General features: G+C 36.8%; 6 protein-coding genes and 1 long non-coding RNA gene across 14 annotated transcripts in view; 5 read left to right on the plus strand and 2 right to left on the minus strand.

The window, feature by feature from the left end:
- si:dkey-208k4.2 (C2H2-type zinc finger protein) overlaps positions 1 to 2,641 on the plus strand; it is a 10,170-nt gene extending 7,529 nt beyond the window's left edge. The window contains exon 9 of one of the 2 annotated variants that reach the window (XM_007230782.4): positions 2,057 to 2,641. In XM_007230782.4, the coding sequence (XP_007230844.3) occupies positions 2,057 to 2,302 (246 nt within the window). In that variant the 3' untranslated portion in view covers positions 2,303 to 2,641. The remainder of the gene's footprint in view (positions 1 to 2,056) is intronic. The other variant, XM_015607951.3, reaches the window with a different exon arrangement.
- Positions 2,642 to 28,601: 25,960 nt separating this feature from the next.
- On the minus strand, positions 28,602 to 59,858 carry LOC103040244 (SH3 and cysteine-rich domain-containing protein 2). The gene is made up of 11 exons (XM_007230783.3): positions 59,617 to 59,858; positions 48,284 to 48,602; positions 44,709 to 44,803; positions 43,001 to 43,085; positions 42,589 to 42,701; positions 39,222 to 39,294; positions 34,759 to 34,808; positions 34,578 to 34,657; positions 32,870 to 32,921; positions 31,519 to 31,656; positions 28,602 to 31,257 (listed from the first exon to the last, which is right to left on the minus strand). The coding sequence occupies exons 1-11, from the start codon at positions 59,692 to 59,694 to the stop codon at positions 31,159 to 31,161; spliced, it is 1,182 nt and encodes a 393-aa protein (XP_007230845.2). The 5' UTR covers positions 59,695 to 59,858; the 3' UTR covers positions 28,602 to 31,158.
- A 2,686-nt stretch (positions 59,859 to 62,544) lies between these two features.
- Positions 62,545 to 86,842, minus strand: fbxl20 (F-box and leucine-rich repeat protein 20). Its single transcript, XM_022683044.2, has 15 exons — positions 86,409 to 86,842; positions 77,281 to 77,342; positions 74,224 to 74,278; positions 73,966 to 74,040; positions 72,847 to 72,941; positions 72,552 to 72,620; positions 72,372 to 72,467; positions 72,061 to 72,187; positions 71,413 to 71,487; positions 69,920 to 70,050; positions 69,598 to 69,658; positions 67,996 to 68,040; positions 67,751 to 67,807; positions 67,216 to 67,428; positions 62,545 to 66,717 (listed from the first exon to the last, which is right to left on the minus strand). The coding sequence occupies exons 1-15, from the start codon at positions 86,448 to 86,450 to the stop codon at positions 66,610 to 66,612; spliced, it is 1,311 nt and encodes a 436-aa protein (XP_022538765.1). The 5' UTR covers positions 86,451 to 86,842; the 3' UTR covers positions 62,545 to 66,609.
- Positions 86,843 to 90,301: 3,459 nt separating this feature from the next.
- On the plus strand, positions 90,302 to 132,343 carry cdk12 (cyclin-dependent kinase 12). Of its 4 annotated transcripts, none has more exons than XM_015608019.3 (16): positions 90,302 to 91,479; positions 91,582 to 92,730; positions 101,546 to 102,202; positions 104,697 to 104,729; positions 105,611 to 105,817; positions 107,068 to 107,207; positions 107,517 to 107,687; positions 109,228 to 109,417; positions 110,098 to 110,154; positions 110,384 to 110,485; positions 110,707 to 110,784; positions 111,594 to 111,710; positions 112,669 to 112,800; positions 113,124 to 113,335; positions 113,988 to 114,407; positions 129,279 to 132,343. In XM_015608019.3, exons 2-16 carry the CDS (start codon positions 91,646 to 91,648, stop codon positions 129,611 to 129,613), a joined length of 3,936 nt encoding a protein of 1,311 aa, XP_015463505.3. In that variant the 5' UTR covers positions 90,302 to 91,479; positions 91,582 to 91,645; the 3' UTR covers positions 129,614 to 132,343. The 4 variants fall into 4 exon arrangements, with proteins under 4 accessions (XP_015463505.3, XP_007230848.3, XP_007230849.2 ...); XM_007230786.4 differs by having other exon boundaries at positions 101,549 to 102,202; XM_007230787.4 differs by lacking the exon at positions 104,697 to 104,729 and having other exon boundaries at positions 90,305 to 91,479.
- A 2,732-nt stretch (positions 132,344 to 135,075) lies between these two features.
- On the plus strand, positions 135,076 to 180,544 carry ppp1r1b (protein phosphatase 1, regulatory (inhibitor) subunit 1B). Its single transcript, XM_007230789.4, has 5 exons — positions 135,076 to 135,640; positions 166,964 to 167,047; positions 168,441 to 168,516; positions 173,731 to 173,844; positions 175,964 to 180,544. Exons 1-5 carry the CDS (start codon positions 135,527 to 135,529, stop codon positions 176,098 to 176,100), a joined length of 525 nt encoding a protein of 174 aa, XP_007230851.1. The 5' UTR covers positions 135,076 to 135,526; the 3' UTR covers positions 176,101 to 180,544.
- A 3,833-nt stretch (positions 180,545 to 184,377) lies between these two features.
- On the plus strand, positions 184,378 to 187,802 carry LOC111194176 (uncharacterized). 3 transcript variants are annotated; one of them, XR_007438479.1, is made up of 6 exons: positions 184,378 to 184,587; positions 185,669 to 185,825; positions 186,297 to 186,371; positions 186,861 to 186,981; positions 187,092 to 187,202; positions 187,333 to 187,802. It is a non-coding gene; the product is annotated as an uncharacterized LOC111194176 (long non-coding RNA). The 3 variants fall into 3 exon arrangements; XR_007438478.1 differs by having other exon boundaries at positions 186,297 to 186,363; positions 186,842 to 186,981; XR_007438477.1 differs by having other exon boundaries at positions 186,297 to 186,363.
- Positions 187,803 to 189,498: 1,696 nt separating this feature from the next.
- stard3 (StAR-related lipid transfer (START) domain containing 3) lies at positions 189,499 to 210,630 on the plus strand. Of its 2 annotated transcripts, none has more exons than XM_049476370.1 (15): positions 189,499 to 189,759; positions 197,153 to 197,422; positions 198,873 to 198,950; positions 199,164 to 199,241; positions 199,397 to 199,450; positions 200,024 to 200,141; positions 203,676 to 203,777; positions 204,420 to 204,475; positions 204,759 to 204,851; positions 205,699 to 205,761; positions 206,803 to 206,898; positions 207,233 to 207,312; positions 208,369 to 208,473; positions 208,563 to 208,656; positions 209,812 to 210,630. In XM_049476370.1, exons 2-15 carry the CDS (start codon positions 197,201 to 197,203, stop codon positions 209,917 to 209,919), a joined length of 1,347 nt encoding a protein of 448 aa, XP_049332327.1. In that variant the 5' UTR covers positions 189,499 to 189,759; positions 197,153 to 197,200; the 3' UTR covers positions 209,920 to 210,630. The 2 variants fall into 2 exon arrangements, with proteins under 2 accessions (XP_049332327.1, XP_049332328.1); XM_049476371.1 differs by lacking the exon at positions 189,499 to 189,759 and adding an exon at positions 193,237 to 193,455.
- The last annotated feature ends 6,114 nt before the right edge of the window (positions 210,631 to 216,744 follow it).

A 216,744-nucleotide genomic window follows, 5' to 3' on the forward strand; every position in this document is an offset into this window, starting at 1 on the left:
AAGAGTTTAATTTCTTTAGTATAAATGCAAGGGATGTATGCAGGGCTGACAGCGGCATGGTTAGTATTTCAGATTAGTACTACAATTATGCTTTGGCAATAATGGACCCATCCATTTTACGTGTTGATGTTTTATGCTGTTGAGAACTGTAGAAAATGTTATATAAATGGCCAACAATTTTGCTGATACCTAAAATCTATACCTGGTTTAACAAAATATAGAAATGGATTTCTGCAAATTTGTCCCTTTCCTGCTCAAGCACACTTGACACAACTCCTTGTTAATTGCCAGTTTCAGTTAGAACGCTGGCTCCAGCTTTAACATCTTGGGAACCTTTTTGTTTTTTTGTCAACCTACTTTAATTGGCCCTGCAGTTATGGCAGGTTTGCATCTCTAGTTAACACAGGGTTTTTAAGCTGTCCTGATTCATGTATTTAATTAGAGTTGTATTGTGAAGTGGCAGCGGGTGTCAGGTGTGGTAAAGCAGGGATAACAGTCTGTGCTATTCTGGCCATCTGGAGTTTGGCACTGGTGCTAAAGGCTTCCCTTAGGGATCCTTTGGCTAATGGCAAGATAAGAATATTTTTAGCATGTGAAGGTCATACTACCCAAACTAAGCCTCAGGACTGAATGGCTAATACAAATTACTGACCGGGGCATGTAGCGCACTGCCTCTGAGTAGTGGGTAGTCATTTAGAATCTGATTCTATCAATTATGACAACCTCTCAGGACAAGATCTTGGATCATCTCTTCTCTGATGCTTTGACTCTGACCTTCTTTATAATATAAAAGTAATTAAAACTAAGTTCCCCTTTCAGTCATAAATGGTCTTGATCTATTAATTATAGCTCTAAATGTAATGGTAGATAACAGGACATGCTAAAATCATTAGCAGACATCTGAAAGCCTGGATTGTATCAGTACTTTGGTTCATGTTTATAGATGGTGTTGTAGATATAGATGCTGTCATAGTGAGCATCTAGATGCACTCAATCTGGTTATCAAATTTATGCAATTATCTGATTATTCAGCTGGTAAGTTAAATACATACTGATCTATTTAAGGCTGGTATCTTGGCTTTCTCAGTCTGCACATGCAGACAAATGTAATGAGTCAGGACATTATAAAAACAGGATAAACTAAGCTTGTTTGTCTTTAAAGCAATGTAATATAAATAGCTAAATTGTACATATTGTAAACTGGGGCTATTTTAATGCAGCAAAAGTTTGAAAGTACATCCCACATTTCCCTGTGCCCAGTTGCAAAGAATCTCATCCCTTTATTAAGTAAACCTGAGTTTTCACACTGATTAGTTATTAGGTTATTAAAGGCCATATTGCAAAGAATTGCCCCATACCTCAGCCCTTGTTAGTTTTACGGTTTGGGGTATAATGGCTATAAGGTTTGGATGTGCTACTTTCTCTTGAGAAACTCAAGCAATAATACACAAGAGGGAGTGCTAGAACATACGTAATATTGGCACTGCTGTAGCACAAACCTTGAGTGTATAATTGTGATTTTATACCCCAGTTTCATTATTGCAGTTTATTGAACATATCAAGAACATATCAAGAACATATGATCTGTTTGGTTATAGCTGCACTGTTTGGCTTGTAAGTGCTGCATTGTTGCTAGGTTACTTGTATGTGGTGGAGTAATACATGGAGAGCTTCGGTTGCAGTGCATTCCCAGCTGATAATGACATCTCAGCCAATTACATTGAAGGGTTTGAACTAACTGTGGTATAGTAAATATTATATAACATTTAAGGTGTACTATTGGACTATAGACATTAATTTCAAATATTAGGACCCATATGACCTGTAGTATACAAGTATATATTAATTTTCTGGCAGTTCCAGTACTTTTGCTGCATTTTTAAAAGGTAATTTACTGATTTAATTATGCCAGTAAAGAAGCACTAATGGTTTGTTAGAGCTGTGTTTGTAATAAAGACAAAGAAAACGTTAAGTGCATTAAGTGATGGTTCTACAACCCTTTGAAAGGCTCTTGCTCATTAAATGTGATCTGCTAATTAAAGCTGTTTGTGTTCAGCAGCAGCGTAAGAGGTGCAACAGTAAGACGTGGCAGAAGCGTTTGGAGGGTCGCAGCCAGCGCCCCCTGGTGGAGGACAACTTGCAGAGGCTGTTTGCTCTGCGCATGCGCGTCTCCCGCAAGGCTAAAGTGGAGGCCAACCTGTCCAGGTTGTTCAACGAGCGTAAAATACCACACCATGTTGACCCAGAGGTCAACCTGAAGGACCTCTTCAACATTAAACCCCCTCAGAAGGTCAAGGGATAGGAGGTCCATTATCCACTAGACCTTGATTTATAATTTTTTTTTTTTATGAACAAAGCCCCTTGCTAATGTCCTGCAGTTTGGCGTAGCAGAAGTTTGTGTTTTGGAAAAATTGTAAGTACAACAGCCAGTTGTAAATATTTATTTTATTTCTGAATGTATTTTTGAACAGTGAATTTTGTGTACAGTGTCTGCAGTTAATTTAGTGGAATTAATTATAACATAGCACAGTAAATAATGACTGGGGGCAAAAATGGTACTGCTTTTGTTTGTGAAAAAAAAAATCAATCTTGCTGTGACTATTGTGTTGGTTGTAAATAAATGAACATCAGTGCTTCAGAATTTGGCTCTTTCAAATGTTTGCCCTTTTTTCTCTTTGCCACTTTTGAGTGCTTAAACCCCAAACTTGGTCTATTTAGAGAAGTTATTCTTGGCTACAGGCCATGAGGACCACGGTCAATAAAGGGGTATCCAAATGTTCCAAGATGTTTGAGCAGAAATCTTTCATTAATTTTCACCTTTAAAAAAGTAATTGTAATGCTGCAAGAGTACATTGGAAAAAGTTTAGGCACTGGTCCATATATGCACTACAAGTGTAGTACAATATCCTTTTTTTTGTCTGCTGTAAAATGCTGAAAACTTATCTACAGGGCACTTGAAACTGCCTGTCTGGTCTCTTCTCCACCTAATTATTTCACATGAGAATCAACCCCAAATTCTGCGTGTTTAAAAGTGAACATAACCATAACAAAACAAAGGGTTTGAGGACATGGACATTTTCGTTTGTATCCACTACAATTAATAAACATGGAAAGGTTCTATGTAATGCTTTAATAGAAATCCTTAAGATCTAGTTGTGAAATATCAAGCAGAAAATTAACAAATTCTGGCTGACCTGTAAAGGGGTTTAAGAGAATTTATTTTGAGTGTAAAGTTCTAACATTAGTTTATAAACTATGCAATAGCAGAGGGATTTATTTTTAGGACTGGATGAAATCTAATGATAGTTTGATTCAGAATTGTTTCGAAACTATGGTTAAGACCAACCATAACAACGAGCAAGACAGCATTAAGAGAGCCTTTTGTGGCAACATGTTTTTAATCACTTTAGTATAAATGACACGGTTCATAAAGTTAAACTTTTCTAAATGGCACAATTGATTTGGTTACATGTTACAGATGAGTGATGTAACAAGGCTATACTATATAGGCTACTCTATACCATAAATGAGGCAAATGCCTGAAATCATTATAGCATTATATTGCATATAAATAAATAAAAAATTGACCTGTTGCATTAGCTTTGGTTCTCATGCAATATTGATTTTAAGACATATGGCTCTGAAAAAAAATTATAGACCACTTAAAAATTTTCTTTTATTTACCAAATTGAAAACCTATCAAATATAATCAAGTGAAGATGGATGACCACAAGCCAACAAACCAAGCTGAACTGCTTGAATCTTTGCACCAGAAGTGGTACAAAGTTATTCAAAAGCAGTGTGTAAGACTGGAGGGGGAGAACATGCCAAGATGCATGAAAACTGTGATTAAAAACCAGGGTTATTCCACCAAATATTTATTTCTGAACTCTTAAAACTTTATGAATATAATTTATTAAATATAATATAATTTTGCAAAGTTTTATTTCAGCCATTTCTCATTTTCTGCAAATAAATGCTTTAAATGAAAATATTTTTATTTGGAATTTGGGAGAAATGTCTGTAGTTTATAGAATAAAACAACAAGGTTCATTTTACTCAAACATATACCTACCTATAAATGGCAAAATCAGATTAACTGATTCAAAAACTGAAGTGGTCTCTTAATGTCACCGAACTATCTAATTCAATAGAGTAGTTGAGCTTTACAGTAAATTTTGATTTTTTTTTTGTACTTCTGTTACTAGAAATTCAGAGATCTATTATGTTTTTCTCCTGCCACAGGTAATTACATTTAGAAGACCTTGAAATATGATCAGTTGAATTGAGCTTATTCTCAGCACACACAAAACCACAAATCTGTTTCCTGGTGAAGCTTTAAGTTTTGTGTGGTGTGCTGATGGTATATGGTAGAGTTTTTATGTGCTACTTTGCTGTTTGATGTGTTACTGTTGCTTGTGCCGTCATGAACACTTTGTTCTTAATGAGCATGAATCTGACAACCCGTGGGCTTAGGCCTATTTTTTTCTTTGTGCTTTAGGTTTGTACACCTACTTCATTAATCTTTACTGATCCAAAACAGTCAAAAGCCACTCAAACCCCCAAACCAGCTAAGAAACTGAAACAAGCTCTGCGAGTTTGCTAATATGGACCAGAATCACATTTTTTGCATTGCTTTTTGCTTTACTGTTGTGACTTCACTGTTCCCACCTGCCTGTTTTCTGACCCCTTGAGAAAGTACCTCAGCACATACAGCCCGTCAGCAGCTTTGTTCCACTACACTATTGTTAGCAGCGATAACTGCAAGCATGCACTTTCTGTAGTTGTGTGTTCGTGTCTCTCTCAAAGTGATACAGTGTAACATAACATAAATCAGATGTTGAAAGTGAGACATTTAACTATTTTATGAAAAACATCAACTAATTTAGAACTTGATGGAAGCAATACATTTTAAAAAGTTACCACAGGAGTGAAAAAGGCAGAGGTTTACAAATTTGTGATAAAAACAAGAAAATAAATAGTGTCATTTACCTTTAAACTGTAAATTGGATAACCCACCATTCATCATATAATATCAAAGGGACGAGCCCAGTTGTCGATACTGGACACTGATGATCTTCGGCCCTCAGGTAGCACCTCATTAGACACGGGCAGGATTCTGTACTAAAAATCACTGCATGTGATCAGGAACTTTTCCACAAGTCACTGTCTGTGAATACAGGGCAGTTCACAAAAGCAAGTAAAACTGTATCATGTCTATACAATCTAGAATTGCTGCCATCTACTCTCGGCAAAAGTTTCCCTGGTGAAAAAAATGCACTTAATTGTACTTAAAACATATTGAGAAAGTATGCTGTAAATATACTAACAGATAAAGTAAAATTTAACAGTAAAATCTCATCATACATTTAAAAAAAGTTCAATATAGTGCATTTAAAAAAAGACTATTATGAAGTACACTTTAGTTTAATGTAATTCAACATACTTCTAAAATAATTATGTCCAAATATACTTTTGTACATTTAGCAAAGTATGTTAAAAAACACTGTCACAGCAGTTCACTTGAAATGCAATGTATCATGTAACTTTTTAGAAAATAAATTAAATTACTACATTGGTAAAATGTTTTAAAATATATATTTAGGTATTACATTAATTTAACAGTTAAAATGTATTTCAATGCTTTGTATTTATAATTAGGAAAAAATAAGTATAAGTAAATTATAGGATACCGTGCTAAATGACACATTTAAATGTGTAAAAAAAAAAAAAAAGTAAATTTGTAACACAAAAAATTGTAGTAAAGTATATTAAAATATATTTTTATGCCCAACGAAGTATACTAGAGGCGTGCTACTTACAAAAGACAGGAACAAGAAGCATATTTGTACTCTAATATAAATATATTTATATTAGATACATTTATACTTGTACTGTCATCCCATCCATCATCACCCCCCATCACTTGCACTAATGTCTTCTGTCTTACATATGTCTATTTGTGTATTGTGTGTATAATGTCTCTCATTCTTTATTATATATCTTATTTTCACCCCCCATCATTATAATACTATTGTCTTCTGTCTCACGTATGTCTACTGTGTCCTTGTTGTATTGTAAATAAAGTGTCTCCTATTCTTTTATATTATATATCTATTTCTGTACTTGCTGTAATTTTGGAAGGAGAGTAACGTAATTTCAATTCTCTGTATGTCCTGTACATATGCAGTATTGATAATAAAACTACTTGACTTGACTTGATTTAACATAAATTTATAGTACATTCCTAATATATCCAATGTATAATAGTGACACAGTTGTAATACTCATTAAATATATTATAATTTCACTGTAAACATATTTAAAATATGGAGTTACTGTCACAGCTTAGCCCATGTCTGCCTTGTGTTTCTCCCTCATTTGGTCTCTTGTGCTCCTGCCCCTCTGTTTACCTGTCATGTTTCCCAGCCATGTGCTTCTGTTGTGTTTTGGTCCTGTCTCCGCCCTAGCCCCACCCTGTCATCAGTGATTTTTAACCCCGCCCCCTCTTGATTGATCCTCAGGTGTTTCCAGTTTCCTGTTCCCTCCTCATGTATATAAGCCCCTTTGTTTCAAGCCTTCTTTGTCTAGTCTTTTGTTAGTTTGTTTGCTGTCCGTGATCAGGTTTGTTTCATGTCTCTTGATGTTTGTTAGCTTCCTGTTTTCAAGTTTAGTGTTTTGTATTCAGTGTAACTTTGGTTTATTTTGTTTGTTTGTTTGTTAATTTGTTTTAGTTTGTTAATTTAAATAAATATAATTATTCTGCACTTACGTCCATCCCCTCACTTCTGTAACAGTGACATACATGAAGTAGTATGTTTAAGTGTACTTTAGTACATTTAAAATAATTCCATTTTAGTACAGTTAAGTACACTTACAGACTTTTGTACAATTTTTATAAATTTATATAAGTATTATAAGAACAAAAAAGCATTCCTTTTTTGATTTTAGCACTCTTTAAATATACTGATTAATAATGTGGCTACTAGTACACTTTGGTGCGCTATACCACAATAATGCTTAGTATACTTTAATCTACTTTGTTTTCACTAGGTTTACTATATATGCTTTATGTTCTGTTGTAAATTAAAATGTGTCTGAGTCATACAAATCATTGCATTGTGTTGTGTTTGTACTTACATTTATTTACATTTCACACAGCGTCCCAACTGGAAAAAAAAATGGGGTTGTATCATTGCCAGTTATAGTAATTTATTGTTGCTTACTTTTTCCAGGAATGCATGTTTAAACTAACTGGTTTTGACTCATTTTATTTATGAAATAAGCAAAGATTTATTTTATTTTCATTATAAAATGCTATTAAATTACAAAAGGTAAACCAAAAACTGATATCTTTAAAGAAAATAGTTTTTAAATTCTGTCTCTAGAGTGAAGTATAAGAGCTGGAGGAGAGGGAGCTGCTTCAGACTAAACTCTGAACCAGACTACAGTGAAATGTAAAAATTCCTCTCAAGAACACGCTGAGGATGCAATCCAGCCGGAGGCGGCTAACGTGTTATTTCCAGGAGTTTTTATTATACATTAACCTTTGAAATGCTCGCACTCATATTGTGAAAATTATTTTGCATTTGATGCTGCATGTTGGTGTGTGTGTGTTTGTGTATATAAGTGTTGTTGGTAATGGGGCGTCTGGGAAGATGCGCAGTGAATTTTGATTGGGAGGTTGGACCCTGTTTCCATGGTAATAAGCTTTGAAGAAGGAAGGGGTGCAGGAATGAAGGAGGTGAGTGATTGTGCTGTTGTCTAATTTGCACTGTTACATCTGCGCCCTCTGCGCAGAACCGCGCCAGAGACACCTGATCTCACTGCTCTCCATTCATTCCTAAACTCCTAGACCCAGTCCGATCTCATTCCTTCCCCCAGCCACTACCAGACTTAGGTGTTCTGGTTCTTGTTGGGATGGAGGGATAGGGTGAAGAAGTGTTAGAGATACATCATCCTCCAAATGGAGATTTGTCAGAGGTTCATTCACAACCAGACGGTTATAAAGAATCACCAGCAAGATGGCTGTACAAGCAGCCAGAGATCCCATAAATCCAAGATGAATTAAGGCTCTGGGGTCCACAGGCATTTTCTTAGATGTTTTGCATATCTTAAATTACATCACTTAAGCCCGACCCCATTTGGCCCTACCACTTAGCCCTACGCATCTGTTTTGCACAGATGCCTAGATGTAGGGTGTTCCAATTTTTGTTAAACTGACTGAGTGTAGGGGGAAGTGCTGGGGCTACATGACCCTTCAAACAGAGTTTTTTTAGATGCACACTTCAAACAGAGGGACTTTTCAAACACCTCTCAAACATTTCACCACCTCTCCTTAGTTACACTCAAAATAGATTTGGGCCTAAGGCTGGTGTTTGTAATGTTTGGCTCATCAGTAAATGTCATTTTCTAACAGATTTTAAACATTGTTTAGTTTTTTTTTTGTATTTCAGTAGTTTCTGTTCAATGTTTGAAGTATTTTAATATCATTGTCAACATTTATCTTTTTTTTAAACCCACAGTTTAATTATTTCTGGAGCCTACATGTTCATCCAAAATCACCGGATTAAAAAAAAGTTTTAAACTATAAACTGTTTTATTACATTTTTGTCACTGTTGTTTACAAAAACAAAAAAAACAAAGCACCAGGTAACATGCCTCGGCTGATGTGCTGGACCAAAAAAGCTTTAGAACAATCATCTGCACACAGAAATCCATCCAAAATAACTTTAAATGGATTTGAGTGTGCAGATGCCTCTTCTTAATTTCTCCTTTGGGACTTTTAACATACAAAATATGTTCAGTAGTTATCTCTTTTCCTGTATGTTATCACCTATTCCTATTATATCAACGCAGTGATGGTTAAGAGATATTAATCCAGAAGGTCATGTGTTCTAGCAGAGGCTGTGTAGTGCTGGCTGTGTATAAAGAACAAATTCCACGCTGCCCCAAGGGGATCTGCTGTGCTGAGGATGATCTCAAAGAGCATAGAGAAGCGGCAAAACATGACAAGTCACTTTTGCTTTAAACTGAATATTTTTCTATGAAATCTTGTGCATTTCCAGCATAAACTCTTCATTTTTACTGCAAGCATCAAAGAGCCAGTGATTAAATATTAAATCAATATCAAAGCTGGTATTAAAAATTTAAGAGTAAATATTTTGGGGTGATACAAAACTTTAAAGAAAGTAGCACTGAATCCAGTTGAATGTGCTCACTTAGATCTATTCAGTATTTTTTGAGAGGTACACTTGGGTCCTGTTTCATCAACATGAACACCAACATCTTTATCTTAGCAGTTTCAAAGATATTTTCATGCTGAGACAAATATTTTTAATAAGAGTTTAAGAGAACTTTATGATTAAAGGGCTCATTTCACAGAAAACCAAATTATCTTCATCGTAAAATGAAAATAGTGTTGTATATTAGGACTTCATAATGTATTTCATATTGTCACTCTCTAAATAAAACACACAAGCAATCTCCCTAATAGCTGTGTTACATTAACGCAGCTATTCAGTTGAAGTTAATGTAAAAACTTGTAATTCCAGGTCATTTTGATCCATTCAACATAATATTTTGACAATGTGAGAAACGGCTGCTGTGTTCAAATGATGCAGTAATACAACTAAAAACTGATCAAAATGGAGATACATGTTTTTCTCTGCACAGGAACAATTAATTAAACTGTGAAAAACACTAATGTATCACAACCTCTGCAAACCTTTACATATAGTCACACACAGCAGTTTAGCTCCGCCTATTTATTAGGTGTTAGGAGATTTTTCACAACATATAACAGTCTAAACAGAGCTTATTTAAGTTTTAAATGCACAGTAACTTTTTAATTCTGAGGGATGAAGAGAAGCTGCAAATAATTGTAGAGAAAATTAACTATAAAACACAATTATAAGCTCAAACAAATTCAATATTTGGAACATTAGAGAGAACAACAACACATGTAGGATGGACCCTTAAATATTTCTTTGTTATATTTTTAAACCCCTGCAAACATTTATATGTGGATATATAGTATATAGATTTTTTGGATAATTCTAAACTTGGGTGTTATGTGAAGCATTTTGCAAAGTTTAAACAAAACAAAGCATAAATAAGATAAAACATTCCTCCTTTTTAGACCTCCCAGAGAACTGTGTGGTCATAATATTGTGATGAACATTTGTGACTGACAACTGTCTATCACTGGCAAACAAATGTTTGTTTAATTGCAGTTCTTGTCATTTCACACCAGTTACACAACAAAATAATCTGGTAAATATTTGCATAACTTGCTACTTAGCTAATTAAAATGGTTGCTCACCAGCTTGTTGGTTTCGGTTGCTCAGACTTGAAGAGAGGGGGCGCAGCTGTGTTATCCTTGTGATTGGTCTGGATTCCGCTGATGTCACATCCTGACACAACTATGTTCCACATGTATGTTCTACAACTGTTGGAGAGTTACACTAGTAAAAAACAGCAGATATTTATTAAAGTTTGGGAAGATATTCAGAAGAAATACTTTTTACGTAATTTTAATTAATACCAGAGAACAAATATGAAATTTCAAAAGTTTCACAGAATAATTGTGTTCGCTTTTCCATAAGGGATGAGAAGAAATAAGGTACTGGACCATACCATCCTGTACTGTAAGAAAACTTCTCTCTTTCTCTCTCTCTCTTTCCCGATGTCTCTTTTTCTCTCTCTTCTTTTCCCCACATAGTAAGTGCTGAAGGAGGCAGAAATAGGCCACCATCCCAACCCCCAAACACTTATAGCTCCTCATATTCCAGAATAGATGACCCAAAAAGACTGGAGCTATTCTCTCGCTTGCCTCCTGTACCCCTCCCTAAATATATACTATAATAAATCTTTATTATATATTGCTAAATACATATGTATATATAATTCATATGGGGCACATTATTATAACACATAAGTGCTCAATTAGTGTATATTTAATATTGGACACTGGTGATGTATTTACAACACAAATTATTCTTGACCCACCATCCTGATATTATTATTATAAGTGTGTGCGAGTTTGCATGTGTATGTGTGTGTGTGTGTGAGAGTGTGTGCAGGGGGAAAAACAGTGAAATGTCACTTATGGCCTGTGGAGAAAAGCTACTGTTGCCTAGTTTACTGCAGTGTCTCATTGTGCTAAACACTGACCTTGTAGACAAGGGCTCTGACCTAAAGCTCATATTAATCAGCACAGGCCTGCTGGGCCTCAGCCTGAACTGAATAATAATAATGTGTGAATGTGAATCAAACTCCTGCATGTAGTTAAATGTAGTTTCGGAAGCTTAATGAGGAAACAAGTGGCCTAGTTGTATATAGCATTTTTTCTAGTGTCAATAAAAAATTAATCACTTTAATCACAACAATATTATGTGATTAATCAACTGCCTTGTATTTTGGGTTTTTGTATAAAAAAAACAAATCATCACAATCGAATGGAAAAGTGTCTCCAATTTTGTCGGTTTTAAATATTCTACATAATTTGCACACATGAACTGTCTTTTACACTGTATAATTTTTTGTGATGAATAGACCAATAGAACATCTCCAGAATGACTTAAAATTAACTCTTTTTACATTGACTTCCACTTAAAGTTAATAAGGTTCATCTCTCTACTGTAAAGTTGCTGTTTTGGAGATATTTTTTTTTAGACAGCGACAAAATATTTGTGTGTAATATGGCACGCTTAATGTAGTGAGATTAATGTTATTATAATATCTAATATAACATATATAAGTTGAGTTTTGATGATTGGTTGAAACCTTTAAATCTGCTGAACAAAGGTTTCAGGGAGAGCATTAACACTGAATACGACGAAGCTGAGAAAATAAAGGTATTACTGGAGTAAATAAACACTACCACAGTGCAGGAAGGTGAGAGGAGGTGAGAGTTAGTTATGAGATTTAATTACCGTATTTTACAGACTATAAGGCACACTATCAATGAACGTCTATTTTCTGGTCTGTTGTCATACATAAGGTGCATCGACTATAAGGAGCATTTTAAGCGACAGTAGTCATGTTGTTAATCTACACAGATTTCTCTCCTGGAAAGTGTTTATTTGGGTGAGTAAAGTGCTTCCGTTTACTTACAGTAAGCTTAGATGTCCAATATTTTCAACAGCGCTGTTAGCAGCAGCGCTAGCTGTGGTTAGCAGCAGTGGTAGCCACAGTTAGCAGCAGCGCTAGTTAAATGTGCATGCTACAGTCCGATATGCTCAACTCTAAACGGAGAAATAGCTAGCGCTGCAGTTAACCACTAATGCTTATACTGCTCTAGCCTCAGCACTGGAGAAAACCTTCACTCTCCTGTATAGCAGTGCTGCACTTCAGTGGAGTGGCTTTACTGCTCCTTACAACTGGTAGAATTCATACATAAAGCTCACTCACGATTTTTGGGAAAATTATTTTTTTTAATTGCGCCTTATAGTGTAAAATAATCTACTCAACATTAGCATTGCCACATTTATGTCACTAATACAACTTCTAATACTTCGCCAGACTCTGTTAAAGAGTGAGACAGTCCCTTTTGTAGCAGCATTTTTCATTACAGAATTTACAAATAGATAAAAAAAAAGCAAATATGGAGATATGAGGCAAATATATTTATAGTTTTTCAGTGATATATTGAAATTATTGTACTTCAACTTTATAATCTCTGACCAAAAAAAATAAATAGATCAGGATCTTAAAAAGTTATAATATATTAATGTTATTCTGCTTCATGTATTCCTTAGTCACTTAGTACTCTGACAACTAAAATATTTGATGTTCAAAAGCAGGAAAAAGCTATATGAAGACAGCAAACACATTTTATGTAGCTGTTTCCTCAGGTTGTGATGTAATGATGTAAAATTATTTGTCAACGGCAGATGTCAAATCAAATCTGTGATTCTGTAAGAACAGCTCATTACATAGTTAGAAAGGCAAATCAAAGCCTCCTGATTGAATATTTAGCACCACTTTAGAATAGTGTAGTGCTGCAATCATCAGTAGTGGTGCACCTGCACATTTATGACCTTTAATGAAAAGTCATCAGAGGAACCTCTCCTGCATTCTCACCATAAAAATTCAGCTTTAAACCTTCGAAAAAATATCTAAACAGAAGTGTAAAAAGTATTTAGTAGTATACTAATACAATGGTTTAAAATACTTCTGTAGAAGTTGAAGTATCAACTCAATCTTTTTACTCAAAGTAATAGTACTGTAAAGAAAAACAAGAACAAAAGCATAGGCTGAGAATTATGTAATATTAAAATGATAATGCATGCCCATTCAAAAAGAAATTTATTAAAATGCAATTATATTGATAGAAGCTTAGTTGGGACATTTCTCTCATGTTCTCTTGAGTCTCTGACGTGCATCATCTTCATACTAGACTACATATGTCTGCTATGTTCTTGCTGGAGTGTGACGTGATGTGATGTGCCGGTATGATGGATCGAGTATAAACCAATAGGGTGTCAGAATTATATATATTTATACTTCTCATCCAACCACAATCAAATTCAACTCTTTCAGGGTGGAGAGATTCATCAAAGTAGTTTTTTTTTAACGATGACAAATGAAGATGTAAAATAAGAGTTACATTTTATTTTTTTAATTTAAGGAGTAGAAAATACAGATAGTTGGGTACAAATGTGAGGAGTAGTAGTAAAAAGCCTGAAAAATAATTACTTAAATAAAGTATAGGTAACCAAAATTCCACTTAAGTAAGGTAACAAAGTATTTCTATTTAATTACTTTACACCTCTGTATCTAAACAAGCCTCATTCATCTTGGAAACAAATCCTGTGACATAAAATTTCGCTGTGGACTGACTAGTTATTGTTTTATCTACAATGAGCAAAGGTAAATTTGGAGAAATACAGGTACAAAATGTTGCAGCCAGTGGCTGGTGGGACATTTTACTATTTATTTAAAAACGGAAAAGGAATATTTTTTTCTACAGCAAGAAGATGATCCTATTAGCCTTTTTAGCCTTGCTTTTATATTCTTCCAAAGTAGCTGTTGCATTCAGTGTTAAAAGTTGAATGAGTTGGTTGTATGTAGATTTTAGCAGATTAAATAAAATAACTCATGAATAATAGGTTAGGCTTTTATAGCTCTGTTTTACTAATGTGCATTTTGCTTTTGAAAGAGATTACAATACTGTTTGAGGCTAAGAGTTTGTCAATTCCATGTACAGCTCTGAAAAAATAAGAGACCACTTTAGTTTCTGAAATCAGTTTCTCTGATTTTGCTATTTATATGTATATGTTTGAATAAAATTAACATTGTGGCTTTATTCTATTAATTACATACATTTCTCCCAAATTCCAAATAAAAATATTGTTATTTAGGTCATTTATTTGCAGAAAATGTGAAATGGCTGAAATAATGCAAAGAAAACAAGTTCATTTTATGAATAAAGATTTTAGAAGCTCAGAAATCAATATTTGGTAGGAATAATCCTGGATTTAAATCACAGTTTTCATGCATCTTGACATGTTCTCCTCCACCAGTCTTATACACTGCTTTTGGAAAACTTTATGCCACTCCTGGTGCAAAAAATCAAGCAGTACAGCTTGGTTTGATGGCTTGTGATCATCCATATTCCATTTAATTATATTCCAGGTTGTCAATTTGGTAAAATCAAAGAAACTCATCATTTTTTTCCAGAGCTGTATATATTGAAATCACATTTCAGTCTGAATTAATTAAGAAATTGTATATACATTAAAGCAATGAATTGTATGATTTTTTTTTCAGAGTGAAATAATTTCATATCAGTGCAACTGGATTTCAAGTGCACACAATAGTAACCTCAAATAATCTATTGGAGTAATCTGTAATAATCTGAGTGCTGTTATAAAGGTGTTAGTTGTAATATTAATGGTCTACCAGAATCTAGCATGCTGATTTATGAATATTGCCACTCAATAAAAAAAAGCACTTCAGTGAATCAGACGTTTAGACTTCTTTGTGAGCTAACCCCTTCATCCTCCCGCTGTGAATTCTGGGATATCTGATGAACTGTGGTGTTTCCCGCTGAGGGCACTTTGCATACACAGCAAAACTGCAATCATCAGCCAATCACAATAACCTTGTTGTTTTTTTTCTTTGTACTTTGCAGTTATCTTTTCCCCTATAATCACACAGCCAGAATTAGTGTGTGGATGCAAACAGGAGAAATAAAAACAGGAGTCGTGGGGGACACACAAAGGGGCGGTTTTCGGCAAAGCAGCAGGGTGGATGCACCCCGCCTAGTAATGCTAGCTTTTAAAGATCCTCAATGTTCTGGTCTCTGCAGTGTGTTTACTGGTTTCCCAGCAACACAGGCATCCCAGATGGAGATCCAATCATGTCATTATATCACAAATTGAGTTGCATAATGATGCTGTTGTAAAAAAAAAAGCATTTAAAGCAGAAGAAAAGCACATTCTCAAAGGTGTGTTATGCAGGTTTGGGGATCTGGTGCCCTCCTTGTTGTAAAAGTGTAATTGCAGGAAACTTCATTTTGGTCATATCAGTTTTACTGTGTCCCCCTGAGTGCCATTTTCTTGTCACATTTTAACTGAAACTAATTCTGTTTGAAAATACCCCACTGCTAACTCACTGCTAACATAATAAGCTGAATCTCATGAGGCCGCTAGGAGAAATTAGCATCACCACAGTGGGGGCAATCAGCTAAACAATGCCTAACATTATCAGTCATGCTTATCATTAAAAAACAATGTTTAATGCAGAAGCCCTTTAATCCCCTTTGTAAAATAGTCTTTGTTTGTCCAATTTTCACAAGTGGCTCAAAGCTATGAAAAATGTTATATTAGCATCGACCCAGCGGAGCAGTAGATTCACAAATTTGTAAGAGCTTAAGCCTTATCACCAACACTGATGATAAACATGTGCTTACAGTAATTGTGACAATATACAGCTAGAAGAAAATGTATGTGAAGCCTTTGATTTCATGGTTTTCAGCATAAATTTGACCTAAAACATAAAAAATCTGATCTTAAGGGCATTATGTGCCCAAATGAATAACAAAAATATATGATCATTTGTGTCTTTGTTGAGAACAACCACAAAACCCCGATAGTACTAGTGAATAAAGTATGTAAGTCCTTGCGAAAATTTTGTGTCGAGTGTTAGCATGCCTGGAGCCTTCCTAGGTTGGATTTGTAGACTCAAGATAATTTGACTGATAAAAAACTTTTGAATTTGCTTTATTCCAGAAAGGATACATGTATGAGAGGCATGCTTCCTGAAAAGAGCTTTCAGAGGATCTATGATTACAAATTTACAAAGTTACTGCTACATCTTCAGGCCATAGTGTGAGCATCTTAGTCTGCTGAGTTGCCCAGCCTTCTCTATTCTATACATATTCTATACATAAGACCTGGCAACCACAGCTTTTTTTTCTTCAGTGTTCTCTTAAGTGGAAAATGGACCTTTCTGCCTCGCTTTTTTTTCTTCAGTGTTCTCTTAAGTGGAAAATGGACCTTTCTGCCTCATATTTTTACCCAGTTTTTTATTTTTTAGGTATATTTTTATAAGAAGAAGATTGTTGAAAGATGGCTGAAAGGATTTATTATTATACAAAATGGTTTTACACACAGTAAGCTTCTATACATTGCTTGCATCATTAATGCACAACGCAATTTATCTGCCAATCAAGTATTGACAATAGCGGAAAACCACTATGATGATGAGCAGAGTGGTGTTTACACAAGTGCTCTCATCCTCCTGATTTTCTGTCTCTAATGCCAAAGCAAAGATAAGCAGCCACTTCATCACAGTTGTTTGGCTAATTGTTGAGAAGTTAATCTTTATTTCCCTGCTGGAAAAAATGCCCCAGTATAGACAGCTCAAACTGTTTGAGTTTAATGGTTTAGCAGTACTACAAGCATGGCCACATGATCAGGCTAGAAAACCATTATAAAGTTTAGAGTCTCTCCCCAAGCCCGAAGTAATGGCCAATCTGACATTTCATACCACTTTTCTTGTGTCCTGTACGTAGGCCTATGTTTTTAATGCTATTTTTAAATCTTATATAAAACTATGGTGTGATAATCACAATATAGCAAAGTAACCAATATAACACACTGTGATTGTAAAAAAAAGTCATACAAGTTAGAATGTTATTCTAGCTCCTCCACTTGTACTCATTACACTTTGGAGTGTGAACTCTTGTGGACTTAAAAAAAAAGTATTTGTGTGAACTAAAGACTTGCTAATTTGGACTAGAGCTAATTTGACTGATTAAAAAAAAAACTATTTTTGCTCTGCACAAGATGTATGCACGTATATGAGCAATGCCTCACTAAAATCTGCTTTGTTTCCAATAAAAAATAGTTGGTTTAGATAAAGCTGGAAAGGGTCTATAGGAGGGTAAAAAGTTTAAGAGTTCAAGAAAATGGTCTGTGATGTAGGCCTACATTTTTGAATGCTATTTTTAATTTTATATGAAGCTATGTGATAATCACAAAAAGTAATTAAACTAACTGTGATTGTAAAAAAAACTGTGATCGGTTATAAACTCGCAAGTTAAAATAGTTCCATTGCTGCTCTGTTTGTATCTGCATGGAGATACCCCTCGCTGCAGAACCACAAGTCCAGGGGGTGGGGCTGGATCTGATCCAAGGGGTGGAGCCTGACCTCCTTTCATTGGTTTTAAGTCATCGCATTTCAATTCGTCCTTAAACTTAACACGTGTCGCTTACGTTTCCCGACCAGGACTTATTTTATCTTATCAAATAAATCCTGGAACCCAACCTTAAGACTTGTACCGTTTATAGATCAAAATGTTATTTGCTACGTAGCACATTTAAATCACACAATACAGATTTAAAAGAAGGAACATGTCTGTGATTACAAACATAATAAAATGCTGTACATTTCCTATATAAATATTAACTATTTCATTTTTTATCTTTAATAAAAAGGGCCTAAAGACAAAATAAAAAATAAATAATTAAAATAAAGGATGCCAATGAGTGTCTTATCTACCAGCTACCATGTTCATTTATTATTACAGATATTAATACACAATCAAAACGGCGAACAAAAAACAGAGTTCTATAAAAAGAGTGTAACGATGTATAATTTTCACGTTCGTGATTGTTTACTTGACTCCGAAAGGCGAGTGAGTAAAACCGGATGGGGAAGAGTCCGATCTGCTTCAGACCAATGAAAACACGACGTAGGAAGAGTTGGATCAGATCCAGCCCCACCCCCTGGACTTGTGGTTCTGCAGCGAGGGGTACTTGTCTGCATGTGGCGGAGTAATACATGGAGAGCTTCGGTTACAGTGCATTAACAGGTGATAACGGCACTCATTAAATGCCTCTCAGCTAATCACATTGCAGGGTCAAAACTAAATGTGGTATAATAAATAATACATGCTATAATAAATAATAGGCATATGTTTCTTCGGTGTTGCATTTTTAATTAACATAATACTGAAAAGATTTCACTAATTCAAACAACTTATAGAAGTTAAAAAGGTTAGTTTTAATGCTCTATTTACTAAAATAATATGGGGTTTAAATTTGGCTTGGGCTCATAATAACAGTTTACGGGGAGGGTCGGATCTGGCTCTGACAGAACGTGCACAGCCATCGGGTAGAGTCAGGCTGGATTTTTTTGGGTCAGATCTATGTTCTAAACCAGTATGACCAAGCTTGACCATGATGGTACACTAGCCAGACCAAGATAGTTGACCCGTAAGACTAGCATCAACAGTTTAGTTCACCAGGGTGACCAAGCATGTACAAAATCTAAAATCTACACTATCTAGCTTTTCAAGCACCTTGGAACAATCAGTATTACATGAGTTTGAGTGTGCAAAATAGCTACAGGAATCCAATTTCCAAACAGTGAGTAGAGTTTTCTGCCCTGTCTGCTCCTCTCTAAACACACAGGTTGCCAGATTTAAATACAGTTGAACACATCAGGCGTTTGTGACTCTGTAGCTGATTAGAAAATGTATACATGTCAAAGTCCAAAATGTCCATCTCTACTATGCCAATGGTGGTGGTAAATTACCCAGCAATGGTTAGCAACCTTACTGAAGCTCAGTGATTACTTGTACAGCAGAAAAATAGCCAGCTCACTCGTTTCCATGGCTGTGGCACATTGTTTCTGTGCTGTTGTCTATACCTGCCAAAGCTGAGTGTGGAAATGGGCCTGGGGAAATGGCAGTGGGCAGATTTAGAGGCTACATCCCTTAGAGATTTATGTAACGTACTGCACAGTTCAGATAAAAAAAAAATACTGTGTGAAGCTACTGAAAAGAGCTGAAAGTGCTTAAACTTGGCATGTTTCCTTATTATGTAATCAAACATCCTAATTATTTTATTAGTTACTACAGAAAATACCATGTTTAAAAGTCTTTAAAGATACTGTAAAACATCTTAAAAAATATAGAAAAAAACACTTTTGACTCCCAGATTTTGGATTCCTCATTAATGTTGCTGATTTTACTTGATATGTAATGTTGGAGTAGATCTAACAAAGCCGAACATGCATAGAATTTTATTCTGTTATATTCTGCACCCCTCCCCGAACATGTAAACATGATTAGGAGTCACACGTCTCTAATGTTTTATTGTTTCTCTGATTAAATTAAAAACAGTAATCAGTGCACATTATTCTGTCAACCGTGAGGAGTTTGATTGCACATTCCATCAATCTTTCATTAATCTGTTTGTGAGTGGCTTCAATACCCTTCAATAAAATGTTCTCCTAAACAAAACATTTTTACCAATCATAGCTTCACATTCTGTAAATACAAATGTTTTTTTACTGAAAGTAGTGAGAAATGTAACTTCAATACTGTAAAAAACAGCATTCTTAGTACAGTGGGATTGCTGGTTGGTAGAAGCCTTTGTAAATTTACTGCCATAACTAAAACAAATAAATAATAATAACAATAATGAGAATTAATATATAAGCCTTAAAACACAGCAGTGTTTTCTGAAAAGGCAGCCCACTCATGAATATATCCAGTCTTTGCTTTAAGTGTCCCTGTCAGGAGGAGTAAAGTGGTTAAATTCAATCCATGATGTGAGCAAACAAAACAGATGAGCTTCAGAATTTATTAGTTTATTGACAGCCTGATCACAGGGTTTATCAGCAGCTGTAATGTGAATTAATCTGAAGTGATATAAGCAATCTTGCAGACACTTGAAGGACTTGAAGGACTGAAGGCACTGTATGTTGCTCAGATTTATACAAACTATCCTGTGTGACAAGTTATTTTACTATTTATATGTTTATATTTATATGTATGTATATATATGTTTTATTTTATAAACTACTGACAAAATTTCCACCAAATTCCAAATAAAAATATTGTCTATTTAGAGCAGAAAAAAATATTTGCAGAATAATAGTCTGAATAACGAATAACAAAAAGATGCTGTGCTTTCAGGCCTCAAATAATGCAAAGAAAACAAGTTCATATTTTTTAGAAACTACAATACTAATGTTTTAACTCAGGAAAAGTTAAGAAATTAATAGTTGGTGGACTAGCCCTGATGTTTACTCACAGCTTTCATGTGTCTTGGCATTCTCTCCACCAATCTTTCACACTGCTTTTGGGTGACGTTATGCCATTCCTTCAGAACAATTCAAGCAGTTCAGCATTGTTTTTGTTTTTTTTTGTTTGTTTTTTTATTGTGCTGACCATGACCTGTCTTGATCTGGTGGTTCCTCATCCACACCTTTCTTGATCTAGCTGTGTGGAATTGAGCATTGTCCTGCTGGAAAAACAAGTCCTCAGAGTTGGGGAACATTGCAGAAGGAAGCAAGTGTTCTTTCAGGATCACCTTGTATATAGCTTTATTCGTGTGTCCTTTACAAAGAAAAACCTGCCTAATTCCAGCCTTGCTGAAGCATGTGTATAAACCGAACATTGGGTTTTGGATGATTTTTTGAGTGTAGTGACTCATCTCATCACAGCAGAGATTCTGTATGCATTTAATCAGGGTGTATTTTATATAAATCTCCTGATAAAAGTCTGAAACATCTGAAATGAGAAACATCTTTTAATAAGACATAGAAAACCATTAAAACCTTTCTAAGTGTCTCTATTTCTTTATCATCAGTGTACCACTAGATGGAGCTCAGACAGAATGGACACATACTGTACTTATAATGACACTCTGTTAAGTGTGTGTGGGCTAATATAGAAGCAAAAAAATAACTGTATCCCACTGGTGACCCCCTCTTGATATTACCACTAATAAAGACACGGGCTTCTTGCCATTGTCACTGTCTATGATTGGTCATCTGCTGTGTTTCAGGAAGCAAGTGGCAAAACAGTCCAGGTGTGGTCATTAATATAAACTGATAGAGGAGGCTTGCAGTGAACACAGAGCAGTGCTAAAAATCACGTAAATACAAGAGCCAGACTAAAATAATATTTTTATAACAGTTACTTATAAATAGTTATAATCCAACAATAAAGATTTTTAAAATTACAAACACGCTTGCAAAAAGGGGGGCTCTTGTTTGTAAACGTACTATACTATTAAAGGAGATATTTGGTGTGAGATGGACTGTGTACTGTGGAGTATTAAAACATTATATAGAGTACAAACTTTTGTCGAACAGCCCACCTCCTTTCACCCCGAGCATTCCAAAATACAGCACTTTTAGCCAATGTTGCCAACAGCCTTACATTGCTAGCGATGGGGGCATAGCATTGCATATGTAAAGAAATCTCTATTTTTACATCATCAACCAAACAAATGAATAGATACGGTAGAGGAATATATTTAAAAATAATTCACGAATATTATAGAGATATTTTCAGCAACTGCTGAAATTTCTGCGTTTCCACTGAATTAAACGGTTCTGTGTATATAAACAGCTTTGTTTAATAAATTGTCTGTGCACTTTCAAAGTTCTCAGTGCCTCATTTTAAATATCAGGGCCCTCAGAATTTTAACAATGCAGTCTGGAGCTACTTTGAGCTTGTTAATGGTGTAAAAAGTGATTCCTTTCCTTAGACAATGCTATGTCCCACTTTCTGGGTTGTCATAATGCATTTTTTGGTTTGAATATTTTCCACATATCTATTATTGGGGGCAAGTCAGATCTGCAGACAGGCCTTTCTCATGTGTGCAGCCATCCCTGGGAGAGGCCTTTCTTATGCGGTTTTGCATTGTCTTATTGAAAGACACATGGACATCCCTGGAAAATATGTGCTCTTAAAGGCTCTACCCTCTCAAATCAATTGTTGCTAATAAAAGCCTGCATTTACCTTTTCTTCTGTGGTCTGAAGCACAACATGATCATTTCTTTCTGCCATGTCTAACTTTTTAGTTATTAATTTCTATTCACACAGTTAAGGGGTAATCAGGCTGACAGAGCAAAAAGAGGATTCAGAATTATGACAATGAGAATAAAATGAATGGAGTGCAGATTAACAGAGAGATTAAGCAGGAAATGGGTTGAGGCAGAGAGATGGGGTGAGGTACGGCCGGGCTAAAGCTTCATCAAACCAGATATTTGAGAGGAGAGCAGAAGAAGCCACACACTGCTGAGTAAAACTGGAGTACAACAATAATTAATCAGACTAAAAATAACCAGAGAGGAGACCTACTGTTGGAAAACACACACACAGTCACACACACACACATACACACATATACATACTGCTGTGCATCTTTGCTTTGCTTTTTCTCAGTTGGGAACAGTATGGTAGAGCAGCTGGGCAGACGTCAGAGGGATGGGAGGGAAGACTGGGTGTGACGCACACACACCCCGAGCCGCCTCGGGACCCAGTTTACTGTGACAGTCCAGAACACAGCGCCTTTCAGGAGCACTAGACCAGAACTGAACTAAAAAAAAACCTAAATGAACTGTGCAGGAAACCTTAAAAAAAAAAAACACACATATTCAACCCTCAGAACAAAAATCATTTTGCTTAATGATTCTCACTCAGATTTCATTTAGAGATCAACGTTATCACAGATGTTTCTTCTAAAATTGCTTAGAACAAATAACATTAGACAAAAATGAGACATGAGATACTTCTGAGGTTAAAGGTAAAAAAAGGATTTCTTTTTTTGGAATACTTAAATTTTTCAGATTATCAAACAAACATTAATATAAGACAAACATGATTTAATTTATTAAGGGAAAAAAGCAATAAACCATTCTGGCACTATGTGAAATAGTAATAGTTGCTTAGTTCAGTTTCTCTAACCACGACCAGGCCTGATTACTGCCAGACCTGTAGAATCAAGAAATCACTTTAAACAACATATTATGCCCTGATCTAAAGAAATTCAAGGACAGATAAAAAGAGTCACTGGCATATTTCAATCTGCAAAAAGTTACAGAGTCATTTCTAAGTCTTAGAGACTGCATCAGACCACAGTGAGAGTTATTATTCATCAATGGAGAAAACAAGAGAAGTGGTGAACCTTCGCAGGAGTGACCGGCCTATCAAAATTACTCCAAAAGTGCATGGACATCTCATCCAGGAGGTCCCAAAAGAACCTTACACAACTGACCAAAAAAACACTTGGGCACTTGATGATCCCTAGGACTTGGTCAAATATTCTGTGCACTGAGGAGACAAAAGTGGAACTTTTGGAAGGTGTGTTTCCTGTTACATCTGGCGTAAAACTAGCACATCATTTCAGAAAAAGAACATCATACTGAATGTAAAACATTGCGGTGGTAGTGTGATGGTCTGGGGCTGCTTTGCTGCTTCAGGACCTGGACAACTTGTTGTAGTCGATGGAATCAAGAATCTCTAACAGAAAATCCTGAAGGAGAATGTCTGACCTTAGGTCGTACTTGGGTTCTGCAGAAGGACAATGATCTGAAGCACAAGAAGAATGGGCCAAAATTTCTCAACAGAGATGTGAAAGACTCATTACCAGTTATCTCAAACGCTAGATTATAGTTGTTGATGCCAAGGGTGGCAGCACCAATTTATTAGGTTCAGGGGCAAACAGTGTATAACGGTTGTGGGTTTATAAACCAAAAATAAACTACAATTATTCTTAAATTCCTTATTTCTTAAATTTAAGACGGCCATGTCAGTAAGACTGATATCAGGAAATGAGCTCTGTCTTTATTGAGCATCCTGTACTGAGCCTCATTCTAAAAGCAGTCCAGGCTGGAATGTAGAACACAGTGTTAGGTTGGGACTGAAATCCTCAGAGAACAAAAACATTTAAGCTGCTGCTTTTGGATGTGTAAATCCTCCAGAACCTGTAGAAGGCTAATCTGATCATCTTCCAACAGCTAGAAACACTTTTTTCTTAGAGGCTAAAAGGGCAGAGCTAAACTGCAGAATTAACATGAATTGTTTTCAATTATTGTATTCAACAAAAACATGGCAATGATGGATCATTTACTAAAGTCTGATTGACCCAACTAACAACTATTGGTTAGTAGAACGTTTTACAGTTAACATTCTTAGAACATTTAGTCTGTCAAGTTTTCTGGTTGTTCTTATATCTTTTTTAAGTATTTTTTTTAAACATTCAAGTAGTGTAACTGCAACATAACTTGTGTTAATATTTTTGGGGGGAATTTGGGGAATTTTAGTTGGTAGAACTTTTCTATGAAGAATCATTCTCAGTAGCCTAATGGTCATACATATTGGACAGTCTAATGATGTTTGGGGATGACAACGTGCAAAAGTCCCATGATGACACTAAGTGTCAGCACTAGGTGTGATACCTTCACCAATTTTCATGGTGCCATTTTTCGTTTTTTTCTTACATTGGACATGAGCAGTGAAGGCTACAAAGGATACATCAGCTGCGCCCTTCAAATCATTCTGAATGTAGGATGGATTTCTCAGTTGTATATGAAGGATGCAATGCAGCTCACAGACTATACTTTGGAAAGCAGCTCTTATAGTTAAATCTATTCACTGGTGACCCTCTTTCTAATACCATCTGGCAGTTATCTAAAGTCATATGAGATAACGCAAAAAATATGCATGGTATGACTACAGTGTTTACGCAGATCTCCACATAGAGGGAGGCGTACTAGAATGCTGACCCTCCTCTGCTCGAAGCTTGAAGCAAGCTGACTGGCTCTTTTTGTTGAAAGGCATCTGTAAAGAGATGCCATGTTAAGCTTTATGAAAACTATTCCAACTAGTTCAGTCAGTACCTGGCCTCATTATTAACATTATTTTTGAATGGTGCTAAAAACAAAAAAAGGGCAAAGGTATAAATGGGTGTAATTGGTGTAAAAAAATTGTGCCAGTAGGTTTCTTTTCTGTTCTTCTTTTTATTTCTTCTTTCTCATATGGCACTGGTTATGCAGCATATGAACTACTGGCTACACTGCCCCTATGTTTTTAGTGGTACTGCACCATACCGTTTGAATCTCTCTCTATATATTTTTTAGTGGAAACGATGGATTGGAGAGTAAATGATACAGAACCTTGAAGACAGAACCAGCTGGTTCTGAGATAGCTTCTTCCCCCAGGCGAGAAGGCTGTGGAACTGCCAGGAGAACAGTGTTCTGCCCAACCCACCCCACTGCCATCCATACAAACTCTACGCTTTACACTTTACTTTACACTGCACCTATCAGACTTTCCCATATTATCCTACATACAGCATTCTGCACCCTGTACTTCCCACACAACTGCACTTTATAGTTACTCTGTAACATACTGGACTATCTCTGTACTTCCACACAGACTCAGATATCAGCACATCTACATAGTATTGTGTAGAGTTAGGGTTAGGGTTCGTTTTATATTCAGTCATATTAACGCATACATACAGTGCAATGCCATATGTATTTAGTGTAATTATTGTGTGTATTGTGTATTCTTTGTATACTGTTTAAGTTAACTGTATATTTCTATTTTATTGTATTCTTTGCATACTAGTGGGAACCTGAGCAAGTATTTAACTCACCTGTACACCTGTACTCTGTGATGTGGCAATAAATATCTTGAATCTTGTTTGTAAAACGTGTTTAGATGTGTTAACCATTGTTTTTTTTTTCATGATACAGGCCTTCAGAAAAAGGACAGTCATTAATGCATGCGCTGTTCAGAAAGTTCATACCAGTAGATCTGTGCTCTGTTTATGTAGACAATAATAAGGGCTCAGATAATTCCTTGTTGTTTCATTTCTCTCTGTGTTTGCTGTCGTTATCAGAGCCATGGTAGCTGATTATGCAGTCCAGGTGCATTTCTGGCAAATTAAAAAACTGGAGCACAAACCCAGTGACGCGTTTATATAATGAGAAAGACTGAAACAATGCAGCACACTCTAATTTACCCTTTCAAAAGTTTTGCATCCATTAAGCCGCCACTTTACTTTTTTCAGTTTTATTCCACATTGCATTAGCCAGCCTTTTTTTTTTGTACAGAAGCTGCAGCGGAACGGGAGCTGAGTTTCCGTACAAACATTTCCAAATTAAAGTCTTCAGAGCAGTTCTGATTAGAGCTCTCTGACAGCTCTGCATGGCTGTGGTTTAGAGATGCCAGGAGGAGCAGCCAGTGGCCTGTTTAATAAGGGCTGAACTCGTTCTTCCACTTTGCTGCCTGCCGTCCAACCCCTGGGTGGGTCTGGCTGTAAGGACAAACATGCCCGGCTCCACTACACTACAGTGTTAGAGAATAAACACTTTTTCCATATAGAACAACGGTGCTGTAAAAATGTATTTGCCCCATAATTTTTTTTTTTGTTTTTGATTTTACATCATACTTTTATATTTATATATTTATTGATTATCTATACAAATATATAAAAAGCATTTTTTAAATGATAATTAATTTATTAAATAAAAACAGAACCTATTCAAACGGGCCCTCTGTGTAAAAGTATCTGCCTCTAAACCTTATAACTTGGTTCAGCCTCCCATAGCGGCAACAACTGCAATCAAGCTTTACCGATAACTGGCAATTTTTTGTCTTTTACATCTCTGTGAAGAATTTTTTTACTCTTCTTGTGCTTTAGATCACTGTCCTGCTGCAAAACCCAAACATTTTGGCCCACTCATTTTTGCAGAATTGTTTTAATTCAGCCACATTGGAGGGTTTTTTAAGTATGAATGGGCTAGGCTAGGCCATTCCAAAACCTTCATTTTTTAGACTTTCAGAGGTGGACTTGCTGGTATGCTTTAGATCATTTTCCTGCTGCCCAATAACCCAAGTATACCTTAGCTTAAGGTCACAACTAATGTCTAGACATTCTCCTTCAGGAGTTTCTAGTAAAAAGCAGAATTCATGGATCCATCAATTACAGCACATTGTAAAGCTACTGAAGCAGCAAATCAGCAAATCAAGACCATCACACTACCACCAACAGATCCTAAAGCAAAATCAGCCCCAGGACATCACACTTCCCCCACAATGTTTAATGTTCAGCAGGTCCTGAAGCAGCAAATCAGCCCCAGATCATCACACTACCACCACCACGTTTAACGTAGGTAAAGTATGACGTTCTTTATTGATGTACATTATTGTATCTCTGTCCTTTTTGAGACTGTGTGTGTAAGTGTATGTGTTTTGAGCTGCACTGTAACAAACTCCTCTCAGTTAGTACTGATATGGCAATAAAGTAATGAAATAATGTGCTACTGAAATGCTGATACGTTAATGAGCTCTGTTCTGTACTGAGCCTCATTCTAAAAGCAGTCCAGGATGAAATGTGGAGCAGACTACTGGGACTAAAATCCTTAGAGAACTAAAACTTCAGCCACTTCTTTTTGATGTGAATCCTTTGGGAGCTGCAGTGATCTGTTCACTTCCCAACAGCCATAAATCATTAATCTCCCTTAACTCTGATTCAGACTGCAGAACTGCATACGTTATTATCCTCCTTTCACCTTGTCCTTCAGTGGTCAAGACTTTACAGGACCATCACAGAGCAGGTAGTATGTGGGTGGTGGGTAATGCTCAGCACTGCAGTGACACTGGCATGGTGGTGGCAGTGGTGTGTTGTTAGTAGTGTGTGTTGTGCTGGTACAAGTGGATTACAGTGTTACCCCCCCCCCCCCCCCCCTCTTGGGGATGGAACCATACAATTGGCCACCGTAATCAATTTTCATACTTGGACTCACCTGTGTATGAAGGTCAAAGGTCAATGAGCTTAGCCAAAAAAAAGTATGTGCTCTAATAATTAGTGCTAATAGTATTCAAATCAATAAAACGACAAAGGTGCCCAAATGTATGCACCTGCCTAATTTTGTTTAAAAAATTATTGCACACTTTCTGTAAATTCTATAAACTTCTTTTCACTTCCCAAATATATCTGTGTTCGTCTGCTATAAGATATATTTAACTGAAATTGCTAAACTTAACAACCAATGATTTATAAAGGAAAGTCATGCTCTTGATCAGGGTGCAGAAACAGAAACAGGGTTCAGAGTGATGCTGTAGAAATATGTCTAACCCTGGTGAAAATTGTTGGGTGGTGTTGCTCTGGGAACACGAGAAGGTGACCCAAGGTATGTTCTGCTGAAACCCGATTACCTACATACACGTGATCCATTTACACCGACGTCACGTACCCTCCGTGTGCCACATTCACTACATCTGCAGGAGAAGAGGAGGTAGAAGGTGGAAGTACTGAGAGAGAAGTTGTGTTAAGTAAATATTGAGTATTTATTGATAATAAATAACCATGTTTTATTTGTCAGGGCTTCTGAAAGTGGATTAGTTGCAGGAACTGCAGCTCTCTAACTGCAAAAAAAAAAAAAAAAAACGTCTGCAAATTACATTACCGTCCACTCTTACTCAGCCACACATTTATCATCTACCAAATCTGACCTGCTTCTGTGCCCCGATTACTACACAAACACACTATTAAACACACACACACATACACACACTGCCCTTGAACGTAAGGAACGTTAAAAGGAGGACGGTTAGAAATAGATATACGTAAATCGGACTCAGACTAAATTAAGCCTTAGCTTTACTCCAGAGGATCATTATAACAGTGAAGGACAAAGCAGAAACACATCAAAGTCACATGTATGTTGAAGAGACGTGGAAAATGTCCAATAACCCATCTGCCAGAAACAGGTGTGTAGTGGCACGAGTGTGTGTGTGTGTGTGGGTGAGTGTTTGGCCCAGTTTACATTGGGCATTAACGTTCATCATCTTTGATCCAATCACAGTAATGGATTCACAATCCAGTCAAGGCTCTGTGTGATTTCACCAGCATCTGAAACCAACCTCCACTGAGAGAAATGCTCATTTGACACTCAGGACTTTCAGGATTTTGGCTGAAAATGTTTAATTGATAAGTTTAGAATAAAAGTTTTTAAACATTTTCAAAAATATTTTTTAAATGATTATTCAGAATGATGTTCTAACACAACGATATCTAGAATGAAGTTTTGAAAAAAATATATATTCAGAATGAGGTTATAAAATTGATATCCGGAATAAAATTCTGAAAAAAAACACAGAATGAATTTCTAATAAAATTGATTTCCGTAATAAAATTCTGACAAAATTAATACTCAGAATGAATTTTTTTAATAAAATTGATATCTGGAATAAAATTTTGACCAAACGAATACTCAAAATTAATTTCTGATAACAATGAATACCTAAAATGAATTTCTAATGAAATCAATATTCAAAATGAAGTTCTGAAAAACTGATATCCACAATACATTTATGATAACAAATGATCTCTATAATTAATTTATGATACATTTATTTTGAAAAAAAGTATAAGTAAAAAATAAATATTTTTAAATGTATTCATTTATTAATTCAATGTTTTTTCATATCACCAACAATATTGTTATCACAAAAATAACCAGAAACTTTATGATATTATTTTAGGGCCATATCACCCACCCCTAGTGATGAGTTGCTCAATAACACAATATCTACTCTAATAATGTTTGAGACTACAACTTACAAATGTAAAAAAAAATATTACTATCATTAATAAAACACTAAAAAAAACACTATATATTGGTTGATATTGCTAAAGAACACATTTATGAGCAGAATGTGGATATGACTGAAGCCCAGCCCAAAAAACCCAATGGCAAAGAACTGTGAAAGAAATTTCACTGTCATTTGTAAATCTTTTTATTTCCCCACATGTGGCAGGCGGATGTTAATTTCAGACGCTGGCTCACACACCTACATTCCAGTTCAGCACACATATCAGGATCTGTGTGGAAGTGCTCAGCCAAATGTTTCATCTTGAAGATTGTGGGATGGCAATAAGCAGTGAGACAGAACATATCCACAACTATAAACATGACACCAACTAATCACTTCATACTGTCTGATCTAATCCTGTATTAATCCCACATGTGTACACATCCTGTCTCCTGAATGATACCCAGATGCAGGACGCTCTGTAATGCCAGGTGGAGCTGGGGTCTTCAATTCAGGCTTAAATCAGTTCTAGCTTTGAGAACTGAGTGGGTAAGCTGGGCCAGATATGGTAGAAATTTGGATTGAATATGAGAACACAGATGAAACTTCAAGGGTTCTGAGTATTCCACAGATAAATCAAATCATACATAGAAACATAGGATGACTGATGGATGGTTGAGTTCTTTCAATCTCCATTGTTGCATCACTTTTGGTGATTCGTTATTCATTATTATCTATCATCATGTTTCATTGTTGGGTCGCTGTTGTGATACCCTTGGATCATTGTTGGGTTCACTGTTGGGCAGCCACTGGGTCTGTTGGGCTACATTCAGGCCTATATTGAGTCACTGTTAATAATCATTAAGCTACCATTGGGACACTAGTGCTTTATCTTTGGGTCACAACTGCTTCTCTGTTGGTTTCTCACAGGTTTAAAACTGGTTATCCATCTGGCCACCATTGCACCATCATTGGATCCCTGTTGGGCTACAATTCGGCCCCCATTGGGTCACTATTGAGCTACAATTTAGCCACTGCTGGGTCCCTGTTGAGCTACAATTTAGCCACCACTGCCTCAAAGTAAAATAACCATTGGATTACTGTTGGGTTACCACTGGGTCACCATAGGATCACTGATGGGTCACTGTTGGCTCACCACTGGACCACTATTGGGTTACCAATGGATCGCCATTGGATCACTGCTGGGTCACTGTTGGTCCACCATTGGTTCACTGTTGGGTAAAGTGTTTTTCTGAGGATGCAGAGACAGGAAGTCTATAATTCAGGCATGAAGGTCAGATTTCCTCCAGAGAGCGAGTGGGCACTAGTCCTCGCTTTTTTCCGCTGCACAGCTTCATAAATCCATCACTGTCCTCATTCTTCCCCACACAGATCTACAGAACCAGAGAAAACAACAGACAGCATATACTTACTCTCTCAACTATGACACATGATTTTAGTGTTTTTTTTGTGTTTTTAAGTGTAAACACTAAAATCTGCATGATTTAAGAGCTGCACAGCTCTGTAAATTATGGGTGTAGTAGTCAGCAAAGTCATAATGATGCATCAGTGCATATTTAATTTAATAACCAAAGCGATCTATAATATTTGTAGGCAGAAAAGAAAAACTAGGTGGTGATGTAGTTTTTTATTACCTGATCTTCCTTTACAGGCATGTGACCCAGTTGTCGGTCGCCTTCGGAACACTCAGTGACTCTCCACACCCGCTCACCCGGACGCACTCGCTGAACAAAATTAGCAGGAAAGAATCCCACCTTGTCTCCACTTTTACCCTAAACAAACACACACACACAGTTTCAGAGGTGTCAAGTGAGGATGTACAAATACTTCTTTATCTTACTTAAGTTGAAATTTTAGTTACTTCTACTGTTTACATTTTACTTCACATAATTATTTGAACTACTTTTTACATTTTAAAAATAGCTTTTATTACTCCTGTTTTATTTCAGTTTGTTTTTATTCCTGCTTCTCATTTTTTAAAAGAAACCTATTCAGATAAATCTCTCTTTCTAGATAGAATAAATCTGATTGTGGTTGGATGAGAAATATAAATATACACCAATCCGGCACCTTATTGGTTAATACCCGTCCATCACACTTGCACATGTCACGGCCACACTCCAGCAAGAACAAAATAGACATGTATCCTAGTATGAGGATGTACTGTGGAAGTCCTTAATGGTCTTTTTTCCCTTACAGTACTTTATACATTAAGTAATATTTATACATTTTATACATTAAGTAGTACTTTTACACTTTTACTTTTTTAGTAAAAAGCTTGAGTTTATACTTCAACTTCTACAGAAGTATTGTTAAAGCCTAGTATCTATACTATACATGTACCTGATTAATGAATGTCAATTCTTTTGACATGCTTGCACAGGTTAAAGAGTATATAAAGAGTTAGTGAATAGTAAGTTACACATTTTTACATTTACCCTGTATGTAATCATCAATCAGTCAAGAAGAATCCAAATATTGCTATGAGACTTGAGACTATGAGTGAGCAAATGGTAAAATAAAGAACCGCCACTCAAATATTTTCCAGAAATACATGCTCACTATGTGGGCATTCTCATAGGCCTCAATCACACCTGGAATTCACAAGTGTCCTGGTTGTATCTTTCACGTTATAGCCAATGTCTTCCAGTTTTTTCCAAGATTATCAGTAAAAGTGTTAATGTGAGCACCCCATTCACACCTGTACTTTGTGCTGAACACTTATGATCAGATCATCCAGGATGCATGGTAATGCCAGGTGTAAACAGTGTCATAGTTTTAGTGGTAAAAAGGTAAGAGGGTAAATTTGACTACAAACAGGTCTTGCTTGCTGAACTATGTACAGTTAAGTAAAATCAGCAGTAATCCATGTGGAAGAGTGTGAAGTAGAACAAGAACAATATATTTTCTGCTGCTCTTCCTAACGCACACACACACACCAAACACTAACACAATTACAAGAATAATGAGTTGTTGAATTCTCACCTTCCACCACTCTTCATTAGAGTCATCAGTGACCTGCACCCTGTCACCAGGACTAAAAGAGAGGAGGAAAGAATAAGAAAGAGAGATAGGGAGAGAGAGAGGGAGAGAGAAAGAGAGAGAGAGAGGGGGAAAAAAGCTTTAAAGATGAAATGTGTGTGCTTATAGTAGTATCAGGTTAGAGACCTGTAGTCAGCAACACAGAAATGTGGTGAGACCATCTGCTTACTCACCAGGGTATATAGCGTGTGTGCAATGTGTTTGTGTGTATATGTGTGTGTGTGTGTGTCTGCCTGTGCGTGAGAGAGAGAGAGAGAGTATTTTGAGCTCAATATTCCCACATACTGCTCTTTGCAGATGGTCATAGGATTTACAGCTTTCAAATGCAAATAAACACACACACAGCACTGAGTGCCTCTCAGTTATTAATTGACGTAACAATCTACAGCCAATGTTTTGGTTTAAAGAGAAGCAATCAAACTTTAGTATTCAGCCTTAACTCCTTAACCTCCAAACATTAGTATTCAGCCTTAAATACTTAATCTCCAAACATAAGTCTTCAGCCCTAAATCCTTAACATCCAAACATTAGACTTCAGCCTTAAATTCTTAATCTCCAAACTTTAGTCTTCAGCCTTAAATTCTTAATCTCCAAACATACATTAGTCTTCAGCCTTAAATCCTTAACCTCCAAACATTAGTCTTCATCCTTAAATCCTTAACCTCCAAACATTAGTCTTCATCCTTAAATCCTTAACATCCAAACATTAGCCTTCCGCCTTAAATTCTTAATCTCCAAACATTAGCCTTCAGCCTTAAATTCTTAATCTCCAAACTTTAGTCTTTAGCCTTAAATCCTTAATCTCCAAACATACATTAGTCTTCAGCCTTAAATCCTTACCTCCAAACATTAGTCTTCATCCTTAAATCCTTAACCTCCAAACATTAGTCTTCAGCCTTAAATCCTTAACCTCCAAACATTAGTCTTCATTCTTGAATCCTTAATATCCAAACATTACTCTTCAGCCTTAAATCCTTAATCTCCAAACATTACTCTTCAGCCTTAAATCCTTAACCTCCGAACATTAGTCTTCAGCCTTAAATCCTTAACCTCCAAACATTAGTCATCTGCCTTAAATCCTTAACCTCCAAACATTAGTCTTCAGCCTTAAATCCTTAACCTCCAAACATTAGTCTTCAGCCTTAAATCCTTGACCTCCAAACATTAGTCATCTGCCTTAAATCCTTAACCTCCAAACATTAGTAATCAGCCTTAAATCCTTAACCTCCAAACATTAGTCTTCATTCTTAAATCCTTAATATCCAAACATTACTCTTCAGCCTTAAATCCTTAATCTCCAAACATTACTCTTCAGCCTTAAATCCTTAACCTCCGAACATTACTCTTCAGCTTTGAATCCTTAACCTCCAAACATTAGGCTTCAGCATTCAATTCTTCAATTGCCAGCCTCTGAATCCCAACCTATAAACCTTAGCATCCAATTTTAAACCATCCATCCTCAAATTTTTTACCCCAACATCTAAACTCGCTCTGAACTCGAATCACCAAACAATACTTTTCAAACTCAAACCTTTGAGGAGGAACAAACCAGCAGTACTATTTTTATTTAAGCAGTTTAATATATATGTTTGTATTTTAATCACACACAAACACACACACACCCACACACTGTAATTCTTAGTTAACTTACTGTAATTCTAGGTCATTCTGCTCTTGGGGTAGAAACCTATAGAGCGCAACGTATGTGTGGATGGCATGAACTTTTGGAACCTAAAAGAACATGGAGAAATAAAGAGGGTTAAACAAAGGAATCCTTTTTAAAAAACTATAGATAATCCGACCAAACTGACAAGCTAAATGTTTACTTTTACCTTTACTGTATCCTCCACTTCAGTCTTAGAATTCTCTGATGGAGGAATTTCTGTTTGAAAAAGGATACAACATAGGAGTTAAACTTTATAGTACATATTGATATTGTTTTTTTTTAGTTTAATATCATGAGCATTTTATTATTCTAGGTATCAAGAATCAAATATCTGTCTCAAATTCTAATTTTATGAGAATCCAATTATGTAAATAATTATTATAAGCTTACTTTATTAGAACATTCTGAACATTAAAAAAATAATGTATTTACAGCTTCTTGCTGGCTGTCTGAAAGCAGTGAAGCTAAAAAATGCTTTTATAAGATGCTATAAAAATTCATGTTTTGGTTTATTTATTATCTTTAATCAGTTTTTTTATGATTGCAAACACAGTGCTCTCAGTATTTGGAATAGCACTGCTAGCTCAGTTAGAGAGACAGCGTGAACCGGGCTGAGCAGGCTGGTGACTGAGAGCATCTTTATTAGGTTTTTAGGACAGCGTGTACTGGATCCTGCAGACAGCACAAGCTTAGTTATTATCACAGGCAGCACTGAACTCAGTCACCCTTAATATATAAAACAACACTAATAACAACAACAACAACAACAACAACAGAAAACAATAAAAGTTTTTGAGCACATGTTTCTCCAGAGGTTTTTCTTCTGAGGATATTAATAGGAAATATGTGCCCTTTACTGCAGCAACAGCCCCAACGTTTCAGAAAAGTTACATACAGGTGAGACCATAGGTTTATACTATGTAAAAAGACACATGTGCATGTTTTTCACACTGTCTGACATGAAATCAGAATAAAACTTTCTTGTTTTAGTTCAATTAGGATTAACACAGTTATTTATATTTGCCAACTGCCACAATAATGAGGCTTTTTTAATTACTTTCTGCAAAGTCTATTAAGTATATATATACTTAATTAGTATGTAGTACCATTGCCATTAAACTGTATGACCTGGGTCAAATGTTTTGGATATCCTTCCACAAGCTTCTGACAATAGTTGGCAGGAATTTGGGCCCATTCCTCCAGACAGAACTATAAGCTCAGCGCTAGTTCTAGCAGGAAACTCCCGTGCTCGTCACTCGCATCTCAACCAATCACCAGCTTCCACCTATCTTTATAAGACCACGGCCTTTCTTTGCTTGCAGGCACTTTTTTATTTCTCCTCCTTCCTCTCCACTGCCTCCAGTTTGGTCCCCCTGCTGCCCGGGGGTTAGCTCCACCCCTGCCTCCTACATACGGCAGGATCTGCGAGGGTCCAGATGCTGAATACCTGGGCCAATGACGGGGCCTACGCCAAAGACTTACTTTACATAAATTGTTATCTAATACATTGTTAATATTATCAAAATTAAAGCTGTTATTATTGCATGCTTATTATTGCTTGTAGTCTTTCTGACAGAACTGGTGTAACTGAGCCATGCCTTGCTCGCACCTGCCTTTTTAGCTTTGCCCATACATTTTCAATAGGATTAAGACAACTTCAAAACATAGGCTTTGTTATCCTTAAGCCATTTTGTAACCAGTGTAACAGTATGCTTCGGGTCATTTTCCGTTTGGAAGACCCATTTGCACCCAAGCTTCCTGGCTGATGTCTTGAGATTTCATTATTCATTACCACATAATGTTCTTTCCTCATGAAGTGCACTAGTCCCTTCTGCAGCAAGCAACCCCACAACATGATGCTGCCATCCCCGTGTTTCACAGTTGGGATGGTACGTGTTCTCAGGCTTGCAAGCTTTCCACTCTTTCTCCAAACATAACATTGGTCACTATGGCCAAACAGTTATATTTTTATTTTGTCAAATAGTTTTTACAGATAAACGTGGCACCTACAGTGATCTTGAAATTGCACCCAAGGATGAACCAGACTTGTGTGCAAGTCCACAATTCTCTTCCTGACATATTGGATGATTTCTTTAGACTTTCCTATGATGTTATACAAATAAGCTGTATATTTAGGGTGTGCCTTTAAATGCGTCCACAGGTGTATCTCTAATTAGCTCAGAATCCAACAGAAAAAAAAAATCACAGTAATATACGGTTTATCACTTCTATCTATTTGTGTATCAAGTCACATTTGTCCAACAAGTTGTGGAAAACTCTTTAGTTATTAAGAAGTCTTTAGCTCAATATTCTATGGAAATATTTCTAAATAGTGTATTGAGATGTTTAACTGGAATTGTCCACTTGGCTGTGATATCATTCTCAGCTCTGATACAGACCTTTTGAGGTAAATGAAACAGCATTTATACAAGCTGTGCAATAACAGTGTGTGTGTCAGAAATAGAATGCACCCTAAAGCAGTTGAACCAATCATTTTTAGATTCTACAAAGAACCATTTAAAAATAGTTTTTATCCTAAATAGAACCATATGACCCTTACTAACAGACCCTTGATGAATTTTAAGGGTTTAGTAAATTTAGAACATTAGCAAGTCAGTGTTGACTGATGAAGTAATATACTCCTGCAGGGTCCACAGTCTGCTGCATTCTGGACTAGTTGGAGGCCATTTAAAGAGAGAGACACACTAGTGAGCCAAAACCTCTTGAACACCTACCTAAGACACTGTGGTTCCTCTGTGCGCTGCCAAAACACTCGACAAGACCTCTGAAGGTGGTATCTGTGGTTTCTGGCATCAAGACATTCCAGCATAATAATGTGAGTCCTCTAAGTTAGGAGATGTTATTCCAGAGCCTCCTCCGGGTAAACAACACACACGTACCCGGTCGTTCATTTCATAAAAAAAGAAAAAAAAAAAACGAGACAAGGCTACATTCTTCCAGATCTGGCACCCACGTAGGCCTGTCACGATAACATTTTTTAAAGCATAACTTGTCCCAAGTATTATTGTGATAAACTATTTTTTATAGTTTATTAGATTTATTTCATTAATACAATGATATCATGCCATGCCATGCACATGGCACGTCCAGGAAGTAAATCACCAGAATTCTAAACACTTTTAAGGAGTCCAAATCATGCTGAATGTTGATGAATTATCCTCATACAACCTGTTTCTCCTTGTCTGTATTTTCTCTCCCATTACTGACAATATTTTTGAATTTACCAACCTTGATTTTGATTGCTTTCTGATATTGCCTGGCCAGTGTATGACCCCTGGCCTGTTACTTGCTGCTGTTTACTATATATACAGCTCTGGAAAAAAAGATAACTTCAAAATTATGAGTTTCGAGATATGAGAATTGAAAACCTATGAAATATTGATTTCTGAATTCCTAAAACTTTATGAATATGAAATTGTTTTCTTTGCATTATTTGAGGTCTGAAAGCTCTGCACTTTTTTGTTTTTTTTTAGCCAATTCTCATTTTCTTCAAATAAATGATTCAAATGACAATATTTTTATTTATGAATTTATGAGAAATGTTGTCCATAGTTTATAGAATAAAAAAACAATGTTCATTTTACTCAAATATATGCCTAAAAATGTAATATTAAAAAGGTGTGAACTAAAGAAATACAACTGTTTTTGAATAAAGTTGACAAACAGCTTAATCACATTAAGGGGGTCTCCTCTGAAACTCTATTTGGATCATTTTTACTTAATAAAGATTTTTTTGCTGATAGAGCTGTTTCTTAGTGTGAATCAGGATGGGGGCACTGAATGGCTAAAAGTAACACCACTGCTAAAATCCATGCAATTGAGCACAGCTTGCAATATTAAGGTTGACTATTTCATCTGATAAAACGATATTGCAAGGGGTCACCATGTGCACAAAAGACAGAACCACTTCAGCTGGCTCATCTCAAAACAAAAGTTTGATGTCTCCTATTCAAATTACTTTTGGATATCAGAGCTCTCCATCCAGTTGTAAAGAATGATACCAGATAGTGTAGAAACTTTTTTAGCCACTTTTCTTTGTGATCTCGTTCTGTCTGTCATTACCCAGTGATTCTGTCCATTGGTGTGGGCGGAGAAGTATATTGACTGATAACGCAATTGAGCTTTGCCTCTGTTGATTTGGTCCATACAGGATAGTCACTGTCACTCATTTATTAACTTCATATGCCCAATGCCATGCTGTTGGTTGGAAGTCTATTCCTTTTTGCACTACTATCTGTAGAGCATCACCACTGTTGTAAGGGAACACCCTAAACATCTTGGTGTTTGGAAGACCCTCCAACATAGTACCATACCTAAATGAGTCAAGCTGCTTATTTCTCTCCCATCTATAAGACGGGAATAAACAGCATAAATTTGTTTAATGCTGATTAGCATGGTCATACTGGAGAGCAACATGACATGATGAGAACTGCCACAGCTCCATGGTACCAACATAAAGTACCACAATAATAAAATCAGCCCAAGAAAATGGTTAGTCAATCTGTTTGTAAAAAACTGAAACTTCTATACGATTCATAACAGCAGTATGTTGAGGCACAAGAGAGATATTATGAAATAACTGATGAAATACTGCTGTGTATTTCTCACCGTTCTCTGTGTCTTCAATCGGCCCTTCTTCTGTCTCCATCTCTCCCTCCAGCTTCTCTTCACCTCCATCCCCCTGGAGATGCAATCAACAGCAACAACAGCACAACAAGGTGAGCTTACTCCAACACAAACAGCACAGTCCTCAGTGGCTACTGAACACACCTGAGATGATTCATCACTGCATTATCACACATTTAAGATGTGCCAGAGCAGGGAAAGCAAAACAGTACACAAACAGTACAAAACAGCTTTTTGGCACATAAAGAGCACAAATTTCTCATGCACACATCTGATATTGCTGTCTGGCATACACAGTCATTTAGCAGCCCTTTCAAAGTGCAGTTCAGTGCAGCTTCTATTTGTCTGTAGTTTGTCCAGCAGCTTTTACTTAGAGACCGGTTCGTTTTTCTATAATTTACATGTTTATAGCTCTAACTGCAATTCACAGCATGATACACACACACTAGTGCTGGGCAGTATGGCCAAAGATTCAAGATTCTGACGGTTTCATAGTATATCACAATATTTTTTGTATTATTATTAAAATTAAAAAAGTGCTTTTATAAAGGTTTGTGACATACTGTACTGTTAGGAGTATTTATAATATAAAACACAAAATTAAACACAAATTAAGGCTTTTTGATTAGTATTGGGTTTAATTTGCCCCATAAAATTACAAAATATATGAATAAAATAGACTTTATTTGCAGAAAAGAAGCTGAAGAATGTAAACAATAGACATTAAAAAGAGATACGGCAACAATTATAACACAGCTTCCCTTAACAAAACTAAATATTTTAAATAGCTCCACTATAAATTAATCTAAACTCTTCTCTGTGCTGGCACCAAGGTGGTGGAATGAACTTCCACTGGTTGTCAGAACAGCAGAGTCACTTGTGGTCTTCAAACGTCAACTGAAGACACATTTTTTCAAAGAGTTCCTAGACTAATAAAAAAAAAAAGGTTCCTAGGGTTCTAAACACGATCAAGCTCTGTGTATCTCTTGATCCTAGTCTACAAACTAGCTTTGGATATTTGAAGAAACATCGAAGCACTGTTGTAAGTCGCTCTGGATAAGGGCGTCTGCTAAATACCATAAATGTAATGTAAATGTAAAAATACTCAATGTTCAAGTATTCAAAAGATATATTACTCAAAAGCTCTATTGCACAAGTAAGACACAAGACACAAATTTAATATCAATTTATGTTACGTTATTTATGTTATTATTGAAGCTATTAGAGGCATTACAGTATTAAAATCAGCCACAATTCCTTTCTCCAGTTAACAAATGAATTCAGTTCAGTGTGCATTTAAATTATTGTCACACAAGACCACGGAGGAGGATCCAAATGCAGATTTATTAACAAACAAACACTTAAAGTCCAGGCAAACAAAGCAGGCAAGGGATATCCAAAATCAGAGTCGTAAATACGAGGCAAAAGTCAAAAGATCAGGTAATCAGAGGTAAATACAGAAGGCTTCGAATTGCAAGTGAAAAACAGACAAGACGTCACACCTGGTTCCAGGTGTGGCGTCTATTTACCGTATTTTTCGGGCTATAAGGCGCACTTAAAATACTTATTTTTTCCCAAAAATCGTCATTGCGCCTTATAATGCAGTGCGCCTTGTGTATGGATTTTGCTTGTGTTTACTGACCTCGATTTTTATGTGGTACACGGCGCTCTGTTGTGCAGAATTCCTCACCCACGCCAGAAAAAGATCCCCCTCTTGGGCTAGCGCGCGGTTACCTTTGACTGCCGTACTGCCTCTCGGCTGTGGCTCAGGGTAGCTAGTTTCCACTGTAGCTCCGTGGCCAGAACAAGGTGCCGGTAAACTTTCCTTTCCACCCGTTCTGGGGTAATAGCACAAACTGTTTCTTTTTAGCGCCCACTTCTAAGTAAAGTTAACCTCTTAACACGCGCTGGCCCACCGGCGGGCCAGAAATATTTAATATTTCATAACTGGCTGTGTTTCTGAATAGTTATGAACAGTTACAGGTTCAATATAGACATCCAATATACCATTTTAAAGCTTAGAATCTCTGCTTTTGAGCTATTTAGCCTATTTAGCGGAATATCCTTTCAGAAAATAAACATTTAGGGCGAAATATGCCTTGGTTATGATTTTAATAATTCATAACTCTCATATTTGCGTTTTATCATTCGTCCATATTTCATCGAATGCGGTCATGTCATACACCATTCGAACCGTCTGGCTCTCCGGATTCCAGAACTGTGCTTTTACTGTAGGATGTATGTTTCATGAATTAGAGCTGCGTCAGAGCGCATGTTTCCAGTAATAAAAGGCTCTCCTTTTGTCCTGGGGTAACCTCCGGTCACTGCCGCCACCCCCCGAACACACACCCGCGCTCAGCCACAGGTCCTACCTTCAAAACGCGTCCAGACTAAAGAGAATCCATCAATCCAGTCTCCTGTAATCCACAGTTATATCCAAACAGCGCTGGAAATCACTTCATCCAGAAATGAAACTTATCCAATCTTTATCTCTGTTTTAAAACCGTTTTATTCACCGAATTCGGCACAACACGCTATTATAGTCAGAAGCCTCGCGGAGTAATACGTACTTGCTGTGCTTCAACATAATATTATGGTCTGTCGGAGCGTTGCGGCTACCGTTGTCAGGAGCCTCGCGGAGTAATACGTACTTGCTGTGCTTCAACATAATATTATGGTCTGTCGGAGCGTTGCGGCTACCGTTGTCAGGAGCGTCGCGGAGTAATACGTACTTGCTGTGCTTGTTGATTTATTGCTCAGAGATGTTGTTATTTTTCACAGATATTGTGAAGGATTTATTGCTCAGAGTTATTGTTACTGATATAAATAAAGTTTCATTTAGTGCGCCTTATAATCCAGTGCGCCTTGTGTATGGACTAACACTAAAAATAGACAGTTCACTCATCGTGCGCCTTATAATACGGTGCACCTTATAGTCCGAAAAATACGGTATACACACTAGGCATAATTACACACAAAGACAAACTGGACTAAAACTGGGGTGAGTGCGACCTCCTGAGGCGTGGAGGTGCAATGCCTGGGTCAATGGTAACAATTATCCTTTAAGCTACATTATTACTATATTTAAAAGAGCTATAATGACTTTTTATTGTACTCGTCCAGGTAGGACGGCGCTAGAAGAGCGTTTAGCTGCACAAGGCTGAGCTTAGTGCGTCAGCTTGTTATGCTAACAGGCTAGTGTATCTGCTTCTGTTGGTGCTGTTCTACACGAAGCTCCACAGCGCCATTAGTGGTATGGTGGTATGAGAGAAATGCATACTGGTTCTAGTTTACCCCTCCAGTATACTGTATGAACCGGTATACCCGTAACACATACACTCACACTTACCAGGCTGCGGGTTGGGGACTCGGACACACTTCCAAAACTAGACCGGGTCATCTGGGCCAGAGATGTTCCATAGCGTAAAGTAGCGTATATAGGGTCTACTCGTGCCCTTGCCTCTAAAAGACACACACACACGCACATTGAGTAACAGAGAAAGAAATGTCCACTTTTTCCACTGTGTTTATATTATTATCCAAGATATGATGATGTAAGGCAGAGAGAGGTGATGTTTTCTTAAAAACAAAGTGCAATTAACAATTCACATTTTATTACAGAGCCATTTTTTTACGAAAGCCTTGCTAAAGTAATGTTCTTGTTCCTGACTTATGTCATGTTTGTGTATCTCATTTAATTTTTAGTTTAGTTTTATTTTATTTTTAGCTTATTCCCCACCTGTCCACTGCCGTCCACTCACCCTGTGTGTTCTGAGTCTCCTTCACCATGCCCAGCTGATCACTGGGCATCACAGGAGTGCTGAAGTTCCTTTTGAACATTCCAGCCTGGACCAATCAGAGAAAGAAAGACAACACTTTATCAGTCTGTTCTTTCATTCAAGATTTCACATAACCTTTTTAACAGTTACATTATCTGACAAAAGTGAGTACATTCCTCATATTTCTGTAAATACGTTATTATATCATTTCATGAGGCAATGCTGAGGATATAAAAATTTGATACAATGTAAAATACTCAGCCATTAATCTCTAAACCGCTGGCAAAATTGTGCACAAAGTGTAAATATTTTGTGTGGCCACCATTGTTTTTCAGCACTGCCTCAACTCTCTTGGACATGGCATTCACTAGAGCTTCACACTTTCACACTTCACACTTTAACACAGGAATCCGCTTCCACTCCTCCATCACATAGCTAGTGCATGATAGAGACCTTGTGCTCCTTCACCTTCCATTTGAGGATGCCCCACAGATGCTCAATAGGGTTTAGTTCTGGGGACATGCTTGGCCAGTCCTTTACCTTTACCTTTCTCTGTAGGGCAGTTGTCATCTTGGAGGTGTGTTTGGAATTGTTACTATTTTGTAAAACGGCTTGGCAGGCCCAGGTTCTGAAGGTAGGGGATCATGCTCTGCTATAGAATGTCACAATACGTGTATAGCACTCATTCAGTTTCAGACCATAATATACCACCACCATGCTTGACTGTAAGCACAGGACAATTGCCTTGGTACTCCTCACCAGAATGTCACCACATGCTGGACACCAGCTGAGCCATTAAAAATTATCTATGGAAAATGGCTAATTGGGCACCATTTGGCCAATTTCACTTTTTTCAAATTTACACTGTTGCGATGCTCATTGCTGTCTTACACCCCCCAAAACAGTCTACTTTCAGGTCTTGTGCCCACGCCATCAAAATAGTGACAAAGTTTAGGAATATCTATGCTGAAGTGCGTGGTGGTCTCAAAATGAAGTGTGTTCATGTAAATTTCTGCTATCCTGGCAGCGGAACACACAGGTGCACCACTGATTGATTTAAACCCTGACAATAGTCCAGCGTCAGATGTCCATTCCTATCATAGCTACACTGGTTTATTGCAAATGTTCTGTGCTTGTACACTTTCACTCATTACTCGCACACAAGGACATGCAGCAGCACACAAACTAAACTTTTACTTCAACAATTAACAGAATATAAAATAAAATAACATTGCTCTTCCCGTAAATCACTTGCTCGTGCACCTTCACGGTGTAAATGAGCAGGTCAGTTTCCTCTGCTGAGAAGAGCAGAAGTGCTGCACCTTTAAAATACCATCCGCCAAAGTCAAAATGCATCTGGCTCTTAAAGGTAATGGCAAGTGACTTTCGATTGGTTTATTCCATGTTATTCCATGTTAAGCCTAATCTTGAACTGCACAACACTGTGAATGAAGAATATAGTCTAGCACTATGCTATATTCTTGCCCGTCAAACTAATTCTATTATTTATAGACACAGACATAAACTTCACATTTCATTTAATAAGAATCTCTATTCAAAGTGCTGCAGTATATAGTCCTGGACTAGGCTTAATGCCTGTCTGTAAGAGAACTTGCGAGAAAGAGAATGAGAATGATAGAAATAGAGTGAGAGAATGAGAGAAATAAAGAAAGGGTAGAGAGTATCTTACCTTGCCTTGGCATGGCTGCTGTGAAAGTTCAGACGTGCACCACAGATGAGCTGATATTTTGCAGGTTTTGCAGCGCAGGCCTTGTTTTGAGTTCCCTACAAGCAGAAAGAGAGAAAGGGGAGAACAGGGTGATCAACTCAGTTAACACACATTTACTCTCAACACCAATCAGCATCAAATTCACATTCTCTGAACCAACTTTAGCGCGCAATCAGTTGGTGTGGACCCCTGGCACTGAACTAAACAACGCTGCCAGAATCATCCCAGGAGAATCAGGGTTAGGCCCAGTCTTCATTAAATATTGACTCTGTCCTTCATTCCTAAAACACAAGATAAAAGTCCTTTCATTCAAAACCACTTAGATTGAGACAGATACTGTAAATTAAACTAAAGGAATAAAACTACTGGCCTTAAGACAAAAGAGAATTTGCATTTAAATGACAAAATACTGTGTATAAAGACCTTAACAAACAGAAAAGCATTTTAAATGGCTAAATGCACGACACAAAATAAAATACAACATTTGTTACACATTAATTGATTAATTAACTGATTTAATTATAAGGTATGTTTCTTCAACAGCAATCTAATCAGGCAACAGGAACATGCTGTACATGGCTGTACTGGCTGCCCAAATTAAAATAGGCAATATTTAGAGAATAATAAATTACACTGACATTTTTATTTTAAGTTTTTCACAATTATTTCTGTCCCCAGTTTACCGGTAGTCATTTCTAGTCCCCCTTTAACAGTGTCCAAATCACTCATTTTGTCCTCATGGGATCTATCACTGGTATTTGGAAGTGATTTCATGCCTCATGCCCTCATTTTGAGCATCTACATAACGTGGACTAAAAATACAGTCCACAAATACTGTCCTTACATGGCCACAAATGCTGAAAATGCCACTATCCCTAGTGCTAGCATCAGAGAAGCAGGTTAGTGATATTCGCAGCTTTGCTACATCCAACGCATACACAGTTTGCACCGGAGGATTGAGAGAGGTTATTTTAAAACTTATTGAAACTCTGCCTTCATTCCCAAGGTTTTAGAATTGTCAACAATGTGCCATCTTCTTTCTAACCCTCACTGTTTACCTCTGAGGAGCAGCAGCATATGCTGCTTGCGTACATACCCAGAACAGAAGAGTTTAGGAGGGCTGATCAAATCAGAAAAGTCACTTTACAGAGTCTATCCCACTGGATGATAATTTAACCTATACCCCTGACCTGCATGAGCAAGGTCAATCAGCCTCCTGCAGGCACATTCTGCTGATAGAGGAATGACAAGAGTCTCTATTCAGGAGATTTGTGTAGTGGCTAGTTGGATCTTAACTCATTTATAGGCCCAATCCTATTTCTCACTTGTACCCCTAGCCCTTGTTTTTGAGTGTTACCCCTCCCACTGGAAGGGAGTTACATGGGGAAGTTGTAAAATTCTTGGAAAAACACTTCATTGGTTCAGTACCCGATACATTATCAAAATAAATAAATGAAAAGAACACTGCTTTATTACCTCCTTGATGGACTAGTGCAGATTAGGGAATACTACTAGAGATTATTTTTGTGCTTGTTATGAAGAAAATGCCTTAAAAACATCAAAACAACATTAAAATAAGATAATGCACTGCTTATTCTAATTTTTAAAAAAGAAAATTGTGGGTCAAGACCCTGTAAAACAAAGGGGTAAGGATAAGTGATGGGGTGAAATGGGATTGGGTCTAAAATGGGCCAAAGAACCCCACAAATTGTTTTTTTTTTCATTTATTATATACCACCGTTTAACGTTCCTGACTTGGGTTTAGTAGTTTCAATGTTTTATGGCTATTATCTTCATAACAAGCAATAAACAGCAAAGGCGGCAGCATTTAAGGTGGAATGGAAAAATAAAAGCAAATAAAGTTAATAAAAGCTCATTTCAGCTCCCCATCACAGTGGGATTAAGGAAAGGAAAATGATAATTAATTGATCTGTAGAATCAGTAGATGAAGGTAAATTATTAATAACTTTAACTGTGGGTTTTTCTGTTCTGTGGAAAACTTGAAATCTCTGCTGGAAAGACCCAAGTAGGTTACTGAATTAAAGACTGAATTGAAGAAGGAAATGTTTCAAAGCTTTAAAGATAAAAGAAAGGTTTTAAAAGGAACGGCATTTGTTTACGATTGAACAGTCAAAGCCCAGGTTTTGTAAGGATAGTAGCAATCAATAACGGCTGCAGTCTGATATTCAGAGGGGACTTGACCGTGAGAGAGTGCCTGATTAAAGAGAACAGGCCACGGGTAAGGAAGTTGGTGGGGGGCCAAGAGAACAAGTGGCTATCTGAGTGGCAGTATTAATATCAGAGATTTGAAACAACAGGGAGGAAAGCAGAAAAACAACCCAAAGAAAAACAGATGAGGAAAAGAAAAAATAGGAGCCGAAGAATGTTCAATTTAAGAAGCAGACAGGAAGAAAGAACACAAGAGAAAAGGCTTTACATTTTAAGAAGTTCAAATTTCAAACGTGAGCATGAAAAATGACTGTAGCAAATCCCACATAACCAAAAAGCCAAATTTAGCGACAATGCAAATGTGATCCCATTAGGAGAGTGGTAGAGGATCCTGTGGTGCCTGTGAACATCGCTGTGTCTCTGTTCTTTGACCTATTTCCATCCTATGCTCTCAGTAGAAAAGTCTACTGAGATGAAATGACTAAACTGAAATCTGTATACCAGAACAATGCATCCTGTCACTGTCAGAATCAAACTTCCAAATTCCAACTTTATAATGTAGACACGTTCAAACTTTTCCCCCTTGAGGGGAGTTTTTTTTAAATCCTTATAAATATGCTAATTAATGCAGCCTATGCTTAAAAAAAGCATTAATTGCAATCTGATCATGTCTTCCTCTTATTAGTGTGTAGTCATTCCTTGGCTACCTTTCCCTATGTGTTAATTTGTAATTTATAAGGTACTTAACTTGCCTGGACTTGTAGGCTACAAGAGCAAGTCACCACTTTGTCTGCTGAATGGTCGTGGCTAAACTAACTTCAAAGTAGGGCTGTCAACGTTAATGCGTTCACAAAATGAATTATGCCACCAAATTTTGACCCCAACTTCCATCGTAATCTGCCCTGCTCCTGTCCAATGTGCAGATTTTAGCTTAAAGTGAGAATATGATCTGGTCTTGATCCGACCCAACTATCAAATATACTTCTATTAAATTAAGCTAAACTGCTGATAAGGCGCAGTGTAATCTGATATATCAGCCAGATACTATAGTGCTATGAACAAACGCTGTATGCTGCTTCATGCTAGTGCATCGTTCACTGCTGGCAGCCATGGTTAATACATCTACACTTCACGTCCCATTGAAAACATTGTTTGAGAATGCAGCGGCACATTTTTAGCATTCTGTGTTAACGCAGCTCCACACTGCACAGAGATAAACACTACACAGCTGTGTTCTAAATAGGTGGGGCTAAACTAACTTAAAAAGTGTGCCTACTCTGCTGTGGGCTGAATGGGTGGGAAAAAGACAATATTTGCATGGAACTCCTTTCCATAAAATAGGGCCTTTAAGATGTGTACCTGCTTACCCACAATTACGTGTTTGCAGAGCTGGCAGCTGGTTGGCCGACGGAAGACATACTCCTGGAAGCAATGTGTTTGGGTTGGACGAGGCTGCAGGACTGTAGTGCAAGAAGAAAAGGTACTTAAAGAAGGTTTCGGGCTGACTGAAGGGGACGGGTTGGCAGAACCATCGCTAGGCAGTGGTGACCCTGGCAGAGGCGGAGAGGGAGGTGGTGGGTCTGAGACAAAGTCGGAGGGAACTCGGGCATCGCTGTAGGAACGCTGGAAAAAATTCTCCACACTCTTACTGCGCATGAAGGAGAGAGAGCGCTTCAAACGAAGCAACTGTGGAGAGAGAGAGAAAGAGAGAGACATAGGAAGATGGCAGTTATTTGTTCAGTTATTCAGTACAATGGTATTAGCATTGATCCACCAAATTGCTTCCCTTAAAATACACTGCATGCTTTCGGCAGGTAATTGCGTTTGCAGAGCTGTAGACTTATTCCAAGCCTCAGAGGGGTAGTGTTGTTTTGTAATCTCTTCTCACAGCCCCCCTTGTCTTTATTTTGCTCCCAGGATCGAAATGTACTGGTTGGATACATATAGATCTGAAGATGTAAATCTGGACTCAGAGAAGATTACGACTTATTAGTGCTTACCTTGCACAAAGTTAAATAGACCAGGGTGTAGAGCTGCAATATTTTAATGGCTGTGTTAAAAACAATGTCATTGTTTTTTTGGATGCGCTGTGTTTTTCCCCACAAGTGACAGGAATTAATATTGCGGCAGCTAAATAAAGCCACAGTGATCTGTGGGATATGTCAATAAGGTGTTCTGCATTGAATGTGGATGAGATTTCTGTATCTGTTGGCTGTTTGCCATGACATGTTTTGCCAGATTCAGCTGATCACAATCGTTACCACCCAATGCACAGTTCTAATGTCTCCTATGACGTATTCCAGGTACACTTGTGTTACTGTGGATTAAGGAATGTAAAATGTCCCATTAATCTAAAACCCACTCGAATCTCTGTTGGTAGCATGGAAGCACCATCATTTAATTAATTTTTTTAATAAAATTTAATTTCAAATTTTTTTCACATTTTCTCCCTAATTTACGCAGCAAAATACCCAAGCCACTCATTAGTACTCCACCTATCACTAGTGATGCCCCAACACCAGGAGGTTAAGACTAGCACATACCTCCTCTGATACATGTGAAGTCAGCCACCGTCACTTTTTTTGAACTGCTTCCGATACCTCAGCTCACAGACACCTTGTGCTGATTGACATCACCCTATGGAGTGATGAGGGGAAAGAGCGCCATCTACCCACCCAGAGAGAGCAAGGCCAATTGTGCTTAGGGCTCCGGTAGCAATTTTTTTATATAGTCAAGGCAGGGGGCATACGCTCTCAAGGCAGCTGCCCTAACTATAAAGTGTTGGAAGAAACTCTGAAAGTCCTGAAGCAGATCACAGTGAGAGCTAGCCAGGCTAGTACAAGTACAGCCTCCACACTATGGGGTTAGATTAACACATTGTTTTGACAAAGACCTCTAAATAAACTATAAGAGATGATACCTGGTGTTCTAGTTTGTGGTGTGAAGTAAGTGTGTCGATGTTCGACACAGCAGCCTCTTTTTACTATTTTTGTGAGTTTAGTTTATGGGAGAAGCCATGTTTTGCCCTATTCACTGTATACATAGTGTGTTATTTTGGGGTTCCTATTGGAATTTGGAATATGTGAAATATTACACCATGCACTGCAACAGTATATTTTATTTCTGTATATTAATATTAAATTAATTAAAGCAATATGATTTTGTTTAGGAAGCCTTTTCTTAAAGCATGTTTCAATGCTGCTGCTGTACAGCAAAGTGCTGATATGTTTACTGTGCAAAAACCTGCTTTCACACAGTAATGAGAAAAGCCATATAAGGTATTGTCCCAAATCTTCTCTTCCCACTCCAGTCCAGTTACCTATAATAGCGCTCTATATAGTGATCTAGATTTCTTAATGTAGGGGACAGTGATTAAGGCACAGTCTCTGTGTTCCTCAGCAGCACATTTCACAGAGAGACACTTCCAAATAAAGCAAAGACAAGGAAAGTGACACTGACAAACTCCTAAACACTTTCAGCTGATAAAAGAGGTTCCACAGGGTCTCAGCACTTACTGTATGTAGGCTGAGGCATATAAGCCATTTCAGATAATTTCATGTTGGAATAAGCATGTATTCAAACAGAAAATAAGAAAACTTATTTGACTTGCAACTCAACTATACTAGAAATTAATTGATTAGCAATACAACTCTGACTCAATTATACAGAAGAGTACTTTGTTTAGACTAGTAATTAAATCAGAAAAAAACAGATTCAGATTTTGGGTCTGTATTTATGGAAATGAAAGTCAAGTGTTTAAATAAAGGAAAACCAACAAACATTAAACATATATGGCTGTTTAACAGCAACTAGGATTTTTTTTGCAAAATTATTCCTATGGTCTCTTTGCAACATGACTCAGAGCAGTACTCAATAAAAGTTCCTGAACTCTACTCAGACTAGAAATTAAATGACTCATAACTTGATAATCCAACCCTTAACTGACCTGAAATCAACTCAGACTTGTCCCTAATTTGACTGACAATTTTTAATCTCGGCTCAGACATATACGTACCATATATTTTCACTATTCTAGTCTATTTCCATAAATAAAGCACATGTAACGTAGAGGAAGAGGCAGGATGCAAATGCAAGTCTTTTTTATTATCCATATTTAAACTAACAAAGAAAAGAACACTAGGGAGTATAAAAAGAAAAGGTAACTAAAACAAAACACTATGAAACAGAGGATAAACTAAAATACTGAACCAAACAAGCAAACTAAGCAAACAAAGAAACAAACTAAATAAAGCAAACCTGAGACATTGAGGACAAACACCACAGCAGGTCTGTGGCTAAACAAAACAGACAAACACAATCTGGACAGAGTAACTTGACAAGTTGAGACAAAAGATGCGACAAACTACAACGGAGCACATGGGGTATTTATACACAGGCACACACTAGGGACACCTGTGGAGGTAATGAGGGGGGCGGAGTTACAAATGAGACAGGAGGGGTTACAGATGACAAGGCGGGGCTAAGGCGGAGACATGACCAAAACACAGTAGCACATGGCTGGGAAACATGACAGGTAAACAAAACACGAGAACAGAGGACAGGAGCAGGAAGGAACCAAAAAAGGAAAGACACTGGACAGACACAGGCTAAGGTGTAACAGCACACTGGATTATGAGGCACATTTTAAGAGACACTATAAGAAGCTTCTAATTCAGCAGGTCTCGCCGTTGGGTGGTGGTGGGGGGTTAGCTAACTAATTTAATAAAGCTAAACTAAGTAATAAACAAAACTGTAATAAAAAATTACTTTCTTTTAAAGTCAAACGAGTGTTGGATGTTAATCTACACACATTTCTCTCTTGAAAACTGTTTATTTTGGTGAGTAAAACGCTTCTGTTTATTTACAGTAAGCTTAGATTCCCAAATTTCTTTAGCAAGGCTGGAGCATTAGCGGCTAACAACTAGCGCCTGACAGTAGTACACTGAGGAATCCTGAGTGTTCTGGTAAGCAAAGGTGATATTAGCTAGTGGTTTGTCCCACGTAGCTTAATTTAACAAGGTAAATGTGCAGGCTACAGGCTGATATACTCCTCTCTGAATGGTGAAAGTGTTAGCGCAGTTAGCTGGTAATGCTAATGCTGCTACAGCAGTGCTAGCTGGGGTTAGCAGCAGGCTACAGGCCGATAATACTCACCTCTGAATGGGGAAATAGTGAGCACGGTTAGCTGCTAATGCTAATGCTATTCCAGCCCCCAGTGCTGGAGAACTAAAGTAAAACTCCTGTATAACGCTGTACTTCAGTGGAGTGGCTTTACTGCTTATTACAACCTTACTGGTAAAATTCATACATAGGTGCACTCAATTCTAAGGCGCACTGACAATTTTTGGGAAAATTCAAGGATTTTAAGTGCGCCTTATAGTGCAAAAAATACAGTACCAGACATAAAACTCAACATAGACTCTAGACGATAAGTAAAACTATAATCTCAGACTCACACAACTGGACAAAATCTGCAGATATACAATTTAGGGTAACACTTTATAATACTGTTCCATAGTTAATAGGTAACTAAGCAGGAACTAAGCAGTAACTAATTAATAGTGCTGCATTAACACCTAAATATTTTCTATTAACTACCAGGGAGTACTGAATAATTACTCAGTAGATAGTACTGAACTAATGATTATAGTAGTTCACTATTAACTCCACAATAATTACTGAGACTTACATATCTCTCAGAGAACTACTTACTAATGATGTCTTCTTTATAATAACTACTTATTAATTACTGCTCAAATCAACATTAACTACTGAAAACCCTTACATGCCACCTGGGGAACTATAGATCTAAATCAGTCTACACAAACAATTATTTGATCAGTGGTGATATTAAAGGCATATTTGAAGCCAGTGACACCATTTGTAGTAGTAGTGACATGAATTACCTTATTATCATCATTATCTTCCAAATATTAGCAACATATAGTAAAATACTACAGTGTGTTGTAATCTGCTTAAACTTTATAACTTAATATTATTACATAGTAGACATTATTTATGTTCTCCAGAAGGCATCTAAGACTGACTGTACTCAATTTTGTTTTAATGGTCACTGCTTTAATTTTAAGCACCAACCTTATAAACGTTCATCTTTAGCCTTGCAGTCTCACAGTTTTTTAGTGCGCATTATTAGGGTAATTACGGTAATTCCACAGCGCCGGACCGCTAGCCTCTATCAGTGTGTTTATCTGCTGCTGCAGGTTCTTCTATCAGTGGTGATATTAAAGTCAGTGATACCACTTATCATATATTAACCTTGCTTACCTTAGTATGCTCAATATCTTCCAAATGTTAGACACACTGAAATGTGCAGTAGTCTGCTTAACCCCCATTTTTGTAATATTCTGTCAGTGTGTTACAGGTGTTTATTCTAAACCTGTGCTCTTCTTCAGTCCTCCTGGAGATGTGCTCAGTAGAAGTGATGGCTCACATACAGCTTTACTCTAGGCTGTGTCCTACATCCTTATTCTGCAGGAAATCATGTTTAAATGAATAAATATTTGTGTTAGATAACGGACTAGGTGTCCCTGTGTTCTTCATAGATAATTAATAAGGGGTCCCTGTCTTCTTTTTTCGGGAGTTAACAGCAGCACATGGTAACCCATTACTAATGACTGAGGAGTTACTGTGTTCTTCTTTAGGAGTTACTGCAAATCATACCACAGTATTATAAAGTGAGAAACATGGTAACTAATTACTAATTACTGAGGAGTTACTGTGTTCTTCTTTAGGAGTTACTGTAAATCATACCACAGTATTATAAAGTGAGAAACATGGTAACTAATTACTAATTACTGAGGAGTTACTGTGATCTTCTTTAGGAGTTACGGCAGATCATGTCACAGTATTATAAAGGGAAATATACATTAATAATAATAATAATAATAATAATAACACACATTTAACCTAGCTTACTAACACACACACATTTAACCTAGTTAACTAACACACACACATTTCCCCTAGCTAACTTAGCTTGCTAACTAACACACATATAACCTAGCTAACTAACCCACACATAAAAGTTAACTTAGCTAGCAAACGAACACACATAACCTAGCTAACTAACACACATTTAAACTAGCTAACTAACACACACATAACCTAGTTAACTTAGCCAGTTAACTAACACACACATAACCTAGCTAACTTAGCCAGTTAACTAACACACACATAACCTAGCTAACTTAGCCAGTTAACTAACACACACATAACCTAGCTAACTAACACACATTTAAACTAGCTAACTAACACACGCATAACCTAGTTAACTTAGCCAGTTAACTAACACACACATAACCTAGCTAACTTAGCCAGTTAACTAACACACACATAACCTAGCTAACTTAGCCAGTTAACTAACACACACATAACCTAGCTAACTTAGCCAGTTAACTAACACACACATAACCTAGCTAACTTAGCTGGCTAACGCTAACTACACACACAACTTAGCTAACTTAGCTAGCTAACACACATCCTAAAGCTGGTTAACAACCCACAAAGAGTCCTCCTCTGATCCGGGGGTAAAATCAGCTGGAAAAGATCTCAATATCTTGATTACTAGTTTATTTTCAATCAAATACAGAAATATGAAAGCAGCAGAGTCTCTCTTAATCCTCCTCCTCCAGCAGCAGCACAGCAGAGAATTTACACGAAAGACCAGGAGAGCTGCGTCCACTGTGAAATTACCGTAATTACCCTAATAGTGCGCAGTGAAATAAATCTCTGTGAGACTGCAAACGCTGAAGATGCACTTTTATAAGGCTGATACCTAGTATTAAAGCAATGATTGTTACATTATTACAGTCTCACAGTCATTCTTAGAGTCTTAGATGCCTTCTGGAGAACTTTCATCAATGTCTTCTATGCAATAATCATGGGCGTGGTAGTGGGGGGAAAAGTGGACCTGACTACCCAGGGCCCGAGTAGGGAGAGGGGCCCATGACTTTTTTTTCGCTCACTTTCCTTTGTTTACTGGCATGGATAGGGGCCCATTAACATAGAGGGTGTACAGGGCCCAGAATTTGCTGCTACGCCCCTGGCAATAATATTACGTTATAATGTTGTTTTTTTCTTCCAAAATTGATGGTTAAGCAGAGTAATACACACTGAAGTATTTTACTATATGTTGCTAATATTTGGAAGGAACTGAGGATAATAAGGTAATTAAGGTTACCACTACTACAAATGGTGTCACTTGCTTAATACAAAAATGCTTTCAATTATTATGCATTTAACTCAAATATGCCTGATTTAGATCTATAGTTCCCCAGGTGGCATGTAAGGGTTTTCAGTAGTTAATGTTGATTTGAGCAGTAATTAATAAGTAGTTATTATAAAGAAGACATCATTAGTAAGTAGTTCTCCGAGAGATATGTAAGTCTCAGTAATTATTGTGAAGTTAATAGTGAACTACTATAATCATTAGTTCAGTACTATCTACTGAGTAATTATTCAGTACTCCCTGGTAGTTAATAGAAAATATTTAGGTGTTAATGCAGCACTATTAATTAGTTACTGCTTAGTTCCTGCTTAGTTACCTATTAACTATGGAACAGTATTATAAAGTGTTACCCAATTTAGGATGCAAACTGAGAGACTCAGAACAGCATAAAGTACCTTGAGAGTCAAAAGTTTACTCAAATGCAGCTTGACTCACTACTCTGAGAATGAGGTAATTTAGACTAAAACTATAGAGATTTCAGAGTCAACTTAGACTTTCCCCTCAGAGACTCAAAACATGACTAGCCTAAACCTAAAAAAATCATATGTGACTCGAACTCATACTTTAGAGACTTAAGAGTTAACTTAAACACTCATCTCAAAGACTTAAAAGTTGACTAGACTCACACTTCATCATGCGTCATCTTAAACTTTCACTGTATAGAACAGAGAGTCAACTCACTCTTACCTCAGAAACGTGAAACATGACTACGCTTCCACCTCAAAGAATTATGATACGAATCGGACTCATATTTTAGTAACCTAAAAGTCACCTCAAACACTCAACTCAGAGACTTGAATGGACTGAGAATCCTGCAGCATCTAAGACTCACACTCTAGAGCTGTAATAAAAAGCCACAAAGCAAGTATCTGAAACGCAGTTCCCTTCAGGAATCTATATTGTTACTTTGTTGTTACTTAAGATGGTAGTGATGGTGTTTTGCAAGACCATTACCTACAATTCAGGGAGAGCTTAAGTCGTGAAAAAACAGACATCAGGAACCAAAAACAAGTAGAATTTAGTGCTATACTTCAACAATTCGCACTGATGTATCATCTGCAAAACCTGTCAGTAGGGCTGACAGAAATCATCCTGATATAATATTTATAACAAAGACCTTTCCCCATGACTGTCTCCCCTTGGGAAGAAAAAAAACACATCTCAATAATAAAAGAAGTATTGAAGCAGCAGGAAATATGACTTCAGGCAATAAACATGTAGAAAGTCTAAAAAACATGTCAACATGTCAACAGCACTCGAAAGCGGCCAGCATTGGTAAAGTATGTGAATTAAGGTTCAGTCCCATTTTGTTCTGGGAGGGTTTTTATGAGCCCTCTCTTAATGAGCTGTGCAAACAGCATTAGCTTTAAATAACACAAGTCAAACAACATAAAAGCAGTTTAATCAAAGCTACAGCACGACTGCTGCTTCAAACCGAACAAGTTCAAGAGAAGGACGCAGCAAAGCAGCTGATCTCATTCTGATGTATTTTATGCTGGCAGCTTAATTATTGTTTTCCGGTCCTGTAAAGCCTGAAAGCATGGCATTGTGCACTTTTATTATTTGTCCTGTAAAAGCCTTGATCTGGGGCATGTTTTCACAATCAAATGAATGTTTTAAACATTATCCCAAGGTTAGACTTTTTGGGGGTTTTAATATGCAAATGAATGAATGCTTAATTAAATTATGTCTCATTTGCATACACGCTTGTATTAACTTCAAATACAAAAAAACCCAAGTTAAAATATCAGTAATTAACTGGCAAAGATTTGTTGTGATATTTATTGTTCAATAAATGAAACCCTGTTCACCTACAATGTTTTAGACTGATCTAATGAGCTATTTTTTATGGAAATAAAACTATGCACCAGACTTTTATCAAAGATACACAATAACTCATCCACATTAATAGAAGAGCACAGATTGTGCAGCTGTTGATATTGATGAAGATAAGGATTAAACTACTAATGAAAAAAGAACTACAGCATTTTATTTGTAGCTAAATTAGTAGGACTCTCAGTCTCAGTAGGGACCCTCAAGACCTTGTTATTATTACTGGGAACTAAACAATTAGCTACACATCTGCAATTGTACTTAATTTTTATTCAACAAACTGATGATTATATACTTTTACAAGGCCACTAATACACAGTCAGGTCAGAACATAATGACTTCTTCTTTGTTTTTACATTCACTTTTAATTTTTTCACTTTCACTTCCACTTTCACATAGTTTTCTATCCTCTTTTTACACCTGTTATTAAAGTCAGGACCCCACAAATATTTTAATTTATTTTTTCAAAGACACTGACATGGTGCTGTTATGTGTGGATCAGACACAGCAGTGCTGCTGGAGTTTTTAAACATCTCTTTGTCACTGCTGGACTAAGAATAGAACACCATCTAGTGGGCAGCGTCCTGCGACCACTGATGAAGTACTAGAGGATGGCCAACAAGACAGTACTGTCGGGCAACAGATGAGCTTCTGTCTAACAGAGGGTACAGAGAGTGGACTTATGAGTGAGTGTTTAAAGTCCTCTATGACTAGTTTTCATAACACCTCCACCCCCTGAGGTAACATTTCATGATTAATTTACATATTGATATCCCATGACTTCTGCCGTTTTAGCGTATATACATATTTTTGGTTTAATAATGAACAGAAAATTGGAATGATTTCATTGACTGATGATAAATAATTGATTTTTTTAAAGTTACACTTATACAAACAATTAGAAGGATGTCTATAGTCCTGAGAAAGGGCTCTTTTACATAGTAGGTGTTCTTCATGGGTTATATAGAAACAGAAATTATTTTATATAGAGCCATGACACCTTAAAAATATTCCACCAAATGATTTTCACTACTGTTACAGGTTAGAGAAACTTTTTTCAGCAAAACATAGACTCATTTTTAAAGTAAATTTAAAAGTATTATATAGAACCATCACAATATGTTTAAATTGTTCTCCGACAGGTTAGATACGAGTTCTTCATATTTGGTGGAAGTGTATCACTACTGTTACAAGTTTAAAAAAAGCTATATTTATATATACTATATTGTAGGCCTGGGCAATATTGTAAAAACAAAAATTATCTCGATATTCTTTAAACATATGAGCGATTCTCATTACAATTTAGATTTTTAGTTCTTACATAACAGAATAAACAAACAGCACTATTTAAATTGATGTGCAAGTTATTGTTTCCTTTACATGTAAAAAAAAAACTTTTTTTTTTTAACAAATCGTAAGTAGACTTCAAACTTACATGCAGCTGTTATATTAAACACAGTGCAAACACAACTTCCTTGTATTTCAAAAAATGTGTAAAATATGAAAATTCCTGCCACATAAAATAATTCTTTACAGGTTTCTGTAAGAAGCAAATCTACTGAGATTATCTCTGGTAGCTTCTATATGTACAATCTCCATTATCCCATTTTACATTGCATTAAAACAGTATTTTTTATTAAATGAATTCAATTAATTTTTTTGTTTTTTGTTTTTTTTGTTTAGTAAAGATAGTGACCCTACTTACAACAATGTCAACTCAGTGTACGTATGTGTATGAATGAATATATATATGAATACTACTCTAACCTCATTTCCTTCTTCCCCTCCTTCACTTCTCTATCCCCTTATTTCCCTTCAACCTCCTTTAAGCCCTATCTAAAACATGTTTTACCTTTAACTTCTATTACTTTGTACTTGACTATTATAAGTCGCTTGGGACAAAAGCATCTTCCAAATGTAATGTAATGTAATGTAATGTAATGTAATGAATGCTAAAATGTTGTAATGTCCTGTAAAACATTTTTTTTAAAAGTATATTATTTAGTGTAAATTGTATTCTAATTGGTTCTATATAACACTAAAAAGGGTTTCACGTGGTCAAATATGTCTTGATTTAAGCCAATTTTACACTACAGATAGTCAACATATGTAGTAAGTATTGTATCGTAATATAAGTATTTATATAGGTTTTATAGTATTATGAAAAATAAAACATTTTGTTAGGAACCTGCAGTAGCTCAGCTGTAGAGGAGTGTGTAAGGTGAGATATGTATAGAGCTTATCCCTCATTAACCCTGCTAACTTGTCTTTGAGAAGCCTAAGGTGTGTGTTAACACTGGAATAAACACTGAAATAAAGTGTCGGGTTTATGTTTAGAGTACAGTTTAAGAACAGAGTCGCACCAGAGTCAATTTAGAGTCAGTTTAGTCAGAGCAGCTTTACCACAGACCAGCACAGAGTCAGCCGTCAGTAAACGCTGTGTGTAAGAGTTAGTAAGAGTGTGTAAGCGTGTGTGAGAGTGTCTAAGTGTGTGAGGGTGTGTGAAGGTGTGTGAGGTTTGTGAAGGTGTGTGAGAGTGTGTGAAGGTGTGTGAGAGTGTGTGAGGGTTTGTGAGAGTGTGTAAGTGTGTGTGAGGGTGTGTGAAGGTGTATAACTCACCTTAGAGGACTGTGTAATGGAGAGAGTGCTGGGTGAGCGCTGCAGCGTCTCTCCCTCCATCTCTCTGCTCTCCATCATCCCTCGCTCCGCTTCAGTCCCGCTCAGTGTGTGTGATATTAAACACCCTCAACCTCTCACACACTCTCTCTCTTTCTCTCTCTCCCACACACACACCCTTACACACACAAGCTGCTCCAGTGATGTGATCACACACCACACACCCCCTCTCTCCTCTTCGCTCACATACACTCACTCCCTCTCTTCTACCACTTTCTTTTCCTACCTTTTCTCTTGTTACTCCTTCTTATCTCTCTCTCTCTCTCTCTCTCTCTCTCTCTTTAATTCTCACACTTTTCTTTCTGTCCCCCCATTTTTTCTCTTTTCTATTCTTTTCAGTTTTGAACTTTACTGTAATTCTGATATGCTATACTAAAGGTCTCACACAGTAAGTAGCACAGAATAACTAACTCTTAGTTCATCATATTAAACACAGGTAAACTCGTCTCTCAGCTGTACTGTAATTTCCATGTAGAAACTCAGCGCCCTCTTGTGTTCAGAGCTGCTCATTACAGTCTGACTCACAGCAGCAGCTTAGTTTAGTAAACCTCACTACTCCAGAGCCTTGACATTTAGAGCAGGTGTTCTGTCGAATCTTTCTACCCATCGATACATGCTTCCCAAAGGTACTGCGCATGCGCTGACCTACACACTTTAATTATTTTTCGTGTTACTGGTTTCCCAGACAGGAAACAACATAAGCCACAAAAACACAGAGACTGCATAGAAATAAAAGAAAACGTTCCGAACTTAAGGAGGACCTTTATATACTCCATAGACATGCCTTTTCCATTGAGAGCAACTTGGAGTACACAGTTTGTGTGTCCTTTTGTTTGCTCAGCTAGCCAAAAACTAAAACTAAGCAAAAATGCAGGAAAGCCTCCAGAGTAGATCGTTTTAAAATTGAAATAGAACATAAATGTTGCACCATGTGACATTATTGTTATATTGCAGTGACACCATGTGACATTAGGGTGTGGCATCACTACAAAGACTAATTAGACAGTTTCATATGTGTCTATGAATCAAATATGAGTTTTGAAAGAATTCAGAAGTAGTGTCTCTCAATATAGGTTCAGGCTACCATGTTTTCTAATGTAACACACCAGACATCTCGACATTGAGTTTCAGAGGCTCTCAAAGGTATTTTGTGTTAATCAATCCCATGCAGCTTGAATATTTTTTTTTTTTTGGCGATATGTCCAATAGCATAATTTAAACAAAGTTTAACTTCACACATAGATCTGTTGGTTGTCCCCACCAAGACAAAATTGGGACACATCACTGAAGATGCCCCATTGTCATTCTAAATCACTCCATGACAGTCTGGCATGACATGTAGGCCCTTAATAACACTGGTGTGTGCTTTCTTCTATTCACAGACACCAACAGCAGCATGCTAGGGTTAGGGTTAGCTGCAGTGGGCGTGAACAGACATTTTGGGGGGCAAGTGCTCAGGGGGGAAAAAGGGTACTTTTTAGCACAAGTGGAACACTTCATTATAAAAAAAACGTTATCCATCATTGATTTGGGCTAGAGCGGCTAGTTTATCTGGTGACCAGTCGGCTAAAGCTGCTTAGTAGTTTGGTGCTGTATGAGAGATTTTACTGCACAACAAAATGATTTCACGTTGGGCTTAGAGAGCAAACGGTAGGATTTTACTTGATGTGTATGTTAGCTGGCTGGTGGGACACGGGGGAGAAGAAGCCTATCTGTTGCCGTGCGTGCTGTGCTGAAGACTCGCTGAACTGAACTGCTGCTGCAGCATCTACTGTGCCTTGCGCGTGACCGCGGGGGTCACGTGACAGAGGAAGAGAGAGGTCAGGTGTGTGCCAGCTGATTTCAGGGCATTCTGTTTTCACTCATTTTTAATCGCTAGGGTTTTCAAAAGATCATTTCAAACCGGCCACAGTAAAATCTTAATTAAAAAGTTTCAAAAGGGCACTGGTTGATAAAGGGCAGAGTTTGTGGTGCTTTAGCACCACCTGATGTCTATGTCTGCACGCCTCTGGTTAGCTGCTCAAATTGCTTTTGAAATCTTCTACAAGAGAAACTTCCCATTCAAATGATGCTACCAACTCAAAAGCACAAGTCAGAATAGAATAGAAAGCATAGGTTGGGTACAGTAGTAAGCCCAACCCTTGCTTTTGTCACATCTCTCAATGTCCAAAACTACCCACCAGGTTTCATTCCTGCTGCTGGATCCTGCTGGCTGCAACAAAATTGATTGACAGAGAGACTATCTATCTATCTTTTTTTTTTTTTTTTTTACATTTTGACTCAAGATTAGTTTGTAGGGAATACAAGAGCACTGCTAAGTGAGCCTGTGGAATGGAATGCAGCTTCAGTTTGGCTGTGGTGTAATAGTCTTGTGTGGCAGAAGTTTGGCATTCCAAAATCAAGTCAAAATGACCACGGAGAGTGACCATGAAAAATATTCCAACAGTCCAAAAGGCTTACAAGGGCTACTGCCCAAACTGTGCAGCTCTGAACATTGTTTTACTTTTGCACACTCTGTATTGATTATCCATTCCACCTTAAAGGCAAACCATTCTCTGTCTGATTGGCTGATCTAATTTTGTGTATCAAAACACACAACGTTCCCTACCTACTACTACATACTTGAAGTTGGACTTTGGTCAGTGCCGACATCACGCAATATTGGCACCTGTAGCACGTCTCTCAGTCCCTTGCATTTTGAATCTGAGCTTATTGTGTATAATGAATAATAATAGCAAGGTACAGTTTAAGATGTTCATGAAGTTATTCTGCCAATTATAATAATAATGAAAATAAATATCAGCAATATTCAGATCAATTAACCAATGCCAATGTTATCAAAGACAAAACAAAACAACTGAAAAGCATCTGTTAATAATATATAGTTATATATTTATTCATACATACATATTCATTTATATGGGTTAATTGTAAAAATAAAAAAGTAAAAGAAAAGAAGGGAAAAGATTTACAGTAATTGTTTGTAATTGCAACAACTACAGTCATCGTCAAAACTGAAGTATAATCCCAAGGATCAGATCTACCAACGTACACGAGACACCCTCTGTCCCCAAAACACACTCTCTCCAACACACACACACGCACACGTACACGCACACACACACAGGTCATGATGGTAAGTGTGCTTTAGAAAGTAAAAAATGTAAAAAGAAATAAATAGATGGAGAAGTGTTGAGCTCTGTAATCATGTTGTATTGTGAAAATTAATCTTATTCATGCAACAGCCATTTAGTGCCTCCTCTGTCACATTCAGTATGAAAAAAAAACAGCTGCTACGATAACTGAGCCACAGTGCAAAATATGTCCGAAAAATAATACGTAAAAAACACCAGACAGTACCTGACTGGACAACATCCAAAACAACCTCCAAAAATAGAAGTCTAAGCTGCAGCTAGCTGGCCAGGCTAATGATCGTCAAGCCTACATGTAAGCTAACAATTAGCTCAGGTATTGGCCCTTATCTCAATTATGTTATTTACTGTAAGGGTTAACAGTTACTAAAGCAACTGACTACCAGGTCTTTCCAGGATCAACCCACAAATGGCTTCTTTCTCACTTTGTTTTTAAAGCTTTTCATTAAGTCCAACAAAAAACCTTAGCACACAAGTTTCATTTTTTCCCCATTGCAACAGCTGCTTTGCAACTGGACTATTTAAAAAATAAATCTGTTCCTGTGTGAAAGGTAGCAACACATGATTAGGATATATTAATTGCACATTAAAATGCAGTGTAACCCCTTAACAAAGAACCAGCATTATTTTGCTAAGCTACACCATTAGCATTGAATACACTTAAACAGAAAACGTAACCAAATGTAAACATGCAGCTCTAAATACTGCAGGGTGAATATTATAATTAAGAAACACTTTAAATTTATTGTTATACAAACTGTGTGCTGAAGTTTCTCATTAGAGTAAAAAAGGACATTTTAAGTGTTCTGTAAAGCTTGTCCAAGAAGTAGCTACAGGTGAGATTTGGGGGAAAAGCCTGGATAGACAAAGTAAGCCAAAAGCTGAGGTGAAAAATTAGTTTTCAAGCTTGTTTTAAAGCCAGGCTACAATATTCTAGCTTAGCAAGCTTGCAATGGAAATTCCACTGATTTGCTACACAATAAAATGGTTACAATGTGAGCACAGTCACCACTGTTCAACAAAATGTTGGACATTTTTTAACATAATTTTGATGTCTTCCTGTATGTGTGTAGGAGAGTTTGTAAACAAAATGGCTGCTGAGTGAAAAAGGAGAATTAGCCTGTTAGCTCTGCAAACAGCAAGTAGCAAAACACTGAAAATCATCTTTAACAAACTGAATCAGAACTCAGTAATGTAGTGAGTGCCCATAATGCTAAAATCCAGTTACTGCAAACCATACTGAAACAGGAAAGGAGAAAGGTGTGTCTGGTGTGTGTGTTATAGATTAGCAGTAGGTGAGCTATCCCGATGTTACAGAAGAACATAGAACACACTTTTTTTCTTGATGTGGCCAAATTACAGCTGCATTCACAATACATTTTAATACATCTGCTTTAAAAAAGTGTGTGCTGCTGGTTTGTTTTAGCCGTGTGAGAGAGGAAACCAATTTAAACATGCTTGTTACTGGACACTTATATTTTGTTTTTCTTTTTTCCATAAAATGTAAATTGAAACGTGAATTTATATCCAAAACCATCCAATATCATGCTAGATTAGAGCTGGACTGTATGGCTCTGTGTGTTGTTTCTGGTAAATTTGAATGAAAATCCCTGTCCCACATCTCTTCCTGCTGGATACACACTTGCTAGGAATCCCATTATCACACGATGATACAAACAGTGTGAAAATTAATGCTAGTGCACACTTCCTCCGAAACACTATCAAACTAACTGATGCAATGCCATTGGAGCTAAACACGCTTGGAGGAGAATGATAATGAGGATCAAAATAACATAACTTTCTGATGACCAAAATGTCCTTGTGAATGCAGCTTTCCACATGACCACAAGTCTTTCTAAACTTTTCTTAAGTTTAGATAGATTTATTAACTGACAGACAAGCACTCACACTGACATACACGCACACTCCCACAAAACCTGACAAGCTACTGGTCTAAAAACTCAAGTGATGTAAATCTGCAACTCAGATGAACAGTAAAAGAAACAAACCAGACGGAAGAAAAAGGAAAAACAAAAAAACAAAACAAAAAAAAAAAATCGACACTGACAAGGACGACAACAACAAAATACACTTTTGATTGGTTTTGTTTCATTTTTTTTAAACTGTCAGTCTATTTTCGACTCAATAGATTTCAGTCGATTAGCAGTCCTGGAGAACACATGTAGTACTGTTTTTTTGTTTTTTCGTTTATCCATCCATCTGCTCACGTTAAATCCATCCACAGGCCATGCAAAGGTGTGTTTCCGTCCGATAGAATCCATTTACACACTCCACAGGCCTAAGTTTCCTTCTATACGCACCCTCATCCACACACACTTACTACCCCATCCTGCGCTGTGGATTCCCAGTAATGCCCGAGGCTTTCCTTAGGTGCAGTTTGTGATGTTGTCATCTACCTCCATCCTACGAACATGTTGCCTTGCTGCTCAGTGGCTAGCTGTGGCCAGGCTCCTTTCATGAAAAGTTCCATGAATAGACTTAAGATTGTTTTTAAAAAACTAGATTTGTAACATGCATCATTTGGCATCAACTCTGATCACCAGCAGTACATATCTTTTTTTTTTAATGCTTTAGAAAAATAGTCCTCTTTTAGTACAACCAGACAACCCAGCTTCAGCGAGAGAGACTGACAGGCATGTGTGTGCATCTTGATTACTCTTCATGAGTTAAATACTTGCAGAACCAAACAGGTTTAGCCAAGACAGCTGTGCAAAGACGTTCCTTCTTTAAAAACCTTGAAACGTACTGTGGAAACGTCAGAAAGCTCCCTTCATTTATTTAATTTCCAGTCAGAACAGCCATTCAGTGTACGTTCTTAACTTTTTCAAAACGAGAGTGCTTCATAAATAAAACAGCTCCTATAGCTTTGAACTTTGAACAGAGAGTAGAGTTATCCCTCCACAGGGGGCTTTGAAAGGATGTTGAGTTCATTAAGAAGCTGTTACTGACTTACAGCAAACTAACAATGGGCTGACCAACCCAGGTTTAAATAATCACTGAACCATGGAATTTGTGTGTGCAAAATACAGGTGATCTGATCTTATTTTCTGTTGAATGTCTGTTCCTGCTTTTTTCTGAATGTCTATAAACGAGCAAGCTGTTTTTAGTGTCTGTTCTGACTGAAAATTATATAAAATGTGTGCAAAAATAAAATTGCTTTTACACATGGCTGCATATGACTGTGTGCATCGTTAGAGGCCAGCATGTCAGGCAGTGTCACTGCAGTGGCTTTTACAATCTCTGTATAGAAATAGGCTTAATTTCATCAATGGCTTTCATATTTTTGAAAATGTAATTATTTATAACTTATTTTTCCTAGACATCTCTAGTAGTGCTTTGTTCAAGTTAAACAGTGGTTTAAAGGAAAACTATACAAAAATGTCTCAAATGCAGCAGATAACGGGTATTTGCGAATAATGGTTTTTGATATAATCCTATTCAAGATTTAAAATAATAATATCTTTAATTAATATATTTATCTTCAATTATAAATACTTTTATATTTTCAAGGCAGCTATTGATTATCTTTGTATTTAAAAAAATAATAACACATTTTCTTAAAAACTGGCCAGCATTTACATTTAAACAACGTCATGTGTGAATGGGTGAAGAGTAAGTCCCTGTGTCTCTCTCGCGCCCTCTCTTACTCCTTCTCTGTCTCTCTCTTCATCTTCTTCCTCTTTATCAGGTGATCCGCCAGCATGTGCTACTGGGTAAGGGGGGTTCAAGGTCAGGGGTTTGGGGTAAAGGAGGCAGAGCTTCATCATAGCAGAATGCAGCAGCGGCAAAACCTCTGACGACTCCCACCTACGGAGGGGGGTGGAGTCACTGGTGCAAAGTAGGCATGGACTTTAATGTTGGGCAAGTGAGTCTGATAAGACAAAGAAGAAAAAAAAGTGTAAATTGTATGCTTAAAAAATTTAATCAAGGTATTTAATTAGTATTTACATTACATTTCATTACATTTGGCAGACGCTTTTGTCTAATGTGTATTTGTGTATTTATGTATATTTGTATTATGTATGTGTATTTGTGTATTTATACTTTTAAAAAGTGCCTATCTATCTAATCATTAAAAAAAAAAAACACTAACAAACAGCCTGCTTAATTCTAAAACATGAGGAGGGGTTAAAAAAATAAACCCACAAAAAATATGCATATAAAAGTATGCATATAGGGTTGGCAACAACAAGATGCCAAAAAACTATAAATGTACTACATTTAATTTATATTTGCATTACATGCTTTGCAAAACAAACAATACCACCTGCATAATTATTCCAAAATGTGTTATAAAAGACAGTACAATCATGAAATACAAAACTTAACATCTTCTGAGGAGCATTTAAAAAACGAGTGTTTGACTCACCCTCAGTCGTTTGATGCCAGCGCGGGTGATCTGTTGGCAGTCGTAGAGTTCGATGCGGTCGAGGCTGTGGCAGGTTTTGAGGTGCTCCAGCGAAGCATCTGTGATTAGTGGGCAGTTGTCCAGCTCGATCACCTCCAGACGATCGTGAGCACATGGGCCGCTGCCAAGGTGACGGATCCCGTCATCTGTGATCAGCTCGCAGTGAGACAGACTCTGGAGATCAAGCAATGAAAGAAACTCTAGTTACAGAAATGCTGCAAACATTGGGCCTCATTCACCAACTAACAAATCCATTCCTAAATCCCACTTATGCACTTTTTACCAAGAATCTGATATTCACTAATGGTTCTGGAACATGTTCCAGAGTTATATAGTGCAGTTAGCCCGGCATAGACCAGAATGGCTTGGCCGGTGAAGCAATTCTCATCTTTACAGTAGAGAATTACATGATTCTGGAGCTATGAAATGAAATAAACCTTTATAAAAGTTGTTTTGAAATAAAATAACATTCCGAAAGATCACTTTCATTTCTTACCAGAACCTGGAGTCGAGGGCAGTGTATAGACAACTGGATAAGGGTGGCATCTGTAATCTGGAGAAAGAAAATGCATCACAGTACTGTACAGAAAATTCAGACAAACAAACACACGTTTGTTCGAAATAATGTACGCTATTGCACTCATGCTTACATACTCTACAAATTCAAAAGAAAAAGGAAGCAAAATAAAATAAATAAAATAAGCATTTACATCTATACCTGTTAGAGAAAATGAACCTTACCTGTACACATTCCTCCAGATCCATCTTTTCCAGCTCATGACAGTTCTACAAATCAATTTAGGGGGGGGGGAAGTGATGATTATAATACCAAACTAAACAAATATATATCAATTGCATATCTGTAAAATCCTTATATTTATTTGGTATTTGGTCCAGATCAATAAATTATGTTATACACACACACACACACACACACATCCCACCCCTGAACCATTGGGATGCTTGGATGGCACAGTATAAAAATAATGCTGAACTATACATTGCTTCTACATAGTAACCACCAGTGCGATGTGTGACAAACAAATAAAGTCACCTGAAGTGCATTTTTTTGTGCTTCAGATAATAGTTTTTGTTAACACTGTACCTAAAGAGCAGTGTTTTAAGAGGTGATGTCTTTCTGCTCAACTGGAAAATTGCAGATACAAATTCAGGGTGGAACTGGAGGGACAAATTAACTTGATGTACTCTTGAGATGGGGATCCGGATGGAGGAATTTAAAGCCTTTTCTTTTCTACCCACCCAAGGCTCAGTATTATTTTTTTAATCACCAGTTTGACAGCATTATCTGCAGTTTATATTTCTATAGGCCTTTTCGGACTGGATTATGAATAAGAAATCAACTGTGACAACTGCTTTCTCGGTCACATGACATTGTGTTGTCACGTGATGTCAGTTTTTTTCACACAGAGCAAGATGGCGGCATCTAATCGCTCTAAAAGACACTGGAGCAGAGAATAGACACTGACTCTTATTTCAGCAGAATTGCAGCAACTATTTGAAAATACATTTTACAACCACAAAGTGTGGAAGTCTATATGGAAATGCATCTTTGAGCTGTGTCTCAGACGTCCTCTGAGAAAATTACAGGCTAAATTACCTACTGTTTTTAGCTGAACTCTGTGATCCTCCAGTAATTTTAGTGCCATCTGGTCGCACATCTCTGAGTTGTCACCTCATGTTTAAATAAGTTAATGAATTGTAATTTGTCCACTGCCATGCACGCGTTTTCTACGAGATACACATAAACACAACAGTAAGTGGAAATGGGGGAGGCTAATAACGTTATGTCACGTGACCAAGAAAGCCTAAAAACTCTCTGGTCCTTCTGTTGTTTTCAATTGCAGTCCAGATGCAAGAGTTTTACCACTGGGTAGAAGTGTGAAATATTTTTCACAGACCTTCCCCTTTATTAAATAATCCCGTCCGGATAGATCTTAAAATTACCGGACGACCACAGAGTTCAGTAGAAAACTGTAGGTAATTCAGCCTGTCATTTTCTCAGAGGACGTCTGAGAAAAAAAAAAAAAAACATACATGGTCCCCAGATGGGAATAAAATCACAGAGGACCCCCGATAAAAGAGAAAACTACCCCAGGACCCCCTAAGAAACGAATCCTATCCGGATAGGACTTATGCTGGCTTTAATGTGCTTCTGCAGTCACGAGTAAGAGACCATCTATATGATCTGTTCAGCCTAGAAAATGAGCCAAATTATGCCCACTGATTTTTAAGTCATCTGACACAGATATAAAATCAACTGATCTTTCCATCTTTAAATGGTTCAGCATGACAAAGCAAAATGTGTGCACACATCTCACTCACCCGTGCCAGTGTGGTAAAGCCCACGTCTGTGAGTTGTGAACAGCGAGCCACTTCTAGTATTCTGTGTACAAGAGGAGATGTGAGAAGCTTTTGTTCCATGTCTAGACAAGTTTTTGCTTCTTACTGCTGCCATAAACAGCTGATTAGAGAAATGCATGTGACTGTGCTTTTAGTGAGTGTATATCTGTTCTATTGCTAAGTGATTTATACAAATGTTCGGCCCAAAATTAAACAGTAGCGAACTACTTAGTAGACTTCTAATGAATGCATTACAACGCAACATTTAATATCAATGTGTTTGCGTGTGTGCACGTGTGTGTACCTGAGACGAGGGCAGTTTTGGCCCAGAGCGTTGAGGATTGCATCTGTTATGTTTGCACACCCAGACACACATAGCGACTGCAGTCGATGGCACCCACGACAAATCGTTATTAAACCTTCATCTGTGATTTGCTGCAACACACAGACACACACAGACAAGTATGAACAGTGATACTGAGTGCTTTTATAAGCCCACCATTAATAACATTGCTACCAAAATTATCTGATTATTTAGGTGCTTATGTAGAAAGCATACTCTAAATTTGGAAAAAGGACTTAAGTGTGCAAGTAACGAACATAAATTTGGATTTGTAATCATTTGATTGCTGAAGTGCTTGTAAATAGATTAATGCCAAACTTTTCTGTAGTTGTCAGATTATTATGTGCAAGTAAATTTACTCCATGGTCTGACAACTGAAAACTATTTAAGCACTAATAGCACCACCTTGTGGAGGATTTTCACCTTGCTAAAACTTAAGGGAATGAAATTCCAGGTCTATTGTCAGATAATACATATATATATAAATGTTATATGCTATAGTAATGCAGCACTACATGTTTTGCACCCTCTCTGGTTTAAGGTTTTTGTAATTAAACATGTCCGTTATGAAGTTAAACATGTTTCAGTAGAGCATATTCTGCTTATGCTCTGGGATCATTACTGTCATCATTTATTTTCTCAAACTCCTAATTTAGAAGACCAATTACTACACTAACTCCTTAGTGATGGGCACTAGCAATGCACTCAAAACTAGGAGGGTAAAATCTAGCATAGCCAATTGTGAGAATAAGGACAATTGTTCTCTTAGAGGTTCAGGCTGCTGATGACAAGCAGCATGACCCAGGATTCGAACTGGAGATCCTCAGATCATAGTGGCAACAGCTTAGTCCACTGGAGCACAACATGTAACATTTGTACAACTCTGATTTCAGCTAGACTGTTCAAAAACTATTAGAAAAAAAAATATTGTTATCACTGCTCTTGAATTAAAAATAATTTATCTCCTACAAAAAAATAAAAATAAATTCAGATGTTTTTTGTTTGTCGATGTGATAAAATAGCCAATATGTTGCTGATATGGCACAAAATACAAACAATGTTCATGACTTGAGCATCACAGACTTAAATGTGTTTCTTTATATTAAGGACTTCCAGAAAATTAAGTCTTTTAGCTGGTGGAATCTTTTCAAACAGTTCTTTGATATTTGTAACCCTATAAAAGTTATTTCTGGTGGTTAAAAGTGCAGGGCAGTCTACTAATATGTGTTTAAATATTTGAGGAGTATCACAGAATTGGCAAGCCTGTTCGCCAACCAGGAGGTGGCGGTGGGTAAGAGCAGTATGTCTAATTCGGCACCTAGTCATGATTGTCTAATCTTGTCTATTAAAGAAGTCCATATTGCATTTAATATTATATTAAGATGCATTTAAATTCTTGAAATAAAGAGGGTGAGTAATTTCAAATTGTAGATGTGTAGGTATTATACACTTACTGAACATGTCTGCAGGTTCAATGTGACCAGTTCTGGACAGTGAGCTCCAATGTGCTTCAAGGCTTCATCTTCTAGCTAAAAGTAACACATAAATAAATAAATAAATAGATAAACAAATAAAGTGTACAATGTACATATTGTCTCAGAAACACGCACACAGCAGTAACTTCTCAACCTTGAGGTCAGAGGTCTCAAACTTGCGGCCTGTTACTTTGCGGCTCGTGCAAAAAAAAGTATCTGCACCTCCGTCACTTTTTGTCACTTGAAAAGTGATTTAAGAATATCACTGCATGGAGGGAAACCATAACTTGCCACTTAAGATTTTTTTTTTTTTTTTGTCACCCAGTCATGTCTTTCTCAAACCCTACCATGAAGAGGAAGGTTAGTGATGAGCACAGCCAAATGTTAGGGGAAGTAGGAGACTGAGTATTTTTTGCAGAGCACAGGGGCATCCAGACATGTCTTCTACGCACAGATAAAGTGGACTGGATTAGTTGTATTTTTTTTTTTAAATATTTGAAATCCTTTTATTGTGGAATACTTGATGCATCCCAGCCTCACCCAGACTCTACTTCCAGCAGCCCCCAGCTAAGATGAGTTTGAGACCCCTGCTTTCGGTGCATCATTGGACAGGTAAGGCGTGTTTACCTGTGTGCAACCCTTAAGAAAGAGGCCCTTCAGTCCTGGGCAGCAGCGCACCAACGCCTGAATACCATCTTTGGTCACCTGATCACACCAGGAGATATTCAACTGCTCCAACAACGGACAGCCCTCACTGAGAGAGAGAGAGAGAGAGAGAGAGAGGGGGGGGGGGGGGGGGGGGCGTGAAAGAGGGAAAGTGGGAGAGAAAGAGAAAGAGAATAAAAAAGCCTAAATTAAGAACAAAAAAAAAGAAAGAACAAAAAAGAGAGAATATACTAGTCATTAGTATTGCTAATCATGTGTGTGTGTTCTCTCACCTGAGTGCTTTGAGGGACAGGTTGGTGATTGAGGTGCAAGAGGCGAGGTCCAAGTGCTTCAATTTGGGACAGAATTTACTCAGACTGTTACACGTACTACAGAGAAAGAGACAGCTAGTTAGTTGGAAGAAGGTTCATTTAACTGATCTAGAGTCAACGCAGCCACTGATGATGACTGACCTGTCTGTGATCTTAGTGCAGCCGTTCAGACTCAGCAGCTCAATGTTCCTGCAGTTTTGGGCAAATGTTCTGCAACAGAGCAGAACACACAAACGGTAAAACATCACTGCCCTCTAGTGATCTTAAGGAAACAGTTACCAGCAGTGTTTTTTTTCCTTAGATTTAGTAATAGTATGTATATTTATGTGCATTAATAAAAAACTTGACATGCATGCACATTTACCCTTTTCTGGCTTTACCCAGAATTCCTCACCTGTCTTAATATAAACTAAATTTTGTTTTTTTTGCTCCTTACCTGAGTGCACTGTCCCCCACACCTAAACACCCCCTCAAACTGAGCTTCCTCAGGAAACCTCCACACCGCTTTGAAATGTTCTCCACCACACGACCCTGCAGTGAGAACACACACAAACATGGTTATTTGCTTCAGTTAGTAGAATCATATTTCATGTTTCTAAAAAGCGTGTCTATTTATATTAACGTATTCTTCGCACTATAAGGCGCACAATCAATATACGTCTATTTTCATACATAGGGCGCATTTTAAGAGACTATAAGGAACTACTAATTTACTCTTAACTAAACTACTAAATTACTCTCAACACTGGGTGGTGGTGGGGGGTAGATGACTAAGTTAAGTAAAGCTAAGCTAAGTAACAAAACTAAAGAAGTCAAACTAAAGAAGTCAAACAAGCACTGGATGTAAATCTACACAGATTTATCTCCTGAAAACTGTTTATTTGGGTGAGTTAAGAGCTTTCGTTTATGTACAGTAAGCACTTAGGCTGGAGCATTAGCATTAGTGGCTAACCGCTTGACAGTACTACACCAAAGAACCCTAAACGCATAAACACGCATACTACAGTCCAATATACTTGCCTCTGAGCAGTGAAAGAGCTAGCACTTAGCACGGTTAGCAGGTAATGCTAATGCTGCTCCAGCAGTGCTAGGCAGGGTTAGCAGCAGGCTACAGGTAGATAATACTCACCTCTGAATGGGGAAATAGCAGTTAGCAGCTAATGCAAATACTGCTCCAGCCTCTGTGCTGGAGAACTAAACTGAAACTCCTGTTTAACACTGCACATTATACCTGACTGGTATAATTCATACATAATACGCACTGGATTAAAAGGAGCACTGTCGATTTTGGGGAAAAATTTAAGGATGCACCATTTAGTGCAAAAAATACAGTAAAGATAAATAGATGGAATTTTGAAATGCGAAAAATAGGTTATTATTATATTACTAAAATACAAGCACAAGAAACTAAAACTGGGTTACACAACTAGGTACACAGTAGGGGTGATGAGACACACTGATATTTCAACTACTAGCTCACTATGTATGTGCTTCACATAGTTTTGTGTGTCACACACAGTATGTGTGTGTGCGCACGCATGTATGACAGACTGACCTCAATGTCCCTCTGGAAGTCAAAGAGGTCAATTCGCTGCCAGTTACTGCCGTCCAGCGCCAACACGTTCCACGACTAAAGAAAAAAAATATGTAAAAAGAAGATACCAAACAAATCTGCTCACAAGCTGCTGGCTGTATTAAACCCAACATTCTCAATATTACAAATCATACCCAAACACATCTCATGCAACACACACTGAACGGTGAACAGAAGCAGACATTTCAACACTGAGCACACAGACACACTCTGACTTACTCGAGACACTTGTGCACAGCGGCAAAGTGTGACCACATCCAAGAAGGAGAAAATTCTAGAAAAGAAAAAAAAAAAGAATAAATAAATAAATAAACTAACAAAAAACAAAACAGGACACAAAATATTAATACTAATTTGTTGACAAAAACTACTCGTATATTGTTAACTCAGGTGCGTGGGGAATGATGAAGAGGGAGAAGAATAGAAATGGTGAAAGTGTGAGTGTGTGAACGTGCACAAAAAAAACAAGTACCACTGCTAACAGCCAATCAGAAGACACTCCAATTAACATTCACACACCAAAAAAAGTGTTCACGAATTTTAGATACTTTTTCAGATTAGCAATTGTAAGGCAATTACCACAAAAAAGCACACCCTGATATGCTTTTTAGTAGTGGATGCATTTAAAGTGTTGACAAACTGAACTTGCGGAAACCTTTAGTTTTAAGGTTATAGTAGTTAGAAACTACTTAAATGCTGTATTTGTATCTACTGAAGTATAATTATTTTTTTCCTACTACCACTTTTATTTCACTAAATATTTTCATTGAGTTTAATACTTTTACTACTATACATTTTTAAATGTACTGCATTATTAAAACAGTTACTAATCATTCTAATCACTTAGTGAATCAAACGATCAAGCTGATCTTATAAGAAGACCTCACTGCTCCCGTTCTGCCTTTTGCTCTGCAAACTTTCCACTGATTTCTGTACTAACTACATAACACAATTATGTAGTTAGTACAGTATTCTTCTGCAACTAATAACTATTTTAGTAGTCGACTAATCTGTCGATTATTTGTTGGATTAAACAATTGGACATGATTATTTTTTTCATGCCCTCTATTTGTACTTTTTACTGGTAAGGACAGCTAAATATTTAGGCCCCAAGACCAATGTTGCAGTAAATTTTAATAGTTTGACATAGCTATATTAAACAAAAAATTACAAAGTATATTAATGGAAATATTCACACAGGCTGGATGTTACTTTCAGGAGATTCTAGGTTACCTCCTACAGACATACCTCCATGAAATGATTGTCTAAGATTTTTTTTTTTTTTTTTATTAAACTCTTTATTTACTATTACTCCCTAACACCTAGCCAGCTAACATTAGTTTAACTAATGCTCTCCCTCTCTTTCACTCACTGCAAGTCCCGCCCACACTGAAACCTCATTGGCCTACTAAGCATGAAGAGATGCATCCAATCAGGATGCTGAGGATTTGTAACTATCTCACTATGTGTGCTTGTTTGTGTCTTCCCCATAGACTGCATATAAGCAAGGACGGATTAAGGATAGTCTGGGCCCCTGGGCAAAGAGAAAAAAATCCATCATCTCCCATTCAAATGAATAGAAATAGCCAGGGTTAAAAGTTGTCCTGGAGCCAGCTGCGTAGCCAGAGGGAGTAAGAGACATAGTAGCTTTACTTTTCAACCACTGCTGTCCTTTTCATTCTTATATACGGTCTATGGTCTTCCCCTCTGGCCCTTTATTGTAATCTAATCATTGCAACCCTAAACACAGTCCTGTATTTTGAATTTCAGTACTTGTGCAGTAAATTTTAGAATGATCTTTCTGCAATACTTAAGTACAAAAATGTTGTGGTGCTTAAAGAACACTTCAACTTACTTTTTTGATAGAGCACTTTCTAGTACTTTATACAGGTCTGTTTTTTTTTAGAAATGCTGGGATACATAATGAGGGGAAAACGCTAGATGCTAAAAGCTAACAGCTAGTAGTCAGCCAAAGGTATCCAACTAATTTCATGAAATTCACTTTAAAAGCACTGAAAGTTGCTACACTGTCTGGAATCGACAGAGTGTAGCGAAGCATCTCCACCTCAATATTACACTCTGTAACACAATACTCCCTGTCCTCATGTTGACTGTATACACTGATCACAGTCACCTTTACTTGACTGTCTCGTTCTGACTGTCTTATCCCCCCCAGATATAGAGAGAGACATGTGCCGCTCGCTCGTTTAGGAGATCATTTTCTGTGGAAGATAATCATAAATTACTTAAAAAAAAAAAAAAAAAAGTTCACTAGCTTTGTCACATATTGTCTTTAAAAAAAAAACTATTCTGATGGGACTAAATGGCTGCTAAATCCAGTCACAAAATCACTAGGTAAGTTGGCAACACTAGGGCTATGTATGTGACGCGACAGCAAACGTGATGCTAAATGCTTTATTATATGTAAGTATATCATTCTATAGAACACGAGGCACAACACAGCAGCAGTAGAGACTTAAAATATATGAGTAACTGTTCTGTATGAATTGTTCTCTCTTTTCAGTTATTTAGTCAAATACAAAGTGATTTTTGGAATTTTCGTCCCAATGTATATGCATATAACGAAAAGTTTACTCAGACTATTGGGGAAAGTGTACATATAAACACCTTAGTCAGATTACAGAAACGGAGTAAATTAATTCGGATTGGAGGAAAGCTTTGCATGTAAACATGGCCACTGTTCTCTACTAATCAGCAAAATGGCACTATGTATAATCCTCATACAAAAAAAATAGTGTAGCCGTGGTATGTCTAATAGACCTGCCGGTGTTGTTTCTGACACTGTATGATTTACTGTTATGGGTTCTGCTTCTGCGTGCTTTAGAGGGGATCTTTCATTCTATTCAAAACAGCAGCCAACTTCTGACACCAAACTAGTCTTGGCTTACTGACTGCATTTGGCATGGGGCTTGTGGTGTGTATTGTGTAAATCTGATTATGGAAAATGATCAGATATGAACTTAACACTATGTAGGAGGGTAGATAAGATAACCTACAGGTGAAACATATGTTCCTAAACTCCATTTGCTTGAGAACAAATGTATATGCAGTAAAGGGTTAATTTGGTCAAAATGCTAACAGTCTGATACTGATGCTACTAATAGTAGCATTTTTGGGAAAATTATCCAGTTTAGAAAAGAGAGATGGAGAACGGTGCAAGGGCAAATCAAGTGGAGCATAGAAAAAGCAGAGGGCGGAGAAATAAAAGGATGAAGACAAGAAACAACAGAGATTTTGTGCTTTACTCAGACTAACCGTAACAGCAGCTCTTTCGGCAGCTTCTTATTGATGATGGCCTCATCATTGTTTGAGAACATCTGAGGAGAGGAAAATAAAGTTTACAAATTAGTGTTTACAATAACATGAAAAAGACATTATTACATGTGAATTATGTAATTTTTTATTATAGTGATAGAATTCAAACTGACGTTTATCATTTCTGTGTTTTAGCATTCTCAGTTCTACAGAGCTCAATTGTAGTATCATGCATCTTTTGACTAGTTATTGACCTTAATAATCATTAATTGATAGAGCAACACCCAGATGGTAATTTCTTCTGGGGAGACAGTGCTTTGTAACTGTAGATTAAATACAGTAGAAAGAGATCAGAGTTGATCGGTAGATTCATCGTTTCTTATGTTCTTAAACTCTTACCTTAGAGAACTGCTCAGAACACAAACACCTGAATAATAACACTGTGAGACTGAACACTGGCCAGAGTGCTCATGGCAAGGCAACGTGAATTATCAGAGTTCTAGCGATGCCTTATAATGGGTGCCAGATGAAAGCGACATTTCATTTCTGAAGTTTTGAGAGCAATTAGCACTCCACAATCCAATATTTCGGATTGACTGACCTTCATTTTTTTAAAATATTTTTTTCACTTTATTGAGTACTTCTTACCATAATATGGATTAGAACATTACTCAAATAGGGCTAAACCAACGCTACCTCTTTAAAACACACTGATGCCCTCAAACCCATTAAGAGGACAAGAAATTCAAGTAATTAACTCTTGATAAGTTTAGCACAGCTGTTAACTGAAAGCCATTCCAGGTGACTCTTCCTCATAAAGCTGACTGACAACAGCCAAGATTTGCAAAGCTGTCATCTGAACTAAAAGGTGATACTCTGAGAAATCTAAAATAGAAAACATTCTGGTTTAACACTTTTTTGTTTACTAAATAATAATGTTTCATTTTTTAGCATGATTTTAGTATTACTTTATAATGCAGAACATTTTAATATAAGGAAAAAACACTTAAATTAAAGTTATTTTTAATAGTTTACTGTTATAAATTGAACAAGATCCACAACCACTTGCAGCTTAACTCATGCCCACTAGAGATAAATGTAACGGACATTAGACTAGGTAGTTTTAGTGCAAACCCTTATTAAGATATCCACATTAAATAGAGTCAGAATAATAATACCCGTCAACATGGTAACCTGATATAATCTGGTCTTTTCTGGAATGTCCAGATGAAATGAGATCATCTCGGTTTAAAAAAAAAAACTTTTGTCTCCACCCACTCGCTTCTAAATGCTCCATAATGTCAGTGTCTTTTTTTTCCTCTAGAATTTTCCAAATACTTCCCTGTGCCAGTTTTTATTTAACATATTTTCCTCCTGCCTCAGAATATCTCAAGTCTTCCAGTCATGATTTATTTATGTAAACATTATGTAAAATCATAGTTTAACAGGTAGAAAATTATTATATATGAGAAGTACACTGTGTATTACTTTTTTATAATAACATTATTTATGTGTCTCTACACATTGTTGATACACTATGTGGACAAAAGTATTAAGACACATGATCTTTCATTGTTCTTCTAAAACCAATGAGTTTATCCTGCTTTTATTGGAGTTACTGTTTCTACTGTCTAGTGAAGGCTTTCTACTGTTGGAGCATTGCTGAAAGGATCTGATTGCATTTAGACACAGAAATGTTAGTGAGGTCAGGGTGTTGTACGATGACCACCTCACCCTATCCCCAGCTCCCCTCAAACATATTGGATGGAGCTCCATCACTCCAGAGAACACAGTGTCACTGCTCCACAGCTATAAGCTGAAGTCCTATTGATTTACACTATATTTTCTTTTGATAATCAAGATGCCCTGGATGGATTTTCTGCACTCTAGACAGCATTATTTAAAAGACAATCTTCTTGTTGTTCTGTCTCTATCATATCTGCTCCAGACTGCACCACGTAACTGATGAAGCAGTAAGAAAAATGTGTGTCAAATCCTGTAATATCCTTTTACTTTCAGTGACAGTTTTGTATATTTTAGCTTACATAGATTACATAATGGTCCTTCAGAGCCTGCCTTCTCACTGCAACAGCTGGTACCTAAATGGTACCACAGCATGTACCTGAATTTAGATATTTCTAGAGCTATAGAGATACAAAGAGAGAGAAAGCAGACACTTGTACAGAATTAGCAACATATGGCAACTAACCAAAACTCACAAACTTAAATATAATAATCTTATTATATAATAAATATTAAAAAATTATCATTAATAAATAATTAGTGGAACCAAGTGGTGCAAATATTCTAAAAGATCCAAAAGAAGAGTTTCAAACCAAAAATCAGTAAATTATATCCTGTCAGATACACCAGGAGCAATGACAAGTGTTTAGTGAAATAGTGGCAACGAAAAAAGGGTATGTAATAAGTAGCCAAACTCCTTATAGTTTCTTTAAAACAACACAAGTTAAAGTAAAAGGTGATTGTTTGACCATAATTATTAGTACTGGTAAACGAGTAAACGTTCATGTATTAACCTCTATATTGCCCTTACAAAACAAATCGCATATTTGGTTTTACACCTTTCCATACCTTCTTTGCACTTATGTTGTTATATATATATATATTGTTATATATATTGTTTTATATATATATATATACCATGTAACATCATATATATATATATATATATATATATATATATATATATATATATATATATATATATACCATGTAACATCATATATATATATATATATATATATATATATATATATATGATGTTACATGGTATATCTGCATCCAGTACAATGAGGCATAGAACTTGGTCACAAATAAAAATATGTAAAAAAAAGAGTGCAAGAATTGTATTTGTATTTTTTACTCCCATTTTCTCCCCAATTTGGCCAATTACACAACCTACTCAATGGGACTCCCCCTATCACTAGTGATGCCCCAACACCAAGAGGGTGAATACTAGCTTAGATTAATAAGAATTAAGCAGTAGTTCTTATCTCTGGTGCTGGGGACCTCCTATCCTGCATGTTTTAGGTGCTTCCTTGCTCAAATTGATTCAAATTAGGGACTCACAAGCTTCCAAAAAATATATTTTCCCTGCCCAAAAATATGATTCATGCCATAAAAGGTTATTGTAGGTTAATGTACCTTGAAGCTCTTTTAACTACAGCAACTCAATTATGGCAGTATACATCCCTGTACCTCCTCTTTTTAGAAAACCAAAATTTGGTCACCTACTGGAAGTGCTAGCGAGGCTAGTCTTGCTAACTAGTGGCAGTAGACCTGCTGCTTCAGGACAGAGTACACCGCTGCTGCACACCTGTGTATCTGTGTATAATAAAGCTTCAACTGAACAGAATGCTAAAGGCGGTTTATTACACAGGAGACATATGAGGTAACTGATCAACACGTGTTATTTTCACGCCACTGCTCGCAGTCTGTGTGATGTTTTCTTTAGCTGGCGGAATAAAAAGAAAGTATTTGACGCCGTTTCAAAGCCAGCAGGTGACAAATGGATCATCTGCTCAGCTGGCTTTAAAACAACAAAATGCTGTGTCGATTATCTAAGATTATAAATGGTGGCAACAGCAAAACAAAGGCAGTTCAGCCTGCTACTGATGCATCCATTCTGTATTTTTGATCTACTTTGGAACTAGATATTAAGTGACATGGCAAAATGTTACATTGTTGAATGTTTTCTAAAAACATGGTGACTTGTGGAGTAATGGTTCCTAGATAGGAATCCTATCTAAACTGTGATTCATACAGAAAACCCTCTAGGGTTCTGTGTGCAGGTAAACTGTGGATTATTAGTCTAATTATAACAGTGTCTCGTCAGTCTGGTATGTTGTTTTAATCATAACTGACTCAATATCCAAATCCTGCCTGCAGCGTGCTGCTAACCCCGGTTAGCACTATAACCTGCTAATCCCGCTTATCGCTAGCTTTTTCGCTATTCAGAGGCGAGTATATTAGACTGTAGTCTGCGTGTTTACCATATTAAACAAACTACGTGGGACAAACCACTAGCTGAGAGCGCCCTGGCTTACTGGAACATCAAATTACATTAGGATTCCTCCGTGTAGTGCTGTTAGGTGGCAAGAGCCGCTAACCACGGCTAACGCTAGCAGCTAATGCTGCTGCACTCAGCCTCAGAAGAAATCTGGAAATCTATGCTTACTGTAAATAAAAGGAAAGAGCTCCTTTGAGAAATTACAGTTTTGTTTACTTAACTTACCTTAGCTTTACAGGTCTGGCTGCCCACATAGAGATGACCCCTGTTCCTTACTAGTGTCACATAACGCGCCTTATAATTAGTTAAAAGTTAATCAATTAATCCAGTGCGCCTTATGTATAACAATAGACGTTTATTGATCATGCACCTCATAGTGCGAAAAATACTGTAATATCTTTTAAGTCAAGTTAAATTCTAACACTTTTCTGACCACTAATTCAATAAAATATCCAAAACGGACTTTGTTCTATTTGTACAGAAATTGCAATTACAACTAACTTACCATAAAATACCAAAATATAAAAATATATTAATATATAAAAATATAAAAATATAATATATACCAAAAAATATTTACTAAACACACAACAGACAAACCAACAAAGCAAAACGCATTTAATACATCATAAAGTTACTTGAGCAGTGCTATTCCAATTATAAATATATCTTTGTAGTGCTACTCAGGTCAGTGACATCTGGGATATGTACATCAAGAAAAGCAGACATTCTTTTGGTAAATAAACAAATGCTAAAGATAAGTTAGCTTGGCTTATGTTACTTTCCTTCCCTTGATCCATTTACCAGCTTTCAGATGGAAATCAGACCGTTCATGAAAGAATAGTAAACTGATTTACATGGTTACTGAATAATAAATAGCCTTATCAAAAGACAACTTAAGTGCAATTGATTTTAGAATGGACAGATGACATCCTCCACACGCTGCATTTACTAGTATTACTTATTAAGCTGAGAGGAACTCACTTGACCAGTTGCAGACATCCCTAGCATAGGAATCAACCAGATCAACTGCGTGCCGGCAACTTGTAATTCTTGACTAGCAGCAAAAGACTTAAATTCTTCATCTTCTTCAAAGCAACATTGATTGAGTGGTTGACAGGTATCTGGGCTTGAGCTTGGGCCTAAGCCAATACACACAGTGTATTCATCTAAAATACATTTTCATCATAATTTATAGAAAGCTGTTCCATCATCCTGTAATGTAGAAATAAATGTTACGAGCAACATAATTAATGCTATAGTGTCACTTGTGTGGTTTTACACTTTTGCTTATTTATTTTGCTTCTTTCCACATATTGAAAACCTGCACAGCAACTAGTGAAATGCAAATTAGCAGTAGATATGTGAAATATTCCCTCTTCTTGAAGGAACATTACATAAATTTTTTACCTTCAAACAACAATCTTGTACAATTCTGTAATAATAACTTTCTACCCAGCACCTTCCCACTTTACACCAATGTATGAACGCAGTTATGCATCCACTAGCAGATCTTGATTATGGGCTGCCAAACTTAGTGTATTTTGTTTAATTATACATAACTATTTAACTATATACTATTCAGCATTATTTGTACATTGATTTTTTGTGTCACACATACAATAACTTCTACAATATCTACGATATCTACAATATCTAGAACAGGGGTTGGCAATAGGGGGCCCACATTTTTTCTTGGGTTTACCTGCACTGAGATCAACTGTTCTGCAATTGGGTTCAACAACCCTCTGGGCTGGAGAGCTACTAGTCTATAGCACTTCATCCCATTACACTTCATTTTCCAAAACAGAATTAAGAATATGCTCAAAACAAACCATAACAATTTATCAGAATAATGATAAAATACAGTCTCCGCTAGTATATTATATTTGATTTCAATTCTTTTAAGTGAGAAGAAGGAAATAGTTAGTCAGTTAGTATCCTACAACATTTAAGTATGTATGCAGGCATCAATACAACTCATTCTTTCAGTCCATATTTCATTTATCTTTGTATGAATACTGTTAAAGCAGAATTGTGCAAAAACAGTCATTTCTTGTTGTTTGGTTCCCCTTCCTATCAAACGTGGACTCCCACTTTGAGCCACCACTAATAGACGTGCTTCTCACATGCATTTCTGGACAGGTTGAGAGGGCTATTTTAAAATTACAGGATTTTAAACAAAATGACTCACAAATGTTATGCAGTTCTCTCAAGCTGTATTTTGCCACTTTAAAAGAGCTGAGATTTTATTCTACCCATTACAGACTGCTGAAGCATCTCAGCGCCTTGAAGCAGTTAGTATCAGGGAAAAATATACTACATGATAATGCTTTAAATTAGTTCTTCAAGGGTTTTTTAGTCTCAAGTCTTCTGGGAAACGATAACTTTCAGAACCATTTGTATAACTAAGCTTCTCTAGTGTTAGTCAATTAACCGTTTGTCAGTACTATGTCAGTACTTATATATTTAAGTATGCAACTTATACTAAAAACTATACAATAATTCTACATGTTTAAGGGTTAAGAAAGAGAACGAGTATTAACTGGCAGGAAGAACTAGATATTACAGAAGAAAGCTACATTACTTCATCTCTCTGATCTTAAAAAAAGGACATTACTCAGCGGTAGTTACGCATGTTAGTCTTAAGCAGAGTCATTGTGAATAGAGAAGAACAAAACTAACCGTATAGACGCGTTTGAAGTGCAATTGACCACTAAAGAGGAATAAAAATCAGAACCTGAATCTTCCAATAATAAACCCTTTAAACTGCAATGCTCTACACTTCACAACAACAGAACTTACATACTAGTTTTATAATAGATACTAAATATTTGGAATAGCACATGGTAAAGAAGAATAAATATCTAAATATCCACAAAGCTAAAAAATCCAGCTGGACATTTAATGAAAACGCCCTGTATTGCATTAATTATATTTTTGGGAGGATTTCTTTGTTTTGTTTTGTTTTTGGGACCTTGGGAGTTCCTGCTCTTGAAAATCTCTGGAATATAATCAAGAGGAAGAGGGATTATCACAAGCCACCACACCAAGCTAAACTGCTTGAATTTTTGAACCAGGGGCGGCATAAAGTTATCCAAAAGCAGTGTGTAAGACTGTTGAAGGAGAACATGCCAAGATGAATGAAAACGATGATTAAAAAACAGGGCTATTCCACCAAATATTGATTTCTGAACTTTTAAAATTTTATTAATATGAACTTGTTTACTTTACATTATTTGATGTCTAAAAGCTCTGCATTTTTTTTTCATTTTCTGTAAACAAATGCTCTAAATGACAATGTTTTTATTTAGAATTTGGGAGAAATGTTGTCTGTAGTTTATAGAATAAAATCACAATGTTCATTTTATTCAAACATATACCTTTAAATAGCAAAATGAGAGAAACTGATTTTTTCCAGAGCTGCAGTACAGACTAACATTCTTTTTTACATGTTATTGCACATATACATATTTTTATTTATGGTGCACTCATTGTATTTGACATTGATATGTCAATATACAATGTAATTCTATATTAAAAGATACATAACCTAGATAAATAAATAAGCATATCCATGAACAAGAAAGTAAGTAAATAAGTCTTTAAAAGGTATGTTTAAATGGAAAACTGTGCCATAAAAGGTTAATATTTCACTCACACATTTATATATAAGATGTACAGAGTTACTCTCTTTCTTGACTGAAAGCTTCTTATTTAACCCCTTTTGTTAACAGAACAACAAATGAGTCCTTATCTGACCGTCATTTGTTACGTGCGTTTAGCGCCGCCCCGTGGGCGTGGCTCTACGAGGAGGCGTGGTTATATAGGGAATGACGAATGAAGATTGACGTTTGGAAGCAGCTGATGGAGCTTTATGCGGCAGAGACTGGGGAGGAAAATCCTCAAAACAAACACGGGCCAAGCACTGAGCACAGCAAAACCAAGGGTTTACTGGGTTCAGAGACACAAAACACGATATTTTGCCAACACTTTGAAAAGACAGAGAGGGAGCCCTTCTGTAAATAAAGAAGCAGAAGTAACTTAAGCTAAATCCTCTCTTAGCTAGTGTTAGGTTGCATAGCTACAGACACAGAAAGAACTACAATGTGAATTTGAGAGGTGCGGGTGGTGGTGACTTTGTTTTATGACACATCTGCTCCGACCTTAGCGATTGTAGCTACCTTCCGAAACAAAAGAGGGGAAAAAAAACACCTGAATCACAAGCTGGGGATTATAGTCACCAACAAGCAGATCTCTATAGAGCTCAAGTGGGGCCATAAGGCTTTCTAGCCTCATGTCCCATCAAACTTTACACTGCATTAAATTATTAACAATATGATAACTGGGATGAAAATCATTAAAAATGATACTTTCACGATCTTACCACTGAATTTTCTGATTCACACAGTGATACGTTTGGTGTTATGTGTCTTTTCTAAAGTCCATCAGACACTTTGAGTGTATTTTGAGTCGACAGGCCTCTGCGCGTGTTCCTGTGTTTTTTTTTTTGGGCCGAGCTCTTAACAGCCCCATGATCCCAAATATGCGATTCATTTCGCTGAATATCCGTCTAAAATGTAAACGGATGTGCTCAAAACACGCCGTAAAGTTACCTTAAATAAACAGAAGCACTGTCTAAACGCTTTGACGGCTCGAATGTTTAGCAGTGCCCCCCTTTAGTAGCACGCGCTGGGGTTGTTGTCATAAGCTACACAAAGAAGCAGGAGCTAAATGCACCCCCACCTTCATCAGCGATCGACTAACCGACACTAAAAGCAGTTTAAAATCATACTCTCAAGTCGCTAACACAGAAGTCAGTCCAGCGCTATCAACGAGTCGGATAGCTAGAGCTAGTTCGCTGTGTCGCGGGTGTCAAAACAAACAAACAAAACAACAACAAAATCAACAACTCATATGTATGGCCTATGCTGGTAGGGAACTGTAAAAGCACGGATATGAGCTAATAAATCAGCAGACAAGTTGAGAACACACAGAGACCAGCCGGTCTCTATCGGATCCATATTCCTAGATAAATAAACAACGATGTCAATGTTGACAATGTTGAAAAAAATGAACAAAACGAACATCTTCTCACCTCAAAGCGGCTCCGCGACACCCCGTTCACCTCCTTCCCCATAGCGAGCTGCTAAAGCCGCCTGGCTCCGTCTGGCAGGTCCGCGAATCCGGCGTTAAAACAGCAGAAACCCGTCAGCCTCGGTTTTCTTACCTCTCATTCTACCTCACGTTTATAACTCGTCTTCGGTGAACTTCATTTTGCCGTCTGTATCTGAGCCTGGCGGAGGCCGGAGACTGTAAGCAGCACTGCAGCTGGAGCCCGAAATTAAGCGGAGCTTATCTACTCCTCAAACTGCAGATCAAATCTGCCCTCCTTACGTGCCTCCCCCTTTAAATAAGCACAACGAGACAAGAAGATCGTTTACTTTATTAATTCACTACGAAACGATAACAACACTCAAACACACAGCTCTTACAGCTCCATTTAGCCTTTAAACTTTTAATTATTAACACGCAGCTCAGTTTAGCAGCGGCTCTGCTCAGAAGGACACTAACACTAGCTAAGCTAACTCTAAGTTAATAGCTAGCCTGTAGGCTAATGTCAGGTGAGTTCTGTTCACTACAGCTGTAAATTATGATTAAGATCATACATGCAGATAGCTCAAAAATACTGGTACTAAACTATTTTTCCCATGTATTTCACTAGCTGGTTCTGCCTGGCGATTTCACGTTTGTAAACAAAACGTGGAATTGTGGGCAATTTACACCGACTTCTACAGAAAGTCTTTTGTGAGTAGAAACTAAAAAATGAATGAGTTCCCGTGAGTGTTCAATATAATAATATAATGTGCCCATGTTATCTAAACATTTACAGTGGCATTTCTTTAATGGCTGGCAGCGTGATGAAAGTTGGCACAGTTAAACCGATCTCAGATCTATAGCTTTAGCTAACCCTACCACAGCTGAGCTAAATATAAAGCTAGTTAGATCAGTGTTCACTGTGTTATGGGAGCTCTGGGCACTTCTCTAATCGTGCAGTAAAGTAAGTAGTTCACCTATGCGCTGCTCTATGGTGACCATAAGGTGTTTTTTTTATTTTTTTTTAACCAATTTAATCTCCTTTATCTGGAGCCAGGCGGAGGTGACGCAGGGGGTGGGTGTGTTTACAAACGTGTATTTAAACCGTGAATGCGAACAAAAAAAAGTAACAAGCACCGTCCTCAGATATATTTTATGATTTTAGCCAACATATTCTGTCAGGACTATTAATTCTTAGTGCGTGACACTTTCTTGTAAATGTAAATTTGTTTTATTATACCTTTTGTGAGCAACGTAGCTTTGCCTATGTAAACCGGTAGCGGAACTGTTGCGCTAGTCCGTGTTGCAGCACGGAAGTCATTTTTTCACGTTCCCGCTGTGTCCCTGATCTGGGAGCATGTTTACAAAACACTGAAATATGAAATATTGTGTGACTTTAGAACAGAGGTTTTATATCAGCCTATCTTCTTCATTTTCTGTTTTCACTTGTTTGTTCGTGTATATGTATGTATGTTTTATACATTAATATTTATAAAATAGACCCTAAAACTAAATTTCTTTATTCAGTTATGTAATATTTCAAGTAGGTCACAAAAATATGTCCACCAGATATAGGAAAGGAGATAGATGGTTTTATACTTTCCTGTAAATCTATCTCAAAACATTTTATGTTTATTTGAAGAAATATGATTAAGTCAATATTACAAACAAACAGATCACACAGTTCAGACTATTATTATTTTAACAAGACATGTAAAATGTTAAGACAACAAAGCACTACTTTCACATTTATAATTTTTTAAGAAAATACTGTACCTGTCAAAAAGTTTGGACACACCTTTTGATTCATTGATTTTCTTTATCTTTATCTTTATTATTTTTTTTTTTTACAATCTAGATTAATATTAAAGAAATGAAAAGAAGAAAAGATAGACATATGGAATTACATAGTAAACAAAATGCATGGCACAGCATGAAGGAAAGGCAAGAACTCCTTCAAAACGCTAAGAAAACTATTCCAAGTGACTCTCCCTCAAAAAGACATTGACAAAATACCAAGTGTGTAAATCTGTCATCAATGCAAAATGTGGCTTCTTAGAAGAATCAAACATTTTGTTTACAAAATAATACCACATATTCCTGTATACCTTTAATGTCTAGAGTATTAAATTTACAATGGTAAGAAAAAAAAACATGTTGAATGAGAAGAGGCAAACTTTGACTAGTACTGTAGGTCCATTTTTTGTTTGTTTGTGTTTTTTATGTAAAATTCAAATTTTATATAATTACATAAAACTTAATTTTACATAATACAACGTAATTTTACATAACATTAAAAATAGGAAATAAGTCACTACTCCACATATTTCTATTTTCTCCTGGGAGGATGAGTTGTTTATACAAAAAAATAATCCCAGAAACTTCAACACCTGAATCATACCTGATAGTTAACTCCAACCTAAATTCAAGTTGAACCAGTTGTGCAGTTTTGGCTTCCCAGCCCTGTTAACAGCAACACTCCTCACATAATGTACATATCATCAGGTACATGGTGTACTGTAGGCTGATCCCAATATATGCAAGAATCTTCCGTAAAGCATAGCTGTATCATGTTTTACTGGACCATCAGCCTCGGAACAGCCTAGGTGTAATCAGCTGAGGAAACATGATCCAGCTGAACAACAGGCTCAGAACAATCAGCAAATATTTACCCCATTCATAACTGTCAATGGCAGCAGTGCAGTAAGGGAGCTGTTAAAGCTGTTAAAGAGTCTGCTTTTGTAAGATCACCAGTGACAGGAGAAAACACTAAATGTCTAAAGAAAAACACAGAATAGGAAGAGAAAATTAAACCTGTGTTTTGATAAAACTCATATAATCAGTGGTTACTTTTCTCTGCTGTAAACATATGTACAGTATACACATACACGTTTCTCATGCACAGCAGTGAGCCAAAACATTATTACCAAATGACACAAATATTGTTGTTTACCTCTCATAAAGTTGACGATGTATCCAAGGTATACTATGAGCTGTCATAGTTGTATATAGAACAATTGCCTTTACTCTTGAGGAACCCCTTATTTGTGGGCTATATATACACCAAACGTTTTGACTAAGGACAACAAATTGTTCAGAATGGCATGCAGTGTGTCAGGCTGTATAAATGGTAATAACATGAGATTAAACATAAGTATTTAGATCAATAGACAAGATGAAACTTGGTTAACACAAACATATTGCGTGGGATGCTTGTTAAATTGCTTCATCTTTACCAGAGCGAAATGGAATAATTGGAGCAATCTGGAGCAAACAGATCGTAATCTTTGCATATTACGGTCACGGTAATTCTGACGTGACGCTCTGCAACCTGTTTTAACCACTGAAGCCCTTACATTACATACTCTATGCAAACACCCACTTTAAGAATCTCTCACTGCTGGATATGAATCAAGAATGTCTGTTTGTACATTTGGTTGTTCATGGACGTCCTACCTCACATATTTGTTGGTTTTCTCCAACAAGCCAACACTAGCTCTGCTCCTTCGTGGTCAGAAACTGGCATGCCTTCGAACTATTTTAGTAAACTGAATCATCACAGTGATTAGGGTGGCTTGCTTGCTTACATTGTTATTTAACAGGGACATATATAAGTTAAATAATAAAAACAATAATATCAATAGTAGTAATAATACTTGCAATAATCTAACATGTGTTCTAAGTACAATGTGTGTCAAAGAAGGAGCTATAATATTAAACTGACCTAAATTAAAAATATATAAATGTGCGTAAAAAAAGAAAAAAAAAGAAGAAAGAAAAACAGACGAAAAAACAACGAACACAACCAACCGCTGCTTCCAGGGGGCGGGACCATGTCTGTTTTGATTGGATATCGTCAAGTAACGATGAAGACTGATAGGCTTGCAGGTTACCGAAGAAACGGAACTGATAGACAAGTACGATGCGTCCCAGATCGCTCCTTGTTGCCTACATAGTGCGCAATGATAGTACTGAAACCTAGTCTTATACACAGAGACAGTTTAATATTAGTTCTGAAATAGAGAAATATCTATCCACCTGTGGGTTTATCTTAAATGGCTGTTATTATTATACTCAGTTTGTGCTCAGGAGCCATTATATTATTACTAATGCATAATAATCATTTGTGCACTAAGTAGGGAGCAAGGAGCCGAATGGGATTGAGCCGAGCACGAAACGACACAGAAATATTTAGACACAAGTAATAGCACATTTTCATAATAATAGGATAGATCATAAATCTGTGCAGACTTAAAAAACGTCTTATTCCACCTAAAACTGTGTTACTGTGAAGTTTAGATATTTGTTTTAATGTAAATCGGGTCCACGCTGACGTGTTACGTCAGTCTCTATGGTGACGGTCTCTCTGACAAAACCCAGCATGCGCAGGCGAGGGCGCGCAGTGCTAGCCTCAGCTACAATGGCCGACTCGGACCGCTAAATCAAAGGGCGGTGGACGGTGCTGAAATCCACCAACATCGCCCTAAACATTGGCCTTGTTTTCCTTTAAGAGCTGCTAAAATAAACTGGAATAAATTCTGTTCACGAATATATGATTATTTCCGACAAATATCCAAAACTTGATAGAGATTACAGAGTCTATTAAAAGAGAGAGACAAGCGAACATGTAAACAGAAACTAACCGGCTTTTAAGTTTTGGCTTTTCAGTTTGCAACAAAATACAGTCCCATTCATCATGGACTTTATTTGTTTCTGATTTTAAAAGATCGTTTGTTGAAGGAGACGAGCACCTGTCTAAAAAAAGACCTGGTGCTCACTCAAAAAGGAGACTTTTCGTCTTTTTTTTATTTTTTGAGAAAGAAGCTAGCTTGCTTGCTAGCTTAGCTTAGCTGGCTAGCTAGCTAAACAGACGAGGAGAAAAGTACGCAGTGTTCTGATCTTTTTCTTTCTTTTTTTCGCTAGCTGCGAGAAACACGATATATTAGAGCTCTAATAAATATATCTTTCTCAATTTCATCGATTTAAGTTTTTTATTTTTTGGTTTCAAAAGAGAAACGCATGCTGCTCCACTTGGCCGGGGATGAATTCTGGATACACCGTGAGCATAAACTGTGAGCAGTGTTGTTGTTGTGACACTAATAGATCTACTTTTACTTTTCTCGTTAGTTTTTGGTCGTTTTTAATGACGTTACATGTGTTTGTTTCGGCTGCAGAGGTCCGTGTGGGAGAGAGAGAGAGAGAGAAGGAGAGGGGGCCGTGGCTGGGCTAAGGTAAGTTATGCCTGGATCAGACCGCCACCATGGGACCAAGAGGAAATCGGACGCGGAGTTCCAGCCCTCAGCCGCCGGCTTAACGAGCAAGGACGGCCGGCAGCAGGCTAAATCCCCCGCCTCGTCGTCTTCAGCTTCGTCCTCGAAGCACAAGCGCCCAAAGCCGTCCAGACACGGGCGAGATTCGGCTCCGGAGGCCTCGCTCGCTTCGCTACCCAGCGCCCCGGCTGTGAAGCCTCTGGTGGAGTACGACGACATAAGCTCGGACTCGGATACTTTCTTCGACACGCCGACCGCGGCCTCCAGGTCGGCGGAAAGGAGAGATGGCGAGCGCTTGGAGGTGGACGGTGGTGGTGGAGGAGGGGCTGGGGGATCCAGAGACACCCGGACTCACAAACACAGGCGCTCCAGGAAGAAATCCAAAGACCCACACAGGGTGAGGGAGTCGGGGGAGGGGGGGGAAGCTATGAACAAGAAGAAAAGCAGTAAGGACCGAGATAGAGGAGGCAGAGAGGCCAAGAGGACGAGCAAAGAGAAGGACAGGGATAAGCACTCGTCAGCGCTGGGCCTTTCTTCAACATCTGCGGCCCTGAGGGCTGAAACGGGTGAGGCGGGCTCCGGTAAGCGGGCAGGCGCTGACCCCCTGACCTCTGCAGCGGCCCAGACTGGGAATGTAGTTGGCAGTGCTTCCTCTTCGGCCTCATCCGCCCGCAGCAAAGAAAGTGGGCGCTCCTCCTCCAAGTCCCATAAAGACAAGCAGAGGCGAGAAGGTGGTCGGTCCGAGCACTCGGACAGGGGTCACCACAAAGCCTCCAGAAGCCGCAGGTCCAGTCCCAAAGGGAAGCGCCACAGGACACTCAGCCAAAGCCCCAGTCCCCGGCGCGGGACGGGCAGTGCCCTGTCCCCTGTGGACCTGGAGGACGGCTACTCATCCAGGTGTAGGGCGGCCAGCCCCAGCCCGTACAGGGAGACGTCCAGGCGGAGCAGACAGAGGTCAGACAGCCCCTACGGCCGTCGGAGGTCCTCCAGCTATGAGAGGGACGGGAGCCCCTACGGTAACCGTCGCTCGTCCAGCACCAGCCCGGTGTCCAGGTGAGTCTGACCGCGTCCACTTACTTTCTCAGGTGGTCGACTCCTTCAGATGGAGTCAGAGCTGGAGGGCCTGAATTATTTAAAATGATATTATAGGGCCCTTACATTATGCTTGCTTTGTGATTGCTTAGGTGTTATTATATTGGACACACCACCATCACGATCAGATTTTCCCATGAAAGCAATATTTTTGTCAGACTTTGATATCCCCATGCCCATTAGTCTTTAGTCACTTTTAGGAGTTAGTTTCTTCTGCATTTGTGTTGAAATGTATGGGCATTTCGTATTAAATGGGTTATGCTTATATTACATTAGAGATTAGTGCAGGCTAAAGTAGCTGCTGGACATTTATCATAAAGTTAATCATGTCATTTACAGCAATTAAGGCCATAGCTAAATACATTGTGAAATCTAGACAAAAATACCAAATGTGCAGTTTGGTAACATATCTTTCGAATTGCAAATTCATCTTCCCAAGTAGAAGATCAGATTCTATAGTTAAAGGCACCAAGTTTACAACATGCACCAAAACATCGATACTTCTGCTCTTACCAATCTGTGGAAGGGGCAGTGGGTTATGAAGCTCCATTGTAGAGGATGCATCAGGTGTTTGTGAGACTGTTAGGAAAGTTGCTAGGCCAGAAGCATCACAAGCACCATCCTGTGGATGTTGCACATTTGGTGTCTTTAATAAAGTGGACACATCATCTTGTTTCAAATGTAGGGGTGGAGCATAATGGAACTGAGGACTGGTGAAGTTTGTTTTCAAAATGTTTGAACGATTTTTCAAATACTTTATTGAATTGCAAATGATCTCACAAAGGCTCATTAGACTGTTCTAAATGTGTGGCCAGCAGACTACTGAGAAAGATGGGTCCATAGGATAGTTCTACAGAAACCTGTCCTACCTTGACTGCAGCCCACACTTTGAAATGCAGCTTATGTTTCATCCTCTCCTCCCAACACCCCACCAATTGTGAAAGTAAAATTCTGGGTTTGCACAGAGACACTTTCTAGACAGTTTCAGTTTCTCCCAGTTCATTTTTTGGGTAAAAACATTCTTCCATAGGGCAGTTGTATATGATCTGATAGATGATTTATGCCCCCTTCCTTCTAAATTGAGTCTTTGTCTAAGACATATCTGAGTTTTTTTTATCTGGTTAAAAAAATATTTCCAATATCCTGAATCATTCAGACATAATTTAACATGTGATGCATGTAAATGTTGTGCAAGAATATAGCATCATATTTAGGTTCAGCTTATTGGTTGGACTGGCATAGTACTGTCACATGACGGACACAAAGTGGATTAGCCACCCAGTCATGTTAATGTTTGTGCAAGTTTGGGTGAAATGTTCATTGTGCTAAAATGCCACTGATTTAATGAGAATACATTTCTAATATAATGCAGTTACACCTTTTTTAAAGAGCAATGGACCTTTTAATGTTGAGAATACTCAGACATTGGACTTGGAATTTAAATGTAAAAATGTCAGTCTAAAATGGGCATCTTACATTTAAAGTGCTTTAATTAGGTTAAAAATTATGCAGGTCAAGTCTGTAGCACAGCTGTGTTAAGGCGTTAAGGAAAAGGAGTCATTTTGTATATAACTATTGCTAAGCAAGATAGTTTAAATGAGGATGCAAACATTTTTTATAATTTTATAAATATAAAAATATGGAAGTTGAAAAAATTACTTTCCTCCCTACAATGCACATGTTGCATATATTCTTATATATAGCACATTGCCCCACCCACTCAAACTGCAGTGCTCAGGAGTGGTTCAGCTCCACTTCACAATAAAGGGTAGTAAATCTGACTGTGGGTTATTTGCATATATTAATCTTTTCAGTACACTAACAGGGAAATTTCCTAATTTGTTAATGAACTTTTATAGCAGTCAAATAGATTAAACAGGATTTTAGTGGATCTTAAAATTTGTTGATGCCAATAGTGTAGGCCAGGCTTTCTCAGCCCTGGTCCTGAAGGCAGCCTGCTCTGCACATTTTAACGGTTACTCTGCATTAGCACACACCATGCAACTCAGAAAAGGGCTTGCTAATTAACTGATTGGTTGAATTTACTTTGTTGGGAGAAAGGAATGCTATACATGTGCAGGTCAGGGATATTTCAATACTAAGAAAAAGACACTTGTGTAAGCAGAGCTTTGCTGAGGATTCAGTCTTTAAAAGTCTTTTTTAATAAAAAAGCTATGTAGTTTTGTGCTGTCTGTCTTATAGGAGTGACCTGGGTTTGCTGATTTATAATTAGCACTGTGAAAATGAATTGAAATTGCATTGGAAAAGGTACTTTGGCTATTGTGTTTTTTATATATAAAAATCTTATGTCATTTGGAGAGATTAGAGCAGAGGTTCTTTACAGTTCCCTGTTTAAGGTCACTTAACGCATTTCTGCCAATTATGTTTAGCATGCAGCTTTCATTTTCAAGCAAACCTTTTTGTGCGGGTCCACATCATGTGAATCATGTCGGAGTCGAGTATAACGGCAAATGAGTCGGTCTGATTCTGTGAAAAGACACTGGATAAAGTCTGGATCTAATTCCTTGTACGTTTTGCAAAGAAAACTGTTAATTACTCTTGTGACCCGCAGGGACTAGGTCAGGGCCCCCTTTGGAGTCATGTCCACCAGGTTAATAACTAATATGTTAGAACACTGAAGGCAATTGTTCTGTAAGTTTGAAGTAATTTACACCGGTCCAGTATGTGGCAAATGTTCCTGAAAAAGTCACCACTGTTTAAAACATGAATACATACGTGGGTGCAGAAGGAGCACACAGTGCAGGTGTTTGTAGAATCATAAAATCCCATGTTTATTGAGGCTTGCTGAAGTGTTTCTCTGGGAAGAAATTCCCTGATTTCAAAACTTTGCCTGAAGTGGATCTTGTGGTCGCAGAGCGCAGGTTCAGCCTTCTGATCACAGTTAAAACAGCTATGAGAAATCGCCAATTTCTGGCTAAGACGTGCAAGCTAATGGCAGTCGGGTCTACAGTGTTTTCCCTTGATGCATTTGATTTCACACAAGTGTGCACTTGAGCACCCAAGAGGGAGGTTGGAGTTTAGGCTAGGTTTCAGCTGGAGTGTTTTTATAGCCTCTGCTTCAGCTGCTAAAATCATTGATCTAGTTTGTCTTGTGCTGACATTAAGTGATTGTATGATCAGTGTCTGTGCTTATCTTAAACTTAAGCTCGTTTTGTTAAACATTGAAAAAGATGACAACTTTTATTATTAACAAGGGAAGTCTATTAAATTTAAATCATGGGTTATAGTAGATTGTGATTGAAGTTTTGTGTTCCTGCCTATCAAACCAGAAAATTGAGAAAGCATGAAACATCCTCTGGTTAGGAGTTAGAACAGTGGGGAGAACACCTGACCTCAAGCTAGTGCTGGGCTGTATGACCAAAAATGTATACCACAGTTTTTTCAAGATTCTGGCAGTTTCACAGTATATTGCTGTATTTTTTATTATTTTATTGTATTAATTTTTTTTGTATGAATGGGCTTTTATAGGTATGTGACTGCCACGAACACAGTTAATATAAATCACTATGGCTTTAAATTAAGGCGTTAATTACTATTGGGTTTATTTTGTCCCACAAAATATATAAAGAAATCAGACTTCATTAGCAGAAAAACAGCTGAAGAATGTACACAATAGACCTTAAAAAGAGATAAGCCAACAATTTGAACACATGTTTATTTTAAAATTAAATATTTTAAATAGTTCAAGCCAATAGAGGCATTACAATTCCCTTCTTTCTCCAGTTAACAAATACATTTAGTTCAGTGTGCATTCAAATCATCCTTCAAGCTACAGTATTAATATATTTAAACAGGGTTATAATTACTGCTCACCTTGTATCCTCGAGTTTTAGGGAGTTTTATCACTTGCTGAATACATGATTCTGTACTCAGGACCATTTCTGGGCTCATTTGTGACATAAAGTGCTGTTCTCAGGCAGGATGGAGCGAGGAATGAGTGTTTAGGCTCCATAGAGCTAAGCTACTGTCAACTCCAGTGTGTTTGCTTGCAATGCTAACTGGCTAGCATGAGCTAGTGAGCTGTCCCAGCATGCTTGTTTGGCAGCGCTGTTCTACACAGCGCCCCACAGCACCGCTAACGGGATGGCAGTATGAGAGAAAAAAATCCCCTCCGGTATACCGTATAAACGGTTTGTTTATAGTTATAGTTATTAACAACACAAATGGTGGAAAGGTCAATTTTATTTGAAATTCATTTACTTACAAACAAAAGTGATCTGTAATTATGTGATCCACTTTTTGAGATTTTGACAGACTGTAAAGCACTACAGGAAGCATATGGGGGTTTTATTTCTCATGTATTATTTGTTCTCTTGTTTACTCTAAATGATAAAATGATGGTGGTTTAAAAAAGAAAACAATAAAAGATGCATAATAGTTTAGCAGGTTAATTAATTAAATAATTGATAGGCTTTTCAGTTAAACACATGCTTGTTCAGTGTCATAGTGCTTCCCTGTCCTGTCCCAAAACACAAAGTTGGAGTTAGCACCAGCACTCCCCTGCAGTCAAACAAGTAAACTAGTGAAACTGAGAGTGATTATTCTTCCAAAAACATGATTGGTGTTTAAAGATTGCTTCTTTAGTAATGCTTTGAAGCATTGAGGCTAATGTAATGTAGCCAGGATGTTATGGAAGCCTATGTCAAGGACAATGCAGCTTGAAAATATTGATCATTGTGATTAAACTACATTGGCTTTCTGGTGGCATTGGGAATCTCCAGTACTGACCATCTGTATGTTAAATTACGAAATTAAAACGGAACAAATGTCACCATTATTCTCCAGTTAACAAATAAATTCAGTTCTTTGTGCATTAATATTATCCTTCAAGCTACAGTATTATTGTATTTAAACAGGACTATAGGTACTGGTCTTGAAGCTATTTTGTGCCTCATATCCAGTGTTTTATGGAGTTTGTCACTTGTGCTGAATAAATAATTCTAGCCTCGTCTAGGGCATGAGAGGAACTTTTTTCTAATATGTGGATCGATTGCTGAATTCCATTAGTCTCTTTTTGAGTGATTAATTGCTGTTTGTTTTTGGATAAAAACACTCTTACAGTGATGAGCAGCAACAGGAGCTCCTCAGATAAAGCTCTTTTTATATTTTTCTTCAGAAAGAACAGAGCTGAGGAACCATCACTTCAGTATGTTTGCTTGTTATGCTAACTGCCTAGCATTAGCTAGCAAGCTGTGTTAGTGTGCTTCTTTGGTGGTTGTGGGCGGTATGTGCAAAATGCATAACGATTTAAAATTCCCCTCCGGTATAATGGATGAACCGATATACCACTCAGCACTAAGTAGGTATCAGCAAGTACAAAATTTATGTACTTGTACTCATTTGAGGAGAAAAAATGAAAATTGATTGATGCATCTCTAATTAAAATGTTAAGTGCTCAGTGTATTTTTATAAATAGATTTGTGGCAGCTTTTTTTTCTTTAATTTTTTTCAGTGGTAAAAAGAAGTGACAAATTCAAGAAAACCTGTAAAAAAATAATAGTTTCTGAATTGTCACAGCTGCTTTGGATGTAGTCATGCTCACCACATTCACAAAAGCTAACAGTAGCCTATAAAAGCTTATGCTGTGATTGATTATAACCAGTAATGTAGTACATGTAAAAAAAAAAAAAAAAAAAGAAAATATGTAAAGTATGTAAATGGACTTAACTTTTTACTGTGTTTCTGATTATATTCATAGTGGGATATTTAGAGCTCTGTGTGGCAACTCTGTTTTCTGCTGTTGGTATCTGGGGTTAAACTGTAAGTATTTGCAGAAACCCATATTGAACTGAAAACTGAAATTGGCACAGAAGGATGTTGAGCAGGAGAGACAGGTGCAAAGTAGACATACTTTGTCAAGCCACAGACAATGTAACTTCTTATATGAATCAAAGAGCCTGAACACACCTTTTTTCATTTAATGTGTTTTCTTTCTTTTCATGATTTTCTAAATTTTAACTTTAATATGGAAGACATTAAAGCTATACAAGAATTATATACATGGAGTTATTTTGTAAATAAAGTGTTAAACCCAACAGAATATGATTACTATGATACTTTAGGTTCTTCTAAGTACCCACATTTAGCTTTGAGTACAGATCTGCTCACTCTTGGTATTTTAATCTTAGTGTCTTCACAAGGTAGATTACCTGGAATAGTTTTCTCAGTGTCTTGAAGGACTTCCTGGAGGTGCTAAACAATAGTTGATGAGGATTGTAGAGGCAAAACACTTTACTACATAAATCCATGTGTTTACCCTAATTGTTTTCATGTCTTTAATATTAATGTGCAATGTAGAAAATGAATTGGATAAAGAAAAGTTTGTCCAAGTAAGTGTTCATTTCGTTTTTTATTAGATTTTTAAAAAAATCTTATCTTGGTTATGAAGAATTTCAAAGGTATTGGAAAAAATTAAATTTCTTTGGCAAAATCAATAATTAAAATTATCTTTAAATGTGTAGCTTCCTTAAATTGTGATTTTAGCAATGCAAAAATGTTGATGCACTTTGGTGCGTGGGTGTTTTTAATAATTCAGGAATCATTTCAATTTCATCAGCTGTCATTTTATTAGTGGAAATGAAACTGCTTGATTTGTAGTCATAATTTAGCTTCTTTTGTAATATAAAGAAACTAATTGAATCATGGATAAATTAAATGTACAATTTAACTTACAATTTACATATCACTCAGTTACTCATGCTTTACCAGCTAGCATGGCTAAATGACGCGCAAGTGTGGAGGCGATAATCCCGAAAAGGCTTGTTTATGTAGTTTGTAACACTGTATGATTTAGTGTTCTGTATAAACATGGATAAAATAGCAGTGTAGTAAAATATGGTTGCAGTGGTATGAAGTCTGAATGTTGTCTGTATTCTGATCTGTAGCTCTACTGCGGGTCTAACGCAGTGAACTTTGGACACAAACATGTCTTGCGTGATTGACTACATTTGGGATAAGAGCAACTGTGTAAATGGGAGTTTTTGCCTCTGCTTTTATAATCCAGTCTCAGATCACTCTGCTGGAACTGTGGGTTTAGCCAGTGGTTTAAAGTGCTTTATAAGGCTTGGGTACAGTCTGTTTGGTGGTGAGATGGGACAAATTAGGACACTCCACGATAACCTTTGACATGTTCAGCATATTATTTAATTAGAAAATAAGAAAAAATGTTTTAATAGCCAACATGATGACCAGATAGTGTTTTCTATTAGTCTTTTTTTTTTGTTTTAGTTTGAGAGTCATTTCATGAATTGTTTTAATAAATTATGTATTGGTTTTACATTTGTTTTCATCATTTTTGTTGCAGTTAATGTGAACATAAGACATTTTAAGTCTTTTATAAGCAAATATGAATTAAAAAAAATATTTTTTTGCATCTATGTGTTTGTGCTGTAAGACATACTATGCTTTTTGCTTTGGAATCTAGAGGGAAAATGGTGTACATTAGGTAAATGTCTGGTTTAGGCAAAAGATGCATGCATATGATACTAGTATTGGAATATTTGCCCTGATATCAAGATAATTTATTCGTAATCAAAAAGCAGGCTCTGATACCAACAGCTTACACAGTGTACCTAGTACACATTGCTGTGCTAAGAACTCTGAAGCAGAATACATTGTTACAGTGAAATAAAGTTACCTCCTTTTAAAGTTACCTTTGGAGTTGTAATCTCGTTAAAAAGAGTTTATCACTTTTTAAAACTGCGTTTCCATTGATTTGAGGCTGAATTTCAAAGAAAAGGCTATGTTTAAAAATGTACAGTTTTGTATAGAATAGGGCAGCACAGTATATCATATAAGGCATTTCTATAGAAATGTGTGCACAATAGTGATTCCCATTCCTGCCATTTAAAAGGAGACAAATCAGCGATGTATTAGAATGTATTAATACACAATATCAAATAAGATGGTATATTAAAGTAATGGGACAGCATTTCAAGATGTTTCAAAATGTGAGCTGTGTTTTGTACAAAAGGCTTTCATTGTAAAATTGGGGACCTGTGAATTCTAGGGTGAAATAAAATGAGCTTTGCAATTAGTCTTCTCTTCTGCCCTGTTTTGGTGGTGCAGGACATATGAACCTTTTTAATTTTAATTATTTTATGTAGCAGGGTTGTATTATTTAGTTAAATATCTTTTTAATACTTAAATAGAAAACGTTTTACTTACTGAAAGGTAGTTTATTATTTAGTGACTGGTAATTCAGTTGCAAGTACATTGTTACAAAATTGATAAAGCTACAGAGATGTCTTAAAAAAAGCATTAAAAAACAATGCAAGCAAAGGTCTGCAAAAAAACACAAAAAACAGTCTTACTATAGAGCTCTGGTTAACATATTCAATTCAGACAGCTTTGTTTAGTTTCTTTTCTGCCACAGAGAATGTCTTTTGGTGGTTCTGATGATCGTAGACTTTTACAAAAACAGAAAATAGTCTTAAAATGCACCTATATCTAATATTCACAAATAAAATATGTTCTATGTTTCAAAGACCTTAGTCCACTGTTAAGCATTGGTAGCTAAGTAAAAAAAAATGTTGGGATTTTTCTGTTTCTGTAATGTCAACGAGTCTTTGCAATTTTACCCTGTATGAAAAATCTATCTATAAACAGAGTAGGACTAAAGAATAAGAGCAATGTCATAAGATCTGTTGCTAGTTTTGGTGAAAGGGAATGTTGGGTAACTTTTGGTTAAAGCAGAAGCACTTTTGAAATTGTGCAATCCATATCTACTTCATTCATTTTTCTTTTCTTTATCCAGCAGGCGTTCCATTCGATCACGCAGCCGCTCTCCTCTCTACTTGTCCTCTCGCCGATCCAACTCTCACTCGCGAAATAAAAAACATGGGACGGGCGGAAGCTCTTCACACAGCAGCCGACCAACCAGCCGCTCCCCATCCTCATCTCGCCTACCCATCACGTCAAGCCTGGGGGCGGAGCTTACGCGCAGGAAGAAGGAGCGCCAGGCAGCTGCAGCCCGCAGCTCTTCAGCATCTCAGCAGACGAATACAGTGCCGCCTTCACAACCCCCAGAGCCACAGGCAGAGCCAGAGAAAACCCTGCCCCCTGAGCCCCAAAGACTGCCTATTAATGCCCAGAATACAGCTCCAGTGGAGGAAGCCCATGTAGCTCCACCCCCTCTCCCCATTCCATCGCCTCCTCCCCCTCTGCCTCTTTATTCTCCTCCTCCTCTGCCTCTAAATTCCCCTCCGCCTCTCCCTCTGAATTCTCCTCCACCTCTCCCTCTCTCCTCTCCTCCTCCTTCCTTACCTTTGGCGCCTCAGGTATCTTTTGCTTCTGATAAGTCTAAGAGCCCCGCCCACAAAAACATGCAGAGCTCAGCAGCCCAGCCAATCAAAACCTCTACACTGCCCCCTCTTCCCTTGCCACCTGTACTACTGGGAGACTGCAGGGACAGGTGAGTCATATTGGTAAACACACACACACACACACACAGACAATGGTTATTTTGAAAAGCATACTCATGACAGTGTCGTAAAAAAGTATTTGCCGCTTTACAGATTTCCTTTCCTTTTTCCTTTCACTTCCATTTTTTTGCATGGAACATAAAGAACAGTTGAAAAAATATGCGTAAAAGCAAGAAAACCCAAGGAAAATTATATTGTGGTGCAAAAAAAATATTTTTAGATAATTCCTAGCAGTCTAATCTAGGGCTGCAGCTATCGATTATTTTAGTAATCGAGTACATTACTGAAAAATCGATTCAATTAATTGAGTAATCGGATAAAACATACTTGTTTGCTTAAAAAGTAATTAAAAATACACAAGAAAGAAAAAAAAAACTACATTTCACTTAATAATGAATGACCAATTGATTTCCTTTTTTAGATAAGTTATATTTTTAAATTCACAACATACATTTCCAAACTGCAAACACAAATAGAAATAAATAAAGGAATAATAATAATTGAATAATTCGTACTTTAATAAATTAAGGTAAATTACTCTATCAATTTTTTAATTGAGTAACTCTAATTACTTGAGTAATAGTTTCACCCCTAGTCTAATCCTGATTGTCCTTTTAAATGGTACCATTTAAGCTTGCGTTTTGAAGAAAATCCTCTGTACTGGCATGCAATAAGGTGTCTCTTCCCCATGGCATGTTTTTTGTTTTACCAAGACAAGAAACTGCAATTGAGTTGTGTTTTGCAGTCATTCAGGCCTTTTGGTGTTGCTGAGCTCTCCAGTGCATTCCTTCTGTCTTAAAATATACCAGATTTGGCCACCTCAAGAGTTTCTCATTGACAGGTCGCCTCTTAATTGTTCTGATTAGTGTTAGAATATATAAAAAAAATTTTCTCCATTTTTTTAAATAATATTTTTCAAACATTAGAAACAATTATAAACTAGTGAATGATTTTGGTCAGGGCATACGTACGTACATTTTTACAGTACTGTGATTTTTCCTTGTGTGGTGGGTTTATGAATAATGAAATGGGCTCTGCTTTGATCTGCAAGTGGCTGCTCACAGTCAGCATTGCATAGCAGTGCTTTTATTATTGGACTGCTATCAAGCAGACTCTGTCAATGAGAAAGATTACCGGTCAAATATTTTAGAACACCTCTATCATCTTAGCAGTGACTTCACCTGTTAGACCTCTTCTACTTCTACTCTTTATTGCTACAATTGAGACTTACTCTTTTAAGGTTGTCAGGTGTTATACTGCTTTACTACAAATTTATACTATTGCATTTTTTCTTAAATCAGTTTCCAAAGCTCAGTTTATTTCCATCGCTTTATAATAGCTCTAAGCTGTTAAATAGTTATTTATTGTTAATTGCCAAAAATCACGCTCTCTTCTTTTTTTGAAAAAAAATCGTTTTCTTTACTTTTACAATATATAAATGTTTTTATGTTCAATACTAAAATTTGTTTTCTCATAAGGCCCTGGCAGGTTACTGCAAAAATAAAGGGAAAAATGGTGGTGTTCTAGTGTATGTGGTCACCGTTTGTTCTAATGATTTATCATGGGCAAGATTGTTACTGAAGTCAAGCAAAAATTCTGTATTCTTCTTGGAGTGGACGTTATGTGTTTAGGGTACTATGAAGGCTTTTACTGGTATGCTGGGTTTATATATATGTATTTTTGGGGCCTATATTAACTTGGGTAGAGCTGTTAATAACAGAACTGGGTTGTGGTATTGGACTGTTTAACAGCTGTTTTGGTTATACCGGATATTATTTGTTACTTTCCTGTACCAAAATTATTCAGCTATGCAAAGGAATATACAGGAATTAATAAGTGATTTTCTATGGGCAGCTACCAAACGCAAATTCAGCCCTAGGAATCAAGACCCTTTATGTCCTGAGTCTTGTATATGCTTATTGGTCAGTTGCTTAATTACTTTTAAATTTGTAAAAAATAATGCACTACGTCACTGATTTCTGTGTGGTTAATGCATTTTATTTATAATTATTTTAGATTTAATTGTTGTGATGGTGTACTGGGGCTAAATTAGAAAATAAATGCCACTGTCCAAGTACTTGTTGGACAGACTATTACTGTTTGTATTGTCTGCTCTGGCAGGACCCTTGATCTCTCTAAAAAGAAACAGCACCATCTTGTGGGTGCAGACAGAAATGCATTTAAGGAATATAGTAGTTTTAATTATTGGCTGAAAACTTGTTACAATGAATAATTAAATAACTAACAAATGTTCACAGTTCGAATATATGTACGTACAAACCATTTTATTTCTACCACATCATTTAATGATCCAAACTAGAATCCTGGGTGCAACTTGTCAGTAAAATAGGTTTTCTGAAGGGTTATGCTAGTGAAAGTGTATATGCTCTCAAAAGATACAATTTAAGGCAATGGAATGCATTTTGCATTTGCATCCATCTATTTTTATGAATTCTTTATACTCCTTTCCCCCTGTGTTTTCAGTGGTCATCCTCCCACAGGACCACCACAGAGCAGGTATTATTTGGGTGGTGGGTCATTCTCAGCACTGCAGTGACACTGGTGGGGTGATGGTGTTAGTGTGTGTTGTGATAGTAGGAGTAGATCACACAAAGTACACCTTGTGTACACCTAGAGGATTCACTATAGGATTATAGGTAAAAAAAAACATTAACTAACTGCAAAATATTTTTACAGCCTGTTGGTTTAATAGCAATAATAAAAATATGTACAGTTTTTCCAGTGTAAAGTATGCTTACTATTAGTAAATTCTAGGGATAAATTGATGGTGTGTTTAGTACATGGACAATAGTGATTACTGGTGTAGAAGAATGGAGTTTAATAAAGCAATAGTTTAACAATCATGTCCTAAACCAGCTAGTTCTCACACAATTGCTCCTGTATCTCTCTTTGGATGGGTTGAGGTTATATCCTCACTGTCCAATGAAAAACAAGAATCTCCAAAACAGCAACTTTACAGGAGAGAGAAAAAAAACTTCTAAACTTGGAAGCAATGGAAGTTAATGTAAAATTAGTTTAATTTGAGGTCATTTTGAAGTATTTTTATTGGTCCATTCATAAAGACATTTTGGCACAGTGTAAGGAAAGTTTGTCTGTTTAAATTATGTAGTAAACCCGATAAAAATAGAGATACTTGTTTTTCATTAGACAGCGACGATATAATGTAGTTATAAACTGTAGGAAATGTGGTGAAAAGTTTATAAATCCTATTGATTGGGGTCTATTTATTTTTCTGTACTTGACAGAATTCTGATTCGAATTAGATTCTAATTATAGATTCTGTAAAATCGAGAACATTTACACACAAAAGAAAACTGATTGACATGACCTGAAAACTAACGTTCTGTTTCTCCTCTTGTCTTGTTTGTATTTTCCAGTCCGAAGAAGACCATTTCAAGTCACAGGTCCTCGAGGAAAGAGCGAGAGAGGGAGAGAGAAAGGGATAAGGAGAAGGAAGTTAGGCCACGCCTTCTCAGTGACCTGCCTCTTCCCCCTTTACTTGCTGGGGGAGACCCCTCTCCTCCTCCATCTCCTGTGCAGGAAGCCCCACCTCCTGTACAGTCTACCTATAAGAAGAGACCAAAGTAAGTTCTTCTTCATGGTTAAAACCTGACTCTCAAGGCCAGTTTATGCTTCTGTGTTGTTTCTATGCCATATCAACTGTGATTCGTCTGCTGAGCACAGTATTCTGCATTCACTGCTGAATGATGCAGACACACCAGTGCACAAATATAAATGCTCACTTTTACTAACTTTCCCACCTACAAAGAATGGAGAGGTGTATAACTCTAAGCCAGATCTGCACCAAGAGCCCATGCATGATGCTCGGCTTAACCAATCATCCCTTAAGACCAATAGAAAACAACACCCTGACTCTTCTAAATATTATAAATGTAAATGTAATTTGTATCATGGGTACACTCAAAGAAAAAAACATTGTATATATACAAAAAAAAAACTTATTGTATGTTTTGTATACAGCTGTGGAAAAAACTGAGACCACTTAAAAATGAGTTTCTTTGATTTTACTAAATTGAAAATCTGTAATATAATCAAGAGGAAGATGGATGATCACAAGACCTCAAACCAAGCTGAACTGCTTGCACCAGTTTTATCCAAAAGCAGTGTGTAAGACTGGTGAATGAGAGCACTGTCATTATAAAACTGATTTATTCCTCCAAATATTGATTTCTGAACTTTTAAAACTTTATAATATGAACTTGTTTTCTTTGAATTGTTTGAGATCTGAAATCTCTGCATCTTTTTTTGGTTATTTGAAATTTGAGAGAAATGTTCAGAGAAATGGATTCAGAAACTTAAGTTTAACTTAACTTTTTTCAGAGCTGTAAATATTTATATTTGCATTCTATTGGCATTTTACAAGTATTTGAAACAATAGAAAAAACAGAACTTTATATTTGGTCCAGAAACCTTAGTTTGCACTTACAGGGGGCCTGTAGTTCTTGACTAAATTTGCACACACTGCAGCAGGGATTTTGGCCCACTTCTCCATACAGATCTTTTCCAGATCTTTCAGGTTTCAAGGCTGTCGCTGGGAAAGATTTAGATGAAATAAAATGCAAGTTATTTATTTAAAAATTCATACCAATTTTTTTTTAAGATCCCTCCTCACAGTTAAAGTTTACCTTTTAATAGAAATTGCAGACCTCTCTATTATTTGTGGGTAAAACCTCCAAAATTGGCAATGTAGTAAATACTTATACTTATTTCCCCCATTGTGTTTGTTCCTCAGTGTAATCTTGGCTATGTTTATATGTTACGTTCCTTTGTTACTATTATTGAAGTTCCTTGTCGTCTCTGTCTGTGTGTGTAGGTTCTGCTCCCCACGCTTTGGGGAAAGGAGGCAGACTCAGATTGACTGGGGAAAACGCTGTGTGGACAAGTTTGACATCATTGGCATCATAGGCGAGGGCACCTACGGCCAGGTGTATAAAGCAAAGGACAAGGACACAGGTGGGTTTACATTACATAAAACCATTTATTATTATCAAAGATACATTTGAGTAAAGTGGGGGTAGTTTGTCTGTGGCTGCTTATGAATGAGACACATTTTGCAAAATGTCTTAGTGAAAATGGATGTTTAGTGTGACAGTAGCTTGGTAATAGTGACTAAAACACCCACAAATAAAAATTGTTTAAATGTGTCCTGTATTGGACTGGCACCATGTCTAGTTAGGCTCTAGACCCACTGCAGAAGTAAGGATGGATGGGTGAATGGATGGTTTACTGTGTGCTAGAAGTTTTTTTTCCTCCGTTTTAAAGGAGAGCTGGTGGCCTTGAAGAAGGTACGGCTGGATAACGAGAAGGAAGGTTTCCCTATCACAGCTATCAGAGAAATAAAGATCCTTAGGCAGCTGAACCATCGCAGCGTTGTCAATATGAAGGAGATTGTCACGGACAAGCAGGATGCGCTGGACTTCAAAAAGGACAAAGGTGAGTTTCTAATTATAATTTAATGCATATTTAAAGGAATATACTACTAAGTGCTTTTGCTTTTCAATAATACAACTCAATACCTAGGATGGCAAATGAATTTGTTGTATTGACGATATTCTGGTGCAGTTCCACTATGGAATTTACCTTGCAGTCTGTTTTCTTGATTTTACACACCAATGGCAGTGGACCTGAATCATGTTGCAGTACTTTTGTCCATACATACAATACCCTACTTGGGTCTGTCTCAATACCTTTTTTATGTGGAGGATATACCTTTCTAGAAATTATCATGTTAAACTAGTGCTGGGAGGTATACTGGTTCATTCAGTATACCTGAGGAAAAATTAGAACCAAATGTTTTTTTCACATATTGCTGGAAGAGCTACTAAGCACTGATTAAGCACACTAGCCGAGCTTGGTAGCTAATGCTAGCCAGTCAGCATAACAAGCTAACACACTGGAGTAATAGCAGCCCAGCTCTGTGGAGTCAAATGCTCCGTCCTGCTTGGAGGAACATGAGAACAAAAGCTTCTGCTTCTGCTCCTTGCAATATGAGTAACTATAGCCCTTTTGAATATATTAATATTGTAGCTTGAAGGATCATTTTAGTGCACACTAAACTGAATGTATTTGTTAACTGGAAAACCAAGGGAATTGTGGTAGACTGAAACAGGTTTTTAAATACTTTAATGCCTCTAATGGCTTCAAGAATAACACTAAATTGATATTAAACTTGTTTTGCTTGTGCAATAGAGCTTTTAAGAAATATCTCTTTCAATGCTTACATTTTGAGAATTTAAGGTACATTTATAGTGTTTATGGAAATATTTAAAATGTTTAGTTTTGTTGTGTTAGTTATCGGCATATCTCTTTTTATGGTCTTTATATTTTTTAAATAAAGTCTGATTCCTGATATATTGTGTAACTTTGTGGGACAAAGTAAACCCAATACTAACCAAAGTTGTAATTTAAAGCTTAATATTTAATAGTATCTATTCCTAACAGTAATGAGTCACAAACGTATACTAAAGCCCAGTCATGCAAAAAAATATATAAATAAGTAAATAATTAAAAAAATCTGTGATATACCATGAAACTCTCAGAATCTTGAAAAATACAGTGATGTACATTTTTGGTCATACCGCCCAGCACTACGATAAACTATATTATTGTAATTTTGATACCATTTTAATTGCCACTGAAATAATAATAGAATACCAAGACAAAGCGTACCTTTTTAAAGACAACACATTTGTAGTCATAGTTTGATTGATATAAAAATGATAAAATATATATTTTTCTCCGCTTACTGCAGTTCACACTGTGTATTACAGTTATTGAATCATTGGTCAGTGCGTGAATGGCTAATATACTGTTCACTGTTTATGTACTGTTGCTGTAACTGTAAATGGAGATTAAGAAAATCAGTAAAGAAAGCACTTGGCTAATGACATCAGTCATGTGTCATGTAAAAATGTCAGAAGTAAATATAATTGTTCTAAGCTGTGGTGTTTATCTTTGTCTTGTATGCGTGTAGGTGCGTTTTACTTGGTGTTTGAGTACATGGACCACGACCTGATGGGCCTGTTGGAGTCTGGGCTGGTGTCATTCTCACAGGAGCATATCCGGAGCTTCATGCGGCAGCTGATGGAAGGCCTGGACTATTGCCATAAGAAAAACTTTCTGCATAGAGATATCAAATGTTCCAACATCCTGCTGAACAACAGGTGGACATACTTTAATTGTACTGCTATATAAAAATAAACTTGTGTGTGTATTTAGCATGCTTAAGAGTAGTTCTGATGCTTGGGAATCTGAACAGTAAATGCATCTTTGCAGAACACAACAAATGCTTGAGCAATTAAAGGTTCATTTATACTCAATATTAAATGTAGATATGTGTTAAATGTAGTGGAAATAAATGTAATAGAGCGGTACCACTGAATCATCAGGGTGGTGTAGATAATAGTTTAAGCAAAACTTGACCATTGACCAAGACAAAGAGGAAATGTGGGGAAAAGAAAAAATAACTGAGCTTGAACAACCTTTTATACAGCTGTTTTTTTTTTTTGTGTGAAAAAGGAAGTGTTTACTATAATTGACTATGTTTAAGAATATAAGATGAGATTAGGACCTTGGTTCTTAATAATGATATATGTTCATGTCTGTGTTCATTCTAATCCAAAGTGATTTACATTTGAATTATGTTTCACTGGTAGGCCAATGCAATGGAGTGGTTTTATATGATTTAATGATTTTATAATGCTTTTTTTTATTTGTTTATTTATTTATATATTTATTTTTTAGATTAATAAATTTATAAAGTACTTGCTACGTTGTTGAACTCCTGTAGAGTGTTTCTTGTATAATGTCCTGTTTTTAAAACTTTCTGTCTCTTTTTGACCAGTGGCCAGATAAAGCTAGCAGATTTTGGCTTGGCGCGTCTTTATAATTCAGAAGAAAGGTAAGCTGGATTGATGACTTATGTTCAGTTCACATGTTTAAAACTGAATTTTTAATTATAATGCATACATTATACCTCACTTGTGATTTTAATTGAACTACATTATTTATGCCAGTGCCGCAGCACAATTCTGAAAGTGAAAATTGAATCTAGTTCAGTTGTTGCTGTATTTACACAAGTGCATATGCACATTACAATGCTGTTTCAATTTTTCTTCCTTTGATTCTAGCCGGCCGTACACCAATAAGGTGATCACACTGTGGTACCGCCCACCAGAGCTTCTGCTGGGGGAAGAAAGATACTCACCGGCCATTGATGTTTGGAGCTGCGGGTAATTTCTTTAAACTGTGTTATATTACTGAATAATGAATGAAACAGTTCAGTGAAAAAAAAAAAACCAAAAGTAGAGGATAGAGGTTAGGGAGTAAGCATGTATGTGATTCAGTTCATTAAATTATATAAAATAAATGTTTAAAACAAGCAGATAATTTTTAAAATAATTTTTTTTTTTTTTTTTTTTTTACAACTTAACTCTTTGATTTATTTTTGCAGATGTATTCTGGGTGAGCTGTTCACTAAGAAACCCATCTTTCAGGCCAATCAAGAGCTTCTTCAGCTAGAACTAATCAGGTAAGTAACTTCCAGGATCATCAAAGCAAGTGTCTTAATTTTTTTTTATTAATGAGGTGAAGAGCACAAACATTTTTAAATGAGCAGTGTCTTTATGTGCTATTGTATCGTATGTAAACAGCATTTCAAAGCAGTTTAAATATTTGTTTAATTCTGCTTTTACTTAAATCAAACTTTACCTGTTAATTGTTGAAGTTTTAATTTGTATAGGTTTTATTTAGAATACTTGAATGACATTCATGCAAGTATTGTAGATTTGACAATCTTTAGATTTAATTAGCATTTTAAGTGGCTCTCATTGTGGTCCAAGCACTGCACATTTTATTGAGACAGTGCTGCTAATACATTTTTATGCTGACCTTATTAAGGAAAATTGCTGGGCCTTAAAATGAATTTTAGGACTTGGATAGCATATGAACTCAATCTGTTGCATAGTACTTTACTGTATTTAGTTCTGAATGCATCAAAACAAAAGCATTAAAGATTTTTTTCTCAAAACAATGCTCCCACAACTATAGGGGTTTGGTTGCTTAACATGTTCCTTTTTTTTTACTACACTGAAAATCCAAAAGTTGAACCTTGTAAAAGGTTCAATGTTTATTCCTCGTTATATTGTGTATTTTCTACTAGATAACATAGCAACATTGTCTGTAGTTTCAGTCTGACCTAGGATCAGGCAGAAATAGGCTTGGAACTGTGTGTTAAGCACTGCTCTGTATGCAGAGCTACCTATGAATACCTGAGGGGAACGAGGTTGCATTGCTTTGTATGCTATATGGTAAACTCCTGTCTGTTCTGTTTGTTTTTAGCCGTTTGTGTGGCAGCCCCTGTCCTGCAGTCTGGCCCGATGTGATTAAACTTCCCTACTTCAACACCATGAAACCCAAGAAACAGTACAGACGCAGATTAAGAGAAGAGTTCTCATTGTAAGTTCACATTTATTTTAGATACTTGAAGGTAATTGAAGGTAATTTCAATAAGAAGAGAAACATTTTTTACTGCATGCACTGTGAAAGGTTACTGCAGTGCAGGGTGGGGGCCTAGAAAGACAAATGTGTCTACACTTGATGCCATCTTATAAGGGTCTGTGATGTGACATAAAATGTTTATACACTGCATGTTCACAAAATTACTTTAATTCAGTTAAATGATCAGGGTTCATACGGTCATGAAATACCTGGAAAAGTCATGGAATTTGAACATAGCAATTTTCAGGTCTGGATAAGTTTAGAAAAAATGTAAATGGCCAAAAAAATTGGGAAAAGACATGGAAATTTGAAAACTTTGTTTCCCTTTATCAATTGCGAAAAGCTGTTTTGGTTTGGGTAAATCAATCACATGTATTCGCATTAGCTAGCTGGCTGTGACTGGAGTTTCAGCTGCAATATAACTGTAAATTTTGTCAATGAGAGAAAAATGCTGATTTAATGCTGTCTGGCATCATTCAGACAAATATAAGGCATTGACATACTAAATATGCAGAAATGTTATTCAGCTAGTGAAATGTCATATTTCAAAGTTATTATTATTCATTTTAGGAAAGATATGGGCCTACTATAGCCAGTTTTTACATGGATTTTTAGTTTTATTGTCCGTGTCTATACTTATGTTTTAAAGATTGTATGGTCATGAAAATTTGCTGTGAAAGCATGGAAAAGTCATGAAAGTTATGGAAATGTATAGGTTAAAAAGTGTATGAACCTTAAATAAGGAGAGTGTAAATAAACAAGAGCAGAGCCAATACAATATAATTTTATACATGGCACTAAATTAAGGTATACAGCATTAATTCTGTATTGATGCAAGCAAATGTAGTGACATCTATCTAAACTGTTCGGGCGTATCATTGTTAAATATTTGACAATTCGGTCTTCTCTCTTCCAGCCTGCCCACCCCAGCGCTTGACTTGCTAGACCGGATGCTGACCTTGGACCCCTCTCGGAGGTGTACGGCAGAGCAGGCTCTTGAGAGCCAGTTCCTGTGTGACGTAGATCCCAGCAAAATGTCACCTCCAGAGTAAGTGCCTTTTAATGAGTCAATTCCACTGCAGGCAAAATAAATTGCTGTGTACCCTTCACTGCCTTTCAAACACACCAGTGGACCTGGTTGGTGTCTGTAATGTTTTAAATAAATAGCACACATGGCATCCATTTCTATTATTTTTCTAAACAAAAAGTGAATACTGAAAATATGTGTATGTATATTATAATACTCTACATTTAGAGAGTTAATATTCAATCTTAATGAAAGCTTGAACTTTCTCACTGTAGCTTGGTTTAAAATTCTGATGAGCCTCTGTTCTCACTTATCTTTCCTCCTCACTCACTCTGTTTGTTTAGTTTGCCTCACTGGCAGGACTGTCACGAGTTGTGGAGTAAGAAGCGTCGACGGCAGAGGCAGAGCGGCGTGTCTGAGGATGTGCCTATTACCAAAGTGCCCCAGAAGGAACCCGGAGGAGCTCCCAGCAAAGAGAACTGCCATCCTCCCCCTAGCCCAACCCCACCACCTGCTTCTGCCCATCCACCCTCCATCTCCACTACAGATCTTGCAGGTGTGTTATAGGACATGGCAGACCTTAGAAACAAAATAAAGTGAAGTTTACTGCTGTTGTCTTGCTTGCTTTAAGCTGATGGTTAATAGCAATCTCTCTGGATAACCCTGAGTTCATACTCGCAGACGACAGATGACCATTAATTTCCTATGGGAGGCCAAACTGAGTTGAGATTTTCTTAACTTTATGCAAAATAATTATGACTCAGAGAAGTGACATTTAACACCAATTGGTCAAGCAGTTCTTTCAGACCAATCACAGACATTTGGGTCTGAGCTCCCTTGCTTCTGCTCTGTGAACTTGGAGCTTCAATAATACCCCAACATTGTGTTCTAAACACGACGGACATTATCATGTCTGATTATTTCTTTTCTGTTTTAACTAATGCATATTTGCACAAATACATGGGGCAGTTTGAAGAAAAGTAAAGTATGAAATTGACTTTGCTTTCTAGATTACCCTCTATGCTATAACCGGCTGTGCCGATACACACCCACATGCAACAGTGCAAGCAGCCACAAACACACCTATGCAATCGAGTTGTCGCCTGCCAGTGTGATTGTTGGGTAAGACAGGGGTGTCCCATCTGAAAGGATTTTGATCTACAGCGGTCTCTCCTGTAGTCTTATGTACGGTTTTGTGTGTTCTGCAGGTCTCGGAGCCGAACAGTTAAATCAGACAGAGCTGGCGGTTCTGCTGAACCTCCTGCAGGGTCAGACGGACCGACTTTCTCTTCCTCAGATGGCCGAGCAGATCCTGAGCTCTTGCTCCGAAGGCTCCTCCTCTACTCTCCCTTCCACGGCCCCGGCTGCCTCCACGCCCGATCCAGAGTCGACGCAGCAGCTGGAGTTACTCAGCCAGACGCTGTCCTCTCTTGTGCAGAGCTCGTCTAACCCCCAGCCTGTGGAGGCCACCTCAGACGACCACACTGCTCTACTGTCACTTTTACTGAGCCAGATCATTAAAGCCCAGCCTCCAGATGCGGGACAGGCAGACGAAAGCAACGGCGTCCAATCAGACGAGGCGGTCACACAAAGCAACTCCGCCTCAATTTCCAGCAGCGATGTCAAGGGCAAGTCTGAATTTACTCTCTAAGGATCGTGATTGGATTAATTAAATTTAGTTCAAGGTCTGTGACAGGCTAAAGCAGTAGAGGGATACTGTGACATGGCTTCTTGTTGATCGCATGTAGTGTTATCCCCCGCCTTTATCAAAGTGATTGTATATTTTTCAAGCTGAGGTGTTTCCTTTTTTGTTTGTTTTTCCTACAGTTTAGAAATGAGATTAGTGAAAAACTGAAGAAATAAATAAATTACTGTCCTTTTTTTGTTTGTCTAAAATGCTTTTATGAAATCGGTAGGATGTCTTGTGTTCCTTTTTTTTTTTTTTTTTTTATTGGGAGCAAAATATTCAAACACTCTTCATTCTGTGTCATTCATCAACACATTCTTTCTGGACTCATCTGTCTGTCTGTACATGCACACAGTGAGAAATGAGAGTGTTCTGACCGTGTTATATGGACCTTCCCAGGTCTGTTCATAATGCCATCATACATCTTAGTCACTGTAAAGAAACTGACTGTGAAGGGTAAGTGTGTGTCATAAGCTCAAAAACCATAACACTGCATGTTTCTCATTTACAGTTCTGGACATCCTACATTGTACGTTCATGATTTCCTGCTCTAATAAACAAAATCCAAATCGTAAAGGGCTTGATAACTCCCTATTGAGTTCAGTCAGTTGTTAAAGGGTCCGTATCTTGTACTTTTCTTGTAACATTTTTGTTTTTGTTTGTGTTTGTTTTTTTTCTTTAGCACTGTCTAGAACATTTGGAAGCAGTCAATCAATTTGCAGCTTCTCTTTATCCTTTTAAATTATATAGACTGGTTTTATTTCTCTGTTTTTAAGAAAGATGAGCAAATGAGCTTTGTTCAAATTGGCTAGCCTACGTTGTCACACTGATAGCCTGTAGACTTTAAAACTCCTAAGAGTTTCAAGTGGACAGTGATGCAAATGATTTTGTTCTTATGACAGAGTTTCCATATACTGTGAACAGAGAAGAACTGTGAAGAGAGTAAATGGTATGTTTTGAATCTTTTTTTGCATACCATTCCTTTATTTTAGAAATGTTAGGGGGAATTTTAGCAGGATATGGGCCTGTTAACTTGGTACAAATCTAGCTGTCAAAACAGGTCTCTTGTACGCTTTTGTAATAGAATAGGGGCAAAAAGGGCATTAAATGAACTGAAGCTGGAATTGAGGACCAGAGTTCTTGTGTTCCACTCATAAATGTCATCTGTTTAGTGTACCCTCATTTATCAAGCATATCAGTGTAAGAATATAAATGTTCTTGGTCACCTCATATCAGCAGCCTAATTGAATTCAGTTAATCCTGACTGATTCCAAATAAGTATCCTTTCTCTGAGAAGTTTGATAAATATGGGCATCACTTTTTAAATTCAGTTAAACAGATTTGTGTACTGATAATTCACTACATGGTGAAATTGACCATTCCTATTCTTATCAGAAGCTACAAAAGAACACATTTATGGATGTAGCATCAACCAAGGTTGAGGGTTGCATGTGACCGACTGGGTTATAAACTTATTTTTCACAGGTTGGGCATGAATGGGCTAGTTGCCTAAAGTGGAGCAGTGCGTGCATAAAAACATCCACCAGCGTTGTTTACTGACTTTCTATACATTTCAGCAGAATCAATCTAAAGCCCTGTTTGGACAGGATTAGTTGTACATAGGGAAGGTGGGCTAGTTTCTACCAGAGTTCCTCAGTGATTTTAATCCTGTTTGAAAGCACATTGTCAGTCATTTTTCCTGGACTGCATACTCCAATGTCAGTGAAGATTACAGAGCCTTTTACCTTCTGTAAAACGAGCCGTGATAATAGGCACAGGCTAATTAAATTCAATGTCCATTCACATGAGTAAATATCCTATGGAAAAGGATTTTTTGCTGCTTTTCAGAAGTACAGAAGAGCTTATGGGTTGATTAGTTTCTTTGTAAATGTCACAGATACCTCAGGTTGCAGAAGTTTGTGATGAACCACAGGTGCTGTATGAAGTACACACTCGATTCCAGAAAATGAGCCAAAGGATAAGTCATTGTGTGTTGTAGCCTATTCTAGGGTTTTACATCACATTATCATTTATTTAGCTGCCATTTTGAGGTCTAAATCAGAGACTGGCAAGCTGTCTAGCTAGCTAGTTACCACCAACACAATCTGTGCACAGTTCTGAATTAGCTAGCTTGATTAGCTGGATCCCCCTTTTTGGTAATTAGCTGATAAGTGTAGCTAACAAGCTATCATTATCATCTATTATTGTCAGTGATTTGTGTTTCGCAGTGCGCTATGCTAAATCCCTAAAGAATCCCCCATTAGTAAACACTGTAGCCATGGCAAATAAATCAGCATGTGGCTAGTTCTTAATAAAAACATATATGCTGTTTGAGTTCTCTATTGGTGAAATGTGCGCTAACTTGTTAGCTACATAGCTAAGCAAAGGTAATACCCATGTTTCAAGCCGTTTTAATTAAAACTGATTGGTTTTATAGTATTTCTCTTATTTTGGAACGGGTGCTAATCTGTTAGCTAGGTGACTAGCTAGCTCGTGTTAGCGAGTTCTGTTGATTTTGTGTTGCCTTTTCAGTAATCTAATGCTCAATCCTATTTCTAATTTCTACCCCTTCCCCTTGTTTTAGGGTGTAACCCTTGCTTTTTGAACATAGTTACAAGAGGCAAGGGTGAAATCCTCCCCCTAATAACATAATTAAGACAATGTTTTAAGCACCCAATACAGAGATATATATATATATATATAGCTGTGGAGTGCTAAAATTCAGTAACCTCTGCTGGTTAACTTTAGAGCGTAGTATGTCTTCAGAAAGGGAGCAGGTGGTACAGCAATTAATTAATTCTTCTGTGATGGGGAGCTAAAATTAGCTTTTATTTAAAGATTTTTATTTAAATGCTTCAGCCTCTGCCGGTTGTTGCATTATTTAAGGTGGAACGGGAAAGTTATCTGGCTTGTTAGCTACTGAGAAGAACTACTAATTTTTTTTGTCATGCTTGTTATGAAGAAATGGCCATAAAACATTGAAACTACACATTAAACTATGGACATAAATTTAATAATGATTATCCTCATTTTAATACAAGTAAAATATTTACATTTGTGTGTGTGTTTTTTTTTTTGGTTTCCTGTGCCACCATTTTGCCAGTGATTTTTGTAGCCCTGTATCTGTATTGAGTTTACCTTAAAAAAAAATCTCAAAAAATCAATTATAATAGTTTATAGAAGGTCATTAAGTGATACTGAGACTTTAGGGAATGTAATTCACACACTGCTTTCAGTAGAAGTGAAGTGTTGCACTAAGACCAGGTGCAGGAGCTTGAGAAGGCATATATTTAGGTATTTGATTTTGCAACGTGATGAGGTTTACAACCGTAGACATAAACACACGATCAGCGCACTCAATTAATTAAAAAAAAATTTGAAATGGTTCTTAATTTGAATTAGAATTATCTTTACAAAAAAACTGACATTAAATTTTTAGAATTTTTACGAAATTCAATGCATTTCTGTAGTTGGGATGAGCACACATTGTGGATTTGGTGTGAAATGGTTCTACAAAGGGGGACTGCTGCACAAATATAATAATCATATTTTTTTTTTTTGTACACAGTACTAGTCAGTCTGCATCCCTTGAGTTTTATGTAATGATCCAATGTTTGGTTTAATAGTGGACAATCAGGTTTTTTGTTTTTGTTTGTTTTTTACGAGATTGAAGTGACTCAAATCTTACTTGAATGTGAATTTTTCTCTAGATGTGAGACAGATTTGAACCACTGTAAATAATTGCAGTTTTCTATAATGCAACATTTCACACCAAACCACTGAATCATTCTGTTCAACTTCTGGTTGTATGGTATTATTAAAAAAAAAAATCAAATTTATTTAAGAATATAAAAAAATTCCCTCTTTTTGCACATAATTATAACCCAGTGGTTACCCAGTTTTCTTGTTCTGGTTGTGATTCATACTCTCACTGACTTTCACAAAGATTCTCCAGCTGTTCATTCATGCATTGATTCCATTCTAGAGTTCAGTTTGTGTCACATGACCACAGTGAGGAAAGATGAACGGATTAAACTGTGACACTAAGAAATATTCCCTTGTTGCTTTGGGCAGATTAACACTGAATAAGGCCAGCATTTTCTTACTGTTGACATCACGGTGCCATCCTCAATTTTTTATTTTTTTTTGGCTCCTCCCCCACATCCATTTTCTTTCCTGTTTTTCTTAAACCAAAAAAGACTACTCATGTTCCCTCCCCTCTCTTACCTTCCCATCTAAAAAACGTTTTTATTTTTTTATTTTGGTATGATCACAATCATATCAAAAGCAGTCTGTAGGAGCATGAAATAAAAAAATACACCACCTGCATGTCTTTTTTTTTGTGTGTGTATTTGCCATGTTTTATCTTTGTTTTTCAGGTTTCCTAAACGGAATCCGTTGTTTTTTTGTGTTTTGTTTTTTTTCCTCTTTATCTCATTGCTATCGTGTCAAGATAGTCATGTACACCAGACTGAAATCATCAATGCTGAAATCAACATTTTTGAGGGTAAATACTTAAAATTAATAACAAAACAGTCAAATAGCACAAGTAATGCTAAATCTATTACATTTAGAAATCAGTTATTAATCAGTACACTTATTAAAAAATAGTAGGTACTGTCTGTTTGCAGTGCAATTTAGAAGAAAGATAAAGACTGATATTGACAATTTTTGAACACATACAGAGGCATGGTATTGAGTTGTAGAGGCTCTTAATGGTGTCCTGTGATCTTGCATGCCATGCAGTTTGAATATTCTTGCGGATTTTTCAATAGACATTGACAGTTGTTAGCGTATCCAGTATTATCCCTCATGTTTTTGATTGGTCATCGGTCTGATCATGTGACTGGCAAGGGCAGAAAATGTGTGTGTGTTCAGATGGCAGTCGTATTTGGACGAGCACTGTCATGTTGCAGAAGTGCACTTGAAAGTGTGTTCATAAAAGATGGAATTGCTCGTTGCAGGACCTCGTCTGCATAATGGTGAACTTGAAAGGTGCTTGTGAAGAAGACTGAGGGTGATCTGGCATTTTACAAAATTGCAGCCCACACATTAAAACCAGGCCTTCTGGACATATGACACCAAATCAGGCTAGATCATACCTGTCAAGTCTCCCGTTTTGGCCGGGAAACTACCGTATTTTACTCCTCTTTCCCGCCGTCCTCCCGTATTAGTATTTTCCCGTAAATTTCCCGTATTATATTAAAAAAAAAAAAACTTTACTATTGAGGCGACAGGGCACTGGTCACTGTGTGTCTCTTAACCAATGGTAGTGCCGGTTCAAGGAGAAAGTCCCGCCTTTCAGGTGAAACAGCCAATCAGGTTCCTGGTTTAGCGGAGCGCAATGTAGGAAAGCCCCGCCCCCTCGCTGTGAGAGCTAGTCGGAGCAGCTGACGTTAAAGCATATCTGGATATACAGCGAGGTAACGGAGCTAAACATGTAAACTATGATGACGTTGTTTCTGAAACAGTCGGATCAAACCGACTGTGTGTTTAAGAAAATACAGCTTGTGACTCAGTTAGCTTAACTTTACAATTAGATGTTCAACCTGCCCTGATCAGCCAATAACTATTTCATTTTCAAACTGTGTTTATTAATTTAGGTTTGCAGGCCTACTGTAAGCTATAATGAACGAAACTGTATTTATTTTATTAGTTCAGGGCTAGTTTAAGAGTATTGTGGTGTAATTTAATATTTAGAAGGGGCAGAAGAGATGGTTGATCTGGAGAGAGAGAAAATGTGAAGAGGGCTGAAATTAACTGACTGACAGGACTGGACTGATCAATAGAAAGAAGTATTAATTAAATTATTAATTGTTTAGGCCCCTTTGGACTAATATTTACTTATGCAATATATCTGGTCCATGTCATTTTTGTAAAAGCTGATGATTTCATGTAAATGTCTAGAAAAGGGTTTAACTTAGGCTGTATTATAAGAATTACATATGTAGGAATGTCCACAACATTTCAGTGTCAACAAAGATAGACCTGTCAGATTCTGATAATCTAATTGTAGTTTGTAAAATGTTCCCAGGTGGTTATTTTAGATTTATTGTAAACCTGTCTTAAAATATAAGGGATTCTGAACCTCGGTTGGGTTGGTGGGCGACTCGAAGCAGGTGACGGAAAATTTCCCTTATTTTTAAGTCCAAAACTTGACAGGTATGGGCTAGATTTATCTGCTAAACTATTAAATGTGCTATCAACACTCTATTCCTACTGCAAATTCTGCATGAGAATATTCAAGCTGCATGGGATGGCTTATCACAGGACACCTGGGTGCAACAATTTGATGATAAATGTAGTGTACAGATATAGCGTATTACCTACTTTGTGAATGAGCTGGTACCATGTGGATTGGTTCATAAATTCACATCTGAATTTGTAAGTACTCTTCCTCTAAAAAGCCTGTCTGTCTCAGTTGCAGCTTTTTGCTAAATATTTAATATAATTAATTTGTAGTAATATTTCAACAAAGCACCTCTTTGCTACAAATAACAGTGTGATAAGGTTTATTACGCTAAGATTACCCTAATCCAGGGGTCGGCAAGCATGGAACTTTTGGTCCGTGAGGTTGTTTGAATTATATTGAACGATAATATGAAAAATAAAACGCTTCTCTGGCCAAATTTAGTTTACACACCCCTCTGCCTCCCTGTTGCGCTCGGCGTGACTTTAGTTTCCACCCGTTCTCGTTTTTCCGCCCGTCTTTTTTTCCGGCTGTATCCCAATTCATTAGCTGAGGCAGCGGTAGTGTATTGGACTGCATCTTGGCGGCTGGGGTTCGATCCCTGCATGAGGAGCGGTGTGTTAATTTATTTTTTTCCTTTCTTCTTGGGTTTACCTGCTTCATTTTCCATAACATATTTTTTTTGTGGCCTGCCACGTAATGGCTTGGAAAATATCTGGCCCCAGGGGCGTCGCCTGACCTAGACTTCACGAATATTTTTTTAGCAGCCCCAAATCCTTTCGCTTAGCTGTATTAATGAGGAGACGGGCCACTGGTGTGTGAATGGGAAATCTCTTAAAGCTAATCACAGAGCCAGTTCAAGGATAAAGTTCTGCCTTTCAGGAAAAACAGCCAATCAGCTTGCTGGTTTTGTGGAGCGTGGTGAGCTAGTAGGGAAACTGATATATATATATATTAAGATTAAGCCAAAATTAGTATATACGTAGCTCTGTGTAAAACACCACTCAATTAACTATTTACATTACCGCTTTTTTACAACACTGAAAATCTGAGTGTTGTCCTTTATCTTCTTGTAACCTGCTTTCCTCTACAGGCTAGTTTACAATACCCAGCAAAACCCTATTATATATTAGAGTATATTTATGTTAGAGCCCAATAGTAAGCATCTCCCTTCAATCTTACATGCAGCTTTTATATTAAACATGGTGTAAAACACAACCCCCTTTTATTTCGGATAAGGAAAAGTGTAAAATATAAACTCACAGCCACATAAGTTCTTTACAGGTTTCTAACAGAATCTACTGAGATTCCCTCTGGCAGCTTCTATATGTAAAGATGTACAATCCCAATTATCCCATTTTTAAAATCCTATTAAAACATTAATTTGATTAACCTCCCAGCCCTATATCATATGCAAATCAATATTTTAATTGTACCCCAAGACACAGTTGCCCTTTCTTTCATAACATAAAAGCACTTTTAATTAGCAAGTAAAGGCTTTTTAAACTATTTTCCCATTTTCTCCCCAATTTACACGGCCAATTACCCAACCCACTCACTAGGACTCCCCCTATCACTAGTAATGCCTCAACTCACCAGGAGGGTGAAGACTTAACACGTTTCCTCCGATACATGTGAAGTCAGCCACCGCTTCTTTTTGAGCTGCTGCTAATGCAGCATTGCCGAGCAGCCAGCGCGCTCGGAGGAAAGCACAGCGACTCGGTTCTGATACATCAGCTCACAGATGCCCTGTGCTGCGGACATTAGGACCTTAGGAGTGATGTGGGGAGAGAGCGCCATCTACCCACCTGGAGGGAGCAGAGCCAATTGGGCTCCCTCTGAGCGCCAGCAGCTTGACGGCAAAGCTGCATGAGCGGGATTTGAACCTGCTACCTCCCGCTCATAGTGGCAGCGATTTAGACCTCTATAGGACATAAAATAATAATCGTATGCATAAATTCTTCAGAATTTTTACACAGTTAGAACAAATCTAACAGCCGAGGTTAAAGTACAAAACAAAAATGAATTATGATCTGCCACCAACCTTAACTTGTAAATGCTTAACTTATAATCAATACTGTTTTTCTGAAAATCAATACATAATTTAATAAGATTATTATCTACATCTAACACTTTTTTTTAATGTGCTGAGAGGGTAGTAGATAAGGAAGTTGGATAATGTTTTAAACCTTAATAACCCTTGGAAATGGGTACAATAGTCCTCCAATAATGTTTGATCAGAGAAATATGCTTTATAGAACACACTTTTATATATTTAAATGAGGTTCATGGTGCTTTACATTACAAAGTATAAACCATAATAAAATGAATATAATCACATCATAAAAATGCACGACGTAAAAGCAATAGCATGAAAAGGATATTAATATTTTTTTTCAAGCAACAATGTTCAAGAAAGTTTAAAGGTGCCCCCTGCTTTAACACCCCTTCAGACTGTGAAAGGGCATGTTAATGAGCTGATTGGTTGAATGGTTGAATCAGGTGTGTCGGACAGGGGGGTTCCAGAGCCAGTGTAGGGAAACACTGCTGAAACATATCTGGATTAGTTTATAGTCTGTAGCTCGCTACAAATTAAGTGCTTTTCAAAAAATTGATTAAAGAACATAAGCTGCTGTTTTCTCTAAATCCTGAAGAGGGTGTGATGCTCTCGCAGAGCACAGTGCAGGACTAGAGTTCTCCTCACTATGTACAGTGCAGTAATGTAAACGTGAATCCTCTGTGTGTACAGCAGCTTTGACTGATGTCAGAGTCTCTATACACTGCTGTAGTTTGGTGGTGCCATATTTGTAATAAGGGCTGAACTCACTCTCTCTTTTGCTCAGTGAAGAATTTGCTAGATAGGAATTACCTGAAGCGAACCGTTTTGATTTGACTTTGAGTGGAATATAATATTAGAAAAGCATTTAATTTAATGTTAAAATGTTGAATTTAGCTGTTCTTTTAAAAATAACAATCAGCTCCCTACAACCATACAAACAGCTATTTTTCAGTTAGGTAAAAGTAAAACCTTTTTTTTTCAGCACAAGTCTGTCCACTGAGATGTCATGCAGCTTGTCATCAGCTGCTGGAGCCCTGAGAGAGCACAATTGGTGGACAGATGGCGCTCTTTCCCCACATCACTCCAAACGGTGATGTCAATCAGCACAAAGTGTCTGTGAGCTGATGTATCAGAACCGAGTCGCTACACTGTTCTCGGAGTGTGCTCTGATGCTACTCCGCAATGCTGCATCAGCAGCAGTCCAAAAAGAGTTGGTGGCTGACTTCACATGTATCGAAGGAGGCATGTGCTAGTCTTCACCCTCCTGTTGTAAGAGAAATACAGCTGAGTAGCAGCTAAATTGGGAGAAAATGAGGAACATTTTGAAATACATTTACAAAAAAGAGCCTCTCTGCACTTCTAAGTCACAAAACAAGCACGTTAAACCCACTATTATATAAAGTGCGCCCAAAAGGTAGGCATTTCTGATCATATTCACACTGATTGTAACTGCATGTGGTCATAATAAACAAGCTAGGAGTAAATGTGTAAAATCTGTCTCTTTTACATCTAGCCTACATGTGTAAAAAGGGCAAATATTCTTTACCCTGCTCGTTGTTTATCCTTAAGGACTCCGCTTGCACTGCCAAGTATGTTTATGTCTGTACAGTAAATCACTGTTCAAATATTTTAGTCTGTAGGCAGTCCAGTGATTTACCTCTATACAAAAAAAACAGGAGGTCCCAAACTTAAATTCATTCATTACTCTTTGTCTGTTTATTAAACAACATTAAGTTACCATATTAATATTAATAATGTAGCAAAAAAAATTATAAAAACAAAACATCTTTAATAGTGAAAGTATGTAGCACATGCATGCAAAAGGATAATGTAACAAGCTTTTAAAGCAAATAGCAAACCAACCATGTTGCTTTCAAGACAGATGACCAAAATTAAATTAAACAATGTACAAGAAAGTTGAAAAATTCCCCCCTGCTTTAACATCCCCTCAGACTGTGAAAGGGCATGTTAATGAGCTGATTGGTTGAAGGGTTGAATCAGGTGTGTAGGACAGGGGGGTTCCAGAGCCAGAGTTCCAAATGTTGCTTTCAAGACAGATGACCAAAATGAAACTCATGTACAGTCTAATATGGCACACCACTACACTACACCCAAGAGGTTAATATTGCCTTCAGCTGTAAGTACACTGTAGTTTTATATATCTGTTTGCATTATTGTAATATTTGTATTTTGCAGAATTATTATTTGCAGCAATATTTAAGTTAAGATCCAAGTGATACAGAACTATTTGATAGTTATGCCATTACTGAAATTAAGCATCCATAATATTCCCAACCAAACAGTGTGAGAATCATTGACCAATCTGAGTCTCGCATTATTACTTGTGTTAAGGAATTTTGTGAAGCAAAACAGCAGCTCAGCATTATTAATGTGAGCGATACTTAAGCACAACAAATACACTGCAGGTTTGTGCTATAACATAAAATATTGGCACTGATTTGCTGCTGTCATAGATCAGCACAGCAGTGCCAGTATTACATGTTATAGCATAAACCCTGTGTGTATTATCTCGATTATACCACAGTTCCATTATCGCTGTTTATTGAAATATTTTGAGTTAAAGAGGAGGAGAAAATACAACCTTTTTGGATATAAAAACTTAGCAAGTTAAAATAGTTCCATTGCTGCTCTGTTTGTATCTGCGCTGTTTGGTTTGTAAGCATTGCATTGTTGCTAGGTTACCTGTATGTGGTTGAGTAGGACATGCAGAGCTTCGGGTACAGTGCATTACCGGCTGATGACGGCACACATAGAACACCTCTCAGCCAATCTCATTGCAGGGTCAGGACTAACTGGTATAATATATAGGATTTTTTTTTATGTATCAAATGCAGCTTAGATTCACAAAAAAGTTCAACATTGCAAGCAAATGATGTGTATTTTTGTTTTGTACAGGCAAAATGGAAAATACGTAAAGAGCACTTTGCAACAGTTTGGGCATCCTACGATTTCTTTTTCAAAGATCCTCTGACCAGAATTAGCTTTTTAGGGATATGGTTTGCTCAGTCATTGTTTGAAAAGGATAGATAATGCAAATTGTAAAGCTTAATTAATACTCAGATTGTTGTGTGGACAAGGTTTTAGGAATCAATGTTGGGTTAATGTGTTCTGCCCCAGAAAACACAAGGAGTGTATGTAAATGTGTGACCACAACTGTGTATGTAATATATTTTTCATATGTTAAAATATTAGTACAGATTTGTTGGAGCTAGGTGAGGGTCTATGGCCATAGTTATCAAAGTGGGGTCTGGGCACTCTGGGGTTCAGTATTTTTGTTTCTGAACAGATATGAACATTGGAATAAGCCAAAAATGCTTGCTAATTTCAGTATCATAAATATATACATGTACAGCTCTGGGAAAAAAAAATAAGAGAACACTTCAGTTTCTGAATCAGTTTTTCTGATTTTGCTATTTATAGGTATATGTATACATCTTGGCATGTTCTCCTCCACCAGTCTTTCTTACTGCTTTTGGATAACTTTATGCCACTCCTGGTGCAAAAATCTTGGTTCCTCTTGATTATATTCCAGAGGTTTTCAACTTGGTAAAATCAAAGAAAATCCTAATTTTAAGTGGTCTCTTATTTTTTTTCCAGAGCTGTATATTTACAGTGAGAAGGAGGGTAAAATGAATTTGCTCATCTGGTGGCTGTGGGGTAGTAAGCCATTGCTTTTACTGCTAATGGCAAAAAATATACCCTGTTACTGTGTATCACACTACAACACTGGTTAAAGTGCAGATCAATAGTACGAAGAGGGGGTGTAGGCCATTGATTGGCCGCTGTTAAGGGTTAAACAGAGCTTCTTAAGTTGCTTAAACTTTTATTAGACAAAGATTTAGTCACACATGTTTTAATGTCACACTTAGGGAACTGCAGTGATATTACCAGTAATAGAAGTATTAATATTAGCTGCATATTTGGCAACATCTTGAGATACCATAGCACTGCCCCAGTATAATATTAGAACAGCTTAGCAGCACCAAGGCATGCACTTCTTAGTTTGGCTTGTGTCTGTGTATGTCTATTCAGAAACAAACATTTTGTTCTTGTTTTATGGATCCCTGAGCTTTTACTAACTTTTTAGGTACAATACTAATACTAACTGTTCACTAAAATATTGATTAATTACTGTATAATAAGCTTTTACAGATTGACTTAGTGGCTGCATAATTAGCAATGAAGAATAAACACTTTATATAAACTTTACATAAATATGCTCAACAGTACTATAATGAGTGCAGTAAATAATTTAAGATTTTCGTTTCCATGGAAGACACATCAGTTGTGTTGGTTTTTGGAAATACTGGAGTCTTGTTTGTTCGTTCTTCAAAATAACTCATAACCACATAAGCAATGAGCATTTCAAGATGAATTAAAAAAATATATAAATAATTACATCCCTTACTGTATTTTTTTTATACAAAACGAAGCCCCATCACTTTTATTTCTTTAAATCTGTTTTTTAAGCTTTAGTATATACAGTATGTTATTTTCTATATCTGGTCAACATCCCATAGCTTTTGGATCCATGTGTTGTATGCAGATTAATCGTAAAACACTTCAAGGCTGCTGTAAGTAATATTCTAACATATTTGCAATAGGTGTTGATATTCCTAACACCTATTGCACCTTTTGACCACACCATCAGGTATTTTGCTTCCAGTAGTGCCACAGTAGGATCTTGTAGAATATTTAGTAGCATTGTTTCCATGGTCTTTAAGAGCAATGCAATGATGATAAGCAATAAGTGGATTCTTCATCAAACTAGCTTTTGTTTTAAATGTCTCATTTAATCATTTTTTAAATTCATTTTAAAATGTCTAGTTGTGGTCTCTAGTATGAATGAATGCTATGTGAGACGTTTTTTGTAAAAAAAAAAAAAAAAAAAAGTGCTCTGGTGTTTCTATTTAGCCCTGCTTTATATAATTAGAGGTCTCTGAAGACAGATAGGATTTCGGCTCTTGCTCATGAATATTTATACATGTAAATATATCAACTCTGATTGGCTAACAGCACTGCAGCAGAGAACGCCTACCAGCACCCCCCACCCCCCCCCCCAACAGTCAATTTTACAGCTCTAAAACTCAAAGGACAAAATGTTTTCAGAGATTCAGCTTTAGTTATAAAGATATAGCACTGAGTGCTAGGTAAAGTTAAACCTAAAACTTTGCTTAATGTCAGACTCTCCGCGTTGCGCACAACCCAGTGGCCAAAAGAAATGTTATCAATGCCGAGGTGCGAGCGGAGACTGCCTGCCCTGGCGCCTCCCTCCCCACGCCCGCACGGATTTCATGAAGTCACTGGTTGACATAGACACCTAATGTCTTTCTGATCGACTTGTTTTTCTGAGGCTTTTTTTTTACTATCTACTGCAGACAAGGGAGGCTGAAGAACAGTTTAATATGCAATATGCATATACAACTTAGAGAGACCTATAGTATTTCACAAACAACAACAAAAAGTGGATTTTAGCGGAATGAGACCTTTAAAAACTTTATATTACATTAGACTATTTGTAATGTATGGCCAAAAAAATTGTCCACCATGGTATTTTCTAATGCCTCCATTATCATCTGATCAACATGATCTGTTCATGTGATTTGATATTTGTCCTTCCAGTAGAACCTGTAGTGGGAGATCTTTTCTCTCTGAGCTGTTTGGAATGAAGAACAAATATGTGGGAAAACAATAAAACTTAACATTAAACATTTATTCATTTATGTGCCACATTTAAAGGTTGTTAAATTCAGTAAATAAACTGAAGATTTTGGGATTTATTTGGTACATAAACATCATTAGTGTGTGGATTCTCAGCTGATATGCCCAAATCTTTGCATATTATCACTATCCAATAAAAAAAAGTATAATTTTTGTTGATTTTTAGTTTACTACATAATTTGAACTCTCAAAATTTCTTAATAAATGGACCAATAGCATGGTCTTTTCTGATGCCTCCATTATCTTCTGATCAACATGATCTGTTCATGTGATTTAATTTGTCCTTCCAGTAGAACCTGTAGTGGGAGATCTTGTCTCTCTGAGCTGTTTAAGAACTTTTCTTGGCCTCTCTCTCTAGGAGCTGAGTTTGGAATGCATCTTTTGTGTTTGTTGTTAGAGGCACTCGTGGGAGGTCCGTCACTTAACACCAAACGTATGTGGAAAAGTTCCTTCACTGCAGGATGCACTGCAATATTCCTGTTTATTACATTTATGGGGAAGTTTTTTTACAGAGGGATTAAGCCTAGTCTTGAGCTACAGATTTGAATTTTAAATGGAGATTTAGGAATTCCTGTTTTATTCATTAAATATTACTGATGGGATACTGATACAAATGTTTTCAGTTATCATACAGAAATGTATTGAATGGAATTGTCGCTACAGAGGCGATTTACATAGTAACATAGTGTTAACGATCACTAGGAACAGGCTTAAATGTGCACTGTTATTTCTGTACTGTGATTTAAACTGTGTGTGTGTGTGTGTGTGAGTGTGAGAGAGAATATGAGTTTGTAAACCCGTGTTTTATCTCCTCTCTTCAGGTACAGCTTTATCAAATGAAAAGTCGATCGCCCAGAACTCCGCGCTGACCCTCGACCTCCCGGCCCTGGCCGCCACCCCGTCACACTCCGAAGACATCGGCACGGATGTGGCAGCCGCACTTCTCCAGCTGATTTCCCAGCATGCCTCTGACAGTAAGGCCTCCTTGGCTGACCTGCCGCCTTCTTCCTCCACCTCTTCCTCCCCTCCGCCTCCTTCACTCGGCCAGCCGGAGCCTCAGGCTAACGCTCAGTACCCGCGGGACCAGGACCACCGCTTTAGCCGGGACTCCTGCAGGGAGAGCTCACATGACAGCCACTCAGCAGCCGAGTCATAAACAAGGACTGACCTCTAGCATCTGTGTCACTGCTGGAGCAATCTGACGGACAATGGCGTGATTTTATCTGTCATAGCAAGACCTCACAACTCCATTTATTATTTTTGTTTGATTTTATTTTTGTTTGTCGCTCTTGCGTGAACATTTCATAAAGAACGGACTGATAAAAATAATCCAAAATTACTTGGAACAAAATCTTGCGACATTAAAGGAATGTGCTTTGGTGAAAAGTCAGATTTGCACAATCTTCCACTTAACCCAAATGTGGTCAGTCAGAAAAGACCTGCTTGATGTCCAAATTTTGCTTCTGTTTTTTATCTCTGATGCTACGAGGCTAATGTGGCTAACAGTGAAATCAGTAGACACCCAAAGCTTTTCTGTAAATATGCGCACACTAATTCAGATTTACTAAAAGTCATAGGATAGCAGTATGTCATTTGATCAGGAAGTGTTATCTCAAAGGATTGCTTAGGAGCAGTTGTGAGGCTAAATACTGGTCAAGCTCTTGTCTAAAGCCCTATCTGGACGGGATTAGTTTCTCAGGGAGACGTCTGTGAAAAATATTTCACACTTCTACTCAGATAAAACTCTTGCAGTTGAGGACCAGTGAGTTTTAGGCTATCTCGGTCACATGACACCTGTTCAGTAGCTCCTCCATTTCCACTTACGCCCAAAGTGTAATTACGGTGTGTAGCAGTGGACAAATAGCTATTTTATTAAACGCAAGGTGACGAAACTCAGAGATGAGCGTCTGACGAGGACCACGGAGTTCGGTGAAAAACATTAGATAATTCAGTCTGTCATTTTCTTATAGGATGTCTGAGAAAAACACATACATGGTTGTTCTGGACAGGAATAAATTCACAGAGTACTCCCCATAAAAGAGAAAATTACCCCAGGACCCCCTGAGAAACTAATCCCATCCAGATAGGGCTATAGTGACGTGACTTATCAGAGTTAGAGTAAGGACTAATAGTACAGTGCCAATTTCTGAAGTTGTGTGGACATTTAACATTCCTCGATCCACAGCATCACGTTTGTATACATCAGGAATACGTCATACAAGGCATTAAAACAGCAGACAGTGCATTGGGTGATAATGATTGTGTCTGGCAATGTCTGGCTGGAACTGTCCATGCGAACAGAGAAGCAACTCTGGCAGAAATCACATCACAATCAATGCAGGAGGCCCCACATGCATGTTTCGCAGGTCAGTGCAGTGACCTTTAGCTTCCACAGGAAATGGCAAAAGTCATGGGACATAACGTGGCATGTTAGTGCAGTCACTTGATGGTTCTATTTACAATGGCAGGCAGGTTCAAAGTGCTCAAAGTTTGGTTGTTTTAAGTGTGAATGAGTCAAGTCTATTTACTGAAGAACAAATATGTGGGCAAACAATAAAACTTAAAATTAAACATTTATTCAATTATGTGCCACATTTAATGGTTGTTAAATTCAGTAAATAAACTGAAGATTTTGGGATTTATTTGGTACATAAAGATCATTAGTGTGTGGATTCTCAGCTGATATGCCCAAATCTTCGCATATTATCGCTATCCAATAAAAAAACACTATCAATAAAAAAAGTATAATTTTTGTTGATTTTTAGTTTACTACATAATTTGAACTCTCAAAATTTCTTAATAAATGGAGCAACAGCAATTTTCAGAAAGTACCTGAAATTAACACTCTTACAGTCTTTTACATTTAAAGTTAATTAGGTTTTATCCTTCTCCTGTAAAGTTGTTGTTTTGGAGATAGTCGTTTTTCATTGGACAGTGATAATATGATTGTATATTGTAACATATATCTTTAGTTAGAAGTTAGAATTAAAAATGATCATGTAACTATAATTAGCAACAACAGAAATCGAGAACATGACCAATGAAATCCATCTTCTGCAGACTGAACCACACCCAGCGGTCTCCAGCACCTTACTGTACTGTGGTTTGTGTGAGAGAGATGTTTGTATGGTAATATTTACAGAAAATGTTTGAGTGACTATTAAACAAGCCACATCTTTGCTGAACAGATTGTTCTGGGGAAGAGGGAAAAGTTTGTAAAATGATTTGATGAACTGTTACTGTAATTGGCATTTAGTGGATTTTTTTGTTTGTTTTTTGTTTTCCTCCTGTAAATTTAGCATTTCTGAACTGTGAGGTTTTGCTATGACTGCTCTTCAGTGTGTTTGAACTGTTTGTTTACGCTTTGCATCCATTTTTTTTCTTTATGTACATGCAGAGGAAAAAAAAACGTGATCCTGTTTTATTTCTAGATCTCTTAAAGGAATAGCTCATTCAGAAATAAAAAAATCTGTTCCTATAATTTCTCAGATAATTCATTAACACAGCGTCATTTACAGTGTCCTCTGCGTCTCCCTCTCTCTCTGTCTTTCTCTCTGATTCATGGTTATTGATGAGATGTTAGCGATGCTGCGGATGCACACGTGTGTGTAAATTTCATTAGTTCTGCATACAGTATGAAATTTACTCGTGTTATTCTCCTCAGTGACCTTCATTCAACCCCCCCAGATCTAATCTGTGAGCTCTTTAACCTGCAGAACCGGCAGCAGTTTGACCGAGTTCAGTCGGGACTGTGATCACGCTAAAGGAAACGTGGGAATATAGGGAGAGTTAAAAGTCAGTTTTGAATTGTTGTGTCCATATGAAGTGATCTTTTGTAAATAATTTCTTTTTTTCAGATTATTAAAGGAAGCTGAGTTCAACCTGATTACTGTGATGCTGTTCTTGTACTCCTACTGTTTACTGTTACACCCAATTTTATATGACCCTGGGTCCTATTTTACTAATTTATAAGCGAGCAATCAACCACGCACTCCACTGTTTAATATAAGGTGTGTCAGTGTTTCTTTGCTATTGTAACAACAGGAAATGTACACCCTGAATGGCTCACAACGAACAAAAGGAATGTACAAATTGGGTGTGTTTTGGCTGTAAACCAATCAGTGTGTCACTTGCTAATCCTTTAAGAGGAAGGTGCACTCTGAATTGGCAGATTGGTATTTTAATGGCGCAGAGCTTCTGCGCTTCTCAGCAGCAGAAACAGCAGAGGGGCTGTGCTTGCGGTGCATCTGTGTTGCCATGATGGCAATGAATGTCTGACAGTTGACTGTTGTCTAGCTTTTAATCAGTCAGTGATGTACCTGTGTTTTTTGTTGCCAAGATAGCAATACCCTGGGTGTAGCAGGGTGTAAGATAGCAATGGCATTGCGACACACTTCGCCGCAGGGCCTAAGATAGGGCCCCAAATGTTACTTATGCATTTAAATGAGTTTATTCTGATTGGCTACATTGTGGTCAGTAGCTAAAAACACCATTGAAAACTGCTGTGGGAATGGCCGGGGCTTGCTTGTAGGAGACATCTTAAGTTGTGTCCTCATTTTGTAGATGATGACATGTTGTCTTATGCCCATATTTGGCACTCTGAGTCTAACCTTGATTTGTTTTAATGGCAGTACTGGGCAGGGTTTTTAAAAACACATTTCTGTGTACATATTTCTTCTCTACAAGACCACAGGGATCCTCTTCCAGTTCAGAGGACTGTTTAGGAGTAATCGCACTAATAATGCTACATTTAAGCTAGACAAATGTAAAACATTTGATAGTTCTCTCATGACTTTTTGATTTATCCTTTAAGGATGGATTCCAAAACTGTTAAAAGAGGTGAAAAACACTTTCCGTCTGGTCATGTTAAGCAGTGTAGCCTGAGTAAGGATGTAAGTAAGGACTTGTAAGGCTTGTCAGAGTAAGCTAAGAGAGGAAAATCCCATTGTGTTTTATTGAGTATCAGATGAAGAGATGTTTACTACGCTGTAACCTGTAATTACATGCTATTTCTGTTGGAAACTGGTTTCATATAATCTGGCTTTTGGTAGTTAAGCTTAAAAAGCAGCTCATTCAGGTGAAAACAGACCCTATTCTGGTAAGAAAGCAGGTTGAGCAGCATAGCTCTTCAGTGGACAGTGTAGGGCAGATAATTTGGTTCTCCATTGTTATTAGAAAGCTGGTGAGTGTATGGACTGGAGTGTGAATGTTACATTATTAAACATTAATATTACATTATGAAACCTTAACATATTTATATTTTACTTCGAACTATGTGTTAATAAAATGAAGAAATTAATATCAACATTCTGGCATATAAAAATAAGGTTTATGTTCACATCTTACAAGCTGCATTTGTGTCCAATATGGTTTATTATAAAAAACATAAATGAAGCTGTAGAATTTGGCCACATTTGTCATTGCATTCATTTTATATTCAATTTTATACAGGCATTCACAATTCAAATAAAACCAAAAAAAAAAATGTCCAGTTTATAGTTTAAAGGGCAGAGACGTTTTTTTCTCCATATAATTAAACAGTTAAAGATAAGTAAAAAGTAAAATTGAATAAGATAAAAAAAATAATAATAAAACTTGGTTTAATGAAGAAATTAAGATCAAAATTTGATAAGATTAATAAAAAAAGTTGAAATATGGCTAAAAGTAACTTTTGCATAGTACAATAAAAATACAAATAAAAAATGAATAAAAAAAAGTAATAATAATAAAAAATAATAATGGGATATATAGTAATAACACTGTTAAAAAAGAAGAAGAAATAAAAAGGAAATAAAGAACTAAGAGAAGAACTAAAACAAGAAATAAAAGCTAAGAATAAATAACATTAAGTAAAACAGGTACAGGCTGTCTGAAGGCCATAACTGTCATAACGAGTGAACCTATAGTTCATAAATATTATAGATAGTAAGTTTTAAAAACTTGGATAGTGTATAAAAATTTAGAAATTTATTTAATATAAGATAAGATAAATATTGCCACAGTGAAGCATTCCACACCAACCCCAGTCTGAATGACCTTTCACTGAATTATGCAGAGAATTCTGAAAAACCTGTGGTGTTTCCCTTTAAGCTGCTGCAGTCCATTTTGACCCCTTTAGAAAAGATTAAGCGAAATCCCTACACACACACACACACACACACTCTGCATGTCCAACTGTAACAGAAACACATTTGTGTGTGTTTGTGTGTTCCAGCTGTTTATGATGTGTTGTGCTGGAAGGTGAGTTGCTGCAGTTTTGAGCCACTTTCTTTCATCCCACTGCAGCAGTGTGTGTGTGTTGTGTGTGTGTTTGTGTGTGCGTGAGTGTGTGTACAAATGTTTACGTTGAGCATCCTGCATCTGACCATTTGCTGAAATGAGTTATTTCCTCTGTTTTCCCTTCTCTCCATCCGTCTATCCGTCTTTCCTTCTGTCTGTTTCCCTGTAAATCTCTCATTCACAAATAGAGGCCAAAAGAGGCTCAGCAAGCTGGATGAGATTAACTTTTTTTTTCTGATTACAAATCAACCTCAAAACACACACACACACACACACACTGCCCTCCTCTCTTTCTATGCTCCGCCTCCTCTGCCTGCCTCTTGCTGAGCTAAGTCCTGTACGCCCCTCATTCTCTGTGTGTGTGGTTTGTGTGTATATGTGTGTGTAAGGGTGCACCGTTGGGGGGAGAAAGAAGGAGTGAAACACAGAGAGAGAGAGAGAGAGAGAGAGAGAGAGAGAGAGAAAGACAGAGAGAAAGGGAGAGACGGACTGACTTTTGGGAAAAGAAAGGAGAGAGAAGGAAAGAGGACGTTTGCACTTTTCTAGAGCAGCTAGGAGGAGAAAAAAGCAGACAGAGGGGAAAAACAGCTGGACAGTCAGAGTGTGAGAGAGAGACATAGAGCTGTAGAGAGAGAGAGGGAGAGAGAGTGTAAGGGCATTAGTGAGTGCACTCTGGACCCCAGTGTGTGTGTTTTGGCCAGCAGTGAAGGATTTGTGGGACGTTTTTGAGTGTTTAGAGAGTGTGTGTGGTGTATTTGTGTGTGTGTGTGTGTGTGTTGGGGGGTTTACAATGGAGACCTCAGGACCTGAGGATGTTCCAGTGGAGGCGAAGGAGAGGAAGAAGATCCAGTTTGCTGTCCCCTCCACAGCTCCAACACAACTGGACCCCAGGCAGGTGGAGATGGTGAGTCACAAACACACTTTTTCAAGTTACTTTACTTGTACTGTACTGGATAGTGGTGAGGGGTGCAGTATTGTGATATCAAATGTATTGTCATAACTTTGTTTTTACATGATGTGCACTACAGTAGTTTTTTTTATGTATATATACAACTGCATTCATTAACAATAAAATGAAATGATCAATATATTTTTTTCTGAGCTACACATACAGTATTGTGTATTGTATTGTATACACAAGTATTGTGTAATCTTGGCATGGAGTTGTAGAGGTTCCTAATGGTGTTTTACAATAACCCATCCCAGTGTAGTTAGCCAGTCAAATAGCACCCCACACATTTTCAATCAGGAGCTGTGACATAGTATCTGTGTCTTTAAGGCAAGAGATGGCAGCAGTCTGTGGATAAACATTGTCCTGTTAAAATATCTCACTGCTATTATTGTGTGAGTTCAGAAAAGTCAGGGACACTGATTGTAGGATCTTATTGACGTAACTTTGGGTTGTAAAAATGCCTGTAATGGAGACCAAATGTGATCTGGCATCGTACAAAATTGCACAACACACCATGACACTAGGTTCTCCATCTTGTCCGCTAACACTTATTAAGACAAACTTGGGACTCATCACTTAAGCTTTGCTATTTGAAGTCACTCCATGTCAGTCTGGCACGACTACCCACCAAGTTTCATTCCTATTGTTTGATTCCTTCTGGGTGTGGCTATTGTTTATGAGTTTTGTTCGACATTTTACATATAGTTCTAAATCTAGCTAAATCCAGTTGAGCAAATATTGTTCATTTTTTTCTATTATGTCATTATTGTACCAGCTGGCACTGTGGTTGGTGTGGCGCAGTGGATAACACCACTACCTGCTAGGGAGACTGGGGTTCAATTCCAGCTCTGGGTGACTGAATGCTGTGCTACACCAATAAGAGTCCTTGGGCAAGACTCCTAACACTACATTGGTCCACCTTTGTAATATGAATAACCTTGTAAGTCACTTTGGATAAAAGTGTCAGCTAAATGCCACACATATATAATAAATATATAATATGTTCAACTGTATGGCTGTCTACAATCTAAGTGAAAATGTAGAATTTTACAGTACAAAAGAAACCTTTTGTTTTGTTTGTTTCTTAAATTAAGAGTTGTCAGCGTTCTATAAAGATTTTATTTATTATTTATATGAATGAATATAAATGATTGCAGCCCCATTCCCTTAACATTTCATAGAATTTTTTTATTCAAATTCAGGTCACTTTTTAATGTCTAATTTTAATACAGAGTCTGTTTAAACAAAACTTTAACAAGTCATGTGTGCATAGTTTTATTGTAGATTTTTGATCAGTCAAGGTTGCTGATCAACTAAATCCAGCTGAGCAGATATTGTTATATTTTCTATCATTATATCATTATTGTAGTTCTCCTTTCAACAGTATGGCAGTGTACAATCTAAGCAAAAATGTAGTACTGAAAATAGTAGTACTTTATTGTACAAAAAAAAGCTACTAGGTCCCCCTTTGTTTTTGTTTGTTTCTTATAAATGAAGCGCTGTTTCAGTAGGAAAATAATTGTTTAAAGCTTTAGGTGGTTCTTTGAGTTTTCAGGTTTTTATAATGAACTGTTCCCTGTACTTTTTAATTTATTATATAGATACTAACTGATTGCAGCCCCATTTAATTCAAATTCAGGTCACTTTTTAATGTCTCATTTTAATTTAAAGTCAGTTTCTGAAGACGTGGAAGGATTTGAGAGTTGAAAGAGGTTTATGAAAGGAAAATATAGAAGGGTGACGTAGAAGACACAGAACTTTATAATGACAAGTCACAATGTGTGCACAGTTTATTATGGATTTTTGATCAATCAAGGTTGCTGATCAGCATATTTTGCTGTAGCTCTGTGATCTTCTTCAGCTCTGTGCTCCTCAAATGTACTCTGTGCTAACATAATTGTCTGAAAGAACTTCAGAAAGGACCAATGATACTGATGATACTTCATTTAGACACTGAATAATGCTTAAAATCATTAAGGACCTAGTATCATGTCCCATGACTTTTGTCATGTCCAATGGAAGATAAGGAATGCTGCACTGACCTGTTTTGGGGCCTTCTTTATTAAATATTTACCTTTTTTTTCGCACTATAAAAGGCACCATCAATAAACATCTATTTTCTGGTCTATTTTCTTACTTAAGGCGCTAATGCTAACGGCTAATGCTGCTCCAGCAGTGCTAGCTGTTGTTAGCAGCAGGCTACAGTCCAATATACTCAACTCTGTATGGCAAAAGGGCTGGTGCTTAGTACAGTTAGCAGCTAATGCTAATGCTGCTCCAGTCTCTGTGCAGGAGAACTAGACTGAAACTCCTGTATAAAGCTGTACTTCAGCAGTGGCTTTTTTTCTCCTTACAACCTGCCTGGTTGTAAGGATTATGAGGCACACTGATGATTTTTGGGAAAATTAACAGATTTTAGATGCGCCTTATAGTGCGAAAAATACTGTACGTGATTTCTTGCCAGATGCTGCCAGTCACAACAATTCCCATCCACTGCACTGTTCACTGTGGGTTGTATTGTCAGAATGGACTGTAGGTTTATAACAGTGTTTTAAAAAAAAAGTGTTTCTACATAGTTTGTGGGATTTTTATTGACGATGCTCACATTTCTTTATTGTAATCCGATAAGTGAACTTAAAGAAGATAAATCCTTAAACAAAGTTAAGTTCTTGGTGCCATTCTGACCAGTTTTAAGTCCAACAATAACAGTTTAAAGTGATGGTGAAGTAAACCTTTTTTTCTTGTAAAGCCACTTCCTCTCTGCTTCTCATCTTTCTGCTTTCCTCTTCTGTCTGTTCTTCCTTTTGTGAAACTTTTTGGCTCTGGCTCAGCTGCACACAGTCACCCCACAAGCCTATTGGGACAGAATCGCCACAGAAAGTGGCAGAGTAATCATTTAGCTGCCGAATTGCGGGCAGATGAATGGAAACACCTTGTAAAAGTGGTAAGCCTTTGAAAACAGCTTAGTTTGAGGTGAATGTGAGGACAAAAACATTTTCAATGTGATGCATATGAAGAGTTTGTTTGCAAAAACAGATGCAGATATGTTTAAAGGGTAGAATTTATCTTAACTCTTCATGTGTTATGGAGCTTCTCTGAAGTTGTTCTGATTTTTAAGATGTTCTTATGAAACACCAGCAAAACTCAAATCCAATTTGGCATATGTAGATTGTAACCAGATAAATTTTTTTAATAGTCTGTTCAGCAAAGAACTACACTATTTGAAATCTGGTGGTTTGGGCTATGATTAGTCAGATTTGGACAAACGTTTTTCAGTCTGGATGCTCGGATGCTTAAATCAGGTTTAAAATGGCGGCGTGAACAGTAAAAACACTTTTATATGGGGTGTTGAAATCCACTTGGTGGACACTTGGTGAGGAGAAGGGAAAATGGACGACAGCAGTGAGGGACGTTTTCAGTGGCAGGATAGTGAGCTCACAGTCCTCATGAATATTTGGGGTGAGATATCCGCTCAAACTACACTAATGGTCATAGGTTTTATAACATCTCTATTATTTAGTAGTCCAGTAGACATGCTGTATGGCCTAGACAAGCTGCTTTTTCATTTTATTATTATTATTATTATTATTATTGCACATCACCAGCAGGCCTATAATTCTACTCTTCACTACTGAAACTGAGACTTAGTCCAGTGTTAAGCTGAGCTAAAGGCACTGTTGCCATGTGGGTCAGCCAGTCTGAGACATCTTGCTGGGCCAGTTTTCTCCAGTTTCCAAGCGTCTTTTGGAGGTGTAGAAAACAGTACTCACTGCTCTCTGTCTTCATCTGTAAATTCTGTAATGGAAAGACTGTTGCAGAGTTCTGTGTGTTTCTGTGTCTGTTTTTAGGTATTATGATGAAAGTCTGCCCACACTGCTGAAAGTACCAGTTGTTCTTATATCATATTTTACATCTGAGACAATGATGTAATACTGTGTAATACATCTATATAATATATAACTTTCACATTTTGAACTTGAACTGAACTTTTTGAGATGCACCTGTATAAGGCACATATTTCAACCAGTCCATGATGAAAAAAACGCTAAAGGATCGTCTAAGACTCTGGAACTCCTTCATTGCTCTTTTGCACATGCACAGTTCAGATTAATATCACAAATAACTCACATTATAGAGAATGTGTGCACAGCCTAAAGTAGACATAGATTTATAAAAAAAATGGAATTATGCTACTTTACCTGCTGTGTGAATGTAGCATAGAGTCCTAATGTTTACTGTAAATTTTAATTATTTTATTTTTTTTTATTTAATTGATGGATGCTTGTGTTTAAAGCTTGCAGCATTACAGCACTTGTCTTATTATTTTATTAATGTTTAATAGGGACAAAAGTGTTGAATTTGTGAAAGCTGTCCAACCAGGATGTTTTTTAAATTTCACAGCATTTTGATCATTTTAGTTGAATCACAGGCTGGGAGTGGCAGTGTGAGCAGGATTCAGTTAGTTGTTAGAAATGGGGAACAGCAACTCTGTGCAAGAGACACTCTTTTACTGTAACGAACAGAATCAAATACATGTTAATTACTACTGGCTGCTTTCCAGTCAGCTACTTGTTTGCAGTTTGTACACACTGAAGCCCTTCACATGAATGATGTGATTTATTTGTGCAATTTATAGACGTCAATAAACAAATATGAACAGGTGTATAACTGATGTTATCTATCAGAACAAAGAGAGACAGTGGGAGTAAAAGCAGAACATTATTAACTGGCTTAATAAAAGATATGTGTTGGTTTGCAGAACCTTTTTAAAAGGTGCTCGACTAAATTAAAGTTTGTTCACACTCACACATCTCTGCTACAAACATGGTTCTTGGTCACACTCTGTTTAGAGCGTAAATGAATATATGTTGGTTAAAATGACTTGAGTTAGTCTCCTGTGGAATGTGATGTTAAAGACATGACTTAAATGACCACAGCCGTTACTCACCTACTCATCACACCCAGCTACTCAGACATTACTGTATATCACCAAACCACCTGAGCACAGCGTCTTTATCTAGTCATTATGATCCTCCATAGTAATAGAAGTTTCATCTCTTCAGTTACAGTACATGCTCAGTATGTAGATTAATATTAAAGTCATTCAAACTATGAATAAAAACCAATGAAATTATTTAAAATAAAATAAATTAAAAATTATTTAACAAAAAAGTATTAAATAAACCAGGAAATGTTTTATATTTTACATTCCTTAAATTAGGCACCTCTTCCTTAGACAAAAGCTTTGCACATCTTGGCTGTTTTTTTTTCTTCAGTCAGCTTTATAAGGAAGAGTCACCTCGAATTGGCTTTCAGTTAACAGCTGTGCTGAACTAGTCAAGAAATAATTACTTGAATTTCTTAAAACACATTTCTTAATGCAGGGGTGTCCAAACTTTTTTTGTTGGGGGCCAGAAGGAGAAATATATTTGAAGTCATGGGCCACAGACTCTGTAATAAAACAAATAATGAAATATACCACTTTAATTAATACATTTTCCTGATTACTTTCATCTACACACCATTTTACTTGACTTACTATCTTTATCTTTGACAGTGTTGTGTAAACTAAGATTTTTCAAATTGATGTTTCATTTGGTGTTGTCTATTTAACTCCATAATTACAGCAACTTTTAGACTCTTTGGCCCGTTTTTTCTGCTCTACAACTGCGCACCCTCACCGCTTTTAGACTCTTTGGCCCGATTTTCTGCTCTAAAACTGTGCACTCTCTCCGCTTTTAGACTCTTTGGCCCGATTTTCTGCTCTAAAACTGCGCACTCTCTCTGCTTTTAGACTCTTTGGCCCGTTTTTTCTGCGCTAGAAATGCGCACTCTCTCCGCTTTTAGACTCTTTGGCCCGTTTTTCTGCTCTAAAACTGCGCACCCTCCCCGCTTTTAGACTCTTTGACCCGTTTTTCTGCGTCAGAAATGCGCACCCTTTCCGCTTTTAGACTCTTTGGCCTGATTTTCTGCTCTAAAATTGCACACCCTCTCCGCTTTTAGTACCATTTCTGACATCTAGCGTTCAAACTTTGAATCTCACATCATAAAATCCTGCTTAACTGCGGGCCAACTTTCATTCTATTTCTAAAATACCTGGTGTAGTTTGGACACCACTTTCTTAATGTGTTTGAGAGCATCAGTTGTAAAGTAGTGAAGTAGTGAATAGCACTATTTGAGTAATGTTCTAATCCATATTATGGCAAAAACTACTCAACTAAGTAAAGAACAAAAAATACTTTAATAAATAAAGGTCAATTAATCTGAAATTTTTCAAGAACTTTGAAAGTATCCTCAAGTGCAGACCAATGGCAAAGATTTCTTGGGTAATCGTGCATGAACACTTTAATAGCTGTTCAAAACTAACATTTAAAAATGCAGCCAGTTTTCTTTCCTGAGATGATATTAACTGTACTCCAGCCACAAGTATCACATTAGCTCAGAATTGCAGCATGATTAGCTAACCACTGCAGACGGTGGATGGCGAGTCTCGCTGTTATAATGTATATTTAGTCAGTGATAGTTAATAAGGGTAGTGTTTTTCTGTCTGGGACACATCAAAATGCGTGGTGGTCATGTTCTTCTCTGATCACCTCTGAGAGAGCAATTCTGTGCCACTACATCTAAATATGAAGATCATGATTTAAAAGAGACATTTTAGATACACAGACACAGATGTTTAAATAATCTGTAATTATTAATTGCTAAACTGTGGCTGTTTTGTGGTTTTGGGTTTAACCACTAACAGGAGGAGAGTAAAATCTGCAGGAAAAGAAAACTGTACTTAGAAATCTTAGAAATAATATAGTACTTAATGTTTAATATTTGGTATTGTTATTGGTCACAACTTTGTTTAGGTGTGCTTTAGCAAACTATTATTTATTTATTTTTTACTTTCCCCATTTACTTACAATTTAGCTAGGCCGATTGTCCCATCTATTCGGCTGCTACTCTGGGCTGTATATCCTCAATCACTAGTGATGCCACAACACAAGGAAGGTGAAGACTAGCACATGCCTCCTCTGATACATGTGAAGTCAGGCACCGCCTCTTTTCAAACTGCTGCTGATGCATCATTACCAAATAGAATCACAGCGAACTCGGAGGAAAACGCAGTGACTCAGTTCTGATACATCAGGGGAGAAAGCGCCATCTACCCACCCAGAGAGAGCAAGGCCAATTGTGCTCTCTCAGGGCTCTGGCAGCTGATGGCAAGCTGCAAGACTGGGATCGAACCAGCGATCTCCCAATCATAGTGGCAGAGCCTTAATTCGCTGGATCACTCAGTGCCCACCTAGCAAACTATATTAAACTGATTATTAAAAAAAAACTTAGTAAGTAAAAGTAAGTAGAGCGCTAAAACTGAGCTTTTTAAAATCATTTCATAATGTTTGAATGAACGAAATCTGTTCAGAATGATTTTAATTAATATTGCAAATCTGAAGATGACCTATTATTCACGAAAAAATGTTTATTAAGAACAGATCTCCGAAAGATTAAAACAATAAACAATGCGAACAATGATCCACAGGGCTAATCATTGGCAAATTAGGCTACAAGAATGATGTCTGAATGACTTTTCTCTAATCAAATATAATTTAACATGGTTTAAGAATAGAATATAATTTCTAAACAAACATTTTTTTATATTGCTCTTATAGTATAAGTGCAAAAACACAAAATAAAATGTGGACAAGTGAAATGTGCACTGGACATTTTTTTTGAAAACAGTTTGATTTGTTACTTTGCTATATTGTGATTATCACGTCATTATCACGCTTTACATACAATAAAAATATTATTAAAAACAGAAAATAATAATTTTTTTCTGTTTTTAATAATATTTTTATTAAGTCCCCCCGGCCCAGCCCAAAGAAAAGTCGTGGTAAAAGAGGTGAGTTCAGGCAGAGAATCTAAGCTCTATTCAGTGGGAAAACTATTGTGTTTGTTTTGGAGTTTTTTATTGACTGGTTTCTTTTCAAAATGGCAGGAGGTGACATCACAACACTTCCAGTTTGGCGCTATTTTAGGCTGTGCAAGGCATTTGGCTAGATTTTGTTTGATTAGTAATGGGTGGTTTGTTTTGTTAAGCAGCTTAGAAACAGTAAATAGCTGTAAATATGTTTAATAGCTTACACATTTAATATTTGTTTGCACTTTGAACTGGACTTTAATAAAGATCACCCTCTTGCATCTAACCAAAAGCGCTTTTTTTTTTTTTTTATATAAATACACCTGTACTTAGTACTGGACACTTATGTATGTTCAGGTCATCCAGGATGCATGTTAAAATGAAGTCTAAAACTGGATCAGGCAAGTTTATATTTGTGTTTCATTACTGGATGGTAGATAAACTGTGCAGCAATTGTGCAGCAGCAGCATAAGCAGAGCTTGTGAAGGAAGTGATATTTGGGCAGGAGGCCGAGCTGACTGTGAATAAGATGCCTTTTCACTCTGGAGGCTTTGTGTTGAAGAGCACAGCTCATGATATTTTTTTCTTTTTTTTTTTTTTTCTGGCTGCATCCCAGTTGCGTACTACACACTATCTGGACAAATATAATGGCACATCTGCTCTTTCATTGTTTCTTATGAATTATTAAGTTTTAAATAAAAGTTAATAATTCTTTTGTTGGAGTAAATGTCACCCACTGCCATTGCTGCCACTACAATTATATCATTATCTGCCATTTTTCCTAATTATTCCAAATGTAAGTGGCTCCTCCTATTCTGTTTTGCATTGCAATGTGGGATTATAGTGTATATTATAACCATACTAAAAAATGATCGGTTATAGATGTGCTTTTTGGATATTTGATTATACTTATACTTATACTTATATGATAACATTTTTTTGTGGACGATATATCATCTCAGAAGTGATTGTAACAAACGATATTATTGTCATTTTAAGATCATTAAATGGCACTAACATAATGATATAAAGATAATAGAATATCACAACAAAGCAAGTATTCATAATATATAAAGACAACAAATATGTAATTAATTCTAGTTTGGGAAATATATACTTTGTTCTTCACCTACTGCAGCCCACAGTGTGTGTATGGAGTCACAGTTTTTGAAGCATTGGTCTGGTATTGCATTCGGGTTGGGCATCGGGTCGGGTTCGGGCAGAGAATCTAAACCAGGGGTGTCCAAACTACGGCCCGCGGGCCATTTGCGGCCCGTTTCCTTTTTTGGAATGGCCCGCGAGGTATTTTAGAAATAAAATGAAAGTTGGCCCGCTGTTAGCAGGTTTTTATAATGAGATTCAAAGTTTGAACGCTAGGTGTCAGAAACGGGCCAAAGAGTCTAAAAGCGGAGAGAGTGCGCATTTCTAGTGCAGAAAAACGGGGCAAAAGAGTCTAAAAGCGGAGAGGGTGCGCATTTCTAGTGCAGAAAAACGGGGCAAAAGAGTCTAAAAGCGGAGAGGGTGCGCATTTCTAGTGCAGAAAAACGGGGCAAAAGAGTCTAAAAGCGGAGAGGGTGCGCATTTCTAGTGCAGAATATGGGGCAAAGAGTCAAACAGCACAGAGAGTTCGTATTTCTAGCGCAAAAAAATGGGGCAAAGAGTCTAAAAGTTGCCGTAATTAAGGAGGTTAATATTAAGAGACATCATGAAATGAAACATCAATTTGAAAAATCTTAGTTTACACAACACTGTCAAAGATAAAGATAGTAAGTCAAGTAAAATGGTGTGTAAATGAAATAATCAGGAAAAATGTATTGTTTAAAGTAGTATATTTCATTATTTGTTTTATTACAGAGTCTGTGGCCCGTGACTTATACTGTATATTTCTCCTTCTGGCCCCCAACAAAAAAGTTTGGACACCCCTGGTCTAAACTCTACTTTGTGGGGTTTCTGCTGCATTTTAGTTCGGGTTTCGCGACCAAGGAACATAAAGTAAATTCCTGTCATGAAAAAAGGGAATAAACCTTTTACTGATGAAAGATGATTGAACTGTGTGTAACTACAGTACGCATTTAAAGTGGAACGGTAATCCGAATTAGACGCTGGTGAAAAATTCTAAATCAAGATCTGCTTCTGATCTGTTTTTTTGATTTCCCATTTTTTTGGATCATCAAATAAAAAACTGAAAATTCAAGTCGATATTTGTTTTTTTAGTATTATATTTAAAAAACTAAAAACAATAGAATTAATTTTTTTTCTGATTTTGATTCTCAATTGAATATCAAATGAACGAAGAATACACAGATTCATAGCATTGCCCACGCAAAGAGACATCTTTATTTTTACACCAATAACAAGCTCAGAGTAGCTCAACACTTCTTTTGTCTAATTCTGAGAGCCCTGACATTTAAATTGAGGCACTGAGAACTTTGAAAGTGCACAGTTAGTTTAATAAAAACTGTGTTTTATACACACAGCAACTTGAGGTAGTTCTCCAGGCGCCACCATCTTGAAATTAAGTCATGATAAGTAAATGAATAGGCAGGATAGGGGAACAGATTGCTCGTTTAACTAGAAATGATCCCACACCTGCTGCTGGCTTCAGTCTGGTGCTGCCTAGAGGTGGAGAACTTTACTGTGGGGATGTGTTTAATCAGGCAGTGTGGGTTGTGGGTTTGCGTCACTTACAACTTATCATGTTGTTGTCTTTTGTGTTTATTTGAATGTTTGTTCACGTAAAAAACTGTATTTTAGCCAGTCATGCAATACCAGATCAGTGCTTCAATAACTGTGACTACATATACCCATTGTGCACTGCAGTAGGTGAAGAAAAAACATATACATTTCCCAAACTATGATTATATAAATTATGTCATATTTAAAAGAATATAATTGTTTTTTTGCTATTCTGTTATCATTATATCATTGGCATTTTAATGGTCTTAAAATGACAATTGACAATATCATTTATTGCAATAATATCTGGGACAATATATTGTCTACAACAAACTCTTATCATGACAGGCCTACTTAAAACATTTAGAATTTTAAAATTTTTAAATACTAATGTAGAAAGCTTTAAACTACAATATGGGCTAAAGGAGACTGTCTGTATAGGTAAGTGGGACAACTGCTGTCATGATGAGCACAGAATTGCAGACACGTGCAGATACTGATAAAAATATATGTTTATTATAAAAATAAACAGATGTAAGACGTGGTTGATACAGAAAACAGTTAATCACCAGAAACCAGAGCAATGTAGACAAAACCATACCATAAACGAGAGACAGTCAAGAGTTCATACACGAGAGATCCAATGTCAGAGGTAATCCAAGAGGCAGTAGTGAAAACACAGTCCAGGTAATACACAAGCAATCCAATATCAGAGGCAAAGGCAATAATCGGCGTTGAGAAAACAAAAGCAAGGTCATACACAAGATAAACTGAGACAATAGATATAGAACGCTTTGTAATGAGGAGAACCTAGAATACGCGGCGTGGGTGTTTGTGTGGAGTGCTCTTTTATAGTGCCAGTAATCAGTATTCGGGACTTCCTGGAGGAAGCAGGTGATGTGTCACGTGATCAGGTGAGTGCGTGATGTCAGCGGGTGGTGCATTCTGGGTAATGTAGTTGTTGACCTTAGAACCTCCGTTAGAGCTGGGTGTGGAAGGGACAGAGGAGCTAACAGCACCAGACGTGACAACTGCGGAATTTAGTTTTTTTTGTTTTTTTTTGTCAACCTATTTATGGCAGTAAGAATTCTAGATTATACAGCGCCCTGAGGTTAACGTATCCCTGTCCTTCTCTTTTACCTCTCGTATCATCTTATACTGCCGTATTAAGTCAACAGGCCCTATTATAGGGATGGGTGACATATTGTGAATATCGATACATTTGAAACTATTCCATACAAGCTAATAAAATGACTATATTGTAATACTGCACCTGCTAAACATTTGTGTATGATTTAATTTCCCCAAAAATGTGCATGAATCATTATGTTGAAATGGTTGGTTTCTGAAGGGATGCGCTTTAAAGGAGAGCTCTGATGTAAATTTACTTTTGGTGTAGTAAAACATGATAAAGAGTACTAACCTTTGTTAAATAGCCCAAATCCGCTCTCCTGCTGATTTCTGAGATCCGGTAATTTTGTGCTTTTTACCCAGCACTCTTTACCCACTTGCCCCTGCAGATAAATCGCTTTTTACACCGTTATTCAGGCTAAAAGTAGCTCCACACCACATTGGTAGAATCTGGAGAGTCCTGACTAGGGGTGGGCAATATTATATCATATACAATATACATATCATGATAATAGGGATGGTTTGTCTTAAAAGTAGTCCATTATTTAAGTGTGTTTATTGTATAATTGTTTTAGTTTATAGTTTTTGTTTGCAGTTTATATGCATGAAAATATTCTGCAATATTTTTTGCTGCATTATATTATTTTATGCTATATTATTTATTTTGCCACATTATGATTATACTGTTATACTCTTATACTATATTCCTGAAATTAATGAATTATTTTTCTGTTTTCCTATTTTGCCAAGTATATCGTTATCGCAAACCACCCCTAGTCCTGCCATCCACAAGAAGCTTATTAAAAAACACTGTTTACAACCCGTAGCATAGCCTAATCTCCAGGCAGGTAGAGTAGGCTACGCTACGGGATGTAAATAGTGGTTTTTTAATAAGCTTCTTGTGCACTTTTAAAGTTATTAATGCCTTGTTTTTAAATGTTAGTGCTCTCCAGATTCTATCAATGAGGTATGGAGCTACTGGATAACTGTGTAAAAAACGATTTATCTGAAGGGGTAAGTGGGTAAAGAGTGCTGGGTAAAAAGCACAAAGTTGCTGGATTTCGGAAAGCTGCAGGAGAGCGGAGGTGGGCTATTCAACAAAGGTTAGTACTCCTTATTATATTTTACTACACCAAAAGTCAATATTGCTCCGGAGCTCTCCTTTAAGGCACCCCAACTCCAAATATTCATTACTAGCATTAAAGGTAGTTCACATAAATATTAGCTATATGGGACATTCCAGGATTTTGGTACATTTCAGGGGTGGTCACTTCTGAAAATTTGATCTTCAATTTGATCATTTTTAGTCATTTATTTATTAAATACAGGTAATAGACTATCAAAAAGTTTGATTCGTCAAGCTCAGGTATCAAATCCGTTTTTGTAATTAGATTATGCAATATATTTGGTAACTTACAGAAACAGGGTTGCGAGTAACAGGGTTGCAAATCTAGGCTGTTGTGGTTTAACCCAGGAACAGATGATAACTGTAAAATTTAGCTTTGTATACAAGATCAAGGACAAACATGGTTATATAAGTATATAAAGTAAAATTTGACTCTACTCAATATTAGTCTTACAATATGAGTAACAGGGTTGCGTTCACTGAGTGATTCACACAACTTGGACAAACATATTTGGAAAAAAAACTTGAAAATTGTTAGAGCACTTACTCTTGGTCTTGCCATAGGGGCAGAAAATGTCCTTGTGATGTAACTTCCTTTGTGCCAGTAGACTAATTTTTTTAACTCTTTCTCTGCCAGGTAAAATTCCTTATGGTAACAGGGTTGCGCGCATGTTGTGGGACACAACTTAATAGCATATAAACTGTAACATGCAATACAATGTAGACCAAAGAAGTTGTTTTCATAAGTAAAGGAGATGCATATCAACAATATACAAGAGGAAGTCATTTATTTAGAACTTATTTTAATTGTTAAATTTGCCAAAGGATTTGGTCACCCAATGTGTGGGACAAGAGAAAACGGCCATTTTTTGAGGTGGTCCAAAGGTATTTTGAATAATATCTAAGGAGCTTATTTTTCCACCATATTTTACAGTTTGTCTTATAACAAGTACATTGTTCATAAAAAATAGTCATTTAGATATTTTGGATACGTACATTTGAAATTTAAGTGGTGGGACAGGAAATGTACCAAAATCCTGGAATGTCCCATATATATGGTTGCTATCCTACCTGCTGCTAAATTAAACTATTTGTACAAAACACGTAGACATAATTTATCCAATATAATCTAATGAGATCACTTAACGCTGTATTAATCTTTTTTCTTCTGGCTTCCTAATTTCTGAAGGTTCATATTTTGCCGGTTGCAGGAATCACAAACCTGGCTGGCTGGCTGCTGTCAGCACTAGTGGGAGGGGAGCCCCTTGAGGGGGATTCTGATAACAGTATTGTAGTATTTTCCTGCATTGACGCCACAGAATTTAAAGGGGCACTCACACAGTTTGTCGTTGTATTCAATTCACAACCAGTTATTGTCTAGGGGACCCAGGCAATTGATTTGGTTGGCTTGCCTTGTTGCAACGAGCCTGGCCATGAGTGGGTTGCTCATATCGCCAGTTTTAAAAAGTATTTTTAAATGTTACAAAATAACATGCACTATCATTGGAGTCTTTGAACAGATCAGACAGAATCTTTTCAGTGATAAATTCTTGCACAATGTCTGGATCATCTATCTCCACTGCTTTTACTGTGTCAAGGTCACTTGAAAAGCTTGAGCTGAACAGCAGCAAAGTCACCAAACGAGCACACGCTCTGCTCCACATTAATAAAATCAGCAGCTGCTTTATACACTGTTATATAAACATAGTAAATGCAAAGGGAGCAGACGTTTCCTGAGGGAGGAGAGCACTTGTGGACTGGTGATTAAATAAAGGTAAACACACACAGAGCTGCTCTCATTGGGTTTACAAAAAAACTATTTACAGCAGGGAATTAAAGCCTGTTTATTCAACCTCACAAAAGATTGACCCCCTCTAACTGGCCACTCTATTAGAAACCTTTAATTCCTGCTTCACTTACTGGCCACTTATAATGGGTGGTGGTCAAATGTCAACACAGCACTTCCACTGACAATGAGTCACTACTGGAGTGAAGTTGTTACACATCATTGTGTAACTGCTAACCTTCTCTATGGCATGAATTGTATATTCTTGGTAAGAAAAGGTAAAATCACTGGTATTTCTGGGAGCTTGGGGGTTGAATGTTCATATCAGTCATAATAAACCGTTCCCCCACATTATTTGATGCCCCCTGGATCACAAATTGGTTTGCCCTAAAGCAACAACATTCTACAAATGTGTTAAAATATAATTATTTTCTGTATATACAGTACCAGTCAAATGTTTGGACACATCTTAAATTCAGTGTTTCTTTTTCCAAAATGTAAAATGTGCTGCATGGTAGATTAATACTAAAGACATCCAAACAAAATAAATGTTAAATAAATCAGAATATGTTTTATATTTTAGATTCTTCACAGTAGGAATGTCTTGCTTAGATGACAGCTTTGTACATCTTGGCTGCATTTTTATGAGGTAGAGTCACCTGGAATGGCTTTCAGGTAGAGCTTAAATTCTCTGCCCAAACCCCGACTGGAACTCGGGCCGGGTCGAGACGAGATTTCCCACCACTTACCTTGGGTCGGGTCAGGCTCTGTTTTTAACGCTATTTTTATTTTATATAAACTATGGCCAGATAAACACAATATAGTAAAGTAACAAATCAAACTGTTTAAAAAAAAATGTTGCACAAGTTATAATCATGCAGCTCTAAAACTGTGCAGTGAGAACTTCTCCTCTTGTCTGCACATAGTTTGTTCAGAAAGTATTTTATTATTTTATTATTATAAACATTGTTAATTATTTTACAGTAGATGAAAATAGCTGTTGTTAAGAATTAACAAAAATTTGGGCTCCTCAATTTCCTGAGCTCCTCCCCCTAGTCCTATGTATACCTCCCAGGTGCTCCTCACCTTCGTGATTTTCAACCTCGCACCCGCCCCCACCCCATTACCACCCTCATCTTCATCACTTACCTAGCTGTGTGGGGGACCTGGCTTGAGAACCTTCTTAAGCTGTTCTGAACTGTACCCCAAGCATACATAAACATAATCACAGTTCCACCCTCCCCCGCATCGCATAGACGTGGTTAATTATATGTGATGATAGTGATACGTTTTCACTTTTGTAATTAAGTTTTTGAGTTGAAGGTTAGCCTGACAGTTGGTGAGTACTTTGTGAGCTTACCTCCTTCCAATGAGGTAAAAAATCTGTAACTTTTAGCTCCTAATTCACTAAACCCTAAACCATATTTTTTCCATTAGTAGCTGAAATGTGTTCCTTTAAAGTAATAAAACATACCAGTCTAGTGCTGGGTGATTATGGCCTAAAAATAATCTTTTTTTCACAAAAAATTGGATTCCTCCTCCCCCCCCCCCCCTTACTAAAAATCAAGCTACAGATGACAAATAAATGATTTAAAACTAGGTATATATGTATATGTGTTTGGTGTTCAGAGGCTTTGGGTCAAAGATTGAGTGAATCAATGATCCAAAACAATGTTTTTACCATTCCATGCGTTCATATCACATGTTGGCCTTATGTACACACACCGCGGACAAATTCACACACTGACGGACAATGGATTGTACTTTAGAACGAGTCACAGAAGAGACTTTGAAGTCTGTTTTCCACAGTTAATCACAGATCCTCACCGGAGAGCGATGGCGCTGCAGTTTTTAGAAATGGTATGATGTATTTCTAGATAAATATGTGCTTTGTCCCACCGGGTGTTGTGTCGGAAGTGCTGGAGCAGTGCTGGAACTTGGACAGAGCGGAATGAAAATATGCGCACGTGAGTCTGTGGGAGATGCCGGTAACCATTGCTATTTTATAAGACGAGAAACAATGCAGAAATGAGTAGCGTTTTTGGATATTTAAGATTCAAAAAAGATCAAATGTCTGCATGTAAAATCGTGATTACTCCATTTTAAAAATCACAGTAAAACTGTAATTTGAAATAATCAAATTAATCGTGAAAATCGCCCAGCACTATACCAATCTTGCTTAAATTTTTTTATAAACCTTTCCTAACCTAACGCTTTTATTGTGTTAATTTCCACCTCTGCAGTGGAACTTACCACTTAAAGTTTGTGTACATCACAATATGCAGATCAATCAGTCAATAATACCGCCCCTACGTGACATCCACATTGCTGTTGCTGCAGCTCAGCCAATCAGCCCTCCCTCCTGCCCTGCCTCTAAACCCATACATCACCCAGTGCCCCTCCCAATCAACCCCTCCCATTTTTGGATCAATTTTTTTATTTTTTGCTGAGGGTGGAGTCAGCAAAAATCAGGGGGTTTAGTGCCCCTTTAATTATTTTACTATGTGTGGTTTCATTCTGTTGTGCTGATTAACTAAGCAGCTGCAGTTCTTGATGTTAGACTCTACTAAAGTGCTCAGGTTTTTAAGATGCTGCATGTGCTCATCGGCTCTTTTTTATTTTTTGGTGAGATCTTTTTTACTGCTGATACAGCACTTTCACTGTAGGAAGGGTTAGGACTCTGTGTTCCTCTGATGCTGACTATAACACTTGGCATTTCTGTAACTCAGAGCTCATCGTAAACTAGTGGTGGAGCTGCTTTGATAAACTTTTATCGTGGCATTAAAACAGTATTTCAGAGTTTTTCTTTTTCATTTATCTGCATTTCCAGCATACAGTCAGTTACCACAGACACATGTTCTTTTACAGAAGCCAGCTTACTTAAAGAAGCATTACAATGGGGGGCAATGAGTAGGTCCTAAATTTATTGATTTTTGAAGTTTCAGATTTTTGTTTGTGGTAATGGATTGTACACTGCAGATGCTACAGAGATTAGATTGAAAAGTTCATCTTATTTTAATATTCTAAACATTTAAATCCTTCAAGCTAGAATTCTCTCACACAAAACAAATGAATTCACCTTTGAAAGCACTCCAAACAACCTTAAAATAAAATAAAAAAACTTATCTGTGTAAATAATGCAATAACATACAGTTTTTCCATTAATGGCATTTTTAAGGGGCTCATATTAATCCTTTCTGACACAGATTTTGGCAGTTAAACATGGTGTTTTAGGGCTGTTTCACTGTTAAAACTGGACCATTATTTCATGTATATGCAATAAGACAAGGGTCAGGTAACTGAAAACTCAGTGAGGCCAAATGAGGCCCAAATAACCAAACAGAAGATCAGTTACTGCATAAAATTCATCATACTGTTTAGCATCCATCTTTCCTTCTGATAGACACTGTATTTAGATTTAATTAGATTCTAGAAAAAAAACAATACCATTTCAGTTTCTGAATCAGTTTGTCTGATTTTGCTATTTATAGGTAGATGTTTGAGTAAAATGAACATTGCTGTTTTATTCTATAAACTACAGTTTATTCCAAATTCCAAATTAACAAAAAAGATACAGAGCTTTTAGACCTTTTAAATAATACCACTCACAGCTGATGGTGGAATATCTAGGAGGAGAGAAGTTTCCTAGGATCACTGGTTGCAATAGTGTCATCCTCATGCTGGAGTTCAGTGAGCTTTTTAAACCCCACATTCTTTTATTAATGTTTGTAAAGGTCGACTGCATGGCTAGGTGCTTGATTTACGTGGCAATGGGACTGAATTAAACACCTGAACAAAATGATTAAGAGATGTGTCTCTATACTTTTGTCCATATGGTGTATTTCTTTTGCTTATTTGCTACATTAGTCTCAGTTTAAAACGAATAAATGTCGTGTAAAATAAAATACGCAAACTTCAGACAGCAAACGTCTTGGCTGATTGAGCACTTTTAGGTTGGGTGGTTGTTTCAGTGAGATTTTTGGCTTTATGAATATACATGTGTTGATCAAAGATAAAGATTAATATTTTTCCAGAGGGCCACTCAACAAAGTAGATTCTTAATTGTGAGTGTGAGTGTGATTGTGTGTGTGTGTGTGTGTGTGTGTGTGTGTGTGTGTTGTGTGTGTGGGCTGGGCCGGGCCGGGGTGTGCCAGCTCCGTGTCCTGTGTTGTATTAATTTTAGTCCAGGATAAAGTGGGTCAGGTAGAGAACGGGTCTGCTGGGCTGTAGGAATCAGGCCAGTATACACACACACACACTGTGCAGGAAGAACGGAGAGATCTGAGGGGAAAAGAAGCCATCCTAAAGCTCTAATGAACAGCCAATAAACCCGCGCACACACACTGCTACTGACAGAGCAACATGCTGACTGAAAGTGCTAAAACTGGCCAAGCTTTCCTTAAGGGAACAGCACTATGAATTGTAACTGGTTTCTATACCTGGGTACTATTGTAGACGATGATATCTACCTTTAAAAACATTCCTTACAGGTCTCAAACATCAACACTTACTTTAGCACTCTAGATTGTTAGATCACAGTACAGTATCATATATTAAATATAGTACAGTTTCTGCTCTTTTGAGTTAGATTCTAGAAAAAATCGATACCATTTCAGTTTTTTGAATCAGTTTCTCTGATTTTGCTATTTATAGGTATATGTTCATATTCATAAAGTTAAAAAGTTCAGAAATCAATATTTGGTGGAATAACCCTGGTTTTTATTACAGTTTTCATGCATCTTGCATCTTTCTCCTCCACTAGTCTTACACACTGCTTTTGCATAACTTCATGCTACTCCTGGTGCAAGAAGTCAAGCAGTTCAGCTTTTTTTGATGGCTTGTGATCATCCTTCCTCCTCTTGATTATATTCAAGGGGTTGTCAATTTGGTAAAATTAAAGAAACTCTTAATTTTTAAGTGGTCTCTTATTTTTTTGTTCCAGAGCTGTACTTTTACTATAGTACAGTTTCTGCTCTTTTGAGTTTAATTTTGTTACAGGACTCATACTTTCTCTATAGTACACTTTCTGTCCTATGAGTGAGACCATGATATTCTGTCCACATTTTATTATAGTACAGTTTCTATGCTTTTGATTGCAAACTCATAATACAGTACACATACGTCCAGTATATATCTGTCATACAGTTTCTTCTCTTTAACTGAGCCAGATTGTGGTACAGAACAGTTTGATTTAAATGAAGTTGTACATAGTCTGACTAGCATAGTAACATCTTTTGAGATGTTGTGATTTGGGTTAGATTCTAATACAGTATTCATCATTTCACAATAGTAGAGTTTCTGTTATTTAATTTAAGTTACATTGTGATACGGTTCCCATACTTTTACAATAGTGCAATTCCTGTTTTTTAATTGAGTTACATTCTGGTGCAGTTTCCCTACTTTTATTGTTGTATAGTTTTGCTCTTTTAATTGAGTTATATTGTGTGTTACAGTTTCTATACTTTACTGTTTTGAAGTATCTGCATGTTTAATTGAGTTAAATTGTGTTACGGTTCCGATGCGTTTTTACTCTTATACAGTTTCTGCCCTTGTAATTGAGTTACATTGTGTTTCAGTTCCCATAATTTTACTATTGTACAGTTTTGCCCTATTAATTGAGTTACATTGTGATGCAGTTCCCCCATTTTTGTTGTTTTACAGTTTTTGCTCTTTTGAGTTACATTGTGATACATTTCCTATACTTTACTATTTTAAAGTTTCTGCACTTTTAATTGAGTTAAATTATATTATGGTTCCCAACCTTTTACTACTAAACACTTTATGCTCATTAATTTGAGTTACATTGTGTTACCGTTCCCATACTTTTACTGTTGTACCGTTTCTGCTCTTTTAATTGAATTGTGACATGTTACCTATAAAGTCAGGTGCAGACGTTACTAAAAGCACAGGAAATGAGAGATACACTGATTTGGTTACTTGACAGACTCATAGCTCTTCCAGCGCAGACAACAATCTTTTTGCTACAGGTAATTAGCATTAATTTAATTTGATTAACCAACATGTTTTCTATGGGAATAATAATAAGCTGTGTACAGTGGTGTGAGAATCTTTTAGTAACTGAGGAATTTCTGGAAGTTGTGGTGATTTTAGCTTATAATAAATATCAGTGTAACTTTGTGAATTGAGTAGCTGAGACTGAGAGTTCTGCACACTGTGTAACTGTGAAGCTACACTTTAGCCAAAAATACATCAACAACATCTTCCTCATAGACCAAACAAATACCAGTAAACACAGACTCTCTCCACAAGACTAAAATGACTGTGTGTGCTTTTTTCCATTTATGCAGATACACATTTTACTGGCATGTCTTGGGGCAAAACAAAATAGCTGCCAGTTTCTCCACAACAAATAGCTCAACCTACTGCAGGATCTACACTGTGTACTGTTCTTTCATTTCATGCCTCTGTTATGGGACTTTTTTGTTGTTGTTGTTTTGTCTAAGTCTCAACATTATTTTACATTCAGTCTAATCTCAGTGTTTTAAACATTATTGTAACATATTTAACTTTTCTTGGTTAGTGTTACTTTAACTTTTACTCTCTGGGTAATTCAGTTGTCTGGTTTCTGTCTCAATATTATGTAACATTTTGATGTTTTTTTTAGTCCTCTTAGTTGTATTCTCTAGTCTTGATGTTCAATTGTCTTGTCTCAGTCTAAACATTAATTTAACTTTCCTGTCTCAGTCACAATGATAATTTTACTGTCTTTTTTCACCTTTAATGTAAATTTGACAGTCTTGTCTGAGTCTCAACAATAATTGGATTCTCTTGTCTCAGTCTCAACGTTAATTTTATTGTTTAGTCTGAGTCTCAATGTTAATTTGATAGTTTTGTCTCAATCCCAACATTGATTTGGTTTTCTTGTCTAAGTCTCAACGTTAATTTAATTGTCTTGTCTCAGTCTCAACATTAATTTGACGGTCTTGTCTCAGTTTAGTGTGATTTCCTCTTTTTATTCTGGTTCATTTGGTTCATTCGTTCTTGTTTGGTACATTCCAAAGCTAGCTGCCAACATTCAGATGTTATAAAAGGTGTTTGTTTGGCAATAGTTTGAGTGGTGAGGATTTAAAAATCTCTGGATCTAAGTGATGTTTCCTTTTTTAAATCCTCCCTGTAATGTGGGTCCCAGATTTATAGGTTACAGTTTATTTTTGGCATTATAGTTCAGCTATCAGTTCTGTAACTGGCATTCAGTCTCAGCTTTGAATGAGTGAAGCTGACGAATTTGATTGGCTCTGTTACTGTAGAACCCATTTTAGCACTGAATAATTTAATTTAACGTCAACTTCATATCAACCACATTTCTTTTGCCTGAGCATTTTTATATGTTATTGCCATTTACATCCTGAGGTTTAGATTCACTTCATATAATACCAAAAATGTATTATGTATGAGAAACACCTCCTCTCTTATGAAATATATAGATAAAAAAAAATACAAATATTTATATATATGTGTATATATATATAAATATTTGTATTTATATTTTTTTATCTATATATATTTTTTATATCTATATATTTGATTCATTCAAGAAACAACATGATATGATTTAATATTTGTAAAGAAATAATGTTTAAAAAAAGCAAACATATCTGCCAGATAATACTTTTGGTAGATACAATTAACTATATAAAACAAGTAAACGTCTGTTAATTAGTTAAATAATCTTAGATTTAAAAGAATGGTACTTGTTAAGAGATTATGGTTTGACTGTAGTTAGTTAGAGGTCAATTTTTATTTTTATTTTATTTGCATTATTTTTTGGGGTATGGAGCATTTGTGACCATGACTACTATTTTACAGATTTCATATGCACGCGAGAGAGAGAGGGAAAATAAAGATGGAAAATCACTCCTTAGAAAACACACACACTTACTCAATTCATTATGTAGTTTTTTGGGCAGTGACATTTGTGTAATTAGCCCGTGTGCATTCAGGATACAGACATCTCTGTATTGCTCCCTCAGCGGCCCACCCACGTAACGCTCCTGAGGGAATTGTCCCGGTTCTCTTTAATGGCCGGTTCATTCCTGCTTAAACTGAGGCCTCTATCAGATCGTCTTAATGATTCTGCTTCATTACCATAAGACCTAACAAATACCATCAACCCTGAGGGGTTTCGGCCCAGTTTCAGTCAGACAAGTAATGTTTGTTGTTGGAAGTTTTGATTCTTGAGTTTTACACTGGAGCCACTGGAGGCTAATGTAACTAAAAGGATGAATTTATTATTATTAGCCAGTTAGTGCACACTCCTAAATCTACATAGTTCATTCATTACTAGCAGACTTGATCGTGTGGTTTCTGACAGTGTAGAAAACACAGTTTGGCATAAACTTGGACTGAAATATTTTGCAGAGCTCAAACAGCTCTGGAAAAAATAAGAGACCACTTAAACATGATGAGTTTCCTTGATTGTACCAAATTGAAAACCTCAGGAATATAATCAAAAGGAAGATAGATGATCACAAAGATTTTGCACCAGGAGTGGCATAAAGTTATCCAAAAGCAGTGTGTAAGACTGATGGAGAATAACATGCCAAGATGCAAGAAAAGAATATTGATTACTTAATTTCTTTGCATTACTTGATTACTTTGCATTATTTGAGGTCTGAAAGCCCTGCATTTTTTTTGTTATTTCAGCCATTTCTCATTTTCTGCAAATAAATGCTCTAAATGACAATATTTTTATTTGTAATTTGGAGAAAATGTTGTCTGCAGTTTATAAAAAAAATCAATAATGTTCATTTTATTCAAACAATAAACCTATAAATAGCAAAATCAGATGAACTGATTCAGAAACTGGAGTGGTCTTCTCATTTTCCAGAGCTGTAGGAATATCTAGAAGTCTTTATTATGTCCGTAAGTCTTGACTGTTCAGTACACCAGCAACAATGGCTTCTGTGTCCTAAATTCGTTAAGCTCTGTGAGTTGTTTTGGACATTTTCTTATCAGTGATTTGTGATCTCAGATGAGTTCTGCTGCAATCTTCCAAAACAAGAGAAGAGTACATCACTATAGAGACTCAAGGCCTCACTTTTCTGAAATGTCTTATGCCTACTTTACACTACATGATTTTAGCCTGGTTTTCTTGTCGTAAACGAAAACCTTTGCTTGAAGGCTAATCAGCAATCACTCAGCACTTGTGGTCACTAACAAGTCTCAGAGACCCGACAAACATCTAGCAGATTTAATATCTAGACCAGTCAGTGAATGTTAGTCAAGAGCAGCAACTACCTGCAGCCAGTGAGATGAGAAACACCAGACAGACAGACAGATAGACAGACAGATAATTTAGGTATCCAGCAGCAACAACACAATACAATAAGAAACATATTTAAACATAAATTATACAACAGTTAGTTCCAACCTCACAATCTGATTGGTTGAGAAGTGTTCTAGCCGTGCTGATATATGTGATAACATCACGGCCTTCTCACACTAAACTTGTATCACTCCACCGACGTGTTGCCGAGTAACAGCGTATACACACAGGACACCCGCAGCAGCGTTAGCTTCGCACAGGCTAGGGCTCAGTCACGGCACGCTCGTCCGCAGCGCTGGCTGTCTTTTGTGGAAAAAAGAGAAAGAAAATCGCTCGGTTACTGCCGTCTGACAGCCAGAATGCTAACCAGCCAGGCTAGGCTAAGCTAATTTAATGCTGAGCAAAAGCAAACTATGCTAAGCTAACCACAGTCCAGCCAGCTAGCTAAAACCAACACCACACAGCAGAACAACAAGCAGAAATGCAAAAAAAATGCGCAGCTTTCACCTGAAGACGACTCCACAGAGCAGGAGAGGAGAGTATTAGCGTTATTTCACGCTCTTTTTACAAGATTTTTACAAGATAGACAATTGTATAATTCGTGACCCTGTTTCACCGATCAGTTCTGTAGTGTGAACAGCACAACAACTGAAGACTCACAATTACAGCACAACCTTTTGTGTCGTGTGAACAGTCAACACATTTCATTTCCCATAATGTATTTCAGTCCACCGGAACAAATGTGTAGTTCAAATGAACATTATAGAGCATCTTTAATTAAAGCAATAGAAACCATATTGTCACCTACACTTCCTGTAGCGTAATACAGTCTGTCAGAATGACTGTGTGGTTCATATAAACATAACAAAGCACTTTTTAAATGGAAAAATCCCAGAAACCATATTGCCTGATGCACTTTCACATGTTTACAGCAGCATTAATATCTTTACATACACTGAGACACACACACACACTGCTTTTCTCTTAGTCCTGTTATCTGTCAGAGTTGCACTGCAACCTTTGGCCTCAGGAAAGTTTTTTGGGTAAACAAGATCACCCTTAAACACCAACAACACACACACACACACACCTATCAGAGGTTCATCACAATGTGCGTACACACACATTTCAAGCTATTAATGCAACACAATCTATATTTCAGTTTTTTGCATGTTTAGTTATGTGATTATTTAACAAAACACACTTTTTTTTATTTGCCAATCACACACATTCTGTATTTTAAGCAATAAAAGACAAAAACATTCCCTCAGTTTCCACAAATGTAATTGATCAGCCATGACATGTTTAGTATATGAAGACTGCTTCTTAGCACTGATTTACACTGGAGCTATTCGACTAATGTAGCCATAAAGCTCAATTTTTAGCATTAGCAAAACCTTTTAATATACTAAAACTGTTTGGAGGTGTTGAGTAATGTGTAATAGATTTTCTTATGTGGTTTCAGACTCACTGTTATCTATAAACATGGCATATTGAGCTTGAGGGTTAAAAGCAGCAGCAGCATCTTGATAGACTGATTGACTAACAGGATATTTTATTTGGGTAAATTAGTTTTCACCAACCTATCACTTGTGTGTAATTTTGTTGACTCTCTGCAGCTGGACAAACTGAGACATGATCCCAAATTTAATTGGTGATGACTGCAGCGGTGCGTTCATTTGCATAGTGGTGTTTATAAATCTGCACTAATTTGAGGAAATCCAGGGGCTTGCATTTATTCCTGATGCATGCCTGTTTTAATAAATCTGCTCTTTAAGCCTCTTACAATTACACTTATCCATGTTTGGATGCTTTCCGCAATTGCAAACAGAATTATCAGGCCTGAACTGGAACAATCAATAGATTAAAAAAACACAAATCCACAAGTCTCTAATAACACTAGCTCACTGTCCACAGTGCAGCAGGAGACACAGACACAGCACATGGTCATTCAGAAGAAAGGAAGTAACACCCAAGATATAAGAAAGCTGAATAATTCTGCAACCACCAACTTCAGGCCACTCCCAGAAACAGTTACTAATGCTGAGTAAAGATAACAGTCATCAGTTTATTATAAAGCCATTTCTGTAAAGGGGCTTCTATACGTTCATCTCCCAACTATGCTCTGTGTTCATTTTTGCCCTACACAATAGATGAGAGAGATGACTGAGCAGTTTTTCAGATTTATTTTCCTGGTTTTAACATCACACTTTACACAACCCCACAACAAAAGAGGTGTAAACATGGTTATGCTTATTACCTAGAAAGTGTTTGAATTAAATGTAAAAAGGGCATGTTATCCAACCATGGCCACTTCTTTGGTACTTAGATTTGTGACCTTGTTTTTTTTTTTTACTTTATTTGTAAGTGTTTATGTTGCAAAGCTGCAACTTAAAAACGTGCAAAAGGCATGTTTTTGCGCTGTTTGAAACGTTTAAAAGGCATTTGCTAATTCTCTTAATTATTCAGGGGTGTGTTTTTAGCATATTGTGAAACAAACCAATCAGCGAGTCTCTTGCCATCCCCTTTAAGAGCCAGATGCGCTCTTATTGGTATTTTAATTGCATAGCACTTCTTAGCTTCTCAGCAGTGGAAACTGGTCTGTATGTTCACACTGTGAAGGGGTGTGAGCAGGTAATTAATGGGAACAGCAATGTTATTTTATTAAGTATTCTATTTATTGTTCATGTAAAAGTTGGGTTTGTGCGCTGCTGCGCATCCATGTGCGTGTGTTATGAGTGGGGGTGTGCGTCCGTTGAGTGCACATGGTGCACCTGTGTTGCCAAGATAGCAATTAACTTCTGACCGTTGACTGTCGTCAGGGTTCTAATCCCTCCGATGCTTTCCATTACCAAGATACCAATATGCTAGAAATTTACCTGAACATACTTCAACCAGACCACTGCTCATTGGTGTAGATATAGATTCGTAAACTTTGTTTCTTTTTAAACCATGCAGGTGCAAGGCATAAAAATTGTAGGTGAGGTCAGGTGTAACGTAGCAATGAACATCGCAACATGCCTTAGGAAGGGTGTAAGATGTGGCCCAATGTGTTTTTTGCCGTTCACATTGCCACACAGATAGCACATTTGCTTACTCACCTGTGAACGTAGCCTTTTTAAGGTAGTAAAAAAAAATTGGAACTTGACTGATAGGTGTTTATGACTCATTCTGAGAGTCCAGTCTGAAGTACAGTATGTGGTCTGGGGATTGTTTTAAGTAGATTCAGCAGATGCAGTTTGTGGATTTTGTGTAGATTTTGCTTTGAGTTATCATTATTATGCATCAGTAAAATGCCCTTATAAAGTGACTCTTTTACAGACCTGTAAAAAGCTAACCCTTTTGGAAACCTTAAGGGTTCATACTGGAACATGGCAAAAAAACTCATCCTGTCTCATCCTGACCTGCATGTTCAAAACCTCCTAGAGAATGGCTTGCAGGTGTTCTTGTGCAGTGAAATGCCATGACCCCAGAATGTGCTGTTTTTTGCCACTTCTTTGCCACCAAGGGTCTGTATAATAAAAAAGACAAGAAGTGGATGAACCTAGGTCCCACTTTTTTGTCCAAATGTGTACAGAAAAGCAATGTTCAAAATTGTGCAATCAGTCCATGGTTCTAATGAAATTCTTCTGTGGTAAAGTTTAAAAATGTAAAATCGCTGTGAACTCTAATAATCTACTCAAGGTTTGAGCTGTGGTTAAACCCTATAAAGACTACATTTGTTGTTAAACAGGCTAAACCATTAAGATAACCAACGGGTTCAAAATCTGAAAAGAAAAAAAAATCAATTAGAGCCAGAGGAATGTCCTGAAAACAACAAGAAACCACTGATTATGTAACAACCAAAGATCGAACAGGTCAGCCAAGTAAAACAGCAGCAGTTGATGGCAAACATTGTGACAGCTGTAGAGGAAAAACCCAAAAGCAACAGTCAGAAACCTCATCAACAGCCTCCACAGGGCAGAGGTGAATGTACAGTATCTTAATCTACTGTTCAAAGTAGACTTTGATCAGCGGTAGAATTTGAAACAAAATAACAAAAAGGGCTTTAAGGCCTTAAATAATGCAAAGAAAAAAAAAGTTTATATTCATAAAGTTTTAAGAGTTCAGAAATCAATATTTTTTTATCACAGTTTTTATGCATCTTGGCATGTTCTCCTCCACCAGTCTTACACACTGCTTTTGGATTATGCCACACCTGGTACAAAAATTCAAGCATTTCAGCTTGGTTTGATGGCTTGTGATCATCCATCTTCCTGTGGATCATATTCCAGAGGTTTTTAATCTGGTTAAATCAAAGAAAGTGATCTCTTATTTTTTTTCCAGAGCTGTATGTTGTACACACTATTCAAACAGACTTACCATTAAACACAGGGATACTTTTTCATAATACACAATCAGGAACCAGAGGGAAATCTGAAAAGAATATCTGCCTGATAAAATTCACATGAACGTGATGTTGCTACTGTAACACAAGGCCATGGTGAGAGCACATTATACTGAAACCTGTTTAACTAAAGGAAAGTTTACATGTTGTTGACCTATGCTAGTTTATACACCCACACATAACAGTATACATGCACAAATATAAAAATCAGGAATCAAAATGTGCTGTAGTGCAAGTTACTGTGTAAGTCATTGTTATGTTGGGTATAAGAATCTACTTTCTAAATATCAGTATCTGAAAATATCTGAAAAAAAAAAATCTGAAAACACCTGAAAATACTGGCCTTCCTCCAGGAGAGCACTGGAAACTGTTATGCTAACACAATTACTCTGATGTACATATAGTGCCAAATAAATTTTTCAAATTGCATAATATTTGTACACTGCAGAGTAAAACATTAATGCTTTACTACCACTTTATTTTTGTATTGAATTGGATTGATTTATACCTCTAACTAAAACAATCACACATTTTTCTATTGACTAAATCCAGACATTTGAACAGTAGCGTGTGAGTTAATGATCCTGAGTAGTAAATATTAAAACTTTTTAAACCAGACATAACAAGAAATAATTATTACAACATAAGAGAGCTTTAAAATGACGGATTTGTCACAGCAGACTTGTGTTTCAGGAATTAGTCTGAGCTGAATTCAGTCACCCTGACCTTTACTGGCAACCTGCTAAAGCTCTTTAAAAGAACTTTGACCAGCACAGTTAGTTTGCCCTAGTTTTCCACACTGAATATCAAGAATGTAGAGGTCTTTGTTTTTGTTTTGCTCTGTTTTGCAACAGCATCTCTCAGCCAAGAAGTAAGATTAGTAACTCAATAAAGATATTTAAAGTCAGTTTACATGTTTTAGATTTTACACTAAACCTTTTGACCAGCTTTAGATTCTTTAATTACAGATGTTTTTACATGATTTTCTCGGGCCCAACCTGATAATTTAGAAACATCAGTGGTTTGGATTAATTAATTGCCTTTAAATCTGGCTCAAGAATCCTCTAAAGACTTCTTGATCTCTCATTTTGTGAGAGGGAGTGTGGGAGGGAGACAGGAAGTTAAATGTGTTTTGATGCCACACATTTTTTATAGGCTAGCTCACTTATAGCTTTAGTGTGTAGATGGTCTCTGAGGTGCAGACCCAATTAAACACGAACTATGCCCATTTCAGTCTCGTAATGCCAGTGCCCCTTTTCTATTTTCATCCATCTAAAAATGAGTGCAGAAAGGACTGGAAATCTTTCTGTTTTTCTGAATGAAAATCAGTAAGAACAGATGTGTCTATTACACAGAATTGGTGCTTTTTTTTTTATTTGAGACAGAGTCAAAAGAATTTAATCAAACTTCTGGAATTATTTATCCTTCCAGACTGGCTACTCTGTTAATGTTTTGCGTCAATTTCGACCTTGTGCAGCAAAATCACCTCAAAACAACCCTAGAACACTTGTTACTGTTCTGTTTAATCTGTCCCTGCTTGCCAGCTCCTTACCCATCAACAACACTTTCTGTTTTCTTAATTGTAGAAGTAGAATGTATATTGTATTACTTTTTCATTTTTTACACTTTTTACACATATTTTTGCAAATGTAGCCTAGTTAATGTAATTAATGCCGATCAAACACAGGCGTGCAGATAGCCAATCAGGAAACTGACAGAATCCTGATCACAGGAAACCGAATGAACATTATTGATCACAGACCCCAGATGCAGACAATTAGCAAAGACATGTTTGCTATCTGACATGTGCTTAGTAGGGCTGAGCATTTGCAAAAAAGTGGTGGTTTGATACAGCGTTAAAAAAAATCATAGTATACTTTACTTTTAATTATAGATACATAAATACTAACAAACTCTTGCCAGACAACTCTTGTTTACGGTAAATTCATTGCTCCAAATTTTATATATTTTAGTCCCAGATCCACAGCACAGGAGATGGTACAAGTGAGAAAATGAAAAGTAAAAGTAATCTCAATTTTTTCATCTAAGCCTGATTTCATAATTTCTTAAAAATATGCTTGTTTGAAAAATATATTGATGTAATGTGACTCAAAACTCATATAAGTAAACAAATAAACTGCTGCATTGCACACTTTATGCACAACTACACTATTACATAACACTCCTGATTGCTTAATTCTAACTAGGCATCAGTACCAAAATACATGTACTTGTACTCGGTTGGAAAAAAAAAAAGATCTATGCATTACTACTTTTATGCAATCAAAACAAAAAAATTTAAAGACACAATGCAACACTCTAATGTCAGAGTTTAAAAAGAACACTAAATTAACCACTGTCTGACACCAATCTTTAAACATCAATAATGAGATTTATAAAATGTACAGTATTGCAAAACCAAAAATCTGATACTTTAAAATATGTAGATATATTCATACACTCATAGTGCTTTGTTTACAATGCGAGATGCTAGACACTATTACCAATCTCATCTCTGTAAAAAAAACACACATCTTTAAACACACCCAGATCTTCATTTGCTTGGCGTACACAAATAGGTGTGTTTTGTAACACAATATAAAAAACTTAACTTTGTAAACACAAAAAAATATATATTCACAGAGCTGAACATTGGAGCAACCGGAACTACTTTTCCGGTGGACATTGTTGTGATTTTCTGCTGTCTGGTTTTTCCCCTTTTCCTGCTTTTGTCTTTCTTCCTAGATCTACTAAGATCCACGTGCTCTTGTGTTACATATTTTTTTTGTACAATACTGATCAGCCAATAAGTGTTTGGTATCTGATGTGCTTTGTTTCTCTGGGTTTAGTACAAACAGATACTCCACAATGCACAGTGATTAAAACTGCTCGGTTAATAAAATAAATAATATAGTCAGGTTGATAAACATTATAGTAGTTTGTAACACTATATTATTTTTGTGCTGTACAGATACGCAGACGGAGACCCACACCAGCAACACTGTTCAGAGTAGCTGACCAAACATCACCTGAAGACGATAACTCCACCCATCAGGTAACACAGCGCCCCTGCTGGTCTGAACGCTGAACTGTGTCCACATTAAAATCAAACCACACAAACTTACCTGGTGTAAACACTTAATTCACACTGCAGAGAAGCAGCTTAATAACATCTGTAGCACGTTTTGACCGACTGTAATAATAAGGGTATGGCTTTGAGGTCATTATAATCATAATAATAGAGTCTTTAAAGTAATATTTAGCAGAGCTGTACCCTGCTGTTTGAATACGGTGGATATGAGCTACCGGGAAATGAGCACCTACACAAAAAAAGCAATATTAAATGAAATTTAATCTTATGACCTCTGTTCTGTTCTTAAAGAATAATAATTAACAAATACACAACTACCAATCTTTTCTCCATTATATAATATAAATATTCAGCACGTACTGTTAAATACAACACAGATAATAATGTTGTATTTACCACCACGCCATTCAGTGTTCAGTATCACTATGAATAGTTCAATATTCAATTAAATATTTTAATTATGTCATATCTGCTATAAACTATTTAGAAAATAAAACATTATCCCATTCCTGCCATTAATTATCCAGGATCGATAGTGAATTATTTGGTATTTTCTAGAAATTATTCCAAAGTGTCTATATGCTTTTCATTATCTACTATAAATTATTCAGAATCTACCAGAATTTCTTCAGTATCTAGCATGAATGACTCTGTATCTATTATGGACTATTTTACACCTACCAGAACTTATTCAGTATCCTATATGAACTATCCAATGTCTTTCAGAAATTAATCGGTATCTACGAACATGTATTCAATATTTAATATGAAGTTTTTTTTCATATTTCCTACTATGAGCTATTCACTGTTAATCTGAAATTATTCAGTATCTACAATTAATTATTCAGAATCTATCAGAATGTTTTCAGTATCTATTACAAACTTTTTAGTGTCTATCAGAAATTGATTAGTATCTGCAATTATTACTCAATCTACTATAAAATAGTTGATATCGACTATTATGAGCTATTTAATGTTTATCAGAAATGATTTAGTAACTATTATAAATTATTTTATATCTACAATTTACTATTTAGAATCTACCAGAATGTTTTCAGTATCTATTATGAAGTATTCAGTGTCTATCAGAAATTAACCAGTGTCTACAATTAATTATTCAATATCTACTATGAAATATTCAGAATCTACACATTTTTTTTCAATATGTATCTACTATGAACAATTCTACAAGAAATAATTTAGCACTCAGAATTATTTAGTACTACAGTATTTTTTCAGCACCTGTATGGAAAGATATGATGATGTGATAGCTGATTATTGATTCTTCTGTAAAGATTTAGGCACATTGTTGGTGCAGCTGCTGATGTGTGTGTTAAAAGCAGTTACTGTGTTTCAGTGGGTTGTTGGAGAGAACGGCGTCCTCAAACCCAAACGAGTCAACTCCAGTGTTTACCAGCCTCCCTCACTAAAAGGTTAGTGTGTGTGTTTGCGTATGTATGCATGTGTGCGTGAGGTGGAAGGTCTTTTGCAGCAGTGTGTGCCTTTGCTATGCACTGGGCTTTGCTGTGCTGTACTGATTGTGTGTTTACAGGCCAGACTTACACTAACACACACACACAGCTTTCTGTCTCTGCTGGGTTTTTTGTTGCTGCTGTTTTGTTTTTTCATGTGTGTGTGTGTACGTCTGCGTGTGCGTGCAAGATTAGGGACAGTGACAGCTGCAACGGGTGTGAGTCTGCGCTGGTATGGATCATATGGGATTATGATGAACAACACGCACACACGCGCATATGCTGTCTGACTTCAGATCTGCTCAGAGTTTTAGTAACCTTGAATTTGATCAGGATGTACAGAACTTTCAATTAGATATAAGTTCCATTCACTGTAACTTTCATTAACCCTAGATATGGCCCTAGCCCTAACTCTTAATCTTTAACCTGGCAATAAACCTATCCCTGGTTACTAAACTTAGCTCTGGCAAAGCAAAACAAAAACAAGGCAACTTCTATCTCTCTTTTTTATCTATCTTAATTTCACTCTCTCTTTTTTAATTCTTTAACTCCACCATTTTTTTCTTACACTAATACCTATACCTTCATTGTCTTACACACAAACTCTGTCAAGTTTCTTAATTTTCCCCTTTCTTTTTCTTTCCTTTTGCCCTCCCTGGCTCCCTCTCAAGGAGCAATTACTTATGGTTGAGTTAGGATTGCCTCCACTGACTACGCCAACTGAGAGGCCAAGCTGGGCTCCCAAGTGGTGCAGCCTTTTAAATGAACCTTAGGCTCTGTCATCAGGGAGCTGGAAGTTCCTGAGAGAACAACTAGCCTTGTTCTCTCTTTGTAGGTTAGTTTGATGCTGCTAGCAGTTAATATTCTTCTCCAAGCGTGTTGCGCTCCAGTGATGTTGTGTTATGGTTTTGATTCTACTTTTTCATCAACAAAGTGATGGTGCCGAATCCCTCAAACTAACAAACCTTTTTAAAGAAGAGACCCACATTTCTTTTTTTTTTTTTACAGAATTACCTTGAGCAAAACATCAATATTTAATTTAAAAAAGGAGGGTCTGTGCTAGTTTAGAGCCACTAAGTAGCACATATCATCAATTTGACAGAACACCCTGTAATCTCTAAGCTTTTTCAGTTTATTTATAATTTACTTTTTTAAATTTTACCTTAAGTAAATTTAAGTGTCCTTCCGCTAAAACCTTCTTTTTCTTGTTCTTTGTGAAGCACAGTAGGTCTCTCTGAGTTATATGAGTATATGCATGCTGCACATGAAACTCAATCTGCATTGTCTGCAGAAGCAAGTAAAACAAAATATTCAGAAAAATGAGTCGATCAGGAAAAGCACCGCATCTACATCAACTCGTAAATCAGTATTTATGGCCTCATCCACCTGCGAGGTTTGCATGGCTGTCTGCAGAAGCCAGGCAGCCATGTAGGTAGGTGTGTTTTTAAAACAGTTCTGTTTACACTAGTTAAAAGTTAAAAAAAAAATGTTCCACTGCCTGGGCGAATCTCCTGCTGCTGCTCAGCCACCAAAACTGATTTTTATTTTCTGGACCTGGACTACCCACCTCTGTTGGTAAATAAGTAGGTTTACATAGGATCTCCGGTGGATTTCATGTTTTACAGGGACTCTAAAGCTAGGTTAGTTTGTCTGACTGCATCATAGGTTAATTGATTCCAGACAACAATATTAAGAAGTTGTAATGGCACCATTTGTCTGGCAGAGATCCTGTGATTTTGCAATAAAAAGGAAGGAACTGTTCAGGACTTTGGCACCAGCAGCACACCAGTGGAAAAGTGGTATTAGAACCACATGTGAGCCGAGAGAGAACCGAAAATGACTAAACCTGAGGAAAAATCTATAAAATAAATTATTTTGTCGTATTTAAGCAATTTTACAAATCAAAGTGTATTTTTTGAGGAATAAAAATCTTCTTATTGTTATTAATAACAATCTGGGAACAAGTTTGCGCACACGCAAAATTGTACACTCCTGGCCTTGACTTGCCTTTTGGACAGAGTTACTGTGACTGAATCTATTTTATCTGAGGCTGATGTTTGTTATTCAAGATAAAGCAGAATAAACAGACTGGATTCGCACAACAGACAGAATTTTTCCATAGCAGGGAAAAGGTATGTTAATACTATTTTGAGCATACAGGGTTTTGTTAACAATGAGTATTTTTTTCCCACAAAAAATAAATTAATTAATGAAGAGCAGTGTAATAATAATAATAATAATAATAATAATAATAATAATAATAATACGATTTTATCAAAAGTTACAAAAGAGGGCTTTTAATTTGAAACAAGGGACACAAAATGACAGGAAAGAGGAAAGAGAAGAGAAAGGTGGATATAATTAGCTAACCAGAACTACATAGATTTCTACAACAGAATTATGCCCTTTCTACATTAAAGTAAAACCATATTAAAACCACAGAAAGGCAAAATAGATTGCATCTTGAAATTTACACAGAGAAAGACAAGCAGTCTTTTGAAAAATCCTAAGGCTAAGTTACCTCAGCTAATGTTACTATCCTAGCTGAGCACAGCTCTTATTTTATCAAGTCTGTGGTGAACAGATGAATGAATACTAAACTGATTAAACTCCTACTAAACATTTGTAAACAGGCTAAGTGTAAAATGAAATTGAACATTAGCATGCTACTAAAAAGGCTGTCTATTTTCAAAATGTCTGCCTTCAAAACGCCTTTCTCTAAAGGTATTGTACTGTAAAGACAATGCTTGGTGCTTCATTAATTTTACACCTGAGCTATGAGGTGAAAGTAGCTAACAAATAATGGAATTCATACTAGCATTAGCCAGTTAGCATGTAGTCCTCACCACAAACCGTGTGGCTCACAAATCCAGCAGATTTGCTCCTGTGTTTTCTGACACGGTTTGACTCACTGTTGTGTGTAAACATGGTAATTCTTTGTTTAGGTGTTTGTGAGTGTTCAGCACAGTGTGTGTCCCTGTGTGTGTCTTTTTAAAGCCAGGCGGACACTGTGCGATTTTAGCCCGATTTTAAGCCCGATCTGGTCGGATGCGACTGAATTTCATGATCGGGCCGAATTTTAGCTTGATCGTGCGTCGTTTGTCGTGCAGTGTGAGAGGGGAAGCGATGTCCGATTAATTGCCCATAGGAGCTGCGAATGAGCAGTCGGACGCGACCAGGGATTTCTGACATGCCAGAAATTTTGGTCGCTTGTCTCACAGTGTGAGCTGTTTTGCGGGCCGATTTCTTAACGTCACGACCTGTTTTCCCAAAAATCTGCACAGTAACTATAAATAATTATTAGTCATATTTATTTCTGTCAGTTATAAGGATTTATATTTATGTTCGGTACACAGACTTATAGCTTAATATAGCAGACACAGGCATTCTGCTGTTTAAGAATTTCAACAGATGCTTATTCTCAGTCAATAGCTGGAGTTTTTGAAAAGAAAAATTAAAAGAGAAAATATCTTTGACAAACATAAATTTATTTTATTTCACTTTGCTATTATATCTGAAAAATAAAGCACATTGTCAGCCTCTGGTGCTGCCCGTCAATTATATAAAACTTAAAACATGCACAGAAATATAAAGCTATATTTTATAATTCGTTTCTTTTCGCCAGGGCAAATTTATTAAAATTATAAATATGTTAATTTATTAATTAAAATCTCGTCCAGTGCTCCAGAATATTAGCCACGCAAAGCCAGCTTAGCGCAGCGCGTGGCATTGCGCGCGGCATTGCCCGCATAATAACCTCTGTCTTCTAAAATAAACGTTTTAATAAATAAGGTCGGAGAAGTGTAGTATAATTAGTGCTATTAAACTTACTAAAGCTAATAAATGTACTGATAATTAATCAAGATAAATCAGACAAAATGCGCTGCGCCTCTCTCTCGCTCTCTTTCGCAGCGCGGAGCTGAATTCAGCGCGAGGCTACAGGAACTCAGTTCAGTTGAATAAAAATAAGTAAGGGCCTGTAAGTACAAGCAAAGGACCTGTAAGTAAATATAGTCAAATATAAAGAATAGTTTGAGGTTTTGGTGAGCTGTTTTCATGATTTGAAACTGAAACTAACTGAAACTTTGATTATTCTGCAGAAAGCCTGGGTTATTTTAAACGAATTTTTAATGAGTTTATATTTTATATTTATTCATTTAAATTATTTTTCTTCTTTTATTAATCAAATCATTAAATATATATCTTCATAAGATATAATTTTTTTCCCTTTTATGTCAATTTTTATGATCTTTTTTTAAGGTCCTATTTATCCTTTTTTACGTATATATTTTATTCGTCTATAATAAATGTCAGTTTTTATTCCTATTTTTTATATATTAATCCCTTTTAAACTGTTAATGCTCAGCGGCACTGTAAATGAGGGTCCCTATCCAGTGTGAATAACCGATTGCTTGTTTAATATTCAGTGTTGCAAAACCAGTTTTTACATAAACAATAAACAGAATAAAAAATAAAATTATTTTATTTTATTTAAGCTGCTGGTGTTTCTTTCGCAGCCTGACGGGCAGTCATTTTTCTATGCGCTCTCCTTCTGTAAAACGGACAACCCGTAGAGTCCACGTCGCCTCAGCCACCTGCGAGTCCATGTACGTCTCTTCCGTGGACTTTCAGCGCACAACAGGGCACAAATAAGCAAAGCTAAGCGCTTTCTTTTGCAAGGCGTTGTGTTGAAGCGAGAGTTTGTACGCAAAGAAAGCTCCGCCTACGGGCTGCGTTTAGACGTGCAGTGTAAGCTCCCCCGTCGCAGCAGGTCAGTCGGACCGTACAGTGTGTGCAGATGAATCGCAGGCGTTGTTCATACACGACAAACGATTCAAACGTGCTGTTTGAGCTCTCCAGAACGCATCCGATTAAAAAAATCGCACAGTGTCCGCCTGGCTTAACACTGTATGTGTTCATTTTTCCTGCTGCTTGGCTTCCTGCCTGTTAACCTGCTTACCTGCCTGCTATTATAGTACAACATCCCAGTGGTGCCGGGGGTGTGTGTGGGTATGAGTGTGTGTGTGTGTGTGTTTTTGTCCCTATGCCATATACAGTAGTGTTTTTCCCTTGTGTGTTTTGAGCATCCCTGAATCCCCTGTTTGTTTCTGTGTGTTTGTTCCGTCCCTCTGTCTTTCTGTTTGTGTCTGTGTGTCTGTGTATATGTGTGTGTAGCTGTCCAGCAGATGGCTGAGACTCAGATGCAGAAGTTGGGTGTGTATCCTCACATGGAGGAGGGGGAGGAGCCTTTAGAGACAGAGGAGGCGGAGTTATTAAGCCGCACTGCTGGTAAACACCACCACACACACAAACACATGGATGCAGATTCCTGTCACTTTACATATGAAGATGAATATGATGAATAAGAAATGTGATGAGTCACTCACTACAATCATCCAGATTACCTTTACAGCTCCCAGACTAAAAATACAACTGTGGAAAAGATAGAAGAGTCCAAGACGAATATCAGAGCATCAGATTATTCTAACCTGAAACTTAAACAACATGCAGAGTTTAATCTAATAAAAGCATAAAACTCTCATTACATTCATATCTAGAATTAAGTTCTAAAACATTAATATCTAGAGTAAAATTTTAAATACATTCATATATAGAGTGTAGTTTTAAAAACATTAATATTCAAAAATATTGTTCTAGGTTAAAGATCTAATAACATTCCCATGTAGAATTAAGTTCTAATTAAACAAATGTTACTTCAGATGTTTTCTGTGCGCCCTTTGTTTCAGAAATGGGACAGAACAAACATCCATGTATTAAATTTGTATCATTTTTAAGATTTTTAGAACACAAAGCTTCCACAGAATCACTTAGCCTAAATGTAGTAAGAATGTGCATTTACTTCTGCTTTAACAGCTAATTCCACATTCCAAATTGTAAAATAAATAAACATGTTAACTGTTTTGTTGCTTTACCATCTGGTCTTTACACTGTTACACTGTGGCCAAATAACATGCTGACATTTGTTCCTGTTTACCACATATCTGCCTACATGCCATCCATACTAGCTTGTGGTAATGCAAGAGAGACCCGACCAGCGTATAGTCACACTCTGCAACACGAAACATGGCAACTTGCTCTTATAGCCTTTAACACTGAGGCGGGGCAGTTAACTATTATATAACAGATATATAAATCCTAAGAGAAGGCAGCCTGTGGAGAATGTTTAGACGCTGATGGTGAGTGAGAGGTGGGAGGACACGCCCAATATGAAAATAGACGTTACCAGGAGCTAATGGAAAATGTTTTCCAGCCGACTCAGTTACAGGTTTTGTTAAGAAGCATCAATAAGAAAAAAATTATGAAATCAAACATCAGGTGAAAACCCCTGCAGAACTGCTCTGTAGACCCCATTTAACTAAAGAGTCAAAGTAAGCAGGTAGTGCCTCAACTAGAGTTAGTAATTTTGCCAACTTTTAACAAGAAACTTAATCAAGTTAGTTGCGATAATTGGTTTGTTATAGTTTGCAGTGCAATATTGTTTGTACAGCTAACTCTTAAAATCACATTAAGGAAAAGAATTTCAACTTGTACGATATGTTGACTCTGTATATAGCATTGGATTGCTTTCTGGCAATCTTTAGACAACATATATTTGCACGTAAATGCTCATGCTTTTTTTTCTGCTTTCTTTTTCTTCTGATTTACAGTCTGAACAATGGTGCTTCCATTGGGTTGCAGTTATAGCTTTGTTTCTGGTCATTACTCATCTGTACTGTGTTCTTTTTACTGAATCTGAGCAAAAAGTGTAGTTCTATGCACATCCGAGTCTTCTACGTCTATCAGCAGTCATGTAATCAATAAAGACCTGTCATTCAGTTCCACTGGCATCCATCCTATGACCATGCAATAACAGTGTTTCCCTCGTGTTTGCTTCAGATTAAGAACCCCTGCTTGAAGTGTGTGATCATTTTGGCGTGTAGGCTGAATGGAAAGGTCTGAACTGCTTTAGGTTGAATGGGTGGGGCTAAACGGTTGTAGAATGATTGGGCTGTAGGATGTGTGGGTGGAGCTCAACTGCTGTAGGCTAAATAGGGAGGGATAAACTGTTGTGTGGGTTGTTGAATTGGTAAGGTTAGAATTTTAAAGTTATATAGACATGTGACATCATATATATTCTATATTTTAATATATACAACAGCTCACTCATTTATTCGGTATGTTATTAACACCATTGGTTAAACAAAATTATTTTTTAGCTACTGTATATTCACCTCATTGCTAATTTAAAGAAAATAATTTAGACACTTATTAGACTGCATTCTGGGAAAGTACCTTACTAATGTATACATACTTTCACTTTAACAGATGGAGGATCTGTGAAATTATGTAAATGATTTAGTGTAAATTGTTTACACTAAATGCTGTTTTTAACTTCTCCTTTTTTCAGATTCACAGGGGGAGAGAGATGACCGGCCAGAATTTAGTAAACCGGTGACTGCAGAACGAACTGAGGAGGAGGATGAGGAGGAAGAGGACGAGGAAGATGAGGAAACAGCAGAAGATGAGAGCAGAAACGTGGAGTAAAATGGAGGGATGAAGAAGGGAGAGAGAAAGATTATGTAGAAAACTTTCAAACTTTTACGTTTTAGGAACCTTAAGCAATATATTTAAACAGAAGAACAGTGTGTGTGTGAGTGTGAGTGTGAGCGTGTGTGTGAGCGTGTGTGTATTTTTGGTAAAATTCCCAGTTTTCATTTGGGTTGGACAATACACTGTCATCAACAGTCAGTCATCAACATGATATTGGCTTTTGCAGTATTCATATCAGTAAGGCTGCAATATGCAAATGAGCTCTCTGACCACAGCATATTTTAGAGTGTGCTGATCATCTTGATCAATCAGTGTTCTCAGCGTTTATGCTTGCAGGTATATAATGCAGACCATTCACATTTAACAATCACATTACTGATTTATTATTTCATTAATAAAGGTGAATTCCAACTGTTTCTCAAGTTCACAGCATAATTAAATGGTTTATTAAATACTGAACACCATGGTGTAAAACTCTCTGTTATGGAGGAACGTACAGTCAGAATTCTTCACAGTGCCAGTCCCACATATACAAAAAAGGTGTCAGATTCTGGCAGGATGTCAGAATTTGGCACAGCACTGGTGCTGACTGATGATGCTAGCACTGAGCACATGAGTAGAGGGAACAAGACATCAGAGGCATGAAATCCGGTCTACGATCACATATTAAAAGTGACTCAAATGTGATTTGAAAAGATCTGATTGGACATATCCATACTGCCCTGACAAAATCTGATCTGTGACACAGATCAGCAGATTTAAGAAAAGAATTACTATAATGTTGAGAAGACTTTGTTTGAATGGGGACTGGGAAGGTATAGGGTGTGGTGCAAAAAACATATTAGTTCAGATTATTTTACTATTCTTAATATTACAATTAAAACGGATTGTTTTTGATAGTAAAGAAATTATATATATTTTATATGTGTTTTATCTATATCTGTATTGTATTTATAGCACAAATTCTTTAAATTTATACAGTATTAAGCCCTATCCGGACGGGTTTAGTTTCTCAGGGGGACGTCTGTGAAAAATATTTCACACACTCCTCATAAAACTCTTGCATCCAGACTGCAGTTGAAAAAACAGGAGGACCAGTGAGTTTTTAGGCTTTCTCGGTCACTCAGACATGTGGATCTGGACAAGACTAAAATTACTATAGGACCACAGAGTTTAGCGAAAAACAGTAGGTAATTCTGCCTGTAAGTTTCTCAGAGGACATCCGAGAAAAAATGTACATGGTCATTCCAGACGGACATAAAATCACAGAGGACCCCCCCATAAAAGAGAAAAATACCCCAGCACCCCCTGAGAAACTAATCCCATCCGCATAGGGCGTTAGTGTATGGCTATATTTGCAGCCCCAGTTTCCCCATGAGTCTTCCTCATATGTGTCACTTTATAAAAAGTTTCTATGTTTTCTAAATCTCTGCTCTCAAACATCATCTGACGTGTCATACCTCTTAGATGGGTGTCGGTCCTCCTGAGTAGATCAGATCAGATTATATCATGGTTTAAATTCAGTGCTAAAGTTTTAAATCCAGATCCAGAAGCTGAGATATTTGCAATGTATCAGATCAGGATCATCTATTCTCTAAGGGCATTTTTCCCAGAGTATTCCAATTGGATTGCCAAACAAATTGGATTAAATCTGGAAATTGGATTTTTTTTTTTAGAAGCAACAGAGATACTATGATGGGATTGGAAAATTCATACTTATGTGGTGAAACCTCAAGGTCATTGAACTCTGATGTAGCCTGTATATGGATATTATTTTCTATGAAGTATACATTTTTAAGATCACTTGCTGCATGCCTTATTAATGTGACTGAGTCATGTAATTCTGCTCATGGCCACAAGGTGGTGGCAAGTACAATACACTAGAGAAAGGACTAGAGAAACACTTTACTGAAAAAATGCTTTATAATTGCATATGAAAGAAACTGCAATGGGACAACTGACATAACAGATCTTTTGATCTGAAGATAAGTGTGTGAACATTTTGTATAAAATGCAGTCTTGGGCAAAAGTTTTGTCATGTGCTTTGGTTTATTCATCATTACATTTTGACACAATTGTCAAATTCAAAGGATGTAAATTGAACAACAATAATTCAAGCAAAAAACACTGAGATACAAAGTTTTTGCTTGATGGTGACATATTGGCATTTTACCTTCTAAAAACTGCAACTACACAATATGGCATCTAGACTCTTACTTTTACTCACTTACAACTAAATTTTATATTTGTTTAAACACAATCACCATTTTCAAATCTAATAACTCATTTACCCATGTTCAGCTACCACACTGGAAAAAATTAAGAGACCACTTCAGTACCTAACACAGTTTTTCTGATTTTGCTATTTATAGGTATATGTTTGAGTAAAATGAACATTGTTGTTTTATTCTATAAACTACGGACAACATTTCTCTTCAAAATAAAAATATTGTTATTTAGAGCATTTATTTGCAGAAAATGAGAAAAAGCTGGACTAAGAGTTCAGAAATCAATATTTGATGGAGTTTTCTCCTCCACCAGTCTTACACACTGCTTTTGTATAATTTTATGCCACTCCTGGCAGTTCACCTTGATTATATTCTAGAGGTGTTTAATTTGGTAAAATCAAAGAAACTCATCATTTTTAAGTGGTCTCTTATTTGTTTCAGAGCTGTATATTGGCAGTTAGTAATATAGTAATTGCAAATATGTATTCCCAACAATAAATATCAAACCCATGAGTGCAGATTAGTTTTGCATTAGTTTTGAAATCTGTTTACTGATAATTCAGTCATTTCATTGCAAGAAAAGGAAGATGTGGGTCTGACTGGGAAGTTAGTGATGATGACCGTCATCTCAAATAAGGCTGCGAATAAGCCTGACTTCTCTGTGTGTATAATGAAATATAATGTTATCTGTCTTGTTTATGAAAAACAGAAGCAGATTAGATTTAGACATATTTTCAATACATTGCTGGCTTGTGTGGGCGAGTGGTCAGGGTAGCATTGACCAATCACTAACACGCACGCACACACGCACACATATCTGAACCAAAGTGCTAAGCCCACTAACAATCCTCTATCGGATTTATAGAAGTGCGTCAGTATTCACGTCACGCCATGTACAGTATTCTACACTACGAGTGTGTGTGTGTGCGTACATGTATGTATATTATATATGATTTTCTGTTTTAAATCCCCTGTCATTATGTATATGTGTCCTTTCAGCACTACATACCTACAGGCAAGAGCACATATGTTCTATAGCTCTACTTGCCTTATCAATGAACACAAAAAAGTTTAATTCACTGATACTGTATACCCTCAGCACAACATGAATGACACATTAGACTATTATGTCCATGATCTTAATATTTTGAGTATTCATTTTGTGGCTTACCCAATTCCACATTAGAGAAACAGAAGAAAAAAGCAATGATTTAGATCGTAGACAATGTACCTGTTTTTCTCCCTTTTCGCCAAAATGTCAGAATCATGTTTGGAGCATCGCATTACATGTATGCATCACATGTGATGAATAAGTTATAATTATTTTTATTTTGTCCATTCAGGGGGTGTCGTATGATATAAGAATAGGGGGACATTTATTGAGAGGTCTTGGGACTTTTACAGAATAAATAAAAATACTGAAAATGTTTGATTGTCATGATTTTTTAGAGTAGCAACAGGAATAAAATTGAACACAGATGTTGCTATTTGGTGAAGATGTAGCATGACAGAAATCTGTCATAAATGAAAAACACATGTAATCCTTTAATGCCCCTCAATAGTAACACACTATATATTTTTTTATATTATTTTGAAATATGCTTAGAGCTTAATTACAAGTCTTGACAATGATTCTATTCAATAATTTTGTCAGAGAAAGCTGAAATAGGTGAAAATTCCTGCATTTTTTTTTGCAATGTCTGGCTTAATACTCTTTACTAAACTGCTTTAACTCTGATGGTAGGTCACTGTTATGCAGCCCACCTTCAGTTGAGTGTAAGTTTTATTTTTAAAAATGTGTTCCTTACGTTCAAACACCAAACATACTTCATTTGATCAATTACATTTGTGGTAATCTATGGGAAACTATTTTTACCCTGAATAATCATTATAAGAATGATTTGCTCTGAAACCCAAGAAAAGCAATCCTTACTGTAATGATCCTTTCTGAACTTTTCTCACGCACTTACTCACACACACACACACAGTAAGAGTAAATGTATGAATGGGTCTTTTATGTCTTACAGAATCATGTAAATAAGTCATTGTTTTTCCTTTGGTTTGTAACAAATAATAAGGTTACACACGCACAGTTAGCAGGAATGGCAGTAAATTCCACCATAAGTCTGTGTACCAAAAGACTTACATAATCAGAATTTCCTCAGCTGTATATATGACGTCACTTAAACAATAAAAGTATATTAATCATTTCTGTTCTCGTTTTCTGCGTTTTATGTTTCCCTGCACCCCCACAACTTAAAAATTAACATAGAAAACACATTAAGTTTCAGTTAAAATTTATAAAATGACTACCGTATTTTTCAGACTATAAGGCGCACTTAAAAACTTTTAATTTTCACAAAAATTGACAGTGCGTCTTATAATACGGTGCGCCTTTTGTATGGATTTTACTCGTCAGGTTGTAAGGAGCAGTAAACACACACTCCGTGCAGCGTTATAGAGAGTTTCAGTGCTATACAGAGTCCAGAGCCGTGCAGCTCCGAGGCTGAGCAGCAATAGCATTAGCTAGATGCTAACCGCTAAGCTAGCTAGCTTATTCACTGAGATCAGTATTATCTAAATTTTACTCGTCAGGTTGTAAGGAGCAGTAAACACACACTCCGTGCAGCGTTATACAGAGTTTCAGTGCTATACAGAGTCCAGAGCCGTGCAGCTCCGAGGCTGGAGCAGCAAATAGCATTAGCTAGCTTATTCACTGTTCAGAGATCAGTATTATCTAAATTTTACCCGTCAGGTGTAAGGAGCAGTAAACACACACTCCGTGCAGAGCAGCAATAGCATTAGCTAGATGCTAACCGCTTAGCTAGCTAGCTTTTTCACTGTTCAGAGATCAGTATTTTCTAAATTTAGCACTTTTAATACTGCTGGAGCAGTATTATTAGAGTTAGATGCTAATCGCTAAGCGTTCACCGTTCAGAGGTGAGTTATCGGCCTGTAAGTCTGTGCTGCTTTGCCTGGCTAGCATTAGCTAGATGCTAAGCGCTAACTCTCTCAGAGGTGAGTTTTATCAGCCTGTAATCTGCTTGTTTACCGTGTTAAAACAAGCTACGGGGGACGAATCGCTAGCTAATATCTCACTGTCTTACCAGAACACGCAGGATTACTCAGTGTAACGCTGTCGTTTAAGTTTGGGTTAACTTTACTAGTTTAGGTGACTAGCTAGCGTGCTAGCGGATAGCTATGCTAACGCTGGTGCAGCAAGCCTTAGTGGACATCTGGAAATCTAAGCTTACTGTAAATAAACTGAAGCACGTTACTCACCCAAATAAACAGTTTTCAGGAGAGGAATCTGTGTAGATTAATATCCAGCACTCGTTTGACTTTGAAAGAGCTAGATTTGTATACCCTCCACCGGCAAGCGACCACCCCCGGTGGGGGAAGGGAAACATGGCGCCACCCCTGTTCACTTTGATATAGGCACCCTTTCTAGTGTCACTTAACGCGCCTTATAATGCGATGCGCCCTATGTATGGAAACATAGCAGAAAATAGGCGTTCTTTGATAGTGCGTCTTATAATACGGTGCGCCTTATAGTCCGAAAAATACGGTAATTTGGTCATCCTGTTCGCTTTCAGGTCATTAGCAGAGCGTGTTAAATTAATCTAGAATAAAGATGAGAGCTGATGATGATTCTAACCTGAGAAACAGTAGAATTTCCAGAAAGTTCTAAGAATTAACATTAATATCCTGGATGAAGTTCCAGTAACATTAATATTCAAAATAACCTTCTAAAGCAAAGATCTATTAAAATAAAAAATAGAACAAAGTTCTTAAAACAACATAGAATAAAGGGTTAATAGCATTAATATCCAGAATTACATTCTAGTAGCATTAATACCCAGAATCTTCTCTAGCTATTTTAAGTTCTCTAGCTATTTTAAAATCAAAGCCATGTCATGCTTTCGATTACTTTGCCTTTAAAGTGACAGCTGGGCAAAATTTACACAGTATTTAAAGCTTATCTCTCATCAATTAGCATGGTGGTAAATGCAGGCCTAAACTACACACACAGTAGTATGAAAAAGTGGTATGAAAAAGAGTACAGCTAAAAATAGTTACAGGCTGAATTTTGGTTCACACATTCACCTATTTCTGGATAACCTGTTTAAACTTGATTGTTCACCACCATTTAGTCTTTAATCAGTTTAGACAGACAGATGCTCTGATGAAATCCACTGGATTCAGAGCATTATTGATAAACAACGGCTTTAATCCAGCTGCTTTAAAGGATGTTCTGATCTAGGATTATAACCAGAGGGATTGGCAAGTGGCTTGAGTTGAGTCAGAAAAACTCTCAGTGATCTAAAAACCTCATTCATATATTCAGTAATGCATGAAACATTCAGATTAAAACGTATAAATCATCTTAATATTAGTACAGAAAAAGGCATCAAAAATTGCATTGATTTTTCTTCAGTACTAAGATGCATTATTGGGAAAGTGGGTACATGAGCTGTAACTACTTTCAAGTGGGTACGTACCTGTAGATTTATGTTGACTGTGGGTTTCTGTTGACTGTTAAAACAGCTGGTTTTACCTGGTACATTAGGAAAAGCTCTGTAGAGAGAAGTGCAGCATCGCTCATCAGTTTATCAGTTTTATGAGAGCAGTGTGCTTCTGCCCTCCATGCAGTCACTGCAATAAACAAGCAAGACTGTAATCAATTTTTCAACATTTTCGTAATATATTCAGTCAGGTTTGACAAGTAGCTTAACAACATTAACAATTCAAAATAATACACTATGGGCATTTAGAAACTGCATAGACCTTCTGATCTTAGAGTCACCATAGCATAGTTTTAGACCTTAGCATAGACACCATACTGAGTTAAAAGACATGTATGTGAATGTGTAGCTCTGTTATATACAGTCAAAAACAATGCCAAAACTAGATGTTTGCCAACACACTGAAAATTGAGGTAATGTCACACATAAAAAAAAATGATATAATTTTATTATTAGCATTTTATTAGCAACACTTACAAACTGTTTCAGCTGTTTGCAATACCACTCAAACATAAACTATTAAACAGCTCAACAGAACTAATATAATAAGTGTTTTCTTACATTAGCACAAAATTACACTTTTAAGAGACATGAATAGACAAGAAAAACACATAAAACTATCTAAAGTAAATCTGCATACAAAAGTCTAGGCTACATTTGGAACAGTTTAACAAGACAACATTATGTGCAAATGTCACAAATGTCATTTATTCACAGAAATATTATTTATTAATAAATCATTTTAAAACATTTTAAAACCAACTCAGGTCCAGCTTTTTCATTTCCCGCCCTGTTGAACAATTTTCACTGCGCTGTATTTCTTTTTCCCACCTGTGTTGGATGTGCATAGTGAACTGTACACAACCAAAGGCATCAAAGGACACATCAGTTGCTTCTTTCAAATTACTCTGAATACTCTGAGGTGTGAGGTCGAATGTCACAAATATTGTCTGTGTCTGAATGTAACCAATACTGCCTATTCAGTCAGGATTCTGAGGCAGAAAGGCCCCTAGTCTTGTGTGAATTGGATTTTAGTTATCTAGGCTTCAGGTTATGCTAATATGCTAACAGCTACTTCTTGCCACAGGAGCATATAGTGCACCTGTCTCGCTGGATTGTGGTGTGATGTACATGTGTGATAAACCAATAGGGTGTGGGAATGGTTTATGTTTATACTTTTCATCCAACCACAATCAAATTCACTCTGTCCGGATGGAGCAATTTAACTGGACAGGGTCTTTTTAAATGATGAGAAATCTGAAAAATACTTACTTCAGTAAAATATAGATAATCTAAAATTTTACCTATGTAAAGTAACCAAGTATTTGTACTCCATTACTTGACACCTCTGGTGAAGAAATAGATCCATAGATACAAACTACACTACAGTACACTACAGTACACTACATTACACTGCACTATATTACATTAAACTACACTACACTACATTACCCTACTCTACACTCCCCCTGGTGGCCTCGCGTGTTTGCGCAGCTCCACATGGTGCTGTTCCTGGGAGGAGCCGCTCGCTGCAGCCTGTAGGAAGGCGGAGTTGGACATCCAACCCCGCCCACATCCAACTCCGCCCATGTCCAACTCCGCCTTACGTCTAAAGCAACACCCACCTTACGTCCGTCACGAACGCCTACATTTACTCCAGGTAAACAGGAATTGTAGCCGAGAAAGCAGCTAAAGCATCTATCTGATTTATATCTCCGGTTATGGCGGTAAGTACAAATATTGAGTTATTTTTTAAGTTTACAGAGCTATTTTTATAATGTCCTCTTGTTTTTCTATATTATATTTTATGAGTAAACGGTGAGTCGTTGATACGCACATGAAGGTTCTACATCGGCGCGTGTACCATGTGGTTTGTTTGCTTCTAGCTAGTCATATTGCCGTTTTTTTGATGGATTCTAATGCAGAATTGCACCCAGTCTTGTCTAATTCAAACTTTAGTTATCTTACCTTCTGTTTTATGGGCTAAAATGCTACCAATTAATGGTATCACAGATAAACTCTCATAGCTAGTAGTGAGCTAGGCATCAGTTTTGTTTTTAAGGCATAGCTAGGGGTTATAGTCAGCTAACCTAAAAAACTGTTTAAACTGTCTATACAAGAAGTTAATTGGCTAACAAGATAGCAAGATAATCTAGCTAACTAAAATTGGTTCAAAGTCTTAGTCATACAAATAAATATTTGAAGATATCAATGCTTAATCCTCCTATTTAATTTGTCAGGAATAGCAATGGTATTCCCGGGTTAATTTGACCTGGTTCATTTTTAATTATCCAACATATTTCTGAAACCAAAATAATCCTAACCAGAAGAGTAAATATTTAATAACTAACTCCATTGCTGATTGTTCTATCAACATTTAGTACAATAGTGTACAATAGAGGTAATAGTTCAATTAGGATAATTCACTTGTTTTTCCATTTTAAAAAATCTTACTTTTTTTTTGTTTTACTACTTTGTTACTTTTAAACGACCAACACAATATTTTTACATATAAATGAAACAACATTACAATTTCGTTTTAGTTTCAGTTTTTGCAGGGGGTTGTTGCAAATATGAAATTAACCATTTTCATGTTATATGTTAATTATACAAATAAAGGCAAGCTGAAGACGTTTCATACAGAAAAATACTTTTACTATCTTACTAAATGGATCAATTTGACCCGTAACGTAACAGGAGGGTTAAGTCGATGCACATTTATTACCTTTGTACTGAATGTAGTTACAATTAATGTGCACCGATATAGTAATTGTAAGCTCATGTGTTTTGTTGCTTTCTGTTTTACAGCATACAGCACCAACACATGTCCAGGCCACTCCTGACCCTTCACGGTTTGGCCAGTGTGGTGTTTTCAAATGCCCCTGCTTCAGTTTTGACACTGACCAGCGATTTAATAACAGCCTACATCTACAAAACCATATCAAACAAGCAGTCGAGAATAACGGTATGGGGAAGTATTTCTTTAAACAGAGAGAGAGATATTGATTTCATTGGCTATAACAAATAAACATGTAAATGTAATATCTTGAATCAACAAATGCACTTACATCTTACACTCAATTGATGGGCATAATGAGTTGAAGAATATTTATATTTATAGGCTTATTTGCATGTTGTGTGCATTTTGGTCTTACAGTTTCCTTCATCTCTAAACTGCACACCTACAGCACACTTTTATTGTGTCTATTGCAGCCATACAATACTATGCAAAGACCAGTTCAGACATCATGTATCTCTGTGCAGCAGTGCAACCAAGACCACTATAGCAGAAGTGTTTAATCCACAGACTGTTGCTACTTCTGATGCACGTCCAGCTCCCCCTCTGCCAGCTACTCCTCATACACCTTCTCCCAGTTCTGGTCTTGCTTCCTCTGTGCATGGTATTAATTATATTAATTATTATATTTTCTCTCAGGAAAGTTCAGCGTGTTGAACGTGTGACTGATGAAGGAGATAGAATGGGCAACGTCTCCTTTGAACAGGTGTGAGGGTGTGGATGTGTGTTTTTTTATTTCGGGTTAATTTAACTGGGCCATTTAAAATGTTTTACTGTTGTGGTTTGTTTTCAAAAGTCTGAATTGGGCTGAAAAGATAAGTTGACATTATTTGAAATTTCGACTTGACCTAGTGTTGACTAGTCATTTCAAGGGCATTTGAAGCCCATAAGCTATTGGAGTGCTATCATTTTAAAGGGATAGAAAAGCAGAGAGCTGTTTTGTTACGTTAAGGCAGAGATTAGTCAACAGAATGACGCTGACTACAGTCTTCAGGCAAAAATGCTAGCCATTCCTACAGTAATCAGAGATTGGGGATATGATTGAAATAATAAGTGCCAACTCAGATTAATAGAATACCAAAATAGTAATTGGTTGCAGCCTTAGAATGTTATCTGGTCATTTTTTTCAATTACTATAATTTTCATGAATCAAAATCTACATGCTTCTATAATGTTTTTCACAGATGCCCCTTATTCTCATAGATACAGTTCTGGAAGAGGGTGACAAAGCTTTTTTAAAGCTGTCACTGGTTTGTCGTCTCTTCCGGGACATTGTTTGGACAACAATCATTCCGGGCCCGGGCACATTTCGAGTGGCTTGACAGTAAGCATGATATTTCAGTACAGTTAAGATGTTTGTTTTCCCTTAGAAAAGGAATTACACTCACTGATTTTAAAATCATTTTAAAATTCTTGATTTTTTTAAACCTACAGGTGTAGTGCCATGAAAACATCACAGTGCTGCATGTAAAGACGAGTTTCGCAGGATGTACGAACTGCAGTGCTGCCAGAACTGTCAAGAAACTTATAAAGACTGCATACTGGGTATGTTTGTTCTAAATAAATTTTGATAATTTTTTCCTGAGGTCAGAAATTGGTATGTCAATATATTTAAGGTATTGGGGCTTGAGAGATTGTTACTTTGTGAAAGTGTGTGCTTTTACTTATATTACAGGCTACGTTGGGCATGGGAGACGAGGGGAGCTTGTGGCATTTTACAGCGAAAACGAGCACCCTGGATTCTGCAGCCAGCTTCATGAGTGGCTGGGTGTGTGAGTGGCTGGGTGTGTGAGTGGCTGGGTGTGTGAGTGGCTGGGTGTGTGAGTGGCTGGGTGTGTGAGTGGCTGGGTGTGTGAGTGGCTGGGTGTGTGAGTGGCTGGGTGTGTGAGTGGCTGGGTGTGTGAGTGGCTGGGTGTTGCATTTTTAAATAAAGACTTCTGTATTTGTTTGACCAAAGCATGTAACCAAACATTTTAAAGGCTAGTGTGCCAATAAATGCCAATAAAGATATTGTATTAGCTTGGACAAAGTGTTTGTAAATGGAGTTAATTTCCCTGGGAACTACTGTCAGCCATACAAAATTGGGAGAGGAGAAGCAGGAAAGGGATATTATTATTATTATTATTATTATTATTATTATTATTATTATTATTATTATTATTATTATTGACAAAATAGCTATGTATACATACATTTTTAATTTCTGAAACCACAGCATTTGATATATTGTACTCTATCGTTATACACTATCCAGCATACCATTATTACCACCTGCTTGTTTCTGCTTCTATTATTCTTTTTTTAGCTCCAATTAGCATCTAGGACACTTTAGTTGCATAATGGTTTACTGGTGTATAATATACAATAGGTATAAAACACTGTTCACTCTATTAGACACTTCTACCAACAGCTGCTTTACATTGTGAGTGAAAAGTCAGAGACAGAATCTTTAAATCTGTTGCTGCACAGTTTGTTGCTCATCTCTGCAAATTCTTCATCAGTGCCCATGGGATGCTGCCTACTTGATGCTGAATACAGGACGCTGCCCACATGATGCTGGTTGATGGAGCATTTCCTGTCCAGTAGTGACAATGAGGTGTTTAAATTCTCCAGAGGCACTACTTTGTCGGATCCACTCATACCAACACAGCTCTTAACACCACTATGTCAGTGTCACTGTAGTGTTGTGAATAACCAACAAGCCACATAATAGCTGCTCTGTGGTGGTCCTAAATTGTATGCTATACAGTGCAGCTGTGTCATTCTCATCTGTAATATTTTCAGCACCCTGTTGACAGTGAAGATGCAGAATTACTTCTAATATCATTATTATATATTAGCTATGACTATGACACAAATAGCCTTCCCCCTGCTGAGTGGTGATAAGAAGCACTCTGTCTATCTGTAATATGAAGTATAGAGCATTACAGTACAGAGAACAGGTGTGATCTAACAATCAAACACTTTAATAATCAGATGCACCCTTTGACCAGCCTCTACCAGTGCAAAGCCATGATTGATAGTGTGCTCTTTATTTCATATGGAACATAACCAAAAACTGTATATTGTACGTTTTAACTTTATATAATAAGTAAATAATGATTCCTATGATAGCTAATCAATAATTCTGGAGATATTTACCAGTCTAAAATAAATTTATAAAATCTACACACTCTGGCAACTAGTTTAACAAATTTAAATGTAAGGATTAATGCAGTGAAATAATGGCTTACTCTGCTGGTGAGTGGGACAGATTAATGTATAATGTATTGTGATATACAGGACAGAGGCAATTGATCTTTTGGAAACAGCAAACCGTTGTATGCAATTATTTGCTTATTGTATAAAATAAAGGAGAAATGGCACACGTGATGAAAAAGAAGAGCAAGAGTTCCCAGCCTCATAAACCACAAGTTAGCAGCATGCCATATAAGAAAAACAATAAAATCATACACTTTTAAGTTCACATGATTCCTTATGTATTACTTTATTTACAATGTTAAACCAAAAATGAATGAGAAAGTGTTTCCAAACTTTTGGCTGGTACTGTATATATAGCCTATTTTTTGTGATATCTGTGCATTACACTACAGCATGTGTAGTGCTGTAGCCAAGGCTACGTGGTGGAACTACTCACAAGATATGCGTAAATTTAGCGCAACATCGGCGTTATATGCGTATTTCACGTGGCACACAGTGCTTCTTGAACAAAAAAGTAGGGGGGTTGGCGTACAAGAGCACATGTGGGCGGGGTTGGATGTGGGCGGAGTTGGATGTCCAACTCCGCCTTCCTACAGGCTGCAGCGAGACGTACTTGGTTCCTGGATCACCATCAAAACAGGACGAAACTCTCGTGTCTCGCGAGATTATGAGTCAGACTTCATCCATGCTGACTGAAACACTCAGACTGAGTTACTGTACACAAAGCAAACCCGTGTATTTAGTGGACTCGATCCAGAGGCAGCTGTTGTTGTTTTCTGTTCCCGGGCTGGAGCTCCGTGTCGCTGCTGAACATGGACCGGGACCGGGTTTAGCCCGGGCCGAGAGCGGGCTGGAGGCGGAAGCGGATCGCTGGGGGAAAGCGATGATCTAGCTCAGTGAAGTGAGTCCAGTTTCATTATTTACCGGATCCAGGAGCGCCTTTAAAGTGGGATGACAGCTGTGGAGGGAGCAGGACGCTGGGAATGATGGTTAAACTGGTGTTTTGTGGGTAGACCCCCGCTGGGCTGCTGGTTTGTTTGGGTAGTGTAGTTAAAGCAGGAGCGCTGATCTGTAAATCACACCGGGAGCTGAAGTGCTGTGGGTATGATTTATAAATCAGCGCTGCGTGTTTTAAACCACAGTCACTTTCTGTTTGTCGCTGTTTTTGTGTGAGAGTTTCGGTCGACAGGGAGAAATTAAGAGGGTTATGGGAATGTTTTATTCTGTGGGGTTTTATTGTTTATATTAATAGAGCAGTGTATTACCTGTGGTGTTGGATTTACAGGTAGTTTTCCTGTAATGTTCTCGTTGAGTGGTCAGGAACTATCTCAGCTGTAGGCTACAGTGTTTGGTCTCAGTGAAATAAGTAAAATATTTTGTTGTCGTTTGTTTTAATAATGAGCTTTTTTACACGATATTCCAAACATCCCCATATTTAACTAATTACAAAAACAACCCCGGACAACGAAAAATTACCATTTTTATGTAAATATACATATTTATTGGCCACTGTTGCTACGGTTTGTCAGTGCTTCTCTACCCTATTCATCATTAGTTCCTAACAGCTCTCTGTCCTTTTGTCTTTTTTATCTTATAGTTTTATCTTAAGTTCTTAAGTGACATATACTGAACACCCTGAGAGAATGTAGGTGTGCTGGGTTAGTCTACAAATAATACTAGATACTTTTAAAAGTGTGTTTGCTTCTATAAGTATGTTCCAACCATTCAAACATGTATTTAAACATTTTAAATATTTTACGTCCCATATAACTATTTCTAACCTGATTTCTAGTACAAAATGTTAATAATAGGTTTTGTTGGTGTCATTTATGTTACATCATGATTTAAACCTTACAATATTTACTATTTTACAGTCAAAATATTGTTTATGTAGTTATGGGCCGATATCAAGATTTCTTTATAATAAACATGTGCGAGTTAGCGTGTAAACACTGTAAAACTTTTACAATGTACATTTCACTCAAGATCTGGAAACTTGTGTGCCTACCATCTACTAATAGGCTTTTAAATGTTAGAAGTCTCTTGTCAGAATGTCTCCTTACACCACAAAGACTGAGAAACTTTTTTGCCTTTTGAGATATTCGCATCATGCTCCTAGTGGAATTTACAGGAAACTGTTGAACAATTGAGCTCAAACAAAAACAGCTTTTGGCCACAGCTGTCCGTGTGTCCGGTAGTTTTCCTTTAAAATCACTCTTTAAGAAATACTGGTCAGACTACTTAAATGAACTGGGACTGCTGCTTTCTGCTGCCGCACAGAGCTCACCTATTTATTATGTATAGTGTCTATGCGATCGTTTATATGCCTAAAAACTTGTGATATTAAATACAGTTGGTATAATAAGAACATCAAGAGAAGAAAAAGACATCTCACAAAAATTACCAGGATAATGGGACTCTAGCAAGGACATTAGTCTGTGACAGTGAAATTGCAAGAATAGAAAAGATATTGTGTTGAAGGCCAACCTGTTCTGCTGTCCCAAAAACTAGGCATTCACTACAATTTTGGCAACCTAAATAATTAATTGAAACAATGTACTTTTGTTTTTTGGTCAAATAATGAATTTACAACATAAACATTAAGGCGTTTTTTTACACCTGAAAGGCCAGACCAGTTTTGTATGTTTGTTACATTGTATACATTTGGTCCATTTAAGGGTTCATCTACTGTTAACCACCGCTTTTGGTTGGAACAAAATCTGGTACTATCCCTAAAAATGACTAATTTTAATATATCCGTATATCTGGCCTTTATCAATTTAGCCCCTCTTTAGTCATTCTGAGGTTATAAGAAGAGTTAAAGCCGGGACTGTTCATAAACCAGTCACAACTCTTTCACAATTCCAGCCAGTCAGGCAGAGCAGAGTGGGAAAATAGTGTACGAAAATGTGAGATATATGTTCTTTAAATCTGTCCCAGTATTAAGGGCTATTCCTGTGTTGGTTTGCAGATTTACTCAGCAGTTGCTGTTCTTGTTGGAAAGGGGAAAAATAAACACTTCCAGTTCTGCATTAGTGCGTGTGATTTCACATGGCAAGAGGTTTGAGGGTAGCAGCAGGACCTAAAGCTTCAGAGATCTTCCCGTCAACTATTAACTCCACTAATTGTAATTCCGCTAATGAGCTGAGTTTTTACTTACAATTTAGGAGAATTTCAGTCATCCTTCATTAGGGGTTTCCCTGCTTCTTGCTCACAGGTCAGCAGATGAAAACATTTCTGACTCTGAGAGACTGAAAAATCTCAAGTATCCAGTGTGTTAAAGGCCCACATCCTGTTTTGGTTTTCCTTGTGCTCCACTTATATAACCTATTTTCATTACTCAAAATGAAACTGTTACTGTCACTATGAAATGATATATGTAAATGTATCATATATAGCATATATATATCTGTTCTGATTTACACCGTTATTGTAATGTGGATTATAGTTATGTTTTTTGTTGTTTAATTTGATAACTACCCAACAATGAATATACTGTAAGTTGGCATGGTGGAACAGTAGAGGATTTAACAGTGTTTATCTATCATAATTTTTCATAGCAACTTTGCTGCCATTTGTATTGTCAATTTGTTTACTACCCACAGTGCAAAGGCTGTTGTGTTTAGCCATTAAAAGCATTCGCTAGTGGAATAGTTTATAAAACTTTTGGGGGTGTAAATATAATAAGCCAACAATCATGTACATATCAATTGTGAGGTTTTGAAATTGACCTGTTTTACATCCTTATTTTGGTCATGCTGGATTTTCTTTTAAAAGTTCTGAACTTTAATTATTAATTTACGCCAATATAAATACAGTTTTCCATTCTAGGGTGTCTTATTGTTTACATAAGCTTGTCTTTATATACTCTTTAAAAATATTTAGCTAGCATACAGCAAATGCAGCAAATTGTGTGTTTATTAGGTGTGGGCAATATGGCCCTAAAATAATATCACAATATTTCATGGTATTTTTGCGATAACAATACTCTTGACAATATGACACAACACTGAATAAAAAAAATGTCAAGAATACACTATTGCAAGAAAATGAAATTTGAAATTTATTATTGCCCACAATATGAAATGGCACACCCCTAACTGCAATATAAAAAAATACAAGAATATTATCAGATTTGTAACAGAAGTCAATAATGTCATGATACTAATAAGAATCACAAGGTCAGGTTAGATCATATATAAGATGGTTAGTAGTACAATGAAAATGTGACACAGATTTATTCATAAGTGAACATAGTTTTATCACGCTGTTAGCGTCTGTGTTCTGTTGTAAACACACATAATAAACCTATTGAGCTGGTGGACCATTATGATCTTCCCACGGCCTTCCCTTGAGCTGCTGTACAGACATTTTCACTTCTTGTTGGTGGTGAACAGGCTCTGAATTTAAGTCTCTGTTTCAGCCTGTGTGGAGTCTGATTGCCTGTAATAAGGATTTTGACTTCGGTCTGTCTGGAAGTTTTGATTAGTTCTGTGATTTCACTGGACAGCAAGGTTTAGTTTGTATGCTATTTTCTTGTAAACAGATTTTAAGACTCTTCAGTTTGTTATTCTTCTCTCAGCAAAGATGAGCATGGGTGAGTTGTTACTAATTCCATTTACTCAAGCAATATTTTCAGTTTCTTCCAATGGCAATATGCTTACTTCTACTGTAGTACATTAATGCTTATTTTTCAAAGGATTCATTTAGCATTAGCATTAACTTTTAGTTCTACATTCCTAAAGGCCTTTAATAGATTGATTTGACACAAAAAGTTAAAAAACACAGCACATAACAAATTTACTGACAGAGGCTTGTACTGACAGATATTAATGGATTAAGCAGTTCCACTTCAGTTCTACTTAAGTAGTTTTCTGAGACACTACGTTTGTTCTATTGAAGTTGCTTTTTAGATACACTTTTACTAAAGTTTGTGTCCTTTTGCTAAAAGGAAGTACACCTGATCTTTCAATTGATGATACTAAATTTATATATTGTAATATTACCAGAGTTAAACTGTGGCTGTGGGAGCAAGGCCTTTGTATTTGTTTAAACCAACAGCATTGTGTAATGTTCATTACACTATGTATACAAAAAATACATCATAGCCTAACATTCATCGCTCTATGTTTTATGAAAATTTTGCTTAACATTGATCATGCTTTGTTAAAAAAAAAAGGTCATATTCACTGTACTTAATAAAGTATTAAAAAAGTTTGTGTCAGCTCAGTAGGTTTTATACTCTACTTACTGTAGGTTTCACCACAGCATTTCCGTTTTCTTAGATATAAATGGTGTGAGTAGGACTTCCTGTTTTAGTTGGTGAAGAATCCTGTAAATTTGACCTCACATTTCACACATACCCCCTTCTGTTTCGATAGGTGTGTTTCATTTTTCATTACTGCAAATATCTAGTAGCTTTTAGCATGATTCTTTAAATGCTTTGTAGCATCTAAAGAATGTTTACACAGAACTCCTCAGCTTCAAACAGTTTGATTGAAATTATACTATATGTAAGACTACAGCAGCTTTGGGTTTTATAACTTATATGGGTGCTGTGAATTATATGTTAAAAAGGAACTACATTGATTTAAAAAAAAAATCCTGCACAACTTGGTTAAGAACACATTTAGAGTGGATTTGGTTTAAACTGTTCCGTTATAGAGAAACTTACTAATGGAGACATTTCACTATTCATAACCACCAATGTTATGTGTTTTTATAAAAAATGAAAAAAAAAAAATGTATTTAATTAAATTTAATTTTATTTGTGTATCGCTTTTTACAACAAATCTTGTCACAAAGCAAGATACAGTCCATCCTATGGGTCCATGTTACAGAGATATGGGTCCATGCTAGAAATGGTAAATTGGGGTAAAATGTTTTCTTGTGGCAAAATATTTCTTCACGATGTCTTTCCTGACCACTTTTTAAAGACTTAAAAAATATGTTTGAGATCCAACATCTTCTTGGTAACTATGGTAAAGCAGTGTCACAGTACATTTCACTAGAGTGAAATGTATCACACCAAACTATGAGTCACTCTCACAATGATTCTGTTAGCATACCAACAGCTAATTTAGCAGAGAATTTGAACCACTTGCTAGCTTGATTGTTTGTTTGTTTGTTTAATGATGGGGTAATAATGAGTTGATAATGAGATGTGATAATGATTTGTTTTTCGCTGTGATGCGTCAGCTTTTAGTTCCTCAGTGAACAAAGATCACACTTCAGCTGGGAAAGAACAGCAGTAGGGAGAAGTTGGCCATGTGATTTTGGATGTCCTTGACTGAGGCCAGCAGTTACAAACACAAACAGTGCATGATTAGCAAGAGCAGAGTCCGTCTGAACATCCAGAAACCAGTTCTGCACAATACTGACCAAATTTATTACCAGACGTGGCAGGAAAAACTCCACAGAGCCAAAAGAGGAACCCATCCACAATTAGGTTAAGTTCAGAGCAGAGATGACTGTCTGCACTGTTATTTTCAAATTATCAGATTGGATTTGCATGTCTGGACATCACAAACATCATCTGCATGAGTTTCTAGGGCAATCTTCTTGGACCCTCACGTTTCTGAAACTTTTGATGTTATCAAATCAGTGTTTATCACATTGTGATACAAAGCACGCGCTGCAATGCTGATTGACCCCACTATCCACCCCACTATCAACAGGTCTGAGTGAATTAATGAGAGCAACAGGACATCGGCTCCTACAACTCAACTAACCAAAGAGCTTGATGCGTATACATTTTTATCTAACAGGGAAACTAAATAGCCAAAATCTTAATGTGAGACTTATGAAAACTACTTCAGGGAAAGTTTTTTTCTCATACAGACCCCCACGGTTATGGAATAATCTTCAGGTCAAGAAGGCTTTGTACAGACAAACACTTCCCCCTGCTGTAAATTTCAAAATTTTAGGTATTAACTAGAGGCCAGCACCTTGTGATCTATGTAAAGGTGACTGTTGATAATGGGAAATATTGTGTATGTATCCATAATCATAATCTGATTTTTTTCCAGACTAAGCAGCTATCAGAAATAAGCATTAAATCAGACAGTCAGTTTCTAGGGACAAGCAGATGGATCCGTGCTTAATAAGCTAAGGTGTTTGATCTGTGTTGGCCAATATATGCCTTTTTTGTGTTATCTTTATAGCAATAGAAGCTGATGGCATTCAAATAATAAAATACCAAGTAATAGTATAATAATGCTCTCACACAAAACCTTGCATGTTGTTTTTCACCGTTTCACATACTGTCAAACTGGTGGTTGTTCTTTACATTCTGGCAGAATTTCACAATGAAAGAACCAAAAGAAGTGTTCCAAAATGGTTTGGAATAAAATATTGCATTAATGTTTTTCTGAAAGCTAACAGTCTTTGTCTTAAAGTTGTAACAGTAAAGAGATGATGCATAAAGCGTAGAGGTTCTAGAACTGAACCTTGAGGAATACCATATTTACTTTAATACACTATACAAGAGCTACACCTAACAGCTAGGTTGCTGTGGTCATTTATAATCTGGTCAGCAACATTTATTCCAAACTGGAAGAACCTAGCTAGGTTGCTGTGTCCATTTATGATCCTTGACACAAACACGAAAAATCTCACCTTCCCACCACAAATACATTAATCATCCACTAAATCCCAAACTATTCACAGGGATTATCTGGCAGGTAACTCCCTTTGTCAGAGTTGTGCTGAATTAGGACCACCACAACTCCAAAAGACTCAGCAGTCAGGCATCCCAGACTCACTCCCTTCCAAGCTCACTACATAGAACATTACAAGATTTTACCCACAACCTTGATACCCTTATTCCAACTTCACATGCACCCAACAGCCTTTGTCTACATTGTCAAGCACACTATGACCTTTATAAAATATCTTATTCACAACCACTTACTAGATCTCTCAGCTATTTCTGACCGTTCCTTCATGACTGCCCTCATAGCCTCTGCACATAGCCTCTGAATTCAAATTCCTCCAACACAGACGTGACTGGCTTTGCTCCAAATCCCCTAACACCCCTAACCTCTAACTCCACCAGTCTAGCATGTGCCTGCCACTCGCACCTTCTTACCTCAGTTATAATAGTTTAGCCATAGTGAAGTTACTGAAGCACAACTACTAAGCACTACCTAGCTAGCATTGCTAACGCTAATGCTTTGATAAAGTAAATGTTTTTGAAGACTGCATTCTGTATAGCACGATGAGAGTGTCTTCGGTACTTAATGCCCAGTCAGTGCCTACAGAATTAAAACAATGCCTCTTTGTTCTCTCCACAGCTCCTCCTCTGATTCTCTCTCTTGTTGGTGGCTCAACTGCGCTGAGTGATGCCCAGCGGAGTTGAATACGGTGAACTGGGGGAGAGCCTTCCTGCCATTTCCTCCCTAAACGCCTCCTACTCTCAGACCTCCCTGTCCATGCCCTCATCCAGCTACCTCCCACTGCCTCCCTCAGAGCGCAGGGCCATCTCTGACGTCCGCCGCACCTTCTGCCTCTTTGTTACCTTTGACCTGCTCTTCGTCTCCCTCCTCTGGATCATCGAGTTAAACGTGAGTGAGATTTAATCGCCCAGTTTTTTCTATTTTTATACATATGTATTCCAGGTGTATTCTGGAAGCAAATGTCTTGCATGTGGGACATCTTGAAACTCCACATGTGCAGTTAAAAAAAAAAAAGTAAAGTAGAGCCAGTAAAATAAATCTGTGTCTGTCCACAGAATGAAACACAGTTTTCTGAACACAGCCTGGTTCAGTGTAAGCCTTTTGACATGCTGATAGATCACAGCACTTGCAGCAGCAGTCTCATTAAACTTTTAGCAGTAGTAGTGCTGATTCACTGCTGGTATGTTCTGCACTGTAACAGATCAGTGCAGGGGGAAAAGATTCCCTCAGAACAATGTTCAGAAGTTTGGACGGGATTGTTTTTACATGGGGTGGTAGGGTAATGTAAATTTACCATGGGACATGTAGAATGTAAATGACTGTCATGGAATAAGAAATCTCAATATAAATAGCAGGGATGGGAGTGGCTTCTTTATTTACACATCACTTTCACACTGCAGACTAATTTCTCACTAAAGCTGCCAAAAGCATGAGTTTTCTGGGAAGTCCTTTGGATGTTTTCCACAGTTGCCTGTCGACTTGTCTGAACTGCTCTATTTAACATCATGCCGATTTACAAGTCTTAACTTATACCATTACATTCACTGAATAATATTTACGCTATCTCAGCTTTACGGTGGCTTAGTGATTAGCAAGTTTGCCTCCTAGCACTGGGGTCTTGAGTTCAAGTCCCTTATCAAGTCAAGTCAAGTCATCTGGGTGGAGTTTCCATGTTCTCTGTGTGTTTCCTCCAGGGACTTACTCCAGTCTTTCCACTGTCCAAAAACAGTTCAGGTAAATTTGGATACTCTAAATTGTCCTGGTGTGTGTGTGTAAGTTTGTATGTGTGTATGACCGTATGCCCTGATATGGATTGTCACTCTGTCCTGGGTCAATGACTTTTGTGCCCAAGGCAGTCCTCCAGGTGGACGGTTCTTTCCGGTTGAGAGTACGCTGTGCGTGATTGGCTGCCGCTACTCACCGGTGTGTTTGGATGAGTGCTATGTGTAAAGCATGATTGAAAATTTCAAAAAGCCATAAGGTGCACCCCCATGAGCCCCCCATTAGTTTCTAAAAAAATGTAGAAAAACAGGTGTTGTGCCAAATTTGGCACACCTGCCAAAAAGTGCAACCCATGAGCACCTGAAAACTTAGTTTCTAAAAAAATGTAGGAAAAAAGGTGTTGTGCCGAATTTGGCACACCTGCCAAAAAGTGCACCCCCATGGGCACTAGTTTCTGAATATTTTTGAAAAACAGGTGTTCAGTCTCTAGAAAGGAGCTACATACGTTTAACTTCATTCATTCATTCACACTCATGTAAAACGAATCACAACTGAATAAGATTTTGTTGATTTTTCCGTCCTTATAAATGTCTGCCTGTCTGTCTTTCTGTCACAGATAAACAAGAGTATCTGGTTGAATCTGGAGAAGGAGGTCGTTCGATATGATTTCAGGTCGTCTTTCTTTGATATATTTGTAAGTAAATCGTATCAATCAGTTATGCATTTACATATAAATCTGTTGTTTGTTATATATTTGTGAATACAATTATTAGGTACTGTATTTTACCATAAATGTTATTAACATTCAGAACTTCTGAATTAAGTTTGTTACTGAAAGCTTGAATGAAAAAAGAATAATAAGAAATAATTAACACTTCCTTTTTTTCCTCTCTCTCTTTATCTTCAGCTTTTAGCAGTGTTTAGGTTTTTGTGCTTGCAGATCGCTTATGCTGCCTTTAAACTACGGCACTGGTGGGTTATTGCGGTAAGTCCAACAAGCCTGACACAAACCACAACCACACCCTTGCACACACACCACGGTTATGATGTTCTCAGCTTCTAATGTATTAGCTTGAATTCACTTTAGATTGTTGTAAAGCAGGAGTTTAAATGATCTGTCTCTGATTTTCTTTCTCATAGTTCACTACACTGGTGACCAGTGCCTTCCTTATTGCCAAAGTCATCATTTCAGATGTGAGTCTAACCTGCATATGTTTACATCACTATACAGTTTGATTTCTTGCACGGTCATGTTTAGAACTGTACAGATTTTATTACAAGTCATTTTGGAGCATTTTCTTTTCAATTCATCATAAAATGTCGCTACTTGTTAAGAAATGTAAACAACAACTCTGGAATTGTATTTTACTGAAAATGTAAATGTTAAAAAATCAAGTATTTGCCCAACAGCGATGGTGAAGGTACCCTCCGGACCACTGTTCACTCATATATACTCTACTGGAAGCTGTGTCTCTTGTCTGCTCTATCTCTTACATAATTTGTTTCTCCGTGAACTTGAATTTAAAACAAGGCAATGCAGTTATTTAACTCTGATTGTGCTGGACTGTGGATGGTTTAAGCTTGAAATAGAAGAGAAAATAGAGCTAATAGATTTCACAGTACGTTTGCCAAGAGCTAATACCGAACCCTGGATGAAATGGTACTAAATAACATTAAGTATAATAAATTATTATGGAAGTTATTTATTATTATTATTATTATTTTTATTATATTATTATGTTTTTGTTTCTGTTGGGCTTTGTGCAGTTGTTCACGGAGAATGCCTTTGGCTATGTGCTTCCCATCACCTCCTTCGTGGTGGCCTGGCTAGAAACCTGGTTTCTCGACTTTAAAGTTCTCACACAGGAGGCAGAGGATGAGCGAGGTAAGGAACACGGAGAGAAAAACCCTGGTTAGCTTTCACCCTGCATTCTTAACATGTCCTTACCAGCTTTACCTCACAACTTTATATCCATTGTTCTAAGGGTAGAAATGTGCCTAGCCCATAGAAGTGCAGCTATATATAAATTACAGTACATTATTAAGCATTATTAAGCATTATTTATTAAGCTTCCAGTTTGGAACAATTGATCTAACTGGATATGGGAACACCTTTATAATGTGGCTACTGAAAAAAAAACATTTTACTTTTATTGGAATTTCATAGAAGTGTAGTTTACTGTAGCAAATGAATGTTTTCGGACCAGTTTTCTAGGTCTTCTACTACTAAAGTCTTCATATGATCCCTTGCATCTCTGAGGTATCATATAACAATCAAATTGCACCTAAAATGGTGTCATTTAAAGCAGTATGCACACCTGAATGCTATCCCTCTAAACACTGTGCCTCCAAACCCGTGCTATTAAACCATACCCGTGCCCGTTCTGTTTCCACAAGACTAAACCTCGGACTAACACCTATGTGCCGTTCACAGTCTCTACCAACAAAGTAGTGAAATAATCCCCTGGTGTGTTCATTTTGGAAGGGTTAGAGATGATTTCACGGGAAACCTCTCAAACGCGCTCCAGCAAAGAACAGAAGAAGAGGAAGAAGCCGGACGCCCACGTGAGCTTTAATCTCGGAGCCACAAGAACTTCTCACATTACAGACGACGTGCTGGTCTAATCCAACTCACAGCTAATCAACTAATGAAATTATGGATTTCACTAACAAAGGAGTGCCCTAAAAACACACACACACACTATGTCTCTTAAACCAAAGAAGACGATCTGCATGGTTCTCCTCAAGATTTTTATGAAGAAGGACTCTTCATTGGTGCCTTAGATCCTAACCAAACCTGACAACATTCCACCACCAGAGAACCATCAGACCCTAACCAGCAATAAAGCTACAACTTTACCAGCATTCCTGAGCTCCTCTGGGTCATCTCCACCCTGAACTTTCTCCACGACTCCACCAATCGAGGAGACCCACCATATTTTCTGTTTAACACTCTCAGAAATTAATCTACATGTAGATCTTTATTTTGGAAGGTTTACATGCTTTAATGTATATATGAGAGAAAACGGCAAAAAAGTTGACTTGATTAAGGCTAATAATATTTTAGTAATTTATTAATTGTTTGCGCACACTTTAACCACACTTAATGCAAAATAACAGACATTTAGCTGTAGACAAATTTACTTTCGCTCACTTCTTAAAAACAAAACTTTTATAGATACTTTGTGTAATAAAAGATTATATTTATCTATTTATGTGTCTGGTGTCTTACCTGGTTAATAGAGTAAAATTGAGGTACTCAGTATTTTTAGGGAAAAGTTTAGCAGTTTAGCCCCACCCATTCTGATGCATGTCATAATACAAGTCAGTATATTGCGATTATTTTATTTACTTATTTCGCCTTTATTTAACCAGGTAAAATCCAATTGGGATCACAGATCTCTTTCAGCAACACAGTTGTTAACAAAGACATATTCAAACAGTTACATAATACATACTACATAAAACATCTTCACAAAGACAATCTGGACTCAGCTGACTTTATCACCCTAAACTGTTTGGTACAATCTTTTGAATCTTACGTTCATTTTGGTGGCTGATGGTACAGAAAACTTAAAAGCTCTCTGTATGAATTAAGTCCCAATTTTAGGTACAACAAATCACAACATATCAAGAGAGATAATACTGTGATATGTCTGCATTACATTTAAAAGAGAAGATAAATAGACAGGGACTTTAGCAAGAATGGCTTTATATATATATACACACAACACACTACACGCGCATGTAGATACATAAATACATACATACATACATATATATTTAATATATGCGTGTGTGTAAAGCCATTCTTATATATATTGTATTGTGTATATATAAGTTGTAGGCAAGGTGATTTATTGCCTTGATTTAAATATATTTAAATATTATATTTAAATATAAATACACACAGTGAGTTTCCTTGTTATACAATCAGAAGAATAGGAGCAGAAGACAAAAAGAATCACTGTCTGCTACTAAAGTTTATGTAAAGTATGAATTAATTCAATGTGTTTTGGAAAATCAATACAGTATCACAAAATATAATACTGCAATACTTTGATATATCGATATTTTTTTACAATATAGGAAACTGAAAAAATATTAAGGAACATTAAGCAACAGTTTGTTTTTTTTAAATAGTAGTTGAATGTGTCTTTAGTGTTTACATTATCCCCAATCCCCCAATACCCCAAAAAAGGGATGTGATTAATATATAAGTTAATGTAAATTGGTGGGTCTAAACTGCTGTATAAAGGCTGTTTGCACGAAGGTATGTTAATTAGTTATTTTTGTGACAAATTGAAAACAACACTTTTGAACCAGCTCAGTTTTTTAGTTTCAGTACATAGACTTTTATTAAGTCATAGTCAAAATTGAAAAGAAAAAAATATTACTGAAAGGAAGATTTTTACACAGGACCAGGAGCAGTGTTCTTTTCTCTGGGCTAAGTATGTTTGGTCACCACTGATGCAACAGAGTGTACTTTGATGGAGGAAGCTGAAGAAGTGTCAGTGATGTAACAGGGTGTGATTGAACCCGGCACGGCTGAAGGAGTCACCAGCTCGAAAACAGAGAGGGTATTGATGGCCGCACCGCCCAGCTGGATGCGTAAACATGCACGCTGCGCTGCGGGGCCGTAGCCGTGGGCGCCTCGTGACCTTTGTGTTTTTGTCGTGAAACTGAAACTCTCCTCGCATGCTGAACACGCCGTCACTGAAACTGCCTGTGACGAGCTTCGGTTATAGTGAGGCGAAACAAAGACACACATAGAGCTGAGGAGACGATGTGGAGACAGGTACCCTGGTGCTAATTAGAGTTTCACTGCACTGAGGTCACCCGTACTGAACTGAGTACTGAGTTTGCTAGAGCCATTACTGTGAGGATTGAATTGCACTGGGCACTTACGGGTTAAAGGCAGAGGGCACACGTTGTTTTTCCAACACAGAAAGTGAATATAACTCCCCAACTTATCCAAAAACAATTTCAGTGTTTTGTAATACACAGTTCCACTTCTCTACAACTAAACACTGGGGGGCTTCATATCCCTGTAGCCCATACTGTAAATTAGTGTAATGAAGCAAATAGGTTCATGTATATCTGCTCCATAAATCCTATTCTATTGGCAGTACTTCTCTATTGTGTCAGCAGCTTAATGCATTTATTACAAGGGGTGTACACAAATATTTGCACATACAGTGCTTATACATATTAGGGTTTAATGCTGCGTGCATTCGTACCAAACTATAATGGTATAGGTGTTTCATTAGGAACACATGGTAGACTCTATTAGTAAGTAAATTTAGTAATTTCACAAACATGGCCCACCCCTCCCCTTATGTAAAATCACCTGAAAATAAATACCTTATACCTTTTTTAAACTTGTAAATTTCCTATATGTATTTCTTCCTCCTCACAGCATATCTGGCCGCGATAAATGCAGCATGTGAAAGTGCTCGTATGATCTACCCAAGAGCTGTATCCGACGGCCAGTTCTACTCTCCTCCAGAGTCCCTTGCAGGTAGCAAGTTACAAATATTACGTACATTAAAATGTCAGATATAATCAAATATATATATTTTTTTCAATTGTTTTGTTAATGTATTTTACTATAGATTTACAGCTCTGGAAAAATTTGAGACCATGTAAAAAAAGAGATGAGTTTCTGGAATATAATCAAGAGAAAGATGGATGATCACAAGCCATCAAATCAAGTTGAACTGCTTAAATTTTTTCACCAGGAGTGGCATAAAGTTATCCAAAAGCAGGGTGTAAGACTGGTGGAAGAGAACATGCCAAAATGCATGAATATTGATTTCTAAACTCTTAAAACGTTGAATATGAACTTGTTTTCTTTGCACTATTTAAGGTCTGAAAGCTCTGCATCTTTTTTGTTGTTTAAGCTATTTTTCATTTTCTGCAAATAAATGCTCTAAATGTCAATATTTTTATTTGGAATTTGTAAGAAATTTTGTCTGTAGTTCATAGCTTAAAACAACAATGTTCATTTTACTCAAACATATACCTATAAATAGTAAAATCAGAGAAACTGATTCAGAAAGTGGCCTACTAAATATTTTCCAGAGCTGTATCTTATGTATTTCATTACTGCATCTCCATATATTATCTTAACTTTGTGTGTGCGTGTATTTATGTTTATTAGGTTCCGAGGAAGACCTTGATGAGGAAGGCCTTGGCAGAAGAGCAGTAACTGCACAGGTGCTGAAATTCACATTTTTGTTATGGACTAAAATGGTGAAAAAAATAGTTATTACTTTTTGTATAAATATTGTAAAATTATCTGTTGTAAAAGTATTTTATAGAACATTTATAGAATATGCTTTTATGAAAATATTTTACTTATCTTAATCCATTTTAGCAAAAAATACTTTTTATAGTTTTTTGAGCTATACAAATTGAGAAACAATTTGTAAAGCAAGTAAAATTCAGTTAAAATTTTTAATCATGTCATAACCCTTTCTGTTCCTTCTTTGTTTGTCAGGAGAAGGAGTTTGTGCGGCAGGGCCGCGAGGCGATGGCTGTGGTGGAACAGATACTGTCTCAGGAGGAAAACTGGAAGTTTGAGAAGAATAACGTAAGTGTGTGTGCATGTGTTTGGTGGGGGTTTCCAGAAGAATTCCTTCCCACAAGGGTGGACATACTATCTTAATAATCTTTAAAAAGAGTCAAAACAAAGTCCACATTTAGAACTGTTGTGATATTAATGTCTGTCCCACTCTGTCCACAAGTATCTGGCTATATTTTAATATGGTGCAGTTGTGATATGAAAGCAGGCATATGAAAAGCTGTTCATAACAATAACAGCTTTACACTTCTATTATCTGTGAGTTTGCTGAAGTAGTTTACTTCTGAAGTTAGGTAGCTCAGCAGAAAATAAAAACAAAGGGAAAGAATGTATATAGACCACTATCTCACAGTTACTGTCAGCACAAGTTTTGTCTGCCTTAACAATATCATGCTCTTCACCTACTAACCCGCACTTTAAGTTCTTGAAGGATAGGAATGCAGAGAAGTGATACCAGGAACAGAAACAAAAACAAAAAAAAATTCTCTTTCACTCTAAATGGTGCCACAGTTTAATGCTGGCCCCTACATGCCAGTTAGATTTATTGAATTTAATTTACATTGTGCAATGGAAATTTCAAACAACATTCTGACTAATAAAAAGTCAAAAAGAAACAGAAAACATCCAGCTGCTCTGCAATGAAACTTTACTCATTTAACTTCATTCATTCAGTCAAGAGTCCAGCCAACTCCAGACTACCCAGCATTGCTGCAGTGTGCACATCAGCCACAGCTCCTTCCTTCAGCAAGAACTTACTTCCTGTTATCTCTGTGTACTTTTCATTTGGAGATATGACGACACTGCCATTTTGTTTTTGAGCTTTGTAGTTATTATATGTGTTTGTGTGTTTATGCAGGATATAGGGGACTGTGTGTACACACTGGAGATTCCTTTCCATGGAAAGACATTTATTCTGAAGGTATCATCTTTTTTTCTGAATTATAATTTGTTTTGTTGTTCTTCACAGTTTTAGAATAGGGGGTCAGTGAATAAATGCAGTCAACTTCAAATGCTTTGGAATAGCAATGACTCTTATTTAGCTTTTGCCAGGAAGATTGAATCTGAGCAACAAACCTGAATCATCCAGTTGACTTGTTTTATTCAGTGCACGTAACCTTTTTTCCTATTCCTGTTTTATTTGCTAGTTATGTTTACAAATACAAACCTATGCTTTGGACTCACAGGATCATAGATACTAATTCATGGTTCACAAGTTCATAAAGCAGGGAAAAAAAAAAAAAAATGGATAATTCAAATAATCTGATCAAGACTGTTCTTCAAGATGAGACATCAACAACTGCCATACATATGTATCTGTTATAAGTTATATATCAGTGGCTCCAGATAAAGCACTATTGTAACCTGAGTTAACTAGAAACTGATTAATAGATGAAACTTGAGGTGTAGCATCTAGAAACATTAAAAAAACAATACTTTGTTATTTTATTTTATTGAAGTTCAAAAGAAAAAAGCAAAGGAAAAAAGGTGAATGTTCATAATTTTCTCAAGTTCATGATTTATTCCCTTCCAAAAGGATTTTCACTTAACCAAATAATATACATATTTACAAAAATCAGGATCATCTGGGACAATCATTTAAATAAGATAAATCCTGCTAATACATTTTAAAGTGAATTTCATGGGTAGATTTTGAGCATAGTTCGGGTTATTGACATCACTTATATTTATTCAAAGGTCAATTTCCCACGAACTCTTTAGATAAGGTAGTGATGAGGACTGAACAACAAATAAAATATTAATTTAAATTAATAAAATTATTAATTTGCAAATATCTTAACACCTGAATGCCAATTCAAAATCCTACTTGGTTTTAAAACTGTGAGATATATATAGATATATCAGGTGATATTTGTAAAATACCTGTTTTAGCCTGTTTTTTTTACTCTCTCTCTCTCTTTCTCTGTCTCTGTCTCCCTGTCTGTGTGCTGCATGTGTGTAGGCACTACTGCAGTGTGCTGCTGAGCTAGTGTACCAGGAGGTCATTCTACAGCCAGAGAAGATGGTGCAGTGGAACAGAACAGTGTCAGCATGCCAGGTACGCACACTTAAACACAAACAATCTTTCACACACACTCGCAGAACCCATATGAACACCCTATGTAAGGACCCATTCCCTATTTTTATTTATTTAGAGGACCATCTGTAACATGTGTTGGTGTATAAACCAAAGACCATCATAATATGTTAGAATTAGTATTTCTTAAGGGCTGTAGAATTTAGATACTATACCTTCACTAAAATGTGGACTAATGCAGTTCTAATACAGTTTTATTGTATAGGCACTGGAATGAATTAATAAGTAAATTAATGATAAAGTATATAATTTGAACAGACTTCCACTCTTCCTATATGTCTGTGTTTGTGTGCAGATTTTACAGAGAGTGGATGATAACACACTGGTGTCATACGATGTGTCTGCAGGAGCAGCAGGTGGAGTCGTGTCTCCCAGGTACACACACACACACACACACATTTAATTATATTAAAGTATATTAAAGACAATTTCCACCAGTTCACCTGTAAAAGTCAGTGGTTGAAATATAAACAGTCAGACAAAGTGGACTTTTATTTATAGTGGTTTTAATAGAAACAAGGCAACCCCATTGACAGGGACACATACATATAGCCATTTTATTCACTTAAAACTATTGACCATTGATGCACATTCTGTTTTATGTAATGTTTATGAAGGTAAAACAGTAAAAAATCTCTTGTTACAGGCTAAGAGGTTAATAAGTCACTGGAGTTGTCCATTCCACCTTAAAATATGCAGCTGTTAAATTCTGGCAGCTCTGTATAGAACTGACAAGGAAGTGGAAAATTCAAATTAAAGTTAAATTCAGCCAAGTGACTGAAGTTTCACTCACTTTCACTGTCAAACTAGATCCAAAATAAATATGGTAAAGAGTATTCCTCTTTTTTAGTGTGATTTTATTATTTTTCACTTACTTATGTTTAGTCATTTTAGCCATTCTTTTGCTGAGCAGACATAATTGATGAAGATGGCTTTTCACAGCCTTCTGTTTGGTAAAGGTGTTCAAAAAACATACAGTATTGCCTGTGTGTGTTTTTAGGCTAAACACATAATGTTCTAATGGAATAGTAGCTATAATTTTGGGAATAATTAATTATTCAAAATGTAAGTACACTATTAAGTTGGACAAACTTTAAATATTAAAGAGACACTATTTATTTACTTTCTTATATACACTAATTGGTTTAATAGGGTGTGTGGAGGGAGTAAAGATGTAGCATAGTTTAAAAGAGCTGGCTGGAGTTATGGATGCAAATTTACATGAGTGAAGTTAATAAGGGTTGGACTACAGGATGAAGGTTACTCACTGCTCCATGAGCAGCATTGTTTATGCTGTATAGAGGGCAGAAGATGCTTTAAGCTAGAGTTTCAGTTTTTTTGTGTGTGTTTTTCAGTTTTCTGGGAATTACTTTGAATTGTCTCTCAATCTTTTTTTTACCCATCCCAACCACCTACCACCCCTCCATATAGGGATTTTGTAAACGTGCGCAGGGTAGAAAGGAAGAAAGACCGTTACATCTCCGCTGGTATGTCGACCAATCACAGTGCCAAACCTCCACACGCTCGCTATGTTCGGTATGACCTCTTCTTTCTTGAGTTGCACTCATTTACAGAGTAAATTCAGAGTTTCAGTGCTCACCATTACCCTCTTTCTCTCTCTGCAGTGGAGAGAATGGCCCGGGAGGGTTTGTGGTGCTGAAGTCCAGTAGTAATCCCTCAGTCTGCACTTTCATTTGGGTGCTCAACACTGATCTGAAGGTATGTCCTCTCTCTTCTGTACAGCTGACATTTATATAAAGCAGTTAATTGCTGCTCCTGGTAAACAGTGGGTATTATGTGCTGATTATATTCAGTCGTCTTAAAAAAGCTACAAAATAAAGAAGCTGAGGATGTTTTAGTAATAAAAGGGAAAGCTGTGTATAGCATCCAGAATTACACCATATTTAGTGATGACAGTTAAATACTTTGTACATACTTTACATAGTAGTACATAGTAATTTATGTACAAGTTACAACTTAGTATAGGTAATTATGTAATGCTTACAAATAATACGCAAACAGTGTGCATTCAGATTTTTTGCAAGTGCATAGAAACTATTGAAAAGTTTGAGAAATAGAATATATTTTTCATTATACCATCCCTGTTTCCTATAATTTTCTTCCATTGCACTTAATTTCCCCCTTTTCCACTATTCTTCCCAATTCACCCCTTTTCCTTTATTCTTCTCAGTTTCCCCTTATTCCCCTAAATTTTCCATTTTCTTCCCAATTTCCCTCTTTTTCTCGTTTTCTTCCCAATTTCCCACTTTTTCTTCTTCCTCCAAATTTCCTCACTTTTTCCTTATTCTTCACAATTTCCACTTATTCTTTTTTAATTTCCACCTTCCCACTTATTCTCCCCAATTTCCCCCTTTTCCTTATTCCTCCAATTTCCCTCTTTTGCCCCTTTTCCTTTACTCTTCCCAATTTCCCCCAATCTTCCCACTGTCCACATTTTCCCTTATACCTCCCAATTTCCCTCTTTTCCCTTATTCCTCCCAATTTCCCCTTATTCCTCCCAATTTCACCTTATTCCTCCGAATTCCCCCTTTTCCCTTATTCTTCCCAATTTCCCTTTATTCTTCCCAATTTCCTCTAATTATTCCCAATTTCCCCTTATTCCTCCCCTTTCCCTACTTTCCTTTATTCTTCCCAATATCCCCATATTCTTTCCAATGTCCACCTTTTCCTTTATTACTCCCTATTTTCCCCATTTCCCTTGCTTTTCCCAATTTTCGCTTACTCCTCCCAATTTCCCCCGTTTGCCTTATTCTTCCAAATTTCCCCTTATTATTCCCAATGGTCCCCCCCCAATTCCCTCACGACCCCTCATTGTCGTTGTTGTTGCTGCATCTTATCTTTTCTTTCTCTCAGGGTCGTCTCCCTCGGTATCTGATCCATCAGTCTCTGGCAGCTACCATGTTCGAGTTTATGACTCACCTCCGCCATCGCATTATGGAGGTCCGTGCATGTCTACGGTAACCAAGGAGCACCTGACTTGTTTACTCTTTATGCCGGAGCAGAATTACGCTGCACTCCGCTCTGGTCTGTCCATTTTTTACAACACAGCAGTATTTTTGCGGTTGCCATGTGAAGATTCACTGCCACCCCTGGCTGGGAGGAAGTACAGCACACTGACAGTAATATGGAAGGAAACAGCCTGACCTTCGAAGGATATTCAGTTTTCATCTCTGTTGCTTGAAGACATCACATCTGAGCCTTTTTTTTCTTTATCTCCATTTTCTCTAATGATTAGTATGTTAGTTAGTTAGTTAGTTAGTTGTACCCAACGACAAGAGTAAGAGGTGTTGGAACGGAGAGCGTTCAGATGCTGTGGGCTCCCACTGTAAATAAGAGTTAAAGGCACAGAAATTCACCTTGTTTGAGAGGAGGGGGTTTCCATGGTGTTTTTTTTTTTTTTTCCGGTGCATTAAAATTATGTCACTTTATTGTGATGCTGCATCAGCAGCAGTTTAAAAAAAGATGGCTGGCTTTAAATGTGTTGGAGGAGGAGTGTGCTAGTCTTCACCATCCTAATGATGGGGGAGACTATATGAACAGGGATTGTTACCCAAACCCTCAGCGTTTCAAATTGTGGAGAAAATGGATCAGAAAAAATATATATATTTTAAAGCCCAGCTGTAGTTCTAAAAAAAAAAAAATATATATATATATATATATATATATATATATATATATATATATATATATATATATACAGGATTTCAGCGTACTTTCCAAAAGATTAATCATCTTCAGCTGTTCATTTGCTTCTATTATAAATCTGTTTAGTGTAATATGTTGAGCTACTTGACCATACGCTACAGATGCACAATGTAGAGGTCAAAAAAAGCTTATTTTTGCCCTCCCTGATGCAATTTTATGTTCCTGTACACCTCTGTTATCATTGTAGTTGATAAGTCACTTTGTTAATTTACATCACAAATGAGGGCAAGTGGTCTGTATGACTGTTCTTACACTACCTCCACCATGTCTCGCAGTACTGCTTTTTTTAATGATCTGGTCTGTTTTTTTCTACTTTCTACATATTGTTTGGTGTTTATAACTAATTTCGTCTGTTCATAAGTCTTCAAGCTCAGCTCTGTTCTTTATAATTTGTTGTCACTCGGTCATGGTTTTTAAAAAGGCCTGAATCATTAAAAGAAAAATTTCTCTCTCTACATTTTTAACAAGACGTTTAATACACAATGTTGATGGTTTACACTCTACCACTGAATACTACATGCATACATTATATGTAAAATAAGCTGTGAGTACAGCCTGGCTGAAATAAATTTTCTCATATCAAAAAAACATTAAAAACATTAAAAACATTTACACCATGTGTTCACACATTCAGCCTAGTGCAGATTAGTCTTACCCATTTAGTTTTTTGTCCAGTTTACAGGAGAGCTTCAGCCTGGGCTGCCTATTAAATGAGGAACTATTAAGGGCAGCCAATCAGAGCAAAGCTTATTTTTGAACATCAGTCTCAAAATTACAGTTAACTGAAAAAGCCAAAAGAGAATCACAGAAGGAGATAAAGAAAGGAAAATGCACTGAATCTGCATACAGTCTTTAAAAGAGGATCTTCATTGTTTCTTTGGAAAATGCAACAGTTCTCTATACAGTTTTGATTACTTTTAGAACCATTTTAATGCATAAATTAATAGTTTTCTTGCTTAAATGGTTCTTCTTGATTATAAAACCTCTTGTATATGGTTATTTTAAAGAGCCTTTTAAACAGTTTTCAATGTTGCACCAAAATGTTTTAACATAAAGTAAAAATAGATCTTGGAAGAAAAAATCAAACAAGAACTGGGGAACTTGAAATAAAGTCATGCAATGACATTTTAACAGTGAACAATACTCAAAATACAGCCCATTATTGTTCAAAACTGTGGAATCGCTGTTTTAGTTATATAAAGACAATTTAACCACAGAAAAATATATACATTTAGTTTAGTGTATTTTAATAATGATGTATTAATGTAATCTTGCCATGATTATGCTGGCCATTGTTCATTCTCACTCACAAGATAACACCTCACGTCTTTAACAGGTGTGAACGTTCTAAAACTGTCCCCTGAGGTAACATTTCATAAACACATTATATACTGCTGTTCCATGACTTTTGGCATGATTGTGTGTATAATACTAAAAACAAGTGTGAAAAGTGCGTTTTTTTTGTTTCAATCGAACCATTTTTTTACAGGTGCTTTAAGGATTTGTCCTGTAAACAACCTTTTACAAGAAAATCAATTAAGCATGCACATTTTTTTAATTTTCATGTTTCTATATTAAACTGTTGCCTTTAATAAAACAACCATGAAGAATTGTTTATAATCAGAATGAGACTGAATTGTTCAATATCAACTGATACTCAGTTTCAGTGCCGTTTAGTTTTAGTGCAAAGAGAAATAGTTAACCAAAAATGTAATCAGTTTAGGCAAAATTAGATTAATATTGTTAGTCTGTTGAGGCTTGAGCACACGTTGGGATAGTTCCAAAGACAACTTGTAGAATTAAGCCTAGTCTTTCACTGCACAGCATTTTAAATGAAAAAATTCTATTGAAATTAAAATATAGTCTACTCTATAGTGACTTGGCTCTGACCCTTACTGTTCATTTACTAAATTTAACATATTGGGGAAAATAAAACATAAAATGTGTCATGAACAAATATTTTAACATTTTATATACTGTATATACCATGTTTTTTTTCTCAGTATAATTAATTTAATGAATAAATAATTAATTGTGTCTGAATTGTGAATTTATACTTATATTAAAAGTGCGCCAAACTCAATAGGACTATCAGTCATAAAACATCTAAATCCAAACATTTGAACAGCAGTGTAAATAATGTTTTTCTGGTGTACTCCACTCATCCAAGAACGAAAGTGACCTTTCCATGTGTTTACTAACACCACACAACAGTGTGAACCCTTCCTTTACTGTCATAAATCACAGGATAATGTAATAAATCCATCTCATGTTTTGTTATTTTTTGTATTTATTTCTGATTTCCCACATATTAACTTTATTTAGCATGGTTCATCTTTAAAATCATGGCTGAACAATAATAAAACTGGAGAACTTTTTTTATGTAGAGTGTCTTCACTGGAAGTGAGCAGTTTATGAGGGAACAGTTGTGCTGAATATTTCACAGCAGCTGATTCAGAGCAGAACAAAGTGTCTTTATTCAGATTCAGACACATGATTCAGTGGTAGGCCTGCTTATCTCTCCTCCTACACCTCTAACAAACACTCAACAGCAGAACCACTCTTACTGACTTTCATCACATCCTAACCAGTTATTTACAATGCAGCGAAGTCTGTGGAATTCCTCTATAAAAGTTATATTAGACAATGGACTGGTTACATCCAGACTTTATACACAGTTCAAACTGGCCTATGTTTAATATCGGCCTGTTTTTGTCTTGTTTACTGCAATGTTTGACCTTGTTTGTGTGCCTTCACATTGATTTCACAGGTTTAGAAACATAGATGTAGCTTTTTTTGTTTGTTTTGTTTTTGTTTTTTTTGTTTTGACTTCTTCTAGCCATCATACTTTTATTTAAATTGTTGCATTTTGATTTTACTGTAAAATTGTGGATGATGAAACTAGAGGCTGAATCAAGTGTAATACTGGAACAACGTACTTTTTCAACAGCTTGTTCTGAATCATATCTGCTAATAAAGTAAAACAGTTTATATGAGATGAGATGCCTGAATTCTGTTTGTATTTAAATTTAAGTGTTGTATTATCAGTGCATGATATTTCTCTTCTCAGTGGAGCTCTTCATATTAAGCTAAACAAATACATCTAATAAACAAAAATTAAACACACCAAAACAACTAAAATCAAATAAATAAAAATAAAAGGAAAATAATAACTAAAAAGCCAAAAATAATGACTAAAAAAGCCAAAACCTACTAAGTTGGTTAGGTTTTGGCTTTTTTAATGCAAATATTTTCAATCCCATGCAATTGTTTAATAATCACTTAATACCAAGTTTCAGTGTCTCTGCCTGTGTGTTCAGTCCTTTACTCTCCTCCTCAGGCTCTCCAGCACTCTGTATGATCATGCTGCCTCACATGATTAGCATATTACCCATCAGCACATTCCTGCCCTCTCTGTCTCCATTTTCTCTGCCCCCATACATTCACACACTACTTACTGTTATTTTATATACAATGGGAATAAATACAACATATTAGAACTTCATTCTGAATATTTGTGTTATTAGACCTTCATACTGGATCTTACTTGAACTTCATACTGGTTATCAGTGTTATTAGGAACATACTGCATATTAGTATTTCCTAGTATTAATGTTATTAGAACATCTTACTGAATGTCAGTGTCTCTTATACACACACTACTTACTATTATTTCACATACACTATCTGGCCAAAAAAGTCACACACTTTCGCTATGTAATTTGATAAGCTTCTGCAATGTCACAAGATTTATTTCAATCCAGTAATCTTGCATTGATGATGGTAAAGTCTCACTGCTGCACAAAACTTTCTCCAGCACAAAGATTCTCAATGAGGTTAAGGTCTGGACTCTGTGGTGAACAATCCATGTGTGAAAATGATCTCATGCTCCCTGAATCACTCTTTCACAATTCCAGCCCCAAGAATCCTGATATTGTCATCTTGAAATATGCTGGTGCCATAACGGAAGAATAATCCATTGATGGAATAATCTGGTCTATATTAAGTATATTCAGGTAGTCAGCTGACCTCATTCTTTCAGCACATACGGTTACTGAACCTAGACCTGACCAACTGCAGCAACAACATATCATTTACTTAGTTAAATCCAGGTGGAGACTTTTTTTTCTGGCCAGGCAGTGTAAAATTAGAATACATATAACTTGTTTGAACCTTATATTGGATAATGCTATTAGACCTTTAACATTAATTCTGGAAATTAACATCAGTAGAAATGCTTTCTGGATATTATTTTATATGTGAAATTTCATGTTCTCATAGAAGTTCATTGTAGACACTAATTTGTTTGGAAGTTTGCGGTGCACTACTTTAACACTAGACCACAACCAGTAAACAACACTGTGGAGAGGAAATTCTTCTGTGTGGTTTTCTGACTGGTAATATATTTTGCCTTGCTTCACAAACTCTAAAATACATTTTTTAGGGAATCCTAAGATATTAAACTCTACTACAACTGGAGAAATGTATACATGGTATATAAATAGATTATAAAGGAGTGAAGTTTAGTTTATTAATGTTATTAATTAGGTTGTAAACACTTTAAAATCATTCATAAGCAGTTACAACACAAATAGAAAGGGCAACAGGGACCAGTCACTTGCCAAATACTGATCCCACATTCCAACATTCCATAGTGTCTAACCTTTGAGCTTTCTGGATGCTTATCATAGTTTGTCTTTTCCATCACTAGCATTAACATATCTGTTAATAATTGTCTTTATTTAACTATCCAGATTAATTTCATTTATTAATTGAATGTGATTAAACTGACCTTCTATATTATTATGTGAGTTATGTTAATGTAGATTAATTATCAACCTTTAATAATCCAGATACAAACTATTTATAAACCCTTTAAAAAGATTCAATTGTCCCTTTCATATCACAGCACTCTTCTTGGAGTATGGATTAGACACAGCTGTGAATTTCTTTTTAGACAAAGGTGGTATTGTACTGGACAGCCCTGTATATTGACCGTTATGTGTCCTGTTTCTTGGTTTACCACAAGCTGGTTTTCTAATAATGTGGCCAATTAGAAGTTGCTACTATGTTGTGCTACGTTGCTCTAGTCAGAGATGATTAATGATGAGTTAAGGGCCCTATGATTTCTGTGATGACAAAAACACAGTCAGAATCATGTAATTAAGGAATAATATAAACACAGAATACACAGAATTGTACACAGCAGTGACCGGCACTGTGTGTTCGTGTTCTGACCTTTGGAACTGAAGTACACATATCACATCAAACAGAGAATAACTCAGAATTAACACAGAAAACAGTTAGCATCAGGCTAACACCACCCCCCAATCCTTACTGCTGAGTTCAGCTGTTAGCTAGCACTGAGCCGCTAGCTGCATGCTGGTGTTCTGAATTCAAACTAAAGACTGTAGTGATCTACAACCATAATTTACCATACCATAATATCATATCAAACCCAAGGGGCCAGTTGTTCAAAGAAAATCTGATCGGATTTTGGTTATCGGATTGGATCAAATCTGAAAAACGGGTTGTTGAAAAGGGAAAGAAGCATTCTGAAATCGGATCAGATCACGCAATCCAATCCTAGTTTGTAAATGGATCAAACCTTCAGTTTCTGTTGTTCAAAACTTTTCAGTAGGATTTGGATAACTTTGATCCAAAAAAACAGGATTACCCTGATCCCAACAAGGGGTAGGATTTCAAAGTGGATTTCATGAAGAAAATGTGGTAAAACTTTAAAATCAAAGTTTTAAAGTAAAAAAAAAAACATTTGTACAATTTAGTGTATATACTTTTACTTCTATTTTGCACTTGACCTGTTTAACTGTTACAGTGATAAAGTAGACATTGGCTACCAATTAAGCCTTTTTCTATAGTAACGTAAAAATAAAAACCATCTTGACCCCATTAAATAATCCCCCCAAAAGATTTCAATAACAAACAATAATAATATATTCATTTTGTCATCTACGTCACTGTCATTCATCACTGTATATTAATGTCAAAGAAACATTCATCAGATATGAAGCTGTCAAAAATAATTTCGAACAATTGCAAAGAACACCAGAGTTTGTTCTG

The sequence above is a fragment of the Astyanax mexicanus genome, chromosome 3 (genome assembly GCF_023375975.1).
Source record: "Astyanax mexicanus isolate ESR-SI-001 chromosome 3, AstMex3_surface, whole genome shotgun sequence".
NCBI lineage: Eukaryota > Metazoa > Chordata > Actinopteri > Characiformes > Acestrorhamphidae > Astyanax > Astyanax mexicanus.

Bases quoted from the DNA above. Each gene is read 5' to 3' on its own strand.
- LOC103040244 (XM_007230783.3), bottom strand. From the start codon at position 59,694: ATGATGGAGAGCAGAGAGATGGAGGGAGAGACGCTGCAGCGCTCACCC. The intron at 44,804-48,283 runs GTAAGCAGGTAC...TTCTGCTTGTAG, and splicing joins CTGCAAACACGTAATTGTGG to GGAACTCAAAACAAGGCCTG. The intron at 42,702-43,000 runs GTGAGTGGACGG...TGTGTCTTTTAG, and splicing joins GGAGACTCAGAACACACAGG to AGGCAAGGGCACGAGTAGAC.
- fbxl20 (XM_022683044.2), bottom strand. From the start codon at position 86,450: ATGGGGAAGGAGGTGAACGGGGTGTCGCGGAGCCGCTTTGAG. The intron at 72,188-72,371 runs GTGAGAGAACAC...TCTCTCTCTCAG, and splicing joins CTGTCCCTCAAAGCACTCAG to TGAGGGCTGTCCGTTGTTGG. The intron at 69,659-69,919 runs GTACACACACGT...TCTTGTACACAG, and splicing joins CAAAACTGCCCTCGTCTCAG to AATACTAGAAGTGGCTCGCT.
- cdk12 (XM_015608019.3), top strand. From the start codon at position 91,646: ATGCCTGGATCAGACCGCCACCATGGGACCAAGAGGAAATCGGACGCG. The intron at 110,486-110,706 runs GTAATTTCTTTA...TTATTTTTGCAG, and splicing joins ATTGATGTTTGGAGCTGCGG to ATGTATTCTGGGTGAGCTGT. The intron at 110,785-111,593 runs GTAAGTAACTTC...GTTTGTTTTTAG, and splicing joins CTTCAGCTAGAACTAATCAG to CCGTTTGTGTGGCAGCCCCT.
- ppp1r1b (XM_007230789.4), top strand. From the start codon at position 135,527: ATGGAGACCTCAGGACCTGAGGATGTTCCAGTGGAGGCGAAGGAGAGG. The intron at 135,641-166,963 runs GTGAGTCACAAA...TGTGCTGTACAG, and splicing joins ACCCCAGGCAGGTGGAGATG to ATACGCAGACGGAGACCCAC. The intron at 167,048-168,440 runs GTAACACAGCGC...ACTGTGTTTCAG, and splicing joins ACGATAACTCCACCCATCAG to TGGGTTGTTGGAGAGAACGG.
- stard3 (XM_049476370.1), top strand. From the start codon at position 197,201: ATGCCCAGCGGAGTTGAATACGGTGAACTGGGGGAGAGCCTTCCTGCC. The intron at 198,951-199,163 runs GTAAGTAAATCG...CTTTATCTTCAG, and splicing joins CGTCTTTCTTTGATATATTT to CTTTTAGCAGTGTTTAGGTT. The intron at 200,142-203,675 runs GTAAGGAACACG...TCCTCCTCACAG, and splicing joins GGAGGCAGAGGATGAGCGAG to CATATCTGGCCGCGATAAAT.